At 44.2% G+C, this 265,157-nt stretch overlaps 1 protein-coding gene across 2 annotated transcripts; it reads left to right on the top strand.

The window, feature by feature from the left end:
* Positions 1 to 10,781: 10,781 nt before the first annotated feature.
* LOC147451509 (uncharacterized) lies at positions 10,782 to 152,592 on the top strand. 2 transcript variants are annotated; one of them, XM_086520399.1, is made up of 11 exons: positions 10,782 to 11,177; positions 53,214 to 53,415; positions 53,528 to 54,246; positions 54,358 to 54,615; positions 55,074 to 55,231; positions 55,315 to 55,444; positions 87,808 to 88,224; positions 88,309 to 89,114; positions 89,218 to 89,368; positions 151,432 to 151,617; positions 152,148 to 152,592. In XM_086520399.1, exons 1-11 carry the CDS (start codon positions 10,869 to 10,871, stop codon positions 152,391 to 152,393), a joined length of 3,582 nt encoding a protein of 1,193 aa, XP_086376525.1. In that variant the 5' UTR covers positions 10,782 to 10,868; the 3' UTR covers positions 152,394 to 152,592. The 2 variants fall into 2 exon arrangements, with proteins under 2 accessions (XP_086376525.1, XP_086376526.1); XM_086520400.1 differs by having other exon boundaries at positions 10,783 to 11,177; positions 87,961 to 88,224.
* The last annotated feature ends 112,565 nt before the right edge of the window (positions 152,593 to 265,157 follow it).

Here is a 265,157-nt window from a genome sequence, read left to right on the forward strand (position 1 = left end):
ATCACCAGAATTTCCAGACGATTTGCTGCCAGCAGAAGCATTAGGAACAAAATTTTTGCCACTCGCAGCAGAACCATAAGAAGTGGTTGCATTGTTGTAACCACCCTTTCTTTGAGAAGCAATAAAAGCCTGTTCAATTGCATGTTGCCTAGTCCTGTTTTTTCTGGAAAGTGACTCTTGCAACAGCAATGTGCATAATACATCAAACTTGAAAACTTCAAGGTTTCCTCGGGTCATAAGTCTCCAAATCCCCCAATCATTAGCCACTCAATGTGTGTGCAAGCATGGTTGCGTGTGCCGAGTGATCCAAGAAGCTCGAATCTCCAAGAACTCTGCTCGATCTGCACCAATGAAGCTCCTGATCCAAGATCCGCAATCATTGCAAGGCTCCAAGATCAAAAATCTACCACCGTGCACTCTCGATCCAACTACTCATGATCTCAAAACCGACCACGAGCATCAAGCTCAGAGATTTTCGACGAGAGCATGCCGGGAGGGGGAAATGCGCGCATGAGAGGGGAGAGGGAGTGCTACCACCACCAAGCTCGAGGTTGAGCTCCAAGCTCCGCCATAGCCAATGAGCTCACCGCTTTCGCGTCGATTTTTGAAAAGCCATCACACGCTCTGATCGTCAAGCCGTATCTCTAATACCAGTTGAAGAGTAGCATATAGTGTGGAATGCATGTGCGGTGCGTTGCGTGCGGGAAGGGGGAGAAAGAGAAGGAGTGCAAGGTGTGTGAGTGGAGTCGATTTCATAGTGAGGAGCTCCTTATTCTTGATATATGTACAAGATTAAAGTCATGGTCAGTGGGCGGGTGTCCATAGCGTCGGTGGCCGAGCAAGGCACAGAGGCCTTTACCCCAACAGTATGAGCTGCACACCCAACCAAAGAGGATGTTGAGGAAGTTGTCATTATTTCCCACAATGCAATAATGCTTTGGGGGAACATGATTATCACACCCCACATGAGTCTACAGCCTTTGAGAGACACGTGGAGGATTGGGTAGAAGTGTCGATGACATGCATTACTTTGCAAGGACAAGCCAATGGAGCCAACAATGAGAACAATGACAATGACAACGATGATGACACTAACGATGAGGAAAACTAGATTTTCCCATCACAAGCTAGTGTTAGAACAATAATCTCGTGAACCCATATGAGAACATTGTACTATTTTAGTTTACTCTATATCTATCGTCTTGTAGTTGTTGTTTTAATATGTGCACTTTCAAGCCTTTTAATTAGTTTATATGGGTTTGTTTCAATATTCTTTCTCTGTTGTTTATCCATTGATTTATGAGTAAATAATTGAATTTGATTATTTTGGATTGTAAAACCATTGAAATTGGCTTGTTGCGAATGATTCACTTTCTGTGATGGCTTAACTCGTTGAGCAACATATCATGATGCTTGAAGAGAGTGTGTGCTCTGGTTCGGGTGTATTTTTGTGCTTGTGTATGAATGTACATGAGTGAGGTGGAAATGAGGGAGATTTATCAATGGATTGGATTATTTTGGATTGTGAACCCTTCAAATTTCCTTATTACAAATGATTCGGGAGTATGCTTCATTGTCCGGTCGGTGGTTAAACTTGTTGCTCGATGTACATCATGATGTTTGAAAAGAGTACATATGAAATGATTCGGGTAATTTTATGTACTTGTATACGAAAATACATGAGTGAGACAAAAAATATTTGGATGTAGCATTGTTCGGTTGGTGGTTGAACTTGTTGGTCAACATAGATTATTGTAAAGCCAAGGGCAACCCAGGGGGTCATGGACCTAGGCCAAGGGCCTCGATGGCTTAGATATGGCCTAGGGATCCGTACTAGGCTAGGGTTAAGAGCTACAAAGCCTATATCTAGGGTTGTAGGCAGGTGGATCTCTCAAGCCAGTCTCTTGGGTTCGACACTAGTATTAGAGCTTAGGCTTTTGAAAGGGAAAGGGCGTGGTCCTCGAGTCACTTGGTCACTTTTTGCATGCTCATTCAATTGGGGACGAAGGCAAAGGCCGTGTTGAGGACCTCTTAGGCGAGGAGGGAGGAGGCTCGACCTCCATCAAATTGAGCGTAGATTGGCTCGTTGGGAGCACAAGGGCGTGGGGGTGAAAACTCGTAACGGGTGCAAGCATGGCGGAGCAACGACCTGCTCTCTCTCTCTCTCTCTCTCTCTCTCTCTCTCTCTCTCTCTCTCTCTCTCTCTCTCTCTCTCTCTCTCTCTCTCTCTCTCAATCTCTCTCTGGCTTTGTTGTGTAGCAGGGCTGCCATCGTTTTGGGTTGCAAGGGGGCACTCATTTTTCACTTATAGGTGCATTTGAGGTCAATTAATCCAAGGGTGGGTGCCATCGGCAACCCCCCCCCCCCCCCCCATCTTCTTCTATTTTCCATAGGCAAGAAAAGTCGAGTATAGACGGCAAAGCAATCAAGGTCAAGGGTCGATGAAACCCAAATTTCAGTAATTTATCTAAAATTATAGTGATTTCAAGCAATATATTCACAGGGTTATAATTATCAATTTTTGGCATAATTGGAGTCGAAAAAGCATTCAAACAGTACATACAAAACTACAGAGATTACATCTTTTGATCGGAGGTGCTCTTTGGTGTTTGCAAGCAATGAAAGCACGATTTTCTCTTCGGCAAGTTAAATTTTCTCACTTTGAAGTGTTTTTCAAAGGCCACTCATACACGGATATTTCAAGCCATCAAGAAGCTCGTATAGCTTCCAATTGCTATTCAGAGACGGTAGATGTTGGCATCGGATTTGTTTTTGTCAAGGCTATGAGCCAATATGGTAGAACCACAGGTTATGCTATAGACTCCCTCTTTACAGATCACGGCTCCGCATCTCATTACTAGACGACATTTTTCCTCGAATTGGGCCATATGGGCTCCAAGATCGGGATGCTTGATAGGATTAAAGTGAGTTTCTCTGACACTTTTTCACATGTTTCACAGAAACAAGGTAATTTATTTCCAAATTTTTATCAGCTAATTACCATCATAGCTGATGCAGGTAGGCAAGGTTGCCTAGCAGCAAAAACAGGTCAAGCATGGCCTATCACTTGTATTGCAAAGATACTCGGGAAGGCCAATCATTAATTACAATTCTAAGATAGTTTAGAGTTTTGGGACATGGCTCCTATAACAGTTTACTGAACTTGTTGCAGTAAAAAAATGGTCATGCTCAACCCATTTTTCACACAACAGATTCGACGGGTTTTCCACGGTGAATGCAAGCAGTCTTGGCCAACTCAAGTACAATTTTTTTGTGCAATTATTTAGTTATTTTTATGCTTTCAGTACGGTATCCTCCTCGACAAGGTCAAAAATCAAAGGTACATCATGGTACATGTTTGATCTAAGGAGCACGGCTCCATAAATTTTGTTGGCCATAGATTTTGTTGGCTACTATCTCTTTCATATATCCTCCTTGTGCTATCAAGCGGAGGAAAAAAGCAAGGCTTCTAGGAGCACGACTCCATATCTATGTGTATGCATGATCACTCCAATGCAATTACAACTTGCTAGAGTGCATGCAAAGTAAGTACACATAGTACATTGAAAGCACAATTCTCCCATAAGATACTACAATTTTTGCGGCCATGGGTGGAGCCTCCATACAATTTTTAAGTACATTAAATTTCAGTTTCCAATTTTGAGTTTATTACTTCTGCGGAATTTTCTCCACTACCAACTTGACAAACAAATGTTGCTTCGGACAAGCAAAATTTGGCAGTTAAGCTAAAATTTGATAACCAAGCTTCCAAAACTACCTAATTTAAGATTGCCAATCAAAGGATTCTCAATCAAATACACGATTTGCCAAGGCCAATTCTCTATGCAAGCTCGACAACATCGATTTTCTTTTAACTTGACATCTATGTGTCAACAAGAGCACTTGTTAGCTATGAGCATTCAGGCTCTATTCTATCTCATCTCCTCAATGAACTTATGCAAAGCAAGGCTTCACTTTATAGCATATTGCCTACAAGCTTCCAAAGTTTGGAATATGCTTCAGCATACTAACTTGCGAAAACTTGGCAACATGTCAATCTGATATTTTCTTGGAGGATCAAGTAGCTAATTCATGCAACGGCATTAATATATTAAGAGAGCCTTCCAATAGGTAATCTCTTCTTGCAAACCCAAGAATTAATAGGACTACTTTCTTTGGGGTGTTAAGAATCATTGTCTTCTGCTCGAGGAGAGATATGATCATTTTGAGATGATCTATGCTTAGTTATAACACTAATTGTGTCTCTATGAGTGGTATTTTTAGGATATGATCCAGTTAATACACAATCACTCCACAGGTTTTTAGGATCATCGTTTGATCTCATCACAATTGTATTTTCAAGAAAAGAAGTTCACATTCTACCAAGGGCTAGCAGACAAGTTCAACTTCCAAAGTTGACTTCAATCACTGTTAGACATAGTAGACTGTGTTGGTCACTGTTGGCTGCTAGGTTGAGCAGTTTTCATATACATTCTAACTAAGGGGTTTGACATTCTCAATTTTAACCAAGGGGTTGGGATTGCAAAGGCAACACCCAGGGTTACCAATGCAATACTGCTTGATTTTCACTAATCCTTCAATTAGTTTTCCTAGACCTTTGCATGCAGGAAAATTGGGTATGTGCATTTGGCTACGGATAAGTGAACACTATGTTCAACCGCAAGGTACACAGTTATGGACCTACATGTAGGGTTTTGTTTGGCACATGTTGTCACAAGAGGAGCAACATGGTTTAGGAACTCAAAGATTTCAATTTAGCTAGTGTGGAGCAAGGATAACGAGGGTCCCTCTTACTCGTGTCACTGAGTGGTTACAATTATCTCCACACATACTTACCTTTTGTACTTGAAGGATCCCATTTTTCCAGACATCCTTATATGAGACATATTCCACATGTGGAGAATATGAGTCTATGGGACTGACACTGGCGACCATTATTTGAACTATGTGGCGCAACAAAGTCCCTAGGTGATGGTCAAATCTATTCACTAGACCCTTTTGAGCACATTGCATTAGGAACAATTTCAATGGCAAAAAAATGTTGGATACTCAGTAAGACTTGTTAAGATTACAAGAATCGTTCAACAACTTTAACGGATAGTTATTTATATACATCACAAAGTTATGTCCTATTGATAAACTAGTTCATTTGGTTTTTCATATTCTATTATGGTCCAAATATGTTGGCACGGTTTTCACGTAAAAAATATTTAGTTCTTTTCCTGTGAACAACATAACATTTCCATAAGCATTGGCAATACGGTTATCGATATGCAGGTTCGGATCTGTTTTTTGCTAAATGCATGCATACTAGGCGTTATGGGCCCTAGTGTTTAGCAAAGGTTGATTTGGAGTGGCATGCACATTCATGGCATTAGTAGCTTCTAAAGAATTTTACACTCTATGTGCACTATCTCTATGAGATTAATTGTAGATCTATTGATCACCAATAGAGGTCATGGCTCAGTTTAGGTGCTTGTAGATTAGCTCACTGCAGTTAACCAAGATGGTTGCTTCTAAAATTATTGATTAATCAGCAATAATACACGGCATTGTGACCCCTATTTACCAGTCACTTTCGAGGACTGTCTGTAAACGGTTGAGAAACACACCTTTGCATTGTCAGTCTTCCAGAGAGGATAGGTAGTTTACAAGGGTTAATTTTGTGCTAAAGGATATGCATGTATATTTTTTGTAACTCTACAAGAAACGATTAACCCTTATGTTGAACTTACGTGCTATCTTACATATTATTTAGTGAACCACCCCCCAGTAGCCCAACTAGTCTTGCAAATTGTAGCCCACAAGGAGGGGAAATATTATGCTTAATTAAACTTACGAGTAACATATTTTGAATGCATGATGATAAGGTCTTCTACACGTGTTGATTTGTGTGTGTAAATGCAATGCATGTTGGAGTGGCAGATGGCTCTCAACTGCCTACTAGAAGTAAATAGATTTTATTGCATGATCAATTTATTTGAAAAGCTTATATAAAAAACCTAGCACTGCCTCAAGGTGATACTTGCTAGGTCCTTGGTGTTGACACCCTATTTGGTTCTTGCTAAAAAAAAAAGTGTTCTTCACCTGTCATAAATCCATAAGAAGTTTGTATTTAATATTTTTTACCCAAAATAGGCTACACTCAAAGTGGTAGCTACGACAAAATTTACTAAACATGGGAGTTATTCCACACCTACTTATCCCTTTAACGATCTTTGTGAGATTAGTGGCTACATGGATATGCTAACAACCACGACATCAAACAGATTATTAGGTAATTGCATCTAAAAGAGACAAGAAGAAATCAATTGATAAACAAAGTATCCAATTCTAGGATTCATTGAGTAGGAAATCACAACTCTCTTGATAGCATTGATTCCAATTGCTGTGGTGAAGGAGGAAAAATAATGATGCATTCATAATGACACAATCAACACAAAGGACTCGCTACATTACTGAAAATGATTATATGAGTGTAGGGCTTTTATAGCCTTGGGTATTCATATGCAAGCATATACTAATAAAGGGATCATGAACATGAACCTAGAGAGCCAAAAGGGGGTCATGAATGGAGATAGGATACCTTTTCCTACTTATGGATTATTCATCTTGGCCCCTCTTTCTTTAAAATTTTTAGTTTTTTTTTCAAAAGTGATTTACTTGTAACTTGTTTAAAATTAAGAAACTCTCTTGATGAAGTCACGTGCTACAATTACATGAATTTAAGGTGGACCCCCCCGGGAAAAGTAAACCAATTTACCCGATGAGAAATTCATTGAACTAGTAGAAGCAAACCTACGAGAGCAAAACAAAGATATGGAATAGTTGAAAAGGAATGGTCAACTATTGCCTTGTATTGACCTTGTATTGATTGTGGTGCAATGGGCCATATGCAAGAGCTAACTCTGATTGATAGCATAGATCTGAATGATGAATCCCTATCGTCAATTATTATGCAAATAACCTTTTTTACATGCTCAAAAACCACCAAAACCTCCAGCTTATATGAAAGCGGTAACAATGGAAAATTAGTCTACTAAAGGAAATGAGTTACTGACAAATGGGATGGATTCAGTTGTACAGTTTTGAATACTACATTTTTTATTTTGTGTGTCGAATAGGCGATTTGTACTTTGTTCATCATTTTTCCTTAGAGTGAATATACAATCCGACAATGGAAGATATTGAAGAAGTCAAAGATTGTCCGAGAACTTTGGCCATTACAAAATCCAAAGCTAAATGCAATTAGAAGAATTAGTCTTACAAAAGTAGGAAGAATCTTTGGACTTGGCAAACCCAATATCAAGTCATAAAGCATAAGAGGATATCAATAAGATTAAAAGTTATTGCAAACCATTGGACTAATGAGTTGTGACTAGATTTAATTCTTTGGAATCAAGCTTGACCTCTCTTTAGATGTTAACTTCCAAGAGAATGCAAAAGAATATTTTCTTCAAATCTTTCAGATAAAATGTTTGCTACTTTACTTGGTGTACCTATTTCATTTCACTTAAACAAAGATTGAGGTTGGTGCAAAAATTCAATCAAACACTATTGAAGAAGCTTGTTGATCGTTGTGGTCACGATATAGCTATGTAGAAGACTATGAGTTAAGAATAATTATAACCAACAAAGCCAAGTCATTCTTGTGAAGTACTACTTGTGGATGTTGATTAAAATGTCTCCATGATTAGAACTACGATGTGCAAGGTATTCTTATTAAGAGTTTTGGTGGATAATTGATATAAGGTGAATATACTATTGGAGTCACTTGAAAAAAATACATTAAATATACTGATGTGGGAGCTTACACATTTTGAAGCCATACTTGTGATCAAAGTAGACTATATAGACTTTGGGGATTCTCAAATTTAGAGCCTTGTTTATGACGGTGAAGGTGGAATAACTAGCTTAACCCTACCCTATAATGTGAGAGGAAATGCTCATTGGTTATTCTAGAGATCAATAATAATTGCCATAAATTAGCCTTAGAATCATTTCATTGTTTATAGTTTTCCAAAGCTCAAGAAGTCATAGTAGATTGAGCTCCAAGTTCTATAACATGAAATATTTGTGCATAGATTGAAAAAACACAAGATACTTTGACATTGTAAAGCTTTCTTAAGCCACTTTCAAAGCTTCACCTCATTTTCTACATATATCACAAATGCAATGTGCTCTCTACATTCATATGGAACTTTGGATGTACTTTAACATCGAGTTGATTTGTTAATGATAACATTCTTAGAAAATCATTACGCGATTTCTTGACATTGGTAATGTGCTTGTCAATGTTTATGTGGTGTGAAAGCCTCAAGGAGGCACATAAGATCTTTGATATAATTGCAACACAAGACAAGGGAACATGGGCATGTATGAAGCTGATTATACCTAGAAAGAAAATAGTCCAACACCACATGATAGAGTATCCCTCCTATTTCTATAACACATAGTATATGCTCATAGACAATATAGCCATTCAAAATGAGTTTGAGATAAATGCAGCTATTTCAAACCCGCATGTCTCCGTGTACGTAAGCTACAATAATTTGACAAAGCTAGCATCATGTAGCTTGCTCAATATAGGGCTAGTCTCTTGCAGTAATTGCAAGCATGTTGAAGATCTCATTAAGGCATCCATTAATGAGTTGAATACAAAAAAAGTACATTTTTATGATTATCATGTACATGTACCGGCTCTATAGAGAAAGTTCGCTTATTAAAAACTCTAAAATAAAGCACATGCAAGATTAAACATGTCAATTGTCTTTTTCAAACTTTCTAGGCACAATGGAGGGTTGAGTGACTGAGTTTTTTGTATTCAATACAATGGAGAATGCAATGCTATAATCTTTATTTAAATTTTAATTACATAGCTACTTTGTATCTTTTTTGTTAGTTGGGCCTCTAAATTTACACCTCCTTTGTCATATTAAATTGCAAGGGAATGAGCACAAACAACAAAGTGCCTAAAGTTGGGGCTCTTGAATTTATACCTCCTTTGTCATATTGAATTGCAATGAAATGAACAAAAACAACAAAGTCACTAAAGTTGGGCCTCTTGAATTTATGACTCTTTTTTCATATTGAATGAGCACAAACAACAAAGTGACTAAGTGCAGTGCCAAACTCATTGAGAAGTTTAGGTATGTTACCTCGTTCTTGAATATCATGCATATGTAATAGGAATTGGACTATGGGGTAGGCATGACTGTTGTTTCTAATAAAATGTGGACAAACATTGTGCCAATTTGCCACCATACTTTTGTATAACACTCACTTAGGTTGTGAGTGCCATACAAAAATTTCATAAGTGGTGTTTTGCATTTGCTCGTAGCTCCTCGAAGGTGAGATTTTACATTGCAAACATGTAGTTAGTGCTTGGTGTTGATAGATAGATTACACTAAGTGCTTTACACTCAATACATAAAAAATAAAGTTAACAATCACAACTTTATTGGCCTGCCCAAAGGGCAAGGCTATAGCGTTGCCTTTTCTTTTTGCTGACTAAAACAGGAAAAAGGTTGAGTTGTATTTTTAAGCATTTCTTGATAGGTCAAAAATGTTGATTGCTTGAAATAAAATAGTGGGCACTCATTGAAATGAATTGTGTAAATCTAATGATGGACATGTCTTGAGTTTTGAAATATGAAATGAACTCTCTCGTATATCAAGGAAAAGATTTTGGGTTGCTCAATGCCTTTGGAAGCATGAAACATTGACAGCCTTATATGTTAAATGATAAAGACCTTAGAGGCTCCACAATCCCAATAGTCACCTTTTCATTTTGAAATATGAGAAGTTCTTTTACACACCTTTTCATTTTGAGAATTTGGTTCACCCCTTGAAACTGGAGGTAATAGACTAAAGTTGTCATTTTTGTTAGTTAAAACTTTATGGAAGGAATTTATCATTTAGTGCTTTAACCTTTAAAGATTTTTTATTTTTATTTTTAGAGATTTTAAAACTAAGTTTAGAACTTAAAGATGTAGAACTTTTAAAGCAAAGTCTCCAATGATCCAATAAGGACCTATAGTTTTTTTTATTAGAAGGTAAAATTTTGAATTAAAGAAAGTGAAAATGTTACATGGATCCACAAGTAAGGGGAGAGTCACCCCGAGACGCTAGAGTTTTAGGACTTAGAACTTTAAAGCTTTTAAAGTGGGATTTACAACTTAGGGACCTACAATTTTAAATTTATAAAAAAAGCTCTAGAGCTTAAAAATGTAGAATTTTTAAAGTGGGATGTAGAGCATAAGGATCTAAAGCTTAAGGTGTAGAGTGAAGGGTGCTTTCTTAATTCAATTTTATGTGCCTATGTTTTTTTAAAAAAAGCTTAGAGATGTAGTGATTTTAAAGTGGGATCTAGCCTCAGATCAAAGCCTAAAATGGACGCCTATTTTTTTTTTGTCAAACACTATTTTGCCTATCAAAACAATCTCAAAATTGCTTGTCATTTTTTATATTTATATCTATAAGTTAACGTTATATATGGCAAATTATATAAGTTGATTGCATTACACAAAGCATATAAAAGGGGGCTTAAAAATTGCATGTCATTTTTTTTTTTATAATCATGCCCGGCCGGCCTTGTGATTTTATCACTTGTTTTAATATCACAAATATGTTTCATAAAAAGTTTTGCGTTCTTTTTGATATAATTTTTGTTAAGAAAAAGTTATCGAGCAATATTTTTTGATAGTACCTCCCTTACATTCTGACATTTTCTTGAAACCATATATTGCTGCTACCGGATTCCACCTGTTCAAAGTCTTCACTAGCCTATACAAAGCTCTCATCCATTGTACTCCCTGATTTATGACACTATACAACATGCATTAGCAATGATGGAGGAGAGGGAAAGAGTGTTGGATTTCCTGTGCTATGGGGGTGACGCTGCCTCCCTCAGCGATGTATCAGAGACGATCCGGGCGCCGTTTTTGCCTGCATTGGCGATGCTCTCCTGCGACTCTCCGTCGCTGGCATCGTCGCTGTTGCCCAGCTCTCATTCCCTTGCGTCCTCCGCGCTCGCCTACGCCTCTCTCGACTTCTCTCTCATTTGCCGAGACGCTCTCCACCTCTTGCAAGAACCGCCCTCACCAAAATTCCACCAGGAGCCCGATGAAAGTTTCAGCTTCCTTTCTTCCAGCCATGTAAGTTTCTGCCTTCTCTCGTTTTCACCACACGTATCTTAAGCATAAGCATGTCTTCCTACTTCATTCGATCAAATCATTCGGTCAAATGTGCTAAAAGAGAGTGTGCCTAAGCGTTGAGGAAACTAGCACAAGACTAGCCTCAGAGGAAAAACTAACTGGACTTTGCACTACGATGGAAACAACCTGAGTGAACGTACCCACCTTCTCATTCAAGCATGGCATGATTGATAGCAACACCATTTTTACATTTTCACATGTAGCCACAAGAGGCCGTCTCGTGCAATGTGACCTTACGATGAAGACAATTTTACAAAGGTTTGATGCACACCCGTGTTTGTGACTACTCAATCAATGCATGGTCTACCCGAATTGGGGTGAGAAATGATGGCCATTGTTGTCGCCTAACAAGAATGGTCGGTATCCAGAGACTTAATACTGCTTGTGGAGCAGGAGGAGATATTCTTAGTGGGGATTTTAGTGCCTGCACACAAAGTAGCCAATGGGATATCTTTGAATTTGTTGACTGGGCTTCTCATGTGCTGTAGTAGAGTAGTCCTGATCTTCTACTGTAGTCTCCGTCGATGTCGTGATGCTCCTCGTGTCAAAGGAGACAATGGAAGATGCAATGAAGCCAAGAATTGGCTCGTGATCCGGTGGACACCTCTATTCCCATCTAGAACACCTGCAATGCCACATACATGAACAAGGCACCTGTGGAAAAGAGATCATTCTAACATTCAACAGATTGAAGTGTCTGATTGTGAGAGAAAAGAAATGTCAAATCTTCAAGTAGAAAACACTAGTGTCTAGCCAAAACAGTTCCATGCATTCTGGCATTCAACAGCTTCAAGTGTCTTGATTGTGAGGGAAAAGAAATGTCAAATCTTCAAGTAGAAAACACTAGTGGCTAGCCAAAACAGTTCCATTCCATATCCTACCAAGGATCATTTAGTAAATTTTGGAGCGACTTTAATATTTCTGGACGTCATAGTAAAACATTAATAGACCTAATTTGTTGATCTTTAGTTATAGCATCTCAAATGAATGGTCCAATGTGATTTTTTGGCTGCAGGTATTTATTGTATCTATTTATCAAGTTCTGGGTAGGGCAATTTGCTGAGGGGGGTACTTAAGGCCCCAAGGGAGTATATAAGCAACACCTAGCCCCCATTGTATTATTATCTATTTCATTGCCCAATTGGTTGGTTCAACAGTATCTGCCTCTCTTTCTCTCTCTCGTGCAGTCTCTCTCTTGGCTCTACGCTTCCGCATTGTCGACTTTGACATGGTATCAGAGCCTTGGGGTTCTTTGATCGTGAGAGAAGGAGATTTGGGCGTTAAAAGTGTACGGGCGGTGGTGTCTTCAAGCTAGGCATCATAGCGTTTTGAAACGCTAGTGAGGTGGTAGCATTTGGTGCTTTCAAAAATGCAGGCTACATATGCGTTGATACCAATGTAAGGTGCAGCAGAAGTGAATGTTGAACTTTGCTCAAGATGAGTGCTCCGAATTGTGCTCAAGGTTCCTTTTACTTACGGAAGGGAGAGCCTTCCGTTCCTATAGTGAGAGAGTGCAATGGACACAAACAAAGTGGATAAACATCGTGAATGAAGGTGCTGAGACTGAGAGATAGAGAGAGAAGAATACGACACCAGAATGTTGTCAAAACCCTCCTCCAAGGGCCCCACTCTCTATGGCGAGAGCGGTCTACTATTGATTGCACAAATCTCTACAATGCTTGGACTGGCTGACGATGTCGACGACAATGAGGACGACGACGAGATGGACTGAAATCTGAAAATGTTAATGGCTGGAATCTGCAAACCTTTATGTGCTGAATTTGGACTCTATGTTGGTGACGATGTCGATGGCGACGATGCGACGACGATGCACTAAAAACGCAGATGCTGAAATCTGCGTTTTTCGGGTTGAATCTGCAAACTGCGCTTGATCTGACCGTGCGGCGAGGATCTGCTGCGGAAAGGTGAGATCTGCGAGGTTCGGGACTTGTTCTGCTGTGTCTAAAGGCTGAAAACTGAAAACACTGGTCCTAGGGCTGAATTTGTCGCGATGGAACTGCAAAACGTTGAGAGCTGAACTGCAATCCTAAAATGCTAGGCTGAATTCTACTTCTTGCGGTGGAAATCTACTAACGCTGGGAATCTGCTATCTTCTGTGGTCGCCGGGGCTGATCTGTTGTGCGAAACGCCAGGGCTGGTCTTGAATCCAAAAACGCTAGGTTCTGTTGTCTCTTGCTAAAACGCTAGGCACTGTGGGGGTCTTGCTGAGAAGTTGCCCGATGAGCAAGGTGCTCCTGCTGCCTCTTCTGCCAGAAAGTGCTAGCGCTAGGTTTCTATATATACAAACTTAGTAAATTTGCCCTACCTAGTTCCCAACAAAAGTCACTTAAAAATAATAAATGAAAAATGTCAAAAATAGGAAAAATAGGTTCTGTGCACTGGAAAATGCTCTTGATGGGTTCTGATGGGAATGCTGATGATCATGCTGCGTGCAACCAGAGGATATGCATCTACTCTAAGTGCCTGGACATGCACGGTCTGCGAACAGACTCACAAAAGTGCGAGAACACTTCCTATTCTAGATTGACTTGACTGAATTGAACCCTGGTCATGGTGTAGCTTGTCCACGGACACATAGGGTTGGATGTGTCACGTGACATGGGTACCATCAGGTAAGGGTATTCAAGGGCGACATCTACAAGACTGCCTTCTGCACGGAGCGGGGGCAATGGGAGTATGTTGTTATGCCTTTTGGATTGATAGGTGCCGTGGGTACGTTCAATCGTCTTATGGTAGGTCGTTTTTGTGACATGGTTGACGTATGTGTGTTTATTTTTCTAGATGACATTCTCATTTTTTCTACCTCATGGGATCAACATGAACGGGATGTAGAAAGGGTTTTATCCCGTATAGATGAGTGTCAATTGTACATTGCAGCTAAGAAGTCAGTATTTATTCTAACTGAGGTCACTTATCTGGTGATATGCGTTCTTTTTTAGGTCCATGTCAGATATATAGTTCGCATATAAAGAATTTTGTACGCATTGCCGCACCAATGACCGATGTTTTGAGGGGTGAAAACTCGCCGTCAGCGCATTGTTTTGCCCGACGTAGTTGTTGAGGCTTTTGAAGCTCTCAAGGTTGCGGTGAATGAGGCTCTGTGTCTCATCCTTGCCTCTTGGGACGACCCCTTCGAGGTATGAACGTATGTGAGCAACATCGCTTTAGGAGCTATGCTGCAACAACATGGCCGTCCAATTGCATTTCAAAGTTAAACAATGCTGAAAAGAATTATTCTCTATATGATAAAAAACTTCTCTCTGTCATTCATTCTCTCAAGCATTGGAAGCATTTCTTGTATGGTAGAGTTTACTGTTTGTACTGATCATCATGCCCTCAAATGGCTTCAGTCTATGCCTAGTGCGCATTGGAGAGAGTGACCGCCAAGCACGGTAGCCTTAGTTTTTTGAGCAATTTGGAGGTTTGATTGAGTATGTTCTAGGTAAACCTAACCCTGTTGAAGATGCGTTAAGTCGCAAAGGACAGATCTTGGCTCTTGAGCAGAGTAACAGGGAACGGTTGGAAGGGGCCCCTGCCATTCTTGGAACGTGTTCCCACCTAAGCCAGGTACCCCGAACGGGTACGAATGGCGTTCCGCCTAGATCTGTAATTAGAACTGTAAGGTGCAACGGAAGTGAATGTTGAACTTTGCTCAAGACGAGTGCTCCGAACCGTGCTCAAGGTTCCTTTTACTTACAGAAGGGAGAGCCTTCCGTTCCTTTAGTGAGAGAATGCAAGTGATCACAAACAAGTGAATAAACACTGTGAATGAAGGTGCTGAGATTGAGAGATAGAGAGAGAAGAATACGACACCAGAATGCTGTCAAACCTACTCCGAAGGCCCCACTCTCTATGGCGAGAGTGGTCTACTATTGATTGCACAAATCTCTACAATGCTTTGGACTTGCCGACGATGTCGATGACGATGAGGAAGACGACGAGACGGGCTGAAATGTGAAAATGCTAAGGGCTGAAATCTGCAAATCTTTATCTGCTGAATTTTGACTCTATGTTAGTGACGATGTTGATGGCGACGATGCGACGACGATGCGCTGAAAACGCAGATGCTGAAATCTGTGTTTTCCTGGCCGAATTTAAAAACTACGCTGGATCTGACTGTGCGGCGAGGATCTGCTGCGGGAAGGTGAGATCTGCGAGGTTCGGAACTTACTCTGCAGTGTCTATGTGCTGAAAACTGAAAACGCTGGTGTAGATCTGAGTTTTGTCGCAATGAATCTGCAAAACTCTAAGCTTGCTTGCTAATCCAAAAACGCTAGGGCTGGTTATGTGTTCTGTTGCAAAAACACTAGGGTTTCTGCTGTCTTGCTGCTGCCGGGGCTGATCTGCTCTGCAAAAACGCCAGAGCTGAGTTGATGTAAAAACGTTAGGCTTACAGATGGCTGAAAACGCTAGGGTTGTTGCGAGGGGGGGGACTGGCTGAGAAGGTGCCTGTTGAACGTTGTTCTCCTGGTGCCTCTTCTGTGAGAAAGTGCTAGCGCTAGGTTTCCTTATATACATGCTTGCTCATTTTGCCCTACCTAGTTCCCAACAAAAGTCACTTAAAAGAAATAAGTGAAAATTGGCTAAAATAGGGAAAATAGGTCTATGCACTGTAAAAATGCTCCTGATGGGTTTTAATGGTAATTTGATGGTCATGCTGTGTGCAACCAGAGGATATGCATCTACTCTAAGTGCCTGGACATGCACGATCTGCGAACAAACTCGCAAAAATGCCAAAACACTTCCTAATCTAACTGAACTGAACCCATGTCATGAAGTAGCTTGTCCACGTACACATAGGGTTGGATGTGCACGTGACAAGAACGTTTGTTAGAACGGGACTTTGGAACGCGGAACGGGGATTGGCCGGAACAAAAAATTTGAAATTCAAAATTTTGACCATTTTTTAAAAAATCCAGGCCATTTAGGGGGAAGCGTTTTTGAACATTTGGGGGCGCGTGGGGGGGGGGGGGGGGGGGGGGGGCTATCCTATATAATGGCTCATATCCTCCTTGAAAGCTTATCCCTCCCTCAAGGCTTCAAGCTCTCAACCTCAAGCCTCAAGGCTCGCCGTGACGTCGCTCACATGCTCTAGCCTCTCCCTCAAGCCTCTCTGCATCCCTTGGACGTCAAGGCTTCAAGGCTCAAGCTTGAAGCTTAGAGCTCTCTCCATTCATTCTCCCTCTCTCTTGGGCCTCAAGGCTTTAAGACTCATTGAGGCTCAAGAGTCAAGCCCTCAAGCTTCAAGGCTTCAAGCTCCACTTGGCATTTTTCCTCACTCTAGTCTCTCCCTCTCTTCCTCTTCAAGCTCCACGCGGCAACCTCGGTCCTCTCTCTCTCTCTCTCTCTCTCTCTCTCTCTCTCTCTCGTCATGGCCCAAGCTTCCGCATCAAGTGAACGTGTCCTTGCACGTGAAGAAGAAGAAGGATGACACGTCATGGTGGGACGAAGTGCATTCCCGAGTGGTGGGAAAGGCCGGTGGTGCACGTGCATGGAAGTGCAAACTATGCGGCTTTAAACGGCAATCCGGCATAACTTAAGTACATGCTTACCTCCTTAAGCTAGAAGGACAACAAGTAGCAATATGCAATGCGGTCAACAAGCAATTGTTGAAGGTATTTGAAGCCAAGGATGCCGCCATCAAAGCCAACAAAGAAGAGAAAGAAGCGGCCAAGCCGAAGCGTCCTGCAGTTGACCCCAACGACTTGGTTTTTCCCATTTCTACACCTTCTTCAATCGGTCGGTGGTGATAGTAATGCGGCAATGGCAGAGACGGGGGCGACATCATTTCGATCTGCATTTTCAATGCCTAATACTACTCCGGTCTCCACTCCCAAACCTCATCAACGCACCTTACATGCCACTTGGGATCCAAAAAGGAAGGAGGATGTGGATGCAAGTGTTGCACGCTTTTTCTATCATGATCACATCCCCTTCATAAAGGCTCGGTAAGACTATTATTTTCTCATGATCAATCATCTCGATTCTCATTCTCATCTAAATAGTAAATCCTAATATCTCTTGTGTGCACTACGTAGGTCGGAGTACTTCAAGACAATGTGCACGAGGATTGGAGAGTATGGGGCACGCTATGTGCCACCCTCTTCCGAAGCAGAGAGAGTAGATACAAACGCAAGCTATGGTGAAGAGGGGGCGATTAGCCCCCCATGACTACCATGAGCAGAAGATCCAATGCAATCAGATGTGTGATCTCTGTGAGACGAGATATGGAAGTGCGTATCCCCTTGGCCCTATAAATTGGTGCCCAAGGGGAGGTAGGGCAAGGCCTGATAAAAATCGCCACAACCCAACAGAAAAATGATTTATGGAAATATATGTGGGCGCCTGGACAAAAGTGGACGGCCGGCCCCTAACTCGGGCGGCCGACAGACCAGGTACAACCTAGACTATGGGTGGCCAGTCCAGAGACATACTAAGCCGTACAAGTATGTCCTAGACCTGTGAAGTAGTAGAGTTGTGTAAGTCTCAGCACCGAATGCTGAACAAACCGTATGAAGCCGAAGATGTGAGGCAAATGATGAAGACGTCTGCTGCGATGTCCACTGAAGGACAATACTCCGACGAACTCCGCGAGTGTAGCAGCAGTCTGGGGTGTCCCAACCGCCAAGAACATCTCCATGGTAAAGTGCCATCAGAGTAGTGTAGCGAGCTGCTCTACTCCGCCGATACAGGGTGAAGATATTGCGTGAAGGTCCCGAACCGAGTGTGAAAACAACTCCTTGTCGTGAAAGGAAGTGCCAATAGACCTGCAAGTGTCCTGCCCAATAGGATCTGTGGTGTCTGTAGTCAAACCGTCTGGAGAAAATGAAGAAGCCCAAGAACCGTCATGAGAATGGCCGAAAGCTTGTCAATGCATGAACCTGCAACCCAGTGTGGCCAGGTGGCGAAGCTGTGTAAAACTCCAAGAAGGCCAGATATAGTAATCTGTGCCATAAAACTCCTCCGAATCAAGGAAAGCCAGACTAAACAGTCTACATTGTAGAAGCTATCGTAAGCTGTAGCAGTCACCGAGAGACTGCACGGACCGGGTGTGGTCAGACCAAGCTGTGCGCACCGTAATCATCATATAGAAGTAGGGAAGCCAGATTGAGCAGTCTACGTTGTGAAGATCCTCTAAAAAGAGGAAAGGCCAAACCAATCTGTTTGCGCCGTCTTGCGTGTATCTCTTGCCGCCAATCTTTCGGTGTCAAGCATAATAGAATCCGCACCAACAACGCCACCAAACCACAACTCGGTGTGGCTCTCAATGTGAATGAGCTGGGAGTGGCCTCCTGTCGAGGTCGGGGGATGAGTCTATTGTAAGGTTACCAAGCAACTTTGAAGGTAGCAATCCAAATGATCAGGAGTGTAGAAGAGCAACTGCACTACCATCCAAGCCAAGCTCCAGGTGACTCCGGATGTAGTCGCATAATGATGCCTGATCTCCCGCATCTCGCGGGTAAACTCTTCAAGAGAGTCCAAAGAACCGAAGTCCACTCCAGTCTGTAGATCCAAGCAATGAACCTGTCCAAGAAAAGATCTAAGATTCTGAAGTCCATGTAGATGCTCGTGTAAGCAAGTAATCTGACGTGTCGAGGTCAAGTGGTAAGTGTCTGTCCACCCAAGATGGTGGTGTCTTCTCTTGGAATGCCGGAATCCCGTATGCCATGAGCATGGCCATATCTTGTGTGAACTCCTTTGATGAGTGCATAGGTGTGTCCATAGCAAACCACAAGTCACCACCCCCTCTAAAGTGTGCAACTGCCGAATGATGGCTGGAATGAATGGATCTCCCAAGGATCATACGCCCATAGATGATCAAGCCGATGTCGAAGATACCGTGTACTGCAGCAGTCACTGAGAGACAGCATGGACCACCACCGGATGGTGTCCTGGCAGGAGGTAACTTCATCCTTTGTGAAAAACACAAACCATGTGGCTGCTGTCCACCCAAAAACACAACTGCGAGGTGATGAAAATGCTGCTGTCCAGCGATTTTCAGCGTGCTCGTACGCTCTTGGCAGGGTCCGGAGCGGTGCAGAGGGTGTAGGGAAGGATGGTGAATCCCTGGCACAACCCCCAAGGGGCTGAAAACAGAGAAAAACAGCAAGGTGTGATGGTTGTAAACCTGTAGATCCGAAGAGGATTGGCCCTGGCAAGGCATCACATGCCAAGGCTGTGGGGCAAAGGCAAGATCTAGGGTGTCCTTCGTGCCACAAGCAGTCCCTTCCCTAGTAAACGCAGCTTCTTCCAAAATCGCAGGCCCCCCCCAAAATTGCAGGTGGCTGCCTTGAAAAACGCAGATGAAGTGTTGTTCCAGCTATCATTCGGCGGTTGCACACTCCAGAGGGGGTGATGACTTGTGGTTTGCTCTGGACACACCTATGCACTCATCAAAGGAGTTCACACGAGATATGGCCATGCTCATGGCATATGGGATTCCGACATTCCCAGAGAAGATGCAACTCTCACATGGTATCAGCAGCTTCAGGCTCTGCCTATTCTGAGGTGCTACATCGTATTAGGTTCTTCTCCCAAGGGCTGGATCAGCCAGCGTTTTTGCAACTGGAGCCAAATCTGCCAGCATTTTTTACATCAGCCAGGAAAGCGCAAAAACGGGAGCCATTTCTGTCGCGGAGGACCTCACCTCAACCTGCGTTTTTTGCAAGAAACATCGGATCTGCTGATTTCCCTGCTAGCGCTACACTTCTATGACAGTTTCGTCGCCGGAAATGCCCCTCCTCCATTTGCGTTTTTGACCTTCATCTGCGTTTTTGGGTTTTCAGCCCATTTTCGGCGGTTTTATTGGTCACTTTGTGTCGTTGACACCTTCCACAAGTTGCTGGGCATCTCATCAAGTTCTTGTTTTTTCAACAAACAAAAGATTTTTGGTGCCAACAAGTGCAGCAAAAGTGGACTGCAAATTGACCTGCGTTTTTGCAGTAGGAGGGCAGCGCTCAGCTTCTAAACCCCGGATCTTCCTTGCCGGCGAAGTTCCTCTTCAGATCTATCAGATTTCAGCCATTACCCATTGCTGTTTTCTCTGTTTTCAGCCTATCTAGGGCAGTGACAGTGATTCACCACCCCTCCCTACACCCTCTGCACCGCTCCGGACCATGCCAGGAGCGTACGAGCACGCTGAAAATCGCTGGACAGCAGTGTTTTCAACACCTCGCAATTGCGTTTTTGGGTGGACAGCAGACACATGGCTTGTTTTTTTTTAACAGACGATGAAGTTACCTCCTGCCAGGACACCATCCGATGGTGGTCCATGCAGTCTCTCATTGATTGCTGCAGTACAAGGTATCTTTGACATCGGCTTGATCATCTATGGGCGTACGATCCTTGGGAGATCCATTCATTCCAGCCATGATTCGGTGGTTGCACACTCCAGAGGGGGTGGTGACTTGTGGTTTGCTATGGACACATCTATGCCCTCATCAAAGGAGTTCACACGAGATATGGCCATGCTCATGGCATATGGGATTTCGACATTCCCAGAGAAGACACCACCATCTTGGGTGGACAGACACTTACCACCTCGACACGTCAGATCACTTGCTTACACAAGAGCATCTACATGGACCTAAGGAGAGGATCTTGGATCTCTTCTTGGACAAGTTCATTGCTTGGATCTACAGACTTGAGTGGGACTTCAGTGCTTTGGATTCTCTTGGAGAGTTTACCCGCGAGATGCGGGAGACCAGGCTTTATTATGCGACTACATCCGGAGTCACCTGGAGCTTGGCTTGGATGGTAGTGCAGTTGCTCTTCTACACTCTTGATCATTTGGATTGCTACCTTTAGAGTCGCTTACACTCACCCTCAGTAACCTTACAACAGACTAATCCCCCGACCTGGGTAGTAGGCCACTTGTTATGTCCCGCTCTTAGGAGAGGGGATCTAGCCGAAACGCCGTCAGGATGGGTGTCCGTCCGGACGGACGGAGTGTGAACACGGCCAGTATGGCCGGCCATTATTATAAAAGGGAGGCCAAGGCCTCATTTGCAGTTATTGACCCCCATTGGCAGAGTGCCAGTGGTTAGCCCGTGAGGCTAGGAGTGCGCGAGGTCACCTCGAGGAGGTGAGGCCGGGTGGTATGGGACGCTCGGTCTTACAGGTGCACGCCTACGTCCTCGGACGTTGGCCCTAGCACGGGGGCGTTGCCGGATGGTGGCTATGGTCGGGTGGTTCGTTCGACGCATGTTTGTAGGCGGTCCGTATAGCCGGGAGATCCACTCCCTTCGTTCGTTTCATGGTATCAGAGCCAGCTTGGTTGCACGAAGGATTGTGTGCACACCTACGGGCTGGTTAGAGTCGGAAAATCACTGTTTCGTGCAAGTTTTGATGAAATAACTGTTTAACTGATTATTTTCTTCTCATGAGCTTGTTTGCAGGTGAAGTTTAATGTTGATTTTTGGCAAAATTCAGTAATTTAGCAGGTGGAAGTGCTGAAAATCGGTGGATTTTTATTGCTTTTACTTATTTTGTGATGAAAATCAGGCTTTCACTTATGTATTTGCTGATTTTTATAGTACTCTGTTAACGCTTCTACTGGTTTTTGTATTAAAACCAGACTTTACAAAGGAAAAGAGAGAGAAAGCGTTGGTCTCTGTAAACTCAGAGAGAGAGAGAGAGAGAGAGAGAGAGAGAGAGAGAGAGAGAGAGAGAGAGAGTGCTACCTCTCTCCTTGCTTGGGGGTGACCAGCTGCAGAACGAAGAGACAGGGCTGCGTTAATTTTCCAACGTGGAGGAATTCGTATGCGTTGGCTCCAGGGTGGAGCCTATGGCGTGTGTTGGGTATGGAGGGGCACGCACTCGGTAATTGCTTCTCCTTTTGCGCTTTTGCAGGCCCTCGATTTTTCTTGCACTACCTCTTCTCTTTGCGTTGAGGTTTATTTTGACACTATTCCTTCATTAAGTGAGTTGTGCTAGAGAGACGAGATAGCGACAATATTCCATTAAAGGTGGACTATTGTTCATAAATGAAAAAGTCTGCGTGCCGGAAATCGATGAGGTTCGACAAAGGATTTTGTCCGAATGCCACGATGTTCCTAGCACTGGGCACCCAAGCATCCAGAGAACTTTGGCTTTGGTCAAGCGATATTTCTGTTGGCCAAGAATGCGCTCTTACATAGAGAGCTATGTGAAGAGTTGCGCTCAGTGTCAGGTCAATAAGGCAGAGCGCCTGCTACATCCATTGGAAATCCCAGATGCCAAGTGGCAGAGTATTTCCATGGACTTCATCGTTGGTTTGCCAAATACTAGTCGGGGCAATGACGCTATTTGGGTTGTGGTCGATAGACTCACAAAAATGGCGAAGTTTATACCAACGAAGACGACAGTAAAAAGCCATGAGTTGGCGGTTTTATTTGTCGATCAGCTTTATAAGCTGTATGGTCTACCAAAGGATATCGTCAGTGATCGAGATACTAAGTTCACTGGCCGATTTTGGCGAGATGTGTTTGCTCATCTTCAGACGAAGTTGAGTATGTCGTCTTCTGACCATCCCGAGCTCGACGGACAAACTGAAAGGATGAATCAGACATTAGAGGACATGTTGAGAGCCTATGTCTCTCACAGGCAGTCTGATTGGGAGAGGTATCTACCACAGTTAGAGTTTGCCTATAATAGTAGCAAGCATTCTGCTATTGGATTTAGCCCATTCATGTTGATGTATGGATTCGAGCCTAAATCTCCAATTGCTATTGGCTTAGAAAAAGTCAAGGAACGCTAACCTCATGATTTCCCGTATGACATGCAAGAAATGCTCGAATTGGCTAATGATAGTATAAGAACGGCTCGTGATCGAATCACTACTTATGCTAATCAAAAGAGATCTCCAAGGACTCTAGATGTGGGACAATGGGTCTATCTGAAGATACCCAAGGATTCCAAGACTATGCGAACACGAAAGCATTATAAGCTTTCAGCTAGATATTGTGGTCCGTTCTGGATCACAAAGAAAATTGGCCAAGTTGCCTATGAACTGGCTCTTCCTTCGGATGTTAGTGTACATCCAGTGTTTCATGTCAGCTGCCTTAAAGTAAAATTGGGCGAAGCCGACGTTGTTGTGCCCATCGAGGAAAATGTATGGCAAGATATGCAAACTGAGTGTATTCCTCGAGAATCAGAGGCAGTTTTAGATCATCGTACCCGTCATTCGCGCCAAAAGGCTTATGACGAGTACTTAATCAAATGGAAGGGTCAATTTGAAAGATTTGCTACTTGGGAACCAGTTAGAGCTGTGAAAGCTCAATATCCCCACTTCATTGATGAGGACATCAATGGTTCTTAAGGGGGGAAGTATGTTATGTCCCGCCCTTAGGAGAGAGGGGATCTAGCCCAGACGCCGTTGGGATGGGCGTCCAGTGTCCGGGTAGACGTAGTGTGAACACAGCCAGTGTGGCCGACCATTATTATAAAAGGGAGGCCAAGGCCTCATTTGCAGTTATCGACCCCCACTGGCAGAGTGCCAGTAGTTAGCCCGCAAGACTAGGAGTGCGCTAGGTCACCTTGAGGAGGTGAGGCCAGGTGGTATGGGACGCTCGGTCTTATAGGTGCACGCCTATGTCCTCGGACGCTCAGCACGGGGGAGCTGTCGGATGGTGGCTATGGTCGGGTGGTTCGTCCGACGCGTGTCTGTAGACGGTCCGTGTAGCCGGGAGATCCACTCCCTTCGTTCGTTTCACCACTCCCAGCTCATTCACATTGAGAGCCACACCGAGATGCGGTTTGGTGGCGTTGTCGCCTCGATTCTGTTTTGGTTGACACTGGAGGATTAAAGGCAGGAGATACAAGCAAGACTGCGCAAACAGATTGCTCTGGCCTTTCCTCTTCTGAGAGGTTCTTCATAGTGCAGACTGCTTAGTTTGGCTTCCCTATTTCTACAAGATGATTACGGTGCAGACAGCTTGGTGTGACCACACCTCTTCTCAGAGGCCCTTCACAACGCAGACTATTGAGTCTGGCTTTCCCCTCATCTTGGATTACCCTACCTACTGACAGGACACCATCCAGTGGTGGTCCGTGTGATCTACCGGTGACTGCTGCAGCTTACGGTAGTTTCTACAGTGCAGACTGTTTAGTCTGGATTTCCTTGATTTGGAGGAGTTTATGGCGCAGATTACTACATCTGGCCTTCCTGGAGTTTTATACAGCTTAGCCACCTGGCCACACTGGGTTGCAGGTTCATGAATTGAGAGGCTTCTGGTCATTCTCATGACGGTTCTTGGGCTTCTCCATTTTCTCCAGACGGTTTGACTACAGACACCACAGATCCTATTGGGCAGGACACTTGCAGGCCTATTGGCACTTCCTTTCACGACAAGGAGTTGTTTTCACACTCGGTTCAGGACCTTCATGCAGTATCTTCACCCTGTATCGACGGAGTAGAGCAGCTCGCTACACTTCTCGTGACGGCACTTTACCATGGAGATCTCTTGGCGGCTGGGACACCCCAGACTGCTGCTACACTCGCGGAGTTCGTCGAAGTATTGTCCTTCAGTGGACATTGCAGCAGACGTCTTCATCATTTGCCTCACATCTTCAACTTCATACGGTTTGTTCAGCATCTGGTGCTGAGAGGGGGTGTTAAGACTTACACCACTCTGCTGCTTCACAGGTCTAGGGCATACTTGTACGGCTAGTATGTCTCTGGGTTGGCCACCCATAGTCTAGGTTGTACCTGGTCCAACCGCCCGAGTTTGGGGCCGGCCACCCACTTTTGTTCGGGCGCCCACATATATTTCCATATATCATTTTTCTGTTGGGTCGTGGGGATTTTTATCACGCCTTGCCCTACCTCCCATTTGGGCACCTATTTATAGGGCCAGGGAGGTACCCACTTCCACATCTCTCATCTCACAAAGATCACACATTTGATTGTATTGGGTCTTCTGCTCATGGTAGTCATGGGGGGCTGATCGCCCCCTCTTTACCATCTCTAGCGTTTCTCTCTCTCTCTCTCTCTCTCTCTCTCTCTCTCTCTCTCTCGCGCACAGAGAGAGAGAGAGAGAGAGAGAGAGAGAGAGAGAGAGAGAGAGAGAGAGAGAGAGAGAGAGAGAGAGAGAGAGAGGAGATACATCTTCGTTCCCAACTCCTGTGTCGGCTGTATCCATGTGCTCTTGGTATCTAGCTGAATCAGATCCTGGCGTATGAGTCTGGTGATCTCTGTCTGTGTGAGAGATAGGAAGGGTGCACCGAGGGAGTATTGAAACAGAGGCAATCTATCCATGCTGAAACCATGTGACTGAAACCATGCTGTCATTTGTTCATACCAACATGCTGTATCTCCTTGTAGTGCTAGTTGTCGAGATGACTCCAGGGCAAGCCGAGCATATCTCTCCCTGCAGAGATCCCATAAACTGTTGATAAAGGATATTGATCTAGTCAATGCCTCAACCACCGGGGGGGGGGGCTAGCTCGGCTCGGATAATCTCATGCGGCACTGAGGCCTTAGCCCGAATCATCTGAGCGATCATAGAGACTAGAGGCCTCTCCATACATCTCCATCCATCTGTCTTGCCAGATCTCCCATGATGGTCTACTGAGGGTCCCCATACCTGAACTCCGTAGAGCATAGCTGAGGTCACTAGAGTGTCAAAAAGCCATAGCTTTGTTCACGGTTCCTGAAACTGAACCTGCGAACACATCCTCTCCAGTCCTGCCAAGGTTGCATATGCTCTCGTCAGTCTAGTCTCTGACGCTCTACTCAATGAAAACACTGGTCGACGGAAAACTACCCCAAGATAGGTATATGCATCTGTGTACTCCACAGTCTCCTGGCCATACGTAAATGTGGGTGCTGACCTCCTGACCCACTGTGGTGTGGTGTTGAACACCATAACCTTGGTTTTCCCAAGGTTGACAGACAATCCACTGTTCTGAGCAAATGTATTCAAAGCATCGAAATGACGCTGCACCCCCTCTGGAGAGTCAGAAATCAACACATTATCATCAGCATATAGTAACAACGCAATCCATGTCCCTGCTAGCTGAGCCCCTCAGTCTCCCTGACGCTTTACATAGTCTGAAAACACATCCACATACATCCCAAAAAGAGTCGGAGATAGGGGGACATCCCTGCTTCACTCCAATAGTGGAGCGGACCATGTCAGCCATTCCCTCAGTAGTGCATACCTGCCCCATCACTATCCTGTATAAAGCCAGAATACCCCATATCAGCTATAGGCACACCCATGTCCTGTAGTCTGCGTATAAGTCTGGCTCTCGGCACTGTGTCAAAGGCTTTGCGGAAATCCACAAAGCTACAGTAGATCCTCTTGCCATGGTGTCTACCCTCCTCAATAATAGCTTTGAGTGTCAGAATCTGGTCAAGAATGGAGAAACCTCTCCTGAATCCTGCTTGCCGTGGTGCTCGTATGCCCTCTCGCTCTGCCCATCTACTCGGTTCCTGCTCAAGAACGGATGCATACAGCCTAGCCAATGTGTGACCAACCATGATGGTGCGATAAATCCCGGGAATCATGGGATCTCTTGACTTGAAAATAGGCACAATTGTAGACATACTCCAAGTCTCAGGAAAGCCTTCATACATGGCTCGATTAAACATCATAGCAAGAAGCTCTGCAAGCATGTCTCTGGCATGGATGAAGTGCTCCGCTACCAAACCATTATGATGATGTGCTCTCCTTGTCTTCATCTTGTCAATGGCTTTCCTTACCCTCTCGGCAGTAAAGAAAGTACTTGTCTCCGGGCATGTCTGTATTGGGTGCGGCAGAGGTGGTTGCCCTGATGCTGTGTAGAGGGATGTGGCATATTCCCCCCACGTCTCTGTGGAGGTGACCGCTGGTGGTGGTGATTGCTCGTGGAATAGCCTCCATGCTTTGCCTGAGTCCTGACTTATAAATAACTGATACAGATCCCGCTCTAGCTGAGATAGATAAGCCCTTTTCTTTCGTCGCACTAGGCGGCGAAAGATAATCCGTGACTGTCTATGTGTGGTAATACCCATGTACGCATGGATCGGGAGGGTCGGGAAGGGGCGTCTATCCAGGAACTGTATACAAAGATGATGCGTACTGGCCCCAGGCCTCTATAGAGGTAGTGGCAGGGGGGGGAGAGTACTCATGAAAAAGCCGCCATGCCTCACGTGAGAGAGAGAGAGAGAGAGAGAGAGAGAGAGAGAGAGAGAGAGAGAGAGAGAGAGAGAGAGAGAGAGAGAGAGAGAGAGAGAGAGAGAGAGAGAGAGAGAGCTGACCGAATGAATAAGGTCTTCTTCACTGCGCATAAAGAGCGCCCTCTAGGCACCACCCTCAGGACTTTGTGCGATGCTCAAGGAACACTTCATATGCATCCTGATGTTATTCTTGATATTTCTGCAGATTATTTTGAGGCATTGTTCACTGCTGATGTATGCACTACTAAGGTTTTACTTGCCCGTGAGCAGATTTGGCAGCACACTCGCTATCGTTGTACAGACACTATGGCAGAGATCTTGTTAGCCCCATTCACACTTGCAGAGCTTCATGATGCTATCGAGAGTCTAGATCCATCTTCCTGTTCAGGAGAGGACGGCCTCAATAGAGCTTTCTTTTTAACCTATTGGGATGTATTGCATATACCACTGCTTCGTGGTTGTCAAGATATCTTTTCATCAGGCTATATGCATCCAGATCTTTGTTCAGGACTCATATCTCTTATTCCAAAAGGGGGTGACACCACTCAGCTTCGCCAGTGGAGACCTATTACTCTCCTCCCTTCGGTCTATAAAATATTAGCGTTACTGATCAGCCATCGCTTGCGACCGTTCTTACCAGATATTATTCACACTTCTCAGACAGGCTTTGTTATGGATCGATGCATACTGGACAATATCTTCACCTTTTATGAGGCAGTAGAGTGGGCCAGATCATCTTCGGAACCTCTCGCTTTTTTCATCCTTGACTTCGAGAAAGCATACGATCGTGTTGAGTGGGAGTTTCTCGAAGGATCATTGGCTAGGATGGGTTTCCCTTCAAGATGGATCTCAGGCATTTCCGCTCTCTTCAGAACTGCCAGCAGTGCTATTACTATTGGTGGTCGTGTCAGTCGCAGTTTTGAGCTCTCTCGATCTGTCCGTCAGGGATGCCCTTTAGCAGCATATCTGTATCTGTTTGTGGGCGAGACTATGTCAGACTTTCTTCGTGCTCAGAGTCATGCATTTCGTGGCTTGACCATGCCAGTACCTTCAGCTCCGGACCTTATCGATCAGGAGTTTGCTGATGACACTATGCTGATGTTGCGCTATGAGTTAGCAGCTCTTGATGCCATGCGGGGAGCCCTAGAGGTTTTTTGCATTGCCAGTGGTGCACGCATTAACTGGCATAAATCCTATGGGTTATTGGTTGGCAGTAATGACATACCTACTTGGGGGGTAACTGATGGTTTCACATGGCTACAGCCAGGTTAGACATGCAGATATCTGGGCTTCCTGGTTGGATTTGACGTTTCCTCGCAGCAGCAGTTTGCACCTGTGCTACAGTCTATTTGCAGGAAGCTTTGTCATTGGTCTTCACGTCATCTGTCGTTGGCTGGCCGCGCATTGGTCGCCAACCAGGTCATTCTGGCTACAGTATGGTATACGGCCTCCTGTTGGATGCTACATTCTGGTGTGATAGCTCAGCTACGCAGACTCGTGCGGAACTTTTTATGGAGTGGCACAGATGGGACTACTGATACTCGTGCTCGAGTTTGCTGGTCCACGATTATTCGTCCTAGATCAAAGGGGGGCCTTGGCATTATTGATCCAGAATTACAGAGTCGCGCCCTTCTTACCAAGCTTATTGTTCGGGGTCTTTTTCCCGGCCAAGAACCTTGGAAGATGCTTCTTCAGGCCGCTCTTTCCACAGCGACTCCGCGCCTCGGAACTAGAGATGGCCATACTTGGCAAACAGGGTATCGTTTTCTCTTCACGGATGCCCCTTGTGCACCAGCACTCTCTCACCCTTTATTCGTTCGCTCCTCCAGATTTGGGTATCCATGCGACGCGCTATCAAACGATCACCTCTCTCATGCCGTGAGGAGATTGAGCGCCAGCCTCTCATTTGGAATGATGCAGTTCTTGATTCTTCGGTTAATCCACCTCGTCAGCCTGGAGAGAGGACTCACATTGACTGGGCTGCTTGGGACACTGGACCTGCTGCCTCTATGCGGTTGTTTCATGAGACGCGTATGCTGGATGCAGATTTTGTGGCAAAACATTATGACATTGGTCGCGGGGTAACAGACAGACTGCTTGAGATTGGCTCCGCCATTCCTTCACACTGGGATGCAGTCATGCGCGGTACAGTTCAGATGCCTCCACATTGTGGCTGGGAAGGCCTCTTCTATCAGAGCACTCTCTTACTAGTTCGTTTCGACACTATGCTGTTCACAGTTGATACTGACTACTCTTCGGGGATGCATGCTAGACTGACTTATGCTACTACCTCTCCGCACCTTGTCTACCCCGATGCTCGCTGGGAGGCCATACGAGTAGTTGGCTCCCGCGGGAAGCGTCGTTGTGTTGACCCCCGTTTCGCTTCCGCTGATGCTGCACTTTGGAGGCTTTGGGTGTGGGAGGGTCGTGCCCTATCTCAACTTTATTGGGACCCAGGAGAGTGGCATTGGCCTCACTCTAACCGTACAGGCACACATGTATCATTCTTTGAGTATACAGTCAGAATTGGAAGATTCGCATTGATGAGACAGCACCTAGAGCAGCCCACTCGTATGCGTTTCTGGTTACATTCAGGTCTCTCACACGCCTATCTACGGCAATTTTGGTCAGCCATCTGGGATTTACATGTGGCTCGTCGTATTTCCTTTTTCCTTTGGATGATTGCACATGCAGGACTTCCAGTTGGGACTTGGTTAGCTTCTATGGGTCACGATCCGTTATGTACTCGATGTTCTTTGCGCCTACCTGAGTCACCTGCGCATTGCCTTTGGTCATGCTCGTCTTCTCATGCAGTTTGGCTAGCAGTTGGTTTTTTACTTAGCAGACCTGAAGTTCAGCATGGATTTCTCACTTGGGGATCTGTTTCCTGGTTGATGCCGATGCCCGGACCGCATCTTTTCTACGAGGGCTCAGACACAGATCCAGCTCTTATGCTTACCGCGACTGGTTACAGACGAGGGACTTTGGCTATGTTACCACAGATTGCTTGGCAAGGAGATCCTCAAACACGTGATGAAATCTTCTCAGTAATCACCAGCATTGCACTCTGGAATGTTTGGAGAGCTCGTTGTCTTCATATTCTTAGTGCAGCACCGCAGCTCCTTCAGGATACCCTCACTATCATTTGGCTGGACATCATTCACACCCTCATCTGGCAGTGGGATTCTTCCTCAGGCACATCTAGAGCAGCCGAGGCTCGTCGATTTGATTTCCTTCGGCGTTGGGCAAGATCTCCACTCTTCTTCACACTTACAGGTGGACAGATTACATGGCATTATGCGCCTCCTCAGTGGTTTCTCCTCCACTCATCACACAGACCACCATGAGATTGTACTAGTCAAGTTGTCACTATAGTGGCTCTCATCCTTACATTCAGCTTGTACACCCCACGTGACAGGCTATTTTGGCATCCGTTGGGCATTCTATTGTACTCAGTAATATACAGCCCTGATTTTTTCAAAAAAAAAAAAAAAAAAAAAAGAGAGAGAGAGAGAGAGAGAGAGAGAGAGAGAGAGAGAGAGAGAGAGAGAGAGAGAGAGAGAGAGAGAGAGAGAGAGAGAGAGAGAGAGAGAGATGAAATGTTATATTAACGTCTTCAAAAGGCCAAAGTGACCTATGAGACCAGAAAGTAACAATGCAGTGTATCCGATACAAAGTCAGATTAACAAAATAAATTAAACTAGGATAACATAATAAATAGTGCGGAATCCTAAACTAAGCTGATAGGTGTGAAAGGTGAAAGGCGTGAAATGTGTGAACTAAGCAGTACAATGTGTAGACAATATGGGAGGGAAGTAGAGATCCATCTTTATAGAGATCCATCTTCATCTTCACTCTGGACGACGAAAAAGTATGGCTCGCATCCTTTGCCGTAGCCTCCTTCAAATCTGTGTAGCTCCTCTTCTCCATCGGGGTCGTCTAGATCTCCCTAGCTCCAATGCTCAGTTTATGAGAATGCCAGTAGTGCGGGCAAACCTCTCCACTGTTGGATGCTCCTCTGTGTGTTCTTCTGGGTGTACAATATCTAGTGTAAAGAAATCTGTGATCTGTCTCTGGGGTTGTCTCTCTTCAGCTCTCCTCAGTAAAGCTTCTCTATGCTTGTGTAACTCAAGTAGATATAGCCCAAGACATCTGTGATCCTCATAACTCGTGACCCTAGATAGAGGCCCAAAACCTTCTCTGAGAGAGAGAGAGAGAGAGAGAGAGAGAGAGAGAGAGAGAGAGAGAGAGAGAGAGAGAGAGAGAGAGAGAGAGAGATACTTATATGAGTTGAAAACCACTCTTTACCATCTCTCGCATTTCTCTCTCTCTCTCTCTCTCTCTCTCTCTCTCTCGCGGTGCTGAAGAGCGCGCGCGAGAGAGAGAGAGAGAGAGAGAGAGAGAGAGAGAGAGAGAGAGAGAGAGAGAGAGAGAGAGAGAGAGAGAGAGAGAGATGAAATGAAATGAAATGTTATATTAACGTCTTCAAAAGGCCAAAATGACCTGGAGAGAGAGAGAGAGAGAGAGAGAGAGAGAGAGAGAGAGAGAGAGAGAGAGAGAGAGAGAGAGAGAGAGAGAGAGAGAGAGATTTGATTTGATTTGATTTGGTATTAATGTCCGTGGGGGGCCATAAATGACCCATGGGACCTCAAAGTGATACATAGTCTCCCCTCACGGGGGTGTATGGTGTGGTGTGTGTTATTCTCTTTTTGTGTTCCTATGAGTGTCTTTTGATGCTCAAGTATGCGGGTGAGGTATGTTCCGAGAGTTGTAGGGGAGGGGTCTGTCTTGGATAATAGGTCCGCAAAGGTAGAGCAACGCTTAGAAGTGGTTGAAATTAGCCCGGATGTGAGCGTATTCTAGGCATTCCAATGTCACATGTGCTTCATCTTCGGGAGCTTGCATTGTACATGATGTGCATATCCGTTTAGGAGCATCAATTTTCAGCCAGCCCTCTGTTTCTATTTTGAGCATATGTGACCTTGTGCGCATCAAAGAGATGGCTCTTCGTGCCATGTGGGGCATGGGTGTTCGTATGTGGGCCTGGGCTTCCATTGGGTTTGTGCTATAGCCTTCCCAATACTTTGTGTTGACATGCTTGCAATAGTATTCAAATTTCGAGTGGTGTTGCGTTGTCTTCCACTTGGTGTGGAGGCTATTTAGTAATGCAATTTCAAAATTCAGCATGTGTTCTCCCTCCTTGCCCTCCTCAATAAGCATGTCCACATATGTCTCTACATTCCATTTAGCAAACCATTTCTTAATGTCCTGTATGAGGCTCGATGACAGAAATTTCCTTTTTTTTTTTGTCTTTTGCGACGCACATCCCGTTTCCCATGCAATGCGGGGGATTCGAGTAGTAGGCATCGCTTTGACCTTTATGATATACGTGTACGTTTTTTGCAATTCTTTCATTTCTAGTGGTCTCTTGCCTGTCTCCAAGAGTAGCACGGACTATGGTGTCGTCTTTTTGACCCCCATGTGTCGATATAGAAACTTTTTCTGAATTTTTTCAATTTCATTCCATGTGTGGGCTGAAATGCTTGCTCCCCAGATTTCCATTCCGTAGAGGATGGCTTGCACTACGCATGTCTCAAAAATGGTCGCTTTTATCTCCCATCTTTTTATGCTTCTTTGTGTGCACATGTTTTCAAATTGATAGTACTTGGCATGGCCGATGTCAATTCTATTATGTGCGCATTGTCCCCAAGCATAGTTGCACGGGATGTCAATCCCCAAGTACTTGAAACTGTCGACTTCTCAATTTGTTTCCCTTGATACATGAGGGGGGCGTGGATATCCATCTTACGAGTCTTTACAATCATGAACTTTGTTTTGTCTACATTGATTGATAGACCCACATTTTCACAAAAAGCATGTAACGCATCGACCAATTTTTGTAGAGCTGTAATGTCATGGGCAAAAAGAGCCACATCGTCTGCATAGATGAGCATGAGAAGTGTAAGCATCCCGATGGCTGGTTCATTCCCTTCTAGTTGAGGGAGGAAGATTTCTATTTGATCAATGCACAATCCAAAAAGAGTAGGGGAGAGAGGGCATCCTTGTTTGACCCCCATGTTGCTCGAGAAAGCTTTGGATAGCCCTTCGTGCGTTTTTAGTTGACATATGACTCTGTCATAGAGACGTGCTACCACACTCCTGAGATGCATCGGTACTTTTATGCATTCCATCCTTTTCCATATACCCATTCTCGGGACCGTGTCAAAGGCTTTAGTGAAATCTACAAAGCAACAATATAATGTTTTTCCCTTTAGCCGACTCTCTTCCATTAATACCCTGAGTGAAACAAGGTGATCAATGGTGCTATGTTTTGGTCGAAAACCTGCTTGTTCTTTTGCTCGTTTTCCATTTGTCTCTGCCCATGTGCTTATGCTTTGTTCTAAGATGCTTCCCAAAAGCTTTGCCATGCAAGATCCTACCATAATGGTACGATAGTTGGTAGGCTGATTTACATCCCCTTTTTTGTAAAGTGCTTTGATCTAGTTCTTTTGTCAATCCTCGGGTAGCCCTTGAACAATGGCTTGGTTTAGCATTCTATGTATCCACTCTCTGGCTCTCATACCTGACCATTTAAGCATTTCTGAGTTCAAGTGTAGTATGTCCGGAGCTTTCCCATTTGCAAGTTTCTGTATGCCTTTTTTAACCGTTTCGGAATCAAAGTGGTCTTGGGCATGGGGATCGGTTTGCATGTGTGGCATTTCTTCCGCATTATTATACACATATAGTTGTTCCACATACATGTACATGTCATCTGAGCTTATGTCCCCCATAATGTCATGTCTCCGTCCTTTTATTTTCAGCCATTCCTTTTTGGGATTTTTCTTGAAGTTGGCTATGGCTTGTGTCTCCGTGCGTAGCTCATAGTTTCTTCTTTTCCGCCTCTTGAGATTTGTGTAGTCTTTTGATAGAGTTTCCCATTCTGTGTTCGTCGTTGACAGTGCCCGCAATTGTTTTTTGACATATTTGCACTCTTCATCAAACCATGGGTTATGCGGTAGCCCTTTAACATGATTTCCTCGCCGATGCGTTTTTCCCATTGTTTGTTCCACGGCATCACATAGAGCTTGTTCGAAAATTGGCCATGTGTGTTCAATGTGTGATGGCATGGGTACGTGAGCAAGTGCATTGTCTAGATGTTCTGCATACATTCTTTTCTTGTCCACTTGCATTTTGTATGTCCATGATCGGGCATGGGGCTGTTTTTGTGCTTTTTGAGTGGGAACTTGTAGCCATACATGGATTGGGGTGTGGTCCGAATTGGGTGACCTCTTCCCAATTGTAAAATTACTTACAATATGGGATGCCTCATATGCAATCAATACATAATCAATAACACTAATGCCTTTGTTGGCCGTGTAGCATGTGCATTCTCCCGATTTTTCAAACTTGTTCCATCGACGGCGATTAGTTGTAAGGATGTCATCATACTGAGCAATGCAATACCTTGCGGGTTTGTAATGAGATCTTTCGAACATCTCTCCCATGTGGGATCTAGTATCTCATTATGTTCAAGCATTGGAGGTGTCATGAGATCCACCATTTGCATTTGTGCATGTGCTATGCGAGCATTCATGTCCCCAATAAGCATAATCATCCCTTCTTGTGCATAGGCATGGATATCGGCATACAGATCCTCGAAAGGGTAATTCTTCTCTACATTGAAGGCACCATAGAATGGTGACTCTCTATGGGGGATGTAGCACCCGACAATGAACATAGGTTTAGGTTTTGTGTCAAACTTGATCCATATGTACCGATTATGAGCATCTGTCTTGCAAATTGTGATCATTTTTCTTAGTTCCTCTCGGTATATCACTTCGACGACTCCTTGTCCCCTCATTTTTGTACATGGCATCCGTAGGGAGTGTGTGACATATCCTTCAATGTGTGGTATTCTACATGCATTGTGTTCCCATGTTTCCAATAAAAAGAGAATATCGGCTTGTGGTAGGACTTCCGTTAATCCTTCTCCTTTATGCCACGGGAAGCCTCTGCAGTTCCAACTTGTCACATGTAGTTCCGTGAACCCATGGGTCTCGCATTGTCATTTTGTTTCCTCTTTTGCTTCCCCTTTCGTGTCCGCTTGGGCTGTTTTTTTGTTCATGCGAGCTTCGTATGCTTCACGTCTGGTCTTTTGTTGGTTCGGCGTTCGATCTTCATTGATGTATAGTGCGCTATCCTTTAGGTAGATGCGGGCATTTTCGAGGATAATAGCCCTCTTGCGGGCATCCAGAAGTGTGCATACGATTGCCCGATTTGCTTCTGGTTTCTTCTTGCCTACTCGATGTGCACCATATACCACCACATCACGCATTCCGAAGTTAGTGGAGATCATTTCCGTGATGTCGGTGTTCAAGGTAATGACCTTCTCGTTGTCGGATTCGGGGATGCCCCGTATCACGATGTTCATTTTTCTTTTCTCTTGTTCGGTGTATTCTTTGTCATCCTCATTAGCATACATGTCTCTGTTCATTGAGGAAGTCTGAGGCATTGGTGTGTTTGTCAATGCATCTTTCCAAGAGCCCACATTTTCAGATACATTCATTTGCGCAATCATTTCATCATGTGTGGCTAGCGTGTCTTGCATTGTAGCTGTGTGCTTATCAAGAGCACCCTGGAGCTCTTGCATCTTCTTCTCTTGGTGACAGACTCGTAGGTCTTGCATTTGGAGCTTGTGTTCCAATTCTTGGTTTTTTAGAGCTAGGTCTTTGATTTCATCGCTCTGCTTCATGATGGTGGTGTGCATCGAGGAGATGAGTCCCCATATGTCTCGTAATGAGCATGGTGGCGTATTCCCTTCCATGATGTCCGGTTTCGGGGGGGTTGTTTGCTGTATTGGTTTGGGTCCCATGGTGCGTGAAGGTGAGGACCTGACAGAGAGGCCGCTTCTGGAAATTCGCAGGTTCACAGTGTCATTCATGTGGCCATGGTATGCTGACCTGCTGGGGCTATATGTCCTCAAAGATGGGCGCGCTGCTGCACAGAGAGAAGGATTAAAGTCCTGTTGATGCTACTGTTGTGGTGCCGTGCGAACAGAGGGAGGCTGGGCTTGCTGCAACAGTCCCGCGAGAGAGAGAGAGAGAGAGAGAGAGAGAGAGAGAGAGAGAGAGAGAGAGAGAGAGAGAGAGAGAGAGAGAGAGAGAGAGAGAGAGAGAGAGAGAGAGAGAGAGAGGGGGGGGGGGGAGGGGGGGGGGGGGGGGGGGGGGGGGGGGGGGGGGGGGGGGGGGGGGGGGGGGCAGCGCGATGGAGAGAAGGGCAGGTAGCGCGCAGCAGCAGGGGAGCGAGAGGGGCAAGGGCAGCCGGGCGGCAAGCGAGGGTGCAAGGGCGGCAGGGGGGGGGTTGTCTCAAGTGAGCGTGTGCGGAAGTACGGAGAGAGAGAGAGAGAGAGAGAGAGAGAGAGAGAGAGAGAGAGAGAGAGAGAGAGAGAGAGAGAGAGAGAGAGAGAGAGAGAGAGAGAGAGAGAGAGAGAGAGAGAGAGGGAGATACTTATATGAGTTGAAAACCACTCTTTACCATCTCTGGCGTTTCTCTCTCTCTCTCTCTCTCTCTGTGCTTCCGCACACGCTCACTCGAGTCTCTCTCTCTCTCTCTCTCTCTCGTGAGCGTGTGCGGAAGCACGGAGAGAGAGAGAGAGAGAGAGAGAGAGAGAGAGAGAGAGAGAGAGAGAGAGAGAGAGAGAGTTATATTAACGTCTTCAAAAGGCCAAAATGACCTATGAGACCATAGCGTTACAATGTGGTGAATTTGATACAAAGGCAGAGCAACAAAATGAAATGACAAAATGATAAAATAAAAGTACTATGGGATTCGAAATTGGTAGGTGTGAACTAAGCAGCTAGCTGGGAGAGCTGAATCACAAGTCACAAGAAATCCAGCATCGGTCGCTAGCGGATCTCATCAATCTCCTCCATGGACAATAGTCTGACCGGGCGTCGTGCATGTTGGGTTAAAGTGATCCGAATCCTCTGATGTAGCCTCCGTCGATGCTGTGTAGTCCTCCGCAGTCGTGGGCGTCTGGATCTCCTCAGCTCAGTCGCTCGATCGATTAGTGTGCCTCTGGTGTGAGGCGACAAGATCTGCTGTGGTAGTAGCTCCTTTGGGTGTCCAGTGTCTGCTCTAAAGAAGTCTGTGATGTGTCTCTACGACGGTCTAGTCTCTCCTCTCATCAGGCTCTCTCTGTGTCTGCGCAGCTCGAGCAGAAACAAACCCAGGGTATCTCGTAGTAGACGGGACAGTGGCATGTGTAGAGAGAAATGAAATGTTATATTAACGTCTTCAAAAGGCCAAAGTGACCTATGAGACCAGAAAGTTACAAGGTGGTGGATCTGATACAAAGTTAGAGTAACAAAATAACAACAATACAAAACAAAGATATATACTATGGGATCCTAGACTGGTCGATGTGAACTAAGCAAAAATGGGCGGCTTGCTGGGATAGCTGAATCACAGGCGATCTAGCATCGATCGTTGGCGGATCTCATCAATCTCCTCCATGGTTAGTAGTCTGACCGGGCGTCGTGCATGCCTGGCCAGAGTGCTCCGAATCTTCTGACGTAGCCTGCGTCGATGCTGTGTGGTCCTCCGCAGTCGTGGGCGCCTTGATTTCCCCAGTTTAGTCGCTCGGTTGATCAGTGTGCCTCTGGTGTGAGACGAGGGGGAGCTTTGCTGTGGGAGTGGCTCTTGCGGCTGTCCCCTGTCTGCTCTGAAGAAGTCTGTGATCCGTCTTTGAGACTGGCTAGCCTCGCCACTCATCAAGCTATCTCTGTGTCTGCGCAGCTCGAGCAAGAACAAACCCAGGCATCTCTGATCCTCGTATCCCATGACTCTTGAGAGTGGTCCAAAACCCTCTTTGAACAAGCAATGGAAGCGGCCTCGTATCTCGTAGTAGACGCGGAAGCGGCATGTGTAGTGCAACTCTGTCTCAGGCTCCATGTCACACAAGGGGCATGTCCTGGCCTTTGCTGGTACTCCGCTGTATCTTTCAGTCTCAATCCACAGCTGGTGAGAAGATGTGCGTAACTGGCCAATAGCACATCGTATGCCATGAGACAAGTGGGTGTCCATGTATCTGGGTCTCGTCACAAAACCATCCTCCGTAAGCTGGAGAAGATGGTCTCTGTGGAAAGCCATCTTCGTGTCCAATTCTTGTGCTGGCTGTATCCATGTCCCCCTGGTGTCTAGCTGGGTCAGGTCTTGGCGGATGAGCTTGGTGATCTCTGACTGTGTAAGAGTGAGAGATGGTGCATCCAATGAGTACTAGAATGGTGACAGCCTGTCTATGCTGAACCCATGCGCCTGAAACCATGATGCCATCTCCCCATACCAGCATGTTGTATCTCCTTGCGTGGATAACTGTATAAGAGGACTCAAGTGCAATGCGAGCATATCTGTCTCTAGGAAGTTCCCATGTGCGGTTTATGAAGGAGACTGATCTGGTGAGCGCCTCAACCACTAGTGGTGGGGCCGCTAGCTCTGCTCGGATAATGGCCCGTGGTACTAATGCCTTGGCTCTAATGAGCCGCGAGATCATAGAGACGAGAGGTTTTTCCATGTTCCCCCATCCATCTGTGCGACCCGGCCTCCCGTGGTGATCCAATGAAGGTCCCCATATCTCAGCTCCATAGAGCAATGCTGAAGCCACCAAAGTGTCAAAGAGCCAGAGCTTCGTCCGGGGCTCCTGAAACTGAACCTGCGAACACATCTTCTCCAACCTACCCAATGCTGCGTGGGCTCTAGTCAGTCTGGTCTCTGCTGCTCTTCTGAGTGAGAATGCAGGTCCGCTAAAAACCACTCCAAGGTAAGTGTAAGCATCTGTGTACTCCACAGTCTCCTGGCCGTATGTGAATGTAGGTGCTGACCTCCTGATCCACTGTGGGGTGGTATTAAACACCATAACCTTGGTTTTACCAAGGTTGACAGACAAACCACTTTCGTGGGCAAACCTATGCAAAGCATCCAATTGACGTTGCATTCCCTTTGGGGATTCGGAGATCAACACTATATCATCAACATATAACAAAAGTGGAATCCATGTCCTTGCCAACTGTGCACCTCTATCACCATCGCTCTCAATGTAGTCAGAAACCTCATCCACATACATACCGAAAAGAGTAGGAGAGAGCGGGCAGCCCTGCTTAACCCCAATAGTGGAGTGAACCGGTGTAGAAAGTCCCTCAGGGGTGCGTACATGCCCTAGTACTGATCTGTACAATGCCATGATCCCCAAAATGAGCTTTGGGTACCCCCATTTCCTGTAATCTGCGCATCAATCTAGCTCTGGGTACTGTGTCAAAAGCTTTGCGGAAGTCCACAAAGCTACAATAGATCCGTCTCCCATGAGATCTGCCCTCCTCGATGATGGCCCTGAGTGTCAAGATATGGTCAAGAGTAGAGAAGCCTCTCTTGAACCCTGCCTGCCCAGCTGCACGCATTCCTTCCCTCTCTGCCCATCTACTCAGCTGTTGCTCAAGAATGGATGCATACAACCGTGCCAGTGTGTGTCCAATGATGATAGTGCGATAATTCCCGGGCTCCATGGGGTCTCCTGACTTGAAGATAGGTGCAATCGTAGATAGGCTCCAAGTGTCCTTTAGGCCCTCACACATGGCACGGTTAAACACAACTGCTAGAAGCTCTGCTAGTAGGTCTTTGGCATGCATGAAATGCTCAGTGACTGCTCTGTAAGATATCCTGTCCGTCCCCATGTCTCTGAATCTATGTAGAAGACAGATTGTCTGAAATAATGCCTCTATCAGCATCGGTGGGGCAGCAAGCTCGGCTAGGATAATATCATGTGGAACCGATGACTTGCTGCGGATCATCCTGGAGATCATAAGAACGTGGGGTCTCTCTATCTGTGTCCATACTGAGTCTGCCAATCCCGGTCCCCAAATAGATGATCCGTACATAAGTGTAGGGGTGACCAATGTATCAAAAAGCCACCCCTTCGTCCGGGGCTCCTGGAAGTGGGCCTGGTAGCACTGTCTCTCCATCAGAGCTAGTGATGCATATCCTCTGGTGAGTCTATCTCTGGCTGCCTGTGCCATCGAGAATGCTCCAGAAGCTGCTGTAAATGTCACCCCAGATAAACATATGAGCCTGTCACCTCTATATCTCCTCCTGCTACTGTAAATCTGCTCTGTCGACGGATAGAAGCTGATGTGTGAAAGATGAGAACCTTGGTCTTGCCAAGGTTCACTGTCAATCCTCTCTGTAAACAAAAGTCATCTAGAGCGTGTAAATGCTGCTGTAGGCCCTCGGCCGTCTTTGACACCAGTATGATATCATCTGCATATAAAAGGATATGTACTGTAGTCCCTCCTATCTCCACTCCCTCTCCTCCTCTGTGCAAATGAAGTCCACAATCTCGTTGATATATAAACCAAAGAGTGTAGGTGATAGGGGACAACCTTGTTTCACACCAATGGTGCTCACAAGGGTGTCAGATAGTCCCCCAGGGCATCTCACTCTTCCAGATACATGCTCATACAATGCATATATCCCCCATATCATCTCGGTCTCTATCCCCAAGGCAGCTAGGCGTCGAAAGAGCCTCTCTCTGGGTACTGTGTCGAATGCTTTGCGGAAATCCACAAAGCAGCAATGTAGTCTCCTCTTCTTCACTCGTGTCTGGTCAATCAGATAGCGTAGAGTGAAGATGTGATCAATGGTGGAGAAAGCTCGGCGAAATCCAGCCTGTCCTGGTGTCCGCATGCCCTCTCCCTCGGCTAAAGAACTGAGCTCTGCCTCCAGCACTGCACCATATAGCTTGGCTAGTATCGGCCCAATCATAATGGTGCAATAAGTACCTGGGTCCATAGTATCTTCAGACTTGTGGATAGGCACGATAGTGTGCTGTGTCCACGACTCTGGAAATCCCTCAGCTAGCGCCCGGTTGAAGAGGTGGGCAATGAGTGGTGCTAGTGTGTCGCGACCATATATAATATGCTCTGCCTGTAATCCTGACTTATCTCTGGCCCTACCATGCTGTAAGTGAGAGATGGCTTTCTTCACCATGAGAGAGGTGAAGAAGGTGGATGATATGGGACGTGCTGTCTGTGGTGTGGGTATAGGTGGCTGATCTGGAATCTGGTACAAGCTCTCTGCGTATCTGTGCCATGTCACCGGTTCCTGAATGGGTGTGGATGGTCTAGGAGTTCTGAGGCGACGCTATGCCTCCGCACTGTCCTGGCTCATGAGTAGATGATAGAGATCCCAATACTGGTGCTCCTCCCATTCCCGTTTTTTACGACGGGTAAGGGTCTGCATCCTACGTTGAGCCTGCCGATGTGTAATCTCTCCACGAGCCTCTAGTACACGCAACTGCTTGTGAAGATCTCGGCACTCGTCATCATACCATCTGTTTTGGGGCATAGTACCAGTGCGTGGGGTGTGTGTGTGTATGATGCGGGAAACTACGGATGGCTGATTCGTGCAGAATAGACGTGATTTGTGAAGTAAGTGTGTCAAGAGATGCCATGGGATCAAGATGTAGAAGGTGCTCATGTAAATGGTGTACATACACAGGTGTAAGCTCATGAGTGAAAGAGATAGTGGTAAAAGTGTGGCTGTGAGTAGGCAGATCAGAGTAGGGGGTGGCTAAAAGGGAGAAAGTAAGATAAGTGTGGTCGGCCCCTAAGGGTCGGTGTGCAATGCTAAAGGTGTATGATATCTGCTGTAAGAATGGAACCCAATAGATAGTCTACTGTGCTCTCCCCTCCCCCATGAGGAAAACATGTAAATCCCCCAGAGTCCGGCCATCTCGCCATCCCGTTGTAAATAACGAGATGGTGTCTGCTACCAAGCTCCGGGAGATGGCGGCCGTATCCAGTATTGTCCTGTCCCTCATCCGCTGACTGCCTGCTGACCCCCATCTCCCCAGCATCTAGTGTCCTCATAATGTCTGGCTGCTCCATGTCATATATCTCACACTGTCGGCTCTGTGTCCTCCCGTGAAGTCCCCCATGAGGAGAACTTCTCCGAGTGCTGTATAGTGAGATATGTCCTCCGACAATCGGGAGTATGGATCCTGTATGGCATATCGTGATCCATGTGGAGAAAAATAACATATGGCAATGTATAACCATCTCTCGTGGGTGAGCTCCAATCGACCCACATGTAGCACGCCTCCTCATCTCTGCCCATCACCTGTATCCGTCTATGTAGTCCCTGTCTAAACAGTATGGCCACCCCTCCTGAACCTCGAGCCGTACCCTGCCTGGTCATGGGTCTGCAGGTCGACTCCCACTGAAACCCTGTGACTGTGGGTAGTCCTCTCTCTGGGCTGTCATGAGTCTCAGTGAGACATATAAAGTCATGCTCCCTGACGATCTCCTCCAAGCGCTCTGGATGTGCCCATAAAGCTCCATTGCAGTTCCATACTGCTCCTCTGAGTGGTGTCTCCTGTGCCCTAGCCTGTGTCTCAGGGTCGCGAATCCCTATGAAACTGGGCGACCATCGATGAAGATCCTGCCATCCCTGAAGAAGGCCTTCTTGCCTTCTTTCCTTGCCTGAAGGACCCTGGGCATACATGATTTTTTGTGTTCGTTCTGCATCTTAGTGAGATCCTCATCCATGAATATGTGTCCCCCTTGTAGGCCGCGTAAAAGCACCCTTCTACGGAAGAAGGTGGTACGCTCCTCATCTCCTCGTAACTGCAATATCAAGGGGCGTGCACGAGTAGTATCCCGCCCAGCTCGCCATGCCTTTGTAAAAGGCATGGTGTCTTTGTAGCCTAATTGGCTACAAAGCTCTTGTGCATCCGCCTCCGCTGAGGTACCCTCCTTGAGGCCAGTAATCCTGATGTTGTATTTCCTCATTTGGCGTAGTCGCTCCTCCTCAAGTGTGGTCTGGACCCTCAGGTGTTCTTCCAGGTGTGCCTCCTCCTGTACTTCTTTCTTTATGTTCTTCTTGACCACCTCCACCCATCTGGATTGTTTTGCTTCCATTTCTGTTTGAATTTCCTCTTTTATATCTGCTTTCCACTTGTTCTTGATCTCCACCTCAATGTCCTCTAAGCTTGTAATTTCCCCTTCCTCTTTGGAGATGCGTAAGTGGTTGATACTTTCTTGCACCCTGTTTATTTCCCTGTTGAATGTGTCCCGAAGACCTTCGAGTGCCTTTTTCCATTCATTCTTCTCTTCGGTGAGTTCCTTGATGTGGTCTTCCATTTGTTTGATTTTCTCAGTCATCCTCCTCACTTCTGTATTCAATGCCTTGTCGGCGTCGTTCTTCATTTGTGTAATATCCCGGGCGATCATCTCCTCCACCTCTCTTTTGTCCATTGGAGCCATTGCTGTCCACTAGGGTACTGTACTGGATGTACCTCCTCAGTCACTTCATCTCAGCTCTGGCCTTGGTACAGCAGGATGTGGGGTACGGCCCAATGGGGGGACGTGGACGAGGTAGGCGGGGGTGATGGGGGGGTGTGCTGCAGACGGGGGGACTGGGGGTGTATATGAGGAGACTGGGGGGTGTGCAGTAGCCGAGGAGGCTGGGGGTGTAGACTGGGGCACTCTGCCACACTCTGCAACAGGCGGCAGGCGAGCATGATGGGCTGGGGTGGCGAGGGCGAGGGGGCAGGAGAGAGAGAGAGAGAGAGAGAAATGAAATGAAATGAAATGTTATATTAACGTCTTCAAAAGGCCAAAATGACCTATGAGACCAATCAGTTACAAAATAGTGAATCTAATACCATGTCTGGGTACAAAAGTACGAGAGAGAGAGAGAGAGAGAGAGAGAGAGAGAGAGAGAGAGAGAGAGAGAGAGAGAGAGAGAGAGAGAGAGAGATGAAATGAAATGAAATGTTATATTAACGTCTTCAAAAGGCCAGAATGACCTATGAGACCAAACTGATACAAAAGTGGTGAATCTGTTACAATGTCTGGGTACCTTAGTACTAAAGTACTAAGTGTGAAAAGTGTGAAAGTAAATGTGAAAAAACTAAATACAAAGTATTAAATAAACTTCTTAGGAGCATTCTGGGTGTCTGGCTAGAATGCTTCTAATCCTTTGTTGTAGTCTCCTCCGGTGAAGTGTGCTTCTGCATCTTGGTCGTGGTCGTCTCGATTTCCTAAGCTCAATCGCTCTGTCAATTAGGGTGCCTTTCGTATGAATGTGGGTACTCCTTTGTGTTGGCTGCTGGCCTCTTGCTTCCCCTTCCACTCCAGCTTCTCTCGATCCGAAGAAATCTGTGATCTGCCTCTGAGGCTGTAGTGCTCTTTGTCTTTTCATTAGATTATCCCTGTGCCGATGTAGTTCCAGTAGGTACAAGCCTAAGCATCTTTGATCTTGGTATTGCATGATTCTATCTAGAGGTCCAAAGCCTTCTTTAAAGAGGCAATGAAAACGCTCACGTATCTCATAGTATATTGTGGAGTGGCATATATAGTGTAATTCTGTCTCCGGCTCCATTACGCATAACTTGCAAATTCTGCTCTCAGGTGGGATTCCCCTAAATCTGCCAAATTCAATTTCCAACTGGTGTGAGGATGTACGAATCTGACCAATAGCACATCTCAAACCATGAGACAGGTGGGTATCCATGTAACTCGGGGGAATCACAAATCCATCTTCAGATAGTTGAAGGAAGTTTTCTTTGTAGTCGGCTATCTTCGTGCCCAATTCTTGTGTAGGGTCTACCCATGTCCTCTTAGTATCCAACTGTATAAGATCCTGTCGGATGATTTTATTAATCTCCGTTCGTGTAATTGCCAGTGATGGAGCCTCAAGAGAGTATTGGAAGGGGGGTAATCTTTCCATACTGAACCCGTGTCTCTGAAACCACGAGGACAGTTGCGCATACCAGCATGATGTATCCCCTTTCATTGCCAATTGTCGAGAGGATTCGAGGGCCAGTCTAGTATATCGGCCATTATTTTTATCCCACAAACCATGTATAAAGGACACTGATCTGGTAAGAACTTCAATTTCTATCGGAGGGGCCGCTAGTTCCGCTCGGGTAATCGCGTGTGGTACGGAGGCCTTGGCTCTAATCATTTGGGAAATCATAGATACCAAAGGTCTCTCCATTGACTTCCAATTATCCTGATCCACAGATGGTCCCCAAATCTGGACCCCATAAAGCATAGCCGAAGCCACCACAGTATCAAAGAGCCAAAGTTTTGTTCGTGGTTCCTGAAACTGCACTTGTGAACACATCCTCTCCAACCCTCCCAGGGCCGCAGAGGCTCTGGATAATCTAGCATCCGCTGCTTTCTTAAGAGTAAACTTCGGTCCTGCAAATACCACCCCAAGGTATGTGTATGCATCTGTGTACTCTACTGTATCCTGGCCATATGCAAATGTAGGTGCCGATCTCCTAACCCACTGCGGTATGGTGTTAAACACCATAACTTTGGTTTTACCCAAGTTTACCGACAGTCTACTGTCCTCCGCGAATTTATGTAATGCATCTAGCTGCCTTTGCATTCCATCTGGTGATTCTGCTATCAATACAATATCATCTGCATACAACAACAAAGGGATCCATGACCCTGCAAGTTGAGCACCTCTGTCACCTTCTCTATCAATGTAATCTGATACCTCATCTATGTACATACCAAATAAAGTAGGGGACAATGGGCATCCCTGCTTTACTCCAACAGTGGAATGAACAATGTCAGAATCCCCTTCTGGAGTACGTACATAACCAGTTACTGACGTATAAGGCCATGATCCCCCAAATAATCTCTTTGGGGACCCCTAACTCTTGCATCCTGCGCGTCAATCTGGCCCTTGGTACTGATCAAAAGCTTTCCGAAAATCCACAAAGCAACAATACATCCTTCTCCCGTTTGCTCTTCCTTCCTCAATAATGGCTCTGAGCGTAAGAATATGATCTAAAGTGGAATAACCCCTTCTGAATCCAGCTTGTCCTGTTGCCCTTATGCCCTCATTCTCTGCCCATCTACTCAATTTTTGTTCAAGAATGGATGCGTATAGTCGGGTCAAAGTGTGACCTACCATAATGGTACGGTAGTTCCCGGGTATCATAGGATCCCCCGACTTGAAAATAGGTACGATAGTAGATAATTTCCAAGATTCAGGTAATCCTTCACACATGACCCGATTAAACAGACGAGCAAGGACTTCTGAAAGTAGATCCCTGGCATGGATCAGATGTTCTGCTACTAAACCATCATGATCATATGCTCTGCTTGTCTTCATCTTATCAATGGATTTTTCCACCATTTCCGTAGTAAAGAAAGTACTAGTAGCAGGGCATGGCTCTAGCAGATTTGGTAATGGAGGCTGTCCAGATACCATATATAATGATGTTACATATTGACCCCAGATCTCAGGAAAAGTAATCGTCGGAGGCGGTGAGTGCTCGTGAAATAAGCGCCATGCCTCATGTGAGTCCTGACTCAAGAAGAGCTGATATAAATCCTTCTCCAGTTTGGCTAAAAATGCCCTTTTCTTGCGACGTACTATACGCCGAAGAGCAATCCGAGATTGCTTATATGTGATGATCCCAAGTGTAAGCTCTTTGTGGACCTGGGTTCTCGTCTCTCTGCATTCCTCGTCATACCAACTTTTTTGAGGCATGTTCCCATATCCTGTCTTCTGATCAGGTTGAGTATGTGGGTATGCCTCTTGTGCTGCTCCATGTAGTATCTCTGTTAATTGAGAAGTAATCTCCTCTACAGTATATACTGGCTTGGCTATCCACATCCTATTATAGATCTTTGCCACATAGACTGAATCAGTTTCTGGCGTGAAAGTATATCTTGTGCGTGTCTTCTTCCTTTGTACTTGAGAGGCATTGTATTGGAAGGAGATTGATAAGGTCAATAGAGCATGATCCGCTGCAATCCCAACCGGTCTGGGTCCCACCTTAAAGTCCTTGATACTAGAAATAAAGCTTGGTGAAGTCATGACATAATCCACAGTACTGGCCCCATGCCTGTGCGGGAAGCATGTGAATCCCCCAGATAACGGGAAATTCTCTAGACCATTAAGTATGGCCAAACCATGTATAGTTGCCATCTCCATGAGATGTCTCCCATATTCAGTGTGTTCTTTATCCTGTGAGTTTCTAGTAAGCCCCCTTTGTGATAAATCCACTTCTTTGAGCATTTCCTCAGAAGTATCATAGAATACTGCTTGAGAGTTGGCTGTTCTGGCATTAAAGTCTCCTAAGAGAACGATGTCTCCATCTCTAGAGAACTCCCATATATCATTATTCAATATGGAGAAAGGGGATTGTCCTTTAGGTGAGGAGTAGACTGAGGTACTCGGAGGGAAGTAGCATATAGCGATATATAGAAATCTACCTGTCTCGGCTCTCATTCTCACCCACATATACCTTGCTTGCTCATCTTTCCTGATAATCTGTAGTAGTGGTTTCAGCTCCTCTTTAAATAAGATTGCTACTCCTCCTGAACCCCGGCTACCCTGTAGAGATCTCTTGTTTGGTCGACCAGCTGTTTCCCATAAATAACCCTTCACATGTGACATACGTTGTCCCGGTATCTGGTGTGTCTCTGAGTAGAAAACTATGTCTCTGTCCTTAAAGCTGTCTTCAAAGGCACCTACATCTAGCCTATATGATCCATTACAATTCCACGCCGCTATCCGGAGCGTCGCCCCATAGGTCTCGCACCGTCATGCTGAGCGCTTTTCCAGAACCACTACTTTCCCTCCTCTATAAAAGACGATTTTCCCCTTTTCTCTTGTTGCCCTGATCGCTGGCATCAACTCTTGCATGTGCGTCACTTGTGCCAATGTAGGTCATCTCCTAGGAAAATACCGGTTTTCTTAAGAGTTGGCCTCTTTTTTAGAAATTCTTTCCTTATTTCTATATTCGGGAATCGGAGAATAAGTGCCCTATCCTTTACGTTTCCCTTCTCATCGATTCCTTTCTTGCCCACTTTCCATGCACTTGTGTGAGTAGGCTCTGTGATGCCCATGCGTTGTAGCAATTCCTTCACTTCTTCATCTACATTCTCTTTGTCTTTGACTCCTGTGACCCGCACATGCAGAGCCCGAGTCTTCCTTTTCTGCTCTTCCTCAATGGTCATATTAATAATGGTAGAAGTAGGTGTGGTCTCGAGCATCTGGGCCTTCCCTTTCTTGGCATCCTCAATCCATTTCTCTGCTTCATCAACCTTTTCTTGTGTCTTCACAAGACGTTCCGCCCATGAAGATGCCGTTTTCGATTTTTGTTCATCTCCTTCCCGTAGAGCTTTCATCTGATCCTTCATGTCCTCGAGCTCCTTCAGCACCGAAGGTTGGTCATCTCCCTTCTCCTTAGTTGCAGATTTGCAAGCGGCAAGTTCTCCTTTTAGCTCCTCGATTATTGCATCCTTTTCCCCCATGTGTTTTTCCATATTTGTTCTCCATGCTTCAAAACTTGCTACTGCCTCATCGAGTTTCTTTTGCATAACGCATTCTGTTACATTTACTTCGGCCTTGATTAGGTTTCGTAATTTTGTTTTCAAGCTCTGAATCTCCTCATTCTGTATCCCCCGGATCTCTCTCCTTAGTTCTCTCATCATGTCTCCATACATGGAGTTCCTGTAGCTCTCAGTGCTTGCGTGCATTTCCTTCCCGATGTCATCTCTCATGTAGTTTAGCTCTGATTTGAGCATCACCTGGACCTTCTCCATCATTAGTTCATCATGTATCTTGGATGTTTTCCCCACTCGTAATGATCCTGGTGATAGTACAGTATCGTTGTTTCTCCGCTTAAATGTAGCTGTTGTTTTTTTTTGGGGTGGTGTAGCTATCTACACCCGGCCCTTCCCCTTCGGTAGGCGGATCCATCGAACCCGACCCGCAAATGTGGCGACCCCTGCTACAAGCTGATGGAGAATGGATATCGTATTAAGACTCTTCAGGTTGACGCGCGCGTGAACCAAACTCCGGCAACTGACGCGCCTTTTGTGGAATTTCTCGCGCATGAAGGAGCAGCAACCGGCAGCCTTAGGCGATAGGCTAACTCAACAGCTTGCGATAGACAGCCTTACGCGATGAAGCTCACGATAGACAGCCTTAGGCGATAGAGAGAGGTCTGTGCACGGCGGTTTGCTTCAGCCTCTGCCTGTGCACGTTTCCCTGTCTCAGCCTGTTCGTGAGCGTGCCTCAGCCCTTTAGGGCTTTGTTGTTGCTGTCCGCCAGCTCCTTGTTCTATTCGTTGTGTGTGTGTGTGTGTGTGTGTGAGAGAGAGAGAGAGAGAGAGAGAGAGAGAGAGAGAGAGAGAGAGAGAGAGAGAGAGAGAGAGAGAGAGAGAGAGAGAGAGAGAGAGAGAGAGAAGCAGCACGATAGAGATATGCCAAAAGTTAAAAAGGAAAAATTAAAGAGAGCGATAGAGAAAAGAGAAAAAGAGAAGCGCGATAGGATAGTGAGAGAGTGCAAACGAAAAAATGCGATAGAGTGAGCGGGAGGGGGGGGGGGGGGGGGGGGGGGGGGGGTGGACAGTGCGCGGGGTAGGGGAGAGAGAGAGAGAGAGAGAGAGAGAGAGAGAGAGAGAGCGCAGGGGGTGCAGGTGCGGGTGTGGGTGCGGGAGAGGGAGAGGGAGAGACTCACCTGCGGGTGTGGGTGCGCAGGGGCAGTGGGTGCGGGGCAAGCGGGAGCGTAGGGGCAGCGGGGGGGGGGGGTAACACACACAGAGAGAGAGAGAGAGAGAGAGAGAGAGAGAGAGAGAGAGAGAGAGAGAGAGAGAGAGAGAGACCTGATGGGGTCCCAACCAACCCTCTCAAGGGCCCCTTACACTGTTGCTGATGTGGTATTTGATTTTGATTGCGTAAATGGAATGGAGGGTTTTGAAGCTTGCATTTTGAGTCGCCTTGCCTAGGATCCTTGGATAGCACACTTGAGGCGATTTATTTTTCCTTGCTTTTTGCAACATCAAAGCCCCTTGGAGGGCTTGAGAGGTACAAGGCTTCAATTTTTTTAAAAGCTTTTTTGGAGTACAAGGAGGAATTCAAGGCTACTAGGCTTGAACTTGCAAGATGGCACCCCCTTGCGACAAACTGAATAGGGACAACTATGCTCACTGGAACTTGATCATGCGCCTTTGCTTTTCACGGAAATGATATGGGATATCGTTGATGGTTTGGAGGCACGGCCTACAAGGGACATCAACAATAGGTACATCCGCCTTTAAGGTGAGGAGCATCTCAAATCATATGGTAAAGGGGATGCAAGCAATGCGAAGACGATGTCGATCATTGCGGAGTCTTTCATGAAGGAACTTTGTCTAGCCATACAGATTTTGAAGACTGCTAATGGAATGTGGTCCAGGCTTGTCTGAATATTGGATCGAGACTCTACGATGCGAGTGGTCACCCTTTTTGGACAGTTATTTTCCATCCATTTTGAAGCCGGAAGTTCCATGCAGTCTTTTCTAATGAAGGCAAATGTTGTCCATGATCAACTATCGGCTATGAAAAGTGCATTGACTAGTGATACTCACAAAATTGCATGAGGAGTACAAATTGGTGTGTAGGACACTACGCTTGCAAATCACAAAGGAAAAGCTAAAATTTGACGATCTCAGCTCTTTTCTCATTGAGGAGGAAGCCATGTTAATCACTCAATGCAAAATTCGAGTTTTTGGAAAAGGTGGTGAAGCAGTCGCTTGTCAGGTGCCGTGGAATTGAAATGGTGAAGATCTAGTTCTACACTTCCACAAATCCTTTAACTTCTTTCCTTGCGTTAGTGAATGCTTTATGCTTCAATGAATGTTCCTTTTACTTTTCCCCTGAAGAGAGGGGCTTAGAGAATGCAGGAGAGATGTATAAAGTGAGAGAGAAAGAGAGAGAAGAAGAGAGTGACACCCGGTGGGGTCCTAACCAACCCTCTCAAGGGCCCCCCACACCGTTATCGATGTGGTATTTGCTTTAGATTGCGTAAATGGAATGTATACACAATACAATACCTCAATGTAGACTCTACTGACTCAAGGGATGACTGTCGCCGCGGTAACTCCTCCGAAAGAGGCACTTCCGGGGCTGATTTGATTCGCCTTGTATCCTCCTCGATGTGGGAATGACGGATGACCACCACGGGCTGATTTGCACTCCCAATGTGAGAGGGATGAAGGGCTGAAAAGGCAGACCTCGACGATGCCGATGATGGACAACAATGGAGCACTCGATGCCGGTGAGGGAATGGCCGAGGGGAGGCTCGATGGGCTGCCGAAGTACTGGACCGCAACGGGGAATGCGTGTAGTCGCGAGAGGACGGGCTGAAAACTGAAAACGCTGGCCTGAACTGTTACTGTCCTTGCGCTAGGGCTAAGAACAGAAAACGCTGCCTGGTCTGCTGTTTCCAGAAAACGCCAGGCTGAGAGCAGGCTGAAAATGCTGAGGCTTTGCTGCTGAAAACGCTGGCCGAGCACTACTGAAAACTCTGGGCAGTTTTGAGCGCTTCTTTCACTCGCTTCAAACGCTAGCAGATTGTTCCTTTTATAGGTGAGGTATGAGGCTTATAAACTTTATTAGGCTTGGGTAGGGCAAGTGTCCACCAACTTACCCAACAATAAATCAATAAATTGATTTATTAGAATTGAGTCAGGGGGTCCAGTTTTGGGTGAAACTGTTGAACATTTGCCCACCTAGGAATCTGATCGACGCGCGGACTGGCACGTCAGGTTCTCTAACCTAAAACTACATACTCGTCATGCCAGATGCCCACCGTAGTGTAATAACATCTGTCAAAATGCGTATACAAACCATTTATGCAAGAGGGTTCCAAAACTGGAAAACCTAATCTAATGGATTGTTCGGACATGCAGGTCCTGCGAACAGGCTTACAAAATTGCCGGTACTAATCCTCCTAGGATTCTAGACATCCCTATCTAGAAAGAAAAGAAAAACTAGCTCTGAAAGTCGATGAAGCATGTCCATATGGCACATAGAGCCATGTGCACGTGACATCTCTACTAGCGGTTGTTACAACTATGGAAAATGTGGTCATTTGTCTCGGGATTGTATATCCAAAGGCAAAGGCAAAAGCTCGACAAAGCAAGGCAAAGGCAAGCATGATGAGGATAACAATGACAGTGACTGTGGGAAGGACTGGAGGGAGTCTGCTGGTGTGGTAGAGACTACACTGGCAAGGGCTCGAGCCTTCTAGTCAAGCGGCCGTTGCTGCCACTTGCTTGGACCCATGTGTTGGAGTTCAAGCTATCGGTGTTTGAACCCGTGGGTCGGAGTTCAAGGCACATGCATCTGGCAAGGAACCAATGCTACGTATACAAAACACTACGGCATTGTTGTTGGCTGGAATTTGGACAGGATGTGTTCCAAAAGTTCATTGTCTAGGAAAGTTTGGATTTAATATATTCACAGTTCACGAATGGGGATTCTTGGACGTAGTGTGGTCTACAGTTCAATGTTTTGTGAGGTAATTGGTGCTCAAGATGGCATTCTTTTGAGGAAGAGGTTGGTAGTTGTAATCTGCCGAGGTGTATTCGGTAGTAGACGTACTACTGGGGTGTCCATGGTCTGCCTAAATATGTCCACATCGTCGACTTTGACATTATGGTCATAGACTTCTCAAAAGTCTGTTGCTAGCTTGCATACTTTTGTTGTGTGGGAATCCTTTGCCTCTTGATAATCAAACCTCTGTTTTTAGTACTATGGTTCTTGAGAGCTTGGTTTCTCTTTCGAAGGTTCTGATTTGCTTCTTTTTGAGCTATGAGAGAACCTCACTATGCAGACCTTTGTAAACGCTATGCGTGTGTCGGATTGTCTCACAATGTGTCCATAACTGTATTTTTGAACATATAGTGTATATATTTTCACTGTTCCAAGGAGTTACTGAGTTCACTTGCTGTTTTGCAGAAAGACCGTGGAAAGAGTATGTTAGTGTCAATAAACACACAGGCCCAAGAATTCAGAGAGAGTCTCCACAATTTTTCTCCTAAACTTTTTCAACAACAGCAAAAGGATACAGGAAGCATGTGGCAGGATGAATCATGCCTTCCTGAGTTGAGCTGCCTTCTACCCATTGCAGCTTTTCGATGTCCGAAGCTACTATCTTCAGGTATTAGTGAACGTCATTGCATGATACTAGGTGGCATGCTCTTGTGAGTCTACAACCTTTAATCTGAAAACCAATCATTTGGGCTAGGTAATATATTGTTTTTTTTTTGCAGACATCCTTGTCTTCGGGCTTCTTCCGGCACAGTGGGGGTTTAATTTTCTTGCTACTGTGCTGTTGAACAATCCTTTGCTCGCTAGAAAATCCCTGTTTCTTCTTTCAGATTTCTTATGCAAGTACAAGGAGCGCTCACTATCTTTAGATTGTAAGCAAATGTCAACACAAATACTTTTCCCAAATAAATTTTCTAAAAGGGACATGCTACATCAACAGCAACGACAAGTTTCAATAATGGTGCACTCTGTGAAGCAAGCAGTGCTAACATTTCTACATCTTGGTAAACTGTCAAGCTCATTGGCACGCCTGTGCCGAGATGTTCTTGTTATCAACTGTACATGTGCAAGTGTAGCTTTGCATCTAACAACAGAGTATATTGGTGATGAAATAGATTTTCTGTCAAAACTCATCTTTTCAAGTGTAAAAACATCAGAGTGGGTGCTGAATTTTTATGGGGGCTCAGAAAAAGATGAGATTTCCAATCTAATTGGCCTATCTGATTGTCAAGACGGTACGGAACAACTTTTTCTTGAGACTGATACAAATCAGAGTACTTCCAATGCTTTGTCAGGAGTCTCTTTGCGCATACGTAAGGTTTTACTTGTCAATGCCCAGACTACAAAAGAGAAAGTTGGGTGGTCTGGTCAATTACATGGACATTTGAGACTTTATTGTGTGCTGATCTGGGCTTCTGATTTTCAACCTCCTTCAGAAGAGGTAGGCTCTCAGTAGACATACTCTATGAACTGTTTGGCTTTAATATGTTCACAGTATAGCTTTGGTTGGAAATTTTCTGACAGACTTTTCTTCTTAATCTTGCCCTCACAGCTTGAGTTCTGGTTGAAATCTTTAATTGCTTCAAAGGGTTCTCTCTCTGTGGAGATGCTGCAGCTAGGGGTTGCCTTTTTCTGCCTTGTACCCAGACTAAGTGCAACCGTTTCAAGCAAATCTCTTTTCCAGGAGTGTGTTGCAGTATTGCTAAAACCAAATATACCCAGAGAAGCAAGATATATTACTGATGTGGAGGAACAAGCTATCTGGTTTGCAGTGCAGCTTCTTTTGAGACAGTTTTCAGAGATAGCACTGGTGAACCTTTTTTCTTTTTTCAGCACTATCATCATTAACGCCCCCCTTTTTCCCTTCCCCCTTGAGAAAATCACTTGTACAGCATCAACGTTCTAATCACTCACACATTTCTAAATGCTGAGTTCCTCACAATATTGTAAAGAGGGACTGATTTTGTTGAACTATTTGTTTTCTTTTCATGAACACACACAGGTTATTTACGTAAGCACAGCACAGCTACCTTCTAATCAGGGTCCCTTCACAACTTCACAGTCTTTAACCAAAGAAAACCCAGATTTTTACCATGAAGAAGGTGGGATCATGTAATAGAAAAACTTGTGTAGCTTTTTAGCAGAATATATATCCACAGACCCCACTATAAAGGAGGGAGGAGAGGGGCTTCAGTAATAATTTTGGGGAGTTCTGTCCTTTCAATTTCATGTATGACTAATCCTGGGACTTCTGCTTTCATTTTCTAGGTGGTTAGGGAGGTGATCGGAGCACAAGTGACAATTCAAAGTTCGCAGATTGAAGAGCTGCATGATGCAGCAATGGCTGCAGGAGTTATTTCAGAGCCTTTTATGCTTTTATGGGCCATTGCTGGTCAGCGACTGAAAGGACCATTGTCAAGAAAGACGTAAGAGGTGTTTTCTGTTTCTCAGCTTTCTGGTAGAGAACTGGTTTACATAGTATTAACAGATACTCATATACTTTTGTCAGGAGGCAGAGTCGCTACATGCTGGAATGCTTGTATCAGCTACTAAGATCAGGGCATTTTTCTCGCAATGGCATTGACGTTTCGGAAACCATTGCTCATGTTATTTCTGTCTCAAGAACACCAATAGATGGGGTATGCGTTTGTCTAGATAGAGTTTAAAACTTGTCCTCTGATTGATTAACCTTGTGGGCAAACTGCAAGATTTAAACTTAGTCCGTGGTCCTGTGTTACCTTTCATGTGTTGCTCTCACAGTTGATTTCCTGATCATGTTGTGTTGGTCTCTGAGGACTCAAGTTCCGCTACATCTACTTAAGTTAAGTAGCTACAAGTGTGTATTCTTTCTATCATACCTTTTGTGTGCTGCCTTGCTTAGCTTTTCTGCAATGACATACATGATATTTAATTGATGCTTTGTGGACATGCATCATTAGTCTCTGTATTCTTGGCAGGGGTGTGTTTAGTGGTGGTCTGTTGTTAACATAGATCACTGAGATCTGCTTGGGAGACTATGATTGCTTATCATGCTTAGAAAAAGATTCTCAGAGTACCACTTCAAAGTGTTTTAGGTAGCCTGGTGTGACAGATGTAGGGTTTGGGTTTTTCTGCAGAGCAAGGGCTAAAGTCCAGAGAGTTGAGGCCATAGAACATAAAATGAAATGAGATGTTATAATAATGTCTTCGAGAGGCCAAAATGACGCATGAGACCAAAAGTTACAACCGTATCTCTGAGATAAAGCATAAAACGAAACATCCTAGATCCTAAAACAATCCCAGCAGGAAAGGTTATGAAGCTGGTAAGTATCCAAGTGGTGTAGGTATCTGGCAAGTCTGGTTTCAAATATTAGCAACAACCATAGTAACAAACAGCAAACCAAGGCACTTCCGAAAGTAATCCTGAAAGGCCACCTGTAGGGTGCTAAGATAGAAAATCCTGGGTATGGATCTCAAAACCATCATCAGTGTCCGCTAGGCTCATGAATGATGAAACCTATGTCAGCGGTACAAACTATAACTCCACTGCCTATACATGTTTGGGTAAGCCCAACTTGTGGCGCCATATGGGAAAGCCCTTCAGCCACCTAGGAAAAGATAAATGATGAGATGGTCCAATAGCAAGAGGGTGCAACCTCTCTAGGCAATGATTATAAAGCACTAAGCCTATATTAGAGGCTATTCTTTAATCAATCGATTGTACTTTGAGCATTATCATTGTGTCTATACTCTCTCTCTCTCTCTCGCGGACAGAGCATCCTGTGGGCAGCGTGCAACATTCCATAGGGTAGCGCTGCTTGTGCATTAGGGTTTCGGGCAGCAGGGGGCAGCATGCAGGGAGCCACAGCAGCAAAGTGACACGCGAAGGCTTTTCGCAGTAAGGTGCAGCAGCGCGTAAGGTGCTCCAGCCAACCATTGCGTAAGGTGCAACCATTGCGTAAGGTGCTCTCTCTCTCTCTCTCTCTCTCTCTCTCTCTCTCTCGGCGACTCTCTTGCTTGGTGACGAGCTGAACAGCGAGCACACAGTCCAAGGTGTAGGTCGTCCTGCTTTTATATTTGGAGCAGCTCGTGCAACCACTTGCAAAATGGTTGCCTATGGGTGAAGAACAGCTCGTGCAGGGTTTGGCCACAGCTCGCTAGGGTTTCGCCACAATAAACAACATCTCTCTCTCTCTCTCTCTCTCTCTCTCTCTCTCTCTCTCTCTAAGGACCGGTGTTTTCACTAAGGAGAGCATCAGAGACTAGACTGACGAGAGCATATGCAGCTTTGGGAGGACTGGAGAGGATGTGTTCGCAGGTTCAGTTTCAGGAACCGCGAACAAAGCTTTGGCTCTTTGACACTCTAGTGACTCCAGCTATGCTCTATGGAGTTCAGGTATGGGGACCCTCAGTAGACCACCATGGGAGATCTGGCAACACAGATGGATGGATATGTATGGAGAGGCCTCTGGTCTCTATGATCGCTCGGATGATTCGGGCTAAGGCCTTAGTACCACATGAGATTATCCGAGCCGAGCTAGCTGCCCCCCCCCTCGTGGTGGAGGCACTGATGAGATCAGTTTCCTTTATGCACGGTCTATGGGATCTCCCTGAGACAGATACGCTCGGCTTGCCCTGGAGTCATCTCGACAACTAGCTGTACAAGGCGATACAGCATGTTGGTATGGACAGATGGCATCATGGTTCCAGTCGCATGGTCCCAACATGGATAGATTACCTCCGCTTCAATACTCCTTGGATGCACCCTCCTTGTCTCTCACACGGACAGAGATCACCAGGCTCATACGTCAGGATCTGATTTAGCTAAATACCAGGAGCACATGGATACAGCAGACACAGGAGTTGGGCACAAAGATGGCCTTCTACAGAGAGCATCTTCTCCAACTCACGGAGGACGGCTTTGTGACTAGGTCAACATACATGGATACACACTTATCTCATGGGATAAGATGCGCTATTGGACAGATACGCACATCCTCACATCAGCTCCAAATCGAGACTAGCCGATTTTGAGGGGTGTCGGCAGGAGCCAGGATATGTCACCTATGTAACTTAGAGCCAGAGACAGAGTTGAACTACACATGCCACTGCCCGGCATACTATGAGATACGCGGACGCTTCCACTGCCTGTTCAGAGAAGGGTTCGGACCTTTTTCTAGAGTCATGAGATACAAGGATCAAAAGTGTCTCGGATTGTTCCTGCTAGAGCTGCGCAGACTTAGGGAGAGCTTGCTGAGGACATTAGGGGAAAAACAGTCTCAGAGACGAATCACAGAGTTCTTTACACCAGACAGAGGAGAGCCAATGGAGTAGTCATTACAACAGGTCTCAGAGCCTACTCATACTAGAGGTACACTGCTTGACAGAGCCACTGAACGTGGCGGATCCAGACGTCCACGACCTCGGGGGGTCTCCCACTATCGATGAAGGTTGCAACAGAAGATACAGATCACTCTAGCTCGACATGCAAGACGCCCAACCAGAGTTCTGACCATGGAGGAGGTCGATGAGATCCGACAGCGACCGATGAGAGATTTCATCTGAACCCCCCCCCCCCCCCCCCCCCCCCCCCCCCCCCCTTCCCTCCCCCTTATTTCCTTTCTCCTTAGTGTTTTATTGTCAGTTCTTTGTAACTTGGTAACTTTGTAATTTCCGTACTCAGACATGGTATCAGATTCACCAATTGTAACTTTTTGGTCTCATAGGTCATTTTGGCCTTTTGAAGATGTTAATATAACATTTCATTTCATTTCTCTCTCTCTCTCTCTCTCTCTCTCTCTCTCTCTGGTAGAGGATGCGCTAAGCAGATGACTTGCAAGACAGAACTCGTGTGACAAAGAAATGACAGTAGGTCTCTCTCTCTCTCTCTACACACTCAGTTCGAGCAGCGAATACAGTGAGCAAAAGTTAGAGTACATGACGTAAATTCGTAGCACTACTAAAAACAGTGCGATAATTAAACCATAGGCCGCATAAGCAAATTATTTAAATTACATGCTCGTACGAAATAGCCGCATGGCGCAACAAGATTACGCGTGAAGACTGCAAGCCCGAAACATCTCTTGAACGATAGTAGCAAGTCTCTTGATGCAAGAGGATCGAAATGGTAAGTGAGCCCGATACATCTCTTGAACGACAAAACATGGAAGCAATATCCCCTGCACAGGACATGGAAGCCGTCAATGTCTCACCTGTTTGTAAGTCGCGAACAAAGGCAACCTTCATGCTCACGAACAAGCGAAGCGGATGGCGCAGATGGAGAGGGAAATGAAGGAGTGGAAAACAGAGATGGAAGGATGGTGGATGGAGTAGGCAACCTCCTTTAGATGGTCTTCAATGAAGGCGCACAATGGAAGGAGAAAGAGAGCCTTAACGCAGAAATACAGACACTCAAAGAAGAAGTCTCAGCCCTCAAACAGGAGAACCCAAACGCCGAGATACGGACACTGAAAAAAGAAGTCTCAGCCCTTAAACAGGAGCTTGCTGATAGAGTAAGCAGTGGACTAGAGGAAGGCGAATTTCAGCCCTCGGTAATAGATGAAATCAAGGAACAGGTAAGGATGATCACAGAGGAAGAGAAACTGAGTGTGGCAAAAGCATCTTCAGGCGGAGATGATAACAAGGACACAGAAAAAGGCGGACGAGGCCGAAAAATGGATTGAGATCGCCAAGAAAGGGAAAGGTCAAGAAACTCCTCGTACACCGACGCTTATCAACATGACCCTCGAAGAGGAACAAAGAAGGCGGATGCGAGCACTGCATGTGAAAGTGACCGGTCTCAAGGGCATAAACAATGTGGAGAAAGAGGTCACAAGCCTTACATCCATGATGGGGATGGAGAAGCCTTTGCACACAAAGGCATGGAGGGTAGGTAAGAAAAGTGATGGCACGGGAGAGTCTTCAAAGGGGAGAGCTCTCATACTACGCTTCCCCTCACTGGAAGAGAAGAAGGAATTCTTGAGGAAGAGGCCTACTCTCAAAAAGACAGGTATTTTCCTCGGGGATGACGTGACTCTCTCACAGCTCACACATATGAGAGAGGTAATGCCAGAGATTACAGCAGCAAGGGAGAAGGGAAAGATAGCCTACTACAGAGATGGACGGGTGGTGATTTTAGAGCAGCGCACTGCATGACGGTGCGAGACCTATGGGACCACACTGAAGATGGCTACCTGGAATTGTAATGGGTCTATGAGGTTGGACGTGGGTGCATTTGAGGACATTTTCAAAGACAAGTATATTGTATTCTTCTCAGAGACTCATCAGGCCCGTGGACAGGTGATGCCACATGTGGTGGGATACAGATGGGAGACAACTCACAGGACAAATGCGAGATCTGAGCATGGGAGTAGAGGTTCAGGAGGAGTAGCAGTGCTATTCAAAGATGAACTACAACCATTACTGCATATTGTACGAAGAGATGATCATGCTAGATATATGTGGGTGAGACTGAGAGCTGACACAGGTCGATTTCTATATATTGCCATATGTTACTTGCCTCCGACTACATCAGTGTATGCTGTATCCAGAGGGCAGTCGCCTTTCTCTATAGATGATGACATATGGGAGTTTTCTAGGGATGGTGATATCATTCTCCTAGGGGACTTCAGTGCCCGAATGGGCAACTCGCAGACAGTCTTCTACGACACTTCAAATGAGATGCTTAGAGAGCTGGATGTGAGTGAGTTGGGACTTGACAGATGCTCAGATGACAGAGAGCAGATGGAGTATGGGAGATACCTCATGGAAATGACGACTACACATGGATTAGCCATACTTAATGGCTCATAGCGATTTCCTGGAGCAGCCGGTTTCACATGCTTTCCACACAGACATGGGGCCAGTACAGTGGATTATGTTATGACACAACCGAGCTTTGTCCATTGCATTCAGGATTTCGCAGTGGGAGCCAGGCCAGTGGGCATAGCAGTAATCATGCTCTCTTGACACTGTCCGTTAAATTTGAGTATAGTACAACCCAGACATCAGGAGGCAGGTCACACACCCGCTATACATTTACTCGGACAAAGTTATGGCTCTTTGATACTTTGGTTGCCTCTACTATGTTATATGGGGTGCAGGTTTGGGGACCTTCTGTAGGCCAGGATGGTTGGAGGCGTATGGAGAAGCCCTTGGTATCTATGATCTCTCAGTTGATTAGAGCCAAGGCCTCCGTACCGCATGATATCATTCGAGCGGAATTAGCTGCCCCCCTATGGAGATTGAGGCGCTTACCAGATCAGTCTCCTTTGTACACAGTCTGTGGGATACTACCAGAGACAGATATGCCAGGGTGGCTCTAGAGTCCTCTAGACAATTAGCTCTTAATGAGGATACATCATGTTGGTATGCACAGATGGCATCATGGTTTCAGACACATGGTTTCACCATGGACAAGTTGCCTCCTTTTCAATACTCTCTACAGGCACCCTTGAGGTCTCTGACGCGGGTAGAGATTAATAGACTCATTCATCAGGATTTGATCCAACTGGACACGAGGAGGACATGGATAGAGCCGATACAGGAGTTGGCCACAAAGGTGGCTTTTTATAGAGAGCATCTTCTCCACCTCACGGGGGATGGGTTTGTGATTCGACCTAGCTATATGGACACGCATCTTTCTCATGGTTTGCGTTGTGCCATTGGCCAGATACGCACGTCCTCACATCAGCTCGAGATTGAGATTGGCAGATTCAGAGGGACATTAGAAGATAGCAGGATATGCCGCTTATGCCATCTAGAGCCAGAGACAGAGGTACATTACTTATGTCATTGCACAGTGTACTATGAGATATGAGGCCGTTTTCATTGTCTATTCAGAGAAGGTTTTGGGCCTCTAGCTAGGGTCATGAGTTATGAGGATCAGAGATGTCTTGGGCTATATCTACTTGAGTTACGCAGGCATAGAGAAACTTTACTGAGGAGAGCTGAAGAGAGACAACCCCAGAGACAGATCATAGATTTCTTTACACTAGATATTGTACACCTAGAAGAACAGACAGAGAAGCAGCCAACAGTGGAGAGGTCTGCCCGCACTACTGGCATTCTCATAGACCGAGCATTGGAGCTAGGGAGATCTAGACGACCCTGATGGAGAAGAGGAGCTACACAGTTTCGAAGGAGGCTACAACAAAGGATTCGAGCCATACTTTTTCGTCGTCCAGAGTGCAGATGAAGATGGATCTCTACTTCCCTTCCATATTGTCTACACATTGTACTGCTTAGTTCACACATTTCATGCTTTCACTTTTCACACCTATCAGCTTAGTTTAGGATTCCGCAGTATTTATATTTGGTTATCCTAGTTTAATTTGTTTTGTTAATCGGACTTTGTATCAGATACACCGCATTGTAACTTTCTGGTCTCATAGGTCACTTTGGCCTTTTGAAGACGTTAATGTAACATTTCATTTCATTCTCTCTCTCTCTCTCTCTCTCTCTCTCTCTTTATGCTTTTGCACTTGGAAGTTGGCATAGCCTAACCCTTACCTCCATATCTCTAATCCTAACCCTAACACCATGGTTAAGATAAGGCTTCATCCTCCATAGCCTACTACCATATACATGTGGTAGTGATGTCTCTGAACACACTTAGGACCGCTGGGGCATTTTTTCCTTCACTAGGAGTTTCCCCCCCCCCCCCCCCCCCCCCCCCGTGCATTGTATATATCCCATCACTCTAGGGCTATCTATCTTTCCATTGCACACTTAATAATACGCTCTCTATTGTGTGCCTTGAGCTTCCTTCATCTTCTTCAAGCTGTGTGTTTTCTTGCAACCCTAATTCCAACAATTGGTATGAGAGAAGGTTGAGTCCTCCCGGGCTTAGTCGCCAACAACTCCAACACACGCCTGCTCACTTTCTCCGATTTCTGTGAGCTTTGGCGAGCGTCAGCAGTTCGACAAATACTTCGGGGGAGCTCGTAGAGCATTGTCTATTCAGATTTCTTATTCGAGCTCATTTCGGCGTCCGTTTCCACTACAAGCAGTACTGCGCAAGCTAGTTTCTTCATTTTGTGCAGAATTTTTGTCAGTGCCGTTTTTTGCATAACAATTCCTTACAGTCTTTTACGGTTTGTGTTATATAGCACGTGTTGTTCCCGCTTCGTTTTCTCCTCTTTTCGGGCAGTTTTCACATCAGTGCAACATTTGCCATGACTGACAACAACACAGTTGTGTTCAAGATGTTTGTTGCTGAGGATAGATTGGATGGGGACAATTACCCTATGTGGGCTTATATGATGCAATATGTCCTTGTGTCAAAGGGTGTTTGGAATATTATGTAGGGCATTGATGTACGTCCTGGTTGTGAGGATATAGGCGATGTTGAGAATGTTGCAGGTTTTGGTGGCAGGATTGTTGTTGCCAGGGCTGTTTTGCCTACGGCTGAGCAAGCTCGTTGGGATGTAAAAGTGTCAGGTGCAACGGAAGAGAATAAGGATTTGCTCGGATCTAGTACTCCGCACACAAACACAAGGGATACTTTGCTTCACTTGAAAGATTGAGCTGACTGAAAGAAAGAGAGAGACAAGAGAGAGAAAAGAGACGACACAGGGATGTCGAGTCCCAACCCTCAAGGGCCCCTTGCTCTGTTGCCAAAGCAAGTACTTTCTTTATTCTTGCACAAATGCTACTACAATGACTAAATGCTGAGATGCTGATGCTAATGGGTACTGACGCTACTGATGTTGGGTACTGAACTGATGCTAGTGGTGTTGGGAACTAATGGGTACTAATGGGTACTGAGAAACTGAGAGGTTCTATGCTGACGACGGTGATGTCGACGACGAGGTACTAATGGGTCTGTGTCGATGTCGATGATATCGACGACGGGTACTGCGGGTTCTATGTCGAAGACGGGGAGGTTGACGACAAGGTCTATGTCGAAGATGATGAAGTCGACGAGGAGGTACTAAGGGTCTTTGTCGACGATGATGAAGTCGACGACGGTACTGTGTCTAAGACGGTGAAGTCGATGACGGTTCTGTGTCAAAGACGGTGAAGTTGACGACGGGGTCTATGTCGAGGACGATGAAGTCGACGATGGGTACTATGGGTTCTTTGTCGAAGACGGGGAGGTCGACGACGAGGTCTATGTCAAAGACGATGAAGTCGAGGGCGAGGTACTAAGGGTCTTTGTCGACGACGATGAAGTCGACGACGGTTCTGTGCCGTACACGTGAGGTCGACGATGGGTGCTATGTCGGCGATGATGGAGTCGGCGACAAGGCTATGGCTGGAAACTGAACACACACGTTGGCTGCCTGGCTGATCTGAAAACGTTGGCTGGCCTGATTTGAAAATGTTGGCTTTCGTGGACTGGTTCCTGTGAGAAAACCTTGGGCTGAATCTGATATGTCCTGTGCTCCTTGTGGCTCCGAGGTGATCTGCCTTCTATTGGTGCCCAAGGGGCTTCATTTATAGGTCCTTAGCAATTTGCCCCACCTACTTTTCCAACAAAAGTCACTTATTAGTAAATAAGTAAAAAATGTGTACTTTGGCAAAAAAGGTTTCAATGCTCTGAAAAATGCTCATGCTTATTGACTGTGCAAGAGAGGGTATGCAACTCTGACTGGCCTGAGCATGCACGTCCTGCTAGAGGCTCACAACGGTTCCAGGCTCAGTCCTAAGGTAGGCTACGACTGATGCTAGACTATGGAAGAAGGCCACGTGGCGCAAGTGAAGTGCGCACGTGACATCCCCCCCCAACCCCGTTAAAAGTGAGGCACATTTGCCGAACTTCTATCTGTACTTCTGATGCTGACTGATGAATGCTTTTGATGCTGTGGATGCACAAACCAATGTAGATTCCTCTGAAACCAGGGACTAATGGTACTACCGGTGCTGTGGATACTGCTGGCGATGCAAACACCGTGTAAGGGTCACTGTCAAGTCTTACTACGATTGCCGAGTATCAGCCTGGGCTCTATACCAGATAGTGCTGACTCTACCTGCTGTAGCAAGAGCTGTTCCCTGAACACTGACTGTGGTGAAAACATTACCGGTGCTGATGGACTGAGGTTTGGTTCCGGAGTCCTTTCCAAAGGTTCAATGACGAGGGAAATGGATGCATGCTACATGCGAATGCGAATGCAGAAGAGGTCAAGGATCCTGTCTCCAACTCCTTCCATATCCGTATACAAGGCTAGGAGATCTTGGTATGTAAGATCTTGGTTCTCGTGTATTCAATGTCGATCTTCCTTCAAAGACATGGCAATGAAGATGGGATCTGGTAAGGTAAGTCCATGGTCGGGACTCAAAGATTCTTTAGGAAACAAAATTGGGAGAGGTTCCTTGGGTTCTTTGGTTCAACTTGGGTTCTTGATGGTTCTTGAGGTTCTTGATTCTTTTGGGGTTCTTCTTTAGGTTCCTCCCTTGAGTTCGCGAAGCTGAAGTACGCACAGAGCTCTTATTCCAATGTCAGGTGCAACGCTCACATAGTTGTGATACCAATGTCAAGTGCAGCGAACACAGAGCTCTGATACCAATGTCAAGTGCAATGCACACAGAGCTCTGATACCAATGTCAGGTGTAGCGGAAGAGAGTAAGGATTTGCTCGGATCTAGTACTCCACACACAAACACAAGGGATACTTTGCTTCACTTGAAAGATTGAACTGACTGAAAGAAAGAGAGACAAGAGAGAGAATAGAGATGACACAGGGATGTTGTGTCCCAACCCTCAAGGGCCCCCTTGCTCTGTTGCCAGAGCAAGTACTTTCTTTATTCTTGCACAAATGCTACTACAATGACTAATTGCTGAGGTGCTGATGCTAATGGGTACTGACGATACTGACGCTGGGTACTGAACTGATGCTATTGGTGCTGGTAACTACTGGGTACTGATGGGAAATGAGAAACTGAGAGATTCTCTGTCGATGAAGGTGATGTCGACGACGAGGTACTGATGGGTCTATGTCGATGTCGATGATATCGACGACGGGTACTGTGAGTTCTATGTCGAAGACGGGGAGGTCGACGACGAAGTCGACGAGGTCTATGTCTAAGACGATGAAGTCGACGACAAGGTACTAAGGGTCTTTGTCGACGACGGCACTGTGTCGAAGACGGTGAAGTAGACGACGGTTCTGTGTCGAAGACGGTGAAGTCGACGACGGTTCTGTGTCAAAGACGGTGAAGTTGACGACGGGGTCTATGTCGAGGACGATGAAGTCGACGATGGGTAATGTGGGTTCTATGTCGAAGATGGGGAGGTGGATGACGAGGTCTATGTCGAAGACAATGAAGTCGACGACGAGGTACTAAGGGTCTTTGTCGACGATGATGAGTCGACGACGGTTGTGTCGAAGATGGTGAAGTCGACGATGGTTCTGTTCTGAAGACAGGGAGGTCGACAACGGGTGCTATGTCGGCGATAATGGAGTTGATGACGAGGCTATGGCTGGAAATTGATCTGACAACGTTGGCTGGTCTGTTTTCGGACTTAGATTGGGCTGATTGTTTTGACATGCGAGTGTCGACGAGTGGTTTTTGTTTCATGCTCGACAATTCATGCCTATCATGGTTGAGTAAGAAGAAACCTATTGTGGCCACTTCTAGTTGTGAGGCTAAGTACAGGGCAGTCTTCACAACCACGGTTGAGTGTGTATGTCTCGGACACCTTATGGTTGATTTAGGTGTTGGATAGGGTACTGCCAACACTATCTACACTGACAATCAGAGCGCATTGGCAGTTGCGAGGAACCCGGTTTTTCATGTTTGCACAAAGCACATTGAGGTGCATTACCACTATGTCAGGGAGAGTATGTCAGGGAGAGGCTCTTAGCAGGAGAGATCAGCTTGGCTTATGTGCCAACATAGGCCAACCTTGCAGATCTTTTCACAAAGGGATTGTCTCGTGAGAAGTTCAAAACTTCGACAAATCTTTGGGCTTACTCCCCTTTGTGGATTGATCATGTCCTCACATAGCATGGCACTTCCCTATACTCTTATATGCCAGCTCTCGTTCACCGGATCACTCCCAAGGGGGATTTGTTACCATATACATGTGGTAGTGATGTGTGTGAACACACTTAGGACCGCCAGGGCATTTTTTCCCTCACTAGGAGGTCCCGTGCACTATATATACGCCCATCACTCGAGGGCTATCTACCTTTCCATTGCACACTAAGTAATACACTCTCTGTTGTGTGCCTTGAGCTTCCTTCGTCTTCTCTAAGCTGTGTTTGTTTTCCTAGCCTTATGCCAAACCATCGATGATTAGGGAACACGCTACCCTACAAATGGTATCAGTGCCGACGGTTCATACCTAGGCCTATCTATCAATAAATCCCTATTTGCAATAGCATTCCTAATAATCGACTCTCTAATCACTATGGTCACTAATTAAGTTTGGGCATGCTCTTGGCAATACCAATGAGTCACTATCCTTCTTTATCAACGACGTCTTGATTAGTGGCATCCAGTAATTGTGTGTGTATTTTTTCGATTAGATTACTTTCATTTGCATTCATTTTCAGTCTACTTTGTTGGATCATAACGCTCGTCGTAGCCCGCATTGCATCTTGCAACTCATGTGTGCGCAAAAGTCTCTTCATAAGCTTCGTAATTCATTAATCCGCATATAATTTGGATTAGTGACAAGAGATTAATGTCTTGATTAAAATTCATCAATTCTAATCAAGAGTTCTGCTTGTAGCCTTGTTGAAAGCGTGTCTGAAGGACACCTTTATTTTTAGGGAGGGTTGTGAAAAAAGAGAGTCCGTGTGTTTGTATGTGCCTTAAGTGTGGGAGCCATTCCTAAATAAGAATAAGACAAAGCGTGGTGGCGTTGTCCACATCAATTGAACTTGCAGTGCTCAACTGCTACATCACCCTCGTGGCCTCGTCATTGATTATCTGCTGGCCCACGCTGCCGCTCCTGCTTGCGACTCGTAACACCACTGCACGATACGCTGCTTGTATTCTCATTTGAGAATTTTCAGCTATCCTCACGTCTCCACTCTTGGCTATGGGGCGCACTAAGCTGACAACACGCAAGTCTACGGGCATGAAGGCCCCTCGCAAGTAGTTGGCAACCAAGGCAGCCCGCAAGTCCGCCCCTGCTGAAACCGGCCTGTTTAATCCAAAAAGGGCGGTAGACCTTAGACTTAAACCTTATTTGCTTTCACCCATTTAATTTGTCGCCCACTTTACCTATACTTTCAAGACACAACAAAGGGGAAAGGGATACAGGTTGCTAGATTGCACCTGTATGAGAAGACCGACACCAGACTGGCCCCTAAATTAGGTACCCCTTTCGGTATTTCTTTATTCTTTAACAAAGGGAATAAAAGCTGTGGTTCCCTTCAAGCTGCCCCGCACAATCTTGGCTGAATTTCAACTGTTCTGGCCTGATTTCCGCAGCATAACTGTACTAGGACCCTTCACAGTCAGTATTCCTACGCACTGGATGACTTTCCCGACGCATACAGACACTTTGCAAAACTTGGCGAGAATCTGCAGCACGCTGAATTCTCTGTTTTCTGCCCCGAAAATGCGCCAGATCACCTGTACAGCGGTCCCCTCGCGTCCCCGAACCTCCTGGGGGTATTAGGGTCCGTTTAGGGCCAAAACCCTAAACCTGTAAAAATACACAGCAGGCTGTAATTCACTGTTTTGGGCTCCGTTTTGCATGCCCGTCGCATCCGTAGCAAGTTCTCGAGCTCCCGCACCTGTAGGGCTACTTGCCCTTTGAATCGGACGAGATTTCGCACGTGAAACCTCTCCGAATCACCTGTAACTGCGGAGGATTAGCCGCTAGCTAATCCAGTACCTGTGCAAGAGGCTCTTGCCTCGGCAATCACGCATGAACCCACACAATTGTACATTGGTCAATTGAAAAGCCCACTAGAGAGGCATAACATACTGCCATAGGGGAGAGAGAGTGCAGTGCGTAGCGTGCAGGGCATCACTCCTGGCACCGCACTGTACATAAGAGGTAAGCAAGCACTCCATTGAAGCTCTCAACCTGTGACAAAATGCAACTGAAGCCCTCTCCAAGCTTAAAAATGAGTGCCCATTTTTCTGTAGGAGGAAAGTCCATGAGAAATTAACACTTGGCGCATTTAGCATTTTCCCGTTTCGGGTTCGCCGCTTAAAAATATCTTGACCGGTTGCCCAGTTGACTTCGCGGCAGAGTTGTAAAATGTTCCCCTAGTCATACCGGAGGTAATGACGCGAACACATTTTCAGGTTCCAAAATAGCAGTTCCCTAAATTTTAGGAGATGTTGCCATTGTATCTTTCTAGGTCATCTGACCCTCTTTGTACACTGCAGCCACACCAAGAACTGAAATGTAGCCTCTGTAGCAAAGGATTCCACTTTGGCTAGTCAATGACCCCACTTTGGCTAACCATAGTCCTTGTCCAACCTTAGTGCTCTCTTGCCCTCGGCCTGGACTCCCTCTGAACAGTTCCACACTAGCTATGCAATGTAGGGCAGTTAGATTTCCCGAGGGGTGTTTCCAAAAAGTGAAAATAAATAAATAATAAAGAAAGAAATCAACAAAAAGGATAGATAGTAGTCACATGCTGGTGACATACCCCCCTCTTGAAATCTCAAACGTGCTCGTTTGCATCTATGCCATACATGCTCACAGTTAACACTGGTGTATTCAACACTTGTCGACAGATGTACGACACATACATGCTCATTGTCAACCCTGGTGTATTCAACACCTCGTCGACACATGTATTGCCTGCGTGTGAACCCTGTCCCAATGACATAGTGGTAGCTTCGCACTCTGCCATTGCTTTGAGTCATTAACTTTCCGATGACAAAATGGTAGCTACGCATTTTGCCATTGTCTTTTAGTACACGTTGGATCCAGTAACAATTTCGAGCATACCCAAACCGACTGTTTAAGAATGCAGTTACACATGTACCCTTTAATAGAAGCAATTACTGCATCCTTGACAAACTAACAAGAAATACTCACTTCTATAGCACTAACCAAACTTTTAGACATTCCATAAGAGCAATTGCCATACTGACAATCTGTACAGCTCTAACATTGATGTAACATGTACTTCATTTGAGCTCACTCTAAATACCATGTACATCATTTCTTTGAGAAGCCATTGTCACACTGACAAACCATGTAGCTTTGAAATTCAAGGGGTCAAGGTAGGTTGCAAATCGAAGGCTTCAAGGTAAAGTGATAACACAGTTGGTGACTCTGCAAGTTCACCTTCTTCCATCCACTTAGCATCCATTGGTGGATAGTTTCTGAACTTCACCAAGTAACGCTTAGCAACCTTGCCTTTCACTTTTCTTTCTTTATGTGCCAAAATCTGTTCTGGGACCAAGATCTCGTCAAGTTCCTCGACTTCTGGTTGATCTTCAGCCGGCATATCCTCTGGCACATCACCCACATAGGGTTTGAGAAGACTCACATGAAACGCATTGTGAATCTTCCAACTCTCAGGCAATTTCAGCCTATATGCGACATCATTAAATGATGTCGCATACTTGAAAAGGCCCATAGTAACGCACGCTGAGCTTTGGAAACAGTCTTTCCTTGCCCTTAATCTTCTTTAACCTTGCCTTTTCAAAGCGTGGAAGCACCCAATCACCAAGTGAAAATACCACTTCACGACGGTGACGATCAGCTGCTTTCTTTTGCTTTGCCTGAGTCTTTTCTAAGGCCACTTTGACCTTCTTGTACATTTCATCCATGTCCTGAACATACTTGTCTGCTTCAAATATCTTGTCCTTTGTATGCAATATGGGAGGAACTTTCTTGCCACCTTCAACTATCTCAAAAGGTGCCTTGCCAGTTGATGAATGCACTGTATTATTGTATGCATACTCCACCAATGGCAAATATTGCTCCCACTTTCCTTTATGCTCTGACACATAGCACTTCAGCAGATCTAGGACAGTAGAATTTGCCTCTTCTGACTGCCCATCTGTTTGAGGATGAAATGACGAAGAGAATTTGAGGGTTGTGTCCATATTCTCAAACAAGCCTCTCCAGAACAAACTTGTCATGCGTGGATCACGGTCGCTAACAATCGACTGTGGCATGCCATGATACTTGAAAATATTACTCATAAACAAGCGTGCCATCTGATCTGGCTTTATCTTCTTCCTAACAGGAATAAAATGAGCGTGCTTGTTGAATCTGCAAATGATGGTCCAAATACCATCGTTTCCTGTCTGCGTTCTCGGAAGATCAAAGATAAAATCCATAGCAATACTTTCCCATGGTTTATCTGGAATAGGTAGTGGTTGCAATAACCCTGGTGCCTTTTGCCTGTCAAACTTGACCTTTTGGCATATTAGGCATTCTCGCACAAAGGCATCCACATCTCTTCTCAATGTAGGCAAGTAGAAGAATGTCTCAACCGCTTTAACTGTAGCATCGATACCACGATGCCCGCATACGGTAGGACATGACTCTCTTCCATAACTTTGCGTCGCAATGGCTTTGTGACACACAATCTGCCATGCATCATCATGAACCCATCTTTGAGAAGATAGTGTTCATGACGTTGTCCATCCATTAGCTGCTCGAAGACCCTTGCAAAATCTTCATCATTTGCATACTGTTCCCTCATATCATCAAGTTCATGATGATAAGGAATTGACACAGCTGAAATTTGTGGCTTCCTTGACAAGGCATCAGCCACAACGTTCTTCTTGCCTTCCACATGCACAATCTGAAAATGGAACATGGACAAGATATTTGCCCATCGCATATGCTTCTCAGATAACTTTGCCTGTGTTAAGAAGTATTGCAAGGTCTGGTGATCCGTTTGGACAACGAAATCTGCACCTAGCAGGTAGTGTTTCCAGCTTAAAGAGCGCATGAATGACGGCTTGTAGTTCTTTTTCATAGACTTGCATAGTCTTTTCTGGCCCTTGCAAGATTCTACTCTCATAGGCTACTACCCTGTCATCTTGCATTAGCACTGTACCAATGCTACTACCACAGGCGTCACACTGGACCACAAATGACTTCCTAAGATCTGACAAGACAATGACTGGATCTGAAGTCATCTTTTCCTTTAAGAGATTAAAAGCTGAAATCTCTTTTTCTGTCTATATGAAGGTGATTTCCTTCTTTTGAAGAGCATGTAAAGGTGAAGCAATCTCAACGAAATTTCGGATAAACCTTCTGTAATAGGAGCATAGTCCCAAGAAGCTTCGGACATCGTGCACCATCTTCAAATCTGGCCATGACTTGATCGCTTCAACTTTTGCAAGATCCATTCTGACACCATCCTTTGAGACAATGTGTCCCAGAAAGTGAATCTCTTCCAGGAAAAATTCACTTTTGTTTGCATTGATGAGCAACCTATGGCTGCGTAGCTCTTTGAACACAATGGCCAAGTGATGCCTATGCTTCTCTTCATTCTTTGAGTAGACTATCATGTCATCAAAGAATGTACCAACAAACTGCTGGTGTGGACGGAAAATTTTGTCCATCATCCTATTGAACGTAGCAGGAGCATTTGTGAGACCAAAGAGCATCACTAAAAATTCGTAAAGGCCAAACGTTGTTCTAAAAGCAGTCTTGTGCACATCCTCTGATGTAATGCGGATCTAATGGTACCCACTCTTTAGATCTATCCTGCTAAACATAGCTGCTCCTTCTAATTTGTCCAGAATATCATCAATTCTAGGCATAGGGAACCTATTCTTGATGGTATTCTTGTTCAGTGCACGGTAGTCGATGCACATACGCCATGAGTCATCCTTTTTCTGCACCAACAACACTGGAGAACAAAATGGAGATGCTGGGCTGAATCAGCCCCTTTTCTAACAGCTCTTGTACTTGGCTCATTATCTCTTTCTGCTGAGCCGCACTAACCCTGTACGGAGGCTTATTTGGTGGTCTACTGCCTGGCACCAAATCTATCGCATGGTCCTCGGGTCTCTGGTGTAATTGAGACGGTAATGAATCGGAAAAACAGTCACTATACTGTTGTAAAAACATTGACCTTTCTTTATCTAACACAGATAAATTTGATTCATCGCAATCTAATACTTCACGTGCAAAAACCAAGTACGCAGAAAGATGCTTTTTCATTACAGAAGTAATAGCAGAAGCTGATACAGTGGGAATAGACTCCCCTTTAAGCTTTACATCCAAAATGTGAGTCTTTCCTCTGCTCTGTACAGTGATCTTTTTGTTGTAGGCATCCATGATTCCATGTACACGAAACAACCAAGGAATACCTAGCAACACATCACATCCGTCCAGTGGCATGATGTAAAATTCTTCAGCATCTACATAGGATTGGATATGTAGGCGCAACTTTCCGATGATGGGTGTCACAACTTCTGTATGGCCAGGACATGCCAAACCTGCCTCTGCTGTACACCCCATCTCTTCAGGTTTGATTCCCAACTTTGAAGCCAATTCTGGGGAAATGAAGTTGGCTTTGGCACCTGGATCAAAGAAGATAAGCACTGTTTGATCCCTGACCTTTCCCCATGCTCTGCAAAGCTCACTTGCATCTGAATTTGGCTTGTCGCCCACCATATCTGGCACTAGACCAGCCATGGGCCTCTTTCCTTTCCTGTCCTCCTTGTCCTCAGAATCAGTTGGCCTTTTCTTTTGAGGACAATTTTGAGCAATGTGGCCAGGCTGCTCATAGATAAAGCATTTATTCTTTGACCTCAGGACCTTCTTTTGCTCTTCCGACTTGCGAGGAAAACGTCTTTTCCATTTCTTTGCTGGTCCCTTTTCTGATTCAGCTGTAGCTTTACCTTTCCGTGCGTTGGCTGGCTCCTGAGTCCCTTTAGGAACCTCATTGGGAACGTACTTCTTCGCTGAATTTTTTTTGGCTGATCCTTCCTTGACGCCAGTATTAAATTCACAATCTTCTCCCTTGAGCAAACCATTGCCAGTGTTTACTACCTCGATGAGCTGCGTCAAAGTAGTGACTTTGGTCTTCGTGCAGTACTTTCTCAATCCTTTGGGTAGGCCACAACAGTATTTTTCAATCTGTTATGTCAATGGCACAAACCTATCGGAAGTTACTGGAAGTAGAGCTTTCCAAAACTTCCGATTGTAATCATCCAGATTCTTGCAAGTGGTAGCATTAAGCTGGTGCCATTCTGTCATGACATCTGCTTCAAAGTCATCAGATAACCATGTTGCTGCAAAAATTTGCTTGAAGTAAATCCATGTGGACGGAGCTTGCCCTTGAAGCAATAAAGTTGTCCACCATTGTCCTGCATTCCCTGTCAAGAAAGTGGTTGCCTTGCGGACCTTTGAAGCCTCTATAAAGTTTCCCCCTGCATAGGCCTTGTCAAACTGCTGGAGGAATGAGAGAGCCTTCTTCCTGTCATCAAACCCTGTAAAGGTCGTGAATGCCACACCTTTGCCACCTTCTTTGTACGGAGTTGGCTTCTCAAGCGGCGTTAAGTTGTCATATGGAAGTGACTGAAACATGGGAACACTATTAGGGTTCATCTGTGTTCCTTGGCCGCAATTAAGTTGACCTGGAAATGCTATATTTGGCTATTGATTTGTAATTCCAGCCATACCAAAATTTGCCTGTGGCATTCCAAATTGGCTATGAGTGCTTTGAAACCCTGGTTGCATGCCCATATCACCATACATGGGGTTAGGCATCACTGTTTGAGCACCCCCGAACACTATTCCTGGCGTGTAAAACTGATTTCCAGGTGCATGACCAGCCATGCTCTGAAATACCGATCCACCTCCAAAATAGCCAGGGTGTACTGAAGGTGGTGGGAAGACTTGTTGCATAGCCTGTAGGTTGCTTCCCTGCCCATTAGAACCAGCTATAGGCTGCTGAAAGGTGGCTGGCTGAACTGGTACAGCTTGAAAAACTGGCATTTCAGCCACTTGTTCTTCTACCTTAGGCACAGGTTGTGGAGACTGCATGTTCTCTGTCAAGTGTACAGGTGTTTCCATGACTCTGCAATATGAATCACCTGTGCTTGAGCCTTAACAAGCTTTTGAATATAATCCAGCGACCCAACTTGCTGAGACGGAAGAGGAGGTTGCAGAAAGGTTAAAAACTTCGGGTTCTGCATTACTTGTGTGAACATAGCCACAGCAGTAGCCAACTGGGTCCTGAATATATCATCATCCGTCTGTGGTGGTCTTGAAGACTCACCTACTTCATGTGTCTGTTGACCCTGTGAGGAGGAAACCTCTTCAGTCACATCATCTGGTCTGTCAGCCATAATTGCAATTCCCTGTGTTTGGTCTATGATCCCCTGTGTCTTCAAGCCCAAACTGACCAAGGCTCACTTCTATGGGAAAAAGTGATTTAATCCCAGCGATGGAACCATGAAACCGGCCCGTTTAATCCAAAAAGGGCGGTAGATGTCACCAGCGTGTGACTACTATCTATCCTTTTTGTTGATTTCTTTCTTATTATCTATTTACTTTCACTTTTTGGAAACACCCCTCGGGAAATCTAACTGCCCTGCATTGCATAGCTAGTGTGGAACTGTCCAGAGGGAGTCCGGGCCTGAGGGCAAGAGAGCACTAAGGTTGGACAAGGACTATGGTTAGCCAAGTGGGGTCATTGACTAGCCAAAGTGGAATCCTTTGCTACAGAGGCTACATTTCAGTTCTGGATGTGGCCGCAGTGTACAAAGAGGGTCGGATGACCTAGAAAGATACAATGGCAGCATCTCCTAAAATTTAGGGAACTGCTATTTTGGGACCTGAAAATGTCTTCGCGTCATTACGTGCAGTTTGACATGGGGATCATTTTGTTACTCTGTGGCCAAGTCAACAGAGGCTGCAGGTGAGATATTTTTAGACCCGAGGGTCTAAAGCGGGAAAATGCACAAATGAGTGACACTTGGCACTTTGAGGCCAGTTTACTACTTATAGAGAAGGCAAAAACGTGATTTATAGTTGGGAGGCTCATTTTGCAAGTCTCTGTCACAGGTTAAGAGCTATGGAGTGCTTGCTTTCCCTCTTATGCACAGTGCGGTGCCAGGAGTGATGCCCTGCACGCTACGCACTGCCCTCTCTCTCCCCTTTGGCAGTATGTTATGCCCCTCTAGTGGGCTCTTCATTTGACCAATGTACAGTTGTGTGGGTTCATGCGCGATTGCCGAGGCAAGAGCCTCTTGCACAGGTACTGGATTAGCTAGCGGCTAATCCCCCCGCAGGTACAGGTGAATTCGGAGAGGTTTCACGCCAGAAATCTCGTCCGATTCAAAGGGCAAGTAGCCCTACAGGTGCGGGAGCTCGAGGACTTGCTAGGGATGCGACCGGCACGCGAAACGGAGCCCGAAACAGTGAATTACAACCTGCTGTGTATTTTTGCAGGTTTAGGGTTTTGGCCCTAAACGGACCCTAATACCCCCAGGAGGTTCGGGGATGCAAGGGGACCGCTGTACAGGCGATCTGGCGCATTTTCAGGGCTGAAAACAGAGAATTCAGCGTGCTGCAGATTCTCGCCAGGTTTTGCAAAGTGCCTGTATGCGTCGGGAAAGTCAGTCAATGCGTGGGAATACTGACCGTGAAGGGTTCTAGTACAGTTATGCTGCCGAAATCGGGCTGGAACAGTGGAAATTCAGCCGAGTTTGTGCGGGGCAGCTTGTAGGAACCACAGCGTTTATTCCCTCTTTTGAATAATAAAGAAATACCGAAAGGGGCGCCTAAGTTAGGGGCCAATCTGGTGTCCGTCTACTCATACAGGTGCAATCTAGCAGCCTGTATCCCTCTCCCCTTTGATGTGTCTTGAAAGTACAGGTAAAATAGACGACTAATAATGGGTGAAAGCTAAATCAAGGTTTAAAGTAAAGTCTACCGCCCTTTTTGGATTGAACAGGCCGGTTTCATGGTTCCATCGACGGGATTAAATCACTTTTTCCCATAGAAGTGAGCCTTGGTCAGTTTTGGGCTTGAAGACACAGGGATCATAGACCAGACACAGGGAATTGTAATTATGGCTGACAGACCAGATGATGTGACTGAAGAGGTTTCCTCTTCACAGGGTCAACAGACACATGAAGTGGGTGAGTCCTCAAGACCACCACAGACTGATGATGATATATTCAGGACCCAGTTGGCTACTGCTGTGGCTATGTTCACACAAGTAATGCAGAACCCAAGGTTTTTAGCCTTTCTGCAACCTCCTGTTCCGTCTCAGCAAGTTGGGTCACTGGATCATATTCAAAAGCCTGTTAAGGCTCGAGCACAGGTGATTCATACCGCACAGTCAATGGAAACACCTGTACACTTGACGGAGAACATGCAGTCTCCACAACGTATGCCTAAGGTGCAAGAACAGGTGGCTGAGATGCCAGTTTTTCAAGCTGTACCAATTCAGCCCGCCACCTTTCAGCAGCCTATAGCTGGTTCTAATGGGCAGGGAAGCAACTTACAGGCTATGCAACAGGTCTTCCCACCACCTTCAGTACACCCTGGCTATTTTGGAGGTGGATCCGTATTCCAAAGCATGGCTGGTCATGCACCTGGAAATCAGTTTTATACGCCAGGAACAGTGTTTGCGGGTGCTCAAACGATGATGCCTAACCCCATGTACAGTGTCATGGGTATGCAACCAGGGTTTCAAAGCACTCAGGGACAATTTGGGATGCCACAAGCAAATTTTGGTATGGCTGGAATTACAAATCAGCAGCCAAATATGGCATTTCCAGGTCAAGTTAATAGCGGCCAAGGAACACAAATGAACCCTAATAGTGTTCCCATGTTTCAGTCACTTCCATATGACAATTTAACGCCGCTGGAGAGGCCAACTCCGTACAAAGAAGGTGGCAAAGGAGTGTCATTCACGACCTTTACAGGGTTTGATGACAGGAAGAAGGCTCTTTCATTCCTCCAGCAGTTTGACAAGGCCTATGCAGGGGGAAACTTTACAGAGGCTTCAAAGGTCCGCAAGGCAGCCACTTTCTTGACAGGGAATGCGGGACAATGGTGGACAACTTTATTGCTTCAAGGGCAAGCTCCGTCCACATGGATTTACTTCAAGCAGATTTTTGCAGCAGCATGGTTATCTGATGATTTCGAAGCAGATGTCATGACAGAATGGCACCAGCTAAATGCTGCCACTTGCAGAAATCTGGATGATTACAATCGGAAGTTTTGGAAAGCTCTACTTCCAGTAACTTCCTATAGGTTTGTGCCATTGACAGAACAGATAGAAAAATACTGTTGTGGCCTACCCAAAGGATTGAGAAAATACTGCACAAAGACCAAAGTCACTACTTTGACGCAGCTCATCGAGGTAGCAAACACTGGCAATGGTTTGCTCAAGGGAGAAGATTGTGAATTTAACACTGGCGTCAAGGCAGGATCAGGCAAGAAAAATTCAGCCAAGAAGCACGTTCCCAATGAGGCTCCTAAAGGGACTCAGGAGTCGGCCAACACAGGGAAAGACAAAGCTACGGCTGAATCAGAAAAAGGACCAGCAAAGAAATGGAAAAGACGTTTTCCTCGCAAGTCAGAAGAGCAAAAGAAGGTCCTGAGGACAGAGAACAAATGCTTTATATGTGAGCAGCCTGGCCACATTGCTTACAACTGTCCTACAAAGAAAAGGCCAGCTGATTCTGAAGACAAGGAGGACAGGAAGGGAAAGAAGCCCATGGCTGGTCTAGTGCCAGATATGGTGGGCGACAAGCCAAATTCAGATGCAAGTGAGCTTTGCAGAGCATGGGGAAAGGTTAGGGATCAAACAGTGCTTATCTTCTTTGATCCAGGTGCCAAAGCCAACTTTATTTCCCCAGAATTGGCTTCAAAGTTGGGAATCAGACCTGAAGAGATGGGGTATACAGCAGAGGCAGGTTTGGCATGTCCTGGCCATACAGAGGCTGTGACACCCATCATTGGAAAGTTGCGTCTACATATCCAGTCCTATGTAGATGCTGAAGAATTTTACATCATGCCACTGGACGGATGTGATGTGTTGTTAGGTATTCCTTGGTTGTTTCGTGTACAGGGAATCATGGATGCCTACAACAAAAAGATCACTGTACAGAGCAGGGGAAAGACTCACATTCTGGATGTAAAGCTTAAAGGGGAGTCTATTCCTACTGTATCAGCTTCTGCTATTACTTCTGTAATGAAAAAGCATCTTTCTGCGTACTTGGTTTTTGCACGTGAAGTGTCAGATTGTGATGAATCAAATTTATCTGTGCTAGATAAAGAAAGGTCAATGTTTTTACAACAATATAGTGACTGTTTTTCCGATTCATTACCGTCTCAATTACCGCCAGAGAGACCCGAGGACCATGCGATAGATTTGGTGCCAGGCTGTAGCCCACCAAACAAGCCTCCGTACAGGGTTAGTGCGGCTCAGCAGAAAGAGATAATGGGCCAAGTACAGGAGCTGTTAGAAAAAGGGCTGATTCAGCCCAGTTCATCTCCATTTTGTTCTCCAGTGTTGTTGGTGCAGAAAAAGGATGGCTCATGGCGTATGTGCATCGACTACCGTGCACTGAACAAGAATACCATCAAGAATAGGTTCCCTATACCTAGAATTGATGATATTATGGACAAATTAGAAGGAGCAACTATGTTTAGCAGGATAGATCTAAAGAGTGGGTACCATCAGATCCGCATTAGATCAGAGGATGTGCACAAGACTGCTTTTAGAACAACGTTTGGCCTTTACGAATTTTTAGTGATGCCCTTTGGTCTCACAAATGCTCCTGCTACGTTCAATAGGATGATGGACAGAATTTTCCGTCCACACCAGCAGTTTGTTGGTACATTCTTTGATGACATGATAGTCTACTCAAAGAATGAAGAGGAGCATAGGCATCACTTGGCCATTGTGTTCAAAGAGCTACGCAGTCATAGGTTGCTCATCAATGCAAAGAAAAGTGAGTTTTTTCTGGAAGAGATTCACTTTCTGGGACACATTGTCTCAAAGGATGGTGTCAGAATGGATCCTGCAAAAGTCGAAGCGATCAAGTCATGGCCAAATTTGAAGACGGTGCATGATGTCCGAAGCTTTTTGGGACTATGCTCCTATTACAGAAGGTTTATCCGAAATTTCGCTGAGATTGCTTCACCTTTACATGCTCTTCAAAAGAAGGCAGTCACCTTTAGATGACACAAAAAGAGATTTCAGCTTTTAATCTCTTAAAGGAAAAGATGACTTCGGATCCAGTCATTGTGTTGCCAGATCTTAGGAAGTCATTTGTGGTCCAGTGTGATGCCTGCGGTAGTAGCATTGGTGCTGTGCTAATGCAAGATGGCAGGGTAGTAGCCTATGAGAGCAGAATTTTGCAAGGGCCAGAGATGACCATGCAGGTCTATGAGAAAGAATTACTGGCTGTGATTCATGCGCTCTTAAGTTGGAAACACTACCTGCTAGGTGCAGATTTCGTTGTCCAAACGGACCATCAGACCTTGCGATACTTCTTGACACAGACAAAGTTATCTGAAAAGCATATGCGATGGGCAAATATCTTGTCCATGTTCCATTTTCAGATTGTGCATGTGGAAGGCAAGAAGAACGTTGTGGCTGATGCCTTGTCAAGGAAGCCACAAATTTCAGCTGTGTCGATTCCTTATCATCATGAACTTGATGATATGAGAGAACAGTATGCAAATGATGAAGATTTTGCAAGGGTCTTCGAGCAGCTAATGGATGGACAACGTCATGAACACTATCTTCTCAAAGATGGGTTCATGATGATGCATGGCAGATTGTGTGTCACAAAGCCATTGCGACGCAAAGTTATGGAAGAGAGTCATGTCCCACCGTATGCAGGGCATCGTGGTATTGATGCTACAGTTAAAGCGGTTGAGACATTCTTCTATTGGCCTACATTGAGAAGGGATGTGGATGCCTTTGTGCGAGAATGCCTAATATGCCAAAAGGTCAAGTTTGACAGGCAAAAGGCACCAGGGTTATTGCAACCCCTACCTATTCCAGATAAACCATGGGAAAGTATTGCTATGGATTTTATCTTTGATCTTCCGAGAACGCAGACAGGAAACGATGGTATTTGGACCATTATTTGCAGATTCAGCAAACAGGCTCATTTTATTCCTGTCAGGAAGAAGATAAAGCCAGATCAGATGGCACGCTTGTTTATGAGCAATATTTTCAAGTATCATGGCATGCCACAGTCGATTATTAGCGACCGTGATCCACGCATGACTAGTTTGTTCTGGAAAGGCTTGTTTGAGAATATGGGTACCACGCTCAAATTCTCTTCGTCATTTCATCCTCAAACAGATGGGCAGTCAGAAGAGGCAAATTCTACTGTCCTAGATCTGCTGAAGTGCTATGTGTCAGAGCATAAAGGAAAGTGGGAGCAGTATTTGCCATTGGTGGAGTATGCATACAATAATACAGTGCATTCATCAACTGGCAAGGCACCTTTTGAGATAGTTGAAGGTGGCAAGAAAGTTCCTCCCATACTGCATACAAAGGACAAGATATTTGAAGCAGATAAGTATGTTCAGGACATGGATGAAATGTACAAGAAGGTCAAAGTGGCCTTAGAAAGGACTCAGGCAAAGCAAAAGAAAGCAGCTGATCGTCACCGTCGTGAAGTGGTATATTCACTTGGTGATTGGGTGCTTTTACGCTTTGAAAAGGCAAGGTTAAAGAAGATGAAGGGCAAGGAAAGAGTGTTTCCAAAGCTCAGCATGCGTTACTATGGGCCTTTTCAAGTGTGCGACATAATCAGTGATGTTGCATATAGGCTGAAATTGCCTGACAGTTGGAAGATTCACAATGCGTTTCATGTGAGTCTTCTCAGACCCTATGTGGGTGATGTGCCAGAAGATATACCAGCTGAAGATCAGCCGGAAGTCGAGGAACTTGACGAAATCTTGGTCCCTGAACAAATTTTGGCACACAAAGAAAGGAAAGTGAAAGGCAAGGTTGCTAGGCGTTACTTGGTAAAGTTCAGAAACTATCCACCAATGGATGCTAAGTGGATGGAAGAAGGTGAACTTGCAGAGTCACCAACTGTGTTATCACTTTACCTGGAAGCCTTCGATTTGCAACCTACCTTGACCCCTTGAGTTTCAAAGCTAAATGGATTGTCAGTGTGACAATGGCTTTTGAAACAAATGATGTACATGGTATTTAAAGTGAGCTCAAATCAAATACCTATTACATGAATGTTAGAGCTGTACAGATTGTCAGTTTGGCAATTGCTCTTATGGAATGTCCAAAAGTTTGGTTAGTGCTATAGAAGTGAGTATTTCTTGTCAGTCTGTCAAGGATACAGTGATTGCTTCTATTAAAGAGTACATGTGTAACTGCATTCTTAAACTGTCGGTTTGGGTATGCTCGCAAGTGTTACGGGATCCAACGTGTACTATAAGACAGTGGCAAAATGTGCAGCTACCATTTTGTCATTGGAAAGTTCGTGACTCAAAGCAATGGCAGAGTGCGAAGCTACCACTATGTCATTGGGACAGGGTTCACACGCAGGCAATACATGAGTCGACAAGGTGTTGAATACACCAGGGTTGACAATGAGCATGTATGTGTCGTATATGTGTCGACAGGTGTTGAATACATCAGTGTTGACAGTAAGCATGTACGACATAGATGCAAACGAGGACGTTTGAGATTTCAGGAGGGGGGTATGTCACCAGCGTGTGACTACTATCTATCCTTTTTGTTGATTTCTTTCTTATTATCTATTTACTTTCACTTTTTGGAAACACCCCTCGGGAAATCTAACTGCCCTGCATTGCATAGCTAGTGTGGAACTGTCCAGAGGGAGTCCGGGCCTGAGGGCAAGAGAGCACTAAGGTTGGACAAGGACTATGGTTAGCCAAGTGGGGTCATTGACTAGCCAAAGTGGAATCCTTTGCTACAGAGGCTACATTTCAGTTCTGGATGTGGCCGCAGTGTACAAAGAGGGTCGGATGACCTAGAAAGATACAATGGCAGCATCTCCTAAAATTTAGGGAACTGCTATTTTGGGACCTGAAAATGTCTTCGCGTCATTACGTGCAGTTTGACATGGGGATCATTTTGTTACTCTGTGGCCAAGTCAACAGAGGCTGCAGGTGAGATATTTTTAGACCCGAGGGTCTAAAGCGGGAAAATGCACAAATGAGTGACACTTGGCACTTTGAGGCCAGTTTACTACTTATAGAGAAGGCAAAAACGTGATTTATAGTTGGGAGGCTCATTTTGCAAGTCTCTGTCACAGGTTAAGAGCTATGGAGTGCTTGCTTTCCCTCTTATGCACAGTGCGGTGCCAGGAGTGATGCCCTGCACGCTACGCACTGCCCTCTCTCTCCCCTTTGGCAGTATGTTATGCCCCTCTAGTGGGCTCTTCATTTGACCAATGTACAGTTGTGTGGGTTCATGCGCGATTGCCGAGGCAAGAGCCTCTTGCACAGGTACTGGATTAGCTAGCGGCTAATCCCCCCGCAGGTACAGGTGAATTCGGAGAGGTTTCACGCCAGAAATCTCGTCCGATTCAAAGGGCAAGTAGCCCTACAGGTGCGGGAGCTCGAGGACTTGCTAGGGATGCGACCGGCACGCGAAACGGAGCCCGAAACAGTGAATTACAACCTGCTGTGTATTTTTGCAGGTTTAGGGTTTTGGCCCTAAACGGACCCTAATACCCCCAGGAGGTTCGGGGACGCAAGGGGACCGCTGTACAGGCGATCTGGCGCATTTTCAGGGCTGAAAACAGAGAATTCAGCGTGCTGCAGATTCTCGCCAGGTTTTGCAAAGTGCCCGTATGCGTCGGGAAAGTCAGTCAATGCGTGGGAATACTGACCGTGAAGGGTTCTAGTACAGTTATGCTGCCGAAATCGGGCTGGAACAGTGGAAATTCAGCCGAGTTTGTGCGGGGCAGCTTGTAGGAACCACAGCGTTTATTCCCTCTTTTGAATAATAAAGAAATACCGAAAGGGGCGCCTAAGTTAGGGGCCAATCTGGTGTCCGTCTACTCATACAGGTGCAATCTAGCAGCCTGTATCCCTCTCCCCTTTGATGTGTCTTGAAAGTACAGGTAAAATAGACGACTAATAATGGGTGAAAGCTAAATCAAGGTTTAAAGTAAAGTCTACCGCCCTTTTTGGATTGAACAGGCCGGTTTCAGTAGACCTTAGACTTAAACCTTATTTGCTTTCACCCATTTAATTTGTCGCCCACTTTACCTGTACTTTCAAGACACAACAAAGGGGAAAGGGATACAGGTTGCTAGATTGCACCTGTATGAGAAGACCGACACCAGACTGGCCCCTAAATTAGGTACCCCTTTCGGTATTTCTTTATTCTTTAACAAAGGGAATAAAAGCTGTGGTTCCCTTCAAGCTGCCCCGCACAATCTTGGCTGAATTTCAACTGTTCTGGCCTGATTTCGGCAGCATAACTGTACTAGGACCCTTCACAGTCAGTATTCCCACGCATTGGATGACTTTCCCGACGCATACAGACCCTTTACAAAACCTGGCGAGAATCTGCAGCACGCTGAATTCTCTGTTTTCTGCCCCAAAAATGCGCCAGATCACCTGTACAGCGGTCTCCTCGCGTCCCCGAACCTCTTGGGGATATTAGGGTCCGTTTAGGGCCAAAACCCTAAACCTGTAAAAATACACAGCAGGCTGTAATTCACTGTTTCGGGCTCCGTTTTGCGTGCCGGTCGCATCCGTAGCAAGTCCTCGAGCTCCCGCACCTGTAGGGCTACTTGCCCTTTGAATCGGACGAGATTTCGCACGTGACACCTCTCCGAATCACCTGTACCTACGGGGGATTAGCCGCTAGCTAATCCAGTACTTGTGCAAGAGGCTCTTGCCTCGGCAATCGCGCATGAACCCACACAATTGTACATTGGTCAATTGAAAAGCCCACTAGAGGGGCATAACATACTGCCATAGGGGAGAGAGAGTGCAGTGCGTAGCGTGCAGGGCATCACTCCTGGCACCGCACTGTACATAAGAGGTAAGCAAGCACTCCATTGAAGCTCTCAACCTGTGACAAAATGCAACTGAAGCCCTCTCCCAGCTTAAAAATGAGTGCCCATTTTTCTGTAGGAGGAAAGTCCATGAGAAATTGACACTTGGCGCATTTAGCATTTTCCCGTTTCGGGTTCGCCGCTTAAAAATATCTTGACCGGTTGCCCAGTTGACTTCGCGGCAGAGTTGTAAAATGTTCCCCTAGTCATACCGGAGGTAATGACGCGAACACATTTTCAGGTTCCAAAATAGCAGTTCCCTAAATTTTAGGAGATGCTGCCATTGTATCTTTCTAGGTCATCTGACCCTCTTTGTACACTGCAGCCACACCAAGAACTGAAATGTAGCCTCTGTAGCAAAGGATTCCACTTTGGCCAGTCAATGACCCCACTTTGGCTAACCATAGTCCTTGTCCAACCTTAGTGCTCTCTTGCCCTCGGCCTGGACTCCCTCTGAACAGTTCCACACTAGCTATGCAATGTAGGGCAGTTAGATTTCCCGAGGGGTGTTTCCAAAAAGTGAAAATAAATAAATAATAAAGAAAGAAATCAACAAAAAGGATAGATAGTAGTCACATGCTGGTGACACGTGCCACAGGTGGAGTGAAGAAGCCCCATCGCTTCCGCCATGGGACTATTGCCTTGCGGGAGATTCACAAGTACCAGAAGAGCACAAAGGTTCATATCTGCAAGCTGCCCTTCCAGCGCCTTGTGTGGGAGATCGCGCCGGACTCTAAGACGGATTTGCGCTTCCAGAGCTCTGCTATCTTGGCCCTCCAAGAAATTGCAGAGGCTTACCTCGTGGGGCTGTTTGAGGAGCTCCCAACCTGTGCTGCCTGAAGTTCACACCCATTTGCATTTCGCACCTCTTGGAGCCAGCTGCCTGTCAGCTTTGGACCTTAAATTTCATCAAAGGCCTAACTCCTTTGTCTCTTGTGGGTCGAAGCCCATTCACACTAAGCTCAAAGGATCACGGTTAGCACTAGGTGCTATCTTCAACCAAATGGCGTCTCACAAACAGCTTTTCAGCTCTATCTTTCAGTCAAAATGCATTCCCATAGCGACATATGTTTTGAGGCAAAGCAAAAGATTATTACTCTCATTTTGAACCTCACATATATCTTTGCAAACATGCATTTCAGTTTTCTTGCCTGTGATCAGGGTATAATGATCATTATTAATCAAAAGGCATGTTTTATGCTATGTATGTCAAATCAATCTTCCCAGCATGTACGATGGCTAGACGCTGACATTCTAAATGGTAAGACCTTCCTCCATTGGTGCATGAGTACACACACAAGGATTACACATGATATCTATGTATGCATTACGACATTGGCCATGAAGGCCGCACCCTCGACAAAATGGACCAACGACATCAATGAAGAAGAACAATGTCAGCGTGAAGATCTACAAATAAAGATAACAACAACCCATGACAATGACAAAGCTATAAAGACGATCTTGAAGAGGACACCCATGAATACCTCTTCACGCATGATTGAATGAATGAATGATTTTGTACGACCTAGGACTATTAGTGAACCTACTAAGCCCCACTTGTGAACCACATCGATGAATCCTGTAGAAAACCGCTATGATGTATCATGGGACATTCAACCATGGTTGCTAAATCCGTTGAGAATCATCACAATGTATCCGATTGAGAACCGTGAAGTGTTAAATCCAGTGAGAACCGCCATGATGTATCAGGTAGATGAATCATGTTAACCTAGGAGTGCACCTTGAAATGGACACATGAACCGAAAACACATGAAGTCTTCCTAACCCCAAGTTTGGCTTAGGGGGAGATTGTTAGGCTAAACCCAACTTTTGGCACCATATGGGAAAGCCCTCTAGCCACCTAGAAAAAGTAAATGATGAGATGGTCCAATAGCAAGAGGGTGCAACCTCTCTAGCATATGATTATAAAGCACTATAGTTATATTAGAGGCTACAAATTGAGCATTATCATTGTGTCTATCTCTCTCTTTACGCTTTTGCACTTCGCATAGCCTAATCTCAACCTCTATATCTCTAATCCTAACCCTAACACCATGGTTAAGCTAAGGCTTCACCCTTCATAGCCTAATTCCAAACCATCGGTGATTAGGGAACACGCTTCCGCATCTAACCCTACAGTACACCATACCCTGAGGAGATGTCATCAATAGCTAGTATGTAGGAGGCTGATCAAAACCTCTACCACGACTCGCTTGAGCAAACATACTATGTAGACATAGTCCACATAGAACTGAATAGGACCGCTAGGCTTTAACAAGGAAGCTGGAGTGACTCCATGAGCCTGCTGGGAAGGGAAAGGGGATACAAGAGGCCTATCCACATCCAAGTCCTTGAGTTCTTGGAATCCCCCATTGGTGGGAAAAGTTTTTGTAGGTAGAAGTAAAAGTTAGAAGTAAAAGTTAGAGGGCATGGACTAAAGACCACTCGTATTAAGCCAGTTCAGGAAATGCTTTTGAACATAACCTTCCATACCACATATAGAACAAAGAACCTGTAGTCTTGCCATTTCACCAGATCTTGAAGATTCAACAATCTTCTGTGAGTAGTAAACCTGCTCCTTTATCGAGAGATGCTGTCTGTGCAAGAGGTACAAACCCCCCTCTGGCTATAAGCATGGGTCATGAGGTAGTCACAGCACCTCCCAGCCAGTATTATCGATCCAGCTGATCCAGCAAAGCATAGGTAGATTAAGACCAGAACGCCAGGGCATATGTAGGAACTGGGACTAGGATAACAAGTTCTTACTAGATCCACAACATGCCACCCCTTGTCTAGAGATACACCATCCACTACAAGGAGGCAATGCAAAGGTTGTAAAATGTGACGTATGGGGTAGTATAAGGTGTTATTAAATGTGGAAGCAGCCCCAAACAAAAACGGATTACATTATCTCATTATCTTGCATTCCATGGATGCAATTCTCAATTGCAGCCTATTGTAGGACACCTTTTTACCTAGTCCCTGTTGTGTTCCTGTCGGCCTCTCTAGACCATGTGCATTGCTTGTTTGAAAACCCATGCCATTCAAGATGTGTCTTGAGTAGAAGAGCAGGGGCCAAAATGTTTTTTTTCCAAGTTGTTTCTGCATGACGATGTGAACTTGTCATGCAGATGTTGGTCCAAGTAATACAAGCTTACACACAAGTTCCAGCCACTGTTGTCCATTGCACCACTGGATCTCAGACATTCAGGATGCCACCCTTATCACGCTCTTTTGTGGAAGAATCATTGTTGGGAGTTTCACGTTTAAATGTAAATCTACAGATGGATAATGACAATCAAAGAGAAGCAGAGTCAGCAGCTGATGCTGTAGCAATGGAGGTGCTCACCACTTATTACGTTCTTTGCAGAGAGAGAATCTTGCGCAGTAAAGGAGCAGGTAGCTCTGAAAGCTCAGTAGTGTTAAGTTTTTATCCGTTAGATAGTAAAGAGAATTGGTGGACAGCTTTGTTGCTCAAAATTCGTTTTCACGAACTTTTTCAGTATATGGAAGAAAGATGGCTTGATTTTGCGGACATTTTGCCCCAGGTATTACATGCTAGTTTTCATGAGGACTTTTGTCTTTAATTCGAGCCACAATATGCTGTCTGATTTTCACAAGTTTGTGTGTAGTGGTTTAGCTTAGCTGCTTCACTCTTCCCAGAGAGGCTGGCAATTTCTGATCTTCTTGCAAGCCTTGATAAGCAGTTCACAATGCCTATAATGCTTGATAATGGCTGTGCATTTCACAACATGGAATGTCAGATAGACTCCTCAGAATATCCAGAAAGTGAAATTTCTTCTTCTTGCATGCATCAAGGTATGAGTAAAAAAGTGCCTGGGACATCGGTAATGCTAAGTATGGATTCTGCAAGAAGTGCAATGGAGGATGCTGTTTTGAATCCGAAGCTTGCTATGCAAGTTTTGAGTGCTCTAGACCACATGCCAGCAGAAAAAGGGAAAACCAAGGAGCTACTTGACTATCAAGTGTTCATTATCAAAGAGCTAGTCCCAAAGCTTTTGGATTCTAAATGTAGCCAGTGTCTCCAGGAAAGATTCTGCTCATGGTTTAAAAATCTTGAACCCCTTTCAAGACACTTACTACTCCCTGCTTTTATGGAATCTATTCTCGATACATCACCACAGCAAGAATGTGATAGTAAGGGCGGACTGCTGGTGGTGCAGCTGAAAGCAATGGTGTCGGAACTGAGTGTAACAGCCTTTGGGTCCCGCAGCAGTCTTCTGCAACAACCTTTGGTTTTACTTGCCTGCAAACCTAAAGTTTATCAAACGCCTTTGCTCTCCACTGTCTTGGATCTCCTCCAAGAATTTCGTACAATCAATCGAAGAAATCAGTTAGAGATAGTGTCAGAAGGACTTATAAGGGAACAGACCATATGGTCTGACGAGGCTATTACGGCTCTTTTAGCTCAGGACAGGTGTGTTGTTTGCTTATCTGTGTATCAAGTACTCTAGTGCATGATTATGAGCTGATTTTTTTCACTGAAATTTATGTTAGCTTTGGATTTACTTCTATTTCAGTGCCCTTTGTCATATACTTCTGGAAGCATGCTTACCACATGGTGACAATATTGATCCTGGACCACTGCTTAAGGCTCGTGAAATTATATGCGGTTTTCTTGCATCTTTACTGGAAACAGATCATGAATTACTCAAGCTTGTTCACATGCAGGTAATATAAATGTCTGTTGAAAGACATCATTTTGGACAATGTTGTTTCAGATTTTCAATCAAACCTCGGAAATACCAAGAGCCTTTTTTGAAATTTAGCTGGAAAAAGCTATGCAGTATCCTCATTTTATTAACTTCTTCATTAGCAGAGGACTCAAAAATCTTTGAAAGACATTGTTTTACACATTTTCTGGTTTCTGCTTGTAATATTAAAGCTGAAAATCAAATGCTAGCTTAGGAGAGATTCCAAAAGGGGAAGGGAGCCAATTCTAGGGACCAAAAGATGGGCTGGTCTTCTGAAACAAAGATTTTTAGTAAGTGAACTTAGGTACAAAAGCAGGCTTTCTACTCATAGAGGAGGATTGTTGATCCTTCTGGACGTGGTGAAGTGGAAACACTACATGTTCTTAACTTCTTTGTTATACGTGTGGGATGGAAGGTTATGTTCGGAAGCATTACCTGAACCAACTTGCTATGGATGGTCTTGAATCCATTAGCCCCACTATCTTCTATTCACAGGTACTTTTCCCAGATGGTAATGAGGTTCCATAGGGGGATTCCAAGGTTGTACGTAGCTATTGATGACATGCCCACATGCATGCTGTACAGGCAGTGAAGGTCTAGAGTTGGGCAGACATTGATGATGGTTGTGCGCACTTGGTTGCCATTGGCAGATGGGATTGTCTATCTTGGGCGGTACAAAGGTGTGCTTGATGCAGTGGTGGACTGGACTTGCAGATTCATTCGCCCCAAATTTTTGGTCATGTTGTGTACCTAGGACCTAAGAGGGGGTGTTATAGAGTTTTGGAGGTTATCTCTTGGGTTTTTGGTTTGGATCTAGCGAGATAGGGTGTCACATGCACATCTCACCCTATGTGCATGTGGACAAGCTAACTCCTACCTCTAGGGTTTAGGATAGCCTACGAAGTGTTATGGCACCCTTGTGAGCCTGTACGTAGGACTTGCATGTCCAGACACTTTAGATTGCATACCCTCGGATTGCACATGAGCACAATCAGTGTCTGCTAATTGTAGGCATTGGGAGTGTTTGCATAGTCTAGCATAGTAGCAAGCGTAAGCAGTTTTATTGCATAGGAAGCACCTCTTATTAAGAGTTCATAAACTTATTAATAAGTGACATCTAGCTAGCATAATATCAAGTTGTGGGGTTTTTATTGGCATTGCTGGACCTAGCCTGGCCTTGCTATGTAAGTGACCCCAGGGTTAGCATTCATATCATCAGAGATCAGTACCCTCAGTACCCAATGGACAGCCAGCCCATCAGTACCAGCACCATGTGAGGGCAATTTACGGAAACTTCAGCCGGAGGTCAATCTTTTGACGTTTTGAGTTAGGCCCCTTGGTCGATGCTCATAAAGTTGGTAGGGGTTAGGGATTTTTTAATCCCTAACCCCTTAGGTTCCTCGGCCCATCTTCCGGGTTTAGTTTCTCTTGTCCTCTCGGCCAATTGTTTCTAGTTGGGCACGCCACATCATCACTTTGTGACAGAAGATGACACTTTGGCTACCTATAGTCAACATTTTTGAAATGCCTTTTTGCCAATTGCTTCTCTTTGGAAGATCTCTTTTTTGGAGGAGATGGAACGGTTTTGTTTCGGATCACCTATAGAGATCTGGCGTTATCTTTTGAAATAGAAGCCCAAGAGCGTTCAATAGCTAATGGAACATGCTACGCACGGTTTCTCCATACATTCAGGCTGCTTGACTTATGGACAAGCCAGTGTCCAAGTCATCTGAGAAAGAGTCTTTTAAGGAGAAAGAAGGGCAAAACTGAAGAACCTCTGGAAGAAGACTTGATGGTAGAGCTCGGGAACCAACGCTCGCTACTGCTGCCCTGCGCACGCCTAGCCCCCCCCCCCCCCGCCCCCTCCTCAGCCCGTTGCCTCTCCCCCCTCCCCCACTGCCCCGCTGCCTGTCCTCCTGCGCCGCCTCCTGCCTGCCCGTGCTGCCTCTAGCCTACCCTCTGCCGCCCGCTGCCTGCCCTCCGCCATCCCCCATCAACCCCTCCTCCTGCTGCCGCCAGCCTTCCCATATAACCCCCCCCCCCGCCTCGGTTTCTCCTCGTCATCCGTTGCAGTTCGGCCTCCTCGGCATTGCTTCATTTTTGGGGCAGTGTCTCCTGCGCCTGATTGCAGCGTCCGCCCGTCGACCTCTTCTTACGACACAGCAGTAGACACAGATGGAGGCTCCAGCTTCGCCAAAAGCCCCCTCACCCGACCCCGTTGAGCCCACCATTCGACTTGCTCTATCGCTGACAGCAAGCGAGCCTAGCCGCTGAGGTTGAGCGTTTGCAGGCGACTTCGGTCATCTGCAAAATTCTCGGCACCTGTCCTAGCAGAGGAGAGCTACGAGACCTTCTCCAGGCCCGCCTTCTCACAGAGGTGGGCAAGATCTTGGATATCCAGATTCTCGGACGGAGGTACTACCAGATCGAGTTCGAGACCTCCGAGATGGCTTCCAAGGTCATAACTATGAGTCCACTGGCCATCCGAGCTTCACGCGTCCACTTTCGACAGTGGCGACATGGTTTTGACCCGACTTCGGATGTGCTAGTAGAGGAGGCAGACATCCCCATCTGAGTCTGCTTTCCGGGTTTACGGAGGGAGTACCTACCACTTCTCTCCAGGATTGGCTCCGCCATCGGGACTGTCCTGGAGACACCTCGTATGGCAGCATCAGTAGCTGCCAAGGCGGCTGGCATCCCCTCAGTTCGAGTTTTGGTCAGAGATACCCACACGCTCCCGAAGGTCATCCTTCTGCCTCGGGTGAGTGGGGGTTGGTTTAGACAGTGTGGAGTACTCGGGTCTCCCGAACCAGTGCTTCATTTGCAGACAGATGGGCCACTTAGCGAAGGCTTGTCCACGGAGGAGGCCATGACCTGCACCTCAGCCTCAGCCCCAGCCTGCCAAGGCTGGGCCGCAGCCACAGCCAGCGGCACAGCGCACAGATTCAAAGCCACCCTCCGAGCTTGGGGATCCAGCGGAGGAGGGGTGGCTCTGAATCTGTGCGCTGTGCCGCTGGCTGTGCCGTTGGCTGTGCCGTTGGCTGTGGCTGCGGCCCAGCCTTGGCAGGCTGGGGCTGAGAGCGGAGGAGGGGTGGCAGCAGGCCCGTGGCCGTCGACGCCAGGGGCCACAGCGATAGCCTGGCACTCAGAGTGGCCCTCAGGTGCCTACTCAGGAGCAGTGGGTTTCCACGGGGAACCGCTTTGGTCCTCTTGAGCAGGAGGAGCCCCCTACGCCAGCCTCCACCTCCGCTTCACCCTCGCCTGCCGCCCCCCCTTCAGAGTTCCCCTCCTCATCCTCATCCTCCCCCCCGCCCTTTGCTCCCGTCCACTCCCCACCTCGCTCCTTCTCCCTCCCCTCCTGCTCCAGTTCTACAGTCGACTCAGGAGAGTGGTCCCTCGGCGGCGGCTAGGAGATCTCTTGGCAGCGCCTTTGCCACGAGTCGCCTAGCGAGAGAGGGTCAGCCCTTCTTGCGGCCCCCTCTGTAGATTCAGACATCTTTCCTTGCAGCTATCCCTCCTGGTCTGATGAGCATTGACCTCTGACGCTGCTGGGATTTCTTCGACTATGGGTTCACTCGCTTTCTTGGCGATTCCGCAGTAGACCACGAGGCAGCCTGCTTCAGGGTCCATGCTTTGTACCTCGCCGCTAGGGGGACGGAGGCCTTGGACTCGGCAGTTGGTTTCTCCTTCCCCCTCTGTGGTAGGGCCGAGAGAGAGTGGTCCCTTGACTCAGTGGTGGGATGGTTGCATACACAGGTTCTCGAGTTCTCTCACCACATGGGAGAACTTGGAGTTACAAATTTGCTGCAGACTTTGTGGCCACTGGCCAAGTTTGCGGTGACACCCCCAGACTCATCAGGATGTAGGCACATTGTGGTGTACTTTTTTGCGGATACGCAGTGTTTGCCTTGCTATGTATACATTCATGAGGACTCCTGGACAGAGGAGGTTGCTTTACTCACGGCTCGCTCTGCTTGGGCTTGGGCTAGGCACTCACTGCAGTCTCGCCTATCTAGAGGACGCTCGGATGCGGATTACTCCCCATCCAAGCCAGCCTCGAAGATAGCCCGTCTTGTTGCTGCGGCAGCATCTGTTCTCTCTCGCTCCCCATGAGGATCGTCTCGTGGAACGTGCAGGGACTAGGTGGGCCCCAGTTTCAGCGATAGCGGGGCCGATTGCGTCAGGAGCTTCAGCGTTGCCTTGTGGGAGGAGAGATTGATCTCCTTATGCTTCAGGATCACCATCTGTCTGAGAGCCGCATTTGGCGATGTGGTCAGATTTTGCGTGGACGATATGATACCTTTTGGTCATCTGCTTTTGGACCTGGAGGCATCCAGGGTGGGGTATGTATGACTATTGTGGACTCATTGCAGCAGGCCATTGTGGGCAGAGGGATTATTGTGCCAGGTAGGGCTCAGTGGATTACTATGCAGGTTCAGGGTGGCCTTGTGGGCTTCCTGAACATCTATGCGCCCAATGTGGCGAGTGCTCGTGCAGAGTTTTGGTCACAGATTGTTGAGTCTTTGCCACAGGCTGACCATTGGTGTGTAGGAGGGGACTTCAACATGTTGGAGGACCCTTCTGACAGGATTGGAGGCAGCCATGCTACTGTGCATGGAGTCGAGCTAGCAGCTTGGGAGAGGTTGTGTATGACTTTGAGGGTGTCGGATACATGGCAGCATTCTGGCTTTGTGAGGCCTCCAGAGAGTCTTGCCTTTTCTAGATTGGACCGCAGAGTGGGAGGAGTGAATCTATCGCGGATAGATCGCTTCTACACTAGTGATCACTTCAGTGACTTGGGGGGATCAGTGGGCATCGTGGCAGGGACATCCTTCTCGGACCATGCACCAGTGATCCTCACAGTGGCAGACAGGCAGAGGAGTGGGAGCACGATGCTTCGCATCCCAGAGCGGGTCTTGTTGGACTCAGCACTCAGAGAGAGGGTAGAGGCTCTCTGGACAGAGGGCATGGACAGCCAGGCTCTACCTGCAGACAGAGTGGCCTTAGGCCTAGCTCAGCTTAGCCACTTTTTTCTCCAGGAGGCTCTGGCTCGACGGGCTGCAGCGAGAGAGGAGGAGAAGCGTCTCAGACGAGGCATTGCTTCACTACAGAAGATGCAGGAGCAGCATCCAGACAGTCCATGGTTGGAGGAGCAGTTACAGCAGGCTCGGCAGGAGCTTGCTTGCACAAAGGAGAGGTGTCACGAGTTTGCCTTTCACCGACAGGCATCTCAGTGGACTCAGGTGGATGACAGAGTGACAGGTGCTTTTTTTGAGACAGTGGGACCTCGGCACTCGCATGCCAAGGTCAATCAGTTGAGGAGACCGGATGGGTCAGTTGTTTGTGAGCCCGAGGATATGCGTGCAGTTGCTACTGACTTTTACAGTGAGTTACTGTCGGCTGAGCCCCAGTCAGAGCGGCAGGATGCATGTAGGGAGCAGGTTTGGGCACAGATGCCTTGTCTTGTGACTGAGGAGATGCGCCAGAGACTAGAGATGCCTCTCTAGCTTAAGGAGCTGCACACGGCTCTTAGGGCCCTCCCTCGTGGTAGCTGTCCAGGTGAGGATGGGCTGACTCCCAGCTTCTTCTTGGAGTACTGGGACCTGCTTGGCCCAGATCTTTGTAGTGCTTTTCAGTACATTCTGCACACAGGAGTGATGCCGGATAGCATGAGTGAGGGCTTGATTTACCTCATTCCAAAGGAGGGTGGCTCCTTGGATGAGATACGACAGTGGCGCCCCATCACCATCCTCAACTCAGCCTACAAAATTCTTGCCAAGGCTCTGAGTTTGAGGATTCAGCCACTTTTGGAGAGCCTTATACATGGGACTCAGATAGGTTTTGTCAAGGAAGACAGTATCCTTGACAACATCTTCACTTTCTGGGAGGCTTCTGCCCTGGCACGGCTCCGGGGGGAGGACCTTGTGATTCTTCTTCTCGATTTTGAGAAGGCTTACGACAGAGTTGACTGGGACTTTCTAGAGGGCACTCTACGCAGGATGGGCTTCTCAGATGCTTGGATCAGAGGGGTGTCAGCTTTGTACAGACAGGCTCACAGTCAGGTGCTTTTGGCAGGAGGTAGAGGTGAGCGCTTCATGCTCATACGATCGGTCAGGCAGGGTTGTCCTCTTGCCCCCTTTCTCTCTCTGTTCTATGCGGAGGCGATGAGCAGATTTTTGGTGTGACAGCAGGTTGGTCTGAGGGGCTTAGCACTCCCTATTCGGGGAGATGAGCTTCTGGACGTTGAGTTTGCCGACGACTCAGCCTTGTACTTAGAGGGCCAGGAGGCCAATCTACACAGATGTGAGCAGGCTTTGGAGACCTTCTGTTGTGCATCGGGCGCATTGATCAACTGGAGAAAGACAGTGGCTATCTCGGTTGGCAGTGCTCCTGTGCCAGATTGGATGCCAGGAGAGGGTTTCAGGTGGATTCCCCCAGGGATTGCAGTTCGGTACTTGGGTTGTCAGGTTGGTTTGGACTTGTCCCCCGAGAAGCAGATTGCTCCTCTTCTCCTGTCCATCAGGAGAAAGCTGTTACATTGGAGCTCAGCACGACTTTCGCTGGCTGGTAGAGTAGTAGTTGCCAACCAGGTGTTGTTGGCGACTATGTGGTACATCACTTCTTGCTGGATCTTCTCGAGTTCTTGTATCAGCCATGTAGAGATGCTGATCAGGAACTTCCTTTGGTCAGGTCGTGACACTCAGATTGCCCGAGCCAAGGTGGCTTGGTCGGTGATCACACTTCCTTGTTCTCAGGGAGGGCTTGGGATCATTGATCCAGCACAGCAGAGGAGAGCCCTTCTTGGGAAGTTCGTAGTCAGAGGACTTCTTCCATGAGAGGAGCCTTGGAAGGAGTTCTTGCTGCAGAGGCTTCGTGCCAGGGTGCCTCAGTCAGGAGGCCCTTGGCAACCTTCGACCAGATGGATCTTTACAGAGATGCGCCGAGTTGGTTTGAGAAGGAGACTGGAGGACCGCTTCACTGTGAGTTTGCTTCGATCCTGGGAGCTCTTACGGCGTGGCCTAGAGCAGAGACAGTCGACGTGCACAGAGGAGCGCCTACGGCAGCCCCTCGTCTAGAACCCCATGGTTAGCACTCAGAGAGGCCACTTGGTTGGGAGTCGACCTCATGTTTCTTGGGGTCCCATGGCAGCAGGTCTAGCGCGCTCTCTAGGTGACTGGCTAGAGTTCACAGGTTTGTCAGAGGAGGTGCAGGGTTTCCAGCTACAGGGCATGAGAGGGGTGCAGAGCATGTGTCAGGACATCTCAGAGTCAGTTCTAGGTGAGTGGCTCACGCCTCTTGAGCCAGTAGCACCCCGGTGGATGGGAGCCTTCACACGACTGGAGGTTCTCATTTCAGTCAGGGCCTGCTCAGAGACTGTCCCAGCCCTCTTCTTCGAGCTTCAGGGTGGGGGACGATTACAGCAAGTTGCAGTAGAGGCCCCGCAGGTAGCAGAGTGCTGTTTCCAGAGGATCCGGGTTGTGGGCATCTGTGGGAGGACTTGCGTCATAGACCCTGACCCAACAGCTCTTGAGACTGGACACTGGAGGCTATGGGCTTGGGAGTGTTGTCCACTGGCACGAGTACAGTGGGATCCTGGTGAGTGGCTATGGAGGGACCCCTTCTCTTCTGCAGACCGCCCAAGAGTCCCCTTCGTTCAGTACACTGTTCGGCTTGGACGTCATATACTTGCAGCACAGAGAGAGGCCCGCCCCGCTACAGCACGTCATTGGCAGGAGGAGGGCCTCACAGTCGAGTTCTTGGCAGCCTTTTGGCAACGGCTGTGGGACTCCAGACAGCCGAGGCGCGTCACTTTGTTTCAGTGGCTGGTTGCACACAGAGCATAGCAGTAGGGAGTTGGTTTGTGCATAGTGGTCTCTCGGCCGCATGTGCAGCCTGTGACCAGTTGGTGGAGAGTCAGCGTCATTGTCTTTGGGACTGTCCCTCGGCCTAGCAGGTGTGGCTACGAGTTCTTCGGCTGATGCCTGCTCTCTCCACGGCTCGACAGTACACTTGGGGAGCAGCGGCCTGGTCCACACTCACGGGCCCCGCACTCCAATTTGAGCTATCTTCCACCAGCAGGATGATAGTGATGCAGGGGGGGCCACCTACACTCCAACCTGCTACATAGCTTACTCCACAGGAGTGGTGCAGTGAGAGAGAGGAGTGTTGGGAGCTCATCAGTGGCCTGACACTTTGGTTCATCTGGCGGGCCAGCTGTTTCCGCATCTTTGAGGCTCGCCCTATGCCACCAGCAGAGGCTGTTCGTGACTTTTGGCTAGAGCTGATCCATACTCTCAGAGGACAGCTTGAGGGACTACAGGGTAGCTCCAACCGCATGCGGGAACGCCGCGAGGCTTTCCTTCGACTTTGACGCCCTGGGCCTTTCTACACCATAGTCCAGGGGGTGCTCAGATGGCACTACTGCCCACCTGTGTGGCTTTTCCCTCCTCCCATCTCTTGATTTAGCTCATTGTATATATGCTGTTTTTTCATTGGGAGAGTCTCCCCATCATGCTTGTTGTAGCCCTCTCTTCGAGAGGTGGATGTAGCCCTATGGGCAGTTTTCATTAACTAATAGAAGGATCCTTTTCTTGGAAAAAAAAAAAGGAGAAAGAAGGGCAAGAAGCACAAGAACCAATCCGATGGTCAAGATTGACAGTAGAGCATCGTGCATACTACTTCAAAGAGGGCAAAGGCTATGGGTGCCGAGAGGTTGGGCACATTCTACCTAACTGTTCAAACAAAGAATTACAGGAAACAGTCGATGATAAATCAGAGAGTTTTGAAGACTCAAATTTATGTGCCCGTGGACAAGGAGTAAGAGCAACAAACACCAGGTCCTAGCGCACAAAAGGAAAGTGAAGGGTAAGTTGGTCCAACGATATTTTGGTCAAGAGGAGGAACTATTCGGTTCTGATGCAAAGTGGTTGGAGGAGGACGACTTAACAGATTCTCCTTCAATTATTAGAGCTGTACCTTGATGCTTTTAGTTTAGTATTGCTTAAGTGCACGTCGACTCAATGGGTTGAATTTGGTGCGGTATGTGTTGCACAAGAGGGAAGCCACTCCACTCCTTTGTCATAGATTAGCTAGATGGAATGAAGTGTCACTAATTTCTCGCTGAGATTTTATAGGTACTGTTAGTGTGGCAGGGCTACAGTGTCACTGGCATGGGACATGCAGTTAGTACAGGTGGGTTGGAGTTCACACTGGACTGACAATACAATTGGGTTGGAGTTCGCACTGGACGGACTGTCACAAGACGGGCACCACGTGCCAATAGAAAAGAACAGACTGAACAGGCTTTTAGCACTTCAATAACAATTGAACTAAGAGAGAGAGAGAGAGAGACAACACGCGACACGGAGTGGCGGAATTTCATACCAGAGAGTATTGGCCCCAAACCTTGGCGCCCCTTTCGGTATTTCTTTATATTGCATCAACACAGTACAAGCTGGTACCTGAGACTCTGCACCTTCTCTAGGAAGCATGCGAGAGAATGAGCCCTTAGCACATATTTAAAGGCCCTTGACCTATGAAAAGCAGTTTACACGAAAAGCCTTCAAACTCAAAAGCTTCTGGTCCAAAAGAAATGCCAAAAAGCTGCCAGCGTAAATCACGGAATTCCGTACAGCAATCAACGCAAAACGTGGAAATCCGTACAGTCTGCCATGTCATCATATTAGTGCAATTTTTGGAATTTTCGTACAGTTGCCACGTCATCAGCTGCTCCGCCAGCCTTTTCTGTGTGTGTGTGGGTCCTGCTTTATTTTAATCCTTTATGTCACTTGGGGCCCCATCGAACGGGGTCTCCATAAGCGGGTAGGACTTCTTCTTTTGTAACTTGTTCTTCTTAGGGTTTAGGCCCCTCGGTTGACATCTGCAAGTTGGCTCCCTTCTTCAGGGCTTTGACACGTCAGCAGTTTGTGACACGGACTCTCGCTTGGATAGTGACACGTTGCAGGGATATGGGTGGTGGTCTGGTCGACACCTTGGCCGGACCATCACCGCCACAATTTGGAGATAACTTAGCTAAACCGGATATTTGTTAGCCGTTGGTGGCTCCTTATGGTGGTACACATGTGTGGTTGGTTCTAGTTGTCGGATATCACAGGATCATCTTCCTTGTATGGTCGTGAGTTCTTGGGTCTAGTTCACGCATAGCTCGTCTACACCATCCCTGCACATTTGAGCCTCCACACCTTTGAGCCTCCATACCCCCATTGTACCTGTGAGTTCTGGGCTGGAGGTGAGTGTGCTGCCATGCCAGGGTGTGTACTGGTCTCTTGAGCTAGTTGAGTCCCATGCTGTTCAGGTTCTACTGCAGAGTCGTGTTCGATGTGTTATTCATTGTCTTTTGTGTTTTCATCCTACTGGAGTGAGATGTCACGGACACTGCACTCGGGAGCACCCACTGTATTGAGCACTACACATTATCTCAGCTATAGGTGCTCTCATTTTTGGCACGCCCGGTGGGACCTCAACTGAAGTCTCACTCTGTTGCGCCTACAGGTTGAGGAGCTAGCTGGTTTAAGCTCTCACCTGTGTTGGTCTGTTGGTGTCGCCTGCTATGGTCCAAGTCCAGTTTGGTCTCGACCAGCTTCCTCTCAACCAGCTCGATCAGCTGGTCTAGTCACTTGTCTTGGTCCAATCACTCGTCTTAGTCTAGTCACTTGTCTTGGTCCAATCTCTCATCTTGGTCACTCGCATTGGTCTAGTGAAGTCTGAATCACCTCAGTCTAAAGTCTTAGTGCCCAAAGCTTGGGTGGGTTCGATTACTGCATGACAAATACGAGGCTGTCCAAGGATCGACAAAGTTCATTGCTAAGTCCTCTGAAGTACTACCACAGAAAGCGTCAACCCTTTGTGCCAAGCAGAAGTCCACCAGCCCCATTTCCCCTACCTTCTTCTCACGCAACTACCTCCATTCCCTCAACTAGTTCTACACCTCCATGGTCACCTTCCCTAGCAAAGTGCTCAACCACTGCGGTACAGCAAGCCCTTGAGCACCACCTGGCTCCTTAGCAGACGACCATGGAGGAGCTCACAAGCGTCCTGGCTAAGGTAAATATAAAGTTTCCGACTTTCAGAGGACTCTCCACAGAGGATGCAGACGACCATGCTAGGAGATTTGTCTCTCTCTGCATGGGTCATGGGCTCAACAGAGAAGATGTCTACCTAGTGCTCTTCCCATCAATGTTGGATGGCCTAGCCGATAAATGGTATAGTCAGTTTGTTGAGAACCATTTTAAAACTTGGGCTACATTACGAAAGCAGTTCTGTGAAGCCTTCAAACCAAGGGACTTCCAAGAAAAAGTTCTGGATGAGTTGGCCAATTTGATGCTCGAGCCCAATGAGACTTTTGAAGAACTCATGACCTAGACAAAGACTCTGGTCGAGAAGGCTCTTCCTAAGACTTCTCAACAAAAACTCAGAGAGTCTCCGACCTGAAGCCACTCTTGAGGAGTTTGTTGCTGCTGCTACTCGGATAGAGGGGGCAAGAAGGCTGTTCAACGATTCTCCTCAGATAGAGTCTGCCTCCGTACTGTTGGGAAATCCATGTGACCCCTTGACTTCTTTATGCAGGGAACTAGACGCCCTAAAGCTACAACAAGCTCTTCAAGAGGAGAGGTCCTCCTCTCTTAGACAAGAGAAGCCTCCACATCACGAGGCGTTGGAACAAATCAAGCGCGAGCTAGAAGAGCTCAGGTCTAGCAGGAGCTAAGGCTATGGTTTGGTGTAGCTCATGCCGCTCTCTAGGGCACCCTGCACTTGAATGCCCCCTTCAGGCTTATTGCCACTTCTGTGAAAAGGCGCGACATGAGGATAAGGACTACTACTATCTCAAAGGATTGCGACAAATACAACAAAGTCTTGGTCCTACTCTTCAACAAGGGCTAGCACCTGCATCCAACATGCTTTCTCCCTATGGCCATCCAAACCACATGCCACCTTTGTTGAATACCCCTCCTATGCAAGGTATGCAGAGCAATTTTAACTCTCAGAACTTCTATAATGCTAATGCTCCCTCAACCACTCCGAGCTTCTACACCTCAGCCTCCACCCCTCTGCAGCAGAATAGACCACCCGACCCCCGACTTGCCTGACCAATAGGCCCATTTTGCATAGTAATAGGGAACGGGCGGAACGGGGCCCTCCCGTTCCCGGAACGCGTTCCCAAGCCCGGCGCCTCCTTGAAACGGGAACGGGACCGGAACGCCGTTCCCTTCCCAGGCATAACCGGAACGGCAGCCGGAACGGGCCCCGGAACGGCATCCGGAAAGCGGAACGGCAAATCCGGAACACCAAAATTTAGAAAAATGACAGTTTTGGGCAGTTTTTTTGAACTTTTGGGGGGGTGTTATTTCCATCCTGTCCTATGTAAAGAGGGGATTTAAACCCTCTCTCTCTCAAGCTCTCTACCTCACTCTCTCCCTCAAAGCTCTCTCCCCCTCTCCCTCTCCCTTTCCCTCAAGGCTACCGTTCCGGCCTCCGTTCCCGTTCCGCCACCCTAAGGGACCCCCGTTCCGGAAACGTCCCGGAGCCCCCCGTTCCCGTTCCCCGTTCCCGTTCCGTGTAACTATGCCATTTTGTGCTACAGGTGTGGCGAATATGGACATTACCAAAGCATATGTCCTCTGCCGGAAGGATGTCACAAAAATACGGAAGCGTAAACTGACGTTTAATTGCACTTCAAATACTCAAGAGAATTAGAGGGAGCGAGAAAACTTGACACTTCATTGGGGACCAGAAGATGGGCTGGTCCCCCCCCCCCCCCATAAAGAGAATATCTTTATTACTAAGGGAGAATCTTTACAAGCACAGGAACGGGACATACGCCCGTCCTCTATTCTTTCTTCTGTTCTGTTCTGACTACTGACTGAGAAAGTGTTTCCACTTTCTTACTGCTTAGGGGATTTCCCCTCTTCTGCGAGACTGGTTGGAAGCTCTCGAAAAGAGAGGCTATCTTCCGAAACAGCTCATCGGAAGCTCTCACAGAGGAGAGTCCATCTTCCGTTATGTGTTGCCTTCATGCTCATTCATTCATGCATCGAACACAAAAGAGAAACAAGCAAAATGCACACGCACATGCTTGCTGTAATTTTCTGCACATAACCTGAAATTCTTACCTGTGCACATCCCTACGCCGAAACAAAGGTCTTCTTCGCGATGGAATCGCGCCAAACTTGATGTAGACTTAGGATAAGGAGAGAGAAGAGAATTTCCATGGCTGATCTGCTGAAAACAGCCCTAATCGAGGTGATTAGGGGCTGAAAGCAGAGAATTACAGCAGCCGCACTCTGCTAAGAGAGCGTCTACGGCAGCTTCTCGCGATGAAACTTCACCAGAAGGTGTCTATGACTGTGAGATCCCTTGTTCTTGACAATGGGAGCACAAGGCTACCACATATGTCGCAAGGGACTGCTCTCAAGCTTCAATGGAGGGCTCCACCGCGTAGAGCACGCTCACATTAGGGGGGGTAGGTGCACTGCCAGCCCTGAAAATGGGGGAGGGGGGCTCCTAAATAGCCATCAGGGAGAGGGGGCGCTAGGAAGAGAGAGGGTGAGAGTGAGAGAGAGAGTTAGTTTGCATTGGTAAGTGTGCCACTTGGCACACTTACTTTAAAAACTTAAAAACCATTCAACTTTTGACTTTAAAAACTTCTAGCTCATTAATTAAAAATGTGCAACTAACTAACAAATGCTACCAATGATTCTTTTATGAGAACACCAAAGGTCTGCCGACGCAATGCCACACTTGCACTGCACCGCCTTTACCTGTTCACACTTGTCCGGCCGCTTGCGCGGGCACGGACCGTTAAATTTTATTTAACGAAACTTACCCTAAGGCTTTTTTAGCTTTATTATCCTCAGGGTCATTGTTCTAAGGACCCCATCTCATTCATGTGCTTGTATTGACGTGCGTATTTTTCCTGAGCCTAAAATCTGAGGCTACTGCTTACCCCTTTCTGAAGACCCGATTTCCCAATCACTAGGGCTTCAGGGTAATTTCTGCTAAGGTCCCTCTGAGGTGTTCTAGCCCGCATTTAGGCTCACCTGAGGCCTTAGAACTGCTAGGTCTATTCTGGTGTGCACACAACTAATTAGATAATTCTTTTTTCGTAAATAAATTAATTATTTACAAAGTTTGACTTAGTTACTAGGATGTCCTTGCCGACATTGCCCTGAGGCTGAGGATCACTCTAGTAAGGATTGTCCATAACAACGCGCATCTACGTCTTGGAGCCCAAGTCAGAGTCAACCTGAATTCACCTTTACCAAAGTCAATTTGATAGCACCGTCACCTTCCACTCATGTGGTGGCCCTTCATGACAAGTTCCAGCAGGTAGAGGAGCCCGCTGGTGTCCTCACTCGGGTCCAGAGGGCATCCTTGGGCCTCAGCCTTCCAGCAAGTTCTACTCATTCACCCACTACCCCACCAGTTGATACCCTGATCCCAACTGTCGACAAACCATCTGTAATAAACTTGGACACTCCAAGTCAAGATTCTACCGCGGCACAATAGAGATTCACTTCAAAACAGTTCACAGTTCACAATTGATCGACACGGCCCGGCGGAGTTCCGTGCCTAGAGATATTGGCCCCAAAGACTCGTGCCCCTTTCGGTATTTCTTTTTGTATTAATCTGTGTTCAAAGTACAAGAGAGTGGGTAGGTGCTCACTCTTAGACTCTGCGTCCAGATGCTCTGAGAAGTGAGGCCATGCCCACTTATTTATTGGTTACAAGGGATGCCCAAAAGCAGAGCCCCAAAAGCAGTAAGTGAAAAGCCTTCAAAAATAAAGCAACTATTGCCAAAAGCTGCCAATTTTCAGCCAGCACAAAAATCAGGAATTCCGTACGTTTTGCCACGTCATCTGCACCAAATTCCGCCCAGTTGAGTTTGGGGTTCAATTTTGAATAGACTGGCAGGATTGAATTCAAGAACTATCCCACAATCTGAGGAGTATCTGCTAGGTCCTCCAATGCGGGATAGTTCTTGAATTCAATCAAGAACCGCCGTATCATTTTACCTTTTACCTTTCTTTCTTTATGTGCCAAAATCTGTTCTGGAACGAGTATGTCCTCGTTTTCCTCCACTTCGGGTTGCTCATCAGGCTCCCCATCATCGGGCACATCGCCTTTAAAAGGCTTCAGGAGACTCACATGAAAAGCATTGTGAATCCTTCAAGTATCAGTCGAAAGGAGACATGATTTATCTTTTCGAAAATCTGGAAAGGTCCATAGTATCTCATGCTAAGCTTTGGAAAAAGCCGCTCCTTTCCTTTTTTTAGGCGTGCCTTCTCAAAACGTAAGAGCACGCACCCAATCGTTCTCCTTTAATTTCAAATCGCGACGATGTTGATCTGCTGCCTTTTTCTATGTTTCCTGAGAGTTCTCCAAAGCCTTTCGGACCAAGTCCAAGTCCCTCGTGAACTGGTCGGCTTCAAAAGAAAATCTTATCTTTCGTGCTAAGGAAGGGTGGAACCTTCGTAGCAAATTCAATAATCTCAAATGGCACCTTCTTCATCAAAGAGTTGATCGTGTTATTGTAGGCATATTCCACCAAAGGTAAAAACCTTTCTCATGTAGTCTTTTGATCCAACGAAGAAGACTTCAACAAATCCAATACGACTGAAGTTGCAAATTCAGATTGCCCATCTGCTTGCAAGTGGAAAGATGATGAGGACTGCAACCGCGTGCGAATGTTCTCCCAAATAGCCTTCCAAAACAAACTCGTGAATCTAGGGTCTCTGTCGAAGACAATTGTCTCAGGCATGCCATGTAATCTGAAGATCTGGGCCACAAACAGTCTCGCTAAGTAATCCAGCTTGACTGTTTTCTTCACTAGAATGAAATGAGTCTGCTTGCTAAATCTGTCAATAACAGTCTAGATACCATCGTGCCCACTTTGTGTTGTCGGGAGATAAAAAATGAAATCCATTGCAATACTTTCCCAGGGGCGGGTGGCTATGGGTAAAGGCTATAACAATCCCTGTGCTTTATGCCTGTCAAACTTGACCTTTTGGCATACCAAGCAACTGCGTACAAAATCGTCCATGTCGTTCTTGAGTCTCGGCCAAAAGAAGTATCTCTCCACACCTTTCAAGGTGGTAGCAATGCCGCGGTGACCCCAAAAAGGTGGATAGTGGCATTCGGCTAAAACCTTTTCCCGCAACGGCTGTGTAACGCACAACATGGTTTTCTTCATCAAGTAGCCATTCCGAATGGAATATCCCGCTAGTACCTCCCCATTCCGTATCCGAGTGAAAATATCTGCAAAATCTGTATTTGTGGCATGTTGATCGACCATATCCTCGAAGCTCCTATGATGTATCGCGGAAATAGCCATAACCAACGGCTTCCGGGCCAAAGCATCCGCCACCAAGTTCTTTTGTCCCTGCACATGGGCAATCTGGAAGTGAAGATGTTCGCCAACCGCATCTGCTTTTCCGATAGCTGCTTCTGTGACAAGAAGTAGCGTAAACTCTGGTGATCTGTGAAGACCGTAAAATCAGCTCCGGGTATGTAATGTCTCCACTGAGTAAGAGCATGGATAATCGCCAAAAGCTCTTTCTCATATATTTGTGCTGTCAATTCCGGTCTTGAGAACAATCGGCTCTTGTAGGCAATGACATGGCCTTCTTGCATCAAGACCGCCTTCTTGCATCAAGACCGCACCCAGACTACGACTACAAGTATCACAATATACTTCGAATGACTTCTGCAAATCCGGCAAAGTCAAAACTTGTTCTGTAGTCAATTTCTCTTTCAATGTCCGAAAGGCAGTCACCTCTGTGGGTCCCCACGAGAAAGGGACTCCTTTTTGTGTCAAGTATGCAAAGGGGAAGCAACCTCTGCAAACTTTCTAATGAACCTCCAGTAGAAAGAACATAAGCCCAAGAAGCTTCTAATCTTCAAATCGGGCCAATCATGGATAGTCTCTATCTTGGCCGGGTCCATCTGCACTCCTGCTGCTGAGACGATGTGTCCCAAAAAGTGTATCTCGAGTAGGAAAAATTCACTTTTCTTTGCATTAATCACCAACTTGTGATTTCGTAATGCTTGAAAGACTTGTAGCAGATGTTCTCTATGTTCTGCCTCATCCTTGGAGAAGACAATAATGTCATAAAAGAAAGTGCCCACAAAAGATTTGTACTCTTTGAAAATCTTGTCCATCATTCGGGTAAAGGTCGCTGGAGCATTGATAAGCCCAAAAGGCATAACCAAAAACTCGAATAAACCGAAGGTCGTCCGAAAAGCTGTCTTCTAGACATCTCCTAGCGCGATTCGAATCTGATGATATCCGCTCTTCAAATCGATCGTGCTGAAACAAGAGGATCCTTGTAGTCGGTCTAGAATATCATCGGTCCTGGGAATCGGAAATGTGTTCTTGATGGTGATTTTGTTGAGAGCTCTATAGTCAATGCACATTCTCCAAGATCCGTCTTTCTTCAAAACCAACAACACCGGAGAGCAGTAAGGTGAAGTACTCGGCTGGATAAGACCCTTTTCCAAGAGGTCTTTCACTTGGTTCATAATCTCTTTATTCTAGGCTCGGCTCACTCGGTAAGGTGGCCGGTTCGGTGGTGTGCTTCCAGGTATCAGATCAATAGTATGATCCTCGGGACGACCTGGTGGCAACTCGCTTGGCAGGCCCTCAGAGAAACAATTAGCATGTGAGGAGATAATCTTGGCGTTCTTTTTCGAGGTCAAAACATATTCGACCTTCAATCATCATTCATTTCTCTCCAGGAACTCGAGTAAAGAAAGTGAATTTCATCAAGTACAATCTGTGTGCCCTTCATTTGTCAAAGTCGCTTTCTCAGCCCGATAGTCAATCACGGCGTTGTTCTTGTGGTACCAAGGGATTTCGAGGAGGACGTCACAACCTCCCAAGGGCATTACGTAGAAGTCCTCGTGCCCTAAACACCCCTGAGATTGCAAACGAAGTTTGCCAGTGGTCGGTGTAATGGCAACATCCCGTTCGGGTGCCGCTAGAACTACCTCCCCCAATGGCCTCAGCCCGTCGTGCGTAATTCCAAATCGAGCCTCCAATTCAAGTGAAAAGAAGTTGGCCTTGGCTCCTCCATCAAAGAAAATGAGGGCTTCCTGATCTTTCACTTTGCCCTAAGTGCGGCAAAGTTTTGTACTTTCGTTCATCTGATTCAGTTCGGGCCCCACGCAATATGGTACCAATTATGTTTTCATTTGCCTTTTCTGCCACGTTCCTGTGCTGCTCTAGAACTCTCTGGCCTGTCTTCAATCTATTCTTGCTGTGCCTTTTTGGGGCACTTTGCGGAGATGTGTGCTCACTCTCAGACTCTGCGTCCAGATGCTCTGAGAAGTGAGTCCCTGCCCACTTATTTATTGGTTACAATGGATGCCCAAAAACAGTAAGTGAAAAGCCTTACAAAATAAAGCAACTATTGCCAAAAGCTACCAATTTTCATCTAGCACAAAAATCAAGAATTCTGTACGTTTGCCATGTCATCAGCTCCGCAAAAAGCGGGATTTCCGTACATTGTGCCACATCACCCTATCAACGTGTTTTGCGGCGGAATTTCCGGAAGTCCGTACGATATGCCGCGTTAGCATGTCAGCGCATATTGCGGGTCCTCGTCAGAGTTCATGTATTTGGGGTAGTGCCACGTCACCAGTTTTTGACACCATCCCCTAGTGCTAAGAAAGGATCCTTATCTTTGCTCTCCGATATTGATGAAGCTTTCGTGGAAGCAGTAGCCGACCTAGAGAAGATGAAAGCACCCGAGCAACCACTAGTAGAAAAGGAAGGCTTACAACAGAGACTATCTTGAAGAACACCCCCAACAAGTGTCATTCTATGATATGTGGGGGTAGATGCGAGTTTTCGAAGTGACACTCTTGCAGTTATTCAATCGATTTACCCGGGTGCATGGTCTAGTGGCGGGTACCTCCTAGTGCAGTCCTTCGACTCCTACATGATCTCCTCTTCCACTGCTCCTCTGTGATTACAGGAGTCCTCGTCTAATTGTGCCTATTCTAGGATAACACTTTTCAGGTGTTATAGTTGATGGTGGATCTGGCATCAACTTGATGCGTGAATTCACTATGCTGGCATTGGGTCTCAAGCCTACTAGGCCCGATCCATTCACAGTGACTCTGGCCGATCAGAGAATCGTTTACCCCTTGGGAATAGTCGACAAGGTGCCTTTGTTAGTGCATGACTTCACATTTAGCCTGGATTTTGTCGTGGTTCGTCTTCCAAGGGTTGAAGGTGGATTTCCCTTGCTCATCGGCAGGCCATGGTTGGGGCACACTAAAGCAATACATGATTGGGGAAATGATGCAACCTGGATCCATACTCTCGGTTCTCCAATGAAACCCATTCGACTTGAAGGAGAGATAGATCCAGTAGTGCAACATACTTCTTTGTTGATGGAATCCAACCCTGAACTTGAATAGCCGACTCCACCTGACGGGTCAGAAGATGATTTGGTGGAGTGGTTGGAAGCTACTAAGTCGACGCCTTGTTATGGGGTCTCTATTCACTCTGCGAGTGAGAATGACCCAGCTTTCATTGTTTGGGATAGTGTAACGCCGATCAAAGTGTAATCTCATTTGCAGGAATTGGTTAATTCCGCAATCTTCGCTGTGTTTGACTATCCGACCAAGTCGAAGCTTACCTCTCCAAGGATGGCTACAATAAATGGAGATTCTCCTTCTATCGTCCCTTGCTAACACCCCTCGCCCTATCCTTCATCACTTCTAACCCCTACCCTCCCCCTCTCGTCCCTACCCTCTCCGATCCCCCTCGCCCCTACCCTCCTACATTCTCCCCTACCCTAAACCTAGCCCCTCCTCGCCCCTACCCTCCCCCTGTCGTCCCTACCCAATCCCCCTCGCCCCTACCCTCTCCAATTTGCCCCTCTCCAATCCCCTCTTGCCCCTACCCTCCCTTCTCGCGCCTACCCAATCCCCTCTGTCCCCTACCCTATTGACCTCTAGTTGTATTTTGCCAAACGACTTTATGAAAAGATGTACATTGAAATGGGAATTCCTAACACAAGATTGATAACAGGACACTTTAATGTCTTTGGACACTTTTGTGTTCTCTTAACTCAGTAACTTTCTAAATTTATTGCTTGAGATGCCAAGGAAGTTTTAAAGTGCTCTATATCCACAAAGCTAGGTTATGACTTGAAAAAAACTTGGAATTTCTTGGGGCTACTGATTCCACCTTTAGAGTTGAGTTTGAATAACATTTTTAAACCTAACTTGAGAAAAAAGCGTGTGTTGTTTTTGGCCAATTTTCGTGAAATCGGCATTAGATCACCTTAAAACACAACTTAGTGACCTCTAAAGTACTACAAAGCTAGCATAGGTAGTTCTAAATGTGTTTTTATATTTATGCTTCTATAAAATGGAAAGCCTATGTATTGGAAGCTATGGCTCATTTACAAAAAATTCTCTGTGCTGATTTATAAGTAAAATTCACATTTTGATGAATATTTTGGGAGTATCTTTGTAATCAAAAGGCCATTTTGAGTGTGTTTGTGGAGTTCTCACTATGTAACTCTTCTTCCTTTAGTTTCGAGGCACTTAATACCCTAAAATAGCAAACAACATAAAGACAAATGTGATTTTCCATCTTACCAAAATCAAACTCATTTTGAGTTAATACTATGTTCGCTTCAAATTGCTAAATTTCACTCAATAAATGTGGTATGTTTCAAGCTTAGGTCCAGATATCATAGTCACAAGGGAGGCGTCCCGAGGAGTGGGGATGGGGGACGGGGTTCAAATGGATTTTTAGTGTAAAAAAGAGGGCGGGACGGCAAGTGGGGACGGGAAGGCCAAAAATGGGTGTCCCATGTGACTATGCCAAATATAGGTGTACAATTCTAGTCCAGTGCCAATTTGATAGGTTTATATGCCATACAGAAGGCCACATTGTGAAAGGCAGTTTTTTCATTTGTGTAGTTTTTGAACTTCTTAGGAGTGCTCCAAATTGACTTAGAAAGACATTTTTTGATGCTTTTGATGCTTTCTGTGCTTGAGCATGAAAGTAAAGAACCAAAGTGTGTAAAGTTGAAGCATTCATAAAGATAATGAAAGGTGTATACATGGAGACATTGATAATAGGTCAGAAAATTGCAAAAAATGCTCCTTTTTTGTACTTAATTCTATGTTCAATAGAAAATTTTGGGCCTATAACAACCATAGCATTTGGTCAAGAACTCATTGCTGTTTGCGGGAAAAATAAGCTCATTGTCTAGGGATTTTTTTCCCTTGTGTAAAATGGGTTTGACCTAGCAAATAAGCTGTTCTTGGTCAAATTGAGCACTCTTTTGTCTTTGAGAGATCATCACGACCATACAGTAAAGAGTTGTGAGTGCTTCTTATTTTTGCCACATAAAGTGTCGTGTTAGCTTTGAGCTAAAGTAAGGACGTCTACAAACGCATACATATGATATGAGTATTTAATTTTTTTCAAAACCTTGAAAAGACACTTTTATGTCCCATCAGGTTACCAAACTAGTGCTAAAGAATTGATTGATCGAGTATTCTTGTAAACATTTGCTTGTTTGACTGCGAGGGGTGAAATGTCTGCAATATTTTGTCTGATATTGATGATTGTATGATGGATTTAGTGCATCAAGAGTTCTATCTGGATGAGATGCTTGGATATTGATCTTAATGTATCAACAATTCCGAAAGGATAAGATTATTGGATTACGATCTATCATCTATGTGCATCAATAGTTTTGGATTTGATGAGATGAATAGTTTCATTGTTTGCATTTGAGTGTTTAGTGTGAACTATGTGAATGTTAATCCAAAATCTAGTGTGGATTAGGATTTGTGCGGATGCATTCTTTGTGAATGTACTTCTTGTGGGGATGGTCATTGGCATGTTTGCATGAAATGTAAGAAAAGATATGAATATGTTAGTAACGAGACTTAGTAAGACATCCTTGAAAAGATTAGTGCTATCTAGACTCTAGATGTGATCACTAAATAAGTTACAAAGATCATGATTTGTATTTGAGACTTGAGTGGGATAGTGGTGTGAATATGATGTAATTGTTCAATGACTCGTGTCTTTGTGCAAGTACTAGATGTGTGCTGTCTGTTACATGTGAGTATAGAGTCATTGTCTATTGAGCTAGTTTTTGTCCTTTGTTTGTTTTGGAGGCGTAATTAAGGGCGATTACTCTTCTTTCAAGAGGGGGGTATATCACAAGTGTGATGCCTCGGGGATACGCTCTGCAGATTAGGTTGGAAGCCGATGCAGAGCACACCTCCCGGGCTTTGTACTTAAATTGAAAGGGGCGCCAGTCTTTGGGCCGAGTGTATTTGGAAGTGGGACTCCGTTGCTTCGTAACGACTCCTCTCTCTCTCTCTCTCTCTCTCTCTCTCATGGGTCTCTCTCACTGTTTTTAGGGTTTCATCATTTCTTCTTTGCTGTTTTTAGGGTTTCGAAATTGCTTTTTCGATGTTTTTAGGGTTTTGTCAATGTTTTTTAGGTTTCAAAACTGTTTTTTAGGTTTTGTCATTGTTTTTTGCTGCTTTGTAGGGTTTCATCACCGTTTCTTGCTCTTTTTTAGAGTTTCAAATCTGTGTTTTACTGTTTTTTAAGGTTTCACAAGCATTTCTTGCTGTTTTTTAGGGTTTCTTGTATTTTTTTGTTGTTTTAGAGTCTCTCTCTCTCTCTCTCTCTCTCTCTCTCTCTCATGGGAAGCATCGGAGAAGTGCCAACGGCTTCCCCCATGTGTAAGAAGATGCATCCCTCACGGGCCGCCCACAAAGCCTCCTTCATGCGGACAGGGAAGTGGATGTCGGCAATAGAGAAGGAAATGAGAGAATTGAGAAACGAAGTGGAAGAGTAGAGGAAGGAGAGGAGCACTATTCTTCAAAGATGGACCGAAGAAAGAGATAGCATGTGTAGGAGGATCGCTTTGCTCGAGAAGAAACGGTCATCTAAGATTCCATCATCCGAAATCTACAAGCAAAAAGTGGGCAGCTTGAAGAAGGTGAAATTCAGCCATCCATGATGGAAGGATTGAATACCATGAGAGAAGAAATACGGGTTATCAAGGAAGGTGAGGAGAAGGAAGTCATGGGCCGCGGTCATCTCCGCAACACAAAAGAAAGTAGAGGAGGCCGAAAAATGGATTGAGGTTGCCAAGAAAGGGAAAGGTAAGGAAGCTCCTTGTACACCCACTCTTATTAACATGACCCTCAAAGAGGATCATCAAGACCTCATCCAGTTGGATACCAGGAGGACATGGATAGAGCCGCCACAGGAGTTGGGCACGAAGATGGCTTTCTATAGAGAGCATCTTCTCTACCTCAGAGGAGATGGGTTTGTGATTCGACCCAGCTACATGGACACACATATGTCTCATGGTTTGTGGTGTGCCATTGGTCAGATACGCACATCCTCACATCAACTGGAGATCGAGACTGATAGATTCAGAGGGATACCAACAGACAGCAAGATATGCCGCTTATGCCAGCTAGAGCCAGAGACAGAGCTACATTACATATGTCATTGCACAATGTACTATGAGATACGGGGCCGTTTCCACTGCTTATTCAGAGAGGGTTTCGGTCCTGTCTCTAGGATCATGAGTTATGAGGATTAGAGATGTCTTGGGCTATATCTACTTGAGCTACACAGATATAGAGATACTTTACTGGGGAGAGATAGAGAGAGACACCAGAGATATGCACAACCAGCCCCAATAACACATCTTCTACCAAGGTACACAACAATCCAACCAACAGAAAAGCGATATACTATGGATGCAAGAACACTGTCCTTTGTCGCAAATAGGTCCACGACTATGGCACAACCTATTTACATTTATCCAAAAATACCAGAAGCCCCAAGATCAGAATATCCTCGCAAGGAGATGATTCAAGTAGATGGCTATTGTACTGATTGTGCAAAAACACATCTGATTCCTAATTGTCCACACCACCCATCCAGGAGACCACCCATCCAGGAGAGGGATGGACACAAAGGAGGTCAAAGGGATTGTACAACTTCCAAGCAGCTCAAAAAATGATAACATTGTGCCTGTTCAAGCTATAACGAGAGCTCAGACTCAAAAAGCTGTTGAAGAGTCCCAGAGACGGATTACAGATTTCTTTTCGCTAGATATGGGACAGCCAGAGGAGCAGCCATCACTGTAGAGCTCAGCCCACACTCATTCGAACACTACCGGCACTCTCATCGATCGAGCATTGGAGCTACGGAGATCCGGACAACACGATTGAGGAGAGAGGCTGCAGAGCATCAACCGAGACTACAACAGAGGATTGGAGCCATACTCTCTCGACATCCAGAGTGCAAATGACGATGGAATCTGGTAGTAGTATCTTTGTTCTAGTTCTTTTGTACCCAGACATGGTATTAGATTCACCATTTTGTAAGAGATTGGTCTCATAGGTCATTTTGGCCTTTTGAAGACGTTAGTGTAACATTTCATTTCATTTCGTCTCTGTGTGTGTGTGTGTGTGTGTGTGTGCGCACGCGCGCGGTGCGCTGTTGCTGCCTTCCCCCCCCTGCCGTGTAGAGAGGATGGACTTTTTGGATTTTTTTCCCAACGTAGAGAGAGGAGGTTCTAATGTAGAGAGAGAAGATGGATTTCTTTCCAGCATAGAGAGAGGAGGTTTAGGCGTAGAGAGAGAGAGGGGATTTCAAGCGTAGAGAAAGAAGGCGTAGAGAGGGGAAATCCGAGAGCGTAGAGAGAGAATAGGCCTGCACGCGTAGAGAGAGAGGAGAGAGAAAAAAAACCTCTTCTTCACTTCTGTGCCCTTCTCCCTCTCCTACTGCGGCCTTTCAATCATGAGAAAGGAGAATGGCAAGGATGACCCGGTGGAGGATGCCATCCAAAAATACAAAGAAGAATTGAGCGAGTCCATCAGCAAGATCAACCGCCACCTCCTAGGTACTATTAACGAACTCGACGCACACTTGGCAGCACAGGAAAGCACGATACATTCACTCGAGGATCGCGTGAAGGCCCAAGATGAGGAAATCGCACTACTCAAGAAAGAGCTTGCAAAGGTGCGATTGTAGAATGTCCTCGAAGAAGGAGAGCTTCAACCCTCTGTCATTAAAGAACTTAACACGATTATGGAACAAGTACGGGCCATCAAAGAAGGTGGGGAGCAACAAAAAGAAATGACGACCTCGTGGGTAGATGTCATCACAAAGACCCAACAAAAAGCAGAAAAGGCCGAAAAATGGATTGAGATTGTCAAGAAAGGAAAAGGCAAGGAAATAACCCCCACCCCCACACCAACCATCATCAACTTGACACTAGAAGAGGAGCAAAGGAGACGTGTGCGGGCCTTATACGTAAGGATATGTGGCCTCAGAGACCAAGATAATGTGGATAAAGAGGTGAAAGAACTCATGAGTCTGGTGGGAGTCAACGAGCAGACGCATACGAGGGCTTGGAGAGTGGGCACCAAGAAAAGGCAGAGCAATGGAGAAACCTCGAAGGAAAGGGCACTCATTCTCTGCTTCCCCTCCATGGAAGCGAAGGACGTTGAAGAAGAGATCGACTCTAAAGAAGACTGGCATCTTTCTTGGAGATGACCTCACCCTCTCGGAGATTTCTCATATGCAAGAAGTAATGCCGGAAATTAGAGCAGCAAGGGAAAAGGGGAAGATTGCTTTTTACAGGGATGGAAAGGTGATGATATTGGAGCGACGCCCCGCATGACGGTGCGAGACCTATGGGACCACACTAAAGATGGCAACCTGGAATTGTAATGGGTCACTCCGTCTTGATGTAGGGGCCTTTGAGGATAGCTTCACGGAGAGAGACATCATTTTCTACTCTGAGACGCATCAAGCACCTGGGCAATCCATGCCACAGGTGAGCGGATATAGATGGGAGACAGCCTGCAGACAAGAGACCGAATCGGAGCATCGAGGACGGGGCTCAGGAGGAGTGGCAGTTCTATTCTGGGAGGAGTTACAGCCACTGATATATATAGCACACAAAGATGAACAGGCTAGGTACATGTGGGTGAGGCTTAGCGCAGAGACGGGCAGATACCTCTACATTGCTATCTGTTACTTTCCTCCTAGTACGTCAGTATATGCATCACCTAAAGGACAATCCCCTTTTGCTATTTTGGATAATGACATATGGGAGTTTTCCAAGGATGGTGACATTATCATACTAGGGGACTTCAATGCTACGACTGCCCATCACTAGACAATATTTTATGATACTTCGGAGGAGATGCTTAGGGAGCTGGACGTTACAAAGATGGGCCTATCCAGACTATCACAAGACGAGGAGTACACTGAGTATGGCAGATACTTGATAGATACGGGAATTGCACATAGATTGGCCATTTTAAATGACCTACAAAGATTCTGAACAACTGGAGGTTTTACTTGCTTTCCACACCGACATGGTGCTAGTATAGTGGATTATGTAATGGCCCAGCCAGGTCTCATTCCATTCTTTCAGGACGTCATGGTGGGCACTAGGCCAATTGGAGTGGCAATTGATCATGCTATCCTGTCTTTCACCCTGACGTTTTAGTTCAACAGAGCTCCATTAGGAGAGGTCCCCACACACAATCGGTATACCTTCATGAGGGAGACGGATTCTGTGTATATGGATGAGATATACAGGCAGCTATGCACCTAGGAGCCGGGACGGCCACTAGATGAACTCACTCAGATACTGACAGAGACGCTCCATGATGCAACATCAGAGGCATACCCCCACAGCCAGCCCACACGGAGACGATTTGGGAGCATGCCCCAGAACAGTTTGTATGATGAGGAGTGTAGAGAGACAAGAATCAAATTATAGAGGGAAGTGCTCATGGGTATTACCACACATAGACAATCATGGATTATCTTTTACCGCCTAGTGCGACGAAAGAAAAGGGCTTATCTATCTCAGCTCGAGTGGGATCTGTATTAGCTATTTATAAGTCAGGACTCAGGCAAAGCATGGAGGCTATTCCATGAGCAATCACCACCACCAGCGGTCACCTCCAGTGAGACATGGGGGGAATATGCCACATCTCTCTACACAGCATCAGGGCAACCACTTCTGCCGGACCCACTAGAGACATGCCCGAGAGGGTAAGGAAAGCCATTGACAGGATGAAGACAAGGAGAGAACATGATCATGATGGTCTGGTAGCAGAGCACTTCATCCATGCCAGAGATATGCTTGCAGAGCTCCTGGCTATGATGTTTAATCGAGCCATTTATGAAGGCTTCCTAGAGACTTGGATTATGTCTACGATTCTACCTATTTTCAAGTCAGGAGATCCCATGATTCTCGGGAATTATCGTACCATCATGGTTGGTCACACATTAGCAAGGTTGTATGCATCCGTTCTTGAGCAGGAGCTGAGTAGATGGGCAGAGCGAGAGGGCATAAGATCACTAGGGCAAGCAAGTTTCAGGAGAGGTTTCTCTACTCTTGACCAGATTCTGATACTCAGAGCTATTATTGAGGAGGGTAGACACCATGGCAAGAGGATCTATTGTAGCTTTGTGGATTTCCGTAAAGCTTTTGACACAGTGCCGAGAGCCAGACTTACACGCAGACTACAGGACATAGGTGAGCCTACAGAGCTGATATGGGGTATTCTGGCTCTATAGAGGATAGTGATGGGGAGGGTACGCACCACTCTGGGAATGTCTGACATGGTCCACTCCACTATTGGAGTAAAGCAGGGATGCCCCCTAATCCCCAACTCTTTTTGGGATGTATGTGGATGAGTTTTCGGACTATGTAGAGCGTCAGGGAGACAACGGGGCTCAGTTAGTAGGGACATGGATTCCGCTGTTACTATATGCTAATGATATTGTGTTGATTCCTGACTCTCCAGAGGAGATGCAGCGTCATTTGGATGCTTTGCATACATTTGCTCGTGGCAGTGGATTGTCTGTCAACCTTGGAAAAACCAAGGTTTCGGTGTTCAACACCACACCACAGTGGGTCAGGAGGTCGGCATCCACATTTACGTATGGCTAGGAGAGTGTGGAGTACACAGATGCATATACTTATCTTGGCGTAGTCTTCGGTGGACCGGTGGTTTTCACTAAGGAGAGTATCAGAGACTAGAGTGACGAGAGCATATGCAGCTTTGGGAGGATTGGAGAGGATGCGTTCGCAGGTTCAACTTTAGGAAGCGTGAACAAAGCTCTGGCTTTTTGACACTCTAGTGGCTCGAGCTATGCTCTATGGAGTTCATGTATGGGGAGCCTCAGTAGACCACCATGAGAGATCTAACAACACAGATGGATGGAGATATATGGAGAGGCCTCTGGTCTCTATGATCGCTCGGATGATTCGGGCTAAGGCCTCCATTCCACATGAGATTATCCGAGCTGAGCTAGCCGGCGACGTCTCACGCCCCCCCCCCCCCCTCTCCCTCCTTGTGGTGGAGGCATTGACTAGATCAGTATCCTTTATGCACGGTCTATGGGATCTCCCCAGGCTCGGGGGGTCTCCCAAAACCGGCGAAGGCTGCAACTGAAGATACATATCACTCTAGCTCGACATGCAAGACGCCCAACCAGAGTAGTGACCATGGAGGAGGTGGATGAGATCCGACAGCGACCAATGAAAGATTTCATCCGAACCCACTAAACCTCCCCTCCCCCCCACCTCCCCTACTTCCTCTCTCCTTAGTGTATTAGTGTTAGTTCTTTGTAACTTTGTAATTTTCGACCCAAGATTTTCCGATTGCCACGCTTGCTGCTGTTGTTGCGCCCACCCGCTCTCCCCCCTTCCCCCCCCCCTCCCTCCCCTCCCCCTCGGCCCTCGGACTCCATCGCTGTCCCCTACCCTCGCTGCCTCAGCCCGCCCCTTGCGTGCAGCCTCAGCCCGCCCCCCTGTACGCTGCTCCTGTCTGCTGCCCCTGCCGCTGCCTACCCCCGCTTGTTGCCGGCCTCCCCTTCCCCCTCTGTTAGAAGCTGGACACACCCCACGACAACTAACTACTCGGAAGATTATTATTTTTGTAATTATTCATTCATTGAGGAAAACCTGATTTTTCACCTTGTAAATATTCGGACTTACAGAAGTTTCCAGATTGTATTCCAGTTTTGATAGTTAGATTGAGTAGATGGTTGATTTTCGAACTTTAGGATTTGAGAATTGTAAGGTATATATACAACTTTTTGACCTTAATGAAAAACCTTTTGTCATTTTAAAACAGCAAGTTTTGAAGTCTGTGAGTGAGCGTACTGTGTACGAGAGAGAGTGTGAGCTTCATCTTGACGCTACGTGTGCACCGGTGGTCGGAATCGAGTGCGGAGAAGTGTAGCGTGTTGCCCCCGACGAGAGCTACGCGTCGATACCTACATTGCGCGTGTACGGTCCGGTTTTGCGAGCTCCTTCTACGAGCTTCGTCTGGTGTTTGGGTGAGCATACGTTGTCCAATTTTGCATTGCAGTATATCCACGCGTTCACATTGAGTAGAACTACACATTAGGCACTTTAGATTTTGGAAACGAAGACCTGCAAATTTTGTCCAGACATCCTACGTGATTTTGCAGAGGGTGTTTTGGGTTGGGATTTTGGTTCATAGACCTTAAGGAGAGCAACCAATTGCTGTTAGTAAGGTCTCCTTCAAGTTCTATAGTGTTTCGAGATTGTTTGATGGGTGTTCGGCTCTAAAAAGCGTTGTAGGAAGTTTCCTCTTATGCACTCTTGACGACTGTGACTTAGACAATTGGTAGAGACCTCTGTAGGAATTAGTTAGGAGTCGGTCGAGTGTAGGTTGACAGCTTATGTTTGCTTCCACGCACCTGCGGGTCGAGTTTCGTCCTTAGCTGACATTATATGTTAGGTGAGTTCTCGCTGCGCTAATGTCCGTCGCGGCGTATCCGCCCAACATTGACGCTGTTGCCGGGGACGAAAACCTTAGGTAGGTGATCGAGACTAATCCTTGAGGATTGGGATTTTTGGCTTGCCAAGAGTCTCGTTTTACATTTAGATAGGATCAGAGGGTGGAGGACTCTCTAGGTCTTAGAGGGAGTCTAGGAAGCGTGTATCTGGCTTAGATCCTTCGACTTAGGTAGATTAGGTAGACCAAGATAGTTTTAGGTAGTAGTCGAGTTCTTAAGTAGAAGTTGGAGTGGTAGAAGCGGTGAGAGGAGAGCTTGAGAGTCCGGAGAGGCCAGAAAGCAACCAAAACACCATTATCACCATTTCACATGATGAGTAGGAGTAGAGTAAGTAGGACATCATGATTCAGGATCTAAAGCATTTCATGTATGTATACTTACTTGGTAAAGTCATCACAAGTTTGTAATAGACGCGAAAAGACTCAAAAGTGTGTTTGAAAGCCTAAGAGAAATCCAAAAGTTACTGTGAGTGTTTCTGAGAGAGCTACAGAGCATCATGAGCATTTCTGTCAGGAAAAAAATTAATTTTAGGCCAGGAGACATCCTACGCGTAGGATGTCTACAGGTTAATCTGGTGGCAATTTTGGGATTTTGAGTTGACCAGTGTGTTCAGAAGGTGGGGTTCACTCTAATTTCAACTGGAAAGTGGAAATTTGACCATATCTTGACAGGATAAAGCCAGATAGACTGAAATTGCCAGACATACTACCCAAATTGTGCCAAAACATTATTTTGAGACCAAAACTATAAGTTGGCTGCATGAGTATGTCTTGCATGATATATTGAGTGACTGAGAGGGGTTTCACCTCATTTGGGTGAGAAAATTGGGTTCAAAGCAGACTTTAGCACTTTTGACTGAAAAAAGCAAGAACAACTAAAATTGGGGACTTTTGAAATCCAAACCAAGATCTAAGCATACCATTGGGTTACTGACATCAAGGGGAAACTGTGGGTCAAGTCTGGGGTCAAATAGGCCAAAAAGACATCCTACGCGTAGGATGTCTTGTGTGATTTTGGACTCTAAACCAAATTTTGAGTATACCAAAGTGATCAGCAACTCAAGGGGAGCCTGTGCTTTAAGTTTGAAGCCATTCTGATGAAAAAGACATCCTACGCGTAGGATGTCTAATGCAAGAAATTGAAGCCAGACATTGACAGTGGGCATAGCAAGGTGTTGGATAGCCTAAGGCAAGCCTCCTAGTCAATTTTGGTCCAAATTGGAGTTGATTAGGCTGATCAAGATCAGCAACAGGCTGTCGGAACAGATTTCTGACTCATTGACTAGCTAATAGGTGTCCAAATCAAAAAGTAAAAACAGCTGTGGGCTCAGTACATCAAGGGGAAACCATAGTGTAAAAATCCAGGCAAAACTAAGCAAGAGACATCCTACGCGTAGGATGTCTATGGGGGCTTATTGAAGAGAAAATTTGACTGAGCTTAAACAGTGAGATTCCATTTGGCTTAAGGGTTCCAGAACTTCTTTCAGAAGTGAATTTGGATCTTGTTTGTCCATTTGACGGAGCAAAGACTGAATTCAGACTTTTTCGCGTAAATTGGCCAACATCCGAGGGAAGTACAGTTTCAGATTAGCAGACCTAATCCAAAACATCAGCAGTGTGTAAAATACAATAGTGGTTGAGATTAACTCTCCAGTTATATCAATCATTACTAAGATAACCTCTAGCAGATAAATGCTTTGATTCGATTGCCGAAATTAAACGCTTGTGTACAGGTATATTCAGTAACAAAGCAAGAAGTTGTGCGGAGACTGATCCTTAGCCAGGTGAGTGGTTCGATTTGTGATAAATTGCATTGATAAGTTTGATGAATTTAAGATCAAGAAGATACATTGTTAGAGACCAAAAGGTGGCAGGTGACCAAGGTAGCTTAGTGTCCACCGAAGAGAGTGTAACTCAGGCAAGGTTAGATCCGCTAGCACCGATTATTGAGGAAGGTAGTGATACTGACACTTCGTCAGACAAATCTTTTTCATGATGGGTAGTCAACAGCCAGGAGGTTTCACCTATGACGGACCAATGCCAGGAGGAAGCACCTCCATGAATCCTTTGAATGATTCCAAACTCACTGTGATCTTAGAGGGAACAAACTCGAGGGGAGCCCTAGTCTATTCTGACTATCGAGGACGCAAGTGCATTTGTATCGAAGAAAGGCCAGCTCAGAGATTGGAAATAATCCGAGTCTATGATGATGGAGATAGATTCCGAGACGAAAAGGGAACCACTATCTGATAGTTAGTAACCCTGAAGATTACAACAGATATGGAGATAACGTGGCTAAAGGGAAAATTGTTTCAGAAGCTCAAGAACCACCACCAAACATTGATCGGCCCGGAGCTATTTTTATGTATGATAAGAAAACAACCAGGGTTCCAACTTATAACGAGAACGTGGGAATCTACAAGCATGAGAGTGAGGACATAGTCGCTCACTTTCGTAGCAAAGAACCATACGTAAATGAATTAAGCAAAGACAAGGTTCTTTAATTATTCTCTTATGAAACTGCCATGGGGAAGGGTATAGTTTTTGTTGATAGATACGGGCGAGAATACCAACGTATTCTCCTAGAGGAGGTAGAAAGGGCAACATGTCCAGGAGCATGAGCACATGCCCCTGAAGAAGTGCCAAGAGCCACCTACACCTCAAGTAAGTCGACAAATCCTTTTTCTGATGAGTATGACGCTATCTCACATTTCACCCGACCGCAAGCATTCAACAACCAAAACCAACCAGCAAACCAGTCATCATTGCAGGCATGGCTCCGACAGAGTGCAACATTGGAACAAGACCGAAACCAAGATGGTTATCAAGCCGCACGAGGGCTAAGGGATTTACAAGAACCACCACTCTATTCAAGGTATCAAGGAGAGAGTAAGCCAAAGACTCAAGGGTCAACAGAGCCTGGAGGACCACCCATAGAGCGAGTTCGAAGAGATGAACCATCTCTGGCGAGAACTGTTAGAAATTAAGGCTTGGGAGCACCAATGGGAGAGGAACCAGCCTATTACAGAAGACCTGAGGAGGTATATCGATTAGGACGTGGAGATCCAATGATGAGATTTGTAGACCATCGGAGAATTAGACCTTCTCAAGTGCAAAAATGGGTAAACAAAAAATACACAGGAAGCAGAGACCCAAGAAATCATGTAGCAGCCTTTGTGCGTGTAATTAGAGCCGAGGAGGTGTTAGACTTCCCTACCCAATTTACAGGGTTTGGATTAACCCTAGAGGATGATGTTGTCACTTGGTTCGACTCTGTAGAGCGTAGAAACTTTGAGTCTATGGAGGAAGTGTTTGACGAGTTTATCGAGGAATTCTCACAAATGGGGATAGCTCATAATACTGTCTCACAAATCCATAAATTCAAACAGAAAGATGGAGAATCTGTACGAAAGGCAGCCCTAAGACTAAAAAGATATGTTAAGTTCTGTCCGGTGGAAGAACTGCCAACTCAGTCCAGACTCATGCTGATATTCATCCAAGGACTAAGGAATGCGGATCTCCAGAAAGACTTACATATGAAGAGGAGCACGACGTTGAATGAGTTGACCAAGGAGGCTCTTTACCTTATGGACAATTGTGCGGTCTACAAATAGGGGGAGTTCAAGGACCTTGATGACGATTCGTCTTCACAACAAAGTGGAAGCAAGTCTTCTAAGATAGCACCAAAAGGAGAAGTAGCTGTAAACCAAGAGCATCTTGTAGATGAAGTGCTAAAAAAGATTAACTTGTACGCCAAACCCCAGGCTAAACAGCCCAAGTGGTGTGCTATTGAATAAAAATGGACAAACCATGGGATCGAGGAATGTTATTATAACAAGGGGTATGTGAGAGAGAGACCTTACGCTCCCCAAGCTCCGGTAGCTTCTCCTCAAGTTCCACCAATGCCTAGGTATCAAGCAGGCAACCTACCAGGACCTGTAGGTGTAGAAAGACCACAACCGGTGTTGGGGCAATAACCATCCCTACCAGGATTACGACCAGTCGGTATAAGATACACACCAACAGTAACCGAATCAGAGGATAAGGCTTTGGTGCCTATGCATGCTTTTATGAAGATCCCAATGGATATGCGGCAAACCTTGTCTATTATCCACTGGAAGAATCCTCGACACCAGAACCATGGAGCATGATAGGAAGCACAGGACCATCAACAGCTGCACAGGCAGTGGGAAAAGGAAGGTATAGCTTGGATGAACGAACATTGTTGTTCATAGCCAATGGAGGCATGGGCGGATAGAGACATGCATACCAACAAAGAGGAGCTCAAGGAGCACCTCAACAACCCAAGGGACCCTGCTACAAGTGTGGTGGAGACCATTGGCTAAGAGACTGTCCTCATGATGAAATCATTAGAGTCAACGCGTATTGCACTGAGTGTGGAGTTACTTATTTGATTCCCGATTGTCCTAAAGACCCGAGCAAAGGAGCAAAAACCACCTTGAACATGCTAAAAACAGTACCTTCAAGTGGAGGGTCGGAAAATGAAACAATCATACCTATTCAGGCAGTAACACGAGCCCAAGCTCAAAGAATGACGAACCAACCCATAGTTGAAGAGCCAAAAATCGATGCCCAAAGTTCAGAAACGAAAGATCAGAGAAACATTTGGAAAGCTAGAAAGGTGCGTATGAAAGCCAGGAAAGATCGAGAGTAAACATCTCTATCTGAGGAGTTGAAACATACAAGGGATAGATTAGAGTGGTTAGAGGATCTAGCTAGCTTAAGTTCACACACCACGGCAACCATAGCACCCAAGGAAATAGCAGAGCCCAAGAGTGCAGGATCAGGAGGATCTGTACTGGCAGACAAGGTAAATGAGCAGTTGGATGCGCTTCTAAAAGCTTATGAAGCTATACTAAAAAAGAACCAAACCCAAGAGCAAAGGTGGATGACTTATCCATATGCAGAAATAGAAAAACAGAGGTTGGAAATGTGTAAAAAGATGATCGAAACAGCTCAACCATTGATAGAAGACCCGCTAGGTAAACTTGCAAATTGGTATGAGGCACCAGCTCCAACCCCTATCCAACCAACTTTAGAGAAACATGTAGAAACAAAGGAAAGACTCACTAATGCCTATGAGTACAGAGGAGAGCCTATCATAGTACCAAATACCACAGATGAGGCAAGTGACGCGTTCCAACCTAAAACATTGACAGAAATGGGTAAGGACTGTAACGGTCTAGACGATCTGTGGAAGCAAATCCGTGAGGCCAACGAGGCTAATAGGATGAGTAACCACATGAATAGCACGAGAAAAGAAAAGAATGTAACCTTACCCCCTATTGAAGAATTTGAGGCAAAATCACAAATGAACTTTGAGATACATTCACAAGGGGGAGACCAGGATCAATTAGTTCGGGGCACAGCCAACTAGACTCACTGAGAACTTTACCCTCTTACCTAGGAGAGTATGAAGCCAAGTCGGAAGTGAGAGCAATCCTATTTCAAAGACTTTCTTCTAACAAAGTGATGGATTCACAGGGATTGATTGAGTTATTGTCCACCCCGGTGGCATGCACAATCACATTAGCAAAACTCTTAAGGTTACGGTCAAACATGTGGACCACAGTAGGTAAATGCCTAGAAAAATTTGGAGTGAAAGACTCCACCTTGAGGCTATAGGAAGGGATCAGAGAGTTGGATAGGCCTCAATTAAACACTAGGCCAGTACCATTAAACAAGGTTGGAGAGTATTACGAGGGAGAAGATGGAAACACCACGCTACCAGTAGAATTCCAAGGAGTAGTTTCCAAAGCTATTCTTGACAGTGGAGCGGGAGTTGCTATCGCCACCAAGGAAATCTGGAAAAAATGGGGAAAACCAGCTTTGAGAGCTATTAGAATGAAATTGCAATTGGCAGATGGGTTCATGGAGAAGCCTCTAGGACTCTTAGAAAAGTGATTGTCACTTCGTGCGGAATCGAGTATGAGCATACATTTGCGATAGTCGATTTCGACAAAAAGAACAATTATGAGATCATCTTGGGAAGACCATTCATGCGACAATTGAAGATGGTCCAAGATTGGGGTTACGACCACATATACCTCGGACATGGCGAGACAACAACTAAAATACACCTGAAATACCATAGTTACAAAGACGTAAACTAAACACCTGTGGAAGAGTTTGATTCAGCTACAGTAGCAGGATCGGAACTCCCAGCATGGTTAGGGCAACAAAAAGAGCTATGGATGTGCGGAGCTTCACATTGTGGAATCTTAAGAAGAGAGGAATGCGTCTTAGAGAGAGCAATTGAGGACAAGGAGTATATTCCGAAACCTTTTCCTGAAGATGCTTTGGAACCTCTAGAATGGGAACACATACTAGCAACATTGGATGTCTGTACCATTACAGATAGTCCAACAACAAAATTTTGCGACAAGGATAGCTATGATGTGCTACCCTACTACATGGTAAACATTATATCAGGAGAAGATGAGACAATAGAACCACCAGAACAAGAAGAGTTTTATAACTCCTCTGAACATCTGGAAGTAAATGATGATGCAGATAATGAGTGTTCAGACACCTCAAGTGAGCGTGGAAGGGAAACCGAGAATATCAAGTTTTATGATTTTGTTAATCAACATCCTAAACGCAAGGAACGCTATAGGAGGAAACGAGCAGGAAACAAAGCGAGAGAGAACTTGATGTCCGGGATAAAAGGTAAAACTCACTATTTGATGCTTGTAAAAGCAGAGGATTGTGTAAAAGATCAAATATCAGGAAGATTCTCAAAAGATCGAAGGGAAAGAACGCGAGAGGAAATAAAACAGGAACGAAAAGCTAAAACAGAAACAACATCACAAAAATCTCAAAAATAAAAAAAAGAAACAACAAAAGACCAAGAGTGGACCAAACTGGAGCGTAAACAGAAATACCAAGAACTGAAACGGTCTTTACGTGAGATATGGACTACTAAAGAAGATAGTGATGGTAAAGGAGAGTCCGAAAAGAGAAACATGAATGTACCATCACATTATCGGAAATTTACTATCCAGGACAGAAAAATCATCATGACACCACCAGTCAGGGAAAGAACCAACCAAGAATCTTATGATGGGCCAGAAAATGCAAAAAAGATAGACCTTGCAGAACCAGGTGAAAAGCCTCAGTCGGTCTATATAGCAAACGATTTAGAGCCTAAAGAAGAAGAACGGCTAACACAACTTTTCAAGAAGTATAAAGATGTGTTTGCATGGTCCTATAAAGACCTCAAGGGAGTTGATCCATCGATATGTCAACATACAATTCCTTTGAAATCAGATGCAAAACCTAGCAAACAATGTCCTTATAAATATAATGACACATTTGCTAAACGAATCAAAGAAGAGATTGATAAACTGATGGAAGCTGAATTTATCTATGAAATCGAACATACAGATTGGGTGTCACCCATTGTGGTAGTTCCCAAAAAGAATGGAAAACTACGAGTGTGTAAACCTCAAAAAGGTAAATGCAGCCACCATAAGGGATAATTATCCCTTGCCAATCACAGAACATGTACTAGAGCGGGTGGCTGGGAAACGGGCTTATTCCTTTCTGGATGGGTTTTCAAGATACAACCAACTTGCTATAGCAAGGGAGGATCAACACAAAACAGCATTTGCCACAGAATGGGGAATTTATGCGTATTGAGTTATGTCGTTTGGCTTAACTAATGCCCTCGCTACCTTCCAAAGGTTAATGACGCACGCGTTCAAGGAATACCTAAGAATATTCTTAAAAATTTACACGGATGATCTTTGTGTACACTCTTCTACGAGAGGAACATATTGACCATTTGCAAAAGGTCTTTGCAAAATGCAGGACATATCGAATCTGTCTTAACTCGGAAAAGTGTATATTTATGGTTAAGCAAGGCCGCATCTTAGGACATATTGTCTCAAGAAATGGCATAACCACTGACCTAGACAAAGTCAAAGTCATAGTGGACCTATCTAGGCCTACTAATGCGAAACAAGTGCAATCCTTCATGGGACATTGCGGATATTATCGAAGATTCATATACATGTATGCGGTTATCGCACAACCTCTGTGTCGTTTGCTAGTCAATTTTGATTGGATCGAGGAGTGTGAAACTTCATTCCAAAAGTTGAAGGAAAACCTTGTATCAGCACCTGTACTTAAGGCACCGTATTGGGAAAAGATATTCCATGTTCACATTGATGCTTCTGCATATGCAATCGAGAGTATTCTGGCTCAACCTGAAGACGGAACAATGGATTTTCTAGTATGTTATGCAAGCCGACAATTAAACAGTGCGAAAAAGAACTACACAACCACCAAACGGGAAGGGTTAGGAATGATTTATGCTGTAAAGAAATTTCGGCATTATTTGCTCGCAAACAAATTTGTGTTCTTCACAGATCATCAAGCTCTTTTGTATCTGGTAAATAAACCATGCAATACAGGGAGAATTGTACGCTGGTTTATTATATTTCTAGAATTTGACTTCACAGTGGTGGTCAAAAAGAGTAAAACCCATCTACGAGCGGATCATCTTTCAAGGATACACAACGGGGAAGCCCCTGAAGGAGTCGATGATGACATACCAGATGCTTATCTTTTCAATATTGAAATGGTACCCAAATGGTCTCAGGAAATTGTTAGCATTCTTTCCTTTGGAAGTGGGTTTGATAATACGGAATACAGATCCAAACAACAAACAATTCGACAAACAAAAAACTTCCAGTTGATAGCAGGACGGCTGTATCATCTAGGATCGGAGCACATCCTACGATTATGTATAAGTCCGGAAGAATTCGAGTGCTACCTTGAAGAAGTATATGTCCAGGATTGTGCATTTCATTGTTCAACAGTGAAAACACACTAGAAACTGAAACAGTTAGGGGTTTATTGGCCAACTATGTATGCGGACTCACATTCTTATGTTACCAATTGTACTATAAACGACCAGTGGATCACGCAACATTGTTTCAGGTAAACATTGCACCTGCATGGAGTCAATATATCATTGATTTCTTAACCACCAGGACGTTCCCTGAGAACATCACAAGAGCACGGAAAAAAGCTATAGAGCTGGAAGCTCGTGACTTTCAGTTGATTGGGAACCAACTCTATAAGCGAGGAAAGGACAATCAACTTAGAATCTGTGCAAGTGAAAGCGAATACCTGCTGATTCTAGAACATGCACATAGCGGAATAAGTGGAGGCCATTTTTCGGGCGATAAGACAACAAAAATAGTCTTAACCGCAGGTATATGGTGGCCTACATTGCGCATGGATGCTGAAGAGTTTGTAAAGCGTTGTGATGCGTGTCAACGCACCAAGGTACCAATAAAAAGAGATGAGATGCCACTACGGCCAATGATGGGAGCAAGAGCATTTGCAAAATGGGGCATTGATTTTGTGGGACCTATCTCACCCCCTGCATATCGCACCCATACCCAATATATCATTGTGGCTACGGACTATCTCACAAAATGGACGGAAGCCAAGGCAACGCAAAAAGCAGATGCACGCACCACTGCACAATTTTTGTATGAGAATGTTTTTGTACGATACGGGTTGCCAATAGAAATTGTCAGTGACCGGGGACACATTTTCTTAATGAAGTCATTGAATATCTGCTAGAGGAATTCATGGTCATACATAGGAAATCTACTCCATACTATCCTCAGGCCACAAATAAAACACTATGCATTGTTCTCACTAAAATAGTGTCAGAATCAAGAACAGATTGGGATCAGCAGCTACACTCAACACTATGGGCATACAGGGTAGCTTACAAAACATCAATAGGAACAATACCGTACAACATGGTGTTTGGCCTAAATGCTATACTACCCATAGAGTTTTTAATTCCAACGCTACGAGTAGCAAAACGCTTAGAATGGGCAGGGCATGAGCTCTCTTCAAGAATAGATGATCTTGGAAAGCTAGATGAACTCCGCTTGAGTGCTGTAGCTTCAATCTATGCTAAAAGGAGAAGACAAAAAGAATTTTTTGACAAACATGTGCGCACTAAAGAGTTCAAAACAGGTGATTATGTACTTGTTTATACTTTGAAGCAACATGCCAAGAAAATTAAAAAGCGAGGGATGGGACCCTTTGTGATTAGTGATCTATCACATAGTGGAGCTGTCAAGCTTGCTACATTAGCAGGTGAGGAAATGCCGAACCGGATTAGTGGATGTTGACTGAAGAAATATCATCTACCACTCACACAGGAGATGCTCCAACAAATTCATCAAGGAAAACAACGAATGAAAAAAAAACAGCGAGTACGAGAGGAAGCTCAAGCAGAAGCAAAAGAACGCATTGCAAAATGACGACTTCTGCGACAACAACAACAAAGTGGAGCACCATTGCGAATCAATGCCATTCGAATGGCGAAGTTGGATGAAGACACAGTGGAGCCAATAATTGCAGTCAAAGTGGGCAGCAATCAAGTTGAATCGACGGCATTGTTTGATTCGGGAGCTTAAGCAAATTTGATCTCTTACGGATTATACCAACTGCTCAAATCCACAGGTCAACTTCATCCTACTCCTCAAGTGCTGGAAAGTAGTACATCACACCCGTTGAAAACATTGGGATGAACTATATTGCATGTACAAATACATCAATATATTTACCCACACAAATTCTATGTGGTGGAGGATGTAAGCACACAATACCCAATGATGTTGGGACAACCTTGGCAAAAAGAGTACAATGTACAGATAGATTGGAATGCGAATGCAGTCAAAATTCAGCATGGACAAGAACAACAGGTGATAGCCTTTGCTCAGCAATACCATAATAATCAGCTGCAAGCCATGCAATCATTGGAAAAAGCGCCAAATGCAAGAATGCCACCAAAGAACATCATACCCGAGACCAACAGACAGGTAAAGGCCAACCATGCTACTTACAGACATACGAAGTCACCGGCCGCAATGCAAAGATCTAGGTTACCAAAACAAGGGAAACAAGTATGGATGCGGAAGGATAGAAATGACATGGCAGACAAACAACAATGCAACAAAAGAATTCCAACGAAGCAGATAGTTCAACCAAAAACCAAGGGCATAAAACAGATATGGATCCCAAAGAAAATGCTTAGCAATAACCCAAATGTCACTCGCATTTGGATACCAAAACAAAAGCAAAAGGAACTCCCTTCAGTACAAGCAACAACGGAAGGCAGACAGCTGCATTTGAAAAAGGATAGCCGACTTATGTGGATGCCAATCAGCAACAAACCAGTGGCAACCAAGGAAGTACCAAAACATCTACAAAAACCGGCAGAAACAAAATACCAATGGAGAGCAAAGGAAATACGGCCCGCGACCAATCCGGCCAAGACAATCCTCTCCATAGAAACAGCTACTGCTCTATCAACATGTCGGCAAAGCAATTGCCTTTTGCAAAAAAGACAATGAAACAGAGAGCAGTAGAGTTACAACTGTTACTTGCAAAGAAAACAGGAAACCTCGGCGGCGAATGCCAATAAGCATCTTGCTTATTCCCTTCTCTTGCACAGCATTAATTTTTCCATGCATTGAGCGAGTATGCATAAAATAGGGCCACATTAATCGGCCAAGTATTAACACAAATTTTTCAACCTATGCATGGCACATACTCCGAGGCGATACCTTGTCGTCCGGGAGGACTCCGGCTAGGAGAGGGAGAGGCATTCTCAAATGTGGAACCAATAACAGAAAGAGCAAAAAAAAAAGAAAAAAAAAAGGGGCATGATTTTTGACTATTTTAAGGGTTGTTGTTTGATTGCGAAATTTTCTGGAGTAACCCAAGTATAGATGCCCTTATATAGCATGTATCTATAGGTATATGGGGCCAAACGCCAAATCAAGCCCTTAGGTGTGTGTATATAAGTAGAAATAGCCATTTTCCGGGCAAAATATTGGTAAAACGGAGAAATCCGGCCATAAAAATTGCATGTGAGTGTATATAATGTTTTGTAGTGATTTTCTGGGTTTGATTTGCTATTTTCCTTTTAGTTTTGCTAATTTTCGGCAAAAAAACTTCAAAAATACAAAAAGCAGGTGAAAAACGGTCGTAATGAAAAACAAAAAACATGGAGATGATCAGTGACTATAGGACAACCTATGGTACAGTGGGGGTGCAATTATGAGACTGGAGCAGAAAGCGTGTTTTAGCCAGGTTTTGACCGAAATGCCAAATTTCTGGTAAACAGAGCAAATGGAGTTCAAAGCAAGAAATTTTTGAGCCTAAACTGCATCTCGCAAGAAGATAGGAGCACATGTCAAATTTCATGAAAAGTGGTTTGGAGACCTCCATTATAAGAAATTTTCACCTCATTCTCACTACTGACTTTGTGGAGAGAGCTTCTGCCACCTAGAGCGGACGGGCTTTTCAGCAGCTTCTACGACACGCACGACTACCGGATGAGCTCCAGACATGAGAGGTAGGCTCACCACCTTGAGCTTTTCACGCATGTTTGACGTTTTGTCACGAAAGCTAGCGTAGGGTTCACACACAAAGCGGGCGGTAGAGACCTACAAGTAGAGACGGCGGCCTAATGGCTAACCCAAAAGAAACAAGACTTCATCGACAGCTTAACCTAACCTAGGAGACCAGTCCTGGATGTCCAAAGATAGTAGAAAACCATCGGGAAAAACCATAATTCCTAGAAACCCGCAAGAGGCCATCAAACGACCAAATGCTACCAAAATTCATGGGTAAGAGCATCTCGACATGCTCAACAAGTCTATGTAACCTGCATGACCAAAAAGTGATCCGAAGCGGCACTAAACTTCAGAAACGGCATTAGACACACAAAGCGTCAAATTGCTCTTGCGGCCAAACCGCAAGCCCGTTTGCCACCAAACTTCACAAGCGGCTTTCCTAGACCATCAACAACCAAGTCCTATGGTGGTAGACCACCACAAATCATCGAAGGTATGTAAACGCAACCATGGGTGCTTCTAGAGCGACAAATTACCAAGTGAAGCTCCGGTGAAGCCAAAGTCGACAAAAACCATACGGCAAGGATCCCCACGGGATCAGGAAGCTATGGAGACCAACATCAAGAAATTTCATCGCCAAAAAGCACTCCAAAAGTCCGAAAACGGCTCGGAGGCTCTGAAGTCCACACAGGGAGTTATTCTCTATCCATTTGACTTTTTTGTTGAAATTAGGCTTGAAAGGGACTCGGGGGGACCAAGGGCAGGCACTAGGAGCACAATCCATGAAAAAATCATCAGGAGACATCCTACGCGTAGGATGTCTTTAGGACACTTCTGGGCACAAACTCCAACATTTTTCATCATACACATTTTTTGAATGACCTTTACATATTATCCACCCAGTCTCATTACATTTGGACCAAAATTGACCTCATATGCATGAAAAAACGCAAAGTTAGGGCATAGAGGCAATAATGGGCCATAGACCTACCAAATCTTGTCAAAATTACATGAAACTTGCACAACACATTCACCAACACATCACCAACCAATCTGTGTGGTCAGAAGCAAAAATTGGTGAGGTAGATATTCTACGCGTAGGATGTCTATTTGACTTTTTTGGCCTGCAGAGGATGTTTGTTCATTCCAGATCCAATCACCTCATCATCAAGAGCTCATATATCAATTTTGAAGCCATTCTAATCATTTTTTTGATCCCAACACCTTCAAGATACACTTTTTGAGCTTAAAAACACCACACAGGCTCTTGCAAGCATCAATCCTTGTCCAAATCCAAATCCAAGAGCATGGCCATGTTCCATAAGCCAAGGACTACCCACAAAACAAATCTCATGTCATTTTGATGAAATAGACATCCTATGCGTAGGATGTCTTCAGCATAATTTGAACCTTCTGTGCAAAGAGTGACATCATAGGAGCCAATACCATGGTGTAATGAGCCCATATACCAATTTTCAACCCATTTGGACATCAATTGCTACCTATGATGGACTTTCTACCCAATTTGTGACCTAAAGCTTGAATCAGTCCAAAAATCCACTTTTTGATATCCAAATCCAAATCCAGGCACATAGTCATGTTCCATGAGCCATGCACTACCAGCATGGCAAGTATGAACCAATTTTGATGAAAAAGACATCCTACTAAATTGGAAAATTTTGGCCAGATTTGCATTGTGAGCACATGCACAGCTTCACAAGTTCCTTTTAAGCTTTATTTTCAATTTTCAAGTCATTTGGATAGTTAAAACTCAGTTTCTCAGCTAATATGGAAAAAACGCTAACTTCGGACTACTGAGTGCAACAAGATCTATCGCAACCGCGAAGTCACCGGCAAAGAAGCAAAGAATGACCATCAAGGACTACCTAGAAGAAGTGGAGCCCTTCGTCATACCAGAAGGAACACTGAAGCCCACCAGCACATGGATCCAAGAAGATCTGTTAGAGTCCAATGACCTAAGGATCTACCAAGGAGTGTTCAAAGACACTGAAGGCAATGTGATCGAGCTACCAATGTTGCCACGAGAACTCAATGAGTTCGTAAGAAGCAAGATGGCCGGGTGCTTGGAGAAGATTGATCTCCACAACTACTTTGAAGCAGTGCCGGCAAGAGTGGACATAAAGAGAGTCTGGGAGTTTGTGACAACCATCAAAGAAGATGGAGTGGCCAAAGTAACAGATCTACAAGGTAGGCCAGAAACGGAAATAATCATGACTGAGCAGGTTGTAGCAGATGCACTAGACCTCTCCAACAAGGGGAATAGTGTAATGAAAAGAAGGGATGAGGTTAAGGTATACAATGAGAAGAAAGAAAACTACACCTTTGAAGATATTGCCAACCCAAGAGTGGCAATCATGAGCCAGTTGTACAACCAATACTTCCACATGTGTACGAAGAGGCCACAGAAGTACAGAATGCCGCCAGGTGCAATTGCCACGACATTCACTTGGGCAATGACGAAAGGCACCCCAAAGATAATCAATTATGCAGCTTATATACATGACAACCTAGTAAAGATGGGTAACAAGAAGCCAACATATATTGTGCCAGGAGAATTAATCACTAAGGTGATTTATGGGCATTGCACGCAAAAGGAAGATGGCCTGACCCCCCGTCTCAGAACGACTGGCTGAGGCTAAAAGAAGACGAGCCACAAAGAGCACCAAGAGTGGCTACAAGACTGAAAAGACGGCTAGAGCCTGTTCAAGAGGAGCAGTCAGAGCAAAAGAAAGAAAAGAAGGAATTTGCCCAAGTGTCTGCAAAAGAAACAAGGTCACAAAAAGCGGCAAGATTAGAGAGGCTGATGGAGAGCTTCAGAGCAGAGAGAGCCCTTAAAGGTGATCTGAGTGAACTCTGGAAGCCATCTCTAGGGTCAATGTCGGGATCATCTCGAAGAGTGCAAAGGGACAGATTCGAGGATTATATCAAGAATTTTGAGATTCTTGATGCCGTATTAAAGAATATACCGCATGTCCCTTTCACAAAGGAAGAAGTGGAGCAAATACGGCAGAAACTGCTAGATGAGCAAGAGAGCCAAGAGAGAGAAAAACTAAAGCAGACAGAGATTTAAAGGGCAAGCCTACATCTCTACCGGCCAGCTCTAAACCCAGTCCACAGTCCTCACCATCGCCCTCACCACCTCCTAGCAGCCCTCCACAAGAAGATAAAGAGGCTGAAGATAAACCAGAAGAACGGGAAGAGGCCCAGCAAGAGCACAGCCAGGAGCCAAAGCCAAAGGAAGAGGCTAAGCCTCGAAGTGAGCAACAAGAGTCAGATGATTCTTATCACACATTTTTGGACCTGCTAGCTGTAGGATACACGAAGGAAGAAGCCGCCACAGTCGCATTCAACTTGGCGAGCACAGGGCCTAAAGAACAAATGCAAGGCATCAAGCTAATAGAAGTAAAAGAAATTGCCACAGAAACAGTGGATTTGCACCCGTCCTCCAATGACTGGGACGTGGTGATGACGAAGCTAACCAGGTTGAGAGCGGAGTCCATGGCTTCAGAAAGCGAGATGACAGCTCTCAGGCCGCTGAAGTGAGGATTAAAATGGAAGTAGACACTCTACAAGGACAAAGCCAAAGGCAGAAAGAGAGGGAAGCCGAGCTACAGGCCAGCCTAGCAAGGGCATTACAAAGATGCCAGGCAATGGAGGAAGAAAATCAAGCAACAGCAAAAAGAATGCAAGCAGTTGAAGAAGAATGTCAGCAGCTCAGCAAATTACTGCTAGATGCCGAGAGGGAAAGAGATAACCTGACCCTACAGCTGGCGGAAGAGTCTAAAGAAGTAGAAGCCATGAGAAACGCCAAAGAAAAGGCGGAGATAGATCAAGAAGCAAGCCAGGATGAGGTCCTTGAGCTCAAGGACCAACTCAAAGTAAAAGATCCGACCATCCAGAGGCTGCGAGCATCATCTGCCAGAGTCAGAGCTACTAGCTCGACTCACATCACTACGGAGAGTCAACTCTATGAAGAACAGAGGCAAGAACTTCAGAAGGAGCTGACTCTAGAGAAAAAGCAAAGATTGATGATGGCAGAAGGGTCTATCGTCAAGCAAACAAGAATGGAAGAAGACCAAAAAGCCCTTCAAGAGGAAGTAGAAAGTATAAAAAGGAAGCTCAAGGAGGCGGAAAGAATAAACGCCGAATTAAATGACCTCCTCGTGAATATGGGCGAAGAAGCGGAAACAGAAAAACAGAAACTCCTAAGGCAGATAGAGGAGTTGAAAGGACAGCAAGCAAGAGAGCAAGAGGGCACAGGGCCAGCAGCCAATGAGGGCATTGATTTAGAAAATGTGACAGATCCGGTGGACACGCCTATACAAGAGGAAATCCTAGAAGGATCCTCTCAAGAGCCACAGGACCTAACACAGGAAGAGGAAGAAAAGTTGCATAAAGCAATAGAGGTGGAGATCAGAGAGACATCAAAGGAAGCCTTGGAGTGGGAGCAAAGGGTTTTCAAGTCTATGACCATTCAGAAGATCGACGCCAGCAACCTCAGGCGCGAATGGCTTCAACCCTCTCTCCCATATCCATTGCTGAAATATGAAGCAGCCACCATCAACAAGCGGATAAGAGAAGAGCCGACCGTACCACTTTACAAAGCAGATACCTCACAACCAGAAGGGGTCAGGCTAATTGTTGACTCTCAGCCAAAATGGAGGAAGGCCTGGCTCACAAAGTACCCACAATACCTAATCCACTTGGTAGAGGCACCGAAAAATATCAGAGACAACCTCAGCTTTTGTCCTCTACCAAGGATCAGGACGTGGAAAGCCCAAGAGATCTTGCAAAGGAGCCAACCCACTTAGCTGAATCACCCTAAGCTGCCGGGCTTGAAGGCAGGTGAGAGAATAAGTGTCCAATATATAGTGAAAACCCTAACGGACGCCATCAAATTGTTCACTGGCTCACCTGACCTTACGTGCATCATGATGAAGAAAATCTGCAAAACCCTCTTAGCAGTATTTGAGACTTTCAAGCCAGGCCAGGTGACAGACAACATCTTTTTCTTCCAGGATACTTACAGATGCGCTTATGATCTGTCTGGTCAGCTTCCAAGGAGGTGATACATGCAATGTATCGGAGGATAATGTTTCTACCATCCTATCACCTCCAGGCTTTTGAAGAAGAGTTCTACACAGGCTTCTTCACAATAAACACAGATATTTTCGGCCCCACAATAATGAATTTACATGCAAGATATGAATCACTGATCAAGATGCGAGAAACCATATGATGAAGAAGCAGATCAGCGGCCATGTCGGGGACGACATGAGCAAGGAGGGAGGGAGTGTTAGAAGCTGGACACACCCCACGGCAACTAACTACTCGGAAGATTATTATTTTTGTAATTATTCATTCATTGAGGAAAACCTGATTTTTCACCTTGTAAATATTGGGACTTACAGAAGTTTCAAGATTGTATCTCAGTTTTGATAGTTAGATTGAGTAGATGGTTGGTTTTGGAACTTTAGGGTTTGAGAATTGTAAGGTATATATACCACTTTTTGACCTTAATGAAAAACCTTTTGTCATTTAAAAAAAACAAGTTTTGAAGTCTGTGAGTGAGCGTATTGTGTACGAGAGAGAGTGTGAGCTTCATCTTGACGCTACGTGTGCACCGGTGGTCGGAATCGAGTGCGGAGAAGTGCAGCGTGTTGCTCCCGACGAGAGCTACGCGACGATACCTACATTGCGCGTGTACGGTCCGGTTTTACGAGCTCCATCTACGAGCTTTATCTGGTGTTTAGGTGAGCATACGTTGTCCGATTTTGCATTGCAGCATATCCACGCGTTCACATTGAGTAGAACTACACATTAGGCACTTTAGATTTTGGAAACGAAGACCTGCAAATTTCGGTCAGACATCCTACGTGATTTTGCACAGGGTGTTTTAGGTTGGGATTTTGGTTCATAGACCTTAAGGAGAGCAACCTATTGGTGTTAGTAAGGTCTCCTTCAAGTTCTATGGTGTTTCGAGATTGTTTGATGGGTGTTCGGCTCTAGAAAGCGTTGTAGGAAGTTTCCTCTTATGCACTCTTGACGACTGTGACTTAGACAATTGGTAGAGACCTCTGTAGGAATTAGTTAGGAGTCGGTCGAGTGTAGGTTGACACCTTATGCTTGCTTCGACGCGCCTACGGGTCGAGCTTCATCCTTAGCTGACATTATATGTTAGATGAGTTCTTGCTGTGCTGACGTCCGTCGCGGCGTATCTGTCCAACACCCTCCTTTTTTGCTCACAGGAGTCTGTCCTCACGGCCTGCTGGGAGCTTCGCGTCCTTCCCGCCTTCTTTGGACTCAACAGCAGACACAGATGGAGGCTCCAGCTCCGCCATAAAGGGACTCTACCAAAGCCCCATCGCCCGACCCCGCTGAGCCCACCATTCGACTTGCTCTTTCATCGACAGAGCAAGCGAGCCTAGCCGCAGAGGTAGAGCGCTTGCAGGCGACTTCTGTCATCTGTAAGATTCTCGGTACCCGACCCAGCAGATGAGAGCTGTGTGATCTTCTGCAGGCTCGCCTACTTGCAGAGGTGGGCAAGATCTTGGACGTACAGATACTCGGATGAGGCTACTATCAGATCGAGTTTGAGACCTCTGAGATGGAGTCCAAGGTCATCTCCATGAGTCCATTGACCATCTGAGCAGCTCGAGCCCACTTTCGACAATGGAGACATGGTTTTGACCCTGCTTCGAATGTTCTGGTAGAGGAGGCAGACATCCCTATCTCTGTCTGCTTTCCTGGTTTGCGGAGGGAGTACTTACCACTTTTGTCCAGGATAGGCTCAGCGATTGGGACTGTCCTGGAGACACCTCGCACGGCAGCCTCAGTAGCTGCCAAGGCAGTCGGCATTCCCTGAGTTCGCGTTCTAGTTAGGGACACTCACACTCTCCCGAAGGTCATTCTTCTGCCTCGGGTGAGTCGGGGTTGGTTTAGACAGAGCGTGGAGTATTCGGGTCTCCCAAACCAGTGCTTCATTTGTCGACAGATCGGCCATCTTGCGAAGGCTTATCCACGGAGGAGGCCTTGACCTACACCACAAACTCAGTCACAGACAGAGACAGCGCACACATGCAGTGCCTCCCTCTGAGCCTGGGGCTCCAGCGGAGGGAGATGGCATTAGGTCCGTGGTCAACGACGGCAGGGGCCACAACGACAGTGTGGCACTCAAAGTGGTCCTCATGCGCCTGCCCAGCAGCAGTGGGTTCCCACGGGGAACCGGTTCGGTCCTCTTGAGTGGGATGAGATCCCTGCTCCAACCCCCACCTCAGCTTCACCCTCGACAGCCCCTCCCCCCTAGAGTTCCCCCCCTCCTCATCATCCTTCCTCCCCGCCTCCTCCTCCCCCCGCCCCTGTACCTCAACCGCTCCCCCCCACCCCTCTTCTCCATCTCTTACCCCTGCTCCTACTCCCCTCCCTCCCGCTCCAGTTCCACAGTCGACCCAGGGGGCAGGGCCATCTCCGGCTGCTAGGAGATCTCTTGGCAGCGCCTTTGCCACGAGTCGCTTGGCGAGAGAGGGACAGCCTTTCTTGCGACCCCCTCTGCAGGTACAGACGTCTCCTATTGCAGCCATCCCTCGTGGTCTTACGAGCATTGATATGCGGCACCGATGGGACTTCTTCGACTACGACTTCACTCGTTTTCTCGGCGACCCATCAGCAGACCATGAGGCAGCCTGCTTCAAGGTCCATGTTCTGTTCCTTGCAGCTAGGGGGATAGAGGCCTTGGACTCAGCGGTTGGCTTCTCTTTTCCCCTTTGCGGCAGGGACGAGACTGAGTGGACTCTCGACTCAATCTTGGGGTGGTTACACACACAGGTCCTAGAGTTCTCTCACCACATGGGAGAACTAGGAGTTACAGACCTGCTTCAGACTTTGTGGCCACTGGCCAAGTTTGCGGTGACCCCTCCAGGTACAGCAGGATGTAGACACATTGTGGTCCACTTCTTTGCCGATACGCAGTGCTTGCCATGCTATGTACACATTCATGAGAACTCCTGGACAGAGGAGGTTGCTTTACGGACGGCTCGCTCTAGTTGGGGCTTGGGCCAGGCACTCGTTGCAGTCACACCTATCTAGAGGACGCTCGGATGCGGATTACTCCCCATCCAAGCGAGCCTCGAAGATAGCACGTTTAGCTGTTGCGGCAGCATCTGTTTTCTCTCGCTTCCCATGAGGATCGTCTCGTGGAATGTGCAGGGACTTGGTGGGCCCCAGTTTCAGCGTCAGCGAGGCCGATTGCGTCAGGAGCTTCAGCGCTGCCTTGTGGGAGGAGAGATTGATCTCCTTATGCTTCAAGAGCACCACCTCTGTGAGAGCCGCATTAGACGTTGTGGTCACCTCTTGCGTGGACAATATGATACTCTTTGGTCAGCTGCTTTTGGACCTGGAGGCATCCAGGGTGGGGTATGTATGACTATTGCGGATTCTTTGTAGCAGGCCATTGTGGGCAGAGGGATTATTGTGCCAGGCAGGGCTCAGTGTATTACTATGCAGGTTGAGGGTTGCCTTGTGGGCTTCCTGAACATCTATGCGCCCAATGTGGCGAGTGCACGAGCAGAGTTTTGGTCACAGATAGTTGAGGCTCTGCCGCAGGCAGAACATTGGTGCATAGGGGGGGACTTCAACATGTTGAAGGACCCTTCTGACAGGATTGGTGGTAGCCATGCTGCTGTGCATGTAGTTGAGCTGGCAGCTTGGGAGAGGTTTTGTATGACTCTGAGGGTCTCGGATGTGTGGCAGCACTCTAGTTTTGTGAGGCCCCGAGATAGCCTTGCCTTCTCTCGTTCGGACTGCAGAGTGGGAGGAGTGAATCTATCGCGAATAGATCGCTTCTACACTAGTGACCACTTCAGTGACTTGGGAGGGACAATGGGCATTCTGGTAGGGACTTCCTTCTCGGACCATGCACCAATGATCCTCACAGTGGCAGACAGGCAGAGGAGGGGGAGCACGATGCTTCGCATCCTAGAGAGGGTCTTGCTGGACTCTGCACTCAGAGAGCGAGTAGAGCCTCTTTGGGCAGAGAGCTTGGACAGGCAAGATTCTCTTGCTGACAGAGTGGCCTCAGGACTAGCTCAGATTAGTCGTTTCTTTCTCCAGGAGTCTTTGGCTCGCTGGGCTGCAGCGAGAGAGGAGCAACAGCGTCTCAGAAGGGGCATTGCTTTCGTTGGAGAGGATGCAGGAGCAGCATCCAGACAGTCCTTGCCTGGAGGAGCAGCTACAGCAGGCTCGTCAGGAGCTTGTTAGCACAGAGGAGCGGTGGCATGAGTTTGCTTTCCATCGACAGGCATCTCAGTGGACACAGGTAGGCGACAGAGTGACTGGTGCTTTCTTCGAGGCAGTGGGACCTCGGCATTCGCATGCCGAGGTCAATCAGTTGAGGAGGCCCGACGGGTCAGTCGCTTCTGAGCCCGAGGATATGCATGCAGTTGCTACTGACTTTTACCGTGAGTTACTGTTTGTAGAGCCTCAGTCAGAGTGTCAGGATGCATGCAGGGAGCAGGTGTGGACACAGATGCCTTGCCTTGTGACTGAGGAGATGCGTCAGAGGCTTGAGCTGCCACTTGAGCTTGAGGAGCTGCACACGGCTCTTAGTGCCCTCCCCTTTGCCCTAGTGCGGCTCCGTGGTGAGAACCTGGTGATTCTTCTTCTCGATTTTGAGAAGGCATACGATAGAGTTGACTGGGACTTTCTAGAGGGCACTCTACGCAGGATGGGCTTCTCAGATGCTTGGATCATAGGGGTGTCAGCTTTGTACAGACAGACACACAGTCAAGTACTTTTGGCAGGAGGTAGAGGTGATCCCTTCGTGCTCACACGTTCGGTCAGACAGGGCTGTCCTCTTCCCCCCTTCCTCTTTCTATTCTATCCTGTGGCGATGAGCAGGTTTTTGGTGTCGCAGCAGGTTGGTCTACGGGGCTTAGCACTGCCTATTCGGGGAGATGAGCTACTGGACGTTGAGTTAGCTGACGACTGAGCCTTGTACTTAGATAGCCAGGAGGCCAACCTTCACAGGTGTGAGCAGGCTTTGGAGACCTTCTGTTGTGTATATGGCACACTGATCAACTGGAGAAAGACAGTGGCTTTCTCGGTTGGTAGTGCTCCTGTGCCCGATTGGATGCCAGGCGAGGGTTTTAGGTGGATTCCCCTAGGGACTGCAGTTCGGTACTTGGGTTGTCAGGTTGGTTTGGGCTTGTCTCTCGAGAAGCAGAATGCTCCCCTCCTCCTGTCTATCAAGAGGAAGTTGTTACACTGGAGCTCAGCACGACTTTCTTTGGCTGGCAGAGTAGTAGTGGCCAAACAGGTGTTGTTGGCGACTATGTGGTACATCACTTCTTGCTGGATCTTCTCGAGTTCTTGTATTAGCCAGGTAGAGAGGCTGATCAGGAACTTCCTTTGGTTAGGACGTGACACTTAGATAGCCAGAGCCAAAGTGGCTTGGCAGGTCATCACTCTTCCTTGTTCACAGGGAGGGCTTGGGATCATTGACCCGGCACAGCAGAGCAGAGTCCTTCTTGGGAAGTTCATAGTCAGAGGCCTTCTTCCAGGTGAGGAGCCCTGGAAGGAGTTCTTGCTACAGTGGCTTCGTGCTAGGGTGCCTCAGGCTGGAGGCCCCTGGTGACCTTCGACCGGATGGATCTTCACAGAGATGGGCAGAGTTGGTTTGAGCAGGAGACTGGAGGACTGCTTCGATGTGAGTTTGCTTCGATCTTGGGAGCACTTGCGGCGAGGCCTGGAGCAGCGACAACCTACTTGCATGGAGGAGCGCCTACGACAGTCCCTTGTTTGGAACCCCATGGTTAGCACTCAGAGAGGCCACTTGGTTGGTAGTCGGCCTCATGATTCCTAGGGTCCCATGGCAGCGGGTCCAACGCGCTCTTTAGGTGACTGGTTAGAGTTTTCAGGCTTGTCAGAGGAGTTGTAGGGTTTCCAGCTACAGGGCATGAGAGGGGTGTAGAGCATGTGCGAGGACATCTCAGAGGCAGTTCCAGCTGAGTGGCTCACACCTCTCGAGCCAGTAGCACCCATGTGGATGGGAGCCTTCACACGACTGGAGGTTCTCATCTAAGGCTGGGCCTGCTCAGAGACTGTTCCATCCCTTTTTTTCGAGTTGCAAGGTGAGGGACGCCTACAACGAGTTGCAGTAGAGGCCCTGCAGGCTGCAGGTGGCAGAGTGCTGTTTTCATAGGATCCGAGTGGTGGGCATCTGTGGGAGGACTTGTGTCATCGATCCTGACCCAGCAGCTCTTGAGATTGGACACTGGAGACTGTGGGCTTGGGAGTGCTGTCCACTGGCACGAGTACAGTGGAATCCTGGAGAGTGGCTTTGGAGGGACCCTTTCTCTTCTGCAGACCACCCAGGTGTCTCGTTCTTTCAGTACACTGTTCGACTGGGACGTCACATACTAGCAGCATAGAGAGGCCCGCCCCGCTGCAGTGCCTCATTGGCAGGAGGAGGGCCTCACAGCTGAGTTCTTGGCAGCCTTCTGGGAGAGGTTGTGGGATTCCAGACAGTCGAGGTGAGTCACCTTGTTTAAGTGGCTGGTTGCACACAGGGCTACAGCAATTGGGAGCTGGCTAGTGCGTAGTGGTCTCTCGGCCGCATGTGCAGCTTGTGACCATCTTGTGGAGAGTCAGCGTCACTGTCTTTGGGACTGTCCTTTGGCACAGTAGGTGTGGCTTCGTGTTCTTTGGCTGATGCTTGCTCTCTCCACGGCTCGACAATACACTTGGGGAGTAGCGGCTTGGTCCACCCTCACGGGCCCGGCACTTCAGTTTGAGCTATCTTCCACCAGCAGGATGATAGTGATGCAGGGGGGGCGACCTAAACTCCAGCCTGCCACAGAGCTTACTCCACAAGAGTGGTGCAGTGAGAGAGAGGAGCGTTGGGAGCTCATCAGTGGCCTGACACTCTGGTTCATGTGGCGGGCCCGTTGCTTCCGCATCTCTGAGGCTCGTCCTGTGCCACCAGCAGAGACTGTTCGCGATCTTTGGCTAGAGCTGATCCACACTCTCAGAGGACAGCTCAAGAGACTACAGGGCAGCTCCGACCGCATGCGGGAGCGTAGAGAGGCTTTCCTTTGACTCTTGCGTCCTGGGCCTTTCTACACCATGGTCCACTGTGTACTCCGATGGCAGTACCGACCACCTGTGTGGCTTTTCCCTTCTCCCACCTCTCGATTTAGCCTCATTGTACATATGCTGTTTTTTCATTGGGAGAGTCTCCCCATCATGGTTGTTGTAGCCCTCTCTTGAAGAGGTGGTTGTAGCCCTATGGATAGTTTCATTAACTAATAGAAGGATCTTTTTCTCGGAATTTTTTTTTTTGTAATTTTCGTACTCATACATGGTATCAGAATCACCAATTGTAACTTTTTTGGTCTCATAGGTCATTTTGGCCTTTTGAAGACGTTAATATAACATTTCATTTCATTTCATTCTCTCTCTCTCTCTCTCTCTCTCTCTCTCTCTCCCCCCCCCCCCCCCCCCCCCCCCCCCTGCTCTCGCCTGTCTCTCCCTCACGCCCTCTGCTCGCGAAGTGATGGCGCCCCTCTGCAACGCGAAGGGATTACTGGAGAAGTGAAGGCGGCCCTCTGCTCTGCACCTGCACCTGTGCCCCTCTCTCTCTCTCGGCTGCTCTACACCCGCCCTCCTGCCCACCCGCAGCCAAAGGCCTCTCTCCCTCTCTCCCGCTACTCCCGCGTGTCCTCCCCCCCCCCCCCCCCCCCGCGCGTAGAGAGAGAATGCCCCCTTTTGCACGAGCGTAGAGAGGAGGGAGTTGCAACGTAGAGAGAGAGTGGTCTTTTCCTAGCATAGAGAGAGAAAGAATTTTAGGCGTAGAGAGAGTGGATGCATTTGAGGGGTAGAGAGAGAATGCGTAGAGAGAGAAAATCCGAGAGCGTAGAGAGAGAATAGGTCTGCTCGCATAGAGAGAGAAAAAAAAGGGGGCCGTAGAGAGAGAAAACCCGCGACTCTGTCCGTAGAGAGAGAGAGAGAGAGAGAGAGAGAGAGAGAGAGAGAGAGAGAGAGAGAGAGAGAGAGAGAGAGAGAGAGAGAGAGAGAGAGAGAGAGAGAGAGAGAGAGAGAGAGAACGACTTGACTCTTCCTCTCTCCGGTATCCCCCCCCCCCCCCCCCCTGTTGCGGCCTCTCAATCATGAGAAAGCCGAATAGCAAGGATGACCCGGTGGAAGATGCCATTCAAAAATGCAAAGAAGAACTGAGCGAGTCCATCTGCAAGATCAACCGCCACCTCTTAGGTACTATTAACGGCCTCGACGCACGCGTGGCAGCACAGGAAAGCACGATACGTACACTCGAAGATCGCGTGAAGGCCCAAGATGAGGAAATCGCACTACTCAAGAAAGAGCTTGCAAAAGTGCGATCGTAGAATGTCCTCGAAGAGGGAGAACTTCAACCCTCTGTCATTGAAGAGCTTAACACGATCAAGGAACAAGTACGGGCCATCAAAGAAGGTGGGGAGCAACAAAAAGAAATCACGACCTCATGGGTGGATGTCATGACAAAGACCCAGCAGAAAGCAGAAAAGGCCGAAAAATGGATCGTGATTGTCAAGAAAGGGAAAGGCAAGGAAATAACTCCCACCCCCACACCAACCATCATCAACCTTACACTCGAAGAGGAGCAAAGGAGACGTGTGCGGGCCTTACACGTAAGGGTATGTTGCCTCAGAGACCAAGATAATGTAGACAAAGAGGTGAAAGAACTCATGACCTTGGTGGGGGTCAACGAGCAGACGCATACAAGGGCTTGGAGAGTGGGCACTAAGAAAAGTAGGAGCAACGGAGAAACCTCGAAGGAAAGGGCACTCATTCTCCGCTTCCCCTCCATGGAAGCGAAGAAAGACTTCTTGAAGAAGAGAGCGACTCTAAAGAAGACGGGCACAGTGGATTATGTTATGGCCCAGCCAGGTCTCATCCCATTCTTTCAGGATTTCATGGTGGGCACTAGGTCAGTTGGAGTAGCAGTTGATCATGCTATCGTGTCTTTCACCCTGACCTTTCAGTTCAGCACAACTCCATTAGGTGGGGTCCCCATACACACTCTGTATACCTTCATGAGGGAGACGGATTCTGTGTATATGGATGAGATATACAGGCAGCTATGCACCCAGGAGCCGGGACGGCCACTAGATGAACTCACTCAGATTTTGACAGAGACGCTCCATGATGCAGCATCAGAGGCATACCCCCACAGCCAGCCCACACGGAGACGATCTGGGAACATGCCCCAGAACAGTTTGTATGATGAGGAGTGCAAAGAGACGAGGATCAAACTACAGAGGGAAGTGCTCAGGGGCATTACCACACATCGACAGTCACGGATTATCTCTCGCCGCCTAGTGCGACAAAAGAAAAGGGCCTATCTATCTCAGCTAGAGCGAGATCTATATCATCTATTTATAAGTCAAGACTCAGGCGAAGCATGGAGGCCATTCCACGAGCATTCACCACCACCCGCGGTCACCTCCACTAAGACATGGGGGGAATATGCCACGTCTCTCTACACAGCATCAGGGCAACCATCTTTGCCGGCCCCACTAGAGACATGCCCAGCGACATGTTCTTTCTTTACTGCGCATGATCATGATGGTCTGGTAGCAGAGCACTTCATCCATGCCAGGGATATGCTTGGAGAGCTCCTGGCTATGATGTTTAATCGAGCTATGCATGAAGGCTTCCGGAAGACCTGGAGTATGTCTACGATTGTGCCTATTTTCAAGTCAGGAGATCCATGATTCCCGCGAATTATCGCACCATCATGGTTGGCCACACATTAGCTAGGTTGTATGCTTCCGTCCTTGAGCAGGAGCTGAGTAGATGGGCAAAGCGAGGGGGAATAAGAGCACCAGGGCAAGCAGGTTTCAGGAGAGGTTTCTCCACTCTTGACCAGATTCTGACACTCATAGCTATTATTGAGGAGGGTAGACACCATGGCAAGAGAATCTATTGTAGCTTTGTGGATTTCCGCAAAGATTTTGACACAGTGCCGAGGGCCAGACTTATACACAGACTATAGGACATGGGTGTGCCTACAGAGCTGATATGGGGTATTCTGGCTCTATACAGGACAGTGATGGGACGGGTACGCACCACTGAGGGAATGTCTGACATGGTCCACTCCACTATTGGAGTAAAGCAGGGATGCCCACTATCCCCGACTCTTTTTGGGATATGTGTGGATGAGTTTTCAGACTATGTAGAGCGGCAGGGAGACAGGGGGGCTTAGCTAGCAGGGACATGGATTCCGCTGTTACTATATGCTGATGATATTGTGCTGATTTCAGACTCCCCAGAGGGGATGCAGCGTCATTTGGATGCTCTGCATACATTTGCTCGTGACAGTGGATCATCGGTCAATCTGGGAAAAACCAAGGTTATGGTGTTCAACACCACACCACAGTGTGTCAGGAGTTCGGCACCCACATTTATGTATGGCCAGGAGACTGTGGAGTACACAGATGCATATACCTATCTTGGGGTACTATTCAGTGGACCGGTGTTTTCACTAAGGAGAGCATCAGAGACTAGATTGACGAGAGCATATGCAGCTTTGGGAGGACTGGAGAGGATGTGTTCGCAGGTTCAGTTTCAGGAACCGCGAACAAAGCTATGGCTCTTTGACACTCTAGTGACTCCAGCTATGCTCTATGGAGTTCAGGTATGGGGACCCTCAGTAGACCACCATGGGAGAGCTGGTAATACAGATGGATGGAGATGGATGGAGAGGGCTCTGGTCTCTATGATCGCTCGGATGATTCAGGCTAAGGCCTCAGTACCACATGAGATTATCCGAGCCGAGCTAGCCGCCCCCCCCCCCCCCCCCCCCCCCCCCCCCCCTCGTGGTGGAGGCACTGACGAGATTAGTTTCCTTTATGCACGGTTTATGGGATCTCCCCAGAGACAGATACGCTCGGCTTGCCCTGGAGTCATCTCGACAACTAGCTCTACAAGGCGATACAGCATGTTGGTATGGACAGATGGCATCATGGTTCCAGTCGCATGGTCTCAATATGGATAGATTACCTCCGGCTCAATACTCCTTGGATGCACCCTCCTTGTGTCTTACACGGACAGAGATCACCAAGCTCATACGTCAGGATCTGATTCAACTAAATACCAGGAGCACATGGATACAGCCGACACAGGAGTTGGGCACGAAGATGGCCTTCTACAGAGAGCATCTTCTCCAACTCAAGGAGGACGGCTTTGTGACTAGGCCACCATACATGGATACACACTTATCTCATGGGATAAGATGCGCTATTGGACAGATACGCACATCCTCACATCAGCTCTAGATCGAGACTGGCCGATTCCGAGGGGTGCCGGCAGGAGCTAGGATATGTCACCTATGTAACTTAGAGCCAGAGACAGAACTGCACTACACATGTCACTGCTCGGCATACTATGAAATACACGGACGCTTCCACTGCTTGTTCAGAGAAGGGTTCGGACCTTTTTCTAGAGTCATGAGATACAAGGATCAAAAGTGTCTCGGATTGTTCCTGCTAGAGCTGCGCAGACTTAGGGCGAGCTTGCTGAGGACATCAGGGGAAAGACAGTCTCAGAGACGAATCACAGAGTTCTTTACACCAAACAGAGGAGAGCAAACATAGTAGTCATTACATCCTACTCATACTAGAGGTACACTGCTTGACAGAGCCAGTGAACTTGGCAGATCCAGACGTCCATGACCTCGGGGGGTCTCCCACTACCGACGAAGGTTGCAACAGAAGATACAGATCACTCTAGCTCGACATGCAAGACGCCCAACCAGAGTTTTGACCATGGAGGAAGTCGATGAGATCCGACAACGACCGATGAGAGATTTCATCTGAACCCACAAACCCCCCCCCCCCCCCCCCCCATATTCCCTTTCTCCTTAGTGCCTTAGTGTTTTAGTGTTAGTGCTTTGTAACTTGGTAACTTTGTAACTTGGTAATTTCTGTACTCAGACACGGTATCAGATTCACCAATTGTAACTTTTTGGTCTCATAGGTCATTTTGGCCTTTTGAAGACGTTAATATAACATTTCATTTCATTTCTCTCTCTCTCTCTCTCTCTCTCTCTCTCTCTCTTTCCAAATTCAGTCTGTTGCAGTTTCCTTTCATGTGGTGCTATTGATATCTCACTTGGGTGTCCAAGCGTGTTACAATGCATGGTTTTTGGAACAGTCCAACTGAGAGAACTTTGTATGTCAAACGTGCAGATGATGCAATTTTTTTATTGCGCTTTATGTTGACGACATGCTGGTTCCTTAACCAAATGAGAGACATTTTGCTGATTTTACTTGCTCTTTTGAAATCTCAGTTTTGGGGCTTTAGTATCATTATTTGAGAAAGGTATTGCTTTGTGTCAGACAAAGTATACTCATTGTCGTGTAGATTCAGCCTTCAAAATTGCAAGCTTGTTGCTACTCCGACGGAGCATGTTTGAAGCTTACTGTGCATGATGCCGGAGACCACTTTGATTTCACTTTCTATCAGTAGATTGTTGGTTTCCCGATTTATGCATTACAAGGCCTGATGTTCAGTATGTAGTCTCACAAGTGATTTATGCATGGCTCGGAGTCTATGTATTGGAAAACAGTTAAGGGGATCTATCGCTACTCTAGTGGCACTACACATATTGGGTGGTTTTGTTCCAATGGAAAATCATTGCCACTAGTTTATATCCTTTTTTAGAGTTGGATTGGGTTGGTTGCTATGATGCACAAGTGCCCGCTAGTGTTTTTATTTTATGCTCGGTAGCTCATGCATTATCTTGGTTGAGCAGGAAGCGGCCTACAGTGGCCACTTCTAGTTGTGAGGCCGAGTACATGGCTACTGCCGAGTGCCGAGTACATGGCTACTGCTGAGTTTGTTTGGCTCAAATGCCTTTGAGTGACTTGGGTGTCATAAGCAGTCTGCCACCATGATCTTCATTGACAATGAGAGTGCTTTGGTAGTTGTGAGGAAACCAATGGTCCATGCTCGCACAAAGTACATCGAGGTGCATTATCATTACGTGTGAGAGAGACTCTTTGTAGGAGAGATCAGCTTGGCTTATGTGCCTACGTAGGAATCTTTTCATGAAGGTTTGAAGTTTGAAGCTTTTCACAAAGCGTTGGGCAGTAGACAAGTCCCTATACATGAGTCACATAGAGAATTGAGATGAAATGTTAAATCATGTCTGCAAAAGGCGTCATTATTATATGATCCAATTGTCCAGTAAGAGAAAACAAAAGACAAAGGTAACAAATGCTAATATGTGAACAAATAAGGTAACCAGTAGAGCCAGCTGGTAGCGTATCTCCCAAAGCTTGATCTCCTATGTGGGCTGCCAGCTAAGTACCGTCACGTAAATGGGCCGCTGCATCATGGCATCAATCTTTTCTGTCATTCGTAATTATGAATATTCCTGAATAGAAGGTGTGCGACAAAGCAAATTGGATGTAGGAGGAGTGCTGTCTTTCAGTGAATTTGAACTGGATCCATCACAGGAAACTTCGAATAAATGCCTACGCACTCAATGGGTTCTTTAATAAATGTCTACGGGCTCTATGCGTTTCTCTCTCTTCTCTCTATTTTTCATGCTTCTCTTCTCTCTGCGTTTATCATGTACCTTTCCTTTCTCTGCGTTTTCCTCTCTCTTCAGAAATCGCACTGTAGCGTCTGTGTACCCTTGCTGAAATTCTGCAGGCTCTCTCTCTTGACCTGCATTGGATGTTTTGTAGAATCTCCCTGTACCCACATTGGGAAGCACTGATAATGTCAAACATGAGAGAATTCTCTCTCAATGACAGGTTTTTTCTGTTTGAATGACCAATTTTGATAAGAGCACAAAATATTGTTAACCATTTCATATGAACATTACCAGCTTCTTCAAAATTCAGTAGAATGGCAACCAAACCAATTCCATCCTTGCTGGATTTTATTAAAAACTAGAATGTGCGGATTATTTTTTTCTGTAAACTCTTTAGTATTGCTATTATCTTTAGGAATTAATTTTTCCTGTAAACTCTTTAGAATTGCTGTTTTCTCTGCAAAATCAGAAGTTCAACACGCAGATGCATTGTTAAATGTGTGTAATGGCCTCGATTGGTTCCAACCAAGAGCAACGAGCCTTCCACTGCTGCTTGCACACTAACACCATCTTGACAGAGATTCTCCACATAGTTTGCAGTCAGTGGGACACACCAGCTGACTCTAGAGCTGCAGAAAAGCGTTGTCATTTGTTTGTACACCGTTGATTGCGCACTTCAGTCTTTGTCAGAATCTCCTCTTTTGAATTCTGCATTTCGTATATATCCTCCAGTATCCACATGGCATGCATCTCTCTTATTCCTTCTCCCGCTTTCACGGCGAGTAAATGGTGATTCCTTGTATGTTCGAGTGCCTCAGTGCTAGATATATTCATGTGGATGATTTGTTCTAACTTCTCTTATGGGCTTTTGAGTAGATAGACTTTTACTTCGTGTACTCGCTCCCTTGCTTTGGTATCAATTCTTGTATTTTTAAACTGCCAGCTGGTTTCTGAAACCTTGGTTGCTCCATAGTATGATTCGCTGCAATCTGGTCTGCGCAGTCGTAACTAGCGGTCCCTTGATCACCACATCTATTAGCTTTGTGCAACTAAGTCATAGCCTACCATGTTTTTCAGTCCTGACAGGGTCCTCACTTTTTGCAGGGATATGATCCACAACTTGTCTCCATGATGGTGAAAGGGGTCCCTGCCATGGTGCAGTGCTTAGAATTTGCACCTGAGTTATTGCAGCAGCAGGAGCCATCCAAACAGATTTTTGCTATCATCCTCATTGCAGACGTAGCGTGCTCTTATGTGGAGCTCCCAGAGAGTCTGGTGGCTGTGCAAAAGGTATTTAGTCAAGATCATAACTACAGAAGGGTTGAGGCTTCTTGCATGCTGCAAATAATTGATGAATCCTTTTGTGTGTCTTTAGCCAAAAGGTGTGCATTGTCACTTTACAAGTATCATTTGTACACCTGGGCAGTCTAGTTGTTAAGGACTGTTGTGCCATCTTAGAGCATCTTACAGATTCTTTGTATGACAGTTCTGTTTCTGCTGACACGTAACAGTTTTCCTCAAAAAGCAGTTGAGCCACACTGACACACAAGATTAATTCGCATGGGACAGGTTATGTCATGTCCGTAGATTAATCTTCACAACAGTTTGCTTCCATGTTTGTCTCGCAGGTCGAAGATGTTACGGCCCACTGCGTATTGTTTTTAGAGATGCTTTCTTGCTTTTAAGTTACTGTAATAGAAACTTGGATTTGTCTTACTTGCTGCTTTGAGAGACTTGATCCTCTGCTTCACTCTGATTATATGGGATTTAAGGGGAACTTTCTTTGGACCAGTTCTAATAGAATTTCTAATGATTGGCAGGCTCTAGCACATGTATTACTTCTCCAGAAGAGCTCATTGGGCTCATCCAGCTTCATGCAAGGAATTTTAGAAGCTCTTGTGCAATGTGCGTGTACCTTTTCGGCTGTTACAGCTAATGTAAGGAACATCTTGCAGAGGTGTCTGAAGTTATCCCGCCCTCTTAAGCGGAGTCATATGCCTCGTGACCCTGCACTGCACAATGCCATTCGGTCTGCCTTGAGACGTATCTGCCAAAAAATTGACTGAGGCTTCTTTCCATTACATGTACCAATGCTACACATGGACTTGACGTGTGCTGGAGCTATAATTTGTAGTGTTGTTGTAGCAAGCCATTATCACCCATTCATGGCTTAATCACTTGAATGAGATATGTTCTTGGAGTGAATACTCATTCTCAAGTTGGTTCAGTTATCCATTAATTGGTCTATAATCTGGTTTTACTTTAGTTGATTTTTCTCTATTTTTATTTCAATATTAAATGTTTGTGGTTTGTTACATTTGCAAGCTCATGCGTGCGCACTTCACTTGTTGAGAACTTTTCCTGGAGTACCTTTATTGTGCAATAGAAGCATAATTATCCTTTATTTTTATTTTTAGTAATTTTCATCAACCATTAGTGGTTCTCTTACAATTTGCAACTATGCGTGCATTAACCTCAATCAAGAGCTTCAAATTAAGCTCAATCTCCCTAATTTTGATTTGATTGTCTTTATTGGATTGCGAATTTTTTACAGATTTAGTCAGTTGGACTCTGGAGTTTTTTTCACTCAATGGTCTATATTGGCATGCATGATTGAAGCGGTCTACCTTCTCAAGCACTCACAGATTAGAGCTAAAAGTAGCGCAATTATTCTATTGCAATTAAGCATGCTGAAAGCACAAGAAGCATAACAATGCTCATTGATGAACTGCAGGCTTGGATGCTTGATCATTTGCAGAGATAGTGATGCATTAAATGCTGCAGAGATATTGGTGCATTAACTTTGCACATCGCTAGGTCTTTACTGGAGGCATTTTGCCAACAATGGTAGTCGATCGGAGGACATGAAATGCTGCACTAATTTTGGAATGAAAGCTTCAAAGCTTTCAACAGGTTTTGCTGATCCTGTTTTACTTGCAATGAAAAGATGTTTACACAATTGCTTGTGGAGCCATTTCTCACCCAAACTTTTTTTTCCCATCCTTCACAGAGACAATTATTTAATGGTTTTTCACTTTGGCCATCGATAAATTACACAACTGTCATTAACTACCCTCGTTGCTAGCGTAGAGATTTTTTGAGCTTTTGAAAACACACTTCTTTTTGTCAAAGTGGAGCACTTTTCTTGGCATCTCCTTCCATCTATTGTGAGCACGAGGTTACCATCCAATAAATACATTGTTGATAAAAAGGCAAAGGCGTTGTAGATGTCATTAGAAATGACGTAGGTATATTTGAGCTCGTGAATACTTCTCAAGAATTTATGTGTAAAGATTAATTTTCAAGATGTGAAATGACACACTTAGTGATGTTGTAAGGCTCTCACTCTGGTGATTGGGGCGACTTGATAGTTGATCTTTTATTCTCAAGTTTCATAGGTGACACCTTACTCCAATTCAATAAAGCAAAGATATGAGCAACAAAAGAGAGGAAGTCTTCTATCCATCACGGTCGTGGATATAAGGATTGCACATCGTAAGTCAAGTTGATAAATCAAAAGTTATAATCAGATCTAGTTCTTATATTACAAAAATAATTTCTCATTGATATATTTGAGATCTATAAACGTATTTTTTTTCACATTTAAGAAGTACGATCTCATTCATAAAGTTCTAAATGTGATATGAGACTTATCTTTAACTAACAAGTAGATTTGTGAAAGAAATCTGACCAATCGGGTCCATCTATTTGCAGACAGTTTCATTTGGATACTGCATTCACCCATTCTTTGTGTTTTTTAATATTATCACATTGTTTTATAGATACAATGAAGGTTCTTTCACTAATTTTGATCACATGATCTTTTATACAGTCCTTCAAACATCACTTAAACAATTCTTCCTCAAACAGGGTCTAATAAAGTCAAGTCTTATAATAAGAAGAATTAGCCAAATTTATAAGAGTGTCGCTACTTGCAGACTTTCTGTGTTCGGCAATCAAAACTTTTCTTCTTGTTAATTGTTAGGGATATTCGCTCATCGCGAGAGGTAAGTGTTGCTAACAACTTATTCTTTAATAACTGTGGTATGTTTTCGCTAACCACAAGCTCTATTTGGCAAGAATATGTCCTATTAGTAACTTCTTTTTTTAGCGATGACTTTCTATAGTGATCAAATAAGTTTACCTTAAATCAAACAATTCTTTCAACTTAATTTATAAAAACATCTGCTTGTCTCTTGTAAATAATTACGTTCTTGGCCAATATAGGACATTCTAAGCTTCCTGTAATAATGTCAAATTATATATAAATAATGCAAAAACTTGATAATTGACTTACCAAGTCAAAAAGAGCGGATGCAACAACCACATGCGGTTGAGAATGGCCTCCAACAACCTCATTCTTCGACGTCACATGTTGAGAATTCATTAGAGGTTTGTATGGCATTGGAGCTTAAGGTTCTCTTTTTCAATGGAGCTATCACTCACGTAGTATATAGAGAAGATAAAAGGGTGTAATACTCTGATCAATCGGAACCAATTGGATGTTAGTTACAACAAGGATATATATTTGTAAAGCATTCCTAATTGGTTGTTAGCTACAATAAGGATATATTTCTATAAACCATTCTTAAATTATGTAAGAATACAACTATAGTGCAATTTTTATACATCCATTTATCTAGGAACAGTTCCTACCGCCTTCACAACCTTATACATATAGGAGGGAATTTATGCTTCACACTCCACATGCAAGTGATAAAAAAGAGGGCATATAAAAAAGAATAATAACAAGATGGAAAGTGATTGAGGTAAAGAAAATCACAAAACAATAATGGATTCTATTCTCTACTTACTAGTGCATGCACGCACAATACACCTAGTTACATGCATGTTTAGCTAATCTTAGATGTTCCTTCATATGTTTATTTTTCACATGGTTTAGTTTAGGTAAACAGAAAATTGAAGCTTCACACTCAACATTCAAGTGATCAAAAAGAGGATATTTAAAGAAGAAGAATAAAAACATGGAGGGTAATTGAGGTAAAGAAAATCACACAAAAATTCTACTCTCTAGTTACTAGTGCATGCACTCACAATACACCTAGATACATGCATGCTTAGCTAATCTTAGTTGTTCCTTCCTATGTTTATTTTTCACATGGTTTAGTTTAGGTAAACAAAAAATTCAAGCTTAACCCTATATTCTTTTGAAAATATAGACAATAAGGAGGTTTAACTCAATAGTTAGTCACTTGCGATTAAGCGCTCTCTTGATGAACAATAGTGGGATGGATGACCTTTCAAGAAGTTTTGAGTTCTGGAAAACGGTTGTGCCTAATGTGTAGCCAACAAAGCCTTCATAGATTTGTTGCCAGTATGCCAAGGATTGTGCTTTGTTTGCCACCTTAAGTTGGTCGCCTTGGAGGGAGTCGAGGAGGGGGAAAGGTGAAAAGGGTGGTCCTAGAACGTCGTGCTCTCATCGTCGTATAATTTTTTGCTACAGATTTCTATTGCTCTTGCTCTTTGATCATTCTGTGTGCTCGCTCTTTACCTCTTTTATTAGGTTTTTGGGGTGCGTTATTCTTAAAAACACTTTTTGGATCCTTTCTTTGTGTATCGCTATTTTCGATCGCAAGTCTTTTGCATCACTGCTTTTTGCGTAGTCAACTACGACCGATCTCTGTTTTTCGCTATGAGTCCACATTGGCCTCTTTTTTTGGAGTCCTTTTCTCTCGATTATCCAAGAGCCACAAAATATCCAACCCCCACTTTTCTAAGAGAGCCTTTAGAAATTCTCTTTATTTTTTAAGATATAAAATATAGAATTAACATAACTTCACATAGAATGTCTGATTTCATAATCGATTGTCTTGGAAATTTTTTTGATTACTAATACATTTAAATATTCTCCAAAACTTAGAAAAAGGGCCTTGAGTGGAAGAAAATTTATTGATAGAAATTGAATTACATTACAAACTCTCAAACTTAGAAATTTGAAATGCCTTCATTTTGAAAACGAGCGAGGGTAGTTCTTTTTTAAGGTGGTTTCATCTTACCGTATTGCATCTTCTTTAGGATAGTCCTGTCACTGAACAAGGTGTTCTCCTAAAATTCTGTTTCGAAGGCCTTTCTCTCGAGATTCCGAAATTGTAGAGGGTTGAAGCTCCAAGATGTTTTGGGTGTGTATGACAATTTGTTCATCGTCAAGAAGCTAGTTATCACTAGGAATGCAGGGTTTTAATAAGCTTATTTGGAACACATCGTGGACTTTGATATTATTTGATAATCAACTTGTAAGCTTAAGTACCTATACATTTGACTAGTTCATAAGGACCACAATAGCGTGTGTTAAGCTTCTTGTACTTTCCAAGTGATAAGTTACTTCTCTTATGGTGAATTTGAAGAAAAAACTCGTCTCCTTCCTTGAATATTCTTTCCAATCTCTTACCATTAGCATATTGCTTTTGGCGATCCTGAGTTGCTTGAATATTCTTTCGGATGGCTTTGTTTGGTTTTCCATCTCTTCAAGCATCCTCTTAGACACTTTAACCCTTATGTTCGGATCTGAAAAGTTTCATGTAGATATATATTTTCTCGCTAACTGCGAGCTCCATCTAGCAAGAGCATGACCTATTAGCAACTTCCTTTTCTAGAGATAACTTTCTATAGTGATCAAACAAGTTTACCATGGATCAAGTAGTTCTTTTGCTAAACAATTTTTTTAAACTTAATTTTTGAAAACCTATGCTTGTCTCTTGTGATGATAATCATGTTCTTGGACAATTTAGGACATTCTAGGCTTCCCTAAATAAGGTTTCCTTATGTATGAATAATGCAAAAAATTGAAAATTGACTTACCAAATTAGAAGAAGCGGGTGCAACAACCACCTACGATTGAGGATGGCCTCTACGACCTTATTCTCTAGCACCACATATTGAGGATTCACTGGAGGTTCAGGAATAGCATTAGAGCTTCGCATTCTCTTCCTCGATTGGACCATTTCTCATAAGTACACAAAGAAGATAATTAAACTATGCCTTAAAACCTGTTCTATTTTTACACATTTTTCATAAAATTGACCATAGACCACCCTAAGAAAACTCTTAGTGAGTCCTAAGGTGCTACATAAATAGCACATAAATAGCCTTTATCATTAAAAAGGTTTTTAAATGCTTCTAATGCATGGATACTCTATGTATTTGAAGTTAATACCTATTTATGAAAATCTTGCCATGCAGATTTATGGACGAATTTTACACTTTTATCATTTTTTTGGCAATGTATATGCAATAGAAGGACAAGTTTTATTGTGCATATAGATTCATCACTGTATATTGTATCTTTCTTGCCTTTTGGGGCACCTAATACCCCCAATAGCTAACAACACAAAGTTGAGGAAAAAAATTCTATTTTACCAAAATAAGACTCATTTTGAGTTAGAAATATATTATGTCCAATATTTCTCAATTCCTTCAATGAATAGCTTAGATCCAAACTTAAGCATACAATATCAATTTGGCTATTACATACTTTTCAAAGAGGTTGAGATGGCCACAATGAGGAAGCTAGTTTTTAAATTCATGCAATTTTTGGGCTTACATTAAGAACTCATTGAAGTTAAAGGGGAAAATAGATTAGTTGTGTAAAAGATTCTACTATGTGGTGTAGCATGAGGTTAATCATGAAAATATGTTGTTTTTAGCGAAATGCACCACTACATTGGCTCTGGAAACTTGTCATTTCCTATGAATCAAGAAATATGCATGCTACTTATTTTTCCCATGTAAAATGATGCTTAGCATCAAGCTCATTTAAGGATGTTTGAAACTTCACACATTACAAGGAGTGTTGAATCTTTTTTCAAAACCTTGAAAGGACACTTTTTATGTCCTGTTACGTTACCAAAGTAGTGTTAACATAACTTGCGCATAGATTGTCTAATTTTTGAATTGTTTATCTTGGACAATTCCCTAATTATTAACACTTTAAAATTCTCCAAAACTTAAAAGAAGGACCTTGAGTGGAAGAAAAATTTATTGATAAAAATTGAGGTACGTTACAGATGTGAAGGGAGAAGATTTGGGAAGTTGATGATGGCTATGATGCCTAGAGCTCTCCTACACGTCTTGTAGCCAAAAGAATTCAAGAAATGAAATTTAAGTGTTTGTCTATCCACTCTTTCACTTTCTTTTGTGTCAATGATGCTTGATTTTGCTTCGTAATTACTTTCTAATTAGCAAATAATTGCTCTTTCTTCTCTCTAATTCCTCATTAATCTTTTATATTTTTCACATATGTATCTAATGTTTGCACTAGGTCTATGCTTGATTAGATGATTATTGTGTGTTTTAGAAATTATTGCAAGAGATTAGCATCATTGTCAATCTGTGTGAAATTAGAGTGATGGATTGAGCTTATGTGGGATGTTGGCTCTAGTATATTGTTTACATTGTTTGATCCTAGATTCCTCTCTTTCCTTCATCCATCTATGGCTCTCGACCCTCTATTGTATGATATATTTGTGCCCTAGCTAGGTTAACAACTCATGAATTGATATTTACGTTAGTGGATTTTGCTATGCTATGCGACCTCGAACACACTTGGACTTAGGTGGAAATAAATTAAGAGACCAAAACTTATGATGATCTTTCGCATCATTTATAAAAAACACTCCGTCTCACATGACATTATCAGAGTGAATACAACCACATGATCCATGCTATCGGAGGCTCTCTATCATATATAACATTTCATCTAGAGAGTGAGGGAGCTACCATAGGAGAGGGCTTTCATACATAGCTCTTGAGGCTTCTAGTGAAGGGATTAACTAGCACTTAAGGATGCTAATGACATCCTAAGTGATTAGAGTCCCTTAATGCATATCATAATCCTAGTATTTGCACCAGTAGTGGGATAATTAGGGTGACAAGATATTGGAGAGAGTATGAAGAGAAGTGTTGCAAAGTATGGAGTTTGTTGATTACCCCTACCTATTGCTCTCAATGAACAAACTCCATACATTGCAATATTTTCTCTCATACTCTCTCCACTATCTTGCCACCATAAGGGATTAAGCTTTGCGTTAGGATTCCCTAGTCTTTTATATCATCTTATCGCTTTGAAAACTTGCATCATGCATTATCTCAAATTGATAGTCCTAATCCACGCATTTATTTTCATATAGCTAGGGCTCATTGAGTGCCCAATCATTCTCTCCTAATCCTATACTCCCTTGAATCCCTATCTTGAGAATAATCATCAAAATCCCTAATCTCTGAAAAATCCCCAAGTCAATGCATCAATTCACTCACAACATTGATGTAAACTCACATTATCAAGATGCATAACCCATATTAGTTATAATGGTTATTTTATTTTTATCTTGTAGTCATTTCATTTTAATAGTACCAATCAGATGTGTTCTAATATAATTTTAGTGATTCATTGCATAGTACTCATTAAGCATTGATTGTGTATAAACCAAAAAAAATCAACTTTTTTAATCCTCCTCCTCAATGTTTATGGCTCAATGCCTTGGAGTTCATTTTATTTGCAAGATTCTCTTTTCATGCTTTTGTGATTGTTTCACATTTTTTGAGCCTTCCGCCATCATTTTGGTACAAAGTCGCATATTCTATCATGAAGCTATCTTGCCTTTGTCAAATTGAACCTCAACATGAGCCTTTAAATTTTCAAATATTGTTTTACTTCACAATACCAAATCATCACCAAAATAGCCTTTCTTTTAAAAAAAACATAGCACACAACTTAACTTCATACTAATGTGAGCGACTTGAATATAGCTGTGGAGGTGGGTAATGAATTTAATCATCATGAACTTGGGTTCATCTTACATATGTGCTCCAAAATGAACACAATATCAAGTGGGAAGACAAGGAAGGTAGGTGGATGGTCATGTGCTCATCGGGTTGAAGTGTAAGAATGTGCACATTAACAAAAACCATGTACGAGCAAGCCACACAAGACTTATGATTTATGTTCCTCTTCTAGAAGCTAGACTTGATTGTGTAACTCATAACAACTCCCTGTTAGGACACAAATCACCCATGCTCTTTGAGAAACTGAACCAGTTTGTCTAGAAATTCCATACTCTCGGTAACCTCCAATCTTTTTTAAGAATCCTTAGAAATTCCATGCCTCCACCTTCCACTCCATGTTATGCTTCTACTATCCATTTCACTCAAGGTGATAGTAGTAAACGTTCCGACTTTTGACATATTAATTCTAAATAAGAAGCCAGCTTATAAAAGAACCACCATCTCCTCTTTTATGACATTTATCCCCTTTGTAATGGGATAATGATGAAGTTGCAAACGTGACTGCTTCACTTGTTTCATTAAGAAGAAGACGGGGTCTAGGAGGGCCTCTTTATTTGCCATGAGATTATGGAGGTGATTTACATTGTTGGAATTAGGGTTGCAAGAAAACACACACAACTTGGAGAAGACGAAGGAAGCTCAAGGCACACAACAGAGAGTATATTGCTTAGTGTGAAATGGAAAGATAGAAGCCCTAGAGTGATGGACGTATATACAAATCACGGGGGAAAAAAACTCCTCGTGAGGGAGAAAATGCCCCGATGATCCGTATCTGTGAAGACTGCCCTGTACTCAGCCTCACAACTAGAAGTGGCCATAGTAGGTTGCTTCACGCGAGTTTCCACAAAAGCCACTTGTGGACACTCACGTGTCAAAACAACCAGCCCAATCTGAGTGCAAAAAAGTATGTAAGTGTGGCGGGAATGATCGCCCCTTGTGATAAAGCAAGCCAAGATGTAAAGTGCCACTCAAGTAGAGAAAAATACTCTTGACAGTCTGCCAATGCTTAGACCCTAGGCTATGCATAAATCTGCTGACATGTGAGACTGCAAACTGAATATGCGGCCTATGTTGCATACATAAATAAGGTAGCCAACAACAGTTTGATAAAGAGTGACATCGGCAAGATCACCAACATCATGAAGACTCAATTTAAAACTTGTTTCCATGGGAGTGGCAATAGGTTTGCAATCCTCAAGTCCAAACTTACATATCAATGTCTCTAGGTAACTTGTCTGACACAAGGCAATACTACTATCACACTGCTTAAATTGTATACCCAAGTAATGATGCAACAGTCCCAAATCTTTCATCTTGAAAGTAGCATCCAAATCAGCCTTAAATTTAGCAATATGTCTCTCATTTGGTCCAGTGATCAGCAACTCATCCACATAGAGCCACAATGAGAAGTAAATCACCCTCACACTTAACATACAATGTGCTTTCTGTTGGACTGTTACAAAAGACTTGTTTGACCAAATGAGTGTTAGCCTTCTCATACCAATCACGAGGAGATTGCTTCAACCCATACAAAAGATTTCTTACATTTGCACACTTTATCTTCCTTTCCTTTAATGACAAAACTGTGAGGCTGCACTACATAAACTTCCTCAAATATGTCACCATTCAAGAAAGCAGTAACAATGTCTAATTGATGTACATTCCAACCACAATGAGCTACCAATGTACATAGAAAATGCATAGTAATCATACAATAAGTGGGAGAAAAAGTCTCTTCATAGGCTATGCCTTTTGCTGTGCATAACCCTTTAAACCAACAAGTTGAGTCTTATAGCGATCAATCTCACCATCCGGCTTGCGTTTCAGCTTTGTAAACCCACTCCGTACCAATGGCCTTTTTGCCAGGAGGAAAATCATATAAAATCCATGTGTCATTTTCTATAAGTACATCATATTCTGATTGCATGGCAGCCATCCAATTTTTTGAATTTTGTGCTTCATTAAAAGACAGAAATTCCTCAACATCACATAAGTTAGACACAGCCAAAGCATAACAATCTGATGCATAAGATGCATGGCGAGAACCCGAACGAGTATGACTAGACAAAGGTGCATCCAATTTACTATCACGCAAAGTATGCACCAACCATTTTGGCATACCTCTAGCCTGCTCATTCTCAGCCCTTTCGTCATCAAGTACATCATGTATCAGTAATAGGTTTATCTGTAATATTTTTAGAAACCCCCATAGGCTATACATTTGCCTCATTGAAATTTACATTCAAACTTCCACCACTGAAACTATAAGCAACAAAAATACATATGAAAGCCTTATCATCCAATTTTTTGTGTTGCATTTGTGGCACCAAAGCATATGCCAAACAACCAAAAACACGTATGTGCTCAATAGAAGTCTTTCTATCATGCCATGCTTCATATGGAGTGATAGACTGCAAAGCTTTTGTAGGACACATGTTAAGTACATAAGTGGCACACATGATGGTCTCAAGCCAAAACGATGCGGCAAAGCTTGAATTTTGACCATACATCGTGCATTTCTTTAAGTGACCTATTTTTCCTCTCAGCAACCATTCTGCTGAGGCATATAAGGCACTGTACATTGGTGTTTTATCCCACAACTAGCCAGATATGTATTAAACTCATGAGACATATACTCCCCCCCTCGATCTGAACGGAGGGTGCCCGTAGCACATTTCCAGACATTTTTAGCCATAGCCAGAAATTGTTTGAAGCACATAAACAATTTGGTCTTGGCTTTAAGCGGATATACCCATGCATGCTTGGAATAATCATCAATGAAATTCACAAATTAAAGGTAATTGCCCATGGACCGAGTTTGCATGGGCCCACAAACTTCACTATGCACAACTTGCAACATGCATGTGGCCCTATGAACCATCCTTTGGAAACTTAGAACGCTGCATCTTACCCAAAATACAACCTTCACAAACATGTTTGGCAGGTGCTTTAAGAGCCAACAAAGAAGCAACCATATCAAATTTCTGCAAACAAAAGTAAACTAGAAAAATTCAAATGTGCAAAACGTGCATGCCAACGTTTTGCATCTGAAATAGCCTTAGAATCCACGACTGCATTTGCAAAATTCTACCCACACTTGTGGTACAAAGTGAGCTTATACAGTCCATGTCAGAAAATGCCAAATGCAACAATTTCATCACCAAAACTGAGATCATGTACTGTACATCTGTCATCCACAAATTTGACTACAAGACCAAGTCTAACAAGTGCAGATATAGATAAAATATTTTTCTTGATTCCAGGTACATACAATGCATCAAAAAGTGTGAAAGAACTGCCATTTACAGCAGTAAGCACAATCTTTTCAACTCCCTGAACCGGATAAAAGTCAAAGTTGGCACAAGTGACTCAATTCCCATGAGGGACAGATTCAAGAGAGGTAAACAAATCTCGATATGAGGTAATGTGCTTTGTAGCACCACTGTCAAAATACCACACATGTGAATCTATAACAACTGACATGCATGCATCATGGACAGAAGGATCATAAGTGCACTTTGCACTAAAAGCCCATTTTGCATCAACATCAACATCACTATCTCCTTTCACAGGAGACTCAACAATAGCTACATTTGTAATGGAACCAGCATTTGTAGTGGAACCAACCTCTTTCTTCTTAGCCTCTTTGGCCTTCAACTTAGGACGCTGCTTGATCAAGTGATCATTAGCTTTACAATAATGGCAACGTACCTTCTTTTTGCCCTTTTCACCAGAATTCCCATACGAATTGCTGCCAATAGAAGCATTAGGAACATGTGATTTACCACTCATAGAAGAACCATGAGAAGTGGCTACATTGGTGTTACCACCTTTTCTTTGAGCAACAATACAGGCCTCTTCAACTGCATGTTGTCTAGTTTTGTTTGTTTTGGAAAGTGACTCATGCAACATTAATGTGCATAATGCATCAAACTTGAAAACTTCTGGATTTCCTTGGGTCACAAGCCTCCAAGTACTAGCAAAAGTATGGTAAGAATTTGGCAAGGCATTAAGAACAATCTGCAGAAGGGAAATGACTTCGCTTGCAGAAATAAGTTGCTCATTGATATCCTTGACACCAACAAAGAAAGTGTCTATGTCATCTTCTTCATGCATAATCTTAGACTCCAGCTCTTTATGCAAGAATGCAATTTTAGCCTCATTGCGACTTGCATAAAGACTAGCTAGAATATCCCAAACCTGTTTTTCAAATTTTGATTCGTTGAGAACGAATGTGAGGAGTAATAGTGCGCTTTACAAACAATGCAATCAATTCATGAGATTGCGCATCTTTTACATCCCAACGAGCTTGCTCAACCGTATGCAAAATAGCTTTGGCACAACAATCCTGGCACCAAAACCTGCAACATCCTCAACATCACCTTAGGCCTACATTCTCAGAACTAGGACATACATCAATGCCTTGCACAATGTTCCAAACGTCCTTTGACAGAAGGACATGTTGCATCATATAAGGCCACATAGGGTAATTGTCCCCATCCACCAATCTGTCCTCAATAGCAAACATCTTGAACACATCTGTGTTGTTGTCAGCCATGGCGAATGCTGCTCCTTATGTGAAATATGCCCGAAAAGAGGAGAAACAAGGCAGGCAACACGTGCTATATAGCACAAACCATAGAAGACTATAAGGGACCTGTTATGCAGAAAGCAGCATTGACAAAAAATTTGCACAAAATGAAAAAATAGCCTATGCAATACTGCCTGTAGTGGAAACAGAGTCCGAAATGAGCCCAAAATTTATCGACCTACTGATGCTCGCCAAAGCTCACAGAAATTGGAGAAGGTGAGTAGGTGTGTGCTGGAGTTGCTGGCGACTAAGTCCGGGAGGAGGACGCAACGTGCTTGAAATTAGGGTTACAAGAAAACACACACAACTTGAAGAAGATGAAGGAAGCTCAAGGCACACAACAGAGGGTATATTACTTAGTGTGCAATGGAAAAATAGATAGCCCTAGAGTGATGGGCGTATATGCAATGCATAGGGAAAAAAACCTCCTAGTGAGGGAAAAAATGACCCAATGATCCTAAGTGTGTTCACACACATCACTACCACATGTATATAGTAACATACATTTCAACAAATAGGTGCATGCCATGTGTGCAAAAATGGTAGGGATGTAAAAGACGTGTAAGACTCGTCAAAGGATGCACTTTTCCCCAAAGAGGAGGTGGATAATCTTACGATTTTTAGCCTTCCATAACTTCTACATATGATCTCCGATTTGAGCAGAGATTACGAATTCGTGATCTACATGCCAATCTCTTTTCATAAATATGCTATGTGATATGGTTTTACCTAGTAGATTTAGAATTTCATTTTGGGAGGGAAATTTGAATTCAAATAAACTAGCCATTTTGTCTATTTGAATTTAAAAGTTCACCTTTGATTGTTTTCTTAATACTTAAGGTTCGATTCCTCGAAACTACCAAATAAAGAGGCCCTCTTGGACCCCATTTTCTTCCTAATGTTTATAGTACCTCTATGTGTGCAGCATCATGATTGCAAAACCACAACCAATGTGAGACTATGTTATCCTTATCTGTGTAGGAGCAACTAACCCTCAAGAGCATCTTTGCAAGCTGTTATTCTAATATTTTGTTACTCTTATATCATTTTTCCTCCTTGAATTGAGAGTCAAAAGGAAATCCCAACTTCACACAAGCCTACACCAAACTGTAGAGGACAAGTTCAATTTGTAAGAGGCTTCTGCTACAAACTACCATGGTAGTTGGCACAATTGCTAAATAAGTGCCAAGAACCTAAAGAACTTGGTATTTTTTCATTTATATTTTTTCTATTTTGTTAGTTATAAGGATCCATTCCTGCCTCTCTTTTCCTCATAGCTACACATCATCAATGTGGCCTCTCTTTCTAACTAAAATAACGAAGATGTTGCTAAATTTTTTCTTTTCCTGTTGTATACACTACTTGGCCTCATCTCTCTGTGTGTGTGTGTGTGTGTGTGTGTGTGTGTGTGTGTGTGTGTGTGTGTGTGTGTGTGTGTGCAGAATTAGGCTCGCTCTCCAGTGCTCACTATGTTCTTTTAATATTGGCTAGCTGTTCTTCTGATATCTTTTTGCACTACAAATGAGGAAAAATTAGAAGAGTGTTTTCTATTGGCTTTGTTGATGATGAGAAGGCTACATCTTTGCTACGTGCCTCGCAGCAACTACATAAATGTCACACAACTACATGAACCAAGGTTGAATCTTCGCTACTTCCACAAACCATTCTCATGCATCCAATGTTTTCTGCCGCCTCCTACATACACGCAATTGCATAAATGTCAAGATCAGACCATTAGTACTTTCCATTAACATCTAGTTTCAGCTCTAGTAGTCATAGTTCCTTCTTGGCTAGCACTTTCTCTTTTTACAAAGTCATTTTGCAATGTGAAAGTAGAATTTTTTCTAAATGCTTTGTTCATGCTAAGAAGGCTACATTGGCCAAGGCTACATCTTTGTTACTTTTGGACAGCATTTGCATGCATTCAATGTTTTGTACTCCGCCCCATTTGCCAACAGTGACATAAATGTCACACAATAACCCATGTTGTAGGTTTACAAAAGGTATCTACTTCTACTGCACACTTCTAGGCCAATAGTCCAAGCTTGGACTATTGTGCTAGAGGATAACATGTGCTAGAAACATGTTATGCCAATCAAACTAGAGGATAATGAGATGATGAGATTGTCTTGATGCTTGCAATTGGGAAGGTGCCCTTGTATTGCAAGCACCAATTGCAAAAAGTATTCATAGATTCCTCAACTAGCCTTTGATGAGCATATCTTTCTCTCGCAGGAAATTCTCACTTTGTGTCTGACAGCCCATAGCTTCCTTTCCAAAGCCATGTTGGGGCATATACTACAATAAACGCACTTTGAGATAGGATATTTTGCACAAAAAGCTCATCAATAACTTTCTATGCTTTTGTAAAGGCATCACATATTGGACATATGTGTCAGCTAGAGCATTGCCAAGCACAACATGTTTCTCCAACAACCCTTGACTAACAATATTTGGTTAAAAATCTCTTTGCATATGGTTGAAATAGCCTATAGCTTCCTTACCACAGCCACTGTTGGGCATATCTTGCAATCAATGCACTCCAATAGTTGACATCTCATCAAGAAATTTCGTTAAGGGCACCACACTTTTCATAAATATTATTGACCAAAGCCCAAAAAAAAATATTGACCAAAGCACATTAAAAAAATTTATCTTTCTCCAACAAAGTCTAAATTAGCCCTTCAAGGTGCAAGCATAGGTTATTGCATCTGGAGAGGAATCTTCTCGTAAAAAAACACCACAAAGCTTCCTTGGGCATATACTGCAATCAATACGTCTCAAGAGATGCAAGCTCACAAGAACTTTTTGTGCTTTCAGAAGGCCACCATATTTGGCATACACATTAACCAAAGCATTGGCAAGCACAATCAGTCTCTCCAACAGTCCCTGAGTAGCACTTCTTCCATCAATTCTAGAGTCGAAAAGTGAAAATGCCATCCCCACCAAGCACTCATCGATGTCATGTGGAGCTCCTAGAGAACATCATGGTGATGGCGCAATGGAGCTTGACATACTTGCAAGGTCTGCACGCTGCCGGCCTTGACACTTCGCAAGCTGCCATAGAGTACATTAACAATGCTCGCCTCTCCACGTCAGCTAATTCTACCTCCGGGCTATGAGCAGCCCCGTCTCAAGTGCAATTACAACAACTTTGTCATCACTAGCTGGCCAACCCCTACCTGGATCACACTTGCAAGGTGGCGCACCGCTCTCAGCTTGAAAAGACTGCCATAGCGTAGGTGCTAGTGGAAGCAATAGGGCAGACGGTATAGCTCCCCGCCACAGCTCCCTCCAAGGTCAGCTTCATCAACAACATCCTCTTCGACGCCATATCGCCTCCACCTCTCCATCTCCATGGAGCTCTTGTAGTCATCCTCAAATGCTCCACTGGAGGACGTCGACTCCCAACAACGAGGCAAGTCCTATATCTTTGAATGGCTTGAACCATTTCATATCTGTGGTGAAAGCTACTTAGAGCGATGAAGCCAAGCCGAAGAACAAGAAAAAGTTGACCGGCCCTCTGGTTGTTGCTCCAGAAACAGTCGGCATGTGCTTCCTTGCCTTCTTGACTCTTGCAGAAGCCTGCCGAGATCATCCGCGTGGTCATCCATGCACGTGCAAGCAATATGATCACAAGGAGCTTTATACCAATTGCCACCTAGTAAATATTATCCTATTTCATTGATTTGCTAGATTGAACTAGCAAATCTATAGCAAATATAGCATATGCAACTAGCAAAAGTGAGGCCTTGCTATGTACTTGTTAGATAGAACTAGTAAAATCATGCTTCCTACAATTCGCTATATAGTAATCTAATGTTCTTGCTAGATGGATCATCTAGAAAATGGAGTTGCTTGGTGATTATTGTATAGTAAGGTATGGCTTGTAACATTTCCTACATAATAATTGTTGCTACACATTTGCTCTCTAGTAATGTAGTGTAAGTGATTACTATATAGTAAGCCATAGGTTGTAACATTTCCTACATATAGGGACTGTAGTGTACAATGCGGTACAAGGGGAGACAATAATGTTAAGGCTTATCAATGTGGGCATGAATTATTACTTTGATGTGGCCAACCACAGCCTGATAGTTGTGGAAGAAAATGCAAAGTACATCGAGCCTTATGAGACTGATGTGGTTGTGCTTGCACCGGTTTAGGGTTTAGGGTTTCTATATACAAAAGTGTGTGTTCTTATGAAATTACTATGAGTTGAATATCCCCCCGTCAGTCTCTCTCTCTCTCTCTCTCTCTCTCTCTCTCTCTCTCTCTCATATAGAGATCTCCAACATCAAGTGGGTTCACTTTTTTTCCTTATAGACATGGGGCCACGACAATGGATTATCACTACAGGAGGTTGTATGCACTTGTGACGCTTTTAGAGACGCAAATACATTGGGTTTTTATACTCTCCAGCGTCGCTAAGACCGTCGCTAACAACGTCGATATAGAAACGTCGCTATAACGGTCGCTATGATCGTCGCTATAGCCGTCGCTATATAGCGACGTTTACAGGCCACCTATAGCGACATTTATAACGATGCTGCAGAGCCTTAAATAGCAACGATCATAGTGACGTCTGAGAGAAAAAAATTTGGTGGCAGGGCATTCATCCATCAACCATATTGAATGTTTCAATAATTGATTAAACCTAAATGAATCCAAGATAAGCTCAGATTCACCTTTGAAAGAAAGTGCAAGCTTAGATATAGACCCAAAGTAGTCACCCACAAGACAATATAACCATTAACTCCATCATCCATAGTATTGTTTGCAGAATAAATATAAGAATAAAGATACAAAGCTGACAAAAGTAAATTGATGAAAGTAAATTAATGACAATTGTACACATCATAGGCAAAATCACTTGATTGTTAAACTTTGCAAATGTAATAGTTACAACACCATTGTCATTATTGAAAAAAATACATGGTTTTCAAAAAGACGTATAAACTTCATCTCATGATACATATGCTATGACAAAAGGAAACTAATGCTATCTAGGTACGGCTAGACTGACGTCGTCTAATCAGACGTCTCATCGTGACCAAGCGGCGTATCTGTCGGATTCTGCAAGAAAAAACAATAAGACGACTTTCTGTAAGTATAAACATATAATTTATAAACAATACAGCAAATAGAAAAGAGTAAACCATAATACTAACCATGCCGCCGTGAGAACTCAGAATGTCCATCAGGGCGTTTAAGCCCTTCCTGCCTATGTACTCGCGCTCGTACGGTGTGGGCTCACATCCTGTCGATGGATCACTGTCAAAACATACAAAGAATCCATTATGTTAGAACTCAAAAACCCCTAAACCCTAAACTATCAAACCTAAAGAGCAATGCAAAAACACTTACAAAATCGGTCTCAAATGATGCCCACCCGCCGCTCCCCAAGTGGTGCGAGCTCCCTGCCTTTACTCGCGCTCTGGCTGCCTCCTTTTGTTGCTTCCACTTGTCGAGATTCTTGCGCGCTGCTTTCTTCGCATTCTTCCAATCTTCTTTGGCTAGCCAATCTGGTCTGTTCCACCCATGCTTAATTTCTTTTTGCACTTCGGAACGCTTGTGCTTGCAGTATTCACGCATTCGAATCTTCATCAGGTCTTCATTGAAGCGATAATCCCGTGTTGGAATAGGAAACTCGTCATGGAGCATGCTGATGACTCTGTCTTTTAAATCACTTGGTACTTCATCGCAGGTGTTTAGTATGTAGTATCTAAACACCTGAGAGCAAAGATCGTGCATGCGCAAGATCACCTTCTGGCCTTCATCATCCAAGATGATGCCGTCGCTGAAGTTGACGGAGTAAGGCAAGCCCTCTCGTCGGTGACGCGTGAACCTGGGTGTCCCAGCAGGGGTCTCTAGCGGCATGTCGACGGGGGTACAGACGTCAGGTGTCTCCACTGGAGTCTGGACCCCGAAGCGAGGAGTGTCGACTGGAGTGACTCCTGGAGGAGTAGCTAGTGGTGTATAGCCGCTAGGAATGGCCGTTAGCCGCGCAAAACCTGGTGTAGATGGCGATGCCGTGGCTGGTGTGGGGGCGAGCAGTAAAGAGCCTCATCGAACATGAGGTGGTGTTGAGGCATCGACATCGGCATCCCCACAACAACCGCCGCCACCACCACTAGAGCGCCGGTGCCTACAAGAGTGTGAAGATCATCTGGTTGACATCGAAGCTTTGGAGCACGCTGAATGCTCCGAAACAGAGGGAGATGCTGAAGGAGTAGGAATGCGCGATGGTGCGCCAGAGCGATGGCGCTCCACGTACCACTGTCTGTGCTCGGGTGACAAAGAAGAAAGAAATTGCTCATCATCCATACCTGCATTAAACACACAAACATTTAAACTTAATATTGAATGAATGGAGAAAAAAACATGGACAAGTAGAGAGAAAGAGAGAGAGAGGGGACTCATGAAGGGGGAGGGATTCCTATGTAGAGAGATTTCGTTGAATTTATGTGGATTTGTAAAAGCACTGCGCTCCGGGTGCGATGGAAACTGAAGCTGCATCGCGAAGGTCTGCTCATAGAAGTTGTTTGCCCCACCACTAAATCTAATTGATCGGGTGAAAGAGACGCTGAGAAGTAGTAGTATTGCTTCTTAGTGTCTCTTTCACCATATCAACTAGATCTAGCAGTGGGACGAGCAGCATCTATACTAAGCAGACTAGCTTCGCGATTGCAGCTTCAGTCTCCATCCCACTCGGAGCGCAGTGCTCGTTGTCCCTTTTGTGAATTTGTAAAAGCACTGCGCTCCGGATGCGATGGAGACTACAGCTGCATTGTGAAGGTCTGCTCATAGAAGTTGCTTGTCCCACCACTAAATCTAATTGATCGAGTGAAAGAGACGCTGAAAAGTAGTAGTAGTGCTTCTTAGTGTATCTTTCACGAGATCAACTAGATCTAGCAGTGGGACAAGCAACATCTATATTGAGCAGGCCAGCTTCGCAATTGCAGCTTCAATCTCCATTCCACTTGGAGCACAGTGCTCGTCGTCCCTGCTTGTGAGAACATACCTAGAGCATACGTACCTGGAGTGGATGCAAAGACCATTAAATACAATGACGCAATGACGCATAGAGACCGAAATGGACGAAAAGCCACGTGAATACAATATACACTAAAAAATGAGCTAAATTGTTCAAATACAATATTTATGGCTTTAAGAGGTCTCTCTCTCATCCTCGCAAAGCTCAGCATAACTTCCTATATCTATATAGAGCTCTTCGTTTAAACAGATGTCCTCCGTTTCATTTTGTAGATCCTCTGCATGCACCCCATAGAGAGTAGCAGCTTGATGCTCATCTGGCACCACCTCAGAGGCTTCTGACTGAGCATCTTCTCCGATCTCCTCCATTGATGTCGCTGTGATTGGCACATGGTAGCATTCATACATCCGTGCATACAAGGGGCTACCTCTATGACGTACCACCAGTTTGATGTAGACTTTGTAGGATGAAACATCACCTGTCAGAGTCACATAGCTTACATGAAAGCTTCCAAGCACATAACTTCTAAAATTGGATGTTAACTATTTATATACTTGCTTGTTCACAATGCTCGGGTAGTACGAAAGTGTCTCTTAGGTCAGTCCATTTCTTAGTTGAATCCACCTGAAGAAAACCAGACTCTCCTCTATGCACAATAGCGTTGCGTCCCTCCATGATTATCTTGAACCATTGCACGTCGAACAAGTCGACAAAAAATCCTCTATAATCGATCCTCAAAATCTCTTGTAACGTGCCGAAGTAAGTGAGTTCCACCACCACAAGATCTGCATCAGAGGACCGTCATCGACTAGACTGTTCAAATTTTGCCATGATTCCACAATCTTGAGTAAAATGATTTTTGTCGATCTGCTCCACCCTAAAATGTCGACCTTTACACCATGCTGTTGTGTATGACTTATACTACAACCAACAAAGACTATGAGTGGCCATTCAAACATCTAGAAAGTCACTAGTCGTACATTGCAAACTTACCTTGTCGCACAACCCTGAGAGTACTCCCACTCCTCCTCAGTCACTTCTTCACCGCACTGTTGTGCGTTTCTCAATTGGTTGTGCAACCATCTTAAGCTCATGAATGTTGGTAGGCTCTCCAGACCCGTCGGATAGTGCATTGGTGGTCGTCTTTCCCGTCTTCACTGGATTCGTGCCCTTTGTCGCTCTTGCTTTGCATCCTCATATTGTGAAATCCACTTTTCCATCACTGGATTGTGAAGCATGCAAAATCGGTTGATTTTAGCCTCTAGATCTTCCATCATCTTCTTCTCAACACCTTGATTGCACATGACAATCCCAAATATGCGCTCATCATCTATGGTTCGCCATAGTGTGTCCCGAGATTTATCAAATCCATCTGGCCACTCTCCAATGTACACTAGGGACTCTGATACCATCCAACCTTCTGCCATGCTACCCTCTGGGCGTGCCTTCTAATGCACATATCCCTTGAGCGTTTTCATGAAACGTTCTAAAAAGAACATCCATCTAGAACGTACTGTGCCAACTATTTTCACCTCACCAACTATGTGAACAAGAAGATGCACATGAATGGTTAGCATGGTAGTAGGAAAGTGTTTCTCAAACATGCACACAACCTCCGCAGTGTTTAGTTTGGTGAATGGTTTGGAGCCTACGTTGATCTCCTTTTGTGAGATCCATTGCACCAACTTTGCAAGTTTGTAGATTGTGTTACGGACGTCAAGAGACAAACATCCCTCAATGGCCACCGGTAAAATAAACTGCAAAACACATACATCAATGATATTAAAATACACACACAAGTTTGTTACACAATTCCCACTATGATATATTCCACTATGAACATACCTGACACATTTTATGCCAGTCGTGTGACTTCAAAACGGTAAGCTTTCCTTCTTTAGTAAAACACATTCGGAGCGAGTGCATTACACCAGTGGTGGTCCGCAAAGATCGAATGGTCTCTTTTACTTTGCGTTCTTGGGCTCCTGTGAAAATCCATGGTGCTTTAGGAAGTTTTATCAATCCATCGGATGCTGTCTGCGGCCAATATTGCTTCATCACGATCCACATTTCTAAGGTCAACCCTTGCTCCCAAAGTATCTTTCTTGCCGGTCAGATGGTCCCATAGCAGATTACCCACATTCTTGAATATGTGCATTGGATCGAGCAAGTGATTGATCATGAGTCGGGGCCAATATGGTAACTCGTACCATAGAGAGAGTCTCTTCATCCCTGGAGGCAAACCATCATCACACATTTCCTTCTGCTTGACCAAAGCGCCTGTGAACACGTCTACTAGGTTGCAAGATTGTTGCCTGTTGGCCAGCATCAGAGTCCGACGAGTTATAATTGGCAATAACTCGATCTATAATAGATGGATCAAACTCGTCAAATTCACGAACGTGCTGTAAAGAAACGCGTCTTGTCCATTGCACAGCATGCTTGCATTGATTACAAGGACATAAGATCCTCGTTGAGAGATAAGTGTTTCGGTTGGACAGCCCCACATCCTCGTCACTACTCATAATGAGGGTAAAAGCCTTATAACCTAGACAAAAAATTTAATCTTCTATTGGCATTATCTCTCTCTCTCTCTCTCTCTCTCTCTCTCTCTCTCTCTCTCTCTCTCTCTCTCTCTCTCTCTCTTTGTTCACACTGTAAACTACCTCACATTCTCTAGTCATGTCCAATATCCGCACACCTCGGTCTAGAGGTGCACGGAGATCAGAACCACCGGGTTATAATCTTGTCTTTATTGGTCAATGCCTATATTTGTGGGTACAAGAAATCTACACACCCACGTCTACATGATAGTGCATGTAGTGGACAAAACCCCTTTGCCTCTTCTCTAGCTGTAGCATTTCACAGCATCTTAACATCTTTTCATAGTAGATCTTTGTTCAAGGGATTACTTAACACATTACATGTTGGCCTCCAATCTGAGTATCATGCCGTTGAAAGCTTTCCAGCTTAAGGTCCCATCCATAGAGAGGAAGAGAGGGATCACCGTTCGTCTATCTCTAATTTTTTTACCGTAATCTCGAAGGTAGACTCTAATATAAAAACTCAATCCAAAATCTAGTCTTAAATCTAACCTAATTGAACATGTGGTGATTTTCTCCATTGAAGGGTAAAAGACATACCAATGGGGCTAGTAGCTGCGTATATGTGAATGGGCCTCACATATACAAATATTTCAATGCAAGAGTTTAATAATGTCACCTCTCCACCCCGTCGATCCATGACCTAGGTGATGGGACAAAATCCTCGGCAAAACTGGCCCAGCCGCTACTCCCCAGGTGATGGGATAATCCCGTCTTGATGCGAACTCTTGCGCGTCCCTCTGTTGCCACCACCTGTCTGAATTGGTTGTCCTCTCCTCCCTGATACCCCTCCACTCCTCTCTTTCAAGCCAGTTAGGTCTGGCATTTGTGCATCTGACCTCTGATGCTTCATGTAGTCGCGCATGTGTCTCCTCATCAAAGCATCGTCAAATGTATTCTCCAGAGAGGGAACTGGAAAATCCCAATGCAGTGTAGCAATAAGATAATCCTTGGAGGCTTTATCTTGAGCCCTCCAAGAGACCATGACAGACTACAGCGTGTCAGAAAAATTGTCTACACAACTGTCGTATGCGGCCCATCACCTGCTTCCCCTCAGAGGTCATAATGATCTCATCGGACATATGATTGATGAGGTAGGCGTATCCCTTTGGCATGTCCCTCCCGTGAACTATAGAAACCATGTCTGGTGAATGCTCATCGTCCAGGCCTCTAGGCGACCCCGATGCAGTTTTCGGGTCACTCCTCAACATCTCCGACGCAATGGCCGGGACACCACTCTCAAACGCGTAGGCAGTATAATCCTTCGGTGTAGTCTAAGCAGTCTCACAAGCAGGAACACTCCTCAATGTGTCCTAGGGACTCTGCAACGCATGAGCTCCAAAAACAACGTGCTCCTCGCCACAACAATCACCACCACTAAACTGTCTCATGGAATTGTTGGTCCACATGGTCCATCGAACATATCTAGATCTAATTTGATCTTAAACTCAAATAAACCTAAATTTAATCTAATCTAACATAAATCTAACTCAAAATAAACCTAAATCTAATCTAATCTAAACTAAATAAACCTAAATCTAAATCTAACCTAATCTTAAACTCAACATAAACATAAATCTAAATGTAATCTAACCTAATCTAATTTAAATTTTAACATAATCTCTCTCTCTTTATTTTCTGCCCTTACCTCTCTCTTTCGTCTTCTCTCCCCCCCTCTCTCTCTCTCTTTGGTTTTTTATTCTCTCTCTCTTTGTCTTTGTTCAACAGGTCATGAGTTCAACTCCTCGTTGGCTAGATCTTTAAGGTCTCTTGGGATAGTTTCCTACGACGTTAAAACTTTCTTCTTCTCGGGTGTGTGTGTGTGTGTGTGTGTGTGTGTGTGTGTGTGCCAATAAAAAGAGGAAAATGTTATAACCTTTCTATCACCCAAGTGTGGTAGATTGGTTACCTCTTGAATAACAGGTCTTGAGTTCAACTCCTCGTCGGCTAGATCTTTAAGGTCTCTTGGGATAGTTTCCTACGACGTTAAAAATCTCTTCTTCTCGGGTGTGTGTGTGTGTGTGGGTGTGGGTGTGTGCCAATAAAAAGAGGAAAATGGTATAACCTTTCTATCACCCAAGTGTGGTAGATTGGTTATGCCATTTCCCTCTTGAATAATAGGTCTTGAGTTCCACTCCTCGTCGGCTAGATCTTTAAGGTCTCTTGGGATAGTTTCCTACGACGTTAAAACTCTCTTCTTCTTCTTCTCTCTTTTCTCTCTCTCTCTCTCTCTCTCTCTCTCTCTCTCAATGTGTGTGTATGCATTCTTTGTTTATGCATGTGTGTGTGTGTGTGTGTGTGTGTGTTTTGTTTATGCATGTGCTCTCTCTCTCTCTCTCTCTCTCTCTCTCTCTCTCTCTCTCACTCAAAAACACAATGTGTATGTGTGTGTGTGTGAGAGAGAGAGGGAGAGAGAGAGAAAGAGGGGAAGGGAACATGAGAGAGAGGAGAGGGAAGGAGCATACCTGGCTCTCCTTCCTCTCCTCGTGTATGTGTGTGTGTGTGTGTGTGTGTGTGGAGAAGAAAGAGAGGGAGAGGGAGAGCGCAGGCTACCTTTGCTTGCTTGAGCGCCGAAAACTCAGATCTGAGATCTGAGTTTTCGGGTGCTCTCGGTTTATTTTTTACCCCTGTCGGCGTCTCTATGAGCATCTCTAAGTTACTTGTAACTTAGTGACGCTCATAGCGATGAACATAGCGACGATCATAGCAACGCCTTGGGTTTTCACTTTTGAGCGTCGCACTGCGAGCGTTGATAATGTGAAGTACCTCTTGTAGTGTATGTTTTGGCTCAGCCTAGTTTCATACCCTCTATTCAGGACTTTACAGCTGGGTCCAAGCCCATTGGAGTAGCAGTAGATCATGCAATCCTCACGTTTACCGTCTCATTCCAATTTAGTACAGCACGATTGACACATACTCCTATGCATACCTTACTTCAAAGACCGATTCTATCTATATAGATGGTATCTACAGAGGCTTATGCACAGAATATCCGTGGAGACCTTTAGGGGAGCTCACTTATATATTGACAAAGACACTACATGATATAACAGCAAAGGCATACCCACACACTGAGGCCGCATCAGGTCGGACCAACGGTCCAAGTGCATTGGCAAGGGCCGACGAGTGCGTGGAGCACAAAGCGGATGATGCTAGACCCTAGGCAGCGATGACGTTCTAGAAGCACACCCCAAAATAGCTGGTATGATTAGGAGTACATAGAGACCAGAGCCCAATTTTAGAGGGAGGTACTGTTAGAGATTTGAGCCTAATGACCTAGCCTAGGAGTACCTTAGTTCTAGTTTAATATCTGCATTATAAGCATTCAATAAGGCTAAAGGGTTTTTTACTCTTGAGGTCTTTTTACCTTTAGCACCCTCAATTCTCTCCCTAAATCACTCCAAGATTAGTTGTAGTCTTCCAGCCTCCCTCTTCCTTATTGGACCCTTTTTTATATCACTACAATCACTCCCTAGATATAAGATTTAATCCTCTTTGTGCTCCCTATATACAAGAACATCCCGTTTGTATATGAGTGCGTTCTTTACCAGTTTTAATATATTGCAAAGTAGTTCTCATACTTTGAATCATTCTCTATCAATGTTATTAATCTAATATGGTACTAGAGCTTGGTTAATCTAACTATAGATTGATAGAGTGCTTTTGAGTTTTCATCAATGATAACCTTGCAAGGCTCGCAGAGAAGAAATGAAAGGCTTCTTTACAAATCTTTCAAATCACAGAACCACAAGGCGTAACCTTGTATTTCAAATAGTGTGGTGATCACTCATAGCATAAGCGAGTACAACTTCAAGCCTTAAGTGAAGGCGGTAAGCTTTCAAGTCTTCAATTGTTTCGACACAATTGTGTATTGTCGTCAATGGCAAATATCCACAGTTTCACGATTAGCAAAGGCGACTCCGTGTGATTCTCAATCGGCATCCTCGCAAGCTTCAATTCACTTTCCATTTTTCAAACGATGCATCAAAGCTCTCAGAAGGTACGAACGACATCACTGGCTTTCGTTGGCGTCTTTGCATAGGAGCCCTCCTCGCCATAGCTCACCGTAGCGATGCTCACTCAAGCTCTTGGTGGTCTCCCACACACAAGTTTCATGCAAAACGCTTCAATACATTCTCCTAAGCCCGTCAATGGCAGCACTCTTCTCTCATGGTAACTCATCCTACGCAATCAATGTGAAGAGGGTAACCGTACGGATTAGAAATCCATGGCATGGTGTTCCCCAACACACCCTCCACTCAGCATCTTCATGCTCGTAGCACTTGTGAGTGCGCGGATGTGGTGCATGTGCGGAGAGTGAGAAGGAGAGAGAGGGAGACAGAGAGAAGGACACAGGATGTGGGGTGGAGCTCCCAAATCTCACTGTGTGAGCACCATGTGAGAATGTGAGTCAGAGCTCCTTATTCTTTGTGTGTATAAGAAGAAGGAGATAAATGTGGGCAGCCAGACACTGGCCCGCGGACACGGGCAAAGCACGGTGAGGCACACCGCCTTTACCTAACATTCTCCCACTAAAGGCTGTGTGTTGATAAGTGGCGAGAAGACTAGCCTACAACTAGTATATACAAGAGGTGAGAGAAGACGACTCTGAACCTATGCCCACCGGCTCACTTTGTAACCGCTCTAGTGTAGATGCAACATGCATACCACTACGGCTAGAGCTACGATGACACTCCTGATGCAGGTATCGAGTGACGACCTGCATAGCTCCACAATGCACAATGCCAGTGTCAGTCATCGCACGACTGACAACTCCCACTGCAAATGCACCAACCACATAAGCAAGATCAGGTCTCGAAACCAAAAGGCCAGACATGAGAGACCCGAAAGCCGATGAAACATGCACTATATGTGCCAACCTATCCCTGTCAGCAACCTCAGTGCCACATGCATCCTCATCAAAAACCACCTAACTATGCATCACCATGTCAGCATCATCTGGCAAAGGCATATCTGTTGAGAATGATTGCAAAACCAAAAAATCAGCACCACTGCAATCACACACAGCTGTCTAAAGGACATTGTCACCCTCAAACGTATCGAACGCATCATAGAACAATGCATCGGTCTCTAGCTCAACTAATGTCACCTCAATTGATGACTGGCCCAGCTGTGCATCCCCAGAGATACCACTTTCTGCGTGAACATCACCACAAGACAAATGCACAACCTGCTCTCCATGCAGCACATTCGCAAAAGAGACACGCCTCGTCTCTCGCTCCAAACATGGCTGCAAATACACAGAGACTACACCGCCTCGTGTGTCAGAAATATGCAAAGGGTATACCAGATCACTCCTAGCACCTCTGGCTATCACCAGTGATCCCCTATGCAGTTGAAATGATCGCTCTCCAAGCAGTACACAATGTCCACTACTTTGCAACTGACGCACTGAAATGAGACTCTGACTGAGTTCTGGTACATAACGTACATCTCGTAGCGTAAGCAATGCACCGCTAGATAAAGACATGCATACATCTCCAACACCCTCTATGTCATATGCTGAACCATCAGCAAACTGCACACAACCAAGTCTCCCACTAGAGGAAGAGCAAAACAAATCACGATGTGGTGTCACGTGAAAAACTGCATGCTCGTCTAGTAGAAAACGCATAGACAATGTGCTATCCCAAGACACAAAGTAGTCTGAAGGCAAGCTAGACTCAAAAGTGACATTTCCATCACATGCATACTCTCTAGCATTTGTCCTCATAGTAGCACCATGCATCTGCCTCATACGCCTAAAGCAACGGCGCCTAATATGCCCCTTATGGCCGCAGTGCCAACATGTCAGTCGCGATTGTGAACGAGAACCGCCTCTAACCTGAAGCATCTCCATGCCAAAAATATGGTAAACAATGCTTGAGATCACAAGACTCTCCCACCCGAGAGCAAAACACTGTCTCAAGCAAAGGAGGGTACACAACTCCTCACTCTTGCGAGAGTGGATACAAAAACACAAAACTGTGTCCAAACAGACAAAACCTGTCAAAGTGAGAGTAAACACTCGATCACAAACTATGGCAAGAATCTGGGAAAAATCCGGCAGAGTTTCCCTTGAAAACTAAGCAAAACCTCAAGTACAATCTCTACCATAAACCATAACACTACTCAATGCCAATGAGTAGAAATGCCAAAAGGGCTCCACATTTTCATATACAATGGCAATCCGCACTCAACGTACATCAACGGAGTGACCGCGCATAAGCAAGCGCCAAAAGATTTGCAACCAGAAACTTGATGCGAAAACAATGCTCTCAAGAGAGATCACCGGCACTTGAAAGTGCTCGCCAAAATGCATATATAATGGGCATCAACTATGCACCATAACCATATGCAAATCCATTCACAAAGACCATGCATCCAATCACAAAATCACTGCCAAAGTATCCTGTGAAAACCATTGAAAGAAGCTCCACCTATGTGCTCCAAAAACCGTCTCTCTCAAGAGACCGCTTCGATGGTGTGTAAACGCCTTCGTACTTTGTTGCCCAAATCTACCAAAAAACCCTCAAACCACAAGCTCTGCACAAGCTCAAATTGCATCTTCAGCTCAGAATTGATGCACCTAACTTCGAGCACTTGCCGTGCTTTCAAAAGTGCATCAAACTCTCACACTATGCGAAAACAAAAAACCTGCAATTTCTGTATACACTCAGTCTGAGCTGAATATCAGCAAAACGGTGAGGAATTTGCAAAACATTTCTTCTGCAAAGTTGTAGACCACGTCGAAACGGATGGGTTTGACGAATAGCATTCTCAAATCTGCATTCTACAAGAAGAAAAATGAATCTGAAAACAGTGTTGCTGTGCACACAGTTTTTAGGGTAACACCTTCACTTACACACAATCTTCCACATTCCTCTCTGAGCTTCCACAAGAGCATACATCACTCTCAACTAAGCTCACAAACTCCCATTGCATTCTCACAAAGCTTCCAATCTTTCTTAATCTCTCCACCGCTGAGAGCAAACGAGCTATCGCCTTGAAGCTCTCAAAGCCGTCGTGCTCTCCGCGGTCACCATAGCTCTGATACCAATTGTGAGTGTGCGGATGCAGTGCGTGTGCGGAGAGTGAGGAGGAGAGAGGGGGAGACAGAGAGCAGGACACAGGATGTGGGGTGAAGCTCCCAAATCTCACTGTGTGAGCACCATGTAAGAATGTGAGTGAGAGCTCCTTATTCTTTGTATGTATAAAGAATAAGGAGATAAATGTCGGCAGCTGGGCACTGGCCGACGGACACGGACAAAGCACGGTGAGGCACACCGCCTTTACCTAACAGCACTTGCCTACAAGGAGCGGCCCTCGTTAATTCCTGCAATAACGCTTTGCAATAGCCTTCATATTTTCATTTAAATTTTTTTGTAAAGTTACCCAAAGGGCTAGTCCCATAGCACCATTGCCTTGCTTCAAAGAGTGTTGTCCCATAGCTAATTGACCTAAGGATTTCCTTACCTCATACTACCTTGCTTCAAAAATCTTTCTCTCATAGAAAATCAAAGCCTTGCCTCATATTCTTTATTAAAAAAAAGACGGTTTTTGGAGGAGTTACTCAACTCTGCAAAAAAATCAAAAGGTTTATCTACCCTTGTAAACGAGAATAGACACTACTCTTGAATAAAGTCAAGAGGTAAGACCTTCTCTGGTAATGAGTAAAAGCTCGTCTATGATTAGCACAATCACATACAAAACCAAAGCACCAGTAAACTGTGACGAAGAGGAAGTAACTTGCAAAACTACACATATACGTGGTCCTAGAATTTACAGGACAACTAGAAAGAAATTCTGGCCATACTACAAAACTTGGTATATTGAACCACAACAACCTAAATGAATTTCTGTTCAAGAAGCATTTGCCAATTAAATAAATCATTCTCTTTGTACGGAGTTTCAGACACTGGTAGAGTAGTACTCTACTAAGACCACTCCTAATATGGAAGCTAGTGAAAAATTCAACGGCACAAACTTCTTTACATGGAAAACACGAATAAAATTCAGACTTATGGAAAAAGGAATATGGGATATTGTAGGAAGAGAACCTTCAGGGACTTCAACTAGAGAAACTTCCTCAACATTTGAGCAAAGAAATCTGAAAGCTCTAGGTATTATAGGGGAAGGGTTACAAGATGTCTTTATCCATCACATTGGTTCTTGCACTACTGCACAAGAAGCTTGGGTTTTACTTGAGAAAGTATTTGGTACTACTTCCAAGACATCTAAAAGCATGCTCTTCATAGAGTTTTTCTCACTTACAAAAGCTGCCGAAACTACTATGTTAGCACACTTAAGCAAATTCAAGAGTTTACAATCATAGTTAGTAGGAATCAACAAAGATGTGGAAGAAGATATCAAAATAGTTGTCCTCATCAAAATTATTTCAACTCTTGATGAATATTCTAGCCTTGTTACCACCCTAACAAATCTCCCTACACACGTCTTAGCTGAGGTGGAGGCATCTCTCTTAGAAGACAAAAAAAGAATCAATAAGAAACATGAAAATTTTAAAATACAAGGAGCATACCTTACTCAAAGTAAAGAGGTCAACCAAAGTCAATGACCATTCTAAAAAGGAAGCAGCTCAAAGGAACCACAAAGGAACACATCATTCAAAGACTCCAAGAAAGGCATTGTATGCATATTTTGTGGCAAAGGCAATCACACGGAGGAATCATGTTTCCTTAAACAACGGATAAAAGTAATGTACATCGGAGAGTCGGATTCAAAAGATGCAGATCAAGAAACAACTGCCTCAGATGAGGCAAACCTTGTGCATGTAGAAGAAGAATGGGACTTCTAAAGGTCTATACAAGCTAGGCAAAATTCTTTTTGTATCTCAAAACACCTTCTTTTAGTCTAACTAGTATCTCCCTACGGTAGATGAACTCTCATGTTGTATCCACCTAAGAGAACCACACAATTATAAGTGCGTTGTATCCTTAGAGTGAACCTTGAGTAGGTGTATCACAAGGCTTTTTTTTGTTGTGCTAGGTCATCAACTTGAAGGAGGGTTTGTTGGAGATCAAGCATAATGACCTAGCATAGGAGTACCTTAGTTCTAGTTTAATATTTACATTATAAGCATTCAATAAAGCTAAAGGGTTTTTAACTCTCTGGGGTCTTTTTACCTTTAGCACCCTCAATTCTCTCCCTAAATCACTCCAAGATTAGCAGTAGTCTTCCAACCTCCCTCTTCTTTATTGGACCCTTTTTTATATCACTACAATCACTCCCTAGATATAAGATTCAATCCTCTTTTGTGCTCCCTATATATAGGAACATCCCGTTTGTATATGAGTGTGTTCTTTACCAATTTTAATATATTGCAAAGTAGTTCTCATGCTTTGATTCATTCTCTATCAATGCTATTAATCTAATAGGTCCTTGTAACGAAATTCATGCAAGGCATGGTGACTGTTCCATGAGCACTCCCCCCCAACAATCATCACTTCTACGGAGATATGGGGTCAGTATACATCATATCTCTACACAGTCTCGAGGCGGCCACCTCTTCTAAATTGCCAAATCCATGCCCACACACATGTGCTTTCTTTACTGTCGATATGGTAAAGAAAGCCATTGACAATATGAATAATAGGAAAGCATATGATCAAAATTGCATGGTAGAAGAGCATTTTGTACATGCCAAATATTTTCTTACAGCAATGTGGATCTCACTATTGCTATATGCTGATGATATTGTGTTGATTTTTGACTTCTCGAAGGGGATGCAACATCATTTAGATACTTTGTACACATTTGTCCACAATTGTGGATTGTCTATTAACCTGGGGAAAACCAAGCTTATAATGTTTAACACCACACCATAGTGGGTCGAGAGGTCAACACCTGCATTTACATATGTCCAAGAGACAGTGGAGTATACAGATGCATACATCTATCTTGGGGTAGTCTTCAGTGGAGCGACGTTTTCATTGAGGAGAGCAGCAAAAGCTAGATTGACGAGAGCCTACGCAGCCTTGGGAGGATTAGAGAAGATGTGTTCACATGTTCAATTTTAGGAACCTTGAACAAAGATGTGGCTTTTTGACACTCTAGTGGCTTCAACTATGCTCTATGGGGTTTAGATTTGGGGACCCGCACCTCAATGAACCACCATAGTAGATCTAGTAGCACTGATGGATGGAGAGGCTTCTAGTCTCTATGATCTCTCAGATGATTCTAGCTAAGGCCTCAATGCCACCTAAGATTATTCAAGGTAAGCTAGCTGCCCCCCCTCTTGTAGTTGAGGCCCTAACGAGATCAGTTTCCTTCATGCATAATTTATGGGAACTTCCTAGAGACAGATATGCTCATCTATCCCTCAAGTCATCCCGACAGCTAGCGCTACAACGGGACACACCATGTTGGTATAGACAGATGACATCATGGTTTCAGTCACAAGGCTTTAGCATGGATAGACAAGGTATTAAGAGGCGGTAAGACTATCCGACGATATCTTATTAAGTTTAAGAATTATCCTTTTGAAGATGCTAGATGGATGCAAGGCATACAATTAAAGGATAACCTAAACCTTGTCAATGCTTACAATGCTTCCCAAGAGTAAGCAAATGTACAAAATGTTAAAAATGGACAAAGTTTTTGTCTTATAAGACTCTCTTTTTCTTTATTTGTGCACAAAAATAAAGTAGTATGCATGCTTAGATCAAGTTTGTGGAGACGACGTCTCCCAAACACCAAGTAGAGCTTGTCACTCTACTGTGGAAGACTGATAGGACTGATGTACAGACATGCTTGCGACAGCCTCAGGCTCTCAAGCGCCAAATGGACTAGTCATCCATTATGGAATGATGTCGTAGGGTAACATAGGGATCCTCTACCCACTAAGAAAAGGACTCATGAATATGCTTTATCTTCTCTACACCATAGTCGAGGACGACTATGATTTCAAGAGAGAGGTAATGTCATAATAATCAATATCTAATTCTCCTAAATGATTTTCTCATATTAAACTGATCATTCAATGTGGGGAGGTACCAGGGGAGAAAAAGCTAGAATATTGGTTAAGCTAGCAGACCAACCACAGTAGGGATCCAAAGGAGGGAAAATAGGGATCAAAAGGGGGGGCCATCTACAAAAGATCCATGTGCAACAATGGGCTAAAAAGACCCTAAGGTTCAACCCATTAAGACTTCCAAAATGCTAAGGTTCCAAAATTCAAAGGTTGTGTCCAAAGGTCAACCCTAGGGAAAATTGGATGCTTAGTGTGTGTACAAAAGTCTTCTTCAAACCCTACAAAGGAGGGGGCGAGCCCATTTAGTAGGGGATGAGAGAGAAAGCCACACACACACACACACACAGGCTTCCTTTACACAAAGGGAATTAGGGACACATGTCAGCTCCGTAGGCCAGATGTCCACAAGGTGTGCCCAATTCCTATTGGAAGACCCTTGAAGTGGACCAATGAGAATTAAGCTAGAGTAAATCTAGTTTAATTAATTTAAAAACATTTAATAAAAGAAACCAATGAGAATTAAGTCTCCTAGAAGACTATTGGGCAGTCCCCCAAGGGGTCCAATGAGCATTTAGGAGCCCAATGGCTTGCCTGATTCCTATTGGCCAGGAGGCAAAGGGGTCCAATGAGAGTTTAGTTTAATTATTTAATTACCTAAAGCTCTCACAAAAGGGGAAAGGGGGACACATGTCAGAAGGCTATCACTTATGCTGCTTAACACCCATTGGCTTGACTTGGGGAGGTCCAATGAGGCAAAAGCCATACCAATTTAGCAGGAAGGGATCGCCCAAGAGAGAGAGGGGGCTGATTTTTGCTTGGCATTGACACACACACACTCACACTTGACCATGTGTGAAGAAAGAATACTCTATCTCCTCCCAAGCTTTAATGGAGAGCTCATCACCTACTCCAAGCTTGTGAGATAGAAGCCTACATCAACACTCTCTTGGCATATGGATGCAAATCCAACCAAGAGCCAAGCTTCAATGCATGCTCATCTTCTCTACCAAGCTAATTACTAAGCTAAGCTATGCTAATATGAGTGATTATGTGAGGAGATGTACATCTTTCTCGTAAGATACTCCTTCTTCCTCTCAATCTACTCTCATACCCTGCTAGCTCTCACCATCTTCGAAGGTGTGTGAGGTCTTGGGTCTGAGAACGGGGATAATTCAAGTTGTGTTTGATTAAGTGTTTTGCTTAGTGCATGAAGCTTCCATCTTCATTGCACTAGCTAGTCTTGAAGGAACACAAGGAATTGTATTGTACAATGTCTCTCTTGATGGGAGAAACCATAATTCAAAGCCTTTTGGAGGGGGGACCGGCTCCATGCAAATCCGGTCCTCAACTGTTGTCAATAGCTTAATTTCTCTCTCTTTTGAAAGTATTGTCGATGCTATCTAACTAGGTGTTATGCTTTTTGTTGCTCTCTCCACCCAAGCACTGTTGTAATTCTCATTAGGAATCTATTCTAATGAAATGCCCACTATGTTCATGCTAATTTCCGCTACACATAAGTTATTAGGCCATTAAATGTTACATTGGTATCAGAGCTGAAGGTTTCTCTTTTCTTGCTCAAGAAGGGAGGTCCTCAAGCTAGCTACAAATGGTTGGTATTATTAATTGCCTGTGAGTAAGTAGAATAGGGATTTTTCAGCCTTGCAATGCGCCTGCCTTTGTGCAGTTAACGGGGCATCACGGTCGAGAGCTATGGTCTTAATAGTGGAGTCCTACGGGGCTTGACTACGGCTTGACTACGGCTTAACCACTATTGATCTATTAGAAGCTTGACAGGAGCCGGTGTTGTTTTGGTGTCGAAAGACCCTCTCTTCTATTCCTTGCAATTAATGGTATTCGATACGCGGGTACAGTAGCTTGAGTGCTTTTTCTAAAGGGGTAAAGAGGAGTAGCAACTAGGGCTTGAAGTGCCAAAGTACACCTAAAAAGTTTGCACCTAAAAGTTATTAGAATGGCTGACAATAGTAAAGAGAGTGAAATTAATGTTGATAACTTTGATTTTGCTCATGAGCAAGCTACTTATGATGCTTCAATGCTTGTTAACTATCTTGTTACTAGGCTTCAACAAGCCATGGGCAATCCATCTCTCCAAAGTGAAGTGCAACGGCAGCTTCGTGCTCATGGGATTCTCCAAGCTCATCACCATGACGAGAGAACACCTAGGAAGCCTCCTTGTGAGACTACCAAAAGAGGTCTCTCTCCGATTCGGGAAGAAGAAGAGAATCCATATGAAGGGCTCAAGAATTTACTTCTTGACGATGCATCTCCTTCCCAAAGGAGAACTCCAGAGCCTCCACCGAAGGAACGAGAAAGAAGCGAGTCTCCCGCCACCTTGGTGGAGATGGCTCCACGAAGACGGCGGGCTAAACGCTCTCCATCACCACCAAAGCGGAGAAGACCATCATATTCTTCTCCCCACCACAATTCAAAGAGGGATGATAAAAAGCAAGAGAAGAAAAAGACGAGAAAGAGGACACCCTCTTCTCCATCTTCTTCATCCTCTTCCTCTTATGAAAGCTATGGTGAAGACGACAAAGATCAAGACAAGAAAAAGGCGAGAAAGAGGTCACCCTCTTCTCCACCTTCTTCAAATTCTTCACCTTCTGAAGAAAGTGATGGTGCAACTTTTGAACCATCAAAAAGAAGAGGCCATAGGAAGTCCTATGCCGCATGGAAGAGGTCGTCCAAGCTGAAGAAATTCAAAGAGGGAGGGAAGAGCATCTCTTTCCTTACCTATGATGGTACCTTTGGTGCCACAGACAAAGTCTTGGCCTTTATCCAACAATTCGATGCGGCGTTTGAGATGAGGGCTTCACGGAATCCTCTAAGCTACGCCATGTAGCTATGCACTTTCAAAATTCCGCCAGACAATGGTGGTCTAGCCTACGAGCCAACGGTGAAGCTCCACGAACATGGAAAGCTTTAAGAGCTTCCATTATGAAGCAGTTTTTGGCCACCAATGCCAAAGACAAAGTACTCACCGAATGGCGAAGCTTAAAGCTCTCTCCCAATGAATCTATCTACAAATATGTAGACAAGTTTTGGGACCTACAACTCAAAGCCACTGTCTTCAAAAAGTTGGATTTTGGAGAGCAAAATCAACAATTTTGTGCGGGCTTAACCGAAGAAATGGCGGAGTATGTCAACTCCCAAAGGCCACGCACCATATCGGCGGTAATACACCATACTATGGTGGCCTCTCGAATCAATTTCCAAAGGGGGGTTAAAAGAAATAATAAACCCCCGGAAAACAAGGGTTCCAATGAGCCTAAGGGGAAGGACAATGTCCAAAAGTCTCCTAAGGGAAACTCCAACAAAGCTAAAGAGAAGGGAGTTTACAAAGGTAAGAATAAACTCTCTCCTGAAGAGCTCGAGCGTTATCGTAAAGATAACCGGTGTTTCAAGTGCGGCGAACAAGGGCATGCGTACCGCGCTTGTCCCCAAAAGAACAACCGCCAAGATCCTCCTAGAGCTTCCTTGGTTGAAATCCAAGAGGAGGAGACTCACCAAACTCACCACAAAGGATCTCCTCTATGCCATGCTTGGGGAAAGGTAAGAGAACATGATGCTTTTATTCTCTTTGACCCTGGTTCTACTCACAATTTTATATCTATAGAGTTGGCCACCAAGCTAGGAATACAATCCTACGAGATGGGAGATGTCCTACCCGCAGACAGTGCCTTCAAGGGGCAAGAAGCTTCAGTCACTCCCTTAATCGGGAAATTGAGGCTTCATGTCCAAGGCTATGTGGACAAAGAGGACTTCTTTATCTCTCCTCTCAAGCATGAGGATGTAATCCTAGGGGCACCATGGTTTGACCGCCTGGCTGCCGATGTTAAATTTCCTGAAAGGAGAATCTCCTTTAAGTTCAAGGAAAAAGACATGTATATAGATGCTAAGGAAATGGGTAACACCATCCCCATTGTACATACACCAGCTTTCAACAAGTCAATAAAGAGCTCTATTTCCGTGTACATGATTTTTGTTAAAGACTCTCAAAATGAACCTAATGCTTTAGCAAAAGAAAATAAAAGCAACCAAAAGGAATTAGAGTTATCCAATTTTCTCAAGGGGTTTCAAGATGTTTTTATTGACGACATCCCTTGTGAGATACCTCCTAAACGAGGTAATGATGACCATGCAATTGAACTTCTTCAAGGAAGTTCACCGCCTAATAAACCTCCTTATAGAGTTTCTCAAGCTCAACAAGAGGAGATTATGCGGCAAGTGCATGAGTTAGTTGAGAAGGGTATGGTTAGGCCAAGCTCATCTCCATTTTGCTCACTTGTGCTATTAGTGCAAAAGAAAGACGGCACATATCGTATGTGTGTCGACTATAGAGCACTAAATAGGATCACTATCAAGAATAGGTTTCCCGTTCCACGGGTAGAAGACCTATTTGATAAGCTACAAGGATCGACCTACTTCAGTAGGATTGACCTAAAAAGTGGCTATCATCAAATAAGGATAGTTGATCAAGACATTGTAAAGACCGCATTTCGTACTACATTTGGTCTTTACGAATACATTGTCATGCCTTTTGGCTTGACCAATGCACCAGCCACATTCAACCGCTTGATGGAGAAGCTGTTCAGGCCTCATCGAACCTTAACTGGAGGAAGACAAGGTATTAAGAGGCGGTAAGACTATCCGACGATATCTTATTAAGTTTAAGAATTATCCTTTTGAAGATGCTAGATGGATGCAAGGCATACAATTAAAGGATAACCTAAACCTTGTCAATGCTTACAATGCTTCCCAAGAGTAAGCAAATGTACAAAATGTTAAAAATGAACAAAGTTTTTGTCTTATAAGACTCTCTTTTTCTTTATTTGTGCACAAAAATAAAGTAGTATACATGCTTAGATCAAGTTTGTGGAGACGACGTCTCCCAAACACCAAGTAGAGCTTGTCACTCTACTGTGGAAGACTGATAGGACTGATGTACAGACATGCTTGCGGCAACCTCAGGCTCTCAAGCGCCAAATGGACTAGTCATCCATTATGGAATGATGTCGTAGGGTAACATAGGGATCCTCTACCCGCTAAGAAAAGGAATCATGAATATGCTTTATCTTCTCTACACCATAGCCGAGGAAGACTATGATTTCAAGAGAGAGGTAATGTCATAATAATCAATATCTAATTCTCTTAAATGATTTTCTCATATTAAACTGATCATTTAATGTGGGGAGGTACCAGGGGAGAAAAAGCTAGAATATTGGTTAAGCTAGCAGACCGGCCACAGTAGGGATCCAAAGGAGGGAAAATAGGGATCAAAAGGGGGGGCCATCTGCAAAAGAGCCATGTGCAACAATGGGCTAAAAAGACCCTAAGGTTCAACCCATTAAGACTTCCAAAATGCTAAGGTTCCAAAATTCAAAGGTTGCGTCCAAAGGTCAACCCTAGGGAAAATTGGATGCTTAGTGTGTGTACAAAATTCTTCTTCAAAGCCTACAAAGGAGGGGGCGAGCCCATTTAGTAGGGGATGAGAGAGAAAGCCACACACACACACACACACACAGGCTCCCTTTACACAAAGGGAATTAGGGACACATGTCAGCTCCCTAGGCCAGATGCCCACAAGGTGTGCCCAATTCCTATTGGAAGACCCTTGAAGTGGACCAATGAGAATTAAGCTAGAGTAAATCTAGTTTAATTAATTTAAAAACATTTAATAAAAGAAACCAATGAGAATTAAGTCTCCTAGAAGACTATTGGGCAGTCTCCCAAGGGGTCCAATGAGCATTCAGGAGCCCAATGGCTTGCCTAATTCCTATTGGCCAGGAGGCAAAGGGGTCCAATGAGAGTTTAGTTTAATTATTTAATTACCTAAATCTCTCACAAAAGGGGAAAGGGGGACACATGTCAGAAGGCTATCACTTATGCTGCTTAACACCCATTGGCTTGACTTGGGGAGGTCCAATGAGGCAAAAGCCATACCAATTTAGCAGGAAGGGCTCGCCCAAGAGAGAGAGGGGGCTGATTTTTGCTTGGCATTGACACACACACACACTCACACTTGACCATGTGTGAAGAAAGAATACTCTATCTCCTCCCAAGCTTTAATGGAGAGCTCATCACCTACTCCAAGCTTGTGAGATAGAAGCCTACATCAACACTCTCTTGGCATATGGATGCAAATCCAACCAAGAACCAAGCTTCAATGCATGCTCATCTTCTCTACCAAGCTAATTACTAAGCTAAGCTATGCTAATATGAGTGATTATGTGAGGAGATGTACATCTTTCTCGTAAGATACTCCTTCTTCCTCTCAATCTACTCTTATACTCTGCTAGCTCTCACCATCTTCGAAGGTGTGTGAGGTCTTGGGTCTGAGAACGGGGATAATTCAAGTTGTGTTTGATTAAGTGTTTTGCTTAGTGCATGAAGCTTCCATCTTCATTGCGCTAGCTAGTTTTGAAGGAACACAAGGAATTGTATTGTACAATGTCTCTCTTGATGGGAGAAACCATAATTCAAAGCCTTTTGGAGGGGGGACCGGCTCCATGCAAATCCGGTTCTCAACTGTTGTCAATAGCTTAATTTCTCTCTCTTTTGAAAGTATTGTCGATGCTATCTAACTAGGTGTTATGCTTTTTGTTGCTCTCTCCACCCAAGCACTGTTGTAATTCTCATTAGGAATCTATTCTAATGAAATGCCCACTATGTTCATGCTAATTTCCGCTACACATAAGTTATTAGGCCATTAAATGTTACAGAGAGAGAGAGAACGAGACGTTGCGCATTGCATGTAATCTGCAGAGAGCGAGAGAGAGTGAACAAGAGTTGTTGCAGTATTGTAGTTGGCACTCGAAGCAGAGAGAGAGAGAGAGAGAGAGAGAGAGAGTGCTATTTTGCAGGGCACGTGCGCTGTTGGGACCAGAGACAGATCGAGACTTGGCTGCTCGTGTTGCTTCTAGCGCCCTTGCCCAGCTAGCCCAACGTTGTCCGACTGCGACTATACTCAACGTGCACCAAATCTTCGGCCTAGCTTCACGAGAGCGCACGACCGCCCACCTACTAGGTTAGTGGAGAAACCCTAAATCTTTTAAGAGCTATTAAAAGTTAAAGATAGCTATTAAATCTTTTAAGTTAGACTTAAAGCTTCTATTTGTAAGCGGTTTGTTGAATCATCTTTTATTAATGACATTCGTATTCTTTTCAGGAAAAAATACCAAAATGCGCCTCTAATTTGTGGAAATTCCCAAAATGTGAAAATCCCGACTCAAATCCTAGATCATGGGAGAAAAAAGGGGGGGCATGAACTCCTCGATCATCCGCGTACATGCGAATGATCAGGGAGCTCCCCCCCCCCCCCCCCCCCCCCTTTTCTTTTATATAATTTGGTAAGGGCTCCCCGTGCACACAGATGATCGGGGAGCTCCAACCCTCCTTTTTTTCCATGATTTGGGATTTGAGTTGAGACTCTCATCGATCATCACCATTTGGCATCATGTTGGCAAACAAAAGAAAATTAAAAGAGGGGGGGGGGGGGGGGGGGGGGGGAGATGGAACAATTCTATTAGGCTAGGGATCAATTGCAGATTGAGAGGTGGAAAGACAACATATCATGAAGGCTACTATCATGGTACGGTAGTGAATCATGGTGAAACCACATTTTTTGTTAGAAGAATCCTCATCTTCTAGCACTTCCATTTCTTCTCTTTCACACTAGGAATAAAAAGATTCTTCTTAAAGGGCATTAAAACCTATTGATTTTACTTGAGCATATATGCTCTATTGATTTTACTTGTCTAGTTGATTTCCTTATTGGTACCTGCCCAAAGGTTTCTTTTTTTTCGTACCTTCTTATGCTCTAATGCCTTCGTCTTAATTTTAGGATGGCCTTTGCTTAGATGTTCTTGACTAGAATAATGGAATTTTTATGTATACAACCTTTTGAAGATGTAGAAAGTTAGCTAATGCAAGTTTAAGACGAATAGATTGTATCAATTCATGCTTAGTGTCCAGTAGAGTGTGTCCACTTCTACAAGAAGCTGAGTGGCCCACTTTTGATTGATGCCACCCCTTGACTTTTGGCCTAGAACCTTGTCAACCTGACTACAAATGGCTTTAAACAAAGGGTAAAATTTTTCTATAAAATTAGGGAAGTCTATCTCCACTTGGATTTTATCTCCACTTGGATGGAATTCAAAATTCCATTTAAAGAAGGAGAGAGGAGTATTGGTTATGAGCCAATGGCCATGATTGATAAATTCAAGAGAGCATTGTTAGCTTTCTAAAAAAAAAGTGGTAGTAACTATTAAGGTACTTAACCTGATACACAAATAGGTTCTTGTTTTCCCAATTATGAGCCATCCATTATTTCAAGGCTTCAATTGAAGCCCTTTCTCAATGATAGAAGTCAATGAAAAATCTATCATGTAATTGTATATGCCAATTTTGTAAGGATTTTGATGGGGCAATTGTCTTGTCTGGACTCATGAACTTAAGTATCCTTGTCTCATTTGGAACTTCCAATTTCCCTATCTAAACTTTTCTTTACAGTGTGCCAAATTTTGGAAGATAAAAAGTTATCAATAGTTTGTTAGCTTAACAGAACATAAATTGTCCTTACGGTGTTTTGGAAAAAAACTCAAATACCTCTATCGTATGTTTGTGTTTGTAGAAGTGGCTACTTTAACTCAAAGCTAACACGACACGGGGATTTCTAATCATCGAGCAAAAAAAATCAAGCAAAGTCACATTCAAAACAAGTCCAAGGGTAAGCAGCCACAATAGAAACAATTGTGAAATAAAATAATTATGGCATGCATGTTATTTTTAGTAACACAAATCTGTGAACTAATGGAGACAAATTTAGATTTTAGAACCATTCATGAAACATAATACTCGACACATTGCGTAATTCTAGGTGATTCTCTCCAAAATAGGCAACCACAAATTTGGCACAAACATTTCCCAAAAAAGGTCAACACATGAACTCTAACACCTATGATGATATCCGAGAACCTCCCAAAGCGTGAAATAGGTCTACTTAGTGCAGATTGACGCACAAACTCATGAGCAATGGAGTCCAGAACCAACATTCTAAAAAACACAAAGTAGATGTGCTTGCAAGGCACATATGCAACACATTTTCTATCACACCTTTGAAAATCCTCACATGAACATTGAGGGAAGTCTGCAAGTGTGACAGCATACGTAACACCTTTCTCCACCGACCCAGTTGTACTAACATGAAACACATGTGATACATTCGGGACCACAATTACCTCCCTTACTAATTTGGCAGCCATAGTTCTTCCCTGTGCAATCCTATCGTGAAAATCTCTTGTAGGTTTTGATCTCCATCTAACAAGTTTGCCGTCTCTAAATTCTGGACAAAATGAACTCGGTGTGCTACCACATTTTCTAACATTGTGGCTGCACTCAGCATTTGCATGTGCTTCTTTAAGAACAAACCCATTGTTCAACAACATTCAACTTCAGATGGCTATAGATTAGTGCCCTCATCCACAACCCAAGTCTCAGGTGCAACTCTTGGAGGACTGACAATCATGTCATCCACATTACATATATGAGTGTTACTACTGTTGCAAAACCATACAAACCCTTCAACAATGCCTCCCAGATTGGATCCTTTTGCAAGATGTTTCCACCTGCCCCAAAAGCTTGGTGCAGAAGCTCCGTGTTTTACAGAAGGTGCAATTTCATTAATCAACCTCCCACATCTTGTAGTATGATTTGCAAGAACACCAAAGCATGTCATTTTTGTCCTTGGCTCAGTACGCCTAATTGTCCACACAGTCCGGGACACTTTTTGCTCCAACCACAGGAGTGGAGCTATGGAATCTTGCTGTTGTGTACTCCTAGGTAGCCCATTTGTCGTTGTGCCTGTCACATACTCAGTTCTGTGGCTGTCATCTTCTAGAATTTCATCAGGGTCCACAAATATTGGTCTAGATCTTTGAACACTCTTTTCCCTCATTGATTCTCTGTTCATCTCAGAACTTGGCATGCGCATCTCCCTCAAAGAAGAATTAGCCAGGTCTATGAGCGTCTTGTCCGACCCACTAGCAACGTGTTGACTCATAAACCTTGTAGCCAAATCTACCACTACTGGTCCAGTGCATGTGCTACTCCCTTTAAGGTGTGCATTGTATCTAACACTCTGCAACACAGCTAGATCCATATCTGCACATGTTGCTTCATACAAACCATTACTAGACTTGTATCCAATAGCTGCACGCATGCTAGCATGCTTTTCCTCTGCTAGATTGGTTCTCGACACAAAAGCACCTGCTGCATCTTGACAAACAAATCTATCACCCCAATGAGGCACTCTTACATCCCACCAAGACAACCATGTTTCCAATTATGGAATCTCTGACTTAATGGCATGCCCAACATGCCAAAATTGTCTAAGCTCCTCTTTACAGACATTTGCAGCATTCTTTGTGGAGACATGCATCCACTTTCGGCATTTAAGTTTGTGCTCTTCTTGGTAAGAGGGATGGATACACTTTGAAGTATGCCTAACCATACTTTGATCCCAATGGAACACGCATGATCTTCCCTTTTCAGGCATTTTCTTATTTGCATCACCAAAGTAAACCGTGCGAATAGCAATCCAATTTGCATTAGCCTCATCTGCCATGAAACCTGGAATCCCAGATTCATCACCACCTTGTTAAGCATTCTCCAAAACTCAATCTGTGCATGCTAATTTTCAATTGTAAATTCACATATTGTAAAAGTTAAAAGTTCTCGAACGTAAGGATCATATACATGTGTTGACATAGTAGGCCATCCATCAACTCTATGCGCATGGTCAAAGTGTACCACATATCTTGCAAGTTACCTCCAGGATGCATACGATTCACCAAGTCCACCCCACTACCAAGACCCATTGTAGACATTTTGAAAACATGAGGTTGTTTCTCCGCTCCCAACTAGCCGGGAAAAAGAACACTGTGCAAGTATGGGTATCGGCTATTGCTCTTTAATTTCAATATGGACTCAAATCCCATTAAAGTGATGCCCTTGGCGTTTTTGGCTGTTTCCAAACTCTGTTGCACATGATGCTTATTCGAGAGTGGAGTCACTATGTCAAGGAACGTGGCAAATTCATCTTCGGCCAAGGGAGTATTCCAATTAATCCCCTTTGTGGTACCCGCAATAATCGTCCCTTCCATTGACTCTCATTTGGAAGCTTTGTTCTCAAATGATAACTACAATCAAGATTGACACATCACAGATGGCCACAACATCTTCTAAATTGCACGACACCTTTGAACAAATCACTACTGCAAGTCACATATTCTACCCAAGAATGACCATCAAAATGTTGCTCCATACCATTCATACTTGAGTTTTCAGCTTGTGGAGGCAACTCAAAAGCAATATACCCATCATATTGACATGGGAGCTCAGACACTTGCACAACTTTCTAAACTTGACTCAAAGCCACAACCAGGTTAGTTTGCAGTGGCACGGTTCTAATGAAGTCAATTACACGCGCACATGGAAGCCACAAGTCATCTAATTTTTCGTTAATCATTATCGGTGAAACCTTTGAGCCATCAACATTAGGCAATAAATAAGAGGTGAGGAGAATCTTGTAAAACTGTGGAACTTCATGGTCAAGGGTGTAAAATAGTTCACCATCATTTTTCTCTTTGGGTTCAAAATGGCCAGTATCTCCAGACAATGTAAGGGGACACAGAGAGAAATCAACATTTTGAATATCAAAATGTTGCTTAATCGTGTCAACCTTGATCTCTTGGAACCGACTGTCAGATAGGAGAAGAAGCTTTTGACCTCTTTGGGTTTAGTAAACAATAATGTGTCTGCTCATTGCTCAAGAATAGACAAGAAATAGCGGGAAAAAAGAACAGATGTGGTGATACTCGTCACAATAATATGTGTTATTTAATATAGCATTTTTAAAATATTTTCAAACGTTATAAATATTGTAGGCGGTGTTTGCTTTGTAATGAGCATGAAATTTTTTTTACAATGATTTGTATTTGAAGATCATCCTTGGAAATGTTGTAGATGTCAGAGTCTTGAAGTCGTTACTGACTGCCAAGTCAAGATGAAGTGTAGAAAAATAGAATTTTCCTAGCACGTAAATTGCAAACTAAAAATATTATAATTCAAAAAAATTATACTAAAACTTATCAATATCTTTTATTTATAAAGAGCATTTAATAGTGATTCTAAATGGACTCTAGAATTTTCTTGGTTAAATCTATGAAAATTATTGCCTAAAAATATTAAAATTTTAAAAAAATCACCATATTTGTTATTATTTTCTTATTTTTTTCAAGCATTTAATAGTGATTCTAAATGAACATAAGCTAGCTTTTATTACTCTATTTTCTTGCTCACTCACAGCTTTTGTCCTGCATAATTTTTTGACTTGCCTTATTGGGTGTCCGCCCATGTTTGAATCTTATGCTTCTATCTTAATGGACCTAATTGATTCTTGGCTACTATTGCCGTTGAGCGCTCGGGCGATACCTGCACATGCTAGCCGCCTCCAACCACACTACTTGTGGCGGGTAAAAGAACCTCTATTGTCGCTATTGCTTGCAGGTTATATCACCTGTCTACTGCTCCTCAGCCCGCACGAAGGCCAATGCGGCGCAGACTAGTTGCAGCACCGAACCAGCCCTTTGCGCATTGGCCTTCGCTCGGGCTGAGGAGCAGCAGGCGGCCAGATGTTTTTTTTTTTTAATTTTTGCAGATAGCGATTTACCTATGATTTGCATTGTAGTTTGAAGCTAGATGTTATTTCAATGTGGAATTGCAAGGTTAATTTTCCTATGATTGCACTGCAAATTGAAGTTCCATGCTTGGTAAATGTTGTTGCAACGCGCTGCAGTTATTTATGCGCATTGTCGCCACCTCGACTAATCTGCCTACTGCGGGTACGAAAACCACTCTTTTCGCTATTCCTTGTGGGTAATAAATTGCCATCCTGTTGATCCTCGGTCCGTGAGAAGGCCAATGCACAAAGGATTGGTTGGGTGCTGTAACCAGTCCGTGCCTGTGCGGTCTGGTTGCAGCATTGAACCAGTCCTTTGTTCATTGGCCTTCATGCGGGACGAGAGTAGATAACACTCTGCAACACAGCTAGAGCCATATCTGCACATGTTTCTTCATACAAACCAATACTAGACTTCTTGTATCCAATAGCTGCACGCATGCTCACATGCTTTACCTCTGCTAGATTGGTTCTTGGCACAAAAGCACCTGTTGCATCTTGACAAACAAACCTATCACTCCAATGAGGCACTCTTACATCCCACCAAAACAACCATGTTTCCAATGATGGAATCTCTGACTCAATGGCATGCCCAACATGCCAAATTTGTCTAAGCTCCTCTTTACAAACATTTGCAGCATTCTTTGTAGAGGCATGCATCCACTTTCGGCATTTAAGTTTGTTCTCTTCTTGGTAAGAGGGACGGATACACTTTGAAGTATGCCTAACCACACTTTGATCCCAATAGAGCACGCATGATCTTTCTTTTTTAGGCATTTTCTTATTTGCACCACAAAAGTAAACCATGCGAATAGCAATCCAATTTGTATTAGCCTCATCTGCCATGAAACCTGGAATCCCAGATCCATCACCACCTTGTTAAGCATTCTCCAAAACTCAATATGTGCATGCTTATTTTCAACTGTAAATTCACATATTGCAAAAGTTAAAAGTTCTTGAATGTAAGGATCATATACATGTGCTGACATAGTATGCGATCCATCAACTCTATGCACATGGTCAAAATGTACCCACATATCTTGCAAGTTACCTCCAGGATGCATACAATTCACCAAGTCCACCCCACTACTAGGACCCATTGTAGACATTTTGAAAATGAGGTTGTTTCTCTGCTCCCAACTGGCTAGGAAAAAGAACATTGTGCAAGTATGGGTATCGGCTATTGCTCTTTAATTTCAATATGGACTCAAATCCCACTGAAGTGATGCCCTTAGATTTTTTGGCTGTTTCCAAACTCTGTTGTACACGATGCTTCTTAGAGAGTGGAGTCACTATGTCGAGGAACGTGGCAAATTCATCTTCGGCCAAGGGAGCATTCCTACAGGAACTTAGGCCCGTGAGCCTATCCATTATTATCTCTTCTGTTGTTACTCTCTCCAATTGTTTGGTTGTAGTCAAAGGATCAAAATCTACGCGCGCAAGCAAAGCTTGGGAAATAACTTTGTCAGCAGCTCTACTTTTTTCCTCAGCCACTGGATGCTTGTTGTGATACCCAAGATGAAGCACACATCTACTAACAAACTCCTTTTCAATAGGGATGCAATAATAAATGATTACAGCACAAGCATTTACACATTCTGGCATTTGATGACAATGGACAGACACAAGCTTGCCAAATTCTACTTCAATTAATCCCCTTTGTGGTGCTCGCAATAATCATCCCTTCCATTGACTCTCATTTGGAAGCTTTGTTCTCAAATGATAACTACAATCAAGATTGACATATCACAGATGGTCTGCTAAATTGCCCGACACCTTTGAACAAATCACTACTGCAAGTCACATATTCTACCCAAGAATGACCATCGAAACGTTGCTCCATATCATTCATACTTGAGTTTTCAGCTTGTGGAGGCAACTCAAAAGCAATATACCCATCATGTTGACATGGGAACTCAGACACTTGCACAACTTTCTAAACCTCACTCAAAGCCACAACTAGGTTAGTTTGCAATGGCAAGGTTCTAATGAAGTCAATTACACTCGCACATGGAAGCCACAAGTCATCTAATTTTTCTTTGATCACTAGCGGTGAAACCGTTGAGCCATCAGCATTAGGCAATAAATAAGAGGTGAGGAGAATCTTGTAAAACTGTGAAACTTTGTGGTCAAGGGTGTAAAATAGTTCACCATCATTGTTCTCTCTGGGTTCAAGATGGCCAGTATCTCCAGACAATGTAAGGGGACACAGAGAGAAATCAACATTTTGAATATCAAAATGTTGCTTAATCGTGTCAACCTTGATCTCTTGGAACCGACTGTCAGATAGAAGAACGAGCTTTTGACCTCTCCGGGTTTCGTAAACAATAATGTGTCTGCTCATTGCTCAAGAATAGACCAGAAATAGCGGGAAAAAAGAACAGATGTGGCGATACTTGCCACAATAATATGTGTTATTTAATATAGCATTTTTTAAATATTTTTAAATGTTATAAATATTGTAGGCAGCGTTTGCTTTCTAATGAGCATAAAAATATTTTACAATGATTTGTATTTGAAGATCATCCTTGGAAATGTTGTAGATGTCAGAGTCTTGAAGTCGTTACTGGCCATCGAGTCTTGATGGTGTAGAAATATACAATCGTCGTAGCACGTGGAAATAATTGCTAACTAAAAATATTACAATTCAAAACAATTACACTAAAACTTATCACTATCTTTTTTAAAGAGCATGTAATAGTGATTCTAAATGGACTCTGGAATTTTCTTGCTTAAATCTGTGAAAATTATTGCCTAAAAATATTAAAATTCAAAAAAGTTCTTGCCAAACTTGTTAATATTTTATATTTTTTCAAGCATTTAATAGTGATTCTAAATGAACATAAGCTAGCTTTTATTGCTCTATTTTCTTGCTCAGTCACAGCTTTTGTCCTGCATAATTTTTCATCTTGCCTTATCGGGCGTTCGCCCATGTTTGAATTTAATGCTTCTATCCTAATGAACCTAATTGATTCTTGGCTATTGTTGCTGCACAGTGCTTGGCGATACCTACGCATGCTTGGCGCCTCCGACCACGCTGCTTGTTGCGAGTAAGGGAACCTCTCGCGTCGCTATTCCCTGCAGGTTATATCGCCCGCCTACTGCTCCTCAGCTCGTGCGAAGGTCAATGTGGCACGAACTGGTTGCAGCACTGAACCAGCCCTTTGCGCATTGGCCTTCGTGCGGGCTGAGGAGCAGTTGGCGGGCGAATGTTTTTTGAAATTTTTTTTGCAGATAGCGGTTTACCTATGATTTGTGCTACTATTTGAAGTTCGATGTTATTTCAATGTGGAATTGCAAAGTTAACTTTCCTATGATTACGCTGCAGATTGAAGTTCCATGCTTGGCAAAGTTTGCTACAACGTGCTGCAGTTATTTATGCGCATGGTCACCACCTCAACCAGTCTGCCTGTTGCGTGTAAGAAAACCACTCTCTTCCCTATTCCTTGTGGGTAATAAACCGCCCGCCTCTGCTGCTCCTTGGCTTGCGTGAAGGAAAAGGCACAAAGGACTGGTTCAATGTTGCAACCAATCCGTGCCAGCACGGACTGGTTGTAGCACTGAACCAGTCCTTTGTTCATTGGCCTTCATGCGGGACGAGGAGCAATAGGCGGGCGTTTTTTTTTTTTTTTTTGCAAAGTTGTATGTAGATAGCGATTTTAATATTATTAGCATTGCAGATTGAATATCATGCCTTCCCTTGGTGATACACCCATTGTCCCTAGACATTTGCAGAAGTGAAGCCAGCGATGATATGCTTGTTTCCGTGCACGTGCACGGTAGGGGATGGTTTTTTTGTGCATCTTTAATTCATAACGAGCATAGACTTTTGACCATGTGAAGAATGATGCCAATTTTTGAAACCTAGAGCAGTGAAAGCAAATAGATGGAGGGTGCAAAGTTGAATGATATGCAATGAGATAAAATTACCAACTTGATAAATATTTTCCCATCATATACACTTCCTCGGAGTTAGTTCTTCCCTTCCACGTCTTGCTACGACAAGGAAATGCCACCTTGCAAACGTCCCCCTACTAGGTACACCATTTATAAAAAATCATCAACATCTTGTTGAAGCCAATGACCATTCAATTTTAGGGAGTTCTGAATGCTCCTAGAACTAGTCCGTGCCGGTGCGGATTGGTTTTAGCAGCATTCCAAACTCCTTGAAATCGAATGGCCATTGTCTGCAACAATATGTTGATGATTTTTTTGATAAATTTTCTCTGAAAATGTTGTTATATATTTGATTGCATGATACTTGGTTTGGAAATATTATGAGAGTGCATTGAGTTTGAACGTCTTGATCAGTGCTGAGATGCTAAAAAAGAAAAAGGCCCCGGTCCTGCTATTGGAGTTGGACAACTATCGAAACTGTTCCGTGCCGGCGTGGAACAGTATTGACAGCTGTCCAACTCCTATAGTAGGGCCGGGGCCTTTTTTTTTACAAATATTTTTTGTTATGATAATAATTTTTTACAATGTCTTTTTAAGTGTAAGGTATAGTATATGTTTCTTAGAACTGTTTGCTTCTTAATATTTTGTGTGAAGTCAAGTGTCTACAATTTATGTGGTTAGTATGGAATAATATTGACAAAAGTCTAGCACATATTTATTGGGATTATTAAATTTGTGTTTGAAAATTTCTTTGTAGTCCTCAACTGGGAGATGTTCTCGTCGAAAGGGGAAAGAGGCTATGCCTATTGTTCCTATATGCAGTGATCAGGTGAGCTCTGTGGCAGTCACAGAAGACTTCAATGACAATGATTTTATTGGCAATGAGAGTGAGAGTATCGACATTGGATTAGGGTCAATGAATGAAGTTGATGCTCAAATAGCTAGACAAGAGGCAGCATTGGAATTGGTTCCATTTCATATTGACCCTGAAGTTGGGCCGTCTGCTGATGATGTGGATGATAGTCATTTGCATATGAATAGAGGAGAGGACATTCTCAAAACCACAAGGATTTTTAGTTGTTTTGAGTGTCCTCCAGTTCCTTTGTGTAGACTCATTCCATATGCTCGTGTACGTGGCCTTAGATCAAATGTTTCTAGCTTGAAGGATGCATTTTCCAGAGAAGGTTACATAAAGGAAAAAGGTGCTTTTATAGTTTCACTGCAAACATGTCACAAGGAACAGACATTGTGGACAGGTAATCATTGTTGTTTCAAAGTACTCTTATGGATTGACATATTACTTTTGCTTTAGAATGTTTAATGTTCCTTTGGAGTCTTATTTATTTTTGAAAATAGATGATATTGTTGAGACATGGGACCCACTTTACAAAGACATAAATAAAGAGTATGAAGAGGATTTAGCTTTGCAGCCACAACTAGAGTCACTGCTTGGTAGAATGTTCTACGTGTGGGAAGGAAATCATAGGGCGGTAGCATGGCAAGCAGTTGTCAGAGAAATGTTTTCCAATAGCAGAGAGAAGCATTGTAGGGTGTGGTGTACTATCATCGATCCCACAAAGGTTTCCAAAATAGCATCATAGACAAGCTTGCAACACATGAATTTGTGAGTGATACTATACTCTTGTTAGTGGGTAAACTTTAAATGATTTAAGGTTGACTAACTTACTAACATTTTCATCAGTATGAACACCCATGCTTTAGTATCTCCTCATCTACAAGATGAGTTGGTGAATTGTGAAAACATTTGCTCTTCGGATCACGAAGATTATCTTCGTGCATTACCGGAGAACGACCAAAAATTGATCGACACTCTGCGCAAGAGAACCACAAAGGGAGAGGAGCCATGGCATCCTCTTACACGACGATATATAGCTAGGCTTCTTTTTTATGTAAGTGTGTTTGACATTGGATCTCGTTTTTTTATGCTTTATGTCATAATAATCAATATCTAATTCTCCTAAATGATTTTCTCATATTAAACTGATCATTTAATGTGCGGAAGTGCCAGGGGAGAAAAAGCTAGAATATTGGTTAAGCTAGCAGACCGGCCACAGTAGGGATCTAAAGGAGGGAAAATAGGGATCTAAAGGGGGGGGCATCTGCAAAAGATCCATGTGCAACAATGGGCTAAAAAGACCCTAAGGTTCAGCCCATTAAGACTTCCAAAATGCTAAGGTTCCAAAATTCAAAGGTTGTGCCCAAAGGGTTAAAGCTTAGGGGGAATTGGATGCTTTGTATGCTCTCCAAAGTCAACATGGGAGGGGGCGAGCCCTTCTTCTAGGGGATGAAAGAGAAAGCCACACACACACACACACACACACACACACACACACACACACACACACACAAGCCTCTTTACACAAAGGGAATTAGGGACACATGTCAGCTCCCTAGCCCAGATGCCCACAAGGTGTGCCCAATTCCTATTGGATGACCCTTGAAGTGGAACAATGAGAATTAAGCTAGAGTAAATCTAGTTTAATTAATTTAAAAACATTTAATAAAAGAAACCAATGAGAATTAAGTCTCCTAGAAGACTATTGGGCAGTCCCCCAAGGGGTCCAATGAGCATTCAGGAGCCCAATGGCTTGCCTGATTCCTATTGGCCAGGAGGCAAAGGGGTCCAATGAGAGTTTAGTTTAATTATTTAATTACCTAAAGCTCTCACAAAAGGGGAAAGGGGGACACATGTCAGAAGGCTATCACTTATGCTGCTTAACACCCATTGGCTTGACTTGGGGAGGTCCAATGAGGCTGCAAGAAGAGCAAATAGTAAGGGGGCTCTCCCAAGAGAGAGAGGGGGCTGATTTTTGCAAGGAATTAACACACACACACTCACACAATCTCATGTGTGAAGAAAAGAAGACTATCTCTTCCCAAGCTTTAATGGAGATCTCATCACCTACTCCAAGCTTGTGAGATAGAAGCCTACATCAACACTCTCTTGGCATGTGGATGCAAATCCAACCAAGATCCAAGCTTCAATGCATGCTCATCTTCTCTACCAAGCTAATTACTAAGCTAAGCTATGCTAATATGAGTGATTATGTGAGGAGATGTACATCTTTCTCGTAAGATACTCCTTCTTCCTCTCAATCTACTCTCATACCCTGCTGGCTCTCACCATCTTCGAAGGTGTGTGAGGTCTTGGGTCTGAGAATGGGGATAATTCAAGTTGTGTTTGCTAAGTGTTTTGCTTAGTGTATGAATCTTTCATCTTCATTGCACTAGCTAGTCTTGAAGGAACACAAAGAATTGTATTGTACAATGTCTCTCTTGATGGGAGAAACCATAATACAAAGCCTTTTGGAGGGGGGACCGGCTCCATGCAAATCCGGTCCTCAACTGTTGTCATTAGCTTAATTTCTCTCTCTTTTGAAAGTATTGTCGATGCTATCTAACTAGGTGTTATGCTTTTTGTTGCTCTCTCCACCCAAGCACTGTTGTAATTCTCATTAGGAATCTATTCTAATGAAATGCCCACTATGTTCATGCTCATTTCCGCTACACACAAGTTATTAGGCCATTAAATGTTACACTTTATTTGAATCTTTTTGTTTTGAAAAGTATTAGTTTATTTTGAAGGTTCAAATGTCAAAAGAACTACACACTAAGCTAGAGAGCAAGAAATCATTGCTTTCTAAAGAGGACTTGAAAAAAGAAGAGACTAAGATCATGAATGGTCTTTATTATAAATATTCAGATCATGTAGGGAAGGTATATAACCATCTCTTGGTGTTTTCTTTGATACATGGTAAGATGCAATTTTAATTGACTAATGTTCTTGTTTGGTAGATTCTCAATATTGTTTGATCCAAGGTTAGGAAAGGATTGGTTTGATCGTGTGATGAGCCTTTTTGGGGGAAAGATAGTTGGGCCACTCTAGAGAAACTTAACTTGATTTCTCTACATGATGCTTCCATAGAAAATAAAAACTTATGGGTGTCCTTACTAGAGGCAAGCAAGATCATTCATGCTGCTTATTGCATGGTGAAAGGAGACCACAAGTTTTGAGGGTGAGCATCTTTATGAAAATGGTTTATAATTGAACTTTGTGAATGTTAGTAAGAAGTTTGATTTTTCTTTTGCATGTTTGGTATGAAAGGTGGCTAAAACGAGAGGGATCTTTGCAAAGGATCTTAGATAAATCTAAGAAGCTTCTTGTGGACTATGTGGATGTGCCTGGAGGGATTGATATTCCTCCCTCGTGCACCATGGATATGTTCTACACGGAGATTGTGGTGGAGAGAAGAAAATTCTTATTCCCTCTTGAGGTGGCTTTGGAAAACAAAACGAAGGATGTAGATTTGCAAGCCTTAAAGGGGATTGACTAGTGTCGCATGGCTTCTCAGCGACTAGTTTACAGGTAGATAATGATTTGACTATTTTTTGTATCATAATATGTTGTTCAACTAATATAGGGTATGGATTCCTGTTTGAGTTTAGAATAATTCTTTGTTGGATTTTGTAGTAGATGCTTTGCTCACCTCTTCAACATGCATCACATTGTTGCGGTACCTGTGCTTGCACGTTCTTGGACACACATTGAGAGCGGTGAGGGATGCATGTATCCACCAACCATGCATCAGCTCTTGCAATGGGAGCTTGAGCATTGCCCTTGGTGGATCAACATGGATAGAGGCCATGTCCTTGCTAGAGAGAGAGAATTGCATAATGTGCAGTTTAGAGGAGCCGCATCTACGGATCTTCCACTACCCAAAGCCATAGATGTTGTTGATCCATCTTCTCATCCTCTACCATCTTGTCCACCTACTTGAACTTGTGAGTTAGAGTCATTATCACTTTCTATGTGTCCTAAACTTTGCTAATTTTAGAATTATTAATTATTTTGACACTTTTTTCTAAATTTAAGCAACAAGATTTTTCGATAAGAATCAGAATGCATCTGCTACTGCAGACCATGTGATTGATGATCTACCATCTATCTTAAGTATAATCTTGTTTTTTATTGGAGTCTTTTTGTTGCAGATCTATTGTATTACTCATATTTATATAGATAATGTATTTGTTCATGTAGAGAGTGGGGGCACACAGAGATTGCGACATGTCCTAGAGTTTGTGTATGCACCATTGGCTATTCAGCCTGTTGTGCAGAATGGTTGCAGTGATACTAGGTGTGCTGCTTTGCTTGGTGACTATATTGCAATTGCTGGGGATTTTTGTAGCGATGTGCAGTCCAGATCATGGATTCCTGTACACGAGCATATGACTAGAGCTCGATCTACAGAGATTACATATCGGAGGAGTGGTAGATCAGTATCATCGGCAACTGACTTTATCTTTGTTGACTTACCTTTTGGAGGCTTTCTACACTCACCATCACCTCAACCTTCATGGGATACATGTACAGAGGATCATGTATGATCAGCTATTTATTTGAGCCATAGTACCTTGGTGGACTCGGGGTGGCTACTTGTGATGTCACCTCTTGCACGTTAAAAAATCGGTCCTAGATACTGATATTGTCATTAATATGTTCAGTTTTAATCATTGATGGCTTTTGCCCTTGTAGGAGACACAGTATTTTGGGTTGAGCGATTTTGCAGGGAATTGAAGTTGATTATTCATCGACGTGTGGTGGTTTTGCATCATGCACTTTATGGATATGTAGAGTCATCTAGTGAGCGACATGAGGTGATCCCTCTATTTATAATTTCATGGTAAGCAAGCATCAATGTACAGTTTTTTAAATTGATTTTTTGTTTCCTTGTAGTGCGACACTTCTATCATGTTCTTGGTCCACAAACACGGGCCACCCCCACCACTTTACATTGCAGAGAGTGCTTCTTTTTTTCATGCACTAGGCATGAGTGCCATGGATAGCACTATGCGCCACTATTTGCCAGATTCAGGTCGAGTCCTTATGGATTCCGGATTTCCATGGAGAGGGTCTATACAAAAGAGCCATCCTTTTGTGGCATGTTTTATTGCATTGTTGCATCATCCTAGGGGGTTATGCCTTGAGTTTGGATGCGGGACAACTCCTATTTTGATAGGTTGTTTGGTCTCTGGCCGTGCATGTGCATCTCTAGATTTTGACAAGGCACTTGTTTCCGCTTGCTTCTTGCAGCCCTTGCTTCGACCAAGGAAGCGAGGGAGAGAGGATGCGACCACATCCATAGATGTGGTGGATGACGGAAACTGACCTGTGGGTGGGAACCCTTTTGATGATTTGTGAGATTCCCATTCTCAAATTACCACAAGACATTCATAGTGTTTTTCTTTTTTTTTGGGTTATATTAGCGGACATTTATGGTTGATTATCTTTTTGTTGTCTTCCAAAACATTGTATAATTCATGGATAAACATTGCTATTACCTCTTGTAGGTTTTTTTGCATATGAATTTATGGGTCATGGTTGTTTTGTTGAATTGAAATTCTGTGTGTATTTTGTTTCATTGAAGTGCATTACCTGAATATGTCGAGGCGGAGGCAAGATGCATGACATTGGACCCACGTTACAATGGTCGTCCAAAAGATAGGCCTCGAAGAAGACATCTCTTCATAGATGATGAGTGTGCTTCAAGTTAATGATTTGTATGTAACCAATGGCATAACGTGGTTTAGCCTATTGATTTAGGGTGGGGTTTAGTAATGTTTTTTAGCATCTCTTTCTCCCAGTAAGTCCCACATATATTATTGGGTATCTGCTCATGTCTATCTCTCATGTATACCAGGATGTCTCCACAATAGAGTGACTTTGTTTTTTGAGTGTGTATGTGAGTGTGTGTGTGTGTGTGTGTGTGTGTGTGTGTGTGTGTGTGAGAGAGAGAGAGAGAGAGAGAGAGAGAGAGAGAGAGAGAGGCCTCATTGGGTTGGCACACAACCACCTAGTGCAACTACCTTTTAGTTTTTGAGAAAAAGAGTGTAAATTTAATTTCATCCATTTTTTAAACGAGTTTTCTTCTTGAAAACTAGTTTGTCTTTTGACTTTTAAGCTAGTGATAATATCTTAAAGATTATTATTCTCAAAAAGCTCTAGTTATAGCAGTGGTCTAGTATTATGACCCTAGGAACCTTGGAGGAGTGTCATAGGGAATGTATGTGATGTTTGATTGTAGCAGCTCCATGAAAAATCAAGAAGAGGTAGTGGTAGTAAGTGGTGTGGCTACATTTGTGCGAGTAGAGTGACCTACTGTCAACTTATATGGTAGAGTTTGAACAAAAGTTATTTAATTAAATCAGGCACTCTATGTGTTGCAACCATAGGTCTCTCACCTAAGCATGGACACAGGGTAGAGTTCAATTGTAGTCTTTATGGTGGGTCTTGCTCGGTTTTACCATTCGCTCGATAAATTTTTCTCATTGTATCGTAAGACTCACACAACACTTAATATGTGGGAAAAATAGGAAACACTCACATCTTTTGGCTATATGGTAATGAGGAGCTCTCAAAGAAAAAGGAGTGCTCAATTTGACAAAAAACAATATATTTGCTAGGTGAACCCCGTTTTACACAAGGTTAAAAAATCTTCAAAAAAACAAGCCTATTTTTCTCGTGAACATCAATGAGTTCCTCACCAAAGTCTATGGTCATTGTAGGCCCATAAATTTTCTTTTAAACATAGAATTAAGTACAAAAAAGTGTCTTTTTACATTTTGTTGGCCCATCATTGATGTTTCCATGTCTACATCTATCATTACCTTTATAAATGCTTCTAATTTATACACTTTAGTCATGTTTAAGCATAGAAATCATCAAAACATGTCTCCCTAAGAGAATGTGGAGCACGTCTATGCATTACAAAAACTAAGCAAATGAAAAAATGTCTCTTATAATATGGTCTTTTCTATGGCATATAAACCTATCAAGTTGGCGTAAAACTAGAGTTGTACACTTGAATGCACCACGATTGTTGATTAAAATTTAGCATTTTGAAGACAACATATATTATTAATTTAAATTGAGTCCAGTTTTGGTAAAAATGGAAAATCACTCCCTCCTTTGTGTTGTTTTCTATTTAGGGCGTTAGAAAATTTCGGAGGTCATTTGGAGGGTCTTGTAAGAAATTGTATTTCTCTCTCTAGAAACTTTTTTTAAAATGCACCTGCACCTTGTGAGTACGTCCAAAAGGACAACCAAACACTCTAAAAAGTAGATTTATATTCCCAATCGTCCTTGAAAATGGTCACTTTTTTATTTAATACGAGCGTCTCTTTCAGGAGGCAGGTGCGGCGTATTCAATGCAGCTTACGTCATCACTAGAACTTGAAAAGTCACAAACTGTCAAATAGTGATAGATTTTGAGGCTTTTGACGCCACCAATGCGTCTGGAACGCCAAAATACCCTAATAACGAATGTCTACTTGTCTCGTTCCGACATCCAGAGAGGCAAAAAATATCAAAAAATCCCAAAAAATGGGTTTTTTTCTTAAGGCGCGCGAGGAGGCATTCTCAAATTCTAGAATGTCCCCCTGCATGCCATTAGTACAAAACTTATTTTAGTGGTTTTTGGACACTTATCTTTCAAGAAAGTCCCTTTTTAGAGATTTTTTGACATTTTCCTCTCAAAAAGCTTCCTAAAAAAAGGAAAAAGGGGGCTTTTTACTAACGGCACGCGAGGAGGCATTCCAAACTTTTGGAATGTCCCCTCACGCGCCGTTAGTAAAATGTTCTTTTAGGGAATTTTGACATTTTTTGCCTCTTTGGATGTCGGAGCGAGGCAATTAGACATTCATTTCTATGATATTTGGGTGTTCCGGACGCATTGACAATATCAAAATCTTCCACCAGTTGATAGTTTTGTGACTTTTTGAGTTCTAGTGATGACGTAAGCCGTATTAAATGCACCGCATCTACCTTCTAAAAAAGGTGCTCGCATTAAATGAAAGAGAGTGATCGTCTTCAAGGACCATTAGATTATTAAATGAGGAGAGGGACACCTTTTATATTTTTGTTAATATCAATCTATTTTTCTACGTAATGTAAGCTCTTCTCTCATTGGAGGAGCATATTTTTCTCTCTCTTCCAAAAGGCCCTCCAAAAGACCTCCGAAATCTCCTAATGGTATTAGTCAAAACTCAAGGAAGAAGAGTTATATAGTGAGAACTCCATGTACACTAGGGATTTCATTAACATGATCACAAACTTGAAAGTCACACACAATTGGTAACCTACAAAAACCACTTGTACCGGTGGTTTTTATTTTCTTGGCAGGTCGGGCCCACCAAGAAAATAAAAAAACCCAACGAGCTCTCTTGTGTATGGTAAAACCTCTACCATCTTTAGCATTTTGACTGGGAATTCCTTAGGAAGTGTATCTTAGCATTGGGTACAATTATTCTTCCTTGTGAGTTGACCTAAGGTTATAGAGTCACAAGTCCTATTTTTGGGCTAAACATGATACTTAATATGATAACCACTTCTTAAAAGTTCAAGTCCTTGACCGAAGGCAAAGGTACAATGCCAAACAAATAGAATATATTAAAGAGTCATGCTCATTGCGACGAAGCCATTGGTCCATAAAAGGACCAAAATTGGTTTTAAAAGATGAGAATATTAAAGAAAGAAGTCGTTAGTCAAGGGTTAGATGCTTTGTACTAGTGTATAGGGTATATAAAGATCCTTGAAGTCATGCATTTCACACCATCATAGGTTTAAATTGATGTATATTGTTGTCATTGTATAATATGAGAGCTACAGTCCTTAATTGGATGAAAACAACTTTTATATATTCAATTGAATGTATAAGGTGGCTACAATCCCTGATTGGATAAAAGTAGTTCTCAAGTCTGTAATTGTATTGAAGATTTCATAGTTATGCATAATGTTAGATAGAGAGTGCATTGTGTATTGCAAAAGATTATTGGTACATGAGGTTGAAATCATACAGTTTGTTACTTTTATTTGTGTTTTGCAAATGATTATCATCGTTCCAATGTCTAAGTTGATTATTCTATGTTGCAAGCAAAAATAAGTGAGCAAAAAAAACCCCTAAACCACTACATATAGACAACGTGATGTTTTTAATTGTGTTTTATCGTCTACAAATCATAGTGTGCGTAAAAGTAATCCTCAAGTGTGTAATTGTGTTGAAAATTTCATAGTTTTGTTTTATGCATAATGTTAGATAGAGAGCGCATTGCGAATCGCACAATGTGTAAATTTCATTGATTTCTAATGAAGTTTTTAGTTTTAATACATATTAAAAAGTAGAGGATTGTTTTTATAACTGAATATGAAGTTCTTATGCCTTCAATTGTTAATGCAAGCAATGGACCAAAATGTTGGCACAAGTGGTACAAAGTCAGAAAACAAACCCCCCTCCCCCCCCCCGGCAAAGAGTAGGATTTTTCTCACAAGATATGAGATTCATATGTGGAGTAGCAATGTAAATTTTGCTTCATCACAAAATCAGGCGGAGCTCCACGTATTAGGGATTATTTTTTGGTTAGCTTTAAAAAGAGTTGTCACAAATGTAAACATCCTCAGGCACCTACAATTGCAAAGCGTTTGGGAAGAAACAATAGGTAGAGTAATTTGTTATGGATGCATGCAAAGAAAAACCAGAGCCAATTACCAATCAGAATAATCGTGTGGTGACACCAATGAACACTACACAACATCATGTGCAAGGAGATACAATACCAAGCAATGCTACTTCTAAGCACAATAAGATTGGGCTTGGACAAATGTGATAAAGATCATTGCACCAAAGATTTTGAACGTAGACGCTAGAAGAGACACAAAATGCACTTACACATTAGGAAAAATATGGACTCTCCTTGGGCCTTTTTGATTAGTGAAGGCTTAAGGGAGAACCAATGAGAAGGCTCTTGGGATATCACCTAGAGGGGGAGGAATGGTAGGGGTGCAGCGTAATTGTCTCCCTCTTCAATGCTTGGTTCTTAGAGAGAGGTGGGAGGTAGGCTGGGGGGGGGGGGGGGTAAATAGGAGGAGAGAGGTGTCATAAAAGAGGGAGGGACCCCCCAACAAAAAACGCGCATGCTTAAAAACCCAAAAAATTGAAAATTTTTCAAAAGTTCCAAAGTTGACTCATTTGCCTTCAAAACTGTCCCAAAACATAAACTAACTTTAAAAAGTCAATTTTTTTTCCAAAATCCACTTTTCTCTCTCTCCCTCATTACTTTTCTCTCCCACACTCTCCCTCTTCTCCCTCCTCCCATTCTCTCTCTACAGTCAAGGCAGCCATAGCCAAAAGCTTTCCACCACTCTCTTCCTCTCTCTCCATAGCTCCCCCTTCTCTCACACCTCCATCAACCCTCTACAGTCCCACACTCCATAGCCCACAGCTCCACTATCCTCTCTACCTCTCTACCTCTCACTCCTCTCTTTCTCTATCTCCACTGTCAAAGCCACCATAGCCACCATAGGCAGCTCACCTCACCCTCCCCTCAGCTCCTCATTCTCTCTCCACAGTACTCAACTCTTTCAAATCCCTTCCTAAGCCCAACTTCCCAAGCATGTCCACGCATAGACGGCCCAAACCAGAGATAGAGGAGATTGTGTTTCACAACACAAAAGACTCAGAGGGGGTATGGATCCCACAAGTGTTCAAGAAGAGTGCATGGATCTACATGCAACCGTCACGTGCTGGACCTCATCACGTACGGTGTCGGGGCGTATTGGAACGTCATTGGAAGGGCCGGCTATTGACATTCAAAGAAACAAAGTCCGGAATGGTGGCCATCGTGCAACACGTCTACAGTGCAGCTGAGCTCCACCTCAAGAGAGCTTCTACTCAATTTGCACCTCATTGTAAGTTTTCATGGTTTAGCTATCCCATGCATATGTCATGTTTACATTTATGTGATCATTATGTTTAACTAAGGACATTTGTAAAGATGTTTTTCCATCCAGCTTAGTTGAGGAGCAGCCGCTTGAGTGCCTCTCAGGCACGTTCATGGTTGTGCATGCTCACATTGGGGAGCTTATGTTTCCTAATGTTTCATCGAAAAAACTTACCGAGCAGCGAATATTCATGTACTCCCACAAGTACGTGGTGCCGAAGTCAAGCCAAAGCTATGGTAGGTTAGAAGCCGTGGAGACACCCTCATTGCAGAGTGCAGAATGGCCAACTCCAGACCATTGGGCTTTGCTTTCTTTCAAGCGCAAGGTGCTGCAAGATTTCCAAGGGTCCCTAAAGTTTGGTAAGGCAACCACATCGGTGGGTCTCAGTTGGAATTGTCCCATTCATTTGTTTGTGCATGCATTCCGCTCTCTATCGATTGTAGAAACACCAACAATGTTTGTTTGCAAAGAAGTTGACATAGATGCAATGGACACCATTCTAGGTGTCAATTGGGGCTATGTTGACGGTTTGCATGATGGTGACCGTTATAAGTGCAATGTGTCCCCCACACAGCTTTGCCTTCGGTATTTGAAAGCAAGGTGCACCTTGTATGCACGGTTTAGCTATGAGAGGTGGATGCACAAACGTGGCAAATGGATACCCTTGCAGCTGACATCCGAAGAGATTCAATCCTTTGAAATTCGTGCCCGCATGCCCAATAACGAGGTGGAGGTGGTTGCAGTGAATCCGCATTGGACTCTTGCCAATCTTCGGGAACACTTTGTCATAATGGGATTCGAGGATGTCGGTAATGCAAGTTTCAAACTAGAACAACGCAAGGTCTGCTTTGTGCTTCCTTAGCTACCTTTTCTTATTTTCTGTGGGTTTTTGTATTTTGATTGCCCATTTTTGGTTGTATAGATTGGAAGGCGGATGGAGGCCACTATGCTTGTTTACAAAGATTGGGCTACATACGAAATCATCTTGTCTAAGTGAATTGGCTTGTAACTTTAATCGTTTATATATTGGATATTTTATTAAGGATTTTGAAAAGTTTTAAGGTGTTGTACTTGAGTTTTAAGGTGGTGTAAATTTATTTTTTAAATCCATATTTTTTATTTTTTTCGAGATAGAATATGTCTATATAAGGAGGACCACCTCCTCATTTCACCATTTTCATCCCAGCATTGCAGAGAGACCTAGCATACCCAATCACGCAAAGAGAAGACATGGCTGCTACTAGTGCTTTAGATGCATTCCTTACTGAGGTTGGGCATGCAAATCGCCCTGAGCTTCAAGCATTTTTCACAACCCAACCCGATTTGGAAACCACCTTGACCCTCCACTCTCAATCTCTTGAGCACATTACTTCATACATTTCCACGTGCATGGGGAGATTCATTGTTGAGTTACCAAACCGGCCAGGGCAATGGGTCCCTGAAGGCCTTCTCCACCACATCTACCAAGGGGACAGGCCATTTCATCAGCGGCTTGCACGCTTTGCCACCATAGCACAACCCGCTGGACAATATGTGCGGCTTAAAGCTGATGATGTGCGAGCAATGCGTAAGGGAAGGATCGGAAACACTTTTTTCTCTGTTCAGGCCATAATGATCTTCCTCCTTCACGAGTGCCCAGCAGGCCCTGACGTAGTGCTACCTCACTTGCAGATCGGCGGGGTATTGGCTGATGTGAAGGACCCCAAGCCCGCAGCCATTGACTCATCCGTAGAGGAGAGGACGCTTGCCTTGACCTACCTTGTAGGGATTCAAGGCATCTTGGAGGCCTCTCCATCAGTCGGTTCATCCTCAGGACGGGCAGAAGGAACCACCACTCGGGATGCCATCCCTGAGGTAGAGATTACCCGCTTCTCCTCCATTGTGGTGGGTGGGAAGGAGTTTGTGTTTATGCACGATCTGGAGAAATCCTTTGAGCTTCGCATGGATGAGTGTTTCTCCATCCTCGATGCCCATGGAAAGTTTGAGCTTGATACCACCACCTCCCATGACAATGATCTCCTACTGCCCATGGGGAATACTTTGGCGGACACAGTAGCGATCGCACAAGCCGAGGTGGCAGCGGCCGAGCAGGCCAAGGTCTCTAAGGAGGAGTTTGTGTCCGTGCAAGCCATGTGTTTGGCTAAACGCGCAAGAGTGGATTCACCACCACCTGCTGCAACACCTGTTTTGCTTGATCCAAAGGGAAAGTCAAGCGTGGATCTTTACTTGCACCCGGATGCCGATGAGGAGGATCGTAGACAAGAGGTATATATGCTCACTTACATTTGATTGTTACAAATGATTTTGTTAATGTTATATCATAATTCTGTGCCATATCTCAGAAAACCTATGTTCTGCAGGATGTTCTGGAGGTTGACGCCTGGGCGCAACGGTCAGGGGGGGGGAGGACGCCGTTCGGACCTCAAGCGGCACTTGCTCACTACCTCGGCACACTTCCCACTGGTGTTGTGGTGTTTGTCCATGCCGACTACTCTCCCAATGGTTGCTACAACATTTTTGCTCTCCATTCACTCTCCAAGGCGTTGTGTTTAACAACACTTGCCCAAACGGCCAACCTTGTAGTGCTTGTAAAGAAAGATTTTGCAATATCCACTTTCGGTGTAAACTTTCGCGGGCGCCTTATTGCCCATGTCGGCATGGACCAAGCTGTAGGGGTTAATGACACCCAAGAAATCACAACCACTTTACTTAACAGGGAGCCACCCCAAAAGGCCAAGCGCCAGAAAATTGTAATTAGAAAGATCCTAAATCAAAAGCCAAATATCATGTAAAGCATTGATTTCTTTAATGAAACTACTTTTTGCTGTCTATGACTCTCTTTCTTGCAAGGTTTTGAATTTCTTATATGTTGTTCTTCCATTGTGTATGAGAAGCACCATAATTTTTGCTATGACTACTAAAGGGTTTGGCAGGCATTAAAATTTAAAAAATGTATACTTTGTTATTTCTAGGCTTCCAAAGTTATGTATGTGCCTAGTAAAGGGCTTGGAAGTGCCTAAACAATGCTGCCACAAGGGCGCGCATTAGGGCTTTCCATCAGCAGATGAAGTGTGCAAATGCGCGCCCTTGTGGCAGATGAATTTGGACACATCTAAGAGCATACCCAAGTACAAAACAGAGTTTCAAGGCATTAATACCCAGTTGCAAAAGAGAAACACATGGATACCCAGGTAACCTAAAGCCCATCTTGCCCCAGATACCTAAAGATGTATTAACAAACCACAAAACTGTGGCAATATCTAAATCCTTCTTGGAGAATAGGAGCATATCCAGTTACAAAACAGAGTGAGAAGACAATAATACCCAGCTGCAAATTAGGAAGACATGGATACCCAGGTAACCTTAAGCCCATCTTGCCCCAAATACCTAAAGTTGTATTAACAAACCACAAGAGTAAACTTTGTGGCAATATCTAAGCCCTTTCTGGAGTTTAGGACTGACATGGACTAAGGGGGGATGAATTCCAGCAGCATCTATGCGAATTGAAGCATTGAAGCAAAAAAAACATACTTATTGCTTGTCAAAATTGTCTGGAAACCACTGGAGAGTGTCAGCAAAGCACTAGGAGAGGCTGCCACAAGGGCGCGCATTATGTCCATCCATAGGCCTCTGGATGCCCCAAATGCGCGCCCTTGTGGCAGCCAACTTGGGGGCATTCCAAGCCATTTTGAACACTTTGTAGATGTTTTTTCCATGCAATAGTGAGTCACATAGCATGGATACATCAGGAAGTGCCTGCCCCACTTAGCCAAGGTGCTAAACGTAGGCAATTTTTCACAATAACAAGCTAATGGCTACATACATACAATAGAAGGTAAACAAAACTTGAACCACTGCTACATTGCATGGTGCAGAATTAAAACAATACATTGCACACTGGGGTATACAATAAAAGACGCTTATATTCAAATTCTTCCCAATACAATGCATAGAGTGGGATATTGAACCAAAAGACGCTTGTATTCAAATTCTTCCCAATCTTGGAGTTTCGTAAATACAAAAAGGTTGATGCCTAATTACAAGCTACTCCTCATGGCGCAAACGGCGAGCAAGCTGCATATCCTTGGGCATAATGGTTACACGCTTTGCATGGATGGCACAGAGGTTAGAATCCTCGAATATGCCAGTTAAATATTGCTCTGCTGCCTCTTGGACTGCCTCTATGGCCACAGCGCCCATCCGAAACTGAGTGTTGTACAATTGCAAAACCTCCCTGCATAGCCCTGCAAAAGGGGCCCTCCGAATCAAGAGCTCGGTGCTCTTTTGATAGTGTCGAATCTCCGCAAAAGCACGGCTGCGCTTTCGTACCTTCTGGGGTCGACGTGGAGGTGCATTTTTGGCACGAGTCGGGGCAGCTTGCTTCCTCTTCTTGTAGACAATGCTCTTTCTCTTTTTTTTCTGCACAGGCACTTCCAACACCTCATAATCGGATTCCACCCACTCTCCATCTGATTCGTGCTCTTCACTATCGACCGGATGTGATGGTGTAGGTCCACTCCCTTTAGGAAGTGTCTTACCCCCAATAGACATGTGAGCCTGATAAGTTTGTATTTGGACGCCAACCCATGGGGCATCTTCATCCGTTTGTGTCTCTTCGGAGCCTTCTGACGGCTGCTTTTGGCTGTTTGTTTCTTTGCCTTGGTCGCTCTCATCCTCCCTGTTGCCATCAGAATCGTTGGAGTCCGATGAATAGACAACAAGACGATGCTTCCGTCTCTCTTTTGCTGCTGTAGAGGACTGGCCATAATGATTTGAAGCTCCAGCTTCTTCTGTGTGGACTTCACCTTGAGCTTGTGAAGTTTCAGCTTCTGTTGTTGTACCTTTGAGTCGTTGGACATCCGGCCCCTCTGGATATGCAATCCTAGCCGTTTGTTTTGTTCGTGCCATGGTTGCACCTAGTAGGGAAGATGACAAAATGAGCCCCTTCAACCTTTAAATAGGTTTTTTTGAGATTTGGGCCCTTTCACACTATGCGGCCAATTGAGTGAAACTCAAATAAAGCAATTGAATTAAACAACTAAACCAGGATCATGCGGACGGCTGATGCGACGCCCAAACGCTGCCTTTTCGATATTTAGTTGCACGCCAAGCTTCGTGGCCGAGGGACGCTCGCTGTTGGAATTAGGGTTGCAGAGAAACACACACAGCTTGGAGAAGACGAAGGAAGCTCAAGGCACACAATAGAGAGTGTGTTACTTAGTGTGCAATGGAAAAATGGATAGCCCTAGAGTGATGGGCGGATATACAATGCACGGGGGAAAAAACCTCCTAAAGAGGGAAAAAATGCCCCGGCAGTCCTAGTGTGTTCACACACATCACTACCACATGTATATGGTAACAAATCCCCCTTGGAGTGATGCGGTGAACGAGAGCTGGCACATGAGTAAAGGGAAGTGCCATGCCCTGAGGACAGGATCAATCCACAAAGGGGAGTAAGCCCAAAGCTTTGCGGAAAGCTTCAAGCTTCTCACAAGACAATGCCTTTGTGAAAAGATCTGCAAGGTTGTCCTGTGTTGGCACATAAGCCAAGCTGATCTCTCCTGCTGAGAGCCTCTCCCTGACATAGTGGTAATGCACCTCAATGTGCTTTGTGCGAGCATGAAAAATTAGGTTCCTCGCAACTGCCAATGCGCTCTGACTGTCAGTGTAGATAGTGTTGGCAGTGTCCTGTCCAACACCCAAGTCAACCATAAGGCGTCTGAGCCATACACACTCAACCGTAGTTGTGAAGACTGCCCTGTACTCAGCCTCACAACTCGAAGTGGCCACAGTAGGTTGCTTCTTGCTCAACCATGATATACATGAACTGCCAAGCATGAAACAAAAACCACTTGTGGACACTCGCGTGTCAAAACAACCAGCCCAATCTGAGTCCGAAAAAGCATGTAAGTCTGGCGGCAATGATCCCCCCTTGGGATAAAACAAGCCAAGATGTAAAGTGCCACTAAGGTAGCGGAAAATCCTCTTGACAGCCTGCCAATGCTTAGACCCTGGGCTATGCATAAATCTGCTGACCTCCGAGACTGCAAACTGAATATCTGGCCTCGTGTTGCATACATAAATGAGGCAGCCAACAGCAGTTTGGTAAAGAGTGACATCAGCAGGATCGCTAGCATCATGTAGACTCAACTTCAAACCTATTTCCATGGGAGTGGCAATAGGTTTGCAATCCTCAAGTCCAAACTTACATAGCAATGTCTCTATGTAACTTTTCTGACACAAGGCAATACCACCATCACATTGCTTAAACTGTATACCCAAGTAATGATGCAACAGCCCCAAATCTTTCATCTTGAAAGTAGCATTCAAATCAGCCTTAAATTCAGCAATATGTCTCTCATTTGGTCCAGTGATCAGCAAATCATCAACATAAAGAACCACAATGAGAAATACATCATCCTCACGCTTTACATACAATGTGCTTTCTGTTGGACTGTTACGAAAGCCTCGTTTAACCAAATGAGTGTCAGCTTTCTCATACCAAGCACGAGGAGATTGCTTCAACCCATACAAAGCCTTCTTACATTTGCACACTTTGTCCTCTTGTCCTTTTATGACAAAACCGCGAGGCTGCGTTACATAAACTTCCTCAAATATGTCACCATTCAAGAAAGAAGTAACAATGTCTGATTGATGTACATCCCAACCAAAATGAGCTGCCAATGCACATAGAAAACGCACAGTAGTCATACGACAAGTGGGAGCAAAAGTCTCTTCATAATCTATGCCTTTTTGTTGTGCATAACCCTTTGCAACAAGTCGAGCCTTATGGCGATCGATCTCACCATCCGGCTTGCGTTTCAACTTGTAACACTTCGTACCAATGGCCTTTTTGCCAGGAGGCAAATCACATAAAGTCCATGTGTCATTCTCTATAAGTGCATCATATTCTGATTTCATGGCAGCAATCCAATTTTCTGAATTCTGTGCTTCATCAAAAGACAGAGGCTCCTCAACATCATGTAAACTAGACACAGCCAAAGCATAACAATCTGATGCATAAGATGCATGGCGAGAGCCTGAACGAGTACGACTAGATAAAGGTGCATCCGATTTACTGTCACGCAAAGTGTGCACCAGCCATTTTGGCATACCTCTAGCCTGCTCATTTTCAGCCCTTTCCTCATCAAGTACATCATGTACATCTGCATCAGTAATAGGCTGTTCTAAAACATTTTCAAAAACCCCCATAGGCTGTACATTTGCCTCATTGGAACTTACATTCGTATTTCCACCACTGAAAAGAGGAACCAAAGTGTCATAAATGTCCTGTGAGCTTACATTACTGTCTCTAGTACATGACAGCAAGGGCTGAACAGAGTCTTCCACAAACACTACATCCCGTGAAACCAGAATACGTTTTGTTTGCGGATGATACAACCTGTAACCTTTGCTTTCAGCACTATAACCAACAAAAATACATTTGACAGCCTTATCATCCAATTTTCTGCGCTGCACTTGTGGCACCAAAGCATATGCCAAACAGCCAAAAACACGCATGTGCTCAATAGAAGGTTTTCTATCATGCCATGCTTCATATGGAGTAATAGACTGCAAAGCTTTCGTAGGACACCTGTTAAGTACATAAGTGGCACACATGATGGCCTCAAGCCAAAAAGAATGCGGCAAAGCTTGACTTTTGACCATACATCGTGCCATTTCCGTTAGTGACCTGTTTTTCCTCTCAGCAACACCATTTTGCTGAGGTGTATAACGCACTGTACATTGGTGTTTTATCCCACGACTAGCCAGAAATGCATTAAATTCATGAGACATATACTCCCCCCCTCGATCGGAACGGAGGGTGCCCATAGTACATTTTGAGACATTTTCAGCCATAGCCAAAAATTGTTTGAAGCACATAAAAACTTCGGACTTCGCTTTAAGCGGAAATACCCATGCATGCCTGGAGTAATCATCAATGAAAGTCACGAAGTACAGGTAATTGCCCAAGGACGGAGTTTGCATGGGCCCACAAACATCACTATGCACAAGCTGCAACCTGCATGTGGCCCTAACTGAACCATCCTTTGGAAACTTAGAACGCTGCATTTTACCCAGAATACAGCCTTCACAAACATGTTTGACAGGTGCTTCAAGAGGCGGCAAAGAAGCAACCATATCAGATTTCTGCAAACGCAGCAAACTAGCAAAATTCAGATGACCAAAACGTGCATGCCAAAGTTTTGCATCTGAAATAGCCCTTGAATCTGCAACAGCATTTGCAAAATTTTGTCCACACTTGTCATACAAAGTGAGCTTATACAGCCCACGGCACAAAAGCCCAGATGCAACAATTTCATCACCAAAACTGAGATCATGAACTGTACATCTGTCATCCACAAATTTGACTACAAGTCCAAGTCTAGCAAGTGCGGATACAGACAAGAGATTCTTCTTGATCCCAGGTACATAAAGTGCATCAACAAGTGTGAAGGAACTGCCATTAGCAGCAGTGAGCACAATCTTTCCAACTCCCTGAACTGGATAAGAGGCGTTGTTGGCACAAGTGACTGAATTCCCATGAGGGACAGACTCGAGAGAGGTAAACAATTCACGATGTGAGGTAATGTGCTTTGTAGCACCATTGTCGAAATACCACACATGTGAATCTACAGCAACTGACAAGCATGCATCATGGACAGCAAGATTGTAAGTGCACTCTGCGCTAAAAGCCCATTCTGCATCAACATCAGCATCACAATCTCCTTTCACAGAAGACTCAACAATGGCTGCATTTGTAGTGGAACCAGCATTTGCAGTGGAACCACCCTCTTTCTTCTTAGCCTCTTTGGCCTTCAACTTAGGACACGACTTGATCAAGTGATCATTGGCTTTACAATAATGGCAACGCATCTTCTTTTTGCCCTTATCACCAGAATTGCCAGACGAAGTGCTGCCACCAGAAGCATTAGGAACAGAATTTTTGCCACTCATAGCAGAACCATAAGAAGTGGCTGCATTACTGTTACCACCCTTTCTTTGAGAAGCAATAAAAGCCTGTTCAACTGCACGCTGCCTAGTCCTGTTTTTTCTAGAAAGTGACTCTTGCAACAGCAATGTGCATAATGCATCAAACTTGACAACTTCAGGATTTCCTTGGGTCATCAGTCTCCAAGTACTAGCAAAAGTCTGGTAGGAATCTGGTAAGGCATCAAGAACAGTCTGCACAAGGGAACTGTCCGAAATGACTTCACCTGCAGAAATGAGTTGCTCATTGATATCCTTGACACTAGCAAGGAAAGTGTCCATATCATCTTCCTCATGCATAAACTTCGACTCTAGCTCTTTACGCAGGAAAGCAATTTTTGCCTCATTGCGGCTTGCATAAAGACCTGCTAGAATATCCCAAGCCTGTTTTGCAGATTTTGCTGAACGGATGTGAGGAATAATGGTGCGCTTCACAGACAACGCAATCAATGCATGAGCCTGCGCATCCTTAACATCCCAACGAGCTTGTTCTGCCGTAGGCAAAACAACTCTAACAGCTGCAATCCTTGCAGCAAGACCTGCAACATCCTCAATATCGCCTACATCTTCAGAACCAGGACGTACATCAATGCCCTGCACAATGTTCCAGACACCTTTTGACACAAGAACATGTTGCATCATATAAGCCCACATAGGGTAGTTGTCCCCATCCAACCTGTCCTCAGCAGCAAACATCTTGAACACATCGGTGTTGTTGTTGTCAGCCATGGTAAATGCTGCACCTGATGTGAAAACTGCCCGAAAATAGGAGAAATGGAGCGGGAACAACTTGTGCTATGTAGCACAAACCGTAGAAGACTATAAGGCACCTGTTATGCAGAAAACGGCACTGACAGAAAATCTACACAAAATGACGAAATAGCCTGTGCAGTACTGCCTGTAGTGGAAACGGAGGCCGAAATGAGCCCAAATCAAAATTCTGAGCAGACCAAGCTCTTTGAGTTCTCCCAAAATATTTGTCGACCTGCGAACGCTCGCCAAAGCTCACTGAAATCGGAGAAAGTGAGCAGGCGTGTGCTGGAGCAGCTGGCGACTAAGCCCGGGAGGACGTGACCTGCTCTGATACCAATTGTTGGAATTAGGGTTGCAGAGAAACACACACAGCTTGGAGAAGACGAAGGAAGCTCAAGGCACACAATAGAGAGTGTGTTACTTAGTGTGCAATGGAAAAATGGATAGCCCTAGAGTGATGGGCGTATAGACAATGCACGGGGGAAAAAACCTCCTAAAGAGGGAAAAAATGCCCCGGCGGTCCTAGTGTCTTCACACACATCACTACCACATGTATATGGTAACACTCGCGCGCGTTTCCACTTCTCGGATGCTGCAGTACGGGAAGCGTTGCGTAACTGCTTTGCTAACATCGATTCTCTTGCTTTCTCAATAGTACGAGTTCTCCCAAAGGTGTGCCTAAAAAACCAATTAAACATCTCTTGGAGGTAGTTGGAGTGTGAACTACCACCACCATGCCGAGTATTCTTGAAGTAAACTCCTTTTGCTTGATAGTGGGACTTCTCCATGCCTTGTGTACTCCATATATCAAGCGAACCATAGCGGTCCATGAAGTATGCACCATGCGCATAGAGAATGTGCTAAAACAACCAAAAAGGAGATAAGCGAATAGAAAAGTTACATTTTCAAACATTGCATATGTATTAAGTCCATTAAAACAAACCATGTAGTGTGTAATCTTGCTTTCAGACCATCCGTCCTTAGCGGCCTTTGTGAATTCATAAAGCACCTTCTTGAACTCCTCTCGCTGCTCAATGGTGGTGCTTGAAAGATTCATCAATTGCACAACCTTTTGAAAGGATGACCATACTAGCTTGCGTTGGTTAGCAACCTCCACATTGGGATCTTTGTCCGTCGTGCATGAACACAAATCTTTCCACAACTCCCACCGCTTCTCACTTGCTAGATCGACACTTGCCTTGGATACCTGCATTGGAGACTTTGACATCTTCTTGAAAAATTGACGTGCTTTGGCTCCATTCATGGAAACCTTCTGTGCCACCTCATATGTCTTCTCCCTACAAGTCTCTGCTACAATGTTCACCCTTGATCGGTGACATCCAATCTCATTAAGGAGCATTTCCACCCCCTGCAAGGAGTCTTTTGACCGTTGAAGGGGCTTCATTGTGAAAGCATAATCAATGTGATGCTTTAAGATCCTATCAAATATTCGCATAAACGCATGCAATGTGCAAAAGTGAACATTGTTGAGGGAGAAGGGAATTATGGGGTTCCACCCAGGATCTTTGCTATCCCTATTGGGCACCTGCAGCATATCACATGAAAGAACCGAACTTTGCCACTCCCTATTTATATGGTCATCATTATCATCGTCCTGACCTTCCACTTGAGTTTCTCGACTTGTCTTGTGCCCTTTCGTACAGAATGGACAGGGAAGTAAAGAATTTGCACCTTGTTTGCATCCAAGCATGCACTTTATGGTCTTTAGATCACCACCTAAATGCCATTCAACATCAAACTCCCCACGTCCTGGAACCATGAGCTTCTCACCGTTTATTTGAGCTTTAATGACCTCTGTGACCCATGGGATTCTACTGAAAATCCATGCAAGGACTTCATGTGTCTCTTTCGGAACTTCAATTGCACCAAGCCACCATATATCCTTCTCTGATTGCACACTAAAAGAGGGCTTTGTCGCTTCACTCGAGCTGCAAGATTGCTTGGCATAAGCTAGGGCTTCATTCATAAGCGTGATGCTCATTCTCTCCAACTTTCTCCCTTTAACAATTACACACTCATCCAACTTCAGCACGAACACAAGCTTGCCTTCAAGAACTGCCAACAACATAAAGCCTCAGAATGCATGTTATGACACATCATAGAGCATGTAGGAAACTCTAAACTAACCTGCATCACTCAAATTGTAGAAAACAGCCATGGACTGCTGCAATCGTATCAAGTCCACAAAGATATTGTTGAATTTGGTGTAAACAAACCCTTCGGTCCGCAACACACTGTTAGAAACAGCACCGCTTCCCTTCCCGCGGCCCTTCCTTCCTTGTGATTTTCTACGGAGCGGCTGAAGAGGCATCGTGTCTTCAATATACAAGTAGTCCCCTAATCGGTGAACAACATCTTCATTTGACACCTTCTTGGCAATCTTCACTCTGTGAGGAAGTGGGAATAGGTTTTCCGTGACTCCTCGACTTCTTAATGCATCTTTTAACACTTGATGTATTGCTTGATAGCCCTTGGTACTAATCCCAACAGCGTCACAAATATCCTGAACATCTAGATCAGTGACAATATTAGAAAAATCTCTAAGAACTCTCTTAGTGATTGCGTCTTTCAAGTGTTTTGCCTCTGGAGCATCAAGCATCCCAATAAAATCCTCTTTGTTGAAACAAGAAAGAAGTAAAGTAGCCCTAGCTAACGCATTCTCGCCGCCGCACGTTTCTTGGACGAAGTTCATATTGCCCAAAACAACAATGATGAGCCGTATTAAACTTAAACAACACGAGGGATAGAACATGTTACCTCATAGCTGTCACCCTTCGATTTCTTGCACCTCCACGTGGTGCAAGAGTCTGAATTTTGGACAACTCTCGTTTCCTCACCCTACCTCCCATGGCAGTACTCGTCATGTGTGAAAGAGTATCCTCAAGCTTTAATTACATTTTCCTTGGTTGTGATGGTGCTCTTTGCCTCCTTAAGCGCACTAGTAGCTGTTTGCATCTGAGCTTGAAGATTGTGGAAACTCCCATTGAGCAAATGCCAATGACGCAAGTAGATTTCGGACCGCGCAATCTCGTGTTTGTTGAGTCTCTTGCAGTAGCCCAACAAACCTTGCTCTCCATTTCCAACGTATTGCAACAGTGATGGAATGTTTGTAAAAGACGGATGAACATTGAGAGAAGGATCCTTTGGATACAAGCATCTGTCTGTCCAGAGATCCACATTCTTCTCCCCTTGAGCGCGGCATTCGTTGGCTGAAGTTAATGTACCCAAGCATGTTTTCTTTGTCGGAACATACTCTTGAGGTAGGCGTAGGAAAAGCCCTGGAGACCTACCGCGTGAAGAGCTTGCTGGGACATTGGTCACGTTGTCAAGAGGCATTGTAGGATGGAGAGATGGAGCTTGAAGGATGGAGAGATAGAGCTTGTAGGATGGAGAGATGGAGCTTGAAGGATGGAGAGATGGGTTCGTAGGTGCAGCAGCAGGTGCAGGTGCAAGGGGGATGGGTGTAGGAGAGGAGCTTAAATTAGGAGAGAGTTTTCAATTTTGGGGGGAATTTTTTAAAAGTTTGGAGGGAGTCAAAAAATGTTGAATTTTGAGTAATTTAACTTAAAAAACTTTTTTTTATTATGTGTATATGTTGGGGGTACTTTTTAGGGGGGAATAGAGTTTTTTTGAAAGTTTTTGAAAAAAGTCATTTTTTTGACCTCTTTGACCCACGGATTTGCTTAGGTGGCATAGGAGAGTTAAGAGGCCACTTACAAGTTGGCCAAAAAGGTAGAGAGAGAAGACCCCCCCCCCCCCCCCCCCCCCCCCCCCCCCCCCCCCCCCCCCCCCCCCCCCCCCCCCCCTTCTCCCTACCTTTTTAGGGGTCAAAGGTGGAGGAGACCCTACCAAAATAGCCCCATTCAAAGCCTTTGTCCCCCTTAATCTTGGCAGGCTTCCTTTAAATTAGGGATTCTTACAAGGCCCATGGAGAGTCCATTTTTTTCCTAATGAAAAGCATTTTTTTCACTGGGAGTGCATTAGTCATGGTTGACAGCCATCATTGGAAACATGCATGAAAGAAAATTGGTGAGTACGGTCCAAGATTTTTAGCCCCTTTGTATCACACGGATGATCTTTTGGACAAATACTACACCAAAGTAAAAGAGCATGTTTCGAATATAATTTTTGGAATATATTGCTTTCGAGATGCACAATTTTCACTGACAGTTCGTGAAATGTTCAGAGAAGACCATTGAATCATCAATGTTATATTGGTTTGTCCAAGGGGAGAGATAATCATAGAAGCTATTGGTAGTTGCAATGCTATTAGAAGTGAAAAATATATTGTTGAGGTCTTGATTAATGTAATTAAATAAACCGGTGTTGAGCATGTGCTTTAAGTAGTCATGGACAATGCAAAGAATTGGAAAAATTATGGTCACATAATCAAAAAGTGCTTTCCACACAATTACACCAATGGTTGCAATATGCACAGTGTTTGAACTTGGCGCTAAAAGGATTAGTATACTAGTGAAGAAATTACATGGTTTGACAAAATAATTGATATAACGTGGCAAGTTGTGAAATTTATCTTGAAGAAATTAAGAGTGCTTGATTTGTACAAGATGTGTATGTTAGTTATGTTGAAATTGCCTGCTGATATTTGATTTTGAATGCACTATTACACATTGGAATCACTCTACACAATAAGAGCACTATGATTGATACTTTCAGGTGCATGGCATTTGAAAAATGGCAGCTTGACCAATCTGAATGAGTGAAAGAGAAAATTACAAGTTTACATAGATCCATAAATAAGCCTGCTTGGTGAAGGAGTATAATAGATGTATGCCACGTAGTGATGCCCATTATATTTGTGTTTTGCAACCTTGATCAGCCTGACACCAAATCTGGGCAAAGTGTGGATGACATGGTGGATATCCAACAAAGTTTAGAAAATTCTGAGGAGTTAAAAAGAATATGTAATAGAGAAGGAGTGGCAAATACCATTCTCTACAAAACAATGAAAAGTTTTGTCCAAGTTATTTCAATGCAAGGTGGAAGAGTGCTCATAGTCCACTCCATAGTGTGGCTTACGTATTGGACCCTGAGTAGTGGAATTTGGACTTGATGTCAAATACAGAGGTGGCCAACGATTTCAATGCAAGGTGGAAGAGTGATCATAGTCCACTCCATAGTGTAGCTTACATGTTGGACCTGAGTAGTGGAATTTGGACTTGATGTCAAATACAAAGGTGGTCAACGATTTCCATCATGTAGTCAATATGTTCTACTCCAATGTCTATGATCGTATTAATTGCATCAAAGAGATGAGTGCATTTAGACTAAAGAAAGGCCCTTTTGCAAATGAATTTTTCCAATCAATGGAAAAATTGCAACCTGTATGAAAGTGGTGGATGATGAATGGTGCGGAGCAATATGCGACTCTACTTCCTCTTGCAATGAAAGTTTTGATGCAATGTGCAGCAAATTTGAGCTTTGAGAGAAATTGGAGTATATACAAGTATGTTCATAGCACAATCCACAATAGATTATTAGCAGATAGAACTGAAAAATTAGTTTACATGTTCTACAATGAATAACATCATATCAAAAGTGCTAGCTACGAGGAAAAAATGCCTAGTTGGGTCTATGATTTTTAAATCAAAGATGAAGGTGAGTTCAATGTAGAGGAATCACAATGCACAATAGCCAAAATAGAAGATAATCTCATGATAGATGTAGACGATTCTCGAACTTAGAAAATAATATTGATTGCACATATTCATCATAAAATGAATAAAGATTGTAAATACAAAATGTAATTGGAGCTTATATTCTTCAACAAGTTCTAATTGTATACAATGGTGCTTTGTGGCAAAATTACAATGTCTATTGTTGTTAGATGTGGTGTTCAGGGTGTGCCTCTTCAATAGTGAATAGATTTCTAATTGCATTGGGGGTGTTTGGTCAAGTTTGCTTGAATTTATACTCATTTTCCATTCCTAACATATAATATACTCCTTGTGGAATTTCTTGAGGACAGATTTCATATCAGCTATTGTTTTGCATTAACCTATAACTAAGAAAATTAGGTGATAATAATGGCCACATGTCAATGTGTAGTATCCACTCCATCCATCAAAATTATTTTGTGTATGTATGTGAACACTCATTAGGAAGAGGATGGGGTCTAGGAGGGCCTCTTTATTTGCCATGAGATTATGGAGGTGATCAACATTTGGACGATATGATACATGCCATGTGTGCAAGAATGGTGAGTGTGTAAGAAAGGTGTAAGAGTGGTCAAAGGATATACTTTTCTCCCCAAAAAGGGCGAGGACAAATTTATGATTTTTGGCCTTCCATAACTCCTACATATGATCTCCAATGTGAGCGGAGATTATAAATCTAGAATCTACATGCCAAGCTCTTTCCATAGATATGTTACATGATATACTTTTGCTGCTAGATTTTAAATTTTATTTTGGGGGGAACATTTGAATTTACATAAACTAGCCGTTTTACCTGTTTCAATTCAAAAGTTGTCCATTGATTGCTTTCTTAATACTAAAGGTTTGACTCCCTTAAACTGCCAAATAAAGAGGCCCTCCTAGACTCCATTCTCTTCCTAATGGTGGATCATATATCTATGGAGCAATCCATGGTTGCTTTTGCAGCTCATGTTCTCCTGCTTTCTTTGTTTCCAAAATTGCAAACGAAGATTGAGCCACATTATGTACAAATTTGTAGGACACCCTCTTGGTTGGGGTTTCACGCATCATACCCCAATCAATAATACCGATGCAAGGTTTATTCATGCGGGTAAAATCTAACATTACATTATAGGGATGCGAATCGCACTGCACTATGCCAGCAGAGTGAGTGGGCACCACACTATCCATCAAAGCATGTAAAATGACTGGCATTTGCTCAATCACTACTTTGAGACATGTGGTTTCTATCTTTGATAGTTGCTGACTTGCAGGTGGAAAATTCTTCTAGCCATACTAAAGTTGATGCATGCAACACCGAAACGGGCCTTGCAAGAAGGGCACTCGGCACATCAGGTCTCCCAATGAGCCTCCGTTATAGTATGGGTCCGAGTGTGATCCAGGGGGCCTCTGTAATAAAGCTGATGCATCTAACAATAGAGGGGTGCAATGTCTGCATGCATGGCTCTATTTGGAAGCTATGAAACTTTGCTTTTGCCCCTCCCTTGTAGAATTTTCCTATGTAAGTGATATGCTCTAGAAAGAATGATATGTTTTTAATAGTATATAATTTGCACACACCAAATGATCCGGTTCCAATCTTGGCACCTTTGACCAAGGCTTCATAAGGAATGCCTATTAGATGTACGCACTTGGCATCCAATGATGTGCGCATGAATGTGTCGGTGCCATTGGAGTTTGATCGGCCACCAATGGCCCCCTCCTGCCCATCTTGCACCATCTTAACTCTCTTTGGCAAAGTGGATTGATCTTGGACTTTTACTCGCTTTATCTTCACCTTCTGCTCCTCCCACTATTTGTCCCACACGTCTACCTTGGCCATATTGCAGGTGGGAGAGAAATTTCTTTCAAATCTCTACAACACACCTTCATACTACTAAGCATCATCGTGATTCTATGGTGTGGGTCAAATTCTCTAATCCCTGTTGGTATAAGTAACTCGTGCTGGCCTTCTCCATGTAGTTTGCATTATGTGTTCTCCCAAATAGTGCTAATGAAATCTTCAATAAATATGTCACTCTCATTTATTTTTTGAATTCGAGCATCTACACATCAAGAAATTGCATGTATGCATTTCTTTTGAATAGCCCGCATACTAATTTTCCTTTGTTCAGGCATTATTTTTGCACTAGACAATTAAAAGAATATTAATACAACTGTATAGCGTATGGATGGTCTCACACATGTTGAACTATCAAAATATCAGGTTAAAGACATATAACACTTCAAAATACTATCTCAAAATAGTTAAATACAACTATATAGCATACCGACGGTCTCACATATGTTGGACTATCAAAATATCAGGTTAAAGACATATAACACTTCAAAACACTATCTCAAACACTTCAAAATACTATAACACTTCAAAAACTGTGATGTATCATAAGACATGAGTTCACCAAATTAGTACTGTGATGATAAATTTTAAGATAGAAAAGTCATAAAAATTTATTGCAATTTTAACAAAGATTTCATAAATTGAATATATTTTCACATCAAACAAAGATTTTGCAAAGGTATCAAGACAAAACTTAAGGTTTGTAATGCATTTATTGTGAACACCCATTAACCAAGCAATTTTCAAGTTTCAAACTCACAAGTATCTTATAATTTAAGCTCATTTAAAAAATATTCTAGTGCAAACTTTCTTGAAAAAAACACGGCCATGAAAAATTAACGAGAGTGTATATATGAATTTCTTAATTGTGTTTAGATGAAGTATTTGTATACAAATGTGTGAGATGAACGAAAAAATTCAAAAGTTAACTAAAACTAATCAAGTTGATATATGAAAATTACAACATGCACAATTTGTGGGATATGGCATAAATCAATAAATATGGATTGCATAGCCATCAAGTAGTATTTCTTATATAATAGAGTTGTAGATATGGACAGCTGTATATATGAAACATAAGACATTGCAAATCTAGATGAATTAAATGTTTCATGTGGATGTCAATTATAGTGAAACATCGACTACTGTTTTGCGAAGGTGCTTTTTCATAAGTATAGCTACTATTAAGACTGTACAAATGTGACATATTATAAATTTTATGAGTACTTTAAATAACATTTTATAAGTTCACAAAAGCCTTTCTTGATATGTTTTCTAGATGCCTGTATCATTTCATTTAAATTTGTGAAAAGATAGTACTAAAATGTTCTTTTTGGTATCAAACTAGTGTTAATATACCAAAGATGGTAGACAAAGGATTCAACAGATAGTTGTTACATAATTAAAATTTTCTTTTGTTTTTCTATAATGTGTTATAATTTGATATAATATACTTTAACAAGAACAATTAACATAAAAAATTTGTATACAAAATACTCTTCATGGCCGCATTGCCAACCAAGTATTTTGTATACCTACTCAAACAAACACTATATAGACATGCACATACAACTTATACGGCGTTAATAAAGTCTAGGTCAATGACTTGAACACCATATTTATGCCAAAAAACACGCTTCTAACAAATGATACACATTAGCCGCGCTACCGACCAAGTGTCGTTCAAATTTAAATTGTAAAATTAGTTTGAATCCGAACATCATATAGTCACGTTATCGACTGATGCCCATATCTTTCTTTTGCATGGGAAAGGGAAGTTGACTCATCATAATGAGACTAATATCATGGAATTTCCAATGTAGTACCCATATGATGAGCCAATACTTACCACAAGGATATCATATTCCTTGTCTTACAGAGGTGATGCCCCCGTGGTAAGCATTGTTCTGTAGAACAACTAATGCACATACCCACGTTGTGTGGTAAGCTACCTTGTTATTGGTGTACAACATGACACAAGGCATGCTACCACACAACACACACACACAACATAAACACACGAGTTGTGTGGTTAGGTACTCTGCTACTGTTGTACATTGGGACCCAGAGCACGCTCCCACATGACCCTCTCACTCCCTATCTCCTCTTGAAAAACCTGTAGTCTGTGTGTGTGTGTGTGTGTGTATGTAGAACTCTCTCTCTCTCTCTCTCTCTCTCTCTCTCTCTCTCTCTCTCTCTCTCTCTCTCTCTCTCTCTCTCCCTCCCGCCAGGCTCAAAAAATGCCACCCCACGGGACCGGGTAGGCCCACCTTATTATTAAGTTGCAAGCATGTTAAGATTTTAATATTCTTGTCGGGCCCTTGATAAAGCGTTGTTGCCCGGTGGTCCCGCCAAGAAAAACAAAAAGCCCACCGTCCGCTTTTTGTGGGTTACTTGGTCTCCTTTGACTAGCTTCTTTGTGATCATGTTAACTGTGATTCTATTAATATGGTAATAACACTTAGTAATCATAAGAAATTTCACATGATCGTGTAAATAAGAAATCCCTGAGAAACACAATCAAATTTGCCTCTTTAATACAAAGACACTTCTGTGAAGTTTAATAGCAATTTAGTATTGCAAAATTTTCATAAATAATCCATAGCTTCTAATACATAGACTATCGATTTTTAAAAGCATAAGAACACCTTCAAAGCTACCTATGCTAACTATGAATCACTTTCAAGGTGAAAAAATGTGTCTTAGTGTGATCTAATGCCAATTTAATGAAAATTAGTAAAAAAGCAACACACATTTTTTTTTTGGCTTAGTTAGGTTTAGAAATGTCATTCAAACCAACTCTGAAGGTGAAATTAGTAGCCTAATAATATTCCAATTCTTTTCAAGTAATAAGCTAGCTTTGTGGATATAGAGAACTTTATAATCTCCTTGACATTTGAAGCAATACTTCTAGGAAGTTGCTGAGTTAAGAGAACAAAAAAGTGTCCAAGGACATAAAAGTAGCATGTTACTAGTATAGTGTTCAAGGGATTATTATTACATGAGACAATGAGAAATGTTTCCACATTTGACACTCTTGAGGGGTTTTGGAGAGGAGGTCAACTAGCCACCATGAGAAATGTGGGAAGGGGATTAGGTTTGCTCTGATGAGCATGTTGGGGTAAAGGCATATGTACCTTGCCTGGCTGCCCAAGCTATGGGTGCCTGCCCATTGACCACCTTATTAGTTGTACATATGTACAACAATAAGGAGTAGCTCACTAGAGCCCTACTCCACCCACACAACATCTACTCTGTCCCTCTTCCCTTCTTGCATGCACACCACACCGCATCCGCACACTACGCACTCTTCAACTAGTATCAAAGCCATGACGACGATCGGAGCTCGTGCCATGGCTTTTCGATGAGACACGGAAGCGCTATTTCTTGTACCCACTCTCATAGGAGTGAGGATTGCATATGCTCATGTGGCCACAAACTTTGCCAGTCATAGGTTTCACAGATTTTTTGCATATTTTTGCAGATAATTTTTCTTGTGGGATGTGTTTTGAGCTAGTTTGCTCACTACTTGCTTATATGCTTATGTGATTTACGCACAGTTGAGTTGTTTGTCTCAGATTGTATGCTTGCATATATAGCAAAGTGTAGAGCTAATTTTATGCATATGTGAGCATCAATTTTGATGCGTTTGATCATGATTTTCATGATTGTGTAGTGGTCAAGTTATCTCCCACTTTATTGCCTATTTAGCATGGTTTATGGTAGAGATTGTGCTTGAGTTTTTTGCTCAGTTTACAGGGGAGACTCTGCGAGATTTTCCCCAAGTTTTCTTGCCATAGTTTCTTGACATTCACTTATGGTTGCAGACATGTGTGAAATCTTAGAGGGTGCAATGATGATTCGTGAGAGACGACGGTCTCATTCTTGCCAATCTATGAGGTGATGTTGGCATCGTGGTCACACAGAGCACATTAGGCACCATTGGTTTAGACGTATGAGGCAGCAACAGAGATCTATGCATGGTGCAAGTGAGGTTTTGACACATGCTAGAGTGATGGCTTCATATGCTAATGACGGTGATGTCACGTTTACCTTTAGCATTCCTCCTTATTACATGTATTTGAGAGGTGACACTTCTCCATGTTGGTTGCTAGATGAGGATGCAATTTTCCATGTCACACCATATCGTGAGTGCTTTTGCACCTCATCTAGTGGAGCTTTCGTTGTGTGCACTTGGCCAATGGTTTGGCATTTGACATTGCAGGTATAAGAGGATTTTGCTTGTCATTACCTAGTGGTGCATCATATACACTACAACATGTGCGCTATGTTCCTCAACTGAGACATAGTTTAATCTAAGTGAGACAGTTAGCAAATTATGGGTGCCAGACACTACTTAGAGAGCAGTCTTTCTAGATGCATTGCGGTTCATTAGTGATTTCCAGAGGAGCCCATAGTGGCTTGGTATATCCTATGTATGTGTTTGAGGTTCAAGATGCATTATGAAATTTCGGAGGTCATTTGGAGGGCCTTCTAAGAAAATGTATTTTTCGCACTCTCTCTCTAGAAAATATGGCGAATAATAGAGGTGGGTCTTTCATGGTAAAAGTTCAAAAAGTGTACTTTAAGTAGATTCTTTACTCTTCTGAAAATTCGTTCGTAATGATTGAGGGATAATCTTCTTTTCAGTTGCATTGAATGAACCTCGTCAACATGGAGGGACGAAAGCGCAGCCGCCTATTCACTTCCATTAAACCTGCACATTTGGCTAATGGCGCACTCCTCAAATGGCACAAATGTTACGCAGAAACGAGACAAATATCACCTTCACATTGATTTGGACAATGAGTACCAACCATTGATTATGCGTAGTAAAGCAAACACACATATACCTCCCGCATCCATAGACACGCTCAGAGCTCAGGGAGCTAAACACATAGATATATGGACGATAGGCTCTCTCTATCCTAAGAATACAATGACTGATGCGTCCCCACCGTTTGTCAATCCTACAAGCTTATTGACCTTTGCTAGTGATGTAGAAAAGGGCCTTTTGAGTTATTATAAATCTCTTACAAGGGAAGCTGAAACGTATAAGGGCATTCTCCAAGCTCAACAATGTGAAATTGTTCGTCTTTCACATTTACATTCTACAGATCAGGTTACCATTTTGCAACACAAAACATAGGTACAGGAACTGAAAGGAAAGATACAAAGTTGTCAAATGAAGGACACCATCTTGGGTGGTCGTATCCGAAAGAAGAAATTGTGCAATCTTGAAACATTGCAGGTTGCATCCGGAGGTCTCAAGAAAAGAATCCGAGCATTAAGGTGATGCTTGTTGGTTGACTAAATTGTCTTAGTTAAGTAATTTTTTTGTCTTTTCTTGTTATGCATTGTTTTCATGTGCCTAAATAGTGTTAGTGAAGTAAATTTTTTGTTATTTACTTATGCATTGTCTTCATGTAGAGATTCAATCTATCTTGACAAGGAAAACATTGACCCCAAAGCCAATATAGGAAAGAGATTGAAGCCACTTATAAGTAGAAGCGTTGCAGCAGATATAGTACATGACAAGAAGTTTAAGGTCCTACAGTGAAATGTAGTGGACCGCTTTATTTCAGAGAACTCAGTGCTTGCAAAAGAGATACAAGGCACACTTGATTCACTTGGTGTAAGCAAAAGAGGATATTCGGCTATACAAAAATCTTTCTAATCCATATTTGTTAAGAAGGGTATAAAATCCAAACTTTTACCATCAGCCTCAAGCGTTTGGAAAGAGAGGCTTCAGCTTAACGACGCACAGGGAGAATATCTTGGACAACCCTTTCATATGAAAGCAACTTACAGTGGCCATGGAGCAAACACGGCATATGATGAGTTCAATAATATTTTTATGGACCTGCAAATGTTGCAGAAGAGAATGGTGGAGTTTTACAACATCATATTTGAAGAGTCACGAGGGGTATTACATTTTGTGTTGAAACTGGATGAGTGTGAGCTTGTTAAAGAGAAAAAGCTAGAGCGTGTTACTATTACTTTAATGAATAGAGCCCTCTCAAAGTGTCCCAATGATGATCCTTTGTATTTTAATGTTCAATCAGAATCTAACGTATGGTGGCTTGGTGCTTTTGAGGTCAGTGAGATTCTCAGCTAAGCTCAAATGTTCACATCTACTTAAGTCTCATTTATTTTGTGTTGCAGGTAAAGAAAGAAGATCATGAGATTCTATATTGGGTGTTCCATCAAACTAATGTTCCGGAGGTGATTGATCGACAGACTAACCAGGGAGAGGTACTACGTCTAGATGGAAGGGGAGACTTTCAAGTTCAGTGGCATCTTACAGGTGACCTCAAAACATTAAAGTGCATGTATAATTGTGGAATGGGTGCAATGGCAAAGTCGCCGTGTTTGTTCTGCATGGAGCCTGCAAAGGTCATGGACCCAAAGTGGTGGAGAAAAGCTCCAACACGTCACATTGAGGACCCTGCTTTTTGACCGGTTTTGAAAATACCACTTGTGAATGTCCACATCTGTACAATGCATGCCCTTTGTAGAATTGTGGAGAAATTGGTCTACTTATATATCGGGTTTGCAGAGTGACAAGTGGCCCTGCAGTGGTTAGAATTGGTACTGTTGGATATGGGGCTTCATGGTGGCAATGTGAAAATCCAGCGAGATGAAAAGAGATCAACTGCTGAGAAGGATGTCCCATGCAAACCATCCATCGGTGGGGTGAAGGCACGGAGGTTTTTATCTAAACCCCAAGGAATACAAGATCCAAAGCTAACAAAACATGGAAAAATATATAGCACGTCTTATGTTAGCAAGGTAGAGTATCAGAGCTGGAAAAAGCTACATATTGCAGTCAAAGATCAAGAACCAACTACTCGTAACGCGAAGGCTGAGGTTTGGCAATCAATAGACATGCTATTTTTGATGTACGACAAAGATGACTGGTCACAAGGTGATATGACCAAGTTCAAGGAGAATCTCAACCTTCTCAAAAAATCATTCAAGACATGGACAGACTCCTAGATTACTCACTACATGGTATTATTGTGTATTGGATTCTCTTTTATGTGTAACTATGTGAGTGTAAAACATTCTAAGTAATCTGTTTTCATATCCAACACATCATTTTCAATCATTTATCATATTTTATACAAAAGTATGGGAACCCAGCAATATGGAATACCCAAGGGATGGAAAAGTCTCATTACATGGCGAGGAATTCTTTTTTCAAGCACACACGACATGGTGGCTCTCGAATCAAGGCTAACAGTTTGAGAGAACTATTTGAATGGTTCTATCGTAGAATCATTCATCGAATGCAGGCAAAAGAAGTCTTGGCCTCTTCAACAACAGTACAAGCCATCAGACATTTACAACAAAAAAAAGTTAAAAGATCAATGGCACACAACAACTCCGGTGCTCGTGAAGGTCAACGAAGGTGGAGAGAGACAATGGTGTATGTGAACCACAAGTGGAGAAAGATACTCTGAGTGGATGACGTTGTACAAATTTTTGTAATACATGATCTTATACAATTGCTACTTGAAGTGTATCAAGATTTTGAAGGTTCAATTTTGTTTTTTGGCATATCACCCTTGTAACGAATCATGAGATGTTTGCCATACTCTAAAAGTTCATCCGGGTTTTGTCTGCCAAGAGCTAGTGCCATTGCTGTGTAAGTGTAGTAATGCGCTGCCTGACCACCTATATAGCCCGGGTAGTAACCAAAACAATCTCTAGCAAACACTTTGTCCACAAGAATGACTTTATCTGCACTTTTGGGCACTACGGGTCCACCCAACGTGATAGTGTCTTTAATGTGTAAGTTGCTATTGAACCCTCTTGTGACATTCCATTGTGAAGAACTACTATCGGCGACTCGCAAAGCTTTGAAAGGTACTGTGCTAGGGCCGCATCCCTTCCACGATACTCTCGAGTCCGCCGTCGAAGGAATTCATCCTTGTCAACAATCCAAGACTGCACATATCATGTCTGAGTAAGTGATACAGAGAGAGAGAGAGAGAGAGAGAGAGAGAGAGAGAGAGAGAGAGAATTACCATGAAGATCTCATCCTGCAGAAAGAGTTTTTCCTGCCACAGGTCCATAGATGTAGTTGACCCCTGACCTGAATGGTTAAACCAATCCTCCACTTCTTTGAGACTTGTTGATGGTCTTAGGCTTTGTCTTATTGCTTGGAAGGTGGCTTCATCCGGTAGTGTCTCCTTGTATTTTTCAGCTTTCTCAAAGCATCTTCGGAGGCATTCCATTGGATTGCTGGATGTTTCCATTACCTCATCATCACTACTATCCTCTGAAACAAATCCACTCCTCTCCTCTTGGACTCTGGAAATGATAGCCAGGGAGAAGTCCTCCTTTAAATAAAAGATGCTTTGCACATCATGTAAAAAGATATAGGTCCTGTCTCCAATCCTGAAGTCAGGCACAACAGGCAGCATCATTTGAGCATGCTTCTCGGTGAAGTTACTGACATCCAAGGGTAGTTTGATTTTTGTTGTTTTCACAGAGAGCATCTTACTTCTTTGTACTTCAATTGCCTCAACCTCAAGGTCGACTGTATCTTCAACCTCCTCGACTTCTTGTATATGTGTTGTCTCCTCACATTCTTCGTCTGGTGCTGCATCCTGCTCCTCTAACACCTCATTAGGATTCTGCAGGAGGAATCCAAACAGGCTGTTCAGGTAAATCATAAAGCCAAAGGATTCCTGAATAAGTTTGCACTCTTTTTGGTGCAAAGGGCAGGCTGAATGTCGGCAAGCAGGTGGTAATTCCCTATACTTCTTCAATCCCTGTCCTTTTCCACTACAGTCATTTAAATGAACGACAACCATACTGGGCAGAACAACCCTCCCTACCTGCACCATCAGTTCAAATTGATCTCTATAGGGCTGCAAGAATTCACTGTGCTAATTTGAAAGGTCTCCAATATCAAATTTTGGGTTAAACATACAATGAACTAGATCATATTTGTCTCCAGCACCACATGATGCTGCAAAATCGAACAGCCTCTCATCAGTTACAGCTGGGTCTTCCAGAGAAGGCACATCCTCTTTGGCTTTACCTTTACTTGCACAAGGACTGCTTGCTAGGAGATTTGCATCATCTGAGAAGTCTATATTCCTCTTTCTTGTATTTTTCTTGACAAGTACTGTAGATGGTGAGGGACCCTTGTAGGGTGAGGGATCCTCTTGGCCTGCTAACCTCTCTGACTCATCTTCACAAATTGACTCTTCTTCATCAATGTCCTGACAAAAGTCAATAGTTCTTTTGGCAGAAACGCTAACCACTGAGCCTGCAAAGGCTGGAATCCTGGCACAAGCTCTGGGTCCGGTTTTAGCCTCTTCTGCCTACTGGACCTTAATCCTATTCATCAAGAAACATGTCAAGTCTTTTCTCTCTCTCTCTCTCTCTCTCTCTCTCTCTCTCTCTCTCTCTCTCTCTCTCTCTCTCTCTCTCTCTCTCCCCCCCCCTCCAAATCACACCAAAAAACACACATAGACACTCACTCTCCCTCTCTCTCTCTCTCTCTCTCTCTCTCTCTCTCTCTCTCTCTCTCTCTCTCTCTCTCTCTCTCTCCAATACTAAAGGCGCGCGTAGAGAGTTGCAAAGAGTCCGTGGTTGTCTCTGCGCGCCTTTAGTACACAGAGACACACACACACACACACACACACAGAGAGAGAGAGAGAGAGGTCTCATAACTGTACTAAAGGCCCGCGGAGAGAGTTGCAGAGGGTATTTGGTTGTCTCTACCCGCCTTTACTACACAGACAGGGACATACAGAGAGAGAGAGAGAGAGAGAGAGAGAGAGAGAGTCTGTTTGCGACCCTGTGAGTGTGTCTGTGTGTGTGTGTTGAACAATATGGGATTTTCTTTGTTTCCACACACACACACACACACACACACACACACATAGACTCTCTGCTAGCTATTGTTAGAAATAGAGAGAGTGAGTGAGAGATCACCTTTTGTTAGTGGAGTTTGCAGAAACTGCATGGGAGCCGTCTTTTCCATGCTCTCTCTTCGCTCTCTCTCTCTCTCTCTCTCTCTCTCTCTCTCTCTCTCTCTCTCTCTCTCTCTCTCTCTCTCTCTATCTACACTTATAACGGTTACCCCCGGTGGCACCCCACGTGGTTATTAAAAAATAGAATGTAGTTGCATGATGCCGCACGTCGGTCATTTAATGGGCCCGGATACTTTAGTACGTGACATATAAAAGGTATGAGAGAGAAAGTGAGACACCATGAGAGTTAAAGAGAGTGAGAGAAAGAGAATTCAAGCTTCCATCAAGCACGTGCAAAATATAGTAGGCCCATCTTCGACAGAAAGCACGTCTACGTCCTAAGAAGGTTTGGCCCTCTCTCTCTCTCTCTCTCTCTCTCTCTCTCTCTCTCTCTCTCTCTCTCTCTCTCTCTCTCTCTCTCTCTCTCTCTCTCTCTCTCTCTCTCTCTCTCTCTCTTTCCAAAAGGTCGCGTTGTGCCTCTCTCTCTTTTTCTCTATCACCATCTCTGTTTCTCAAAAGTCTCTCTCTCTCTCTTTGTTTCTTTTTCTCTCTCTTTCTCTCACAGTAAATTGCATATCTCTCTCTCTCTTACACACACACACACACAAACACAAATACAACACACACACACACACACATTCACTCACTGACACACAGAACCTCTCTCTCTCTCTCTCTCTCTCTCTCTCTCTCTCTCTCTCTCTCTCTCTCTCTCTCTCTCTCTCTCTCTCTCTCTCTCTACTAAAGGCGCACGGAGACAGCCACCTCCGATTTGGATTTCTGTTTGCGCACCTTTAGTACTGTGGCAACGCAAGTAGAACGAGTGAGAGAGAGGGAGTGTATCTTGGTGTGTGTGTGTGTGTGTGTGTGTGTGTGTGTGTGTGTGTTGTGTGGTTTGGTCTGCTTTGAGAGAGACAGAGAGAGAGACAGAGAGAGAGAGAGAGAGTCTCTGTGTGTGTGTGTGTGTGTGTGTGTGTATCTGTTTGTGTTATAGAGAGAGAAAGGAATAGTGGAGACACTTGGGAAGGGGAGAGAGAGAGAGAGAGAGAGAGAGAGAGAGAGAGAGAAAGAGAGAGACTCTTCTATTTTTTTAACATTGGAATGGCTAGAACAAAGGCCACTGCAAGGAAGGCAGGCAAGGGACGAGGGTTAGCAGCTAAGGCAAGTAGCAGATCTGCAACCCCAAAGAAAAGACCTGGAAAACCAAATAAAATTTTGAAAGGTCCAAGGGTGAAGAAGTTACAGAGCTGCATGGGACTTTTCAAAGAAATCAGGAAGGCACAGAAATGTGTTGATTTGTGTATACCAAAGCTGCCCTTTCAGAGGATGGTGAGGTCCATTTGTGAAGAAGCCACCTGGGGCACTCAAAGGTGGAAAGTGGTTGCATTGATGGCTCTACAGGAAACAGCAGAGGACTTCCTACTTGAGTACTTCAGTGACATGACCATTGTAGCAGCCCATGCCCACAGGGTGACTGTAATGGACAAAGATAGTGAGACACTAAAAAGCGTAAGGTGGAGGTATGAAAAACTTCTGGTCCCCAATGTCTGCAGGGATAAGAAAATGAGGGAAATTTGCTATACCCCCCTGAGCTATTGCCACGTCATAGTTGTAGATGTCACACATGATGTGAATACAAGGGCAAGGGCAGAGACGGTTGCTCACCAAACAGAAGACATGAGGGAAGCAGAGCTTAAGGAGAATTCAAAAGTAGCAGTGGAGTACAGAGGCAAACAGAATGCAATGTGACCCTGTCCATAGATGCAAGCAACAAAGAAACTCTACTTTCAATGAAGGATGGTTTGTTTGCAGAGATACCATTTATAGATGGAGCTAGAAAGTTGGCTCTGGAAAAAGTGGACATTAATATATTGCTAAATCCAGAGGCTCAGATCTCAAATACAATTATCTATGCTTGTCTTAAGTAAGTGTTAATATCTTGCTAACTTTGAAAACTCAAATGATAGGTGTACTAACTCAGGTACACTCCCTGCAGTTTGATCAAAAGTCAACTTCCACCGCACACCCACACGGAGGTGTTTCTTCTTGATCCACAAATGTCAGTGATTATTAGACAAAAGAAGAGTCCATCTGGCACATTTGAGAGTAGGTTTCTCCACTGTGCTATGATGGAAGTAACTGTCATCATCTTTCCATATGAGAACAACCATCACAGGAGTCTCATATGCCTTGATGTTGAGCAGCCAGCAGTGTGGGTGTTCAATTCAATAAAAGGAACCCACCCTGAAATTAGGTTGTAAGTGTTATGTATTAGAAAGTGTTTCTTATAGATATCCATGTAAATTTGAAAGTCTCAAGCTAACATCTTGATACTCCTTTGTGCAGTTGTATAAAGAGGTTGTTGCTTGCTTATGGCAAGCTACGTGGAAGGTATGAACTGTACAAGGCCCCAATCAAAGATGTACATGTACCAAATCAAACCGATGGAAATTCTTGCGGTTGGAGATGTCTTCTCCATGCAGAATATGTCCTACAAAGCTACTTTGCATTAAAACCTTTCATGACTAAGGTAACCATTTGGCAATGCATTCATTCAGTTTTGGTTTTCTTTATACAAGACTTCTCACCATGTGGTCTTTCAATTTTGCAGAGTGCTGTGAAAAACTACACATATGATTATTTGCAAAGATATCGGGTAAGTCTAATACAACACCTGCTCACTATGTCGAACCCCAGAGAACCTGAAGATAGCGGCTTGGACGACCACACAATTGATATGACAATACATGACAAGCCACCACGACAAACCCCTGCATCAAATACAGTGGAATCACAATGGGCCGAGGGGGTCATATCAGTTGAAGATGAAAGAGCCGAGGATGAAGAAAGGTCAAATGAGCATATGCAAGGTGCTAGTGTACAAGCAGAGCGGCTTATGGAGGAGACAATGAAAGAGCCAAGTAAGCCAGTGGAGGAGCCAAAAGAGCCCATGGATGAAACCCTGGATGAGGAAAGCAGGCCGACGGATGAGTAAAAGGATATGGATGAGGCAAGGATGGATGAAAAAAGCAGGCCTACAGATGAGCAAAAGGATATGGATGATGCAAGCCGGCCAACAGAGGCAGAGGAAAAGACCTTGGAGGAAACCCTGAATGAGGCAGAAAGAGCCATGGGGAAGACCCTTGATGAAAATGAGAATGATGACTACGACGATGAAGATAAAGCAGAGGATAGCAACAACGACAACAACACTATAGAGACCCAGTATGGACCCTTGCTACCTGTAGATACGGTTGTTCCGGTAATGTCTATTCAAGTATGGCAAAATATGTTCAGCTTCTAACTACTTATATGTACTTGTCAACTTTTACAGAGGTTGATTATCTTGGACATCAATGGATTGTTGCTGATGCGCATGCCTTTGGGTATAGCAGACCCCTTCGAGGATTTGCAAACATTTCGGATGGGAACTTGTCGAGTCGTGGTTCGTCCAGGAACCAAAGAATTTATTCACTTTCTTCTTCCGCGCTTCAGAGTTGCCGTATGGTCTTCAATGCAAAGGCAAAACTTGTCGCCACTAGTTACAATATTTTGCGGTGTATGCGGCGCTCACACGTCAGATTTTTCCTTTTTGTATGATCAAAGAAAATGCATTACCCTCAAGGGCCACTACCACCCTAAAAAACCACACATACCTCTTTTGTACAAACCGTTTAGCCAAATCAATGTACCCTTTGATGCAAATAATACACTACTGATTGATGATACTCCTGAAAAGGGAGAACTAAATCCACCAGGAACAACTATCTCACCACCCTCTTTTGAGGGGCATACCTTTGATTTTTACCTTGAAGACATTTTGATTCCATACTTACAAAAATTGAATCTCAGTCCATTGTTCACGGACGAATTTGTACTTTCTAATGAATTAAGATGACTCTTCTATCATGTCTTTGTCTTGCCTAACATTGAGAGAGAGAGAGAGAGAGAGAGAGAGAGAGAGAGAGAGAGAGAGAGATGCGGCAATGGATAAAGCAATGTATTTCAAGAACACTTATATTCACAGAGCACAATTGACAAATGATCTCAAAAAAACTTCATGTATTGAAAGTCATTCGTATACACTTGGGTTCACAAGAATCTCTGTTACATTGACACTATTTCAACCCAACCATCCAACTCTTTGCACAAAATATCTTTTTCCCTACGCCGCATCAGCTTACGGCCAGCTTGGAAAAAGGAAAAATCTAAAAGGTCCTTGTCCATTGACTCTTCAATTATGTCGTGCCGCAACTGCAGAAGACTGCATAGCTCCCTTATTGTAACCACCAACATTAGGCCTTGCTCTTTATCAATCACTTCCACATCCACAGCAGGATTATCTTCCAAACCTGCAGAAACATGGTCCATAGGAATGTACTTACCTCTGAGCATTTGTGATCGCATATACCAAAAGGAGACTAACTGAAATCATGTACTTGACAACTAGAGTGTCAAGCGCGACCTTGCACCGTATTCCAATCTCTTCCTTTACATACCATCCTCTGTCAAGAAGTTTGTCATAGGATGACTGTTGAAATGACTTGCACATGAACATAGTTTCGTAACACGTATATTGTAGTTATGAAACAACTCTATGAACAGTGCAGCAGGACAAAAGTTTGCAATTCTAACCAGTTTGGTGGGAATAGAGCTACGTAGAGACCTCTGTATATCCTTGTAGAGCTTAATTCGCATTGCCTCCATCATTGTTTCCTCAGGAACTGGCCAGTCCACAGTGTTCCAGTCGGTTGGTAGAGGCACTTTCACCAACATGCCATTCTTATTCCCTGGGCAGAGTTGGTAGAAGTGGTCATAGAAAAATATTCCTTCATCAGCCAGGCTTTTGCTGCTTCTCCCTGAATACTGTAGAGAACCAATGTGGGCATGAATGACAAGGAAGAGGCCTATTATGCACTCCACAGGCTCCCATTGCTCATAAGAAGAGGGATAAACATCTACAGAATATATAAAAAGAGTTAAACTAAGAGTATAAATAAGTCAAAATGTCAAATCTAATGTAGTTGAGATGTGAAAAATGGAGCCATTGCTCATAAGAAGAGGGATAAACGTTGACTAGAAGGTGGGAGTCTGTGCCAGTGTAGACTCCACTACACCAGCAGCCTCTTTGTTTTCCTTCACTGCGTCACTATCACTACTTTCCTCATGATGCTTGCTTTTATCTTTGTCCTTTATAGAAGCTTTGTCTTTGCCTTTGGATCTGCAATCCTTAGTCAAATGACCATACTTTTCACAATTTTAACAACAGTTCTTGTTCTTCTTTCTGGAATCCAAAGCAGCAAGTGCTTCCTCACCTTTCTCAGAAATCTGAATTTTTCCTGGAATTATCAACATGGCTTTGTCCTCAATGAGAAAAGAGGTGAGATCAACAAATTCCATCTTTTCCCTTGTGATTTGTAGCCAAAGTGTCCTAGACACCATTTTATATGCCTCATGCAACTTCTTGAGAACCAAAGCAGCTAACTAAGTACTCATCAGTGCACTTTTCATAGCCAATAGTTGGTCATGGATAACTTTAACCTTCATAAGGAATCATTGCATGGAACTTCCTTGTGGAAATTGGATGGCAAATAATTGCCCAAGAAGGGTGACTGCTCACATCATAGAATCCCAATCAAACATTTCGACGAGCTTGAACCACATATCGTTGGCAGTCTTCAAATTTTGAATGGCTAGAGAAATGTTCTTTGTAAGAGATTCCGCAATGGTTGACATTGCTTTCGCATTAGATGCATCCTAATGGACACACAATTTGAGATATTCATCATCTTGAAGGTGGGTGTACCCGTTGTTGGGATCCCTTGTGGGACGGGGCTCCAAGATGTCAACAATATTCCATAAACCTTTTTGCCTTTTCCAAGCTGCTCCACACCCTCTCTTGAGCTCTAAAGTCTGCCTCTTTGTCTCCCAGACTGCCAGAAAGCCCTTCGAATTTCTCTCAAAAGGTACTTTGCAGCCTCTCTCCCCATATCCAAGATCCCTTGCTTCAAGCTCTACAAGGGGGAGATAGGTACGCAACTCCACACTCCCAAAACTCCAAGAGAGTTGGTTGGTGGTTCATCTACCATGCCCGCGGGGTGCTCAAAAAGGGCCTCAACCTATAGAGTTTTAAAACACTAGGAGAGGGGGAAGATTTTGGGTTAATGGCAATTGGTATTAAAAAAAAGGTCACCATCAAGGGGTTGCTGCAAAGGCGTTCCAAAATGTTGCTGACAAGGGACACTAAGATTGTCGCTAATCAAGGAATGTTGGACATTGGAGATGGGGAAAGGGGAAACACACCCGGCACAAAAAAGACTGCCTCTCTATAGCCCAGGGTGTACACAGCACCCCAATCCACTAGAGTTCACCTTCAAAACTCACGACACATGCTAGTAGGTCATCACTCACACACACACACCAATGCGTAATCATGCACACCACAGCTAACCACGCATTTCACTGCTTGTTTCGAGCCACACACCGCCTTTACACACAAAACCACATTCTCACTTCCATTCCGCACACAAAAAAGGGGCTCGGGGGGCACAAACATCCGCACCGGCACCGCACACACAAGCAGAAGAAGTAGGGAAGGAGGGGCACAGGAAATGATGCGAGAGAAACACAATGGAGGCTTCACCACTGCTTAAACACCATTTACAACTCATTTACAGCAAATGGCGCACCCGCATGATCGTCGGGCAAGAAAACGCACACTTGGGGCTCTGCAGGCACACATCTCTACACACAAAAAGCCAACCCAAGAACTCACACACACACACACTCTATCTTGGCTCTCTGCAGGCTCACCGGCTCAAGGCCCTAGCAAGAAGCCTACTATGGCCAAAAGCATGAAAAATGGCTCAATTTTAACTTTTATAGGGGTGCCCCTTTCAATTTGGGCATATGGGCTTCGATTGGTCCACCTTGCACTCTCATTTAGCAATTTTGGAAGGGGTAGCCGCCTTTGGCTTCATCTGCTCTCTAGCTGCACTCTTTGGTCTGTGCTTGAGGAGGGGTGCACTAGCGATATCGATACTTTTTATTCACTTATTTTTTTCCCTAACCTTACCTCCTTTTCCCCTTTTGAATTTACCCCATCTTCCCACCTTGGTCGGCTCCTACCTGCTCCCTTGGGCTTGGATTCTTTGAATTCTCTTTCTCTCTCTCTCTCTCTCTCTCTATCTGCCCCCTCCTACTCGGCTTTGACGCATGCTCGGACTGCTCCTTTCGTGGGGCTTTTACCGCCAACCTCCTTTTCCCTCTTTCACATCCTTGTTCCTTTGCACTTGACCCGACTTGGGGTCTCTTGACCTCCCCGCCCGGAAATCTTTTCCGTTTTTCCTTCGAACTCTCTCTCTCTCTCTCTCATTTTCTATGGGACTGGCCCTTACCCCCAGGCCCCACGCACTAACGAGGTCGCTAGTGGTGGTGGTGGGGGGGAGGGGGGGGGGCCTTCACGGGCATGGGAACCCAGCCTGTTTGGGCGCTTACCACGTCAGCATCGCGTCGACCACCACCCACTGCCACCACAGTGCCGGCTCCATCGCGTGCTACCAAAGCATCGCCGGCTAGAAGCGCCGCCCCTACAGACGCCATCGCCACGAGAAGGGAGCTTGCTCCCCCTCTCTCTTGTATGCCCTCAAATGTGCCATGATCTGGCCTATATCTCCTTCATTCCGTCGTTGTGGCCTTGCCTGTGGGGCTAAACACCACCATGTGGCGCCCTCTAGTCAATTGCACCCTTCACACCCACTAATTCTCATTAAAAAACTCCCAAAAAACCTTTTTTTCACCCCCACTTTACAAACTTGTCGTATCTTGCTCAGGGGTCGGTTCTCCACGCCGCAAGGCCCGCCAGCTGAGACTCACCGGCAAGCTTCGTTGCCTTTGATCTTCTTCGAGCTTGCCATCCGAGGCCGTAAAAAACCAAGAAAAAACATATGTATGCACTCCACCACCAAATGCTCCCCACTTTACCAGACCGTAACTCGACGATCGTGCACCTGTTTTTCGAGGCGACTATGTTGGCTAGCTCCTTACATCACCTATTACCTCTTGAACCTTGTCAAGATGTCAAAAATGCCAGATGGCACGAATCCCTATGCGGTCAACCCGGCCCGTAAACTGGCCCTCGATAAAACTTCAAATGGCCATAACTTGCTATCCAAAGCTCTGATTAGCAATCCAAAAAGACAGGCATGCTCCTTAACTTGAGCACTACACATCTATCTGTTGACATTCACATGGGCCACCTGTCCCCAGTTGCCTGTCCGTCAGGGATCAGCTAAACCTTCTAAATTTAAACTACAATATTTTGCACACCGGGTCTCGATTTGACGAGCCATCTGGATTGGCTTCTAGAGCACCTCGAACACTACATTTTAGACCACTAATGTGGCACTTCAGGCACCTTTACTTGCTATCCCATTTGGACCATTTTTTAGCCTTTTTTACCTTAAAACCCACATTAAGCAGACATTCCCGCTTCCACTTGTCTACCCAGGGACTCCATACCTGCTCTAGCCTTCTACACTACCCCTGCCTGTAGCCTTAGCCTAGCATTGCACACTTTCCATCTTGGACCAACTTTGGCTGCACCATCATTGCCGAGCCCCTCGTCGAGCATTTATGTTCGATCAAAAGCATATTTACAGAACTTTAGAAATTGGCACACCAAACTTACAAATCAAAACACTTGTAAAAACTACGACCCTATGTACAGGCTAGCTGCAAAACATGCATACCCACCTCTTTGACCTCATCCCTAGGGCCCAGACCATGGAATGAGCCTCCCTTGAATCCCTCTATAGCATGATTCTTCTTCAGTCATATTCTAACCACCTGGTAGAAAAGACTCTATAGCACCACCCACACTAGGAAAGCCTTGTGGTTCCTGTAAAGGTATTAGCAAAGCAACCTTCAATAGCATACTCATTAATAGCACAACACCATGCTCCAGTACCTGGTCATCTGCATCCACCAACTACATGGCTAAGCATAGTTGTTCTCTTTGTAAACTAGTATTTGAAGATCCTTTCACTAGTTCAGGGACTGGCTCCATTCCCATCTCTTTAGCCTCAAGAAAATACTCCACCAAATCTTCAACCTGTTCAACATAGACCGGGCTAAGCTGATCATCTCCTAGATTTGGAAGTGCCACTTCACTTTCACAATCTACCTCCATTTGCTCTATTAACACCTGCTCTACCATCACATCATCGGACAAGTAAGACAATAATTCACCCCATATTTTGTCTTTGACAAGGTCAATAGTGCTCTCCTCATCTGCACAAAAATCTTCTATGGTGACTCCAAAAAGATCTGTATTAATGTTTAGCAAATCCTCCTCACTTTCCTCTTCCTCAGTGCTAATGTAGCCTTCATCATAGTCTGTCTCCGTCTCGTACTCATAGCTTGTCATGTCCTCTTCATCTTTAGATGCCATACAATGAGAAATGCTCTCCTTAGTCTTCAAATCTAGCACAATTTGTCTCCCCTTCTCTCTGTTAGTCAAAGTAAACACTTTGCTCTCCCAATCCTGCTTAGCACCTATTTCCAGAAGCCACGGCCTACCCAAAATGATTTATGAGCATTATCACCTGCCTTCATCACAAAAAAGTCTATCAGGCACTCTATGTCCATCACCTTGACCTTCACATCTTGAACCACACCCATGCACCTAGCTTTAGTATGGTTGGGCATAGTGAATGCTCACATTCAACTTTGCTACTGCCTTGACTCCTGTCTCTTTCATGGATGCTTCCGTCATGACACACACCTACGCTCCACCGTCTATGTCGATTTGTACCTGCATTCTTTTCTTTATAACAGATCCATCAATGGAACAACATCAGTTGGGCTACCTACCCTCAAGGCCATGTTCTGCACCTTGTGCACATTTCACTTAGCTCTTGGCAACTTGGTGCTAACACTCATAGACCATTGCCTCCTCAATTTTATATTTAAAGCCAACAACTGACCAAAAGTAATGTTTGCTTTTTGATTTTGAACATCCCTTACCAGGTTGTACTCGGGATAGCCACGTCCCAATTGGAAATCCGCTTGCTTCATTTTGCGGCATGTCCTTCTTTTACTAGTCTCAAGCTCCTCTCTGCCCTCATACACCTTCTATGTACCCTTGAGAGCTCTGGTTTCACACTTTGTCTCTGTCTCTCTCTCTCTTTGCTCTTGCCCTCTTGTTGGCCAAAATCTTGGCATCCTGCTTATCCACCCCGATAATATTCACCCTTGGGACTTCACCTCCGTTAGTTGCACAGGATTCTCCACTGTCTGCTCTCTTGGACCATAAAGCTGCCCTTGACCTCAACCTCTACCAAACATCAGGTAAATGCCTGCGTGGCTGAGGACAATCAGGCGCATAATTCCTCCCTTTCCTACAATTGTAGCACCTACCTGGAGCGGCCTTGCCCTACCTCGTTTTCCTATTGGTTGTCATCTATCCATTACGCTTAGCCGCAATTCCTGCATCTGCTCGGACAAATCCTGCACCGATTCTGCGACACAACGGCTACACCCTAATTTCCATGATTTTCCTCGTACATAGCCTCCCTCAGACTCTGCGGTTGAAGGGGGGCCCATTGACTCGTAGCCCAACACACCCTGCTCTATCTTCTTCTTTATCTTTCTGCTCTTTGACCGTGTGATCGATACAACACCATTGTAGTTTTTTGGGCTTTCAAAATCAACTTTCTCTCTCACTTTAGGGTGCAAACATGCCATGAATTTATCCAGCTTAAAGTAATCCCCATTAGTTAATTGCATGGTTGCCGCTAATTTTGCCCAACACTCTTCAAAACGACCCAAAAACAAATTGAACTCTTCACTTACATCTTCTTAAGCGCCTTTAGCTTCGCATCCATCTCACCTGGGGATGCCTCCTTGCAAAAGCTGTGAAGAAACCTAGCCCATAGAGCCGACCACGCTTGCCTTGGCTCGTCTTCCAAAGCTTCATACCAAAATTTAGCTTTTCCACGCATCACTAAAGAAAAAGTATGCATCTTCCTATCCTCGTTTGGCGTACGCATCAATAGCATATACAGCTCGAAATGCGACATCCACTCGTCAGGGCCCTCCTCGCCTGTGAAAATCGGCCCATAGCTTCTTGCCGCCATGACTTCCAACACAAAAAACTACTTCTTTTTTATCAACTGGGAGCAATCAGTGTGCTCCTCCATGGGGGCACCAGAAGATGGAGAGGGGAAAAGGGGGAACACACCCAGCACAAAAAAGACTACCTCTCTATAGCTCAGGGCGTACACAACACCCCAATCCACTAGAGTTCACCTTCAAACCTCATGACACAGGCTAGCAAGCCACCGCTCGCACACACACCAACGCGTAAACACGCACGCCGCAGCTAACCACGCATTTCATTGGTAGTTTTGAGCCACACACTGCCTCCGCACACAAAACAACACTCTCACTTCCATTCCGCACACAAACAAGGGGCCCGGGGGGCACACACATCCGCACCGGCACCGCACACAGAAACAGAAGAAGTAGAGAGGGAGGGGCAGGGGAAACGAGGCGAGAGAAACACAATGGAGGCTTCACCACTGATCAAACACCATTTACAACTCATTTATAGCAAACGGCGCACCCACATGGTTGTCGGGCAAGAAAACGCACACTTGGGACTTTGCAAGCACACACCTCTGCACAAAAAAAGACAACCCAAGAACTCACACACACACTCTATCTTGGCTCTCTGTAGGCTCACCGGCTCAAGGCCCTGGCAAGAAGCCTACTTTGGCAAAAAACATGAAAAATGGCTCAATTTTGACTTTTATAGGGGTGCCCCTTTCAATTTGGGCATATGGGCTCTAATTGGTCCACCTTGCACTCTCATTTAGCAATTTTGGAAGGGGTAGCCGCCTTTGGCTTCATTTGCTCTCTATCTGCACTCTTTGGTTTGTGCTTGAGGGGGGTGCACTAGCGATGTCGCTAGTGTCCCTTGGCATTTTGTTTTTTTTAACTTTTTATTCACTTCTTTTTTTCCCTAACCTTACCTCCTTTTCCCCTTTTGAATTTACCCCATATTCCAACCTTGGTCTGCTCATAGCTACTCCCTTGGGCTTGGATCTTTGAATTCTCTTTCTCTCTCTCTATCTGCCCCCTCCTACTCCTCTTTGACCCATGCTCGGATTGCTCCTTTAATGGGGCTTTGACCGCCCTTGTGTTCTCTCCTTTTTCCTCTCTCACATCCTTGTTCCTTTGCACTTGACCCGACTTGGGGTCTCTTTGACCTCCCCGCCCGGACATCTTTTCCCTTTTGCCTTCGAACTCTCTCTCTCTCTCTCTTTCTATGGGACTGTCCCTTACCCTTAGGCCCCAGGCACTAGCACGGTCACTTGGGGGGGGGGGGGGGGGGGTTGCTGTGTTGTGTTCTGCTTTTTGCTTTAAAAAGGGGCGCCCCTTCACGGGCGCGGAAACCCACCCCGTTCGGGCACTTGCCACATTAGCATCGCGTCAACCACCACCCACTGCCACCACAGTGCCGACTCCATGGGGCACCACCAAAAGGCCGCCAAAGCATCGCCCGTTTACGCCAACGCGGCACTAGAAGCGCTGCCCCTGCGGGCGCCATCGCCACGAGAAGGGAGCTCTCTCCCCCTCTCTCTTGTATGCCCTCAAATGCGCCACACTCTGGCCTATGTCTCCTTCATTCCATCGTTGCGGCCTTGCATGTGGGGCTGAACACCACCATGTGGCTCACTCCACTCAATTGCACCCTTCACACCCCCTAATTCTCATTAAAAAAACTCCCAAAAAACCATTTTTTCACTCCCACTTTACAAACTTGTCATATCTTGCTCCGGGGTCGGTTCTCCAAGCCGCAAGGCCCGACCGAGACTCCGTTGTGCTGACTCCAACACGGGCAATCTTTACTGCCTTTGGCCTTCTTTGAGCTCGCCATCCGAGGCCGTAAGAAATCGAGAAAAAACATATGTATGCACTCCACCGCCAAATGCTCCCAGCTTTACCAGACGTTAACTCGGCGATCGTGCACCCGTTTTTCGAGCCGTCTGTTCTGGCTAGCTCCTTACATCACCTACTACCTTCTTTAACCTTGTCAAGATCTAAAACACGCTAGATGGCACAACTCCCCATGCGGTCAACCCGGCCCATAACTGGCCCTCGGTAAAAATTCAACTGGCCATAACTTGCTATCCAAAGGTCTGACTATCAATCCGAAAAGACAAGCATGCTCCATAACTCGAGCACTACATGTCTATCCGCTGACATTCACTTGGGTCACCTGTCCCCAGTTGCCCTGTCCGTCCGGGGTCAGCTAAACCTTCTAACTTTAAACTGCAATACTTAGCACACAGGGGCTCCATTTGACGAGCCATCTGGGCCGGCTTCTAGAGCACCTCGAACACTTTATTTTAGACCACTAACTTAGCACTTTGGGCACCTTTACCTACTATCCCATATGGACCATTCTTGAGCCTTTTTGACCTAAAAAGCCGCATTAAGCATACAATCCCGCTGCCACTGGTCTTCCCAGGGACTCCATACCTGCTCTACCCTTCTGCACTGCCCCTGCCTGCAGCCTTAGCCTGGCATTGCACACTTTCTAGCTTGGACCAACTTTGGCTGCACCAACGTTGCATATCAAAACGCAAGAGAGAATGGGGTCGTGTGTCATCTCCAAAGGAAGGCTGTCGACTAACGTTTTAAAATGCTAACGGCAAGGGTAGCAAGGATGGGGGCAGTAGTAGAGGGGGGGGGGAGCCAATTAGCGCCGGAAGGGGATGTTTTAAAACATCATGCGTGGGTGGGTCACATGTCGTCAGTGTATCGCCAAGGAGCTGTCGGTTAGCATGCTAAAACATTGAGGTGGTGAGACAGCGATGCTACATGAGTGTCCGAGGTGCTGAGGGCGCTCGGGTTTGTGGTGAGTCCGAAAAATTCCTTCCCTTTTTGAATGAATGGTTGCATACCACATCAAATTCACTACCCTGTGCTTTTGTCTTAATTTAAATGCCCCCTAAAATTTGATTGGAAGAAATTGGCTCAACCCTCCTAACTCGAATGGGTCCACAACTCACATGTGGGATCAAATGACAAACAAAGACGAAACTAAATGAAATAGCTAGCTCAGTGTAAAAGGAGGCCAAGAGCAAATAGCAAGGATGTTGCTGCAGCTAAGCCTCAAGCTGGTCCAACCAATGCAAATCAGTGCCGTTGTTTCCAGCCGGTGAAGAAGATGTATTGTTTTTTTTTTGGAGACGTAAGGGCCGCAGGAGGCGTTGGCGTGCCAGATGGGGCAAAATATGATACCAGAGTGGCGACCTTGCAAGCTGGGGGCAGCATCAGGGCGGGCGCGGGTTATGTTGACGCCGTGAGTCTCTGTACTGAAGGTGGAGTTGTAGAGCTGGCAGAGGCATATTTGTGGCACGGTCTGGACGATGGAGGACAATTTTCCGCAGCATGTAGCTCGAGATTACGTGTTTCTATCCACTAATGTGGATACGTTCTAAACATGAAGTGCAAAATAAGTTAAATTCCCATAATGTTGTGTTTGGGAAGTTTCAATTGAGCTAAATATATTTTGAGAGAAGGGAAAATTACCAAAATAGCCCTCTAATTTGTGGAAATTCCCAAAATACCCCTCAAATTTCAAAAATTACGAAAATATCCTTGTATCTATTTTGGTTGGATTGTTCAAGATTTTTTATCTTTATTCCTTGTTGACAATTAAGATCCGGTTTTGAGTGCTTAGCATGATGTAATTTGTGACAATTACCTCGCTAAAAAGGGCAATTACGTCTAAAAATAATGAAGCAATTGATCTCCAAAGCCTACGTAGCCGACTCAAATTCTAGTTTTAGCATCTTGTATTGATAGACAATCAATCTTCTTATGAAAAGCTACAAAGTTTTTTATCTTTCAAGAAATTTAATCTCACGATAGGGGTATTGTGGGAATTTAGAAAATATTTTGGGAATTTATGGCAAAATATTGGGGGTGTTTTGAGAATTTTTTAAATTTGAGGGGTATTTTGGGAATTTTCACAAATTAGAGAGGTATTTTGGTAATTTCCCTTTGAAAGAAATTTGAGGGTGCCGTCTGGAAAGACAAGGCAGCCAGAGGACGGAGGAGGCGAGGGTGGGAAGTGGAGAGAAACATATTTCTTTGGGAAAATTACCAAAATACCCCTCTAATTTGAGGAAATTCCCAAAATACCCCTCTAATTCCCAAATAACTCTTGTATCTATTTTGGTTAGATTGTTCAAGATTTTCTAATCTTCATTCGTTTTTCACAATTGAGACCCGTTTTTGAGTGCTCAGCATGTAATTTGTCACTCGTTACCATCGTAAAAAAAGGAATTATGTCTAAAAATAATGAAGCAATTCATCTCCAAAGGCTACATAACCAACTCAAATTGTAGTTTTAGCATCTTGTAGGATAGAGAATCACTCTTCTTGTGAAGACCTACAAAAAATTCTATTTTTTGAGAAATCTACTCTCACAACCAGGGGTATTTTGGGAATTTTGGAAAATTTGAAGGGCATTTTGGGAATTTATGACAAAATAACGGGGCTGTTTTGGGAAATTTTTGAAATTTGAGGGGTATTTTGGGAATTTCCTCAAATTAGAGGGGTATTTTGGTAATTTTCCCTATTTCTTTTATGGTCATGGCATCACGCTGGAAGCAGCTAGCTACCGAGGGTGCCTTGGCTCGGTCGAGATAGTCTGAGATGGAATCTGTAAAGATTTCAGCTAATCACACGGAAAGAGAGCCAAATAAGTGGGTATTGGATGGGAATCTAAGGAGATGCCTTCGGGGCTTTGGGGACAAAATGGGAGGAAAAATATGGTGGCATACATAGCAATATGCTATGCACTAGCTACATAAAAATTAGAGGCGTTTCGCATGTTAGGGGGGTCAACCCCCGCAAGCAGACCAACAGATGGTATTGTGTAGATGGCGGAGGTCAACCTTGCCCAGCTTCGTAACTCCGCCCAAATGGGTGGAGTTTGGAAAACCTTATGGGTTGAGGAGTCGAGGATGCTCACACATGAACATGTGAAAGCCAATGTTGAAAGAGGCACATATTGCACAGATGGTTGGTGGGGTTTACCAGTTAACTGCAATGCATATGTGTGCAAAACACCTATTATACCCATCTCCTCCAGGTGCTCTTAAATGTGCATAACGGCATGAGGTTTCTATCCACTAATGTGGATATGTTCTAAACATGAAGTGCAAAATAAGTCAAATTCCCATTTGTCACTTCTCAGAGCTCTACACGCTCTTGTAATTATGATTCATTGTACTTGTTCTAATTTGAATATACAATCCCAATTTTAGCTCCCAAATCCAACAGTGTTTATTTCCATTTCCATTTCCAGCTTTCAGTATTATTTCCAGTTTCAGTCTTGTCTTTAAATTTGTCATGTCTAATATGAAGTCTTGAGTGATTTGAACTAACTCTAACTGTCAACCTAGAATAGTTGATTGAAAGTGTTAAGCTCCTCTCTCTCTCTCTCTCTCTCTCTCTCTCTCTCACATTGCTACCTGCCCGAGATGAGCGGCAAGGCTAACGATGGAGTCAAGGAGTGGTGTGCGTAGGGCGCTTGGCAGAGGAAAGGGGGAGAATGGAGAGGCTTTGAGTTTTTGATATGGGAAGGGAAGAATCTTCCCAACTAATTAATGAGTTCTTTGATTTTAGACCCAAAAAGTAGTTTTGATCTCATTTCTATTAGTGAGAATCTCGGAAGATGCTTCATGGGGAAAATGAAAAAGGAAAAGGTGAGGCTCTTTATCTTATTAAGCTCTTTACCTCTTTACTTTGTTAGCAAAACATCATTCCAAACGTTGGCACCTCCTTAATCCACATGGCATAACTTTTGAAACGGCTATCTCGCTTTATTTATGTCCAGCATCACTTAACCAACTTTGCTAAACTGGCCAACGTTGCGTAAATAGCCTTTGCTAATTCGTTAGAACTTTGGCAATTCCAGCAAAACACCAACGTCTACCCCAACAACTCTCTCTATATCCTCATGTAAGGATCACTTGGCACAACACGAGCAAGGCCAGAAAGCTCTAGGATGTTTTCAGCTTCCTATCCGAAGTGTGGACTATTGGAATACACTAATTGCAAGATTTTCCCCATAAGAGAAAGGTCTACTCTATTTTTATCAGATGCAAAGCAAGGGCATCTCTCCAGATGCAATCACCTATGTATGCATCTTGAAGGCATGTGGCTGTACGCAAGATGTTGATATGGACACAAAAATTCACAATTATATTGTTAGTCAAAGGCTATTGAAAAAAGATGTCGTGCTTGGAACTGTCTTGGTCGATATGTATACCAAATGTGGTCCTTGAGAAAGCACAAAAAGTGCTTGAGGGGCTTCCTGTCTAGAATGTTGTTTCTTGGAAAGCATTGATTGCAGGATGTGCGCAACAATAGGAGGGCCAAAAAGATCTAGGTTGTTTTCACCAAGTGCAAAGCAATCGCTCTCTATATCCTCATGTAAGGATCACTTGGAATGGTGTCTCTTGGAATGCACTGGTCACAGGATACGCACACGGAAAGCAGGGCCAGAAAGCTCTAGGCTGTTTTAAACTTCCTATCTGGAGTGTGGACTCTTGAAATACACTAACAACAGGATTTTTCCCATAGGAGAAAGCTCTAGCCGGTTTTCATGCAGATGCGAAGTGAGGGCCTCTCTCCATATGCAATCACCTTCATGCATCTGAAGTCATGTGGCTCTATGCAAGATGTTGATATGAGCACGAAAATGCTTTGGTTGACATATGGTATGCCAAATGTGGTACTATCACAAAAGCATGAAAAATTCTTCATGGGCATTCTCTCCGGAATGTCATCACCTGCACGTGTTCGTTGCAAGATATGTCCGATATGTATGTTGCAAGAAAGCTCTTGACTATTTTAACGGAACTTCTTTCTCCAAATGCATTCAACGTTGCTTGCCCCTTGAAGTCCTATGGCCTTATGGAAGACTTTCACATGTGTACCATAATTCTCGATGTGATTTCTAGTCAAGGGCTATTTAGTATTGATTGTAAGGTATGCATGACATGGATGTGGCAAGAAAGACTTGGTCTACTTTTACCATGAAAAGTTCTAGATTGAGAAAAGTAGTGTTACATTGGCTAAAATTAGCTTTAATTTTGAAATTTTCCTCTTGAAAAATCAATAAGAAGGAATTGTGTCTAGTTGCCAAAATGATTTCTCCCGAACACTATAGCAGAGTCTCTTCTTATCTAGTTGTGTCTAGTTATATCGTTTAAAATTAGCCTTAATATTGAAATTTTTCTCTTTAAAAAATCGATAAAAAGAAATTGTGTCTAGTTGCCAAAATGATTTCTCGATAACACTACAACAGAGTCTCTTCTTATCTATTTTATAAAAATATTGGGCATCTAGCAGCACCCCCCGACGAGGCTTCCCTTGCGTGCCTCATGCACCATGTGGTAACCCACCTATTTTCCTCACATGGACAAGTGGCTCGCTTTTAGCAACTATTGTTAGTGGCCAATGCCTCCCCTCACATTACACGTTAGCTGGCCCCCATATGCCAGCTTTATGTCTTTTGTCTTTAAAGAAAAAATAAGCATCTTGAGAGATTCCTCCTCATAATCCTCTACTCAAAATCCTCCACGCCTACTACTACAACCATTATTTTAACACAAATCTCGCAAGATTCCTTGACTTGGTTCAAAATGGAAAAGGAAAGGAGGGGCCATGTGGCGATGAGGCAACCAGCCAAGGACATAAGCAGGAGGGGGTAAGTTGGTAGAGCAACGAGCGCGATAGAAGGGGAAGTAGCAAATGTTTTTTAAATGTAAATGGGTCACATATATTCATGCGAGCTCTCATGATGAGTTGGCTTAGTGCAAAGAGATCACTTTCAGCTCTGTTGGTAGGCAGCGAGTTGGGTCTACATATGCTACATGGCCCCGGGGGCTTCACTAGTTTCTTATGTATGATGGCATGTGATTGCACAATAGGAGGTTTCTTTCATAACCCCATAAGCGTATACAATAAGGGGTGCTCCCAAATTTGGGGATGTATGACTATCAAATTTGTTCCAAAGAGTATTTTTCATGTTAGTAGTGAGCATAATTTTGAAATATGATGTTAATTTACGTTGAAAGAGCATTCAACAAATTTTAGATCGTATTTTTCACGTTAAAATTTGTGAAAGCCGTGTACTTGCCGGCCCCGTCCCGATTCCACTCGGATGTGCTCGGGTTTGTTGCTCGTGGCGGGGTGTGCATCCCTTGGGTTTGTATCCCTTGCGGGGGTGTGTATCACCCCTAAGCTTTAATGTGAAGTCCTAAGGCCCTTGGCCTTAGGCGCTTAAGTGTGAACTTCAAGCTTCAAACGGCCATAGCTATGAGCAGGTAGCACACAGAGGCTTGGGAAGCCGGGGGCGGACGATACATTGTAAGATGGGCTTCGACCCTGTGTTGAGAAGCGACCAGCAGGCCCTTGCGCCTCTGTTGAGCCCGCGCGTCGTTGGTTTGGTGCTCCTGCACCCGGCGGCTCTGCTTGCCAAGCCCGCGTGCCGACGGTGCTTCTTCCTCGTCGATTTTCTTAGCAAGGGGTGATCCCCACATTCTTCAACCATGACATGCAAGGCTTTGTGTGGCTAGAAAGCACCACACCTTCCCCTTTCCCAAAAAAGGCACTTAGCTCTGATACCAGTGTAAAACAAGGGAAGCTAGAGCCTGAGAGTCCACCACCCAACCACCCATTATATAGCAAAGCCCCTGGCCCTTTGCCCTAGTTGGACTCCCTTTCCACACCGCCTACCCCGGCCCTGCCCTTGTCTAGTCCGGCCTTGCCTGTGTCCTGACATTTCACATGGGTATCATAATTCACGATGTGTTCTCTAGTCAAGGGCTATTTAGTATTGATTGCAAGGTATGCATGACATCGATGTGGCAAGAAAGATTTGGTCTACTTTTACCATGAAAAGTTCTAGATTGTGAAAAATAGTGTTATATTGGCTAAAATTAGCTTTAATTTTGAAATTTTCCTCTTAAAAAATCAATAAAAAGGAATTGTGTCTAGTTGCCAAAATGATTTCTCTCGAACACTATAGCAGAGTCTCTTCTTATCTAGTTGTGTCTAGTTATATCGTTTAAAATTTGCCTTAATTTTGAAATTTTTCTCTTTAAAAATCAATAAAAAGGAATTGTGTCTAGTTGCCAAAATGATTTCTCCATAACACTACAACAGAGCTTCTTATCTATTTTAAAAAAACTGGGCATCTAGCAGCACACACACACACCCCCCCCCCCCCCCCCCCAACGAGGATGCCCTGCGTGCCTCATGCACCATGTGGTAACCCACCTCTTTTCCTCACATGGACAAGTGGCTCGCTTTTAGCCGCTATTGATAGTGGCCAATGCCTCCCCTCACATTACACGTTAGCTGGCCCCCATATGCCAGCTTCATGTCTTTTGTCTTTAAAGAAAAAAACAAGCATCTTGAGAGATTCCTCCTCATAATCCTCTACTCAAAATCCTCCACACCTATTACTACAAACCATTATTTTAACACAAATCTCGCAAGATTCCTTGACTTGGTTCAAAATGGAAAAGGAAAGGATGGGCCATGTGGCGATGAGGCAACCAGCCAAGGACATAAGCAGGAGGGGGTAAGTTGGTGGAGCAGCGAGCGCGATAGAAGGGGAAGTAGCAAGTGTTTTTTAAATGTAAATGGGTCACAGATATTCATGCGAGCTCTCATGATGAGTTGGCTTAGTGCAAAGAGATCACTTTTAGTTGTTGGTAGGCAGCCAATTGGGTCTGCATATGCTACCTGGCCCCCGGGGGCTTCACTAGTACCTTCTGTATGGTGGAATGTGAAAGCACAATAGGAGGTTTCTTTCATAATCCCATAAGCGTATACAATAAGGGGTGCTCCCAAATTTAGGGATGTATGACTATCAAATTTGTTCCAAAGAGTATTTTTCATGTTAGTAGCGAGCATAATTTTGAAATATGACGTTAATTTACGTTTAAAGAGCATTGAACAAATTATAGATCGTATTTTTCATGTTAATAGTGAACATAGTTTTGAAATAATGTTAATTTACGTTGAAAGAGCATTCAACAATTTATAGATCTTCAATTTCAATACATCAAGGCTTATTTATGTTTCCAATGCCTAAAATCCCATGAGGGGATCCTAGATAGTAGGTGACATGTATTTGTCGACTGACAGGGTAGACATGTATTTTTTGGCAAAGTTTATTCAAGGATTGCCTATATTTAGCTCAAGATGGAAATAGGGTTAGTACACGTAAGATAGAGGCGCTTTGCAAATATTCAAAACCCCATATGTAAGATTTTATGTAGGCTATATGATCTCCATAGATAGGGGTGGAATTTGTATGCATGGTTCCATACATAGGGGAGTCTTGGCTCGAGGGTTGCTCGCACGTGTCATCCACTCATAGGTAATAATCCCCCAGGACATGGCCCCACTTTTGGAAACAATGTGCAAAGTGAAATCTTCAAAGAGGAATCTTGGAAGATTTTGTCCATTTTTGCTATTATTAGGTCAACTTTATTGGATGAAAAAATTTGATAATTTTGTACCCCTAAATAATCTTTTAATTAAAAAAAATTGAGAGACCTAAGAGACCAAATGATGACTTGAAAGTATAACACGTTCGATGGACAATGTATTTGCTTGTAATTTAGCAAAGACAGAGTACCTGTGAACTTATCAAGATAGCAACATATCACAGGAGACATTATTTAGAGAATTTTATGAAATGTGTCAAAGAGAAAATCAGAAGATTGCATTGCATGGGGATCCATTCCGCATGCAAGGCAAGGTGGGGTATATCTTCCAAATAATACAATGCAGGTTCATTACTTCTAAAGTAAGCCCTTGAAGAAGGTATAGATTATCAAGGTCACAGATGCATGGAAGTGTGGTTTATGCAAGGCCGTGTGGTTGTATTTTCTTAGTGCTGAACGCCAAGGTGTCCATGCTAGTCCTTCTGCACAATGGATTGTTGAAGTGGATGCTAGTGGAATTGTAAGTTTGTTATTATAACTGTGTTTTAAAAATCCTTTCCTATTTGAAATTTGCCCAAAATAAAAAAATGTATTGGGGTCCAAAGTTGATCTATTGATGACGTAATAATATTTGATGCATAATATTTCCTTTTTGGGATTGCTACTTATTGCTCTAAAAATGTTGTGTGCTCCATTCGTTGGTCCATCAAGAATGTCAATGTTGCCACCACAAATTACTACAACAAGGCTTGGCTTTAGGTGGCTGGGTGTGAAGCCATGCAGCTAACTTTGGATCATTTGGTACTATCTTTATGTCCTTGCCAGTGTTAGGATTTGAAGGGCAACCTATTCTTTCAAAAGATGGGTTGTAGAAAAATGCACCCTTCCCTATAGAAGGGTCTATTTTTAGTTTTCCCTTCCAATGAGAAAATTTTGCATAATTTACAAGGCAAGATACTATATTCTGTCAATGAGTATAACCAATATACATATAGATATTATAAATGAGCATTAATATATATAAAATGTTTTTTAATTAGCCTTTCATTGACGTGTATTCTATTTTTTCACCCTTCTCTATAGAAGGATAATTTTTTAACAAGCCCTTCCAATGACAGACTCAAAAAAACTTTGGCCTTCATACGACCGGCAAAATGCCTTAAGAAGGACAGATGGGCGTCAAATCCTATCACTGGTCCTTGCTACAAGATCTATTGTTTGTATCTTGTGTTGTCACCTTGAGCTATGATGAAACTCGTGTCCCGGCTCAAGCCTCTGCACTAAGGCAATCCACTACCGTGAGGTAGCCGCCTTATGTGTGATCGCCTCTATATTAAAAAAAACATTTGTTCCTACCTCCACTCTCGCCTGCCTCTTCGCCTCCCTGGTTCTCCTCCGTGCCACCTACTTCCCCAGTTGTTGTGCATATTGTGATGTGTGCAAGAGCCTTTTGCATGTAGTATATGAGACTCTTCAAAATGGTGAATGTTCTCTCAGAGACAAAACTAAGAGAGATTTCAAAAGCACCTCCTTTGGCTATCATAATGGTGGAAATGATAAAATAAATTATATGTCCAAATGCACCACTACCTTAAATCTCATGCTCACCATCACGCGTTCTATACATACGCGTCCAACATGGAGACTATCAAAAATTGTGTGATGAAGTAATCACTAACCAGCAAAGTATTGGTGCCATTAATGTGAGAATCAAGTAAATCCAATTCAAGATATGTTTTGCTACTTTTGCACGTTTTTTTTAGTGCCATGTACATTTACTATGCAAGCTGAGTCCAATGCAAAGCGTGGACTACTTTTGGTACTGTTTATTATGACTTTAGCTAGAATGTAGGGCACAATAGAAGAAGTGATAAAAGCACCTTTGCCAGCGTGAGAGATCTGGATTGTTTGCCCATTATTTTGACCCCAACTTCACCATCCATTGTAAGACCTAAAATGGTTTCCATTGCTTCTTGCTTTTAAGGTCTAGTTGGATGACTAGTGCCTTATCATCCTTGATGTCAAAGTAGTTTACTATAATGTCAAAGCTTCTTCTTCTTCTTCTTCTTGTGTTGTTCTTTTAAAGCATTGTATATGCAAGTAATGCCTTTCTTATGTTCTCCACCTCACAAGTGAGTTTTGCGTCCTCTCACACATGTTTTACAAGCTAGATTCTTTCTCGATAAATAGAGAGAGGCCTCAATTAAAAATAACATAGTCTTATCTAGATATACATCAAAACTGAATTTTCCTATCCACCAAGCAATCTCGTAGTAGATATTGATTCTTATTTTTCATCAATACCATAAGCAAAAATATTAAAAACAAAATATATTACCACCCATAATATACTCCTCTGTTCAAAAAGCAATTTTCCTCAATTGCTAAGTGCAGCATAAATAACCAACAAGTCATAGCTTTTAAAATAAGACTTAAACTACGATATAAGATATGATAGGTTTTGTAAAACTTAAGAAACCTTATAATATGCCTTAATCTATGCACATATTGCGTACTCTTGTATCCTATACTATTATAATGAATAGTAAAAGAAAAATGCATCAT

Source organism: Adiantum capillus-veneris, chromosome 9 (assembly GCF_014529385.1).
Source record: "Adiantum capillus-veneris isolate H3 chromosome 9, ASM1452938v2, whole genome shotgun sequence".
Lineage (NCBI taxonomy): Eukaryota > Viridiplantae > Streptophyta > Polypodiopsida > Polypodiales > Pteridaceae > Adiantum > Adiantum capillus-veneris.

Coding starts and splice junctions, on each gene's coding strand:
- LOC147451509 (XM_086520399.1), top strand. CDS start 10,869: ATGATGGAGGAGAGGGAAAGAGTGTTGGATTTCCTGTGCTATGGGGGT. Junction 54,247..54,357: donor TTCAACCTCCTTCAGAAGAG/GTAGGCTCTCAG, acceptor TTGCCCTCACAG/CTTGAGTTCTGGTTGAAATC. Junction 54,616..55,073: donor AGTTTTCAGAGATAGCACTG/GTGAACCTTTTT, acceptor TTCATTTTCTAG/GTGGTTAGGGAGGTGATCGG.